The sequence below is a fragment of the Rhinolophus hipposideros genome (genome assembly GCF_964194185.1).
Source record: "Rhinolophus hipposideros genome assembly, chromosome: 17".
NCBI classification, from domain to species: Eukaryota; Metazoa; Chordata; class Mammalia; order Chiroptera; family Rhinolophidae; genus Rhinolophus; species Rhinolophus hipposideros.
In genome coordinates, this window is record NC_138063.1 from 50,633,290 (window position 1) to 50,921,647 (window position 288,358).

A 288,358-nucleotide genomic window follows, 5' to 3' on the forward strand; every position below is an offset into this window, starting at 1 on the left:
GGGAAAGCGGCGCTCTAAGGTACACACCACAGGGAGGCCCACCCACGACACCCGGACCTCCAGTCTCCCCCAAGTGGCCAGTGCCCGCCCCCTTTCCCCCACCCCCACTTCACCTCTCCTACTGCCCTCCCTTCCCAGCACCTGGTACTGCCTCTGTGCACTCAAAAGGCAGGGAGGGTCCCAAGGCGGTGAGGGCTGAGGGACGCAGCCCGCGAGCGAGCCTGGGGTAGCGAGGCCCCGCCCTTCTGCCCTCCCTCCCCCACCACTTGCGCCTGCTGGCAGCAGGCGGGACATGCGCACCCGGCGGCCCGGCGCAGGGCGCCGGGAGGCGGGGGAAAGCGCGTGCAGTTTCTCTCCGCCGAGAGCGGGCGCGGGCGGGAGCGGGCGCCCGCTGCTGAGCGCAGGCCGGCCGTGGGCGGGGAGCAGGACGCGGGAGCTGGGAGCGCGCCTCCAGCGCTGCCGCGGGACGAGTGCGGGTGTGCAAGACCGCGGCAGCGCACCCGCGAGCCTGGAGCGCAGCGTCCAGGGGATGCGAGCGGTAGGGAGCTGCTGCGCTGCGGTGCCGGGAGAACTCGGGCAGCTGTGACCTCAGCAAGGGGAGAGCGAGGCGACGACGACAGCGAGCCCCGCGGGATCCTCGGGGCCAGGGGTGCGGGGGGGGGGCGGGCGGCAGCGCGGGAGCGCGGGGCGCAGACCGGGCGGGACTGGGGGACAGTGATGAGCGAGCGCGCGGGGAGATTGCACACTGCCGCCGCCACGCGGAGCATCTTCCACCGAAACTGCTGCTCACGGTCCCGGCCCTGGCCATGGAGACGCTGAATGGCCCCGCAGGCGGTGGCGCCCCGGACGCGAAACCACAGCCGTCCAGACAACACTACCGCCACCACCTTCACCCCCTGGCGGAGCGGAGGCGGCTGCACCGCGCACCCTCGCCGGCCAGACCGTTCCTCAAGGACCTGCACGGCAGGCCAGCGGCGCCCAGCCCAGCCCCGGCCGCCACCTCCTCCGGCCGATCTTCGGCGCCCGCGGCCCCGCGTTCGCCCAGCCTCGCGGGCAAGGCGCCGCCCTCGCCGGCGCCCTTGGCCGCGCCCGGCCGCCTCTCCAGGCGCGGCGGCGGTACCCCTGGAGCGAAGGAGAAGCCGCCGCCGGGCTCCGGGGCCAGGGCAGCTGGCTGTGCCAAGGTCGCTCCGGGCCCCAGGAAGGCAGTGCGCGCAGGGCCCGCCGAGCCACTGCCCCGGGCTGGGAAACCTCCGCCTCTGGTCGGGGCGGAGCCGCCGCCCGTCGCAGCCAACGGCCGCAAAGCCAAACGAGGCTCCGGGGCGACCCCAGCCCGCCCCGCCGGTCCCCCGACCCTCGCCGCCCCGGTCCCGGCGGTGATCCTCGCCGTGACCTCCCCGGCCAGCCTTCCTGCCCCTGGCTCGCGCATCAGTCACACGGACAGCAGCTCGGACCTCTCGGACTGCCCCTCGGAACCTCTGTCCGACGAGCAGCGCCTGCTCCCCGCTGCCAGCAGCGACGCCGAGTCCGGCACGGGCTCCAGCGACCGGGAACCCCTGCGAGGAGCCCCCGCGACGAGCCCTGTAGCTCGAGGGGCGCCGCCAGGCAGCCCAGAGCACCCCGCACTCTTCACCGCGCCCCCCGCCGCTGGAGCCTTCCTCGGGGGTCGGGGCAGCCCGGGCGGAGCGGAGGATGCCGGGGGGCGCGCGCCCCCAGAACGAGCGACCCCCGGGACCCTTAAGGAACTCGGCACCGGGGAGCAGTCCCGGCTGGTCCCGGCGGGGGAGGAAGAGGAACTGCTGCGGGAGATGGAAGAGCTGCGTTCGGAGAACGACTATCTCAAGGTGAGCAGCCGGCTGCCGAGTGTCCGGAGGCGACTCTCCAGGGGATGGGTGCGGGCAGGGACCCACGAGCCGCGCCTTTCTGGCCCTGACAAGTGCTTTCTCCTTCTGCCTTTCATTCTCCTGTTCCCGAACACAATGGCCATTGGGAACTAAAGCTAAAAGTTCTGGAAGGAGCAACAAGATCTGTGGGCCCGGGCAGGTTCTCAACCCACTTAGCTTTTCTTGTTTCTAAAAGTTTTTCTTCTCTCGCCTGAGGCCTTTGCCCCTGTCGATGTGCTGGGGGAGAGGTGGTTATAATCACATTTTGGATGCACAATCGATCCCCGACCCCCCTTACAGGCCCACTCTCACCGGTGGGAGCGCGTTATCTTCTACGAAGAAGGTCTGTACGGCTCTGTACGGAGGCGTGTCAGTTCCGGAGTGTGCGGTGGTCCACGGTGCACACCAGCCGGCTGCTTCTCGCATTTACGGAAAGCCAGGCGCCCTGTGTCTTCCTCCGGGGTTCAGAAAGCACAGGCAGCTTCCCATGATAAACCTTAAGTTCAGGGTGGCCTAGGTTTAGTTTAGGGACAACAGTGTTTGTAAGCTCAGGCCTCTAAGCGTTCACGAGCCGTTTATTCGTAGTCAGGAAAGGCCACTTGATTCACTCTACACGCCAGCCAGCACTTTCGAGGGAATCGCAACCTCTGCCACCCGGTCTCTGAGTATTTTCCGGCAGGGCCTGGGAGCCATGGTCTCTCAGTCTTGTTAGCTTTCGGGCACTCAGTGTGACTCCATCTTTTCTCGGAGGGGGAGGGCTGGCTCTGCAGAACAGAGGGTTTTAGCCAATGTTGGGATAGTCAAGACAAGGTGACCTGAGAGAAAATAACGGGGATTATATTGAGGGCAACAGTTTTAATTTATTGTAATCCTCAGGTTAGTAAATAGCTCCAGTGGTATAAACCTATTCATGTTTCTATTAAGAATATATATCCCCCCAAACCATTTGGGGTGGCTCTCCTTTATGGGTTATGATTTGTACCCCCCCAAACCATTTGGGGTGGCTCTCCTTTATGGGTTATGATTTGTACTTGTTAGCAAATGCTGAACCTACCTGATTGAGGCCCAGTTTCTGGTAGAAGAGACTAAGGGTGTGGGCTTTAATGGTGAGTGGTGGTGGTGTGCGCAGTTTAAACTGGAATCAGTTAACTGCTGAGTGTTTCCTCAACCTTTTATCTGACCAACTGAGCCCAGTAGATGTTTTATCTTGTGAAGAAAGGTAACAGTGGGACAGGGGAGAAACGTGAGACAAGAGAATAGATTGGGACTTGGAGGGAGATGCGTGTTTCCCGGAAAATTAGACTTAGCTAGACAATCAGCTCTAATGTGTCTTGGAGCAAAAATTAATATAAGACTGGGTCTTATAAGACCCGGTAAAATATAATATAGTATAATATAGTATAATATAATATAATATAATATAATATAATATAATATAATATAATACTGGGTCTTATATTAATTTTTGCTCCAAGAGACGCATTAGAGCTGATTGTTCAGCTAGGTCTTATTTTTGGGGAAACAGGGTATTTAGTATATATTTACTATTTAGTATATAGTATATTACTACTCTTATGTAATAATAGACAACAAAGTGAAATTCAAAGGTGTTGAAGAGAAATGGCAACTATATTGTGTGGGACTCTATCTGAAAGCAGCACTTTGGTAAATCAACAAATGTAAACTCCCTGACAGTGAGAAAGATAATCTTGATCAGTTTTGTAACCCCAACTCTTAGCATAATCCATGACCCAGTGTTTCTGATTGATGTTGATCCAAATCATGACTGCTAAGGAAAAAAAAATTTTTTTTTTATTTGAGGAAAGAATCTCGTTACATCTTGGATCTTAAGGTAGGCAGTCCAACATCATTTCAGGGTTCATTTCTGGGTAACTGGTTATTTGCTTTATCTTTCCATGTTGTTAGTTTCTCAGTTAATGAAATAGGTGCCTGACCCTGGAGGCTGATCTGGTCAATTTGATATTTCAGTGAATCTTCACAACAAATAGGGAGTGATTGTTGTTGTATTTATCATAACCCCAATTTCACAGACAAGAATGCTGAGACCCAGAAAACGTAAATGACTTGCCCAAGGTCATACAGCTTATAAGTGGTACAGCTTCCATGTTTCCTGCCTCCAGAGCCTTTGCTCTTTTCACTGCACAAGGCTGCAACCTCTTTCCAGCAAGGCTGCTTTTCTGAGAGTATGCTGCTTGCCTTAGAGTCATATTAGCTCAAAATGTTCCCAGTGCTTAACTTCTCTAGGGCGCCTATTTTTTTATTTATTTTTATTTTTTTGGTGAAAGGGCTATAATGAACATCTCTCCACTAGCCTGTGTACAAATGGTCATATAAGTATCACTGGAAATGTTTAATTTGTGGGAAATGTTCAGTTGCCATTTCCTGTGGAGCAAGTGTGATGGCCAACTGTTTACTATGCCTGAGGCCATCTCCCAGCCATTCCTCTGACAGCAGGAGAGAGAAATGGGTAGAAGAGGTCTGAAGGGGACCAGAAGAATGATCACAAATAAACGATCACAAATATATGTGTGAATTATGTGTTTGGTCATTCAAAAGCTTAAATTAAAACAGTTCGATTTGGGAAAGAAACAACAATCCTGGTAGACTTTTCTAAAGGTCAGCCACTTGTGCAAAATTGGGTGGGGAGCATAGATGACCTCACGGGGTAGAGGCTGTAGGCATGCCTTCACATGTGGTATTTAGAACATGTACGTTATAAGTCAGACCTTCTCTTTTTATTGCTCTTTTTGCTTAGCGGTACTTTTTTAGATGGTAGGTGAAAGTGCATTCTTGACTTACTGCTTTCTTTTTTTTTTTTTTTACCCTTTTTCCGCCTCCCTTCCCTACCCCCCACTCTGGTTCAAGTTGCCCTTTCTCAGTATAGTTCTGTGGGACACAGCTCTCTGACCCATGCTGGTACCATGAGCCTTGCGCCCCCCTACCCCCTAGGCAGTGGGTCGCAGGTCGCCGGTCAGCCTCCCACAGCAGCTCACGGCAGCTCTCACCAGCCAAACTGGCAGCCACTCACGCTGGCCACCAGCCGCTCACGGCAGCACATGGTAGGTAGCCCACGGCAGCACACAGCGGCACACAGCGGCAGCACACAGCAGCCTGTGGCAGCCCCCCACCGACATCCGGCTGCTCACTGCAGCCCAGTTCCAGGGAGAGCCATTGTTCACAATCTTAGCTGTAGAGGGCGCAGCTCACCTCCTGTGTGGGAATTGAACCGGCAACTTTGGCGTTAGCAGTGCGGTGCTCCAACCCCGCTGGGTCGGCCTGACCTACTGCTTTCTTAGGGAATATTGCACAGTATTGTGGCGATTGGATAGAACATCCCTCTGTTCAAATGTTATCTAACAAGAAGAGACTGAGCCCAGAAATTTTACTTTGATATATTCTGGAGAATTGTGACCACATTTAGTGTAACATTCACAGTTTTGTCATCATTACTGTATAAGACCGTCATATCTTCTAAGCTAGAATGACCAAGGGGTAATCAAGCAGAAAAATAAGGCCTGCAAAACCATAGGAGGATGTCTTATTGATCGGGAAATTCAAGTGGAATTCTCTGGTGTTTTAGCCAGACTGCTGTATTTTTTAAAAAACAGCAAATGTCAACAGAGGAGTGCAGTATGGGGACTATCCCTGGCCCTGCTTTCTATTCCTTCTCTGCCTTCATCAAAGGGCATCAAGGTGATTCAATGAAAAATGCAAAAATTCCTCAATCCAAGTAGTGGGCATTTTGCATAAAGCACAGAAAAGCACTCTTTTGTTTTCCCTTTACCTCTGATGAACTTGAATATATTTGGAAGTATTCAGAAATTAAGGTGAACAGTTGAGCTCAGTTACCCAAAGTCCTTTGCTTTTTTCTCAGACCAAACCCAGGCATGTTTCTTAATGATGAAGACTTCCACAGAATGTGGCTGGGTGTTTCCTGCCTGCCACCACTGTGTTTTGCTGGAGTGTTCTGAGACAATCAGACAAGCCTTAGTGCTCATTGTGAACAACATATTAATTATGTTCTCTATTTCCACAGGCTTTTCAGAAGGATCTAATCACTTTGAGTTTATTGGCCTGTTTTGAAAATGCTTTTCATATTACTGGTGATGAACTCACAACACCCCCACCCCTTGCTCCCAAATGGTGTACTCCTAAGTGCTGACGTTTTATAGGATGGCTGAGGGTTGGTGTAGGGAAGGGCTGCTGCTTTTTTTTTTTTCTCTGCTTTCTCAGTTATTTCATAAAACTTATTTTTGATTAAAACAAAAGAAGTCAGTGCTAGCTACAAGAGCAGATAACACTGGATTCTTTGAGAGGAGTGATTTCCTAAGGGAGATCATTGGGAAGGTCTTTATGGTTTTATAAGATGCAGTGCATCACCACTAAACCATCTTACCATCCTGTTCCTCACCTGAGGTCATCTCTTGAGTTTCAAGCTCTGAAATGTTTTTGTTAAAATTTCGCTGCCTGGATTCCAGGCACTCAGTGTGGCCCAGAGAGAGGAGGCACTGTGAGGTAAGACAAAACAGTTCTGAAGTGATTCAGCTCCTCCTTCTCTCCTCTGGCCCCTGCTCCTCCCTTTCTTTTAGAAGGGTTAAAGTGGACAGCATTCCTGTTCTTCCCTGACATTCCACTTTCTACATCCATTCTTTATTCAGCCTGTGAAAGAACGGCTGTAATAATCTTAGGTGGCAAGATCATGTAGAATAGGGCAAACAGCCCGTCAGCTGCTGGGTGAATTGTCACTTGGTAAACAATGGTTAGCAGCCCCTGCACCTTCTTAGTTACAGCTGGGGCTCTGCAGAGAACATTTCCATTGTCCGGAGGGAAATGAGGTGGATTATTTGTGTATCACAGCAGACAACAGTTTCTCTCTATAACTCCCAGAAGATGGAATTATTACAACAGTAGCCAGATGACTCCTCCTACTGTCCAAATTGGGTCTATTTAAAGAGGGGTTATTAAAATAGAACTAGTAATTGATTTTGGGTAGTTGTAAGGAGATTAAGACTTGAATAAAATTATCAGTATGATCAAGAGTTTTCATCACTTATACTGAGAAACCATGGGTATAGTTTTTATTTTGCATTTGTGGCTAAAATCTGCACAGAGGTTTTTCATTGAAACATTTCATTTTAATGTAGTGTATACATGTAGTGTACATTAATGTAATGTAGTGTTTACTCTAGTGTATACATGGTACCTCATTATTCCTCTAATTTTATATATATTCATTATCTGCAGGCAAAGGGGGAATATTATAAAATAAGGTTCAATTTGTTATCTCCAGACGAAGGGGAATAGTTGAAGAGATTCATACTACAATATTCCCTTTTACATACAAAATTTGATAGATGTAATTAAAACTAGATTAGCTTTTCAATGAGATAATGATCTAAAATTTAAGTATGTGATAGACCTGATGTTAATTCATTATAAAACTGTTAAGGGCAATTATTTTCTTATTAATTTGTTTAGGAAAAAAAAAATAACAGCAGATTTTCACTTTTACTTACTACGTCTAAACTGTATCTGCCAGAAACTTTTTGTTCTGCTTGATTTGGTTTTCTTAAACATTGAAATGTCCAACATCTTTACGGTTCTTTAATACAATGTTTTCTAAATTAAAATATGCTGTCTAATGTAAAAATTAATGTAATGTTAGTCTGAAAATTACTAACCATCATGACCCTAATCTGAATAATCAGTTTTTGCTTTCCAAATGTCTGCTGCCAGCCTACACGGCTTGTAATTTGCTTTTCTTGTAACTTCTTTTCACTGAACCTGAAAATTGCTTTTTTTGAGGCTCTATGAAGAGTTGAAACACTGGCTTCGTCCCATCTCTGGAAAAGACTAGAGTTGGGAAGCTATTTAAACTTTTAGAATCTCAATTTCATAATTTTAAAAAGGGGGGATTAATATCTTTTCTGCACATTGCAGTATTTTTCTGAGGCCCAATTGTGATAATGGATATATTTGCACATTGACAATTGTCAAGCTCTAAATGTTAGCTTGGTTTTATTATTTTACACAGATGGTGGGCTTCTAAAAGTACAACTTAATGCCTATTATTGTTTTCTTTGTCCTGGTTGTTGCAAATAATTTATAGTATTTATTGGAAAGAGCGTGTGTTTGGAACCACACAACCTGAGTTGGCAGTCTAGCTTCCATTTCTTAGCAGGGACTGTGGACATGTTAACCAGCATTGGTTTGATTTCCTTGTCTACACAATGGGGTTAATGTTCCAGGAAGGGTTATTATAGGGTTAGTAATGACAGTTAAAGTGGTTAACAAAAGACGTCTTCTGTTCTACAAATTTAGTTAAAATATGAGTTAGAAAAACAATAATCCAAATACTTGCATATTGTGGTCTCTCCTTAATTTTGCCTCCCTGTAATTAATGTTGGTAATTATTTATGCCAAAAAATATTAGCTGTTTATATCTGGCCTCCTCAATGATTTGGAGGTGTGGGTTTATCTAGCCCTTAAACAGTTTATTTTAGCCTGCAGCTGATTACACATCTATATAACATATCCAGCATGTAACATTACGGTCGATGAGGGCCCTCCTATTACAAAGTCTGAAAACTGGAGAACATTTTTTATGCCTGGAAGTTGTACTTTATATCTTCCTATGGCTATATCGCATTTTAAAAACTTTGGTTTGAGTAACAAGCAAGTAATTCCAGGTATTAATGACTTTGGCTTTTATGGACAAGAGCAATCACAAATGGAAGAGCAATCATAAACAATTACTTCCAAGAACAGAATGGCCACAGTCACTATATATTTATATGTATACATATGATAATTATTGCTTGTATTGAACTGTTTTTTATTAGTTACCCAATGATACAATTATGTTTTTAAAATTCCAAAATGTTTTATTTTGGAATTTCAATAAAAATTCCAAAATGGTTTTATTTACTTATTTATTTTAAAATTTTTTTAACGTTTTTTATTACTTTATATTAGTTTCAGGTGTACAGCATAGTGGTTAGACATTTATATATTTTACGAAGTGATCCCCCGATAAGTCTAGTACTGCGCCACTCCTCCCGCCCCCCCAGCACCATACATAATTATTACAAGACACAATTGCCTTTTAACTGTACTCAGACATGAGAGTGGAGAGATTAGGCTCTTTCTCAAAGATCCATCATATTCTTCGATGGAACCTGAGTGAAACTTGACCTCTTTTTGAAGGTACTGTCTTTATCAAAAGAATGATACCCACAAAGCCCGGTTTACAATTTGGTTTCCTCTACAATGGGGCGGGTCAGAGGCACAACTACAGCATGGCATCGTCCAAGCCGCAGTGTGGGCGTCCAGCAGCAGCAACAACCTCTGGTTTGCTGAAGGTTGGCAAAGACCTTAATGGAATAGTCGAGTTCTTGAGTCCCTTGAAGAGCCCAGCCAGTCCATTTGATGTAGGTGATGTTTGGTCTGCCGGCAGTTTCTGAGTGTGGGCCGGGATCGGGTCTCGTGAAGCCGAAGAATGGAAACACGGACCAGGAGAGGCAAAGAGTTTTAAAGAGAATAGTTTATTAGAGGCAGGAGAAGAGGTTTCAGCTCCTGAGGGGGGGTTCCCGAATAGGGGGTTGCCCCTTGACTGAGGCAAAAGCTCTTACTTTTATACCTTCCCTTGCCTGCTTGGGGAAGGGGAGCTGTTTGGAGAAGAGAACTGGCACCTTCTAATGACATTTGTCTACCAGGTTTGTTCTGCTTGCCCATCCTAAAGGAATTAGCAAACGAACCCACTCTTTATCAGATTTGCTCCGTTTGTCAGGCCAAAAGGAATTTTATGATTAACCTCAAGGACTTGTTACATTATGTCCTGGAGTGAGTGAAGGAGTGATTTCAAAACCTGGAGTTTCAGGACATGGCTGTCTTTGTTTATTTCACCAGGGACCTCCCTGTCTACCTAGGGCCATGCTAGCTCTCCTGTATCACATTCTGTTCATGTATATTTGACTGACCGGCTTTTATACTCATTCCAGTAACTACCAGTCCCAGCAAATTTTCCTGCTAGGAACAAGATTTATAGGGAGAGAGCTCCATGAAGGAAAAAAGAAAAGAAATGAAACTTGCTTATACTTCGCAACATTTTTTTAAATTAAAGTTTATTGGAGTGACAATTGTTAGTAAAGTTACATATATTTCAGGTGTACAATTCTGTATTACATCATCTATAAATCCCACTGTGTGTTTACCACCCAGAGTCAGTTGTCCTTCCATCACCATATATTTGATCCCTTTTACCCTCATCTACCACCTCCGCTTCCCCATTTACCTTCTGGTAACCACTAAACTATTGTCTGTGTCTATGAGTTTTTGTTTTTCATTTGTTTGTCTTGTTCTTTTGTTGTCTTTGGTTTATATACCACATATCAGTGAAATCATATGGTTCTCTGCTTTTTCTGTCAGACTTATACAACATTTTCAATGTTAAGATTTACCTTTCTTAAGACCTTTCTTAGAACATCTTATATTTTTAATGATGTTTTCATCACTGGTACAGAAATTCTGTAAGAACTCTTAGAAGCCAAAAAGAAAAACAGTCTATTCATTCCCTAGGAAAAGATTTCTTCTTGAACATTTGTTCTCCTTGTAGTCCATTGAAACATTCTCCATTTGGAGGCATGGTCACTTGAGGAGGTCATTCTCTTGGTTAGGGTTGTGTGGACAGAGTGGGGAGAAGCTATGGGCGAGGGGTTGGGGAAATGAGATGGCATATCTTGCTCTTTCCAGAAGACAGACCACTGCATACACTTGAGGTCGACTGGAGAGCTACCTTCACCTTATTTGTACCAATCTATTTTTTCGTAAAGTTTCCCAATTTGTTACATTTCTTTGTACTTAATCTTATCCAGAGTAAAATATTCTTCAGGAGGTTTCTTTCTGTTCAATTTCTTGTCTACCTGAGGGTCTGATATTGGGAAACTCTTGAGCTTTATTGTAAGTAAATCCCCCCATTTTAAGAACAAATATACAATTAGCAAAAGTGGCAAGAATACAGGAACAAACTGAATGTCAGAATGAGAGCTGACAATTTAGGGTGAAGTTTGGTAGAGATTTTTCTTGAATGTTGATATTAATTGAACAAAACAATTGGAATGACAGAGTGTGTCCTGTTCTGGAGGCGTTTAAACCATCAATTGTCAAATGAATCAAGAAAATTCCTAGAATACTTTCCTTAATCTCCCTCCTTCTAAATTGCTTCTTGTTAAGATCTTTTATACTTTAGTAGAATTTGTATCTCACATATTGCAGCTATGTCTAGGGACATGGGAAGAGTTTTTTACAACTAGGTTATAAGACTGGAACAAAGCAAAGGGACAGTTTTGTCTCATTTTGGTCATCTTTATGATTTCGTTTTTCTACGTGTTGACTATTGTTGTATTATTAATACATTAATTCCACAAATATTTATTGAGGGCCTGCTGTGTGGCTCACACCACTCTGAGTGCTGTGAACACAAAGAGCAACAAAATACTCAAGGTTTCTGCCCTCGTGGAAGCTTACTTTTTAGTGTGGGCAACAGATGGTAAATTGACAGTAATGAGAGGTGGGAAGAAAATGGAGCAGGGCAAGGGATGAGAAACAGTGGAGTTGGGGGAGGAAGGTGGTCAGGGAAGGCATTGTGTGCACTCCAAATTATGTGACAGGAGCTCTGCAAAATGCTGGAAGGAGTGTTTAAGGAGAGGGCATAACAGGTGAAAGGCCTGGAGCAGTCCTTTCCCCCTTGTAACCAGGGAAGGCTGGGAAGCTCAGAGGCCCTGGGGAGGACTTTGAAGAATTCTTAGTTGTGATGGGAGGCCCCTGAAGGGTTTGAGTATGGAAGGAGGTGTGAGTTACATATTAAAAGGATAACTCTGGGTAGAGAATGGATATGGAAGAAGAGAGGATGAGAGGGGAAATAGGGAGTCTCCTTGATGGACTTACCTGTTTGTGCAGCTGCCCCCTGAGAAGGGATGGAGGTGTAGTCCTTGGGAAGAGAGCACCCACAGGTATTTTGATGCTGAGCTGATAGCACTGGGATTGGTTGTGGAATGGGAGGAGTGGCGGGGAGCCAGGGACAATGCCTGGGGTTTTCCTGTATCCGGAGAGTCTTCATGTTGACAGCAAAGTAAAATGGAGATGGGAAGTAAAGGATAGGTAAATCGAAAAAAGCAAACCCAGTGTGTATTTGAAGTAATGCACAAAATTATCTTTAGAATTGCGAGTCACCTAGTCAGTGCTGAAATATGTATTGTGGAACTGAATATTAGGGACATTGGCAGGTATGTTATAATTCCAGGGCAATTCACAGTGTGATCCCACTAAAGTCCGTATGCTTTGAAGACAGGGTCTGTCTGGCTCAGCTTTGAACCTGGCTTATATCTTAGAGATGGGGTCAATTTGGGTTTGAATCTAAAGATTTAACTATCTGTGATTACATAAGGAAATATTGGTAGTGGGAGGCCAAAATGAATAATCCAGGATGGATTTTAGTTTCTAGATCCATAAGTTTTGAGCAGATATCTGGTGATGTGCTCTCCATAAGAATTTCCAGAAGTCCGTCTGCCATATCACACAGGTGCGGCCATCAGCCGATGATAAGTGTGCAGAGAGTTAATATCTAGTATCACGGATTGGGTGGTGGTTGTGAAGGGAAAACATCATCCATTTTTGACGTACTTGGCTTATAAATCTACTCTGTCTGACTTGTGTAGGATGAGTTGGATGAACTTCGTGCTGAAATGGAAGAGATGAGGGACAGTTATTTAGAGGAAGATGTTTACCAGCTGCAGGAGCTTCGGCGAGAACTGGACCGTGCTAATAAAAACTGCCGAATCCTGCAGTACCGCCTCAGGAAAGCCGAGCAGAAAAGCCTGAAAGTGGCTGAGACCGGTCAAGTGGACGGCGAGCTTATCCGAAGTCTGGAACAAGACTTAAAGGTGAGCGAGTAGAGCTAGTGGGACGTGCATTCCCAGAAAGAGGTGCTGTGGACAGAATCACAGATCCTGGACCCCACTTACTTGTGGTTTTAATGTTCTGTTAGTGTGTCTCTCCCTCAACACATTTAACATGAACCTTTTTGTTCACTTTATGAACGAAAGTTCATAGCGTGTGTGTAGTCATATGGCTTTGATGGCCTAAGATTAAAATCTGTTATACGAACTGGAATCTTTAAACTTAAAATAAGAAAGAAAGAAATGAATAGAAACCATCGTAATAGGTCTATAATAAAAAAGAATTACTACCTGGCAATTGGTCTGACAACTGTATAGAAATTCCTTCTAAATATCTGAAATATTTAAGAACTCTATTGATTATTAATTCATTTATAGTCAAAGACCACTCTTAAAAGTTGACCATAGTCACTTAACTTTTTTATTGTTCGTTAAGTTTCTAGGATGCAGAAAACCTGAAATTACCATAACCCAAGTGAGACTTGTGCAGTGGTGATTTAACTGGAGAGAAGTAGGGTCAAAACTAATTGTCGAAAGTATCTTTGAGAACCATTGGCAGAAGTAGGAATCAGGTGAAGAAATCCCAGACATTAAACCATTTGCTCTCTCCATGGGTAATATGGCTTCTCATATGCTCCGATTATCAAATCATTCATCTAGAGATGAATTATGTACAATGTCTTCCTTATTATGGGAGTACTTCTGAAACCTCATTTAGCCTTTCATTATGATAACAGGAAAAGAATCTTTGTAATTCTATCAAATTTATAAACCACTAACGAAATGTCATTCAATGTGATGTAAGAGTGATTTATATTTCTCTTGCAAAATCTCTTTCTCATTTCCTTTTATAAAGTAAAAATGTTTAACTGCTTTTAACATTCAAATGTTTGAATACAGGAGACCCTTTAAAACTTGACTACATTAAACATCTATTGCATATAGAATTAATTTTGTTTTTTATCAGGTAGGTTTAGTATTTCCTTAGGGCACAGAACTGTTTGTTTATTATTATTGTTTTTTTATTTATTTCTGATATATCACTTAAAGTATGTGCACCTGGGCAGAAGTAACATTCTTGGTGATATTCTATAAGGAAGTAGGACTATCCAAAGTGGCCTTTTAATTCAGATAAAAGTCGTATTCTCCCTTGTAAAGTGGATTTCATGTTTTAAACTAATACCCTCCTTCTTTAAAAATAAGTTTGCTAATATTGCCAAGGTCTTTGTTCTTTGGTGTAATACCATATCTCTTAATGATTTTGCCTTGGAAGTTGTTTGAATGTTGTCTTCATGTCTTGATGACTATCTCTGTAGGTAGCCAAAGATGTGTCTGTCAGATTGCACCATGAACTTGAAACTGTGGAGGAAAAGCGTGCTAAAGCTGAAGATGAAAATGAAACTCTACGACAGCAGATGATTGAAGTGGAAATATCCAAACAGGCCCTCCAAAATGAGCTGGAGAGACTGAAAGAGGTAATCCGGAAACCTATGGGAATTTCTCCCTTAGGTTTAATTGCGAAGAACTTGGGACTCCTAGTGTCCTATTCTTATTGTGGTTTAAAGCAGGAATTAGCAAACTATGGCCTATGTGTATGGCCTGGGAACTGAGAGTGATTTTTACATTTTTTACAGTATTATAAAACCACCACCACCACACAAAATAAACCTAAAAACTCAAAGAAAACTACATGACAAAAACTGTATGTTGCTTGCAAAGCCTAAAATATTTGCTGTCTGGTCTTTTACCGAAAAGAAAAAGCTTGTTGAACCCTAGTTTAAAGCTATTTTTTTTTAAATTTCTCTTCAAATAATCTGGCCATTAATTTTTTACGTGTCCAAATGGGATGTATTATTACTAGAAGACAACATTAAGTGGTAGCTTTTTTTCTCAAGAGTCTTCTTTTTCAATTAGTTGGAAAATGGTTGTCAGTTTAAGCTGTGTAAACAGACAATGTCTGTATACTACCTATTATCTATTTTTTAGCCAATAAGATGTAAATATAGGGCTTTTTAATTTTTTTAATTCTAGGGAGTGAATATTTCCTAGCAAAGTGGTCTAGAAAATGAATATATATGAACATACATATGTGTTTCTCTCTCTCTCTCTCTCTCTCTCTCTCTCTCTCTCTCTCTCTCTCTCCTCATTTGCATACAGTAATGCAAATCTTGTTTTGTTGCTGATTTCTATTGTAATATTAAAGCTGAGTATTTTCTTGGAAAATACCATGCATATTGATGAAATTAAGAACTGTGGGTGAGGGCTTTAAGATGATGGTTAAAGTCATCCTACTACCCGCTAAGAGCCTCAATTAGCAGTTTACTTTTCCTTTTGATAAGCTTCCTGATTCACCCAGTCTATTCCCCATCCATCCACCCACCCAACTGAATTCAGGCCCTGCACTAGGCACTGGGCCATGCAGATGTGAATGGCAGCACAGGCCCTGATCTCAAGGTGTTTATGGTTCAATTTGGCACACAGAGAACCAAACAAATTACAGCAAAGGAGCCAGTGCTATGACCTGTCTCGTTCCTCCCCTACTTCCTCTCCTCACAGCCATGCCAGCCTTGAGCTTGCCCTCCCCCCGAAACATTCTTTTTTTAGACACGTACACCACTGCAACTCACTGCCTCATCCTCTGGGTTCTGCTGATGTCTGATGTCAGCCACCCTCCCCTCAATGCTCACACATTGAGTTGTCCCTGTCTCCACCGTGGCCATCCCTATCTGCCTTCTCATCTGACACATTATGGAGTTGGGTAAATTACATGTATTTTGTCACCACTTATCTGAAAATGCTGTTGTGTTCTACTTCTTTGTCTTTCATCAGTCCTCCCCTTCACTAATGTCTCTCTAGAACTGGAGCTCTCTGGGATGGGGCTCTCCTCTGTCCAGTTCGTGGTGGGGTTTCTGTGCCTAGAACTGTGTCTGGCACATATGCACTTATCAAGGATCACTGGGTGAGGGAATGAATAAAGGGTGAGGATGTGGAGCTGTGGCGACCACAACTCTCCTGGGGGACTCTGTGAGCTTCACAGAGGAAGAGGTAGATGCTGAGAACATTCTTTCATTCTGAATAATAACCCTTGCCTTTTAACTTACACATGTGCTTAACCCAGGACTGGAGGAATTTCTCCTCTGATTGTGGATTTCTTTCTCTTTGCACTTACTGTTGTTCCTAGTAATTTACTTCCCTCTTTTCCTTTGGTCTAACTTTACCAGAAGGTTTGTCGTAATGGCTTCTTTTCTCAAAATTTCCCGTTTGAGTCTGACCTTGTATAGAAAAACAACTTACAAGTATATTTTATAAATTGTATATGTTTGTGTATAAAGATTAAATTATGTACACATTAGTAAACGAATATGTATATTTTAAGCAACCTAAAATTCTTTTGCATACGTTTAAGTGTATTGTGTAGGACTTGGCATACGGTCATGGATAATAGCTCTTTGGGGAAAGAAATGATTTCTTGCCATTCAAAGCCAGGCAAGTGTGAGGCAAGGCTCTTCAGAGAGCTGTGATGTTGGCTCTGCTGGACGTGAGGAGAGAAGGTAGAGGGGTCAGCCCCTCCCTTCCTTTGTGGGTGAAAATTACTCAGAGGGTTTGCTCAGTGGGGACACAATAAGTATTTTACCTCTAGAGTTACAGTCAGACTGGTGGAACTGTATATTTACACCACACTTCTAAACGAATCATAAAACTGGCAGGAGTCTGTGGAGGGTTAAATACTGGTAGGCCACGCTGGAAGCAGAGAATGATGGAACCCAACGATAAGGTTAAAAAGTAGTGGAGATATTTATTGGAAAATGCCAGCTGTAGTCTCTGTGAATGGGTTCTTTTTATGAAAGCCAGAAGAAAATACACCATTAGTTTTGCTCTAGGGTGGGGATAATATTTCTCTCCCCTGATCCTGCTTGTTATTGTTCAGTGTTGTGAATGGATCCATCATGTTTTGAAAAAGGCAAGGACAGTTGGTGCATTTGTATGTCTCTAAGTGATACAGGTAGTTGCAGGTGTATATGTACCCCTCAGCCTCAGAGGACAGTAAAACAGCTCATCTCTGTGCCTCTTCAGCTCTGTAGCCACTGCGGGGGCTTCTGTCTTAAGTTGCAGACTATATTTTCAGTTTCCTGGTGACTTCTCCAAAATGGATTTCTCATAGCACTTCAAACTCAGTGTGTCCAGAGACAGACTTATCAATCTCACCCCTACCTGCACCTTCTTCTGTCTTTCCCATTTGTGTCAGTGGTGCCACTGTCCTTTCAGTCATCTAGGCTTAAGCAATGGCCATTGTTCTTACTTCTCTTGCTCCCCACCCTCAGTTGCCTGCCATGTGCTTTATGTTCAATTGTTCTGCTTTTGCAGTCTTAGAAATTTTCTTTTTCACTGATACATGGTACAAGATGGATGAACCGCAAAAAATATGCTAAGTAAAAAAAGCCAGACATATTGTATGATTCCATTTATAGGAAATATCCAGTCTAGGCAAATCTATAGAGACAGAAAAAAGATTAGTGGTTTCATGGGGCTGAGGAGAGGGGAGAAGGGGGCCCGACTGCTTAATGGGAATGGGGTTTTCTTTTAGGTGATGAAAATGTTTGGAACTAGACAGAGGTGATGGTTGCGTGACACTGAATGTGCTAAATGCTCCTGAATTGTGCACTTTAAAATGGTTAATTTTTAACCTCAATTAAACTGCTCTCTCTACTCTATCCATGCTTTCACCCATCTCCTCTCAAATGAACATCTGAGGGCTGATACTATGCAGTCCCCACATTAGAGGTGTGTACTACTTCTAGTCTCTCCCTTTTTTGTTTTATCTTCTCCCCAAATCTGACTGTGTCACTGTCTTCTTACAATTGGTTCCCAGTTGTCTAACTCCCTAGCATGACACACAGGATCTTGCCTGCCTGGCCCATCTCCGTCTCCCAGTTGGGTTTCCCACCCATGAATGTAAACCCTGGAGTGAAGTAAAAGGCAGTTGAGAAAGATGAGAAGAGACTATGTCCTCTGTCCTCTTTAAACTAATAGATGAGTGTCTTGGAAAAGTCACTTTCTCCATCGATAGATGAGACGATTAAAGAAGGCTAGCGATATTAACCTATCTGGAATTGTCCCTACTGGTTAGCCAGCTTGCTTGCTTGCTCCCTGTGACTGTTCATGCGGTGGTCCTTGTACCCAAACACCCATACACCCCTCCAGTTCTGCAAGCTCAAAATTGTTTTGCCTTTTATTTTTTTGGTGGGGGGGGAGGGCTTCCTTCTTCTAGTACTCAACTGTCTCTATGGTAGAATATCTCAAAAGGCTGAAAAGGTTAATCTTAGCTTAGTTTCAACTTCTGAAAAATTGCCCCATTGTTTCTAACCTGAAATCTTGGTATCAAAAATTTTTGAGTACTTATTATATACTTGACACAAATAGTAACTACCAAGTTAGTCGCACTTGCAAGGGACAGAGACATGTTCTAGATCCATCCAGGGAACTAGGATTAGTGTTTTTCTTTTTTTCTTTTTTTACCCCCTTCTTCCGCCTCCCCACCCCACTCCGGTTCAAGCTGTTGTTTCTCAGTCTAGTTGTGTAGGACACAGCTCCCTGGCCCGTGCTGGTATAATGAGCCTTCCCCCCCTCACCCCCCCCAGGCAGTTGGTCGCAGTAGGCTGCTCACAGCAGCTCACGCTGGCCACCGGCCGCTCATGGCAGCACACAGTAGACCACAGCAGCACAAGGCAGTTCACGCTGGCTGCCGGCCACTCATGCTGGCCACCAACCAGTCATGGCAGCACACTGTAACCCAGCTCCAGAGAGAGTTATTGTTCACAATCTTAGCTATTGAGGATGCAGCTCACTGGCCCATGTGGAAATCTAACAGGTGACCTCGGTATTAGGAGCATGGCGCTCCAACCACCTGAGCCACCAGGCTGGCCCCTGTTGTTTTCTTATTGAGGTGAAATTGACATTAAACATTATATTAGTTTCAGTTGTACAACCTAATGATTTGCTATTTGCATATGTTGCAAAATGATCATCACAGTAAGTCTGTTAATATCTAACACCATATGTTCTAAAATTTTTGTTTTTCTTGTGATGAGCACTTTTAAGATCTAGTCTCTTAACAACTATCAAACATACAATACTACAGTATTATTTACTATAGTCACCATGCTGTACATTACATCCTCTTAACTAATTAGGTTTATATCTGGAAGCTTGTACCTTTTGACCTGCTTTACTCATTTCACTCACCTACCCCCAGGATTGTTGAATGGAGCTTCAGGGCACCAACTAGCAGTCAGGTTGTTCTTGGGGGACATCTTTCATCACCATTCAGGATATGATACTGATTTTTTGGGTTTTGTTGAGACTTCTTTTGTGCCTAGTAAATGGCCAGATTTTGTAAATATTTCTTGAGTGCTTTAGAATAATATGTATGTGCTTTAGAATAATCCAATTTGCAGGTGAAGACTTTAATTTAAATCCATCAGATTGAAGATTTTCGAACTTGAACCCATAGCAAGTACACGTTATAGCAGCACTCTACATACAAATACAAAGGTTTCACAAAATAATGCTTATCTTTTCCATATGGGATACATTCTGATATTTTCAATTCTATTCAGTTTTATTTTTTTTAATGTTATTAAAAGTTTGATTTGTAGTGGATTGCTACAGTTTGGGAATAATGTATCAGATCACTTGTTACTTGGGTTGTTGAAATTTTCTGTGTCCTTTGTAGATTGGTTTTGTCCACCAAGTACATCTGTTTGGGATAAAGTTATGTTAAAAATCATCCATTATCACTTTGCATGTAAATTTTCTTCCTATAATGTCAAATTTTGCTGTATATATTTTGAATATAAATGCATATAGATTTAGGATGTTCTTTGTGATGAATTGTTTACTGTATTATTTGGTAATGACCTCTTTATTCTAATGTGATGCTATTTGCTATCATCTATACCAAACTTATTTTGGTTAGTATTTGCCTTGTATAACTTTTTGGTGATTCTGTTAGTTTCTATTTTTCTGTGTCATTATGTTTTAAGTGTATTTCTTGTGAAATACATTTACATTATTGTGGTTATTGATTGCATTTTTTCTATTGTGTTTTATGCTCTTTATATTCCATACCTTTTCTTTGTTTTTTCTATTTTTTTTATATTGATTTCTTTTTGACTGAGTTTTTAATTCTCATGTTCTGTCCCTTGGTTAGGAAATTATACATTCCATTACTATTATTTTGAAGGTTACTCTTACATATTTTACATGTATGTTGGATAATGTTTTTTTTTTTAAAGATTTTATTGGGGAATGGGACAATGTTTAAAACTAATCATCACCTCCATTCTTCTGAATAATACAGGTATCTTAGAAAGCTTCAACTCCAACTCCTGTCTTTCATACTATTATTTAGTATCATTTTAGTTTCATCTTTTTAAAATCATTCCCCCAAGTTGACTAATTTCATAATTACTGCTTATATAGTTTATTGCATGTTTTCCAGTCTGTTATCTTTGCTTGCTGTTACTCCTTCTGAGTTCAGTTTCCTTCTCACTGATCTATTAATTATCCTGTAGTAGTTATTTTCAATAACTGGTGTTGTCCCAAAATGCTTTTATTTGATACTCAGTCATAAGAGATATTTAGTTGGACATAGAATTATAACACTTTGAAGATAATATTTTTATTATCTTTTGGCTCATTTTGCTATCAAGAAGTCTGCTGTCAGATAATTATAATTTTTGTGGTTAATCTATCTTTACTTCCTGGTTACTTTTCTCTTTGTTATTCCATAGTTTTAATCAGATGTATCTAGATTTATTTTTATTTTGATCAACATTCATTGTCAACATGAGTGTTTATGTCTTTTATGAAATCTGGGAAGTTCTCATTCTTTGGATAGTGTTCAGTGGTGAAATTATCTCTTTGAATAGTGTTTCTTCTCTAATCTCTGCATTTCTTCTAGAATTCCTATTAGTCTTATTTGAGGATCTTCTTATGTTGGCCATTCTTATTTCATCTTGCACCTTACCTATTTTTTTATTATTATTTCTTTTTATCTCTCTGTGCTACAGTCTGGATAATTTCTTCAGTTCTTGTCCTAGTTACTAATTTTCTTTTTTACAGAAAAATGACTGTTTCATTTACCCACTAAAGTTTTTATTTCAATGAGTTTACCTTTCATTTCTGGAATTTTTAAAAATTTGCTTGTTTTTCACCATATGTCTTCCTTCCTTATCTATTTCTTTTAAATCCTTAAACATTTAAAAGTCATACTCTCTTTCAGTTTGTTCTGTTATCGTTAGTTCTTGGTGTTACTAATCTTTCTGTCTGTCACATAGGCTTAGAGTATTTTTATACTTCAAAGGAGATTTTTTTCTCCATCACCAGTGTCCTGAAGAAATGAACCTTTCCCCTCCCTGGGTGATTTTTAGTTTCCTTTCAACGGGGAAGCATCTCTTCAGTGAGTTGCCTGGATGCGTCCATGGAAGCCTCTTGTAATACCCCCGGCTATGAGGGCCCATTTCTGCATCTGGTAATTTCCATTATTCCCTCCTACCCCACAAAACTTAACACATACCCTTGTGCTAACTGCTCTGGTTTTCAATATCTTATACATTTCTGACAGTAGGGAATTTTCCTTTTTTGTGTGAGTGAGCTCAGCTGTGTATAAATTTTTGCTGCTTATTGTGGGGAGGGCTCATGATAGCTCAATGTGCTGTGTTGCCAAAACAGGATGTGACCCTTCAGGGCTCAATGGAAGCTCCCCAGTAGCAGCTCTGGAGTACCAGGAATAACCCCAGTTGACTTCCAGTTCATGACTCAGTACTTTCATCTCTGCCTCTCTGTCTGTTAAGTTCCTTTCACCCTGCTACTCACTAGCTCCCATTTACCTCAGAGCCCTTTTTTTACTCATGGCTTCTCTGCATTATAGCTGCTGCTACTCACTGTCTTCTCTGTAGGTGTCTGCTGTAGACTGAATGTTTGTGCCCTCTCCCCGCCCCTCCCTCAAACTTATATGTTAAATCCTAATCCCCAATGAGATGCTGTTATGAGATGGGGCCTTTGGGCAGTGATTAGGTTATGAGAGTGGAGCCATCATGAACAGGATTAATGCTCTTATAAGAGACCTGAGAGAGCTCCCTTGTCCCTTCCACCATGTGAGGACACATTAAGAAGGTGGCTGTCTATGAACCAGGAAGTGAGTCTTCACTGAATCTCCCAGCACCTTGGTGTTAAATTTCTCAGCCTTAGCACTGTGAGAAATAGTTTGTTCTTTAAGCCCCACCCTCCAGTCTATTTTTTTTTGTTTTTTTTGTTACAGTAGCTAGAACAGATTAAGACAGTCTCGGTGATTATGTTCTCAACCAGTGTGCAAATACTTTTCTCTGTATGTCATATTCAAACTATCAGGCAACCATAAAGTCTGGAAATATAGGTGTACAAATGTAATAAATGGTTTGATTGCTATTATGCTACACTTTAATAAAATAATATTACCTATGTTTTCAGAGTTTATGTGGTCCCTCTTGTAACAAAAAAAAATGTGTTTGCGTGAGCCAGTGTAAAGCATATTGGGGCTGAGTGCTCATGCCAGTGCATTTTCTTGGACACTGATCAGGTTGTCAGTGGCTTCTGGCGGGGGGGTAGGTCAGGGCCTCACACCTGGCCCAGTCAACAGTGGACAGTAGGAGTGGCAGGCCATGTGTGTTAGCTTCGTGGGCTCTCTAAGATACTTCAGAAAGACCAAGTAGTATCTGGTTTCAGTTGCTAATCATGAGTTGGGAGGTGGGGGTAGAGTGACTAGCTAGAGAACAGGAAGAGGGGAAGAAATCTGGTGCCCTGAATGATATCCCAGTTATGTGGCCTGCTAAGTTCATTATGGGTAACATGGAATGAGAATGGGAACAAAAAAAATCAGGGGTGTCTGGTTAAGTCTTTTCCACAAACACTGAAACATGAGAAGAATCTGGTATGTGTGCGTGTGTGCGTGTGTGTATATGTACATGCAGTGTGTCTGCAGCAGGTATCTCAATGGAAATGGCCTTTTGTGTGTTCTGCCTAGACCAGGAAGGCAGGGATAGGATTGGACTAGAGCCACATCAACCAAGGAACAAACACCAGGCCTGGAAATCCAGAGATCAGAGGCTGGGGAGGATTAGGAACAGGGCAGCAATTGCAGAAAGATTTGGCATACATAAAGGGTGTGACAATTAAGTTCGTGAACTTGTTTCAATGATGTTGCTAACCTTTTTTGATATCAGAGGGATTATTCATTATGAATTTGTACCAAATGGACAAACAGTTAACCAAGTTGACTATTTGCAAGTGCTGGAAAGACTATGTGAAAAAGGTAGATGACCTGAACCTTTTGCCAACAACTCATGGCTCTTGCATCACGACAATGCACCAGCTCACACAGCACTGTCTGTGAGGGAGTTTTTAGCCAGTAAACAAATAACTGTATTGGAACACCCTCCCTACTCACCTGATCTGGCCCCCAATGACTTCTTTCTTTACCCAAAGATAAAGGAAATATTGAGAGGAAGATATTTTGATGACATTCAGGACATCAAGGGTAATACGATGACAGCTCTGATGGCCATTCCAGAAAAGCAGTTCCAAAATTGCTTTGAAGTCTGTACTAGGTGCTGGCGTTGGTGCATAGCTTCCCAAGGGGAGTACTTTGAAGGTGATCATAGTGATTCAGCAATGAGATGTATAGTATTTTTTCTAGGATGAGTTCGCAAACTTAATTATCAGACCTCATAGTTTTATACTTAAACTGCAAATGGAATGGTTTTGGTGTCTGGGAAGGGGATATGTGTTTAGTTAAACAACCATAAATAGCACTAGTGACTGATTCACACTGTTGCTGGAAAGGATGAGTGGAGCCTATCACAGTCAGTTCTGGTCGCTTGGAACCCATGCCCTTGGAGCCATTTCTTGTCAAAATCAAGATAGAACCATATTGAGGTCTTCTAGGCTAGTCCAAGTCCTGAGACTCAGCAAGTCCTGGTGCTCTTCTGTGGGCCTGGATCATTTGGGCCTCACCAGGCCTTGTGGGATGTGTAGGGCTGGCCTTTTGCTTCTTTGTGGTGAGCTATGGCAGAGGCTCAAGAACTTATGGGCTTGCCCAGGTTCAGGTTTTGAAATGCTTTCATTTCTTACATTGTGCATTTCATAAAGTTCTGTTGTCAAGGGAGTGTTTTACTTTGTGTAGCTGTTACGTTGGGGAAAAAGAAAATAGTGGTGAGGACCAAGGGAGGACGTCGGAAGGAGTAACTTTGACGGCTTATTTCTGATCAGTGTGAAGGCATGTGAGGCCAGATCTAGGCCTGAAATCTCAGGCTTACTGATTATTAGAGCCAGAAAAATCCTTGAGATGAGTTAGCCAACCTTCTCTTTACGTCCAGGAAGAAACCAAGGTGTGGGTGGGTCATAAATTGCCTTAAGTCAGGTGGGCCATCCACAGCAGAGCTGGGACTCTATCTGCCCCAGGTCCCTGGACTCTCAGCAACTCTCTTCCTCTCTTTCTTTGCTTCAGACCTTAGCTCTAGACCCACCTTCTCCTTTCTTTGCAGACTTAGAAGGAAGGAGCCAGTTACCAGGTCAGAACTGGAAGTAAGCACTATGGAGCCAGCTTGAATGGAGCATCTTTCAGGGGAAACTGCTGGAAGAGTGAGCAACTCTAGGTTCTTCACTCTGACGGGTCAGTGAGAAAGGGCACCTGGACCCATTATCTTTTTTGGACCCATAATGCTTCTCTATAAAATTGAGTTCTACTTTTAGAAATATTTTATTAAGCTTCTTTTTTCTTCTCTACTGAGAAAATTATAGGAAGGAGGAGGGCAGCATTTACCTTTGAAGAGAATGAGCATGGGCCCTCCCACCCTGCCCCATGGAGGCCCTCGTGCCTCTTCTCCCTCCCATTTAGCTCCTTGGTCCCTGTCACTTTTTCCCCAGGTGAAAGGGTTCCTGGACCCAATTCCACTGTCTGTGTGTGTGTGCGTGTGCGTGTGTGTGTGTGTGTGTGTGTGTGTGTGTGTGTAGGCTTCCCCACAGCAACACACAATTCTTAGACACCAGAAGGGTGTCTGAGAATTCAATTCAGTTCTGACACTGTGTTTCAGGAGACAGCATCAGTTTCCACAGGTGAAGTGCTCAGTCCCATGAGATCTCCCTCCACTCAGATGTCAGTCACAAGCCCAGGTTGTTACCTGTGCTTCTGACCAACTGGCTACAGATTGGAAGTTCCAGCAACCCCCTCCAACTCAGGATGCCAATTGCAAATCTAGGGTTTTATCTGTACTTCTGACCAACTGATTATAAATCAGAAGTTCTCGCGACCTTCTTGGATTCCGTTAATTGGCCAGGAAGGCTCACAAAACTCAGGGAAATTCATTCAGGCACTAGATTACTGTTTTATTGCAAAAGATATTAAAAAATATGAATCCACAGCCCAGACGACGACATACATAGTGCAAGGTCCCAAGCAAATGAGCTTCTGTCCTCATGGAACTTTCCTTCCAGCCCTCGGTTGGTTCCCCTGGCAACCAGCCCCTATCTTTAGGTGTTTCGCAAAAGTCACCTCACCAACACAAACCCAGTTGTGGTAGAAAGGGCTTGTTGTGAATAAAAAGACACCATTTTATCATTATGATTCTGAAGTTTTTTTAGAAACCAAGGGCAGAAGACTGAATATTATAACAAAAGCTGCTCCCATTGCTCTTACTACTCAAAAAATTCCAAGGGTTTTGAGAGCTGTGACCCAGGAACTGTTGATCAAGACCAAATATATCTGAGAAATACATTTTTGTCAGCTGAATGACTAACTATACATATTTCTTATAAAACACAATATAGGACCAGGATTCCACCTTTACTTATTGAAATGCTGTCCATTCTTTAAGATGCTCCCAGAAACACCACCTCATTGAAGTCTTCTACAGCACTCTTTTCTGAACTCTGAACAAACGTTTTCTTATGATTAAACCATTACATGGTACTATAGAAAGTTTGAAAACTAAAGAAAATTATAGAGGGAGAAAGTTCCCATCATGCTAATATCCCAGAGATACATCTGATTTTTCATATGAAATTGGAAATATACCATATATACTTCTTTTGTTTTAAGGTACTTATAGATTTGCATGCAGTTGTAAAAAATAATACAGAGAAGTCCTATGTACCCTTTGTACCGTTTCCCCCAATGGTAACATCTTGAGAAAGTTTAGTATGATATCACAACTAAGATACTGACATTGATTCAGTCAAGCTATAGAAACGTGGCATCACCACAAAGATCCCTCACATTGACCTTTTATGGCCACATCCACTTCCCTCCTGTCCCCACACCTATCCTTCACCCCTGGCAACCACTGCTGTGTTCTTAATTTCTGTGAGTTTTGTCATTTCAAGAATGTTACATAAATGGAATCATATAGTATGTAACCTTTTGGGATTGACGTTTATCACTCAGGATCAGTCTGGAGATTCATCCAGGTTGTGCCTAGCCATAGTTTGTGCCTTTTTATTTTTGAGTAGTGTTCCATGGTATGGATGTTCCACAGTGTGTTTCACCATTCCTGGTTGACGGACACCTGGGTTATTCCCAGTTTGGGGCTATTACAAATAAAGTTGCTGTGAATGTTTGTGTGCAGGTTTTTGTGGACCTTAAGTCTTTATTTCTCTGGATAGATGCCCCAGAGATCATCAGTTCCTGGGTCATATAGTAGTTGTATATTTTGTTTTCTTAAAGTGCCAAACTGTTTTCCGTTTAACATTGCCACCAGTGTGCATGAGTGCTCCCATTTCTCTGCTTCCTCACCAGCATTTGATGTTGTCTCTGTTTTTTTCATTTTTGCCGTTCTGAAAGGTGATTATCTCATTGTGGTTTTAATTTGCTTTTCCCTAATAATGGCTAATGGTGTTGGACATATTTTCTTGGGATATTTGCCATTTGTATATCCTCTTGGCTGAAATGTCTCTTGCACATTTTCTAATTGAATTGTTGATTTCACTGGTGTTTGTTTGTTTACTACTGTTGAGTTTTGAGAGTTCTTTTTTTCATGCATAAGAGTTTATCTAGCTTTTCTGTATTTCCTAAAATTTCTTTTTTTAAAAAAAAAATTCCTATCCCCAACCATCTCTCCTTTGGCAACCATTAGCTTGTTCTCTGTATCTATGGGTCTGTTTCTGTTTTGTTTTCTTTATTCATCCTTTTTTTTTTTACGTTCCGCATATGAGTGAGATCATACAGTATTTGTCTTTCTCTGTCTGTTGCAAACATTTTCCCCCACTCTGTAGCTTGTCTTTCATTCTTTTAACAGGGTTTTTCTCAGGGCAAACGTTTTTAATTTTGATGAAGTTTAATTTATAAATATTTGCCTTTTATGGTATCAATTTTAAGAGCTCTTTGCCATGCCCTGGATTCTGAACATTTTCTCCTATGGTTTTTGAAACGTTTTACGTTTTACATTTAAATCCATGGTCTATTTTGAATTCATTTTTGTAAGGCATGAGACTTAGGTCAAGGTTCACTTTTTAATGCCTGTTGATATCCAGTACTCCAGCACTATTTGTTGAAAAGGCTGTCTTTCCTCCATTGAATTACTTCTGCACCTTTGTCAAAAATCAGTTGGACATATCTGTTTAGGTCTGTTTCTGGGTTCTCTGTTCCATTGATCTCTGCCAATACAGCCTTGATTACTTATCTATATAAATCTTTAAATTTCCTTCTTGATACAGTGTCTCCAACCAGCAGTTTGAGAGTTTCATCTGATCCCTCCATGTCATTTTGGAGCACTCACATCATTGCCTTATGGGATATAAATGAGGTCAGATAATTAAGTTTGTGAACTCATCCTAGAAAAAGTGCTACATACCTCATTGCTGAATATCACTGTGGTCACCTTCGAAGTACTCCCCTTGGGAAGCTATGCACTGAGGCTAGTGCCTAGTCCACCCTTCAAAGCAGTTTGGGAACTCTTTCTAGAATGGCCATCAGAGTTGTTGTAGTATTACCATTGATATCCTGAATGTCATCAAAATGTCTTCCTTTCAATATTGCCTTTATCTTTGGGTAAAGAAAGAAGTCATTGGGGGCCAGATCAGGTGAGTAGGGAGCGGATTCCAATACAGTTATTTGTTTACTGGCTGAAAACTCCCTCAGAGACAGTGCTGTGTGAGCTGGTGCTTTGTTCTAATGCAAGAGCCATGAATTGTTAGTGAAAAGTTGTGGTCGTTTAACTTTTTCACAGTGTTTTCAGCACTTCCAAATAGTAAACTGCTTGTCCAGTTGGTACAAATTCATAATGAATAATCCCTTTGATATCAGAAAAGATATGTATTATCTCATACAAATCTCAGTGAGGAATTTCTAATTCTGTAAATTATCACCTCAGGACAGTTAATAAATATCAGTAAGTCTAATCTAGGTCAAGTATTTTGACAATGACCATGGATCATAAAATCATCCTATTGGGTTAGTTATAAGGAAAGTTTCTGTTCCTGGCTTCCTGAACATTCATCCAGACTTAGGGTGGCCACTGCTGGCGATTACCACACCCATTTGTCCCCTGTGAACTGGGTGGTCTTCTCCTCTTTATTTGTTTCCTGTAGCATCTCACCCATAGACACTGTGGGTGCTCAGGTGGCCTTTCAGGCAGAGGATGGCCCCTTTGGAATTGCTACATCAGAACCAGTGACACTGCGAGCAGCCGTTGGTTTCCAGGTCACACTCACTTGCCCCAGAGATTTAAGATCCAGCTGTTCATCTTCTTCCTTCAACACAACCTTTTTTGGAAGTTGGGAGTCTTCTATAATGTGGAAAGTAACACTTCAACGTGTTATCTACTGCTGTTTAAACGTTAGAATGGAACTTGTGAATTTTAGTGAAATGCACACGTTGCTTTTCTTAAAAAAAATAATTAAAATGTAGACCAAGCATATGTTTCTGAATAATTTAGATAGTCAGTAGGCAGTTGACTGCATCAAGCTTGTGCTATGGTAATAAGTAAAAAATAATTCCTTTTCAAAATATGCATTTGATTCTTGAGGTCTGTTATATTTGTATGCTATAAGTGGTGTTATTTACATAATATAATAATATAATTTAGGTAACTTCTGTCCTCAAATACAGAATCAAGAGTCAGAGAAATAGAAATACTTAGACAGTACTACATGGTATTGTCTATTTCCTGAGTATACTTTTCTTGGTATTTCTCTGACTAAAGTAAGAGCTATCATACACTGAGTGGTATGATTATGAACCAAATAAGCAGTTTTCATGTTTTCCCCTTGCTAATCAAAAATTATTCAGCAAGTTATACAAATATTACACAGCCATTCTGAGCCTCTAATGGGCCTTTGAAACCACCCCACGCAAATGCTGGGATTTTGTTTTATTCAAGGTTGTGCAGTGGATCGAGTAGCATTTCAATTTTTGATCTAAAGATGAGCTTCCCAGAGAGAGAGATCCTAAGGTCTTCTAGGGAACTTTTCTGCTGGTTTATTTGTACAGGTTGGTTAATTCTTTTACTTAAAGAATGTTTGTGTGGGGTGGTTAGGTTCTCTTTTGTTCCTTAATATCTTCGACGCTCTTTCCTGTGACCGGCAGCAGTTTTATTGGAACAAGGGAATGTAGAAAATGTGGGGTGCCCTCATCAGATGGTTGGCATTTGAATATAGACACTATTCATCTTTGGATGCTGACATGAGCTGGTTTCCCAGGCAGAGCAATATTGATTTATCAAATACATATTTGTGCTTATTATTTAATTCTGAACAGTTGGAGTAGGCCCTTGTCATTGTGTTCCCGTCACATGTGGTTTCCTCTCTTCTGGCTGGAATCTGAGCAGGACTGGGAGATGGTCCACCAGTGGTGGGACGTCAGGGTACCAGGCATTCCTCCCAGGACTGTTGAACCACCACACGGGGTGGGGATGTGAAGAAGATTACGAATGCTTGGTCATCTGTGTTTATTCACAGGGCTTAGCAACAACTTTTTTTCATAAATGAGTGAGGCAAAATCATTTCTGAAAAATCTTTCATTTACGAGTATTATTTTTTAAATAAATCATGGGAAATATTACAGTTTAAAGATGATGTAATTTTTTGCAACAAGGGCCTGTCTGCTTTGGTCTAATATGTGTGTTTAAAACACTTTTAGTGATCAAGAGCTTTACATATTCCTACTAGAAGAGAATTGCAGGAGCATTCTGTCATGTGAGCTAAAGATGATTTTCCCTCTGGCTGACTGATTCGATGGAGGGGCGTGGCCAGGTCATTGTTTTGCTTTTCAATATTGAAGTAACACTGGGAGGTTCTTGTTTGTTTCCAAGGGTTCTCTTGTGTAGGATTTTTGGTTTGGGTTTGGGTTTATCTTTAAACAAGGTTACTCATGGGGTCACCTAAGTGATGGGGGCCCAGAAATTATACTCATGTTAATATTCATGGAAACCTCACATGTTGGGATTGCTTAAGAAATCACTTTCGAGTAATCTGCTTAGAGCAGGGTTTCTTAACCTCCACACTTCAGACACTTTGGCTGGATAATTCTTTGTAGTTGGTGGCTATCCTGTGCATTGTAGGATATGTAACAGAATCTCTGGCCTCTACCCACTAGATGTAAGATACAATCCCCCGACCATTTGTGACAATTAAAAATGTCTATGGGCATTGCCAGATGTCCCAGAAGGGGCCAGTTGAGCACCACTGCCTTAGAGAGACAAGCAAGTGCAAAGGCTAGCAGGACATTTCTCCCTCCACCCGTCCTGCAGCTTTTGAGGAAGAATACTGGTTGACCAGGTAAGCATGTGGTGGTGTCGACTTGCATTTGGCCTTGACAACGGTGTCAGGCTCTTTTATCTTAAAGGAGGATTTGTTTAACATGATTGTGAGGGAGCTGCACAAGGTTTTTCTAGTACCTCAGGCAAGCTCTCTTGTCTCCCTTTTTACTATATTTGGGCTCAACTCCTATAAGTCTAGAGCTTGGTAAATTATTTTATTTTCCAAAGGATCTGTGTTTTCTAACATGGCAATGAGAAGAGTAGGAGGAAGGCCCTACCTGTTCATCTTTGCTCTCAGCCTCTTGGAAAACATCTTCAGAGGTGCCATTTGAAATGATTGTGTAGATGTTTGGAGGCTTCCTTGCAGGAGGATTAGAGAATAGCAGTACTCAGAGAGGGTTTTGACACGGTACGTCTTGCACCACCACTTTTATTCTTGTAGCCCTGTGATGCTCCGCTGTGCATGCACATTAGATTCCCTCGGGAATTTTTAAGAATCTTGATGTTCAGAACTTCTGAGGTGTGTGTGTGGAGTGGGGGGGGGATAGGGGGGGAACCCAGGCATCTGTGTTTTTAAAGCTTCCCAGTGATTTTAGATCATCAGTGGCCACTGCCGTGGTGGGATGTTGTCTCTGACGCATCTCCATGATTGTAGCTACATATTTCCCACTCAGGAGCAGTGCTGACAGTTGGTTCGCCTAATGAAGAGCAAAATAAAAGTTTCCAAAACATGTTTGGGGAAGATGAAGCCTTGGAGTGACCTCTTTCAATCAGAACAGAGGCCCCAGACGATTGAGCTACAACATATAATTGATCTAGAGAGTTAGTCACTTCACATTCTTGAGGTGTATATTTATGACTGCAGAAGCTGTAAAGGGCAGTGACGATGTGGCTTCCAGTCTATTCATTATAGTTTTCCTAAAACACATCAGAGGCCAGATTCTAGCACACTCATGACAGCGCCTCCATCTGTCTAAGGTTCATTTGAACCTGCCACTCCTCCAAATCACTCCACCCCTCTCTGCCATCTTAGTTTTGTGTCCCCTCGCCCTGCCCCCGCTGCCCCTTCTATCATTTTCCCGTTTTACTCACCCAAAGAGCGGATTCTTTTAGCTGTGTGGATTGTGCAGATTGTGTGTGGCTCTGGTGCTCCCGCTCATCAGTGGGACAGGAATCCAAATTAGAATGCAGAGTGGCCACGTGGTCAGTCTCTCCTGCCAGCCCCTGAGCGACTTCTGAGCCTCTCATGGGCCTTTGAAACCACCCCACACAACTGCTGGGATTTTGTTTTATTCAATCACTCTCAGAATTGAAGAATAACAGAACACATTGCCAGAAAAAGAATGGAAGGTATGAAGGGTGATGTGCTAGCCAGGGCATCTCACTCTCTTCTTTATTTCTGGGAATTCCTTTGGTGGGGGCAGGTGTGGGCGTGGTGGTGGGTGACCTGGAGAAGCAGGAGGTGGAGCCCCGTGAACAGTATGAGTGAGAGGCCCCCTTACAACCATAATGGAGGGTTTCCGGGGTACTAGGGTCATTCTCAGTGCTTTAAAAACCTCACCTTGTCTTATTCTTAAAGCAACCCACTGAGCTGGGTGGGGCAGACCCATTTTCAGTGGAGAGAATAGAGCCTCCGTGACAGTAAGTGACTTGCTCCAGGTCACACAACTTGTACATGGCATACAGGACCTCACACCAGTGGGGAACATTGACTTCATAAGGGACAGAGCAAATACTTTATTTATTTATTTATTTATTTATTTATTTATTTATTTATTATCAAAATGCTTTTCTTTTCTCTGAAGAGAAGTGGGGAAAATTTGAGGGCTTGTGTGTGCAATGTATAATTGTGTCTACTATTATATATTCAGGCTGTGTGTATGCAAAATAAATAAAGAAGATAAAGGATTGAGTCCCCCTCTTCCTTTTTTAATCCTGTGTCACATAATCAGACTGGGTATAGTTGTTTCCATTGGTAAACTATTTTCCACTGACTCATCAATGAAAAGGTAAAACATTAAGAGAAAATAAAACACTGCCAATTAAATTATGACATGCCATAGATCATATTATGCAGTCTGAATGCAGAGATGTTAAAAGGTGAAAATGTGTATCTTAAAATCAATGAAATATGGCATGTACCTATTCTCAAAATTCCTTTGGATAACCCTGTTAAGTCCCTTGCCTAAATTACTTCCCACCTGAGGTAGGTACCTAAGGAAGTGTGAGGGGATTTTAAAACATTCCTGGAGTTATCTGTTGCCATGTCAGATGAAGGAAGATTTTCTGTAGCACCTTTTTAGACTATTCCTATAACGTGTGCTGAATGTTATCTGTGTTGTCACTCTTCAGGTTCTCTTCTACAAGGTAGTCAAGTTCTGGAAGGCAGGACATTCCCATAAATGTTCCTGGGGTTGACTTTTACTTTCATCTTGAAAACAACAAATGGAACTAAACTTAGTAGAGTGATTGACATTCATTATAGAGAGTTTTACTTAGTTCTTGCACTAGGCTCCTAGGCTCCATTTTGACATTTTGTAAGGAATTTAAACAGACTGAGAAGTTTAAAGAGTGTTAAGGGGGGCCGGCCCGGTGGCGCAGGCGGTTAGAGCTCCGTGCTCCTAACTCTGAAGGCTGCCGGTTCGATTCCCATATGGGCCAGTGGGCTCTCAACAAAAAATAAATTAAAAAAAATGTATACACATTAAAAGCTGGTAGTAAAACCCTGTCATTTAAAAAAAAATTATAAAAAAAAAAAAGAGTTATAAAAAAAAAAAAGAGTGTTAAGGATAAATTTTGAGAAAGCAATACGAAGTGTCCTGTGGTAATGGCACTGCCCAGCTGTATTTAAAAACTGCTGCTGGTTTAAACAACTGGAATGGTAAAAAAGGATGGCGCACAGAAGCATGAGGCAGACATCATGGCTTGGTGGCCTGCGCTGACCATCAGGGCGGGTGTTCTTGGAGCTCTCTTTAGAACCTAGTTGACAGCAGATGAAGTGAGCAGAAACCATTGAAGACACCAAGCAGGTGCCTAACGAGATGGCGGCTGGCTTCCAGGGTGTCTCCCTCAAATTCTTCGGAGCTGAGAGTATGACTGAGGGGATTCAAATACTAAATGATCCAGGCTAACCACTCTGTTGGATTTGAGTCCCAGGACACCCATGGAGGTGGAAAACAGCCGTTGACTACGTTCAGAACTGTGCAAGAATTGGGACCACACCGGCTCCATATCCAACTGTAGGACAGAAACTGCTACTAAGGCAAGGTTCCAGTCCCACTGGTCCATCACAGACCAGTGGGCTGACTTTCTTGTTTGTTGCTTTTTGGGGCTAAATTTCATCAAAATAAAGGAAGTGAATTTGGTTGGGGAAAGTGCTTGCTGCTTTATTATTAGGGGCATAAAAATTCATGATTGTTATAACTTGGTGGATTGTATCTTTTCTATTATTAAATACATTCTTTATCCCTGTTAATGCTTGGTTTTATATTCCAATTTGCCTGATATTGCGTCATGTTAGTGTTGCTCCATCTGCTTTCTTTCAGGTATTTTTTTGCTTGTATGATTTTTCTTCTCCTTTGTTTTCAATTTTTCTGTATCATTGTTTTAAACAGCTTAAATCTGATTGTCTATGTGTGAGATACTCTAAGTTTATCTTAATAGGTGAGTTTATTCCATTTAGAGTTATCGTGATTGAAATTGCAGTTGGATTTAGTTCTATTTTATTTTACATTACCTGCTACCATGCTTCTTTTTTCTTCTTTTTTAAAACCTTCCTGCAGTCTGTCAAAAATATTGGGCTTGTTTTTCATTCCCTCTATGGACTTAGAAGTAATATCTCCTCTCTCTGTTCTTTTACTGATTGCCTTTGTGAATTTTAGCAAATATACTTAAAGTATACTTACCATTCTCCTAAACAAAATAAACTCCTGTGACACTGAATTACTGAGTCATTTAGTGTCATCGTCCTCACTCCCTCCCCCCACCTTAAGCTCCCATTTAAAAAAAATTATAAATACTTGTGTTGGATTCACCATTTAGATCTAAATTTACCAACTGCAATTATTACTTTTCTTTCTGGGTTCTTTTTCTTCCTGCTGGAATGCATCTTTTAGTGTTATTTGAGCAAGCATTAGTAGGAGGTAATCTCTTTAGAGAAACCTTTGTATATATAAAAATTAACTACAGTTTGCCCTCCCCAGTGATAATTTAATTTGGTAGAGAATTTTAGATTAACAGTTATTTTGCTTCAGCACTTCTGAAGTTAAAATTCCATTAATTTTTGGAATCTATTGTCACTGCAGCAGCTGTCAGCCTAGTTGTCATTCTTTGCAGGTAACCTGACTTTTCCCTCTGGTTCCTTTTAAGATTTTCTTGTAAGCATTGTAATTTCACTATGATGTGTCTTGATGCAGATTTCTTTTTATTCATCCCTTCTGGGTCTTGAGTACATTTTCCTCATTGTTTATGTTTAGAATCACGTTGAATATAGTGATCCAGCCTGTCTGGTTCAGGGTACATTTGCCTGATGTCTGGCAATGTTTGTCAGGCATACCTGATGACACAGAGACCAACAGCAAAAGATCTCAGTCAGAGCTTGTGGAAGTTAAAATCTGTATTCACTAACTACAGGCCGTCTGAGCTGGCCAGCATGTAATCTTCCTGGGGTGCGTTGGTCTAAAAGAATAAACATATTTTTCTCTTTTCTTATTTCTCTTTCAATACTATTCAGGAAATAACTGCTTAAGCAATAATTTTATGGCAGCAGTTCCCTCCAAAAACATTTTACCTGGTCTCCCAATCCTATACTAGAGTACTTTCCTCTGTAGCTATGCAGTGGAGTGGGCACCCGTCTGATTGAAACATTATGTAAAATAAAGTAGGAAATTCAAAGAGTGAGCAAGCAGGTGATTTTTGTCTTCTCTTACAAAGTTATTTTTATTAGGTACTCTTAATGTGAAGCCCTCAGGATTTATAGCACAATTTTTGAGGTGATGGTCTTTAACATTTTGAGAAATGTTGGCCAATAAACGCAAATAATTAGAAAACTACCTTGGGGAAGATTTTGGAGGTCTAGTTGACCTCATACGATTTGCAGAGAATGAAGGCATGGCATTTCTTTTGCTTTCAGAATAGGAAATAGAGCTATCTCTTTTAAGACTCCCCTCTTTTCCCTCCACAGAATACACAGTTTTTCTCAAAAACTGCCTTTTAAACTCAGGTTAGACTGACCTGGCCCATGTATACATCAGAATACGCTGCTTTAGGAGTCAGAAGGGTGGCTCATGGAGTCCTTGGCTAACTTCCACCTTGAATGGTTCTGTAGCAACTATAGCACATTAGCAAACAAGGTTCAACAGAGTGAAAAATCACAAATTAAAACCCTGAGCTGTAGTTACTGTACTGAGGCAAGAGTCCACCTCACTCATAGAAGACATCACCCAAGTCTGGAACTGGTATGTTTTGGTGCATGTCCTGTTCATCCAAAACACATACCCTGAAATGTGGGGAGCTAAAGGGTGAGCGCAACAATAAGGGACAGGCAGGGGGGTGCTCCACTGGGAAGAAGGTCCTCCAGCAGGATTGGTGTGTGTGTGTGTGTGTGTGTGTGTGTGTGTGTGTGTGTGTGTACTTGTACTGTGTGCACGGTGGGGAGAGGCAGTGAAAGAAGGTGTTCTGTTAGAAACATGAATGTGCTTTCCCTTATAAGCCCCTATGCATATCTGTGGTGTTTATAAGAGATCCTACTCTACACAGGATATTTTTCCCTTTGTTATTAAGGAAACATTTTGCAGAGATCAACACCAGCATCTGTCTTATATTCAGAGAGGTCAGGATAATTCAAGAACTGACAAGTTCAGGGAGAACATCAATATGGTGAAATAGCTGTGTCTGATCACAAGCCTCTGCTCAGAGGGCGGTCTGTGTGCATGCTTAGTTTAACATGTACAAAGAGGGTTGCTGCAAATACCTGTGATGGGAAAGAGAAGATGAGAGTAACATTTTTTTTCTCAAGGTTATTTTTTTTAAATTTTTTACTGGGGAATATTGGGGAACAGTGTGTTTCCCCAGGGTCCATCAGCTCCAAGTCATTCAATCTAGTTGTGGAGGGCACAGCTCAGCTCTAAATCTAGTCACCATTTTCAATCTTTAGTTGCAGGGGGGCGCAGCCCACCATCCCACGAGGGAATTGAACTGGCAACCTTGTTCTTGAGAGCTCACGCCTCTAACCAACTAAGCCATCCAGCTGCCCTGCAAGGTTTTGATTTAACAACTATTGTTTCCTCGGAAAGCATGTAATGTCCCCCAGAGCCGTGGCACTAGATATGTCTTAGTAATTGGTTTAGTAAAGAAATGGTTGTATGTTGCTCTTTTTACTCACTTACCTTTATCTGGGTTTTTCTTCCACTAATCAAATTTCAATCTTTAGAACTCTATTACTCATATGCGTTCAGTGATGCAAGAACCTGCTCAAGCATGAAAAATCCTTGAGAAAAAAGATAATGGCCTTTTCAGGATAGTGCTTCATGCTTTGGTTTTATTTGTACTTTATTGCCCTGTGAGGCAAGCTGATTGTTTTATCATCTCCTTTAGACCCTGAGGAGATTAATGGACATCATATTAGCTAATTCATTGAGAAAGCCACATAGCTTCTGGATCGTAAGCTTCCTCAGGGCAGGACTTGGAGAGCTGGAAGCCCCGGCCTGTGCTCCTGTGGCTTGGCTGCACTCTAGGGGGGCTCCGAGGTCTGAAGGAAGCTGTGGGAACCAGTTAAGCTGTGTCTTCAAGGAAGAACCTGCTTCCCTTCACCCCACTTGGAGCTGCTTTCATTCCTCTCTTCCTCTGCGGATCTGCAGCCTTTGTTTTCTCAGAAGCTCTAATGCAGCACAGAAAACTACTCTGCTACTGTGCCAGTCTAATCATGTGCAGAGGTGAAAAGCTACTTCTCAACAGGATATACAGCCCCAGCTAGGTGGGAATATGTTGGCAGGTAAGAAGCATACCTGATTTATTTATTTTTTTAATGATGGCGACTTTCAAACATAGATAGCGTTTAAAAGAATAGTTAGTATAACAAACTTCCAAATACTCATTACCCAGCTTCAAGCACTACTGACATTTTGCCAGTCTCGTTTGATCTGTTTCTTCTCTGTTCTCCCTCCCTTCTTCTATGTTGAGTACTTTAAAGCAAATCCCAAATATTTACACACTGAATTTAATACTTCTGAATTCCTGTTTTCAAACAAAAAATGTAGAGCACGTAGTAATAAATGAAGGCGTCCATAATTTATGCAATTTCCCTTAATAAAGACCACAAAACCTGAAATTTACAGGGAACAAGTATAACAGTAGCTGTAATGCTATGGATTTTCAAAACGCATATGCTACTCATTCACCTGTATGCCTCAGGTGTTTCCTTTGGTGTTGGTAATAGAGGTTATTCGTATTGCTTTTCAACTAATCATACCTGATACTACTTTGCCTTTTTAACTTAAAACCATTTGGGAAATTTGAATGAGTTACTTTAAACTGCTTTGGATAGATGCCAGAGCTAGAGAAGCTCAGGATGGAGAAGCCCAGGGCGAAGAAGCCCAGGGTGGAGAAGCCCAGAGTGGAGAGGCTCAGGGTGGAGAGGCCCAGGGTGGACAAGCACAGACCGGAGAAGCTGGAGAAGATACTCTAACCTTGATTCATTGATATCTTCCTGTTCTTTAGTATAGAACATTGTTCTAGCAGTTTAGTAAGGCCCAAACAATTTTGTAAAATTATATATCCACATGTAAATGTATAACATATGCATAAATGAATTAGTAATTGTAATCACATTGCCTTACTGGTGTATTAGTGTTTATAGTAATTTTATTTTCTGTTCTGTTTTTTGCTTGCTTCGCCCCCCAGTGCAGTATAGGTCCGGTCCCAGGCACACAGTAGATCTCAGGACTACAGACAGGTGTATTAGTTTGCTCCTGCTGCTGTAAGAAATTATCACGAACTTAGTTTATTATCTCACAGTACTGTAGTTCAGAAGTCTGAACTGGGTCCCACTGGCTAAAATGAAGATTTTTCAGGGCTGCATTCCTTCTGGAGGCTCCAGGGGAGAATCCATTTCCTTTCCTTTTCCAGCTTCCAGATGCTTCCACATTTCCTGGCTCAAGGGCTCTTTCTCCATCTTCAAAGCCAGAAATGGTAGACTGAGATCTTCTCTCTGATTCTCTCTCCTGCCTCCCTCTCTCACTTTTAAGGACTCTGATTATGTTGGGCTCACCTGGATAATTCAGAATAAATTCCCTCTTTTAAGGTTAACTGATTAACAGCCTTAATTGCCTTTCCCCTTATGACATAATACAATCACAGAGTCCGTGGATTAAGGAAGTGGACATTTGGGGGGAGAGAGGAGAATTAGTCTCCCTTTCACAGTTGGGAAACAAAATTTCAGAGCTCATTTATTCCTTCTTGCATTTGTATACTTGGGAAACTGAGGCCTGGAGCTGATATTTATTATGCACTATTGGGTAGTAAATGCTTCCAAATGCTTGTCTAATCTTTATGACCACCCTCTTAAGTAGGCATTTTTATATTTTTACTTTAATGATAAGAAAACTGAGGTTCACAGTGGCTAACAAACCTGCCCTATGTCACTTAACAAGTAAGTGACAGAACTACGCATGTCATACCCAGAGTTGTCAGGTACCCCAGCCCATCCATACTCTTTCTTGCCCACGTTAGGTGTGTGTAGTTACGTAACAGAGGTCCAATTTCCTGTCTGGTATTCTTTTTTGTGTTATATGATTCTGCCAGCTCAGCACATTTTTCTCCAGTGACAGGAGTAATCATACTTTTTCCAGAAAGTTCCTTTTTGAAGGAAGATTTAGGTATCATTGGTATTTTCAAGCCTTTTTAACTTTTGTAGCTCCGGATTTCCTTCTCTAAGGGACACTATATATTTTTCATCCTCTTGGAGCATGATTTTTATTGTAAATTACCCAATTCAAACACGTCAGAAGATTCATGTGGAAATTCTAAGATATAAACATTACCTGGTTTCCGTTCCTTGCCTGCTGCTTGTTAGGACTGAGTCCCACATTTCTTTTCCTTTCTGTCTTTGACACATTCTTTCTGTTTGATTTTGTTTTTCCTTTAACAAGTTTGGATACTTTTTTACGAGAGTGTATGAACTCCAGTGTGTGTATGTCCCATTGAAACCGTGGTGTGATACGGTAGCTGTCAGGTTTTCTGAATAGTTATAGCGCCCCCTTTGTTCAAGACTCGGACACTCACGTACGGTTTTCTGTTCCATCTATTTGTTGTAAGGAATCTAGGTTGTACTTGAATTCTGTAAAAGAGTCCTTCTTTTACAGAAGAGTCCCCCACCCAGCCTCATACTCATTGGTGCCCTTGTTCTGATGACAGCTAAAGACCTGTGCAGGGAACGTCTGGGAGACGGTGGCCCGGAACAGGGCAGCCAATCCCACTGAAGTTTTGTCTGTGATACCCACTACTCCCACGATGCCCAAGGAGGTGACAGTTGGGAAGTGGCCTGGGCTGCAAATGGAGAATCAGAGGAACAAATTCACCTCCTGCCTCCTCATATTTGAGAGGATTTGAGATTTGGAGATTCTCAGTTATGAATCAAATTCAGGACCTTAATTTCTTAAATGATTAAAAATATGTACATTAGATGTAAAATAGTATATTTTAAATATATGTATATATACGTGTGTATATGTGTGTATGTGTGTGTATATATATATATATATATGTATATATATATATATATATATTCTAAAGAAGAGTGGTAAAAATAATACCCATCTTAGGCAATAGAACATTACCAGTTGGTTTGAAAATCCATGTATGGCTATCTCTTACTCTCAAGTCAACATTATCTTTAATTGTGTTTATTTTTTTCTTGCTTTTCTTTATAATTTGCCAACTATATATGTATCCCAAAGAACTATATTGTTCAGTTTTGCTTGCTTTTGAGTAAGCCACAGAGTGGAGTCATACTGTAGATATTCTTCTATGACACATTATCACTTGACAGTATGTGTCAGATATTCATTCATGCTGATGCATGTAGCTGTAGTTCGTTCATTGTTACTGCTCTTTATTATCCCACTGTGTGGATCTCTTATCTTTTGGGTGTTTATGGTTGCTTCCAGGTTGTTGCTATTATAAAACCGTATTTCTGTGCATACACCTTGTCATTGCTTGCTTCCCATGTGCCGTAACTTCTATGACGTATATTCCTAGGAGTAAATGTGCTGGGCTATAGTGTGTGCATATGTTCAACTTAAGTTTTTAATTTTTAATTTTTAAAAGTGGTAGAATAAATTTTACCATTTTAACCATTTTTAGGTGTGCAGTTGAGTGGCATTAAATTTATTGACATTGTTGTGCAACCATCCCCACCATCCATCTCCAGAACCTTTTTCATCTTGCAGAACTGAAACTCCCATTAAGCAATGACTCCTCATTCTCTCCTCCAGTCCCCCCCACCCCCCCGCCCTTGGCAACCACCATTCTGCTTTCCGTTTGTATGAATTTGACTACTCTAGGACCTAATATAAATGGGATCATACAATATTTGTCCTTTTATATTTGGTTTACTTCACTTAGCACGTCTCAACTTTCATCCATGTTGTAACATGTATCAGAATTTCCTTTCTTGTTAAGGCTGAATATATCATTGTATGTATACACCACATTTTGTTTATCCATTCATTCCTCAGATACTTGGGTTGCTTCCACCTCTTGGCTATTGTGAATAATGTTGCTATGAACATAGGTGTATAAATATCTGTTCAAGTCCCACTTTGAATTCCTTTGGGTATATACCCAGAAATGGAATTGCTAGATTATATGGTAATTCTGTTTTTAATGTTTTGAGGAGCTGCTGTTCTTATTCACAATGGTTGTACCATTTTATATTCCCATCAACGATACACAAGAGTTCCAATTTCTACACATCCTCACCGATATTTAGTTATTAATTTTTTCACAATATCCATTCTAACAAATATGAAGCGTTATCTCATTGTGGTTTTGACCTGCTTTTCCTAATGACTAGTGATGTTGAACATCTTTTCATTTACTTACTGGCCATTTGTATATCTTCTTTGGGCAACTGTCTATTCAAGGCCTTTGCATTCAGTTTTACTAGGTAATGCTAAGTGGTTTATCAAAGTGGTTATTAACCAGCAGTACACATAATCAGCAGTTTATGAAAACTTCTGTTGTTCCATATCCATGCCAAGTCTTGTGTGGTCAAATTTTAAACATTTTTGCCAATTTGCTGAATAAAATGATATGTCCTTATGGTTTTAGTTTGCAGATGCCGCAAAATGTCTTCCGATTTTGTGGCATATCTTTTCCATTTTTTTTTGTAGTACCTTTAATGAACAGAAGTTTAAATTTTAATGTAGTTGAATGTATCAGTATTTTCCTTTATGGTACATACCCCAAGGTCATAAACATATTTTCCTATAATCTTATATATTTGTCAACTTTCACAATTAACTTCTTGAGGCAAATGAGATTTCATCTTTATGGTAAGGTGTGAGTGGAGAGCCTTTTTCATCTTCCCCCATATGGATGACCAGTCATTTCAGCACCTTTCACTGAATCATTTTGTAAAGTAGTCACTCTCAACTTGGAGCAGGCATGTCCCAGAATTATCAGGGAGCTTTTGCAAACTCTACCCTCTTCCCCCGATTCTAACGAGTGAATTCTGAAAGGAGTGTGTATGTTTCTGAGAAAAGACTCCAGCGGACTGCTCTGACCTCTCTGCTCCTCCCTGGGGACACTGCCATGGAAAGGGAATGCTTTATGTTTACAGGTTGCAAAGGCATGCTGTATAGTTTTATTAGTCAAAACTGTTCTTTAGCTCTGTTCAGAGCTAACTGGCACCCTCTTAGGGTCAGACCTGGCAACCTTATCTTGTATTATATACTTTTACACATCTGTGTTCTGAAGAATTAGGTGGTTTGCAAGTTTATCACAGGTAATATGAGGTGGGTATAATGAAGCAGCATGCTGTATGTAAGTAAAGAGGTGACGGCTCTGGTTTTCCCACCTGGGAGGTGTTTTCTTGACCTGTTTTTCCCCATGTCCCCACTGGAGATGATGTTTTCTAGGAGGTCTGCATTTTCTTTTTTAATGGAGTCATTCATGCTGACCTAGCCAGGTTGTGAGCACTTGCGGTAGCATGTCCAAAGTGCTGAGGGTACGTACACAGGGCCGTCACTGCTGTCATCAGAGTTGTTATTTCAGGGGTATGTGCCACATGTCATTTCAATCCAAGAAACGCTGGAGATGTTAAAGTGAGTGCTCTCCCACACGAGTCCTTGTCCTGTTTGGAGTGAAAATAAGGTTGGGGATAAATTGGTTTTCCTTCCTGCGACGAACCCTTTCTCTCAAGGTGTGTTTAGGGGTCTGCAGACCCTGCTGGCAGGTTCCCCTGTACCCGCTCACTCCCTAGAGAGTGAAGGCTTCACTGTGGCTGAGCCCCGAGCACCTAGATTGATGGGTTATTGATGTGGGATGATTAAAAAGATAATTATATCATTATATCTAGTAGTAATGAATAAATACTTGAGGATTGGGTATACATACTACAATGGGATTTTTTTTCTTTTTTTTAATTGGGCTGACTTCTTTGGGCTTCCCATGGGAAAACGCTCCCCTTATAAGACTTAAAATGTAGGATTCACTCTAACTGCAAAAAGGGGGATTTTTCTGTTCTCAGAGAAAGGAGACAAAAGCTGAATGGATAGGGGGAGCCAGTTTAAGATTTAGCTTGGGAACCTGGAATTGCCAGTTCTTTTCTCTCTACCTACGTTGGGCCTTGTTGCCTGGGGCTTTGGGGCTTGTATAATCAAAGAGGCCTTTTTTCCTGAGTGTCGCACACTGGCCTGGCTCTTCAGTGGAAATCAGAAAGAATGGTCAGCCCTTTTGGAGTGACTAGTAGGTCCAGAGCCCCAGACCTTCCCTAACGGGTCTGTGGGCACTGCCGGACAACACACGAATTGGGTTTCCTAGGGCTGCCATCACAAAGTACCACAAACTGCGTGGCTTAGAAAACAATAATTTATTCTGTCACAGTTCTGGAGTCCAGAAAGTGTGAAATCAAGGTGTTGGCAGGGCCGTGCTCTCTCTGAAGGCTCTGGGGAGGATCTGATACATGCCTCTCTTTACTTCTGGCATTCCTGGGCGTTCCTTGGTTTGCAGCTGTCCTCACAAGGGCGTCTTCCCTCTGTGTGTCTGCCTCTACGCCTCTTTTCTAATGAGGACACCAGTCATATTGGATTAGGGCCCACTCTACTCCAGATGATTGCATTTTTAACTCAGTTACATCTGAAAGACCCTATTTCCAAATAAGGGCACATTCACAGGTACTGGGGCTTAGGACTTGAACTTATCTTTTTGGAGGACACAACTGAACCCACAACACTAAGGCAAGCACAGAAATTAAGAGAAACTTCTCAGAAATTCTTGTAGGAATTTAACACTGCCCTGACATCCAAGCACAGGATCAGTGGGCTTGCATTTTCTATTTTATTTTTCAGAAATTCATTTTATTTGTTTTAAACTGCTCCTGGAGAGATGTCTGGAGCAGCACTGCCCTAGGGCTCAGGCCCTCACTGCCCCTCCCTCAGGTATCCCATGCTGAGGTCCCGCTGAGAGAGATAGGCCTCCCATTGATGGTAAGAGGAGCAGGTTGGACCGATCTCTCTCTCTCTCTGCCTCTCTCTCTCTCTCTCTCTCTCTCTCTCTCTCTCTCTCTCTCTCTCTCTCTCTCAGACACACACGCACACACACACACACACACACACACACACACGAGTGCCCCTTCCTCACTTTCACATCATGCTGGTGGTTCCACTGGTCTTCAGTTCCTAAAGTAAAACCTTCAGAACTGCAGTGTCTCCTGGTTCTACCCCTTTTGTTCCATTCTCTGAGCTTCACACCAGAACTGTGGCAGTGGTCCCAGGACCGACCCTTGCCTTGGTCCCACTCCTCCAGTCAGTTCTATATATGCTGCCTGCCAGATGGGTCTTCTTAAAGAGGCCCCATGTGGTCACTCCCAGGCTCAAGTCACTGGGGCCTCATTTTCTGATGAATAAAGTAAAACTTTTAGCCTGACATTAGGCCCCCTTGACCCATGCTCTTTCCACCCTTGTCTTCCACCCCATTCCCAGGAGCCCTGGTGACTGCTCTGGGCCACGTGCCACACACACCCTGCAGCTCACACGACCGGCTGCCTCTGCAGGGCCCTCTCCACTCTAGTCCCTACCTGCTGAGGCTCCTGGATCCCTTGAGCCCGCTGGAAGCGAGTGCTCTCTCCTCCTCGCACACTCATCACATTCTGCCTTGTTTTGTTCTTAATTAGGGTATTGGTCTCAAGATCTCTGCCAGACCCTACTCATTGAAGGCAGGCACTGTCTTATTCATTTTTATCTCCATCACAGTGGAGTATTATTTAGCACATAGTAAAATGCTAGTGAGTGTTCTCTGTAGAATGCTTGAATGAATGAATTACCAGCTGCATGCAATAAAGCTAAGCAGCTTAAACCGTCATATGGAAGATCGGGGCCCTTGGCAAGTGCATCCCAAGCAGGCAGGTCATAGCCCTTCTTTCTTCCTGGCTGAGAACACAGGAACTTCGTGGCATCACCAGTAGATTAGCCGTTGGTTCAAACCCACTAAGTGATAAAAAAATAATTTTGGGAACTATAGACATTCTTACTCTAGTTCCTTAAAATTCCCCATGGTTTCTGATTGCTTTTTATTGACAATTTGTGAAATATTTTGTAACTGGTACAGTAAAAATAATGAATGAGATAAATCCCCATTTGGAGAAAATACTAAACAAAAATTTCAACAAACTTAATGAAACCAAACATTTATAACCAAGAGAAAGAAAACTAAAATAGTCGATGGAAACTTGTTTTATAACTGAAGATGAATGAAAATTTAGACTTACAGAGAAATAGCACTGATTCATATTTTTCAGATCCTAAGGTATTTTAATATACATATAAGATACATATATGATATATACAGAGGGTGACAAAAAATGTATGCACATTTTAAGAAGGGAAAAACTATTAATATTGTAATAATGTATACCGATAATAAAAGATGAATACAAGTCACGTTTGATTTCTGCAATTACAAGAGGTGCTCAAAGTGGTTACCATCAGTGTAATTTTAACACAGGTTTTTCCTTTCTTAAAATGTGTATACTTTTTTTGGCAGCCTCTGTCATATATATATATATATATATATATATATATATATATATATACACACACACACACACATATATACATGTATATATATATGTTCTATTTCTGTTAGATTTGAGGGAATATATTGATATATTAGTACAGATTCTGCAGACTTTTTTTTATATTAGTTCAGGGTCAGTTACTTCTGTCTTTTGGGATGCAATCATTGGACTATATGCAAGACTTTGATAGGAAGCCACATGGTTTATAAATTGGGACTGACATGGGATACCTGCCTGTTACAGCCAGATGTCATAGGTGATCAAGGCTCCTTCTCGGGGGCTGTCACAGTCACCTAAGAGGTTCAGTTTTTCAAAGCACTTTCTCATGCACAAGGACAAATGAAGTGTCCTCTGTTAGCACCCCTAGCACATGATGCCACCCTGACAACGTCATGCCTCGTCTCTACTTTTAGTTCTGTTATAAATGGAGACCCTGGACTTGCCTCAGATGACCTTATGAGATATTTGTTCACTTACCTTATTTGTTTGGCAGCAGTAAATGGTGGAGCTTTTTTGATCAACCAGCGGCATTTTCAGTTTCTGGGACATTCTTTCCTGTGCAATATCTCCAAACTCATTTCATAAAGGCATTGAAAAGCCATTGGAAAATAACAGAGGGAGCACAGTGCATCCAAATGCAGTTGCCCAAGGCTCAGGCTGTAGCAGTAATTAAATCACTGCAGAACAGGGGAGCACTGGAGTAAGAGGTGAAGGGTCAGACTACCTGGGAACATAAGCCATGCAATGTGACCACTGCAAGGGACTCAGTGTGTGGAGTGCCAGAGGTAAGATTAGACAGGTCAGGCTGGCTAAGGACAGATCACAGGAATCCAATGTCTGGGCTCGGAGTGTTGGATGCTATTCTGAAGGCAGTGGGGCACCACAGAAGGACTTTAAAAGGGGAATGACATGATCAGAATTGTATCTTTGGAAGGTAAGTGGCAGTGCAGTGACGCTTGAAGAGAGGGGCCAGTGAAGAGACTGTTAGCAGTAATCTGACTGGGAACAAAGAGCCTGAACTAAAGCAGGTACAGTAGTAATAGGTCTGTGAGCTAGTAAAGGGTTTTGCCACCTGTTAAATCCGCATGAGAACAATATCTTCCATCTGCAGGGGCACTGGATAGAGCTCAGCGTATAGTGCTGTAGAGCCTGAGCTGGACATTGTTCAGATATCAGATCCTCTTCTGTCCCTTTATAATTATGTGACTTGGGCAGGTTTCTGAATTATTTGAACTTCAGTGTCCACAACTCTATAGTAGAGACAACACTACCCACCTCATAAGCTTGTTCTGATGTTTAAATGAGATAAAGCTTTGCTTAAGCGGAGGTACAGGCTAACACACACACAAAAATGTGTTGAATTTCTTTCTGAGAATACTTAAATTGTTGTCAGCTGGGGGGGGGGGCTTGTGTGTGACTGTCAAAGCCGGACCAGCCTGGAGAGAACCCAGACCTGGGGCCTGCCCTCCTCAAGGGCAGGGCTGCACCTGCTGCCCTTTGTGTCTCCTGCACCCTGCACAGGTCCGGACGCTTAGGACCAGTACAGCATGTGCTTGTCACCTGGCTGGATGAATGAAGGAAGGAAGTTTCTGTCTTCCAATCAGATGGAGGGCTGAGAAACACTGTAAAATGCCAACAGCTTTCCTTGGGGCTACAAACTTGGACCCCAACTTCACAAAACCAGAGGACGCTGCTCTGCAAAAGGCTTGAGAAGGTTTTCTCTGGGCATGGGAGGAGTCATAACAAGATTATTATCCTGCTTCTTGAATTCATTGCAATGATAATCAGATGACCCATCTGACTTGAGGGAATTCTTGGCTTATTTGGAGTGCTTCATCTTCACTACAGTGAAGCAACTTGCCAGTAAAAATTTATTTCAGGGAGTCACAAGATAGTCACCTTTGGCTTTGCTGGGGCTGAGGCCTGCGGAGCTGCCTTCTATTAATATGTTGATATATTAGCCGTGCAGTGGAAGGAAGTTGCTGGGGAGCGTGTTGAGCAGTTGCAGGGGCAGTATGCTGCACCACTGCTCAGTGTGCACCTTTACCAGGTCCCTCCTGTGGGTCTCCACGCCCAGGAGAATTGGATAAGCAGATGCTCTAGGCCCCAGACCCACAGCAGGACAAGTGGGTATGGACATGTGACTATGCATTTTCATGCTTCATGTGCATATCTCACAGCACATGAATTGTGTGTGTCTGGAGTCTGTTGAAAAGAAAATGTGCAAAAAAGACTTATAAGGCTGAGGCTTCTGCTGACTCTGCACTTGGACTTGAATGTTTACGAGGAATTTTGAACATGTTTGGACATAGCGTGTGTGTGTTCTGTCAAAAAGAAGCCTTCAGAAGGGTATTCCACTGGGTGCTTGTTTCTCTGTTGTAAGTTTTATATGCAGACACATTAAACATGTCTCTTCCAGTGACCACCCAGGAGTGTAACGTGATATTTTATCTCTGCTTCTGAGGATACGAGTAATGCTGCTCCTACTGTTTTGGGCTGCGCTCAAAAGTTGGCTATCTCAGTCCTTCTAGAATAGGTTGCTGTTGTTTGGAACAAGGTAACTTAAATTTTGGAACAAGATAACTTAAATACTGTAATTTCTCACTGGGACGCAGTTTTGGACGCTCATCTCTCATATACCAGCACTCAACACAATTGCTTTTTGTTCTTGGGAGTTTTGCTGCATGCCCTTCATCAGTCAGAGAGACGTGGGGCAAACTTCCTCATGGTTCCGAACCCCACAGATCCAGTGCAGGATGGCATAGGAGCTGGGGTGAGCTATGGGGCAGGCACAGCGCAAGCAAGGTCAGCCACTGGCTCAAAGAGGGCCGTTGGTTTTTTGGAAGAGGGGAATATTGCAGTAAAAAATAGTTGAAGAGAAATTAGATTAGAAATACGTTGAGTTGGAATAGATGGAGTCCATGTAATTCTTTTGGAAAGTTGTTTCATTAACCTCGGCAGTAGATATTGAATACCTAGGTTAGGGTAGAGATGCTGAAAATGAAGAGGAACAATAATTGTGACGGTATCTTGTAAGGAGAATAAGACCAAAAGGAAGGGCAGGGCAGAGATTGAGAGGACTCCAGTGCTTTGAATCTGGGACATCTTGATGAAAAATGGAGAGGCCTGATTTGGGGGGGAGATGACAAGGCCAGGGTCGATGTACAGAATGAGGTAAAATTAAACATCATCTAATGTTTTAAATGGGAACATCTAAATAGTGTTATTTTGAGTAAAATGTGTAAATATCATGACTTTGTAAAAATTAGAAGTACTGAATAGCAGTTTTGTAAACTTCACTAAACTTTTCTTTTTTAATATTTAAGCTTTCATATGCTAGTTGCATTATAACTGAAAGAGAGCTGATTGTTGATAAATTTTAAATAGAAAAAAGAATATCTTTTAAGTTTGGCTCTTTAGCAATTGTTACTTGTTTTTCTAGGTTTGATTTGGAAGAAAATTTAAGAAAGGCCTGGTCTGGCTCTTTGCCTCAGAGAAAACCACATGGAATAGCAAATTAAACAAAGAGTGAACACATTTCCAGTCTAAGGTGTGCTGCACTTTTTATCGCAGACACACAGATAGTTCTAAAGCTTTTGGGGTAAATTGTTTAAAAATCATACTTCCTACTTTCCCACTTTTTAAACCCAGTAGAATGACGTTGAAAAGTATTGTTGCAAATGAGAACTAGAAATGATGATTAATTGATTCACTCATCAAGTATTATGGAGTTGCGATTGGGCATTCTCTTTCTGGGTACATAGGCTATTCAAGGAACCACATGGACCCTGCGCTCCAAGAGGGATGAAATGGGGAGGCCCTGGCCTTCATAAAGCAAACCGTACACCATAAGTGAGGCATAAGCACTGAGCCGCAGACAACTAAGACATGAGAAGCCTCCGAGTATACGGAAGGCAGACCATGAACCATGTGTACCAGCATGGCCACCGTGACCTTGCAGGGAGACAGGGTGGAACTGGGCCAAAGGCAGAGGCTGGTTGCAGTTGAGTTTTTACAATTGCTCCCTAGACCATGAAACCAGTTGCCTTCAGCAGAGTCTCAGGGCCACAGAAAGGGATGCGAGTGGAAGCAAATAAGCCAAATGCCTGGTCAGAAATTGAGGGTGCCTGACTAGGTTGGTGCTTGTCACAGACAGAATCTTCTTGCACACTCAGAACTGGATGTAGAAGAGCCCGAGGTGAGCGATCCGGTTTTCTCAAAATTTCACTTTGACTCTAGTTGTTTTCCTTTGAGTCAACTCTATAGTCAATTGGAAACCTTCAATCATTATTTGAAATAAGATATTGATAGATCCGGGATTTGATTTTTCCCCTACTTAAGGGATTTTTACCTTGTTCCAGGGATACTGACAGAAGACTCAAGATTCCTGGGTCAGAGACAAAGGACTTTATTACTTGGGGCACAGCAGGCAGTATCAGCACAGTCACTTCTGCTTGTTCCCAAGTCCAAGGAACAGGACCCAGTATGCTCAGATGGACACTGTGCACGCAACAGGCCTGTGTCACAGCTGAGGAACACTGAGCTGGGATAAGCATGCCTGCTCTTCTCAGCAGAGGGAGACGCTACCTCATCCTTCAAGGGTGCTCACTGCAAACATAGTCCTGAGAAATGGTCCAGGTAAAGACTGGTCCGATCCTTGTGTCCTTGGCACACCCAACAAAGAATGGGAGAGACCCATGGAGACCATCTCCTAATGATATAAATATATAAATAGCACAATGTCACAGATGAAAATCTGAGAGGAGTGTTAAAATTTGAGTTTATTTAGTAAACTGTCATTTCACAGAATATAATTGGGCTATTTCAAATTTCAAATAGGTATTAATTCCTATTTTAAACTATTTGAAAAATCCCATCGCTTTTCCTACGCACTGTGATAAGCAACCTCTTGAAAAATTTGCTCCCTTCCTTTCTCTCCCCCTTATTTTTAAACAATCCCTTTGTGCGTAATATTCTACCAGGTGCTGTTGAAAATATGGAAGAAGTATATGATTCAGTCAATGACCTTGGTTTTATAACATATGAGAATGATGAGACAGGCTTGCATGAAACAACCGAAGTAAATCCATCAATTGCTTGATAATGAAAGACTAATGATGTCAGAAGGAAAAGTGAACCAAATCATTTCATAACATTTCTATCAAGAATGGTTACATATTTTTTTAATTGGTCTGTATTCCATGGCCATAGCCACACTGGTTCCTAATAGCTACCTATAGAACAGAAGCATTACCGTTCAGCAACATGCCTGCTGCCTGATACTGCTCCCCACCCCCGCAATTCTCTGGGTCTTGTATCTCTCTTGTTCTCAATTTCTCTGCCTCTGTCTCTGATGTGTGAAGTGTAGGAGTATTCATGGAAAGAAGTTTAGTTCTTCAGGCTTTTTGGTGGGAAGAAAATAGCTTGCAGGTTGGACTCACCTGAAAAATCTCCCCAGTATTGCACCAACTTTGGTCTTTTCCACATGACAGTGTCATAGAGCACCTGGCTGCTGAGCCAGTTAATGTTTGCTCCTGTTTGGGCATGGGGGGTGGCACTTAACTTGAAATCACTGAAAACCTTACTCTAGAGTTCCGAGGTAACTTTTCTGTTGAGTTGACTAGGTAACGATATAGCATGTTTGAGTAACGCTAAGTGCTTCCATTCCACAGTGTTGATCCTTGCCTCCAATTTGTGAATTAAGAGCTAACTGGTGTACCCATGGGAGGGTGTGGCTCAGGAATGCTAAGGGACTTGCTTGAGGTCCACAGCAAGTGACAGGGCAAGGTCTAGGACTCAGGCCTTCTGACATCAAGGTCACCAGTGTTTTGGGGAGTTGGGTTTTTGTTGCTTGTAAAGCAGGATTTACTTGATATGAAAACTACCATATCATTGCAAAAAAATTGCTCGTTAGTCCTTCATTATCTCCCTTTATCAAGCTCAAATTGAATAAGTGGTAGGGATGGTGGTAAGATAATTATCTAGTTTTGACACTTGCAACATGAGAGATTGTCACTCTTTGTGAAAGAGTGATAGCCAGGCAAGGCTTCATTCTACCAAGGACACTTCAAGGACATCCCACACCTTTTCCCTCACTTTCTTGGGACCAGCTCTGCCCCAGAAAAATCCTCCTGAAGCCACTGCAGAGCTTCTTAGATTCCAGGACATCTCTCCGGGGCCCCCAGGATAACCTGACCTATTTTGTGATGGGTCATGACTATTTTTAATGTCTAAACCACCTTGAAAGATAAACTGTCTCTTCTGTGAGAGAATACACTTGTAAAGTCCACAGAAGTTTTGCTCACAGGGAGTTGTGCATGGAGCAGGTCTTGATATGCAGGTTATACAGCAAGTTATAAAACGTCACACAAATATGATTATTCTCATCTGTTTTGTCAGGCTCATATTCATAATGAGAATTCTCAGGCCTGGAATGAGGCTCTCAGAGGCTCTGTCTGAGGAGTAGGGTGCTGAGCTTTTAGTATATGAGAGCTGTGGTCTCCTTTGTAGGGTCTCGGACCTTTCTAGGGGTTGTAAGGTAGTTTGGTGACTTCTGGCCCTTGTCACATTTCCATTATGGAACAGTGTGAGATTTCAGCCTTAGCTAGCTTTGAGAAAGAATTGTATATGAGTATATCAAAAGCAAGAGATTCAAATCTCATACAGATAGAATTTCAGGAATGTTGAAGGCTAGAACCAAACTTTTTGGAGAAAAAAAAATTAGAGACTTTACAGGCAAAGGAGAAAGATAAAGTATGAAAGATGAGAGTATGTCTTTATCTAGAATTCAGATATTGTCAGATTTAAGCAATGAGAACATCCTGGAGTCCTTAAAAAAATAGGTTCTGAAGCCCCAAAGGAGCTGTTGTGAATCCCAAGTGATGCATTTAGTGGGTACAGTTTCCTTTTCAAGCCCTTCCCCGGGTAGTACCCAGCTTTTTACCTACTTCTAATGGCTGTGGTCATCCAGTACCCCAGCCCCTAATCAATTTGGTAAGGCTGGAGCAGGGCAAAGGAAAGGCTCCACTGACACCTTAATGATGACAGAGGGGCTAGTGCCAGCCCCAGGGATAGTCAGCAGAGAGCCCATCGCAGAGCCCCCCGAACGCTGGTAATGGAGCCCTAGACATGAGGTCAGGGTTGACCTGTATTCTATAAATTCCATTTAAGAAGGCAGGAAAAAGCACAATATATTTTTTGAAAGAGTAACTGGGAGTTAGAAATATTGGCCTTCCCACTGTTGAGTTCTGTGGGTCACCATGGTGTTCTCCTACTAGATTCCAAACTTCCAGGTGTCTAGGACTTCATAGTCATCTATGCTGGTTAACTCCATTTATTTATTGTTTTAAGTTTTAGCTCCTACAGGGAAAAGTTTTATTTCCCTGGAAATTATATGTGGAACTCCTCTTTCCCTGAGGATGCCTCATCAGCAAACGGGCACTGTAGGACCAAAAGATGTGTGTCCTGGCGACCAAGAAAACCCCACAGACTTTGTAACAGGCAATTCACATGAAATACAGGTCACTGACAAAACTAAGAAGGCCAGGGAGCAAGGAGACCTGTGAAGAAGTCAAGTGTGACTATTACTGCCCATCAGAAGTCACAGAAGGAGAACTGACTCTGAGTGGTGAACACACAATGCAGTATACAAAGGGTGCCCAAAACATGTATACACATTTTAAGAAAGGAGAAAACTGTATTAAAATATATACCGATAGCAAAAGATGAATACAAGTCATGTGTATACCTTTTTTTAGCCCCCCCCGGTATAAGTGATGTATTATAGAAATGTACACTTGAATCCTATAGTTTAGTTAACCAGTGTCACCCCAGTAAATTAAAAAAGAAAGTCACAGCGGGCTACGTAATAGGAGAGAGTTGTGCTTCCACATTCTAACTCGTGTGACATTGCGGAACCACATCTATGCAACCACAAAGGTATTTTTGGAGACGGTAACACCCACTCCATTAATCCCTCCCTCAGGAACTATGCCAGACAATACTGCAAAGATTTTCCCAGTTATCGTAACTGTGGCTCACTTCAAATTTCCTAGTGGAGACAATTTTATGTAACATTTTCTTCTCTAGATTATAGCAGTGCCTGTCATTTGGGTTTTCCTTAGTCTATAGGATTTTGGGTAATTAAAGACAGAAGGTAAATTTTTCAGGTTGATTAATCTCATCTGTGATGAGCTTGGCACTTCTGCCTTAGGATACTAGTTAAGCTTATATGACTTGATAAATCTATAAGACTCTGATCTTACATGAGCTATTATGTTACTTTGTGCTGTTGAAGTTTTCCTGAAAATTGTTAGTGCTTATTACATATTGAGGCATGTTCTCATCTCAAGGGCCAGGGGACCTCAATGAATTGAGAGTTCTTGGTTATCAGGTATTTGTAATCAGACAATAGATAGACAATAGTAAGTGGCACAAGGACTCTGTTATTGCAAATTGTGCTGATAGCCAAGGAAACCAGATGTAGGGTTTTCAAAATAGAGATGAAGAGGGTTGAATGAGACAACATTGTAGATTTCTCTCAAAGATTCCTCCTAGTTTTTCCTCCACTTATTAGACAGTAAAATACAATCTAAATACCTCCTCCAGAATATCTGTCTAGGATAGTAATAGGAGAGGAACAGAAGAATAAAATGACAAAAAGGATGGGAGTGTGTTGTAGGGGAAGTTGTTATTGTTTAATTCTGCATTGGGGATCACTTTTAGAGGAAAATTGCCTTTGAGTGGAAAGACCTAAGTAGCAGCTCACACCACAAATTGTGCTTTTAAACTCATCGATAGTGTCTGACAGGTCGCCAAGCATACTTTTCTGTAAAGTGCATCTTGTGGCTTAAGGTCTAAAAGTGAATGCTGCTTCTCGAAGCAGAAGAGTAATGTGACATTTATCTCTGGAGCTAAATACTTTTATTTATCCTTAGCTCCTTCCTAGTCTCTAGCATCACTGAGGAGCTGAGTTCAGGAGGGATTCTAAAAGAATGCTTTTGATCTCAGAGATTCCTGAACACTAACTCCTGGAGGTCGAAGAGCTGCTTGCGATTTCTTCCACACAGCCAGGAATACACAAGAGAGGTTTATTCTCTGTTCTTGCTTCATTGTGAGACTGCTTCCCCTCCCTAGGATCCTTGAGACCCTTCTAATCGGGCAGTTGAAGAGGTTCTCTTTGTCGCAATATGAAAACAATCTCCTGGGAATAAAAAATGTTTAAAATGAGACCTAAGGAGGTTGTCCTCTCAAGATCAGGATTTTTAGAGAAGCGTATAATTGGCATAAATTTTTAGAGAAGAGTATAATATCCACAAATGACGAATTGTTATTATTATCATAGTTTTCTGGCCCACGACCCACAAAACCCTAGTAGAGCCAGGTCTCCAGGGCCCCCAAGCTTGAGGAGGGTAGAGTGGGACACACTGTGGTACACTGTGGGTGTGCTGACTGAGAGGATGTAGCATGATTTGAAATTCCAGGTTTCTCCAGGGACCTTGAAGGGCTCATGCTCCTAGCACCTCAGAGTCCTGTGGGATCACGTGTGCTCCGCCTTGGTACATTGCAGAGTGTAGTCCTTTCTCCCATTATAAAAGACGCATAAACATGAGTCAGACAAGGAGTGCTTTTTGCCTCCTTGGGACCCAAAAATATCAAGGGCAGCACTATTCTTTGTCTTATACTCTCCTGGGACATGAGTCAACCTCACTGGTCAACCTGGAACATGAGAGCAGTCAGCATGGAGGTGAGCGACCCACCAGTGATCTGACCCTCATCAGAGCGCCAGTGCAGTTGTGTGGAAAGTCCCTTATGAGGGGACAGACTGGGTTCAAATCCTGCCTGTGCTACAGTAGTAGGCAAGTTACTTTCTCTGAACCTGTTCCCTCACATAGGAAATGAGAACAATAATACCTCATACAGGAAATGAGAATAAATAATAATAATGTTGTAAGGAGGAAAGATCTTGAATATAAAATGTCCGGATACACTGGAACAAGTTATTACATGCAAAATGCAAGCAGCATGTTTGTTGACTTACCTGGCATTCTTGCGATGGGTATATAGTTGTTTCACCAGGTTTGCCCTACTAACCCCGCAGAAAGCAAGTGTTATTATCGTGGCTTCTCAGCTGACCCAGAGGCTTCTCCTGGAGCTCTATCTAGAAATAGAACATAAGGCTTGGAACTTTTTTTCTTTTTACTTCCCTCTTGTCTTAACCGTCATTTATTTTCAACTTCCTTTATTCCTTTCATTCTTTTTTCTTCCATAACAAGCAATGTATTTGCATGTGTATGTAAAAAAAGCAAATATAAAATATTGTAGAAGATCTTCCTGCATTGCTTCCAACAAGTGTTAAGATGTTATACCTCTAGGAAAAAAATCAAAATTTCTCCCATTAGTATTTTATGGTAAATTATAGAACATTTTCTCCACAAGTAAGTTATGATCGCTGAGAAAAATTATTTACTTCTTATGAAGATAGCATGTGTATAATTGTTGGTTAAAATATACTGACTTGAAACATAAATAGAGGAGAAACTACTTTTAGAGGTATAATAAAATAAAACTTAAAAATGTGTGCCATTGTTTAAAAAAAGTAAGGCCTTTGGAGAGAAAACTTGCTAAAGCTTTGGTCACTGTTTAAAAGCTGCCTTCAAAACATTTATAAACAGTTTGAATCCATCTGAATGTGTATTTTACAGATTAAAAACAGTACTAGCTAACCTTAGCTTCCTGGCCATAAAAGGAGAGAAAGAATGTATGATACTGTACACATGGAAAGTGAAATGAGTCATGGGATCTTATAGTGACATCCAAAATGTAAGCTATAGCAATCCATAGAATTTTTTTTTCTTTCTTTTTTTTTAATTTTTTTATTTTTATTTATTAGTTTCAGGTGTACAAGACAAGGTAATACTTAGACGTTCATCATTTATATCCCTCACACTGTGAACCCCCCTCCCCCCATCCACTATCCCTCCGACCTCACACTGAACCATCACATTTTATATATATAAAATTATAGTTGGCATTCATTAATGTTTAGCTTCTGGTGTACAATGCCATGATCAGGTGTCCACAGTATCCCTGAGGTGGTCTCCCAAATAGGACGCATGTCCATCGGATACCCAACAAAATCTTTACAACATTATTGAATACCTTCCCCAAATTAATTTTCAAAAAAAACCCTGAGGCCAGCTTGTGGTTACCAGCTCCTTCCAAATCCCTTCACCTTTCCCCTTATCCCCAACCTCCCCCCCACACACCCATCTAACAACTCTCGGTTTTTTCTTTGTGTCCCCAAAACTGTTTCTGATTAGTTCATTCACATAGTCTTTTCTTTAGATTCCATATATAAGTGAGATCATATGGTACTTGTCTTTCTCTTTCTGACTTATTTCACTTAACATAATGTTCTCTAGATCCATCCATGTTGCTGCAAATGATAAGATTTCTTTCTTCTTTATGGCTGCGTAATACTCCATTGTATAAATGTACCACAGTTTCTTAATCCAGTCATCTACCGATGGGCATTTCGGTTGTTTCCATATCTTGGCTATTGTGTAAAGTGCTGCAATAAACATAGGAGTGCATACAGATTTTTGAATTGGAGTTTTGGATTTCTCTGGATAGATGCCTAGGAGTGGAATTACTGGATCATAGGGCAGTTCCATTTTCAGATTTCTGAGATACCTCCATACCGTTTTCCATAGAGGCTGCACCAATCTGCAGTCCCACCAACAGTGCACTAGCGTTCCTTTTTCTCCACATCCACGCCAGCATTTGTTGTTTGTTGATTTATTGATGATAGCCATTTTGACTGGAGTGAGGTGGTATCTCATTGTGGTTTTTATTTGCATTTCTCTGATGGTTAGTGAGGTTGAGCATTTCTTCATATGTCTTCTTGCCTTCTGTATGTCCTTTTTAGAAAAATGTCTCCTCAAGTCCTCTGCCCATTTTTTAATTGGGTTGTTTGTTTTTTTGGAGTTGAGTTGAGTAAGTTTTTTATAGATTTGTGATATTAATCCCTTATCAGATATATCATTGGCAAATATCTTTTCCCATTCAGTAGGATCCCTTTTTGTTTTATTGATGGTTTCCTTTGCTGTGAAAAAACTTTTTAGTTTGATGTAATCCCACATGTTTATTTTTTCTCTTACTTCCCTCGCGCGAGGGGATATATCAGTGAAAAATCTTACTCCGGGTAATGTCCATGAAGTTTCTTCCTATATTTTCTTCTAGATATTTTATGGTTTCAGATCTTACATTTAAGTCTTTAAGCCATTTTGAATTTGTTTTTGTATATGGTGTAAGGAGGTGGCCCAGCTTCATTTTCTTGCATGTGTCTGTCCAGGTTTCCCAACACCACTTATTGAACAGACTGTCTTTACCCCATCGTACATTCTTGCTTCCATTGTCGTAGATTAGATGGACATATAGGCATGGATTTACGTCTGGACTCTCTATTCTGTTCCATTGATCTATGTGTCTATTTTTATGCCAGTACCATGCTGTTTTGATTACTGTAGCCTTGTAGTATAGTTTGAAATCAGGTATCGTTATACCTCCCACTTTGTTCTTATTTCTCAAGATTGCTGAGGCTATCCGGGGTCTTTTATGGTCCCATATAAATTTCAGGATTATATGTTCTATTTCTGTGAAAAACGTCGTTGGTAGTTTGATAGGAATTGCGTTGAATATGTATATTGCCTTAGGCAGTATGGACATTTTAACTATATTAATTCTTCCTATCCATGAACATGGAATGTGTTTCTATCTATTTATGTATTCTTTCATTTCTTTCTTCAGTGTTGTATAATTTTCTGAGTACAGATCTTTTACATCTTTGGTTAGATTTATTCCCAGATATTTTATAGTCTTTGGAGCAATTGTAAATGGAATTGTTTTTTTAATTTCTCCTTCTGCTATTTTATCATTGGTATATATATACAAATGCAACTGATTTCTGAATATTAATTTTATATCCTGCTGCTTTACTAAATTCATCTCTCAGCTCTAATAGTTTCTTGGTGGAGTCTTTAGGGTTCTCTATATATAGTATCATATCATCTGCATATAATGACAGTTTTACTTCCTCCTTACCAATTTGGATGCCTTTTATTTCTTTCTCTTGTCTGATTGCTGTGGCTAGAACTTCCAGCACTATGTTGAATAGAAGTGGAGAAAGTGGGCAACCTTGTCTTGTTCCTGATCTTAGGGGGAATGGTTTTAGCTTTTCCCCATTGAGTATGATGTTAGCTGTGGGTTTGTCATATATGGCCTTTATTACATAGAATTTTGTTTGATGTGCTTTGTTATGGCTCTAAAAATAGACTAATTTGGATATAATTAGTTATTTTTATTGTGGTGAAATATACATAACATAAAATTTACCACTTTGTAACTATGTAATTCAGTGACATCAGATACATTCACAGTGTTGTGCAACCATCACCACTATCTATTTCTTGAACCTTTTCATCATCAGAAACTGCGTCTATTAAACAGTAACTTTTTCTATCCCCTGCCCAATCCCCAGTAACCTCTATTCTACTTTCTGTCTATGAATTTGCCTAATCTAGGTATCTCATATAAATGGAATCATAAAATATCTGTTCTTTTTGCGGGGGCGGGGGGGTCTGGCTTATTTAACCTAAGTATAATGTTTTCAGGTTTCCTCCATGTATCAGATTTTCCTTTCTTTTTATGGCTAAATATTTCATTGTGTGTTTATGCCATATTTTGTTTACCCATTCATCTGTTGATGGGCACACATAGTGTTTCTACCTTTTGGCTATTGTAAATAATGCTTCAGTGCACATTACTGTGCAAGTATTCATTTGAGTCTCCAATAATGAGTGTTTTAAAGGGTATCTTTCTGTTGGGTGAGATTTTCAAAGAGAAGGTGAAAGAGTACATCAATGAATGTCATCCACATGCTATCTTGAAAACCAGCTTCTGGAACTATATTGTGCAATCTCGGTAGTTAAAGCTGACCATGTGCCTATGGACACTGCAAACACAAAACACAGTGGCCTTTAGACAGAGGCAACTACCTGGCAAATTCACAGTGACATGTAAACGAGATGGAGATATCTCTGTGCCCCATGAAATCATTACTAAATAGTGCAGCATCAATTGAAATGGGGGGGACATTACCACCATGGAGACACCCAAAAGAATGATCAAGGTGATCAAGTCTACTCTTGGCTGCAGGAGAGACGACAAATACAAAAGATTATGTGCAGTGGATGGCATGTTGCAAGTGTGGAGTGAGGAGAGAAGAGATGATGAAAACTACATGGCTTCTATTCTTGAGGACAGATGAAGGGGCTGCCAGTAACCCCCCACAGGGATGGAAATGGGAGCAATGTCAATGGCAGCTGAAACCAAGGAATGAGAAGGTATCAGCAGATGGGGGACAGTGAAATGAGAAGGATAACAAGTGGGCACTCTGTGGGTTACAGACACAGTGAGATCTGAGGCTCTACAGGAGACGTGCCAGTAGGAGAGACATGTGAGAAGAAGGGATGACCCAGGAGGATAAGTGGGATATGCATAACCTGCCCCTTCTCAGGGCTTGGAAGGATATGTCTGTGCCCACCTGTTGTCAGAACAGCTGCTTCTGTCCTGCTTTACGTTTCAGTTTCTGTGTAGTCTTTCTCCTCTTTATCAATTTCATTCTTAATTAGTTTTTGGTAGCTTAGTGTCTTCTCTACATTGTATAGCCTGAAATAACCTGCTAACTGTACAAAGAACATCTTTATCCAAGGGTGTTTACGCCCATTCAAAATGTTCTAATTTCTAATAAACTGTATAATATCTGCTCAGAGTGAAGAAGCCCTTGTGACAAGACCTTGTGTCCATTTTCAGTCGTGTGGAAGAAATTATCACCCAGAAATTATCAGGGTGATTAGAAATAATGAGGAAAACAATGTCCGAGAAAAGAACCACACCATGGAGGGGCCCTCTTAGCACAGACATGAGGCCAGCTAGCGGGGGCTCCTACAAGGGGCCAACCTTGGACACACAGGTCCAACGGATTGTAAAGGCGTGAAAAGTGCATACTCTAATTCTCTTCTCAATTACTCCAATTGGATGTTAGTTTATATCCAGACGAGATTTCATGTATTTGCTCCTCTGGCTGACACCATGACCAAAGAGGAGGTCTTTTTAGCACATTTCATTTCACACTCTGGGTGCTTCTCAGTTTCCTAAAACAAGATGGAAGTTGTTGTATGAAAGTTTCCTAATCTCTTTATATCCCTTTTTCTGTCTCATGCTTTTGCTTATCCTTTGGTTCAGCCAATCTCCCTCAACCTTATTATTCACTTTATGTTAATATGTTAAAGAAAAGCCTTGTCAGTCACAAAAACAAGTGCCTCTCCTCTGATAATTGGCTAAGATCTAATAACGGAGCAGGCCTGCTCTGTCATCATGTTTCTCCTTGTAGTTTGACTCATCCTAGACATTGAATGTGAAGCCAATTTTGCCATTGGCTCTTGGCATACTTAATTGCATTGAGGGAAATCTGACCTACTTATAGCCTTAAAATGATAGAAATAGGGCCGGCCCGGTGGCTCAGGCGGTTAGAGCTCCATGCTCCTAACTCCGAAGGCTGCCAGGTCGATTCCCACATGGGCCAGAGGGCTCCCAACCACAAGGTTGCCAGTTCAATTCCTTGAGTCCCGCAAGGGATGGTGGGCAGCGCCCCCTGCAACTAAGATTGAACACGGCACCTTGAGCTGAGCTGCAGCTGAGCTCCCGGATGGGTCAGTTGGTTGGAGCGCATCCTCTCAACCACAAGGTTGCCGGTTTGACTCCCACAAGGGATGGTGGGCTGCGCCCCCTGCAACTAGAAAACAGCAACTAGACCTGGAGCTGAGCTGCACCCTCCACAACTAAGACTGAAAGGACAACAACTTGAAGCTGAATGGCACCCTCCACAACTAAGATTGAAAGGACAACAACTTGACTTGAAAAAAGGCCTGGAAGTACACACTGTTCCCCAATAAAGTCCTGTTCCCTCTCCCCTCCCCCCCAAAAATGATAGAAATAAGGCTCACTTAATGTGAGAGAGAATGTTTTTTGTTAAGCTAAAATTTCTTCTGTGAATTATTAACAATCTATTTACACAATAGATTTTATGTGGCTTGTGATATGAACTTAAAGTTCTAAATAATCCAAATTCCATTCCATAAGCAAAAAAGAATATACAGAAACCGCACAAATAAATAAGTTTACACTTCAAACACACATTTCCCATGCAGAGTGAAAAAGACATTTGTGTAAACAGTGTTCTTTTTTTTCCTAGAGAGAGAAGAAAGCTGGAATGATTAATAATGACTCCTACTCTCTACTTTGCAAAAAAAAAAAAAAAAAAGGGGGGTGGTGGTGGTGGTGATTAGCATTTGAAAAAATTAACCAGGAAAGAATTATAATTGTTTAGCAAGCCAACATTTGCCTTTTATGGCTATCACTTATTAAGCATATGACTTCGTTTAGTCTTTATAAGAACCCTTTATATAAAGTAGGTATTAATATTATTCCCACTTTTAAATAAGGAAATTGAGGCACCAGGATGAGCTCAAAGAACTCATCTAAGCTCACAGGCCATGAGTGATTATGCTGAGATTTGAACACAAATGCCCTTGTTCCTATTCTCCTTTCTCATTTACACACGTGGTTGACATATGTTCATATGCTTGTTGGAAAACTGAAAAATTTATGAAGATGTTGGTCCAGTTTTAGAGTGAAGTTTTTTATCTAATGCAAAAAAAGTTATATTTTGAATTTTTAAAATTTCTCTAAAGCCATACGGTGAAAGCTTTTAAAAACGAGTTGAAATTACACATGCAAGTCTGAGAGATCTCAAGTGCTAGAACTCTCAAGACAATAAAAAGAGAAGAAATTAAGTGCCTAAAAGAAGAGTCAAAGCAAAAAGGGTGGAGTACAGAGATGTGTGGCCCAAACACTGTCGTGCCAGAATTAAGCATGAGCTGCTTGGCAAGCAGAAAATGTCAGTGGACAGCCAATGGGACGGGAAAAAGCCTTTTCACTGGCATTTTCCTACTTGCAGGCTGTTTGCTACTTAAATCTCCAAAGGACTCTATTTCTTTGAACACCAGTTAAATTTTCGAAGCTCTTTTGCATCCCCAAGTAAATGTTTGCCATGACCAAGCACATGCATCCGAGTAAGCTGGAAGCAGAGGAGGTGGCAGTGGAGGGGACAAGCCAGCCCTTGGCTGCCGACTTTCCTTCTGGAAACCCTCAAAAGGGATGGAAGCATGAGAAGGATGGAAACACGGTGTAGCCACATGTGTATTTTGGTGAACCTGAGGGGCGAGAGATGACAGACAGAACAGGTGGCAGATGGGCAGGGCAAGGATACCTCAAGTCTAAGTCACTGCTCTTGGTGGCCTCTTCACAGTGCTTCAGAGGCAGCCCGGTGTGGTGGAGCAGAACACCTCAGAGGGGTGTGACTTCCTCCCTGCACCCCCTTGGGTGCATAAAGTACCTTTACAAGCCTCTGTTTGCTCCTGCTTAGTGAGGGACCATGATTCCTCTTGTCCATCCTAGAAAGTGCAAATGGCAAGGTGCTGCACACACATGAGGTGTCCTTCCTTCCTCCCACAGTCTCCAGCCCAGTCTGCTCTGGATGGGAGTGATTTTGTTGAACAGTAGAATCAGCGAATCCGAGGGTTGGAGGACCTGGGACATATGCTTTCATCTTTGGACAGGCGGTGACTCAGAAGTAGGCATGCAGGCTTGTCGGAGATGAACGATTTGTCCCAGCAGGGAATGGCCACAAAAGCTGCATCAGGGAAGGAAGCAGGACAAAGCTTTCAGGCAGAAGGTACTTCCTGATTAAGCCCCTTTTACTCTCAACTCAGAAACCATTAGAGTCCAGCTTGATTGCACAAATGGATTTACATACAGCCCAGGAAGGAGCCATCCTCAGGAAGTGCTGCCTCGATTCTGAATAAAGAGCACCCTTGCCTTTCTATATCTAGATGAGGTCTAAATTGTTATACCTTGCACATAAAGATATAACAACATCTGCATTTTTCAGACGAGTGTTTCCTGTAAGAAACCGGTCATAGATTTGGTGTAATTCAGAAGACAAAAAACTAGACTGATGTGGCTATAACAGCAGACAGCGCATTCCGCACACAAGAAACATGCATTAATGAACACTGCAGCCCTGCATTTTCGCCGTGAAGTGACACCTAACAGGACCACGTCCTTAAATCTCAGCGTAGTTCTGTCCCATGACCCCAATCCACAATGCTGGGTCCTCAGGAAGGTACAAGCTGTTGGAGCTCTTTGAGAGAGAAGAGCAGGTCTCCCTCAGTGTGTGTGTGTGTGTGTGTGTAGGGGGAGAGGTAGGAGAGTAGCTGCAGGGCTGCTTGGGCTCTCATGCTGGCTCCTGTGCTGTAGCTGTTGAGGGGCTGCCGTGGAAACACACGGTCTGGCAGCTGATTGTGCTTTTAAACACTGTCTGAGAGGTTCTGTCTCAGCAACATAACATGCTAGCAGAAATATCCATGGTTTGGGGCGTCAAGCTTCTTAGCCTGTGTGTTCACAAAAGACAGGACCATAGATGATAAAACCGGCTTCCTTGCTTTTAATCACCTAAACCCAGGGCTGTTTTCATTATTCCACAGAGTGCCTGTTAGTAACGGCAGTCCTTCCTGGGGCCTTTTCAGGCCACGCTGGGCAGGGCGGAGCAGGGCAGCCTCTCCCTCTGCTCCGCTTTGTACCCATCCTTAGCCCAAGGCAGCTATTGTTCCTGCCAGGCTGTTCTTTTGGGCCTAGGTTACCTCTTACTGGAAGCATGTTTATTTTCTAGTGCTCACTGGCCCACCTCAGAAAGCAGGGCTTGCCAGCCCCTTCTACAGAGTCCCAGCAGCTCTTGGCCTCTAGGGGTTTCTCAGGCTGCAAGAACAAGTAGTATCTGGTCCCTCACACTGCAGCTTAGTTACAGGTCTTGCCTAATTACATCATCTGCAGTTCCCTGAATGGTGGTGGAGGCTATTGGACAACTGACAGAGCTTTTGTTCCACAGGAATCATGAAACTGTGGGCAGGCATTCCCACTCTCCCCTTAAATCAGAGTGTGCCTTGATGTTAGAGGTGGGAATTCAAGTTGCCATGGCTTGGAGAAAAGAATTGCTGAAGATTTACCCAAGGGACAGTAACGGTTTTACGCAGAATGCTAGCCAGGGACACTTTTGAGATTTCAGAGCCTTTTGGTAGATGATTAATGGAGCTGAGCAGTGGCTCCAGATAACAGGGCTCCTCAGCCAGACATGGGTCAGCGAGTCAGCCTATGGCTAGTGGGCAGGAGGAGCCTCTTTGAATTGGAGCCATCAGGCTGGGAGGGTGATTAGAATGTCGGATCCATTTGCTGTCACCAAATGTCCATTAGGCCCTTCTTTGTCATCTGTGTGAAGATGTAGTTGATGATCCCCGGTAGCACAGAGCTAGCTAATCCTGCCTGGGGGCTAATCTTCTAGCTGAATTTCCTGTTCGTTTCTGCACAGTCGATCAGTTTTATAAATCACTTCCAGGGGAGGCTAGATAAAGACAACACAAGACTAAGTTTAGTGGGAATGTTTGCATTATGTGTCAATCCTATTGTCTTTAAAATACAACATTTTTTCTGATTTGAAAAAATAATATATATTAATTTTTATTATTTTGGAGAAATACAAAAGGTCTATAAAGAAAACCATGAAGTCATCCATCGTTCTACTGACCATTGATAAGACCTATTAGCATTTTAGTGTATTTGCTTCCAAACATTTCAAAGACGAAAATATTTTATCTTGGTAAGATTAAATTAATGTTTTTATCCTGCACTTCAAAGATTGGCATATAATAAAACATTCCCCGTGTCACTTAAAATATTTAGTAATCATACTTTGAATGGTTATACAGTATTAACTGTTGTCAGTGAAATTAAAAACTTGTGTGCATAATGTTTTTCTTTCCAACATTACGACAATTTTCAAACATAATAAAAGCTTAAAAAATTTTATAGCAAACACCTGTATACTCACCTCTTACATTCCACAGTGACCTTTTACTATATTTGATTTATCAAATGTCTGTTTATCCATCTATTTACCTATTAACCCATCTTATTTTTTGACACATTGAAATAAATTGTTGACACCAATTCACTTTTCCTTAACTATACATTTTTGCTTGCAATTTTTTTGCGTTGATTTACATATACTGAAATGCACAGATCTTAGGTTCACATTCAATGAGTTTTGACAAATGTGTGCATAAATTTTATAGTAAAACAGTGCACTCTATTATTTAGAACAATATTAAAAATCAAATTAGAAGGTCCAAAGGGTGTGATGGCAGATTATTATGAAATAATATCACAATTGAAAACTTTTCCATATATGTTCTTTTGTTTGAAAGCTAAACAAAGTACTAAAATAAATATTTTCTCATGTTACATGCACCTGAAAAAAATGAGTGATGAATTTTCTCTGAAAAGTGGGCAACATTTATATGTATATATATATATATATGTGTGTATTTCTTGGCTTTGCTTGTTTTTTTCCAAAGTACTTCTTTTGTATTATTTCATTAGATTAAGGAAATAATTTGCCTCTTTTGATGGACTGATACATTTCTTTCTAGTAGACAAGTGAGTGCCAGAAACAGATTATTTTTAAAAAGACCCAAGCCTTATCTTTAATTTTGATAGGAAAATGGCATACATATTTATTGATTTTCAACTTTTCTGAATGTCCAATTGCCACTATTGTTCACTACTAAGTAAGTCAGTAGAGGCTTCTGAAATGTGGATTCTAATACGACATTGCATATAATGCTTGGTGGTTTTACTGAGTGCCTACATGGATGTGCATGTTGAGAGTTGGGATTCCTACAGTTCTGGGAAAGGATACTTTGTTTTTGGTGCAGTCATCATTATGGTCTTGCAATGTTCATGATTTTCCATTTTTCTTTTTGCATACTGGTGATAACTTACAGTTTTACTTTATCATCATAAGTTTTGTTTATTTTGTCGTGTTTTAGTTGGGTCTAGTGTGTTGTAGTGTGTTTTAGTCAGCAATTTTCCATCACCAGGTTTCAAGATACATGTCTCTAAGGTTTAAAATGAATCGACCCGCCCATATTATAAAGTAATATATGTTATGTTCCCCAAATGTGCACGTGCAGCGACCTGTAATTTTTATCATCATGTTCTTTACCAGGAGAAGGTGCTGTTTGATAGGTTGGGTGTCCGTCTCAGGTGGGCCTCATGCTCTGGACAGTGTGGCTGTGGCCTCACCCTCTTTGTCTTGGCTACTGGGAATCCCAGCCCAGCTCTGACTTTTATGACTGTACCTTTCTTTAGCTAAACTGTCTCAGGATAATTTTCCTGCTCTTCTCCTCATTTACTGTGTGGTATTTTGTCCTCTGATAATAGTTTTCTATCTTTTCCAAGTAAGGACTTTTGCTGCCTGCAGCTTCAGATCCTTTCAGAATTCAGCAGAGTGCCAACAGATATTTTATGGCCATGAAGTATCTCATGAGCAGAGCAGTTTGCAACCATTCCTAGAATAGTTCTTTTGTGCTCTTTTACTAAAGAAAGGAAAGCAGTAAAGAAAGAAGAAACTCTTTGGATGAGAAAACTCAGCAACTTTGGGCTTAGCAACCTTGAGAAAACAAAAACAGCCCAAATTGGGAAATTGGGCTGTGGGAGCCCTGGAAGGCAGCTGTGAGGTCAGAGGCTGTGACTGGGAGTGAGGGTTGGAGTCAGGGTCAGGTTGGTGCCCCATGTCCGAGTTTGGGACACCTTGAAACATTACCTAATTTCTGACTGTATTCTTGTCTGTTAACCAGTGATAATAATATATGGTTCTCAGGGCTCTCTTGAGAATTAGATTAGATGGGCAAAGAAAGAGTTTTTAGCATTGTGCCAGGCACTTGTAAGTACCCAAAAAATCGTAGTTGTTAATATCGTATTATCCTCTAAAACAGGGCCAAGGAGAGAGGGTTTCCTTCCCTTTATGGCCATGGATGGTTTTCCACTGAATCCAAGGGGTCTTTATGTTTATTGGGTCCTGCAGTGTAACTGGTACAGCTGACTTCAGCCGAGTGCTGATTCCGGGTGTGAAGGGGACCCGTCTCCCTGGGAGCTGTTTCAGGGGCTGGTGGAAAGGAGGGAAAAGGAGGAGGCATCTTCCAGTCAGGAACTGTCACTTCAAGCTGAAGGAGAAGCTAATAATTCTTACTCTTCACATTTCATAACACTTAAATGAGAACTTGAACACGGGTAAAAGAATGTTGATAACTTCCTTCTAAAGGGAAGAAGACTTATGCACTTCCATTTTCTTATTTTGATTTTATAACTGTGTGTGCTGTAAATCAGCCCTCCAAACCCAAACAACTTTCTAAATTATAAGAATCTATAAGAATTCTGAAAATCATCTGCGTACATCTAAACCCTCTTTTTCCATATAGACTTATAATTTACAGCATCCTAATTTTGTATTTGCCTCCTTTATTACCAATCTAAATTTTAAGCCCGAAGTCTGTCTCTGAGACACTTTAGCTATTGAGAGCTTGTTAGATTTTTTGAAATTGCTTGGAAGAAACTGGCTAACTTAAAATAGGAAACATTAAGAATTGACATGAAACTCCAAATAATTGCCTAACTTCATATTTTATTTAATCATCTTTAATACTCAACAAATGTACCAGCCTTAGATCGATTCAATTTGGATTCACAAACTCAATTTTTTTTTTCCTTTTCAATAGGAATTTAGAGTTAATTTGCTGGCATTTGGCCAGACTAAAAAGAAAGTAGAATTAAACAGAGGGAAAATCCTCCATTATGGGTTCCATTTATTTGATAGTCTACATTTTCCCCTTTCCCTTAATTGTTTCTGGGAAATTGTTTCTGAGACTGTCCACTGGATCTGAGTCATCCAGAGGAATGAGCTGGCCACGAATAACGCTCATACAAATCGTCCCTACACCCAGGGTTCCTTGGCCAGTATGCCCAAAGCACTCTCAGCAGGTGAGCTAGGGAGAAAATTGCACCCTGGGCTGGGGGCCTTGTGACTGCTTGCCACTTGGTGAGTGAGCCATATGCCAGTGACCTGCAGTGCAGTGGGGTTCCTGGCCAGTTCCCCCCAGCACTTAAGGGGCTTCCTGCTCTTTTTAACCAACAGTGTATGTATAGGTTGTACCTCAAGGACCAGGCTAATGACAACAATGTCTACTTATGGAAAAAGGCCCAAGAAGTTGGTGAGTAACTTCTGATGAAGCACCACTGCAATCTGACCTAGATTAGTAATTGCCTCTTCTTTCCCCTCTTTAAAGTATGAATTTTAATTTCCTGGTTGCTTTTGTTCTTGCTTTTGCTAAGGAAATAGTATGCACTGTTGATAATCTGGAGACTATGAAAAACCACGAAACGGAACAGTAAAATCACCCATAATTCTATCACCTGAAGATAATCACCATTAACATTTTGATCTATATTTCTCTAGTCTACTTTTCTAACACATGTAACACATACATATATTTATATTTTATTAGGTATAAATTGAAGTCACAAAATACATGCTGTTTGTAACCCATATTTTCCTTTTAATATGTTACACTTCCTGAATCTTTAAGTATTCTTCAAAAACATTATTATAATAACCTCCACAGTATTCATTTATTGTTATAAAAGGTACTGTGATGAGCATTCTTACCCATAAGTGTTTGCACATATTTCTGCATTTTTCTTTAGGCTACATTCCCGGAGATGGAATTATTGGGTCACGACATATACACTTGTCAGGCTGAGTTACCCACCTAAAATGCTGCAGGACCACTACTCACCCTGATCACACTGTGTGTAAGTGCCCACCTCTGTGGACACTTGCTAACACTGGGTGTCATACTTCCTTTGGTCTGTAAATCTCTAAGTGAAAAAAGTGGTATCTGGTTTTAATTGCTAATCATGTGTTTATTGGCCCTTTGTTTATTTTCTTATTAAGGTGGTTTTCATATTGTTTGTAAAATATTACTCTTTTGTCTATCTCGTGTTAGAAATTTTTTTCCATTTTGTCATTTGCTTTTTAATACTGTAAATAGTTTCTTTTGACATATAAAAATTAAAACTCTCACCAATCTACTCTATTAATTTTTCCCTTGGATGTTTTGGCTTTCGTTTCAGTGTTTATAAAGACAAAGAACAAATAGAAATTCATCTCTTTTCTTTCTAATTCATTTATGTTTTCTTACATGTAGATTTTTAAAATTCATCTGGAAATTTCTTTTTATATATATGATATGGATCTCACTATTTTTTTCCCTGTGTTAAACAGTTATTCCCCCAACCTATGCAAAATAGCCCATTTCCCCCCCGCTGTTTTATAATGCTAGTTTTGTCAATTGTTAAAATATACCCTCGAATCTATTTCTGAGCTTTGTTTGGTTCCATTGATATGTCTATTCTTGTACCAGCACCGAACCATCATATAATATTTTTATATCAAATAGTACAAACCCACTGTTATTATTCTTCACTTTCAGTGTTCTTGGCTGTTTTTACTAATCTATTTTTCTAGCTCAGAGATCAGCAAACTTTCTGAAAAGACAAGATAGTAAATATTTTCAGCTCTGCAGGTCATATGGTTTGTGACCACTACTCAATTCTGCTCTCGTTGCACAAAACAACCACAGACAATAGTAAAGGAGTCTGCATTTCAGTAAAACTTATTTACAAAAGAAGTTGTGCGGTGATTTGTCCTGAGAGCCATAGTTTGCCAACCCTGTTCTAGATGAATTTTTGAATCATTTTGTCAAGTTCTTCCATCCTCTTACCTCCCTCACAAATACACAAAAAGTATTTGTGTGTGTGAGTATACACGCATACATACTTGATGGTGTATATATGTATATATATGGAGAGAGAGAGAGGAATTTGGTTAAATGACATCATAGTTATAAAATGATTTGGGAGAAATGTGACATCTTTGTAACATAAGATCTTCCCATCAGACACCATCAAGCATTCCTTTATGTCTATCACCTTGGGAACAATTTTATGGTTTCCTTCACGTAGGTCCTGCAAATTTTTGGTTAACTTTAATCCTTACAGTGTTTCTCATCCATTGTGACTGGGATCTGTGTTGGCGGTCCCATGACCGCCGCCAACCTTTTCCCTGATTCGCTAGAAGGACTCACAGGACTCAGACACAGTTGCATTCAGGGCTCAGCACGGGGAAAAGACCCATCAGATGGGCCCGAAGAATCTGTACACAGGCACCCATTTGGCTCCTTTTCAGCAGGAGGGCTCACTCAGCATGTGCTCCTTCCTCTACCACTGAAAATCGGTAACCATGATTGTGCATAGATTTTCAGAAACTACTGTCTCCACTTCTAGCTTTCATCTCACTTCTAGGTAGTTTTCTTGCAGAGTGTGCACAGTCTGTTTTCCATTCACGGAGAGAATGTGATGCATGTGGGGTGGCAGGCAGAAGGCCGGCTCTCTCACTTGCCACCTTGATTGCCACCACAGTTCCAGAATTAAAGCCTTGGGAACAGTCTCTCTCCCTGCTTTTCATTGTAACTCCTCTCCATAGTGGATCATCAGAAGTGTTCATCTCACTCAGCTCATTCAAATTAAAGAAACTGCTTCACTGCAGTGTGAAGAATTTTGGAAAACGTACTTATTATGGGTGGAAAAACTCAAGCCCTTTGTAAGACTTGCTTAACTTAACCTGTTAGAGAAGGCTGGTTCTTTGTAGTCTGACCCTGCTTTTAACAAAAAGACTAAAGGAAACAAAGCTGCTTCTGAGGCAGAGGATCAGAGACAAGCTTCTACACCTGGTCCCTTAATGGACTAGGGAGCACCCACACGCCATGTTGATTCTGTAACATGTTTATTCTCTCAGTTACCTTTTCTCCCCAGGCCTTCAGCCTCCTAGAGGCTAAGGGATGGCTAGAATTTTAATTGTTTCTTAACCCTGAAATTCATCCAAGAAATGGCATGGCCATTTCTCTGTGAGTGAGACACTTAAAATATAAACATGGGGCCTGCTCGGTGGCTCAGGTGGTTGGAGCTCCATGCTCCTAACTCCGAAGGCTGCCGGTTCGATTCTCACATGGGCCAGTGGGCTCTCAACCACAAGGTTGCTGGTTCGAGTCCTCGACTCCCACAAGGGATGATGGGCTCTGTCCCCTGCAACTAAGATTGAACACGGCACCTTGAGCTGAGCTCCCGGATGGCTCAGTTGGTTGGAGCGCATCCTCTCAACCACAAGGTTGCTAATTCGACTCCCACAAGGGATGGTGGGCTGCGCCCCCTGCAACTAGCAAGGGCAACTGGACCTGGAGCTGAGCTGCACCCTCCCCAACCAAGATTGAAAGGACAACAACTTGACTTGGAAAAAGTCCTGGAAGTACACACTGTTCCCCAATAAAATACTGTAAAAAAAAAAAAAGTAAACAGAACTGAGTTAATTAACAAAAGATCTGACTGTGATATAAGTGACTTGTGTAAGGGCCTCCTTCCCCAGCTGTTTTGGTATGTGGGTTGCAGCAAAGGAATGAAGCAGAGAGGGCTCTGAGCCCTGCCACAAGGTGAGCTCCCAGAGGACTCACATCCATGCCTCAGTTAGGGCGAAGCTTCAGAGGCAAGGGGGGCAGCCATCAAGGAGAATCTCTTCCCATTCACAGGCTTGCCAAAGTCTGAGTGATAACCAGCAAGTCTTAACTACCCAAACTGCTTTCTTCCAACTTGTCGCAGGAACACGAATCCTTTCAAGTTTTGAGTTCCTTTGTCTTCCTCTAGGATGCTTCTCACTCTTCTTCCACTCAGTTCTTTCTGTCTTCATACTTTACTATAGCATGAACTGCATTGCCTCCCTGTTATTCCATTTCAGACATCCCTTAACCCTTTTATTTATAGTCATGTTTGTATTTCAGACACATTTCTTGCCTTTAGCAGGCAAAGGTACATTGGTAATGTATGTAAAACTAGGCATGGAACCAGCTCACTGAAGGACACAGCCAAGATTACTTCACGAATGAATAAATTATAAACTCTTAGAGCTTTATGATATAGGTTTGGTCATGGATTGTTCATGGAGAGTGTTACAACTTAACTTAGATCTTCTCCATAAACAAGGGCCACTATTTTCTCCCTCCCTGCCACTTTTTTATCTGGCCTTTTATCTGTAGGCATTCAGGACACATCAATTAAATTTAATATTAGCCCAAACAAAACATAATTAGGAAGGCAAGGCAGCCCCAGAAATATTATATATCTATTTCCAAAACTTACTACCTTTCTCCTCTTCTCGTCTTCCCTCCACTGGTACAGATTATCCAACCTACCCTTCTTTTTAATTATTAAACTGAATAATTGAGGAATACCCCAAGTATAATAATTAGGATTTAAAACCTCTTAGGATTCAAAGACCTCACCAAGCTGTTTAACTGCATTTAAATGTGACTCTGAGTGGTTTATTGATTCCAGTGAGGAAAAGAGCTTCCATTCACGTGTGTGTCCCTGACCAGTGAGGATGGTGTCTGCTCAGTGCAGTTTCCGCATGTGACTCCTCCATAACATAATGTCATTTGGATCTATTTCAGAGTTCCCTGAAAAGAAGAGGCAGTCGGGAAACGTACAAAGAAAAGAAAACCTTTAACCAGGTAAGCAGAGGTTTCATTCTAATGTTACATCTCCTCAAGAGGCAATCACCTCACTTTGAATTTTCTCAAAACGTGTTAGCATTGCCTTTAACACTACCTGCCAAAAATTTGGACGCATTCAAAACCTCCATGGTGAAAATTTTCTTTCCAAACCAACAGCTCCTCCCTTTTGCTTCTCATACTGATAAGCTATTGATTCCTTCAAGAAAGAGAAGAACAGACTAGCTTTGTGTGGAGACATAATTTGGTGCGGTTCAAGGCTGTGGCAGTACTCATAGCTGGTAAAAAGCATTTTGGCCTTCAAAGTCATTCACACAGTAAAGCAGTACAGCTACTGTAATGCTGGGTCATTCATAAGGCACTGTTTTGAGTGTTGGTCTTTTTAAAAATGAGCAAGTTGAACAGTATCTTAAATTGTCCTAAAGGAAAATTAAGTGTTCTTGCTGAAAGATGGTAAAAGCGTAGCTGTTTCTATGTACATGGTGTGATCTTCAGAACTTTCTTAGCTTTTCTGAACACTTGTTTTACTGGATTCCTTGTTTTTCTTTTCCTTTTTTAAAAAAAAAAAAAATTACTGCTAGTATTAGGTGTTGGAGAGAACAAAAGCATTATTGGGATATCAGCTCCCCAAGCTCTCAGAGCAAGTAGTAATTAGACACAGTAAGTCTGGGTAACTAAGAGCTCTGCTAACCTGCCTCTGAATTCCACACTGATTCCCTTTGGTTTCTTCATTTTCCAAATTCGTTGTTCCCCAGAGTACCCTTGAAGGAGGGCCAGGCCATGTGAACAGCAGGAATGCCAAAGATTCACTGCTCCCTTCCACCCTCTCTACTCCCCAATCTCACTTTGGCATCTCCTAATAACAGGGAGATTAAAACCGGTCATTTCTCTGCTGGGTGCTTGAACCCTCCTGGGCTTTGAGTATGTTTCAATGTACTGACTCTTGACCAGGGAAGATCTTTTCCTTAAAAGGATAACTGCTGCCCTGTTCTGAAATGAACAGCATGGCATTGTCTTCACCTGTGGGTAAATCAGGCTGAGAACAGCGGCTGCTGCCCCTCAGGAGTGGTTGGGAAGCCCCGGGCACCGGGAATGTGTTCAGTGCCCCCTCAGCCTGCAGTGTCATTGAGAAAGGAGTTTCTGTCCAGCAGAGTGGTGGAATGGAGCGCCTTGGGAACTGCAGGTCTGCAACCAAAACTCAAAGGAAACTGGCACCCCGGCGCAAGGTAGGAATGCGAGCAGTCAGCGCTTGGGGTGCTGGCTAGACGTCAGACTTGCAAGCCAAAGAATATATACCCATAGCGATATATTTTTGTTGCTTGACAAGGCCTTTCGGCTGGTGGTGGTGGTGGCGGCGGTTGTGGTGGTTCTATGTGTGTCCTTCCCTCCATGCCATGTTTGCCTTCTCTGCCTGCAACAGGAACCGTGTCATGTGGAAAGTTTGACTCAACCTTCTGCTGTCGTACTGCATTCCTGGAGCTATCTGATGATCTCTTGAAACCAGAGCTTGATGTCCTTCAGCTTAGGATTCAGCCTAGACCCCTCCCCCGGAGTTTTGGCAGAATTTTAGAAAGTCTACAGTTACAAGATAAGATGGGTAGCTAGCCTTCTACAGCTTTAGCTGAGGCTGTGATTCTCCATTTTGTTAGAAGGAGTAACTTCCCGCTCCCAGAACAGGTTGAGTCCAGCTCCCCTGGCCTCCCCTCTCCCACACACCGGCCCCAGAAGGCACAGTGGGTTCTCCAGCTGCCTTAACACAGTGAAAAAGTCTGACTCCTTTGTTGGATGCACACACTCCCTTGGCTTCAAAGATTATCATTCTTTCAAAAACTGCTTTAGTCTTGGTGTCAGGCCTAGTAGCACATGGGTATTGAGCAGAAATGACAGCATATTTTAATAATACTGTTTCCCCAAAAATAAGACCTAGCCAGACCGTCAGCTCTAATGCATCTTTTGGAACAAAAATTAATATTAGATCTGGTCTTATTTTAATATAATATAAGACTGAGTATAATATCATAGCATAGCATATCATACCGGGTGTAATATAATATAATACTGGATATTATATGAATTTTTGCTCCAAAAGACGTTTTAGAGCTGATGGTCTGGCTAGGTCTTATTTTCAGGGAAACACGGTATGTGTGAATTCCTGGTGTGTGTGTAGTTCCTTTCTTAAGGAACAAGAAGACTTTTTGGATATTTTGTCAAACCTTAGGTAATCTACACATCAGATACTTGTTAGGGTATGTGACAGAATCTTGCTTCTTTAACTGACCTGGGTTTAGGTTCAGGGGTACAGAGGAGAATGGTTCTGGTTTATAGTCAGACTTGGAGAATGGCAGATGGAAGGAGAATGATGCAAGGTTTCAAGTTTCCAGAAATCAAGGCAATTTGAAGGCATTTTAGGATTTCCTCCCTAAGCATTTATAACCAAGTGTTGTAGAACCCTTGTGGAAAGCCCAGGTTCCATGTACCTCTCAGAGATCCTACTCATTTCCTCAATTTCTCATTTCAACTTTTGGGTGAACTTGGTTTGAGACTAAAGCTCCCTGAGCTGTGCAGGTCACTCTGCCCCTTACCTGCTCTTTTCGGGCCTGGCCTCCTAGTTGCACGTTTCCATGGAAATAGGGTCAGGGCATTGGTCGCAGCCGGTGGTCCTGCTTGAGGTGGGCAGAGGGCAGAGTTCCCTTGTGGCTTCAGATGACATTGTCTTCCATGACTTCTGTTGTTGTCCTCAGGCACGAAGGTGAATTTCTCTGCTTCAGATGGAAGTAGGATCACTTAGGTGATTTTGGACAAAGGATAAATGCTGGCTATCAAGTTAATGATGCGGTTAAGGGCTCTACCCTGTCTTCCTGACCCAGGGTTTTTACTGTGAAATGAATCCATTTGCAAAGTATTGGTAGTCTATCTCCATTGATATCTTAGGAATCTAGGTTTAACAAAAAATTGAAAAGGGGCTTTTGATTGTCTTACTTTAGAAAGTTTTATGAAGTTGGGGTCATTTAAAAGTAAAATGCCAATTTCTGCTCCATAGTAGGTACTCAGTATTTATGGAAAGAGTGAATAAATCCACAAATAAGAGTGGTTTTCTTTTACTATTAGAATTGACTACAATTTGTGTCTTTCACAGCCTATCTATCTATGCAAACCCTTTAAAAATATGTATATCATTACCCCAAGCAGTGATGATAACCCATTTTGCTCAGTGTGAGTAGGCAGACAACGTTATTTCCAATTAGTCACAGAAACCCTTTTTATGTCTGTTTAACCAAAACAAACGAATTCCTTAGTGGGATAAGTTCTTAGAACATGAAGACCATGCTCTCCTACTAGTGATATTTATGTTACTCTCTAATGTGCAAAGAGGGTAAAAAAAAAAAAAAAAAAAAGCAGAGTTATTGGTTCCTTTCCCCCATACTAATTGCGTTTCAGACAAAGCAGAAAGTTAATTTCTGGTGCCCACCTTGCTATACATTTTTCCATTTGTACATTACTCACAATAACCTTGTGACTAAGTGAGGATCCTGCTTTGGACATGAAGAGATGGGTTTACCAGGGCTCTGTGACTAGCCCACGGTGCCATGGACAGAAGGGGCAGAAGTGGGACTCAGAGCAGCATTTTTGACCCCAGGCCTGGCAGGACTGGTTTTTCTCTGCTAAGAGGATGGCAGTGGGAGCGTTGTCTCTCAGAAGACACACAGATAGTGCCAGGGCCTGCTTTCCAGGTGGCACCTGCTCACAATTGGACTTAGATTTTTCCTTGAGTCTTCCCCGTCATATGTTGTTTTTACTTCCATGGGTTTGTAGTGCAGGGAATGGGGGTCTAGGCGTGTGGAAGGAGGAAAGTTGGGAGCACCAAGGGAAGTCTTTCTGTATCTGTCTGAGTAATGGTGATAGTGCAGCAGAATATGGCAGAGAATGAGTGTGAAAGCTGCGTCAACTCTACTAGACCATTTGAGCACAAAAGGTGATCTCAGAGAGTTCATTCTCTCTGACTTGTTCCAGAGATTAGTTTGATAATTCTCCCTCCCCTGGGGATCGTACATTTGAGCATGATGTTGAATTTCTCTGTGTGATGGGGGAAGCCTTTGCTGGAGTCTTTGTTCCCATGACAGCCCTTTGAAACTCTGATAGCCAATCAAAGAGGAATGATTTATGAAAGTGGGCATTTTTTCCCATTCACTGAATGTGATTGAAAACCTTTGTGCCAGTCCAAATCAGAGAGTTCATGTGGCTTCAAGGCTTTGAAACCTGTACTACGAAGGCAGAGTCAACTTTCCAATTGGCCAGAAAGTGCCCTCTTGACCTCAGCCTTAGCAGTGTGAGCATTTAGTAGCAGAGAGTCTGCTTCGGCAACCTTCCAATATCTTCTGGTATTCCAATACCAGAGAACCACTTCTCAGGTTTTGAAACACTTACCTCCTTGCCTTGTGTTTCTGAGATTACTTTCCTGCTGTGTTATAGCAACTAAAGGGAGTGGAGTGTAGCCCGGAGCTCTGAAGTTGCACTTGCATGGCGGAAGGTTGTGAGTAACCTAAGGGTTTAGGTTTGCAGTAACCAATTCATACTAACCGTCAGAGCTTGCTACTTACTCTGCACCTTGATTCCCAAAGCACCCTCATGCCTTATCATCTCATAATTTTGCCCTCATGTCATTCTTGTGATATGCTGAGGATGGAGAGACAGGGGAGGAGGAGAGGCGAATTGCCATCTCTCAGATTCTCAGCAAATTATTCGAAAGCTGGGTTCTGATTTGGGATCACCTGGCCTCCCTCTTCTGGTAATACATGAGTTGCTGGCCACGTTAGATGAGGGAGGTCTGCATAGTGGAGAAAGTGAGCGGCAACAGGTAAAAGTGGCCACTGAAGTCTGTCTGCCTGCACCAGGCCTAGTGAGGGGTTCTGGTGTTTCCCACTGGTGCCGGTGATTAGTCAGATTGGACCACAAAGTAATGAGTGATCGCATAACTAGTGGGTGCTGGGTTTCATTTCATTTTCTCCCTCTTCACTCATCACCTGTATGATGGTTTTCGTGTGCATGTTTTTTTCCAAACTAATTGTTTGGTTTCAGCAACAGACTGCGGGTTTTGGCCAAGTCACCTCCGTGACGGTCCCGTTTCCCCTTGGCTTTGTTTTGGTGTCTTCTACATGTAAACCAACACACTGACAGAAAGATTGGTGTTTTGTGTTTGTGTGTGTGTTGGGGGCGAGGTGCGAGAGAAATCATCAAAAACATGAACATTTGGTATTTTCAAATAACCCTTCTCTCGGGCTGTTCTTTCCTGGCAGGAGGACAGTGCCGATTTGAAGTGCCAGCTTCAGTTTGCCAAAGAGGAAGGTTCCCTGATGCGTAAAAAGATGGCCAAGCTGGGGAGGGAGAAGGATGAGCTGGAGCAGGAGCTCCAGAAGTACAAGGCCCTGTATGGTGACGTGGACAGCCCCCTGCCCACAGGGGAAGCAGGTGGGCCACCCAGCACCAGGGAGGCCGAGCTGAAGTTGCGGCTGAAGTTGGTGGAGGAAGAAGCCAACATCTTGGGTCGGAAGATCGTGGAGCTGGAGGTGGAGAACCGAGGCCTCAAAGCAGAGATGGAGGACATGCGGGGCCAGTATGAGCGAGAGAGTTCAGGCCGGGACCACATCCCAAGCATTCCTACCTCACCCTTTGGGGACTCCCTGGAGTCCTCAACAGAGCTCCGCCGACACCTACAATTTGTGGAGGAGGAAGCGGAGCTGCTTCGAAGGTCCATATCTGAGATTGAGGACCACAACCGGCAGCTGACTCATGAGCTGAGCAAGTTCAAGTTTGAGCCTCTGCCGGAGCCCGGGTGGCTGGCGGACGGTGGGGGCAAAGGTGGGGTTCCCCTGCAGGAGGAGCTGAAGTCTGCCAGGCTGCAGATCAGCGAGCTGAGTGGGAAGGTGCTGAAGCTGCAGTATGAGAACCGGGTGCTCCTGTCCAATGTCCAGCGCTATGACCTGGCCGCCCACCTGGGCCTGCGTGCCCCAAGTCCCCGGGACAGCGATGCCGACAGCGACACGGGCAAAAAGGAGAGCGATGGGGAGGAAGGCCGCCAGCCCCAGCCCAAGCGGGAAGGCCCTATTGGTGGTGAGAGTGACTCGGAAGAGATATTCGAGAAGACATCGGGCTTCAGCAGTGGAAAGCCGTCAGAGGCCAGCGAGCAGTGTCCAGCGGAGGTCCTGAGGGCTAGGGAAGACTCTGAGTGCTTGGTGAGCATAAAACATGAGGCTGAGCGGCTGGAGCGGACCATGGACAGCCTCATCACGGACACCGATGCCTTTGTAGACAATTTGGCCTCACTGGGGCCTGGTGTCCAGGGGGAGGGAGGAAAGAAGGAGCCCCAGCTGCTGGGGGCCATCAATGCCAGGATGAAGGCTTTCAGGAAAGAGCTCCAGGACTTCCTGGAGCAGGTGAATCACATCGGAGATGGCCTGAGGGAGCGCCTGGAAGGCCTGTCCCCCTTGCCCCACCTCACGGAGTCTTCCAGCTTCCTCTCCACTGTGACCTCCGTGTCCCGGGACTCCCCCATCGGGAACCTGGGGAAGGAGCTGGTCCCAGACTTGCAGGTAAGGGGGCTCCTGGCTCTGCCTCCCTGCTCGGTTTTGCTCTTCCTCCTTCTTGCTGGCATTGCTGCACTTGAACTCATCGTGCTCACGGCTGCTTGGTTATGATTTCAAACCTGCTTTATACTAAAGCCTCAAGTGACAACCAAATCCTTTCTATTGGTTGGGTTTCTTTTTTCCTTTTTTTTTTTTTTTTAAGTTCTCTTTTATTTCCTAGTTTCTTTTTCCTTTTTTCCTCTCTTATTTTTAACTGTCTGTTGCTTTTGGCTTAGAGGTCCTCCCTCATGACACAAGGCTAATCCCAATGGAAGTGATAGGGATCGACGCAGTCCATCCTTTCTTCTTTTTTGGTGTCTCAAACGACCAGCTATCCCGATGAAGAAGCAAAGAGGAGTTTAAAACAAAGTACAAACTCATTTCTCAGTCAGGATAATTAGCAGACTCGCTCAGGAGCGTTTGCAACTCTACTTGGGTTTATTGCCAAGGGGACACAGTACAGTTTGGAAAGGCCCTAGGCAGCCAGGCCCATCCGCTCCCACTGGCAGATGAGCCAGAACGGGGGAGAGGAGCACAGTTCTGAGAGAAGGATGGTTTGGATGGAAAATCTCGCTGCCGTCTTGCTCCCGCTGCCCTCCCCAGCCGAGGGTGAGGGCAAAGTGGAGTAGCTGTCCCAGGACTGCTTTCCTATCCATCGCCCTTGGGTGCATGACCCAGCTGCTGCCCTGGATTCTGGCTTTGGCTGCTCGACCACCAGCAAGGAAGGAGGAGCCTTGTTTCCGTATCCTTCATGGGTAGAGTGCTTACCGGTGCTTCTGTGATTCATGCGTCCTCCTTGCATGCGCCTCATGATCAGTGTTTCGCATTCTTCCCTCCCCTCTCTTTTTGCTTTTCAGCTCTTTCAGCCCATTATTTTGCTCATCCTCATTTTGGTTCTATTCTCTTCACTCTTTTATGCCACTGTGTTTAAGTTGTTTTTGCTATTCATGCTTTTCTTCGTCTGGTAGTTATCTCAGTCATCTACCTTACCCATTTTTGTTTTCTTTATCCCTCCTCTCCACCTCTACCCTTGTTCTTTGTTTTTTATTTAAAATTAAAAACAAAAAAACAAACAAACAAAAAACCAAATCCCTCCCATGCACCTAACAGTCCAAACTGAGAGATCAGATGGAGTGGCAGCTGGGTCAGGAGCGAGGGGACAAGCGGGAGCGCCTGCACCTCCAAGCTGCACGGGACCTGCACCGCCGAGCCGATGGGGACGCCAGGAGCTGCCAGCCGGGAAGCCAGAGCTGTCTCAGTCTAGAGGTCAGCGAGCTGGCTGGTCCCACCGGCCACTTTCCCCCGCCTCTCCTTTTGATGTGTGTCTGGCTGTGTGATGTTTCCTACCTGGGTCCAAGGCCCTTAGGAAACATGGTAGGAGAATATGGAACCAGAGCGACTTAGCTAGAAGCAAAACCCACTGCATGCAACTGGAACTAGAGAGTCTACACAGGGTAAATGCAGGGAACTGCTAGTGCCCCATGTCACACAGGCGTCATCCTACTTGTAGACCTGTCTCTCCAGGGCACCTAGAAAGGTAGCAAGGTATAGGAGACTGATTTGTGAGCATCACCTGGCTTCTTGTCAAATGGTAAAGAATGCAGGGGTAAAACCAAGCACTGTTTTCGCTAGTCTGGAGGAAATGCCCTTCCCTGTGTGTCCTGTGGCCTATTCTGTACTTGCTTGGTGACAGTGCTTCAGCCTTTGGGCAGAGTGGAGGAGTGCACTCCTGACCTGGGACTCTTTAGCAGTCTCTGTTGTTGCCCTAGTAACCCCTTGTCAACAAAGCTCGTAGGCACCATAGATACTCTCCGTTGTATGAAACAGTTGTCAGCAGTCCTGCCAGAGAAAGCTTCTCCGTACAAGTAATCCCACCCAGGACAGAAGGACAGGTGTCGCTGAGGAGTGAGACCCTGGCCCTGATACTGCTGGTCAAGGCAGGTTATTGCAGGGTTACAGCAATATATTCCATATTAGAAAATATCTGGATAAAGAATCTTAATGTATCAGTCCCAGTGGGGATGTTACCATTCAGCTCTAAGGCTTCCCAGTGGCTCCCAAAGGGCAGGGTGAGGAATGGGGGCTCTCTCACCCCTGGAAGCAAACAGAAGCTCCCTCCACTAGAAAGTCAGGCATTTGACTAAGAAATGAAGTGCATAGAGATACTCGGGGCGAGCTGTGCTTGGGCCCTTCAGCTCAGCTTGCAGCTAATGCCTCAGTTAGGCTGCAGGTCCCACTGTCAGAGGTAGGTGGGTGGGGCAGCTGGCTTACCAGACATGAGTCCACGTATCTCCAGTGTGGGGCTTTTCCCTTGTCCTGTAAGAGAGTATGTCACATCTCTACCCTTGTTAATTGGGCACACAGTAACGTGAAAACTGCCTCAAAGCTTAAGTAAAACAAAAACAGTTTTCAGGAACATCCTGTGTAGCCCCACTGTCTGTGTAGTGTGACAAGGAGAGGTTCCACATGCTAAGGGCCAAGCACATGTCAGGGCCTAACTCCCAGAAAACAAGCAGAAGCCCAGCATACTACGTGGGGCTGTTGTGGGCAGCCCGCAGGGCAGCAGGGTGCCCAGGCCCCTCCCAGTCAGGAGCTTACGGTGCCCATAAGCATTTGTGATTTTAAAAAATGTTTTCTGAACACGGGTTTTGGACCTGGAGTTGGACATATATGATAGCATATCATCTTCAGTGTATTCTCATTGCAAAATTGCCGGTAAGATGTCGCTAGGTTTTATACCAGAATTTAAACATAGCACCGCATATTTGGGTTTTCCCCAAATATGGATTTAGTGATTAGTGTGTCTTGTAACTCTGCAGAACTTTCACAGTAACCCCCTTTGATCAGCCCATGCCCCACACAGCGTCTTCGTACGAGAATGCTGGTTGCTTGGGCAGTACCAAACTCACACTGACGTACATTTCAGATGAATTGAATGATCCATCTCCAGGGTGGAAACCTCAGGAAGACATGTTTCCAAGCATTCAGTTCACACTGTACCGCTAGCTATGTATAGCAGAGCCATTCTGCTGAGCTGGAATCAACGCTGGCGTGGGCATCTGGGCCACTGGGCTCTAGTCCCACTGTGTCCATTACTAGCTCTGTTTCTCAGGCAAATGCCCTGTTTCCTTGTCTGTAAAATGGGAGTAAAAATACTCCCTGCCTGCCTCATGTACTTATATGTGGATGATTCTCAGATCCAATGGGCTGTTGACTGAAAAAGTACACTAAAAAGTGCTAAATGTTTTGCAAACATCTAGTATGATTCATCAATAAAGAGACGGAAATATGCCCCGCCATTGAAGACTACCAGGCGAGAGGGGGTATCACAGCACCCTGGTCATGGTACCAGTTTTCTCTGCCTACTGTAGCCCTTTCTCATTTGTTACTGGTTGTTTCCTGGTGGTGTACCAGAAGCACAGTTCTGGCTGAACATGGCAGCCCTCTTCTTTTTGATATACTGTTGGAGGAAAACTGCAGCTCCCTTCCCATGTGCTCTGTCATTCAAGGCACGTCACACAGAACCTGTTTAGTTAAACTCTGATAAAGTGTTGTTTAACAGTAGGGCATTGATAAGTCTTCCTGTTGCTTGCCACATATATGCATGTATTGCATAGCTCCAGAAACCGGCAGCAGTTTTAGAGAGACAAAAATACTTTGAATGTTCTAGAACAACAAACCTCCATGAGTTAGTTGGTGCCATATGGCAACTTAGGATCATTGAACAATACAGCTCAGATTGGAAGGTCAGATCTTCAGACTGATTCCCTCATGTTGACCACTGCCCCCGTCCCCCCATCCCCATTCCCACTTCCGGGCCCAAACACTCCAACAAGCGCTTCGTCTCCTGGGGGATGTTTCTAAACATGTATCACTCAGGTGGACTAATTGGATGGCCAGCTATCTTGCCATGTTTCTTCTTGTGAACATCTGTCTGGTTTCCTTTAACTTTATATATTTTAATGAGAAACTTAAAAACAAAACAAACCAAAAAGAAAACACATCATAGTGAAAGGCAAGGTCTAGGGAACATAATTTCCAAGAAGGGGAATCAGGAGCTAAATATCCTTTGTTGTGATTTTTGTATTCACGAAGGCATTATACACAGAAGAGAAAACCCAATTATCTAGGCAAATACATTATATTTAAAAATATTTTTAAAAGATAATACACATTCTAGGACTACTTTGATAGCTCCGTAGCTCTTCCTTTCTTTGAGAAGCTGAAGGTAGACCCTTGTAGAGTGTGGGTCTCTGGGGAGCTGCTGTGTCCCTTGGGTGGATGTCACCCTGACAGCTTAGTTTGGTCTTTGAATATTACACTGTGTTAAAGAATGGCACAGTGGACAGTTCTAGGGAGCAGAACTCCTAAAAACCTTTTAACGAAAGCATCTCCAAATTCATTGCTCACAACTGCTTTCCTATGAGGCTATAATGGAGACAGCACACAAAGATCTCGTCAGTTAGGACAGCCCAACTGAGAAGCTGCTCCTGCTGAAGACACTGCAGTAATTGGGGGAAAGGCAAATGACACTTTCATCTAGAATGAGGACAAGAGTATAGCTGATGTCCTGCTGGCAGTTTTCTTGATACCCTGTTACACTGCACTTGAAGTGAACACTAATCATCTGTACAAGCCAACTACTACCATGTGCATATGAACTTCCTTCAGCTCTTTGCCTTTGGTTCCTCGGGGCAGGCGGGGGTGAGAGGGAGCTGATAGGACACTTAGTATCAGCAGCTTAAAAGAAGAAAACAACTTTCTGAATTTCACCTGAAGTTTTATAAAAGGATCAATTCCTCAAGTTCCATCTGTGAAATGCCTTCCATGCTATTTGCCTAAGAGATTTTCATATTTAGGGAAAATGATAAGTTCTTGTTTTGGAAGCTTTGGCTATTTCGACCAGGTTAGATAAACAGACTTCAGAAGGACAGTATTCCTGTTGCCTGTTGATCTCAGTAGATAATTAACAAGATTCTCATACCATGCCCCAGGTTTTTTCCTGACTTTGCTCCCTACAGCTCCCAAAAAGTCTGCTGAGAGATTCCCATTTGTTAGGAGAGAGAATGTATAGAATATGTGGTTTGGAATGTGCAGGGCACCTTAAAAATAGTTCTGAATGAGAAGTAGCCAAGATGGGCACTGGTCAGATTTCAAATATAGATGAAACCAAGCCTGTACCCAGAGGATTGAGTTTCTGGGTCAGAAATCTCAAAGGGCTCTCTCCCCGAGCTCCCCCTTTATCCTTTAATCAACGAAGCACACAAAGCATTTGCAATCACTTATGCCTCAGCTGTGACATACCAGCCATGATAAAATGATGTGGGGTTTTATGTCAAGTATGTGTACACATATGTTGACCTCATATACCACTTTTAGAAGACGCAGTAACAAAACTAGCCAGAAGAAAATGGAACTCACCAGAATATGAAGTCGTGATGGATGTGGCCTTGCTAGGTGTTAGAGTGGCTATCATGAAAAGCATTCCTTTTTTTGTAGAATCAGGTAGTGCAGTTATCTGAAGTGTGGGTAGTACTTACAAGCCACTTTCTCTGAAGATGTCCAGGAAATTAGCAGAGTAAATTGGTGTGGGACACAACCATGAGGGGAAAGCATGGGTGGTGCGTGTCAGAACATGAACAGGGAAGGGGGTTATGATGTCAAGATTAATAAGCTTCCACAGCCTCAGAATCAAGTAAGGATGGTATTTGTTTAAATCAGCGGCCTTCATAGAGACACCAAGATGAATTTGTTTGATATATAATCAGAATCTTAGGTAAGTGGGCAAAGAATGGTTTTAGAATCAAACTTTTGGGAACTTGGCAATGAAGGGAAATATTTACATTATGGAGGAAATCTGTGTGTTACGTGAAAATGTTCTTCAGATGTATGTGATTGTATAAGGTTGTGTGGCAGTAGGATAATTTTGGACAGAAACTTTTACCATAGCGTGTTTATATTTTGTTTTTGTAATGCTGGAGTGATGGCGTCCCGAATAGGATCCCTTAGCTGTCCATAATTTTAATATTCCATTAGTAACAATGGACAATACAGGAAAGTAAAAATTCTAATAGATGAGGAGGAGCTAAAAGTTTCTGTTGTTGACCGCTTTCCACAGATGCCATGGCAGTCATTGTAGGTAAATCAGATGCCGCAGAAGAACACGCTCTTAGGACTTCAAGGGTCTTCTCCTCTGACCCTTCAAAGGTGTGGTGCAAACAGAGGAACACATTTTTAATCAAACGATGCCTGAAGTACGAGGCTCATAGGTTTCTTTAAAATAAAAATGGTGTATAGAATTATTTATTAAGATTAAAATTGAACTATATAGTTTAGTATAATAAATATAAACTAAATTAATAGATCTTTGCTTTTCTTAAAAGATAAGTGTGATTAGGATGCCTGTTTTAACATCTAATTGGAGTTTTGGGGTAGTACCAAATATGTTAAAACATGGAGGAGTTTTACATTTTAAATGTACAGAGCAATGTGTAACTGAACAGCTTGGGTAACTTGAAAATATTACTATACAAAACACCCAAAGTGCCAGAAGGGAAGCCCCAGGAGGGCAGAGATTTGGGGCAGCTTTACTTCTACATCACCAATATAGTATCTGGCATGATAAGTGCTTAATAAAGATTTATTGAAGAAAATGCTGGCTAAAATATGTAATGTCCTTTTAAATATATAGCTGAATTCCTAAGAAAGTTAGGAAAATCTTCAAGGGTTGGAATTGATTTCAGAATTGAAAACCAGAGCAGTATCTGTGGCCTTTAGGTGCGTGGGTTTTGAGGGGATAGTTGCCTGAATTAGTACCCTTGAGTCGTGGGTTTTTTAATAGCTCCCAGAGGACAGGAGACAGATCCTTGGGCCGAACACAGGCAGAGAAAGAAATGAACGAGGACCCTCAAAGTGCTGCACATAGTGAAAGGCCAAACTGGAGAAACATCTGCCTACTGGGAGAGGGAGGCAACGGGGAAGCTTGCCCACTAGCGTGGAGTCTCCCCAAGTAACTGTAAGCACAGCCCGCCTTGCCAGGATCGGGCTTTGAACTGATGTCACCTGGAGGTCCAGGAATCCCAAAGGAAAGGAAATTTTATGTTCTCTGGCCGGCTTCTGCAAACAAAGCCCATCTGGAGGCACATTCTCAACCCAGGTCACATATGAGATCATACTAGCTAACTCCCCATCGAAGATGACCTCACAGTGCAAAACTGCAAACACCCTAGCCAAAAGCACGCACCTGGAGCAGGAGTCAGCCAATGTCCAACAGCAGGATTCAATGCTAAAGACCTGCACATTCTAGAATTATCAGAGATGATAAAATTAGTGTGTTCAAAACTATAAAAGGAAGCAAACAGGAGAAAAAGAGTAAGTCATTATCATAAAGAACCACACATTAAACAATAAGATAGAACTTTTAGGAAGACACATTAGTCATTGGACTAAATTCAGTGTGTAGAGAAATGCTTCTCCTCAAAGAGAACCCAAAACCCTGCCTAATATATATAAAAGACTATAATAATAATAATCATCATCATCATCTCTAGTAACCAGTAAATCAAAGAGGAATTATTAATGTTCTCAAGTTTCTTGAAAATAGGATGAGCTTAAATCTTTACTTCCAGAAACTTTATCCCAAAGTTGATGAATCCCCAGCATCTCTGATTTTTCTGATTTTCATCCATCCTTTCTATAAACTCTCTTGGTCATCCTCTGTGCTAAGGGAAGTGAACTGCCTTTTTATTTTCTGTATTTCCTGTTTTTGGGGTATGATTTTCACTCATGACAACCCAGGTAACATCTGATTAGGAAGAGCAAACAATATCCTCAGTGAGAAATAACAGGTTAGTTAAAGGTAATCAGAATGAACTAGTGAAATGACACTGATTTTTATTGCAACAATCCACTCTTAATTCCTAGCTTTATAAATCACCTTTCTACAAGTAGCATAAATCCGTGGGTAAAATGTCATGCTTCAATTTTAATATGCCTGAGATTTTTTAATATAACGATGTTTCCATTTCTAAAAAGACACATTTCAAAAGTAGTGGCTCTGATTCCTTTATCATTGTCATTTGGACATTAAAGGCATAAAAGATAGCCTTTACCAGTAAAAAGAATTTTAAGATTCCTTTAACTGTTTTTAACCTAAAATGTAACGAGCAGATCTTTGTGCAATTTCTCTTAGGCACTGTGTGCAGTTGAGAGGCCCAAAACAATGTGTCTGTTAGTTGAAAGAGCCCCCCACCCCAATCACTCTGGGCATCCAGGGCAAGACTGCTGGGAGAAAAGGAAGGATGAAAAACTAATAAGAAAGCATCTGAAATAATTAATTACACAACTTAGACATGTGTGAACTGAGCAGTGAATCTAAGGCCCACTGTGTGTGAGGTGGTCATGCTTGACTCTGTCATAATCGCCAGCTCTGATCGGCCCCAGCATTTTAAAAGACTGTCTAGAAGCTGCTGAGGTAGCAGACACCTCTGGTGTACCCTGGCTCCCTTCTCGGCATGGTTTGTGGTTACTGTGATGAGCGAAGTTCAGGTGATAGGCACCACTTACCTACCTGTCTCCTAGGTGGGAGGTGAAGGGCAGGTGGAGTTGCCCCTCCCGGATAATACAATGGTGCAGGGCGAGAATCTCAGGGGAGGTGCCACAGAGTCACTCCACTGCTGCAGTGCCCGCACGTGCTGTGTCACTCCGTGTGTGTCCCTGGCTTGTGCAGATGTCTGTCCTGCGTCTTCACCTCAGGCAGAGTTCTTGCATCCACTAAACCCCCTTCCTTTATCCCACTGATCAGCTCAGGGGCCCCCCTGTTTTATCTGAACAGAGTGTATCGATAGAGGAGCTACAGGGTCAGCTTGCACAGGCGACCAGACTGCATCAAGAGGAGACAGAGAAATTTACAAACAGGATCCGAAAGGTAAATATGTAACATGGATGTCAGCACAACCGGCTCTGACTGCAGAGCCCCTGGGGAGACAGAGATGACAAGATGTGTTGTAAAAGAATGCTATCTGTTGGGCACAGGCTCCTGTCCTTCAGGGCTGGAGGGCATATGGAAAGGCCATCCAGTTGAGCTGTCTGCCTCAGAAATCTCATAAAGATAACTGCTTCCCTTTCTGCTCTAAAGCATGCTTTTCAATATTTATGATGTGGTCTCAGGAAGTTCTTCTTAATATCCAGTCTAAATTTCCCTGCAGCCAGAACCAGCAAAGTAAAATAAAATAAAGGCCCTAAATGCAACTGGGCATGAAAGTGTGCCCAGCAACTTTTGTTGTCCAGCAGATTCGTAAGTTTTGTCAATGATAGGTAAATTTTCTGATAGAAACATCAACAACTTCTAAATCATTGTCTTAAAAAAAAACACCTGCCATTAACTGAGCTGTGGCCTTATTAGCTCTTCTTGCTATTTTAGAATAACTTGTTACTGGCTAATTATCTTTTATCTGCTAAATCCTTTCCCAGAGTGCCTAGTAGAAGGGATTTGAAGACGCAGGCACTCATCCCCGCAGCATCCCTGTGGACTGGGCAGTCCCTGCCACCCTGAATGTAATTAGGTTGTAAACAGATATCCAGGCTCAGAATTGCCCTTGCTGCTTTTTCCCCTCTTATAGTTGTTCTCAAAAGATACTTGTATCTTTAAAAAACAAAACCGGAAACCAGTTGATCTTGAATGGGGCATCACGATGTTTTAAAACGCATATCCTCGGTAAAATAAGGTATCCAAGAACTTAACACATAAGCCCCCATGTTGTCCGTGGTCACGCTCATCTAAATAGGTCAAACCTGGAGAAGGAAGCGCCTTCTGCACCTTGTAGCTTGGGGAGAGCAAAACTGGATGCCAAGATCTCAATGTGCTCTGCCAACCTTTACCACGAGATGCCCTCCCCTTTTAAACATTTAATTTTTAGGTCAAGTTTCACATATTATTACAAAAGGAAAATAATTTCTTATCACTTAAAAGGTAAACTCCCAAGTAATTTAACTTTTTATTTTATTCCACTAAACCAAAAATCATGTTTGGAAGTGAATTTATCCCTGGAGATGCTGATCGCAAAATGGCAGGTTCCCAGGTGTTTCTAGTACTTGGATTCAGGATAAAGGAGTGTGTTGAAGGGGCTCCCAGACCTTGATCAGAGGTGATGAGATGTCATCCAGACTTATTCATAGGGGAAGGGAAGGTGTCCCCTAACACACCCCAGGGCATAGGATCAGCTCTGAGCCTTGGGAAGTGCTTGGAGTCCTGGAACAAAAAGCAGCAAAGGCGGTGGAGGAAGAGAGATCAGAGGGTGTGAGTCAGGGAAGAGCATTTCCAGGAGGTGCAGATGAAAGGACTAAGAGAACATCTCCCTCCCCGAGTGCTGCGACTCCACCAACTAATTCCCTAGCACCTCTGGAGTATCTACCTGGAGTTCCTACCGTGAGCTAGGCACTCTGCATAGCATCTCATGTTAGCTTCATTTTGCAGCTGAGGAAGCGGAAGCCTTCCCAGAGTGCATGGCCTAAGATGGCACTGCAAGTAAATTGCAAACACTAGATTTATGGTATGCTAGGCGGCCCCTTTTCCTTACTCTGCCCGACTCCTGTGTCCACAGGGGAGAGAACCAATGGTGGGACTCCGAGGGCTGCTGAGATGGTGAATTAAATCACCACTATTTATGTTATTTCACCTTGAAGTGCAAACAAAATCTGGTATAAGGACAGTGACCAAGCAAATCAATGAACAGACCCGGAGAGCTTCCCAGAGCTGGCTCTTCCGCTTCACTGGCTGTTAGCACATCAGTCGTGTTGCAGCGTCCACCTCAGGCAGCCTTAGTCATGTTCCCATGGTTTCTGAGCATTCATTTAGTACTTTAGGGAAACAAGACACACTGCTTTGGTTTTTGGCACAAGAGGGAGTGTTAAATTAGGAGAGGACAGCTGATAATGATAAGGCTGGCAATCTAATCCTTTTTTTGGACTGTGGAACAGAAAGTTTTCATTCCACTTTAGCTACTGTAGATAGTATTTTTGTGCCCTTGTCTGTACACTACAATTTTATTCACACGTTTTGCTTAGTCATTATTGACACATGATTGCTTATTGCTTGGAAGAGGGCCTATACCTGTGTTGAAAAAGCAGGAATTCAACATAAAGATGAGAAATATTCCTTTTTCAGTAATGCTTTCATTTCCCTAAGAGTTACCCATACCTAATAGGAATGTAAAGTCGTAAGCTTGGAAGTAGGTTATGGACTTCTTTTCCTGTCTGCTCACCACTGTATGCAGTAGAGTACTTACTGCATGTTCCACGTTCAGAAGGAGTGCCTGCTGGCCCCCAGCTCTCACCATCAGGCTCTCTCGGCCTCTCCATCAGCTTGCTGTTCTCCGCTTTCTGTTGGGAGCTGGGGGGCCAGACGGCCAGGAAGTCAAAGAGAAGGATTTCCACTTCTTCCCCCTTTACAATCACGGGTGCCTTTGTGTGCAAGATCAGGTTCAGAGGGCAAATGGAATCTGCATTTAAGTCAACTATAGCCATCCATCCAAGAAGCAATTCTCCTGAAGGCATTTAGAGATATCTCAAAGCATTGTGAGAGACTTGTCTATGAAAAGTGATTATAATACCTTACCTTGAAAGAGCACTTGCTTCTGAATCAGAAAGGTCATGGGGTTTTATAAATACTAAACATCTCAAGAGGTTTACTAAACTTTTGGTGGCTTCTGTGTTTTATGTCCCATATGCAAAATGATATAGCTTGAATGGCAGTTTGCAAAAACTCTTGATTTGGTTTGGGTGGCACCTTGGGATAGCTGCCTGTCACATTCTCTCTTCTGTTCAAGATGGAGGAGGAGCACCTCTATGCATTGAGGTGGAAAGAACTGGAAATGAACAGCCTGGCTTTGCAGAACACCCTCCATGAGCGAACCTGGAGTGATGAGAGGAATGTGATGCAGCAGGAACTGCGGTCCTTGAAACAAAACATTTTCCTTTTCTACGTCAAGCTCAGGTGGCTGCTGAAGCACTGGCGGCAAGGGAAACAGATGGAGGAAGAAGGGGAGGATTTCACTGAGGTACCTCTACTGGGAGAGTTCATTCTGTTTGCATTGGTTTTGTTCTCAACCCCCAGACACTCCTGTGCCCCTCCCCCTACACACAGTCATGTTCTGTTCAGATGATTTTGTCAAGTCCACCCCAGGCAATGGAAATGCAAAGACCAAGAATTCTGTGCTGCCCTTTGACCTGGTTTTAAGAGTACACAGGTCTGTATCTCCATCCTGCAACACACTTTTGCTGCCATCTCTTTTATTGCTGACTTATGAATTCATTAAAGTGATCACCCACTGAGATCCTTGATTATCTCATTCTACTTTCCTGGTTTGTTTGTAAAAACTGTTTCCTCTTTCCATTTCAGTTGTTTGTTCCTAAAGGCTAGAGCCCGTTCTGCCAATTTTATAAGGGTCTCTTTTAAGCTCCGGATGGGTCACTTTTTTGCCACCTCTGAAATGTGTATATGTTCTTGTAAGAAAGAGAACATGCCTCAATTCCTGGAGTCATAGCAGAATCAGAACGGTGGTTGCTTTTGATAAATTTTATTGATTAAGTCAGAGTGACCGCTAGCTCAGCAGGCTCCTTCCTGGCCTTGCTCTTTGGTGAGTGGCGGGCTGGAAGCACTGGTGTCCGGTGTGGCTGGCCAGTGAGTCAGCAGCCTCAAGGCATTGTGAATGTTGGTTTCCTTTTAGCCCCCAAAGTCCTTTCATCTGCTTTTCACTCTAGTGAACAGCATATGTAATTTTAACCATCCTATGAATGGGAAGATATGGTGATTCTCTTTCCTCAAGGTGAAGAAAGTCTTCAAAAATTAATTCGGTCTGCTTCCAAATATCCATGACATAGAAAACCATCATTAAGCAAAACCCAGAAATATTTGTAAAGTTTCATGTTGCTCAATACATTGGGGTTCCTCCTTCTCTAATTTATAAAACTGTGACTGTAAGCAATAATAGTAATAGAAATAGTAGAAATAGTAAACTTCCTAATCTCTTTTTGTGAACTTTTCTAGTGAACAGTATTTACTACACTGTATGCTCTTTAAATGGAGTAGGTATCCAATGAGTGAAATGGCCAAAATGAGCATATTAGGGGAAAGGGCTGAGAAGTGAAGACTTGATAACCCATAAGTGGATAATTATCCTCAACCTATAAAAATCAAACTGCATAGCAGAAGGATTCAGGTACAGCTGTGATCATTATCTCTGCTGTTTTCAGAGCGAGCACCCAGGGCCCCACCCCAGGCTCGGTGAGCTTGGAGTTCAAGGGGACCCAAAGGGGGACAGCCCAGAGCACGATGACAACGGTCCAGGGTGCAGCCCTTCAATGGGGGAGCATCGCCCACACTCCCCTGTGCATGTCGGTGACCATGGATCTCGGCTGCAGCCTGCCGATGGAGGACAGCTCCACAGGCAGGTGGGTGCCGAGGTCCCAGCGTTCGTTCTACCCACACTTGGGAGAGGAGACTCCTAATCTAGGTCTGTGTCATCTTTTATCATGGAATGGTGTTCTGGGGAGAAGAAACTTTTCTGGTTTACAGAGGTTGCCTGTTGCTGTATTTTTGCTAGAAATCACATCATTAAAGCTTTCATGTTAATGTCGGCCCATTAGTTTATTTGGTTTACACATATAAATAAGGACCTTAATAAGATCAGATCAAGTGTATTTCCTCAAGGCCAGCAAGTGTGCCACAGAAAGAGAAGAAAAAAGGTGTTCTGGAGAGAGGTCTGAGGCCTTGTAAAGGTTGACCATTCTTCCAAGGTGGAGAGAACATGGAAGCAGCGCTCTGATCATGGTCTGAAAACAGAACATACTGGTCTTTTTTGTTGTTGATGTTTAGCTAAATGGGCATAGGCAATATCACTAATTTGGTAACATAATGTGTAAGGAGGAAAGAACAAATTGTTGTTTTGTTAAATCCCCAAACATATATAGTGTTTCAGGTTCTTTTGGGCCACTTGAAACATAATGACCCAAATAAAAATATTTGATGACACTTTTTAAAAAATTTAAAACGTATAAAGAGAAGTTGGATTTCAATGTGTAATATTCAGTAACTATTAGTGTTGACAGATGTCACATTTATTAATTTTTAAGCACATAGACCCTACTTAATAAACCAAAATATACTATTGATACCAGCCAGATTTTTTTGCACTTTTATATAAAAAAGTAGCCGTGGTGGGTTTGGTGTGTTGAGACCCTGGGAGGCAACTGGTGTGAAAGCTTTCTCACTCCCAAACTTCCTGGTCTGGGTCTTTTCTGACCTTATGCTGCTTCTCTGAGGGTTCCACAGGGCAGAGCCTGAGCTCCCAAGCCTTGGGCCCCTGGCTCTGGGATGACCCTCGAGGCAGCAGTCACTCTGGGCAGGTGGGTGAGGCTGCAGCCGCTCACCACAACATTTTTGGGCACTCCCTCTGCACTGGACTCCACAGCTGCGGTCCCTCCCTCAGCCCAGAGCCTCTGAGGGTCAAGTGGAAGAGGGCTGTCATCAGCACTTTGGCTCAGATCCAGATGAGGAAAAGTGGTGATGGCTGAGCACAGGCCCTGGGGAAATGTGTATTTTCCCCGTACTGCTTTCACTCCATGTACAAATCAGATTTTCACAACTAAAGAGCTATTTTCTATGCACCATCATCTATCCTTGAATAATAGGACTCAAGAAAGAGGTTATATTTTCAAAGAAGCTTTTGATTACAGTTATTAGGAAGTTCATCATAATGCTAGTGTCCATGGGGACATTTTAGCTCATGGAATGAGTTTTCTAGAAATAACTTAGTCAGAAAATAAAATGCTACTTTGCAAATAATCCTTTAAAATCTACCAGTTTTATTATTTTTTAAAAGAGATACTGGCAATCAATACTATAAAGTATCTGTGATTAACTCATAATATTCCTTGGTTGCCACTTGGTTGTAAACCTGCTGCACTAAGATCAATTGTTGGGTGTCTCCCACACGTGTATCCAAATGCTTTGGAAAAGGAAAAAAGTATAACACATCTGGTTTTCTAAACAATCATCATGGAAAGTTTTACCCTTGGGGTGGAAAATAACATAAAGTCACTCAGCTGGAACCTCAAATTCAGCGTATTTTAATATCAGCTCTCTTTCCCTCCTCTTCCAACGTAATTTTTTAGCTCTTCCGCTTAAAGTAGAGGTGGACCCAGGAGTTTCCACTTCACACAGTGCGCAGCAGAGGCACGTGAATATGCTCACAGGATAGGGGCCAGTCGAGCAGAATTAAGTCTGCCTTTAATGGACCCATATCTCCATAGTAATTAAGTGTATAATGTCATCTATCCCAAAATGGAAGATTAATGAGCTCTACTGTAAGTGACAGCTGGTTCCCTGGCCGTCGACACTCTCCCTTAGAAGATTTGCCTACCCTTTAGTGGCCCGGGTATTAGTTGGCAGCCTGGGTCTTACTGAGCTGCCATACAGAGCTGCATCCTTTTCAGAAACTCTGAGAGCCTCCCAAGGTGACAGATAAGCAGAATGAGGAAGGTGGCCTAACTTCTTTCCCCAGGATGTATTCGCAAGTAACAAAATTTCCCAGGCCTTGGTCTTTGCTTTGTGTCATATTGAGCATTCTCACAGTTGAACACAGTAAATGGCAACATTTATCATGTCCAAAGACATAAAAAAAAAATTCACATATTGAATCAACCTTGGAAATAGTTCATGAAAATCATTAAGTTGGAAACTATTTGGTTCTGCCAATGTTCCCTGTGGACTGATCTTTAGTTACAGGGAGCTCTAGCAGCAGTGGCCTGATTGTCCTCGAGAACAGTACGCACTTTCAGTTTGCCCTGCCTGTGGGAGAGCAGAGGCTGGAAACAGGCAAGGCCATGTTGCATAGCTCTCATTGAACTCTAAGACGCTTACCACTTGCCATTACCTTAAGTTTTTGAGACCAGCACCCCTAAAGCTGTGGATGCATTTTATATTCATTAGTAATTCCTGAAATCAAGTTTTGTTTTTTAACACAAGGTGATTAATAGTGCCAGAATTATGACCCTATCTTCCCAGAACTGGATTAATTTATTAAAAGAGAAGATAACTTTTTTATTTAGGGATGTGACATAATACTCTTTATTAAAGCATCTAAGAATAAAATAAATAACATAATTTAAAATTCAGAGAAAGATCTAATGAAATTGTGTTTCATATTAGACTTCAAGTCTTCAGCTAAGACTGGTCACTGAAGTGTCTCACTCAGGATCCAGCCTTAGGACCAAGTGAAGTCTGCTTCCTTGGGCCTTTGTCACTGATCCGGGACTCGTCTGAAGCTTAGGTTCCTCAGGGCAGCCTAAGAAAGAGTCCACCTTTCTCCCGCAGACAAAGTACCTTTGGTTCCCTGGACCTCTTAGACTTCGACTCACCTGGGTGCCCAGCAGTCTGCTTTCTGGCTGCCCACCTTTCTGCTTTGCCCAAGATACAGAAACTTCCAGAAAGAACACCTCTTCCAGACAAGGCTTGCACATCAGAACTGTGATCTGCCTTTTTTTCTTTTTTTTTTTTTTGTAATAATCAAGCTTTCCTCTTGAACCTAGATAGCTTTTACTTTTCAATTTTGTACGTTGTACCATGGTTTATTCTTCAGACTCTGCAACTTTATATCCTCACCTAGGAGACACGGAACTCTATACAAACGGAACCAGACCAGAGTTTATAATTATGAAACATTTTATTTTTGCTGTGTATTTTAGTTTGTTTACTTATGTTACTGTAGAAATAGCACGTGCTGGAGGTAAAAAGTTATAAGTACTAAACGGGATTTAAGAAAAGGATTCTCTCCACCCCATTCCCACCTCCCAGAGTTAGCTGTGGTTGGCAGTTTACGGCATACCTTTCAAAGTGTGTAACAAACTCTAAGCCTCGCTGATGAGTGATTTTTTTTCACATCTGATCATTTGATTTTCATCAGACCTGCACTCTTTCTTTGAAGACTTTGTCTGGTACCTCTCAGTTTGTAATTTATTAAATATATGCCCATTAATTGTTTCACAAACCCACATTTATTCTTGGGAAATGAAAATTATGATGGCCTGCAGGTACAGAGCCCTCATGGCCCAAATCATCTAGTATGTTTTCAGCCAGAGGACAAATGATTTTTGTACATAAATTAGTCTGTCATCTCTGTACACCTCCATTGCAGATTATATTTTCACAGCCAGTTTTCAATGAATCATTGTCTTTCATCTGTGGGGGGATAATGGTTTTAGAAAAGAATCTTAAAATTAATCTGAACGTAACAATGAAGGTAAGAATGACCAATGGCTTACTTATTAAACTGTTGCTGGATATACAAATGTATCTTTTCTGGCTCATCTCACAGAAAAGGTCTTACCTGGGGACTCCTGCTGGTTGAGGAGTTCCTGCATGAGGTCCCCTTCTTTATACGTATCAAATAGGAACTATGCAGTATGTGTGGGGGGTCAGGAGCAACTACCAGAGCATCCCAGAGCTCTCTGCCTGTGTCTAATAGCCTAAATGAATAGGAGGTGGAGGCCATCACCTCTATTTTACAACTCGCTTTTTGTGGGTCAGCCTATAGCAGCAGGTGAATATATCTGTTCCAACTTTAGATTAAAGCCATTTCCAAAGTTAATGGCTCTGATGCAAGCAAAGTAGATGGTGGTAGTTTAGCTCTTTCACAGAATTATGATGCACATGTCTGAGAAATCTTAGGCAAGAATGATTTTGTACAATTGCTGGCATTGTATCTCAAATAGCTTGGTATGTTACGTTTACCATAAACTTCCTTTTCATTTTCTATTAACAATGTTTATCATATACTTGGATAATAGTTCTATTGGCTGATGCCCAACCTTGAACCTGTTATAAAGTTTAATCCCAATTTGGGGATTATTTTAAGCCTCACCCAAGAGAGATGAGCTTGGAAAGGCTGAAATGGCCGTAGACTGGTGAGAAGAAATAGTGGACCTATTTTATCCTGTTTTTTTGCCAGAAAACCAACCCGCTGATCTTGAAGAGATTGAAAAGTCGGTCTTTTTAATTGAAATTGACCTATGCTTAACAGATACACAAGCTGAAAGGTTGCATAGCTAGGCCCTTGGCACAGAAGGTTCAGGAGTTGTATATCTGAGCAGACTTTCACCTGAAGACTTTTAAATGGACCAGAGAGTCTTGGTTCTATTTTTAACTTGATTTGGGCCATTTTTTTTATCCAAAATATAGTCCAACAAGGGCCCCCGCCAAATAAAAAGTGAGAGAAGTAATATCTACAGTAGGTATTTTTTTTTTTTGTGGTGCCTCACTATTATTATTTCCTTTGAAAAAAAAAAAAAGCCTGCTCAAGGATTCATGTCAGAATCCAAACATCCTGGCTCAGTTTGTCCGCCTTGGATGGGACAGGCCTGTGTTGCAGTCCAGGCGTCCACTTCCTACCAACAAGATGTTGGCATTGCTGCACGCTCTGTCCCTCCTCTGTAACATGGGGAACATGGCAATACGTACCCAGGATTGATGTGAAGTGCAAGGTCATGTAGGTGATGATTTAGCACACCCCTTGGCCTATTGAAAAGACTATTAGTTATCATTCCCGGGATTTTTGTGTGTGAATAAACTGTTTAGAAGGATTATACCCATCGACGGCTCATTCTGGATCTTCAGAAATTTTTAGTTGGACATCAGTTCTTGTGGTTTTGCGTCAAGGCAGAGAGATAGTGTGGCTTTTTGCCATGCCATATGCTGCTCCTGGGTGATTATAGTAATGAGTACCAATAGTGTGGAGTCTCTGAACTTTCTTGCTCCCTTGGCCACCTTTACCCCAAAGCAATTTTGAACTCATTCCATGGTGATTAATATTATACTGATATTTTAGGACATTATGTTGATTACTCTGACCCAAATGTACGTGAAAATATTAAAGCTTAATTTCATTTAATCTGATATCTGCTAATGCCAAAAAATGCTTACTTTCAGAATAAGTGCTCCCAAATTTTTAATTTGCAAAAGGCCTGGCACGCTGCTTTTGAGGAGTACAAAGTACTGGTCCTGATGTTGTCGGAGCTGTTTGGTGTAGGGCTAAGAACCCCACAGGCTGACCACATAGGTGACTTGGGGTTCATAGGGAGCTATTGAATACATGTAAAAATTTATTATGTGGTTTTATGTGTTTATTTTTCAGTGACAGTTAGATGACTACAACGACTGGATCAAAATTATTACCATTACTTTATGCTCAAAAATACTTTGACATAAAAAGTAGTCATATTTTTAGAAATTTAAATCCGAAGATGAAGGAAAATACCAAATAAATCTACCATAAAATATACATAATTTTCAGTAAATTCTATACTTAAGATGTGTATTTCTGAAAAAGTTGTTGCAACACCTCTTCTTACTCACCTGCACTTATGTAATTTTTAAATACTGGTGGTCTAGAGTTTAAAGAAACTGTTCTGCATTTATTACAATTTCACACATTTTTTGAGCATCTCTTTGAGCGTAGTGGTAATTTATTTATATTCAGATGATTGGAAAGAATGTGTAGGATTTTTAAAGGTTACCTGCTGAGCTTTGCAAATGTTTACTGAATTGTATTCCTAATCCCTTTCCTCTCAGAGCTGTTAAAATGATAATTGGTATACAACTGACTCTCCAGGTAATGGAGGAGAGGCTCCCAAGCTAGGCAGCCAAAGGGCACTCTCCTCGCTGCCCTTGGCATAAGAGGCTTAACAAGTAGCGGAGATTCTGCCTGACTGTAAGGGCTCTGTCTTCCCACAGTAGAGAGAATCTGCATCCAGTAAGACTGAGAGAGCTTTTATTCCTTTTGCCTCATCAATGTATCAAACAAGATTGCCCCGAGACTATCTGAGAGTTCTTGATGTACTTTTGTGTTTTCTGTCTGATTGGAAGAGATGGGCTTATGTGGCTTTTGTTATTCAGGTACAGAGTTAATTCAGTGTGTTTAATTCATTTGGACAAATCTTTCTGATAAAATACCCTTGCTGAAACGTACTAAGATAGCATTCATAGTTTTGAAATCGTGCCTTCAAAGGGCAGGACATGTTTTAGAACATATAAAATCTTTTAAATTAGATATAAGCAGATTAGTAATAAAACTCCATTTTTCGTTTACTAGACCTGTTCGCACACTTCACATGAGCCAAACATTGTGGGAAACACTGGAAGTGTGGGGGTGGGTCAGGCTTTGTCTCTCTTCCAGGCACTTACAGTTGGGGGAGGGGTACCAGATAAATGAGCTGTGGTTATTTGTGCTGTTAGTGAAGTGGAAAGGAGAGGGCAGTGATTCTATCTCAGGGCACCATGAGGAAGCTCTCATGAACAGGTTAAGTATTTACTTTTGGCTTTAATTATTAAACCTCAAAAGTCCCCTCTGGCCCATGCCCATGCTTGTTACATATATGACCTCTTAGTGACTACAAGTCAGAGGATGACCACTGTATGTTTATAAGAGACACTAGACCTTTATTAGTTCCCTTCTGGTATAGCTGCTGGCATTAAAATGACACATATATAGGTAAGTGTTTGTGTTTTGTTATATCTACATCCCCAGAGCTTTGGATGTCTGAATTCACACAGAGCATCCTAGCAGCCCTGGACTGTGGGGCTCCCTGTGGCCTCCTGCAGCTTCCTCCCTTCAGCTCCAGGTCTCCATAGCAGCAGCCTGTGTTCTGGCCTCCCTCCTATTCCAACAGGCCCTTAGCAGTCTCAGCCTCAGGGCCCGATGGCCCGCATGGGGACACCCCGGCTCTGTTCCCATTGCCAATGGCACCTTGGAAACAGCCCACCTTGATTTCCAGGCTCCTCTCCTTTTTGACCTAAAGACTACCCTTACATGAGGTACCAGAGTTGACTCCCTTGTTCCCACAGGTGGTGGAAAACCAGCAGCTGTTCAGAGCACTGAAGACCTTACTGGAGGACTTACGCTTAGAGCTGCGGGAGGACGAGCATGCCCGGCTGCGGCTGCAGCAGCAATATGCCAGCGACAAGGCTGCCTGGGACATGGAGTGGGCCATGCTCAAGTGCCGCCTGGAACAGGTACCTGCCCTGCTTGGTCTCCCCTGGGACAGGTGGGGAGGAGTCACACTTATTCGGATCCACAGTGACCCCCATTTAAGAGAAAGAGGGCTTCAAGGAGAAAATCAGGAGCAGACACCTGCTATCTCTTTTTAAAGTCCCCAACCTTTCCAAGGCACCTTCTTTCCCCCCATATGCCCTCTTCTAAGTGTGAAACATGGTCCCCACTGAGCAGCATTTTTATTTTTATTCTTTTAATATTTTTAAAAATTTTCCAATTATAGCTGACATACAATATTATATTAGTTTCAGGTGTACAACATAGTGACTAGACATTTATACAACTTATGAAGTGATCATCTGACAAATCTAATACCTATCTGACACCGCACATAGTTATTAGAATATTATTGACTATGTTCCTTATGCTATACGCTATATCCCCATAACTATTTTGTAACTACTAATTTGTACTTCTTAATCTGTTCCCCATTTTCACCCATCCCCCTGCCCCCTTCCAATTGGCTACCATCAAAATGTTCTCTGTATCTATGAGTTTGTTTCTATTTTGTTTGTTAATTTATTTTGTTCTTTAGATTCCACATATAAGTGAAATCATATGGCATTTGTCTTTCTTTGTCTGATTTACTCTACTCAGCACAATACCCTCTAGGTCCATCCATGTGTTGCAAATGGTAAGATTTCATTCTTTTTTACAGCTGAGTAATGTTCCATTGCATATGCATATATGTACCACCTCTTCTTTATCCATTCGTCTATTGAAGGACACCCAGATTCCCTCCATATCTTGGCTATTGTAAATAATTCTGCAACAAACATGTGGATGTACATGTCCCTTTGAAGTAGTGTTTTGGGTTTCATCGGGTAAATACCCAGAAGTGGGATTACTGGGTCCTTCTTTGTCTCTTGTGATAGCCTTTGTTTTAAAGTGTGTTTTGCCTAGTATAATAAGTCCTACTACCCCAGCTTTTTTTTTTCCATTTTCACGAAATATCTTTTTCCATCCCTTTATTTTCAGTCTCTATGTGTCTATTGATCTAAAGTGAGTCTATTGTAAATAGCATATGTAAGGGTCTTGTTTTCTTATTCATTCAGCCACTTCATATTTTGACTGGAGCATTTAATCCATTTACATTAAAAGTAATTATTGATATATATGTAGTTACTGCCAGTTTATTATTCTTTTTTTTTTACCTTTTTCTTCTTATTATTAAAATAGTCCCTTGAACATTTCTTGCAGTACTCATTTGGTGATGATGAACTCCTTTAGCTTTTTCGTGTCTGGGAAGTTCTTTATCTGTCCTTCAATTTTAAATATTAGCTATGTTGGATAGAGTAATCTTGGTTCTAGGTCACTGCTTTTCATCACTTTGAATATTTCCCGCCTGCAAAGTTTCTGTTGAAAAATCAGCTGACAGTCTTATGGGAGCTTCCTTGTAGGTAACTAACTGCTTTTCTCTTGCTGCTTTTAAGATTCTTTCTTTGTCTTTAAGCTTTGGCATTTAAATTATGATGTGTCTTGGTGTGGGACTCTCTGGGTTCATCTTGTTGGGTACTCTCTGCACTTCCTAGGCTTGTATGTCTATTTCCTTCATTGGATTAGGGACGTTTTCTGTCATTATTTCTTCAGCTTCGTTTTCAAGTCTTTGCTGTCTCTCAACATCCTTCTGGATGTTGGTATGAATGATGCGAATGTTGGTACGCTTGATATTATCCCAGAAGCCCCTTAAACTCTCCTCATTTTCTTGTATTCTTTTTCCTTTTTGCTGACTGGGTATTTTCTGCTACCTTATCTTCTAAATTGCTGATTTGAACCTCTGCTTCATATAATCTACTGTTGATTCCCTCTAATGTATTCATTATTTCACTTACTATATTCTTTATTTCTGACTGATTCTTTTTCATGTTTTCTATCTCTATTTTTATGTTTCCTACCTTTTTGTTGAAGTTCTTGCTAAGATCAATGAGCATCTTTATAACCACTGTTTGAAACTCTATACCTGATAAATTGCTTGTCTCCACTTTGTTTAGTTCTTTTTCTGGAGCTTTGTTTCTGTTCTTTTATTTGGGAAATCTTTCTTTGTCTCCCCATTTTGGCTGCCTCCCTGTGTTTGTTTCTGTGTATTAGGTAGGGCTGCTATGCCTCCCAGTATGGGTAGAGTAGCCTTATGTAGTAGGTGTCTTGTGGGGCCGAGTGGCACAGTTTCCCTGGTCACTTGAGCCGGGTTCTCCAGGTGTAACTCTTGTTTGGATTGTGTGTGCCCTTTCTTGTTGTAGTTGAGCCTCGGTTGTCGTTGGCACATCAATGAGAGGAATTAACCCTCAGGCTGATTGGTTGTGAGGACTGGCTATGATAGTGGAGGAGCTGTTGTACAGGAGCAGGATTCACTTTAGTGGGGCTCTGGTGCTTGCCTAGTTTTCCCTCTAGGTGTGTCATCTATGGAGGTGACCTGGTGGTGCTCTGGTGTGGTCTGAAACCAGCCACTGGGCATGCTGGCCCTGGAACCTCCTGGGAAAGGCCCTACCACAGGCCAAGTTTGCCAGCAGTCTGTGCCCTGCAAGGGGCCACCTAGAATGAGCCACAAAGCGATCTTCAGATGTCTTCCATGCTCGCTGGGCTTGGACGTGCCTGGGAGCTGAGAACTGAGGCCTGCTACCACTAGTGCTGGACTTGGGGCTGCTTAGCAAGAGGTATGGGGTGCACTAAGGCCAGATGCTGCTTGTTTGGGGTTTGTGAACTTTGAAAGATTCTAAGATGTCCACAGCATGAGCCAAGACAGGCTGTTTGTATAGAAAAGCCACTGGAATTGATTTGGGTGGGCAGCATCTCAGGGAATCACCAGAGCGCAATGGACAAATGATGTTAGCCAGGTTGATGGAGTCTCAGATATGCTGGCTGCCTGTGTCTGCACCCTGGGAGCGGGGAGGGCTAAACAAAAGAACAATGCCTTCTTTTCCTCCCCCTTTTCTTCCGCCTCCTCCCCCACTCCAGTTCAAGCCGTTGTTTCTCAGTCTAGCTGTGTAGGACACAGCTCCCTGGCCCATGATGGTAATTGTGAGCCTTGCGCTTCCCCCGGTTGAGGCAGTCGGTTGCCAGTAATCAGTCGGCCGCTCACAGCAGCTGCCGGCCACTCACACTGGCCACTGGCCACTCATGGCAGCACTCAGTAGCCCACGGCAGCTCATGCCAATCTCCAGCTTCTCACGGCAGCCCAGCTCCAGGGAGAGCTGTTGTTCACAATCTTAGCTGTAAAGAGCGCAGCCACTGGCCCATGTGGGAATTGAACTGGCAACCTTGGCACGGTACTCCAACCACCTGAGCCACTGGCCAGCCCAAGAACAATGCCTTCTGCCACCACTTCTCACTTCCATTTGGGAGAAAGCTGACCCTCCAGCTCTCACTTTGATCCAGACAATTTGTTCCTCCCCATATGTCTTTGGTTGTTTTGAGCTGTTGCCCCAGTGCAGGAGCTCAGAGAGAGTCTGTCAATGAGTAAGTCCATGGAAGGGTCCTTTAAGAGGAATGCCTGGGAATCCAGCCACTCACCAACTCACTTAGTCACAATCTCTGCTGGTTTTCACAGCCAGAAGTTATGGGGACTTTTCTTCCCGGCATTGGAGCCCAGGGGTAGGGAATCTGGTGTGAGACTGGGGCACACAATAGCCCATGGCAGCACATGGTAGCCCCCGGCAGCATACAGCAGCCCATGGCAGCACCCAGCAGTCCACAGCAGTATTTTTAAAATAGCATTTATTTTCTCATTCTGCATTGAGCAAGACTGTACTTAGCCCCATTGAAGACTAGGCAGCATGAAATGGTGATCGGAGTACACTGACATAATTCAGACAGGAGCTAAGAAAAACCAAGTTGTGGTTTAGTTATCTCTGAAAAAGGTACACGTGCTTTCCTTTAGATTTATCCAAATACTGGAAAGAGCTGTAGACCTTCCACTACATGCCCAAAGTCTAATCAATTTCAGTGTCATTTACACCAAAGGAAATGGAGGCCCAGAAGAAGTGGCTGGTCTCGGATCACAGAGCCTTTAGTGCTCAAGTGGCGAAGACAGTGCGTTCCTGCCTCCACACCCCCAACAGAGTGGAGCCTCCTGGGAGATTTTAGATCATGGCATGATTATTAAGATCAGACTTAGCCAGAAACCATTCTTTTTTATGTTTTCAGAAACATTTTCTCTCTGGAAATCCTCAAAGCACTGTCACTTTCTGCAGTGTCTGCTTGCTCCAATTGCTTCTCCAGGTTTCTTCCAGCTCCTTTGGTCATGATAAGGGAAGAAAGGTGCATCTTTGATAATCTATTTTCTAAGCCCTATTTTGAGGCAAAACAAAAAATAATTAAAATTTTATGTGAATTGGCTCAGTCCTGCACACACACACACACACACACACACACACACACACACACACAGTTGCCCAGAAAGGAGACATCTTCTGGCCTTAATAAAAGAGGAAAGGGCCTGTCATGTCAAAAGAAAACAACAGCTTTGGTACCCACAGGTTCACCTGCATTGCCACCTGGCTCAAGGGAGCACTCGTACCAGGCTTACAGCCCTGGGAAGAGCAGAGACACAGTCTTCTCTTTAGAGGAAGCTGCAAGGCATAGGAAAAGCAAAGTGTCAGGTCTGGCTGGTCAGATGACGGAGCCACTGACCCAGTTATGAATCCTGCCCACTGCCTAGTAGCAGTCTCTTACTAGGTGCTCTATTTATGTTGGCACACAGCCTGACCAGTCAGCAGCAGAGAAGAAATGAGTAAGGACACTCTCTAATGAGCGGCCTTTAAACCTATTTAAAAATATATTTATGGGAGAAAAAGCTAAATATTTTCAAAGATGTAAGTGTAGCTGAAGAAATGAAGCATAATCTTTGATGCAAGCCAGTTTTAAAAGATTTCATCTTTGTTTTAGAGGAACCTGGTATCCACCCACATGTTTGCCACCCACATGTTTCCTTCTGCGTGGGCGTGGCGGGCCTGCCAAGCCTCTGTGGAAGTCCACAAAAAAAAAAAAAAAAATATCTTCAGGGAGAGTCATTTAATACCGTGAAATAAAGCTAGGACTTCAAGCCTAGAATCCAGGTGGCAATAGGTAAAGATTCATCTGTCCAAATAATTTAAGTTCATTAAACATTTGCAACCCATGAAAAAATGAATGTGGGCAAATGCTAGTGCATTTATAATAGTCTCATCTTTATCCTCTTCTATATAAAAGCAAAACAGGTAAATTCTACTAAAAGTTAAGTATTTTCTTTCTGTGGAGGCCATTTTGTGTCAGTTCCCAAGTCTGTGATTCCTTCAACTGATTCCTAAATCAGTCCTTATTCTAAATGCCAAGGACCCAGCAACAAATAAATTTCTTGACTGGGTTCCCAATGCAGTGTGAGACCCAGACAAGGGCTATAATTTGTAATAGCGTGACCAGTGCCCCACCAGGCCTGGACACTGCTGTCGGAGAATAGGGGTATGCAGGGCATACTCCTCGGCTTGAGGATTCAGGAAAGGGTTGTTTGTGAAAGTCCGGGTTAGAATGAATCTCAGAGGATGAATAGGAGTGGGTACATAGAAAAGGAGAGAAAAGATGTATCAGACTGAAAAGGAACATTGTGAAGAAAGGAGCATGCCACATCTGAGGAGCTGCACCTAGTCAGGTATGAGAGACAGAAAGAAGAATGTTCAAAGAATTGCAATGATAATCCTAATTTTATAGTGAAACTAAAGCATTTTGATTTGCTTTGGAAAAGGTTATTCTGGCTTCAAGGTGCGGAATGGATTAGAAACCATTAGAATTGAATGGATTAACATGAGTCTGTGGGTAGAATTCAGTGATCTGCTGAACTGGAATGGTGAAAAAAATACATCTGTAATTTCACTAATCTTTAACAAAAATTTATGCTCTCCAACAACAGCATACTCCCAATTCCTTCCTCTTGTCCTCTGCTATTGTCATACAGTTTACATATACATGCTCTATAAATACACAATACATTGCAACTGTTTTTACTTCAGACACTCAATGATTTTTGAAGCAATTAAAACTAGGAAAAATGAGTTTTATATTTGCATTTATTTATGCCATTTCCAGTGTTCTTTATTTTTTCGTGTAGATCAGTGTCTGTTGGTATCATATTCCTTCTGCCTTAAAAGTACCTCTATCATTTCCTGAAGCACAGTTCTGGTTGGCAATTGTTTTTTCAATTTTTATTTGTTGAAGAAGCATTTTTTTCTTTATTTTTTAAAAGATATGTAGAATTCTATCCAGGTTGCTGTTTTCCCCATCAGCCCTTTAACAATGTCACTCTATTGTCTTCTGAGTTGCATAGTTTCCAAGGAGAGGTCTTCTGTTTTTTTCTGTCTCCAAGGATTCCTCTTTGGCTTTCAGCAGTTTGAGTATATGTCTAGATGGGTGTTTGTTTTTGTTTCTTGCTTGTTTGTTTTTGTTATGTTACCTCCTAGGTGTTTGACAAATATTTGTTGTAGATGCCCAGGTTTCATCACTGCCCCATCACTTGGTTTCACTTGGGGGTTAAGGCTACGGGGACAGACAGGTACCTGTCCTCAAGGAGCTCTACAGAGGGACAGGCAAGAGATGGTGGTAACTCAGAGTGGGGAAGTGGAGCTGAGACGCAGAGTATGGGAAGTTTAACATTCTGTGTCAAATATTCATAATTGGGACTTTAAAAATAAAAATTGTTTCATTTATGCGATGGGTCAAATCTTGGTTTAAACATGTTTCCAGGGATAATACATTAATATACTGAGATTTTTCTTCACCTGCTAACGCAAGACTTGGCAGGGATGAAGTTCCTAAGTTTTTTTCTCCTTGACAGCTGGAAGAGAAGACCGAGAAAAACTTGGGAGAACCAGGCTCCACCACTGACAGCAAAGGGGCATTCAAGAAGGAGAGGGAGAAACACCAGAAACTCCTCGCTGACAGTCATGGCCTGGTCATGGACCTGCGGTGGCAGATCCATCACAATGAGAAGAACTGGAACCGGGAGAAGGTAGAACTTCTTGACCGCCTGGACAGAGATCGGCAGGAGTGGGAGCAGCAAAAGAAGGAACTCTTGTGGAGAATAGAACAGGTAAGGAAGCACCCAGACACCAGAGGCCTAGGGAAGAGAGTGGAGACTGCTAAATTGACCTGGAAATCAGAGGACTTAGAGAGAAAAACATCCATTGGGCTGCTTTGAGGTCCTTACTACTTCAGGATGTTTCATGGGCCTCCAGAGGAAAAGGAAGAAATCCGAGAATTTTTAATATTGGAGACCTGGGCTCAGCCCTTCCATTACACAGATCTGTTCATTGCAAAGTTTATAGGTAGCTTCCCTGTGTGTTTCTACATGTGGTGGGTATATGTTCAGAGGTGTGTGTGTGTGGGGGTAACTTTTAAAAGGAATGTAAAGACTAAACTTGAAAGATGAGGTTATTTCAGGTCTTGTAAAGTGATTTCTGCCAAAAAGCAAATTATCTTTTAAGTTTGCCACCAAAGACATGGTCACAGTGACTGCTCCAGCTTGAATGGAATTTTTGTCCATTAGTAAAGAAATTGCTGAATTAAGTTAGAAGTCAGGCTGTTTGCACCTGTTGTGGATATTACTGAGCTGTAATTAGATAGAACCATAGTCAGGGGAGGTAGCTGGTAGCTCATTGTCTTCAGCTAAACAAACCATTGAAAAACTCAGATGTATTCAGGAGATGAGGGGAGTTGTTTTTCTACTGCCCAGATCATCATTCTCTGCATTGCGTCAGATTTAGCAGTTTGCATAGCTGTGGTTTTGCCTGAATGATGCACAGATTACATTTTCACATTGAATTGATGAAGGTTTAGAATTCTTCCCTGGCCAGATATTTACATAGCATGCATACCTTTTATTTATTTCAGCCGTCACACTTATACATTCATGAGGCCTCTAGGAAATGTATTAATCAATACAAAACTGAGTTCAGGGAAAATAACCTCATTACTCTATTACAAATACCCATACTGCCTGCATTTATGTGGGAGCCCTTTGAAAAATGTGCTCCGTTATTCTCAGACATGGTGCCTGTGTTATGCAGATACAGAGGCAAAGGTTAGTTTCTGCAAACCATAGGGGAGTGACAGAGGGAGAACGAACTAAGAGACCTGGAGCATTTTTTGCTCAGAAAGCATTAAGAAGAAGGAAGTGCACTGCAGAGAAAGGAGTTGAAGCTCTTCCTAGGCTGAATTACAGTCACACTCACATAACTAAGTCATTGTATTGATATTTGATATGGCTCATTTCAAAATTCCCTAAAATCTATCAAAGGAAAATTGGCCACTTCCTACTTGGCCTAGAAATACCAGCAGTTAAGGAGAATCTTCTGTATTAAATCCCATGTGTGCCTGTGATCCATTGTTCAGTGGATATTGTAGGGGCAAACGATAACGTATTCTTATGAAATGGTGACAGATTTATTATATCCAACTTTAGCTAACCAGTATTACAGTATCACGGTAACTCTAGGCACCTTGTTACCAGGGAGGTTCCCTCTTGGCCAACTTCCCCCCAGGATCTCTCACTTTGTCTGTCCCTCCCGTACCCCACCAATGCCATCATGATCTGTGCCCTTTTGGGTCCCCTTTGCCTGTTAGCCGTAGGCTTGTTGGTCTTGTCACAACTTCATTTTGGAAGATATACCTTGGATATAAATTAAGCAAGTCTTTTAGTTTTTTATTTGTTTTTTTTTCTTTTGAAAATGAGGATTTTCTAGTAAAGAGAAAATTGGTAAGACATCCAATGATATTCATCTTTCGAAGAGTTGAAGACTGAGGGATGAACAGTTGCCTCCATAGTTTGGAAAGAGAAGAGGGGGAAGGAGCTGAACCCCATTTCTGCAACAATGCCACCAAAATGACAGCCCCAGAATTCAGTCCTTGAGGTTAACATGTTTGAGCATAATGGATTCCAGGCATTCATCTGTTTCTGAAATCTGTGTGTCTGTATCCCACAGGCTTTGTACAGTGATTTCACTGCTGTTTTTAGAAGAGGATTTGTTGCCAGTGAATGATGCGTCAGATATGTAATGGTGGCTTTCAAAAGTAAATCTGGCCTTTTCCCCAAAATATTCAAGATTTTAAAAGAGGATTTTATAAATCTCAGTGCCCAATCCTGAAAATTAGGTAAAGCAGTTATAGGCATACTCTGTGAAAGAGCAAACTGGCTAAAGTGTGTATGTGTGTAGAAATACTGTTTATCAGTTACTGGGTTGCTCACTTATTTAACTTTTAGTTACACATTCCACAGATAAACAAGAATTGCAGGTGAACATTCTTAATAATGTGTACTCTTGATATGTGACTACTTGACTATGATAACCTAATACAGATGGTGAAAGAAGTAACACTAAATCCATTTTCCACTTTCAGAACACATGCTTCATACTTGTCGTGTCATTGAATGCCTACACAATTTCTGTGCCACATGAGGCATTTTATATGATGAATGATTGTGGGAGTGTGGTTGAGGTCATGTATCACATATCATCTATCTTATCAGCATCTCTTGTCTCAATCCAAATTTGATTGGGTCGTAGTTAACTTTTATGGAGTCACACTACATTTCTCCATAGAATTGTTAAATTCCCAGTTAACGTATAGATGATAGTACTTGCAGCTCTAAAGAGCTGAAAGAAAGTTCGTGTATTATTCCATTCTCCTTCCAGTAACGTCCTTAGATCAATTGCCTCTTCTATACAAAGGCCATTCTTTTAAAACCTATTCACAAAGTGACCTTTTTTCTTTTGACCAGTTCAGATAAGGTGACACTCTTGAGGGTTTATTGTTCCCTGTATTATTTGAAATGCAAATCTTTTAAGTTTTCTATTTGCATTACAAGTTGTTCTGCTGCAGGATTCTAAGTACAGTAATTGCTGATGCCTGGTTTGAAGTGATTCTCCTAGGAAACCCTATCCTTTTAAGGACCCATTATTCTATTACAACACCCCAGAGGCATCTTAGCAGCAGATATCTCCAGCTAAAACCCTTCCAGTTCATTTTTAGGAAACCTAACACTTACCAGCTTTAGTGTACATTGCTCCTGGCTGTGGGGGGTTATTTTTGAAATCCCATTTTTACTGAGTTAGAACCTGCTGGTTCATCACGCTCCTCTTTAATCATTCTTCCCCCTCTTCACACACACCCTCAGTGCATGGTTACAGCTTCAGATGTGATCTTCGCATTTTAATTCCTTGCCCAAAATAGCTCGGAGATGATCATGTGTTTAAACTAAATTGTGCTGACATGCATTAGATGAACATAATAAAAAGCGTTTCTTTTTCTTTTTTAAAGAAAGCATTTAGTGTCTTTAAGAGAACTGTAAAGAACTGTCATGGGGAGGGAGGGATAGAGAGAAGAGAGGGTGGAGCTAAAACCCAGAGTGACTTGCTTGTTCCCTAATTCAACTGTGATCCTGCCTCAAACTCGAACATTGAAGCTCTGGCTGCTTGAATCTCCATCTTTCTCGTAAAATGAAGATAATACTCTGCTACTTTGGTTCCACCACCTCAGAAATTACTGAAAAATGTGTTAAAGTCTTTTATCCCCATTATTTCATGTGGCTTTGTTCCTGATACACAGACTACACTTATGTCCAGTTTGTGAATGAAGATTTAAATTGGCACACAAAGGTATTGTTTATGAAAGATGCTTTGTTAAAAAATAAATCAGTGTGCTTCCAAGGGAGTTTTAGAACTTCCTGACACCATCACAGCACTTGAGGGTTAAAAATCTTTCTTCTGCTACCCCTTCAGGGCAAATCCAAATGTCACGTTAGTCATTCCAATAATTTACTTATTCAAAAGAGCAACCAACGTGTAGCGTGCTTGAGCATGTCATTCACTGAAGACCCCATTAGGATATGTAGGTGCAGATATCCTCAGGTCTCTCTCAATTGTGCTTTCTGTGCATGTTTTGATAGGGAGGCAGTGAGGAAAGCTCGGGAGACCTAGGGAAAGCTGTCCACTTGGGCTTCTTGACAAGCGAGAGTCTGCTCTCACACCATTCCCTGCCTATCCATTGGCTCCCTTCCTGAAGGGCCTCCATGTTGTTCTGTGCGGTATATAGGCAAAGTGGTTATCAGCGTGTCCTGGAATCAGGCAGACCAGAGGGAAGTGAGTGGTAGTTTCACTGACAAACAGTGAGCTTCACAATGTGTCCAGCCCCTGTAGCACCCCCTCAACCTAGAAGAGAGGGGTGCTATCCCCATTTACACGTGAGGAGAGTGAGTTGAGAAGAGTTGTGGACTTTCTACCTGCTAGCTAACCAGCAAGCCCTGAAACAGTGTTTCCAATTCAGGTCTTCCTAACACTGACACTTCTTGAGCTTAAGTCAGGCAAAAATAAAATGTGTGTATGTGTGTGTGTGTGTGTGTGTGTGTGTGTGTGTGTGTGTTTTCAGTCATATCAGATCTTTAATTACCTTTATAGTAAAGTTTTAATCATCTCAAGCAAACTATAAGTTGTTTTTGACACCCAGTGATTATAACCTAGTTTGATCACTCAGGTTATATATAGGACCCATTCCACATAATTTGGAATTAGTGCTCTGGAATTAGTTCTCTGGAATTGTGAAACTCTGCTGATTAGGAAAATTAAATTCACCCTTAGAAGTTTTCTGTCACTGATGGTTTTCCATTGAGTGTTCCTAAAGTTCTGAAGGTAATTACAAAAGAGAGCCCTAAGTATGTCATTTAACAATGTATAGTTTTATGTGAGTAGAGTACTCAAAATTATATTCAGTAACATATAGATTTTCGTCAGAAGGAGTTGGCTTGTGTCTGGTTAATGCAGATTTTCAATCCAGATAAAATTGTGAGTAAAAAAGAAAATCACATTTTTTAATGTTGGGTTACATTTTGAAATTAAGGTCAGAATTTGAAGAACATTTACTTCTTTGAGATGTGAGCTGTGGAATTATAGATGGATCCATCTGTAATTATACATTGTGGAGAGTGGTCTGAGGAGAGTAACAAAAAATTGTTTTCATTTTTAAAACCCTTAAGTTACAGAAAGAAAACAGTCCTCGGAGAGGTGGCAGTTTCCTCTGTGATCAAAAAGAAGACACTACTCACCCTTTTGCCCTCCCTGGAAGCCCCCGAGTACTCCATCCAGTGGGGATGTGGCCCTCCGTGGACGCAGACTCCACCCCATTTGCAGACCGACCGCTGTCCAAGCTGAAGGAATCAGACAGGTGCTCAGCCCGGGAGAACCTCTACTTGGACGCCCTGTCTCTGGATGATGAGCCAGAGGAGCCTCCGGCCCGTGAACCCCAGAGGGAGTTCAGGAACTGCCTCCCCGAGGTCGGCCTGGGTTTCGGGGTCCAGTTAATTCCTACAGGACCAATGGGTTATTGGGAAACCGAGACATGTGTTTGGTAGGCTCCAGGGTAGGCGTAGAGCAAGGTTGAGTAAAAATGAAACCTTCACAATGCCAAGAGCTTTGCTTGGTGGTCTGACCCCAAACGCCTAGCATGTGCTGCAGTCAGTTTCACTTTGCCGCCTCGTCTTGGGTTTGGAAAGACAGGGCTCATGTCCTGTGTAAAAAGAAAGGTCTCACAAATGGGCACGTCCAAGAAACATCATTCTAGGAAGTGTAGATCTTCAACTTTTTAAACAATCACAGCACAGTCTTCTCTGACCCGAGAAAACTTACTAATAACAACAAAAAATTCAGTTTTATAGAAATTACCTCACATTTGCAAGGAACGAATGTCACCAAACAATGACATACCATAAATATCTCATTCTGTGAAAGGGAAAAAAACCCAACATGTAGAAACAATATATAAATTAGATCAGCAAATAGGGGAGCCAAACTCTGTGCTGAAATTTCCATAGCACAGCATTAGGTTTTTCTGGTTATGTCCTTTTTAAAAACAGGTTTTAAAAATTGATTTTAAGAATAATTATCTGTGAGTTAATTTAACAGTTGCTATACCTGTCGTTTAACCTGTCTCGAGTACTTAATAGACTTACAGGAATTCGCGTTAAATAGTGTTGAAATGTAGGGAAATTATATTAGGTTGGTGCAAAAGTCACTGCAGTTTTAGCAATTATTTTTAAGCTTTTAAATTACTTTTGCACCAACCTTCAGTCATGTGCCAGCGAGGTTCGGTGCCCTCTCTTTAGCGATATGTACCCAGTTGATGTGACATCGCCAGTATGCCACCCTGTTGGATCTATTGGCAATCTCACATGATCCAGTTTCACAGCAGAGAGAAGGCAGCCAGGGATCAGGAGACTGTTAGTGCCAGCTCCGCAGTGGCCTGGACCCCACACTGATCTGCAGGGCAGAGACTCGGCCGAGCTCACTAAGCAGAAGCCAGGCTGTTTACTGTACTGACGAATACATTTCTGTTACCGCCAAGGACTTGCGAGCATCCTTTCTCCTTCTTCAAGACCATGTCAGCGTGCGGGTGTTTTCTCAAGACAACCTGTGTTTATGTTGTTCTCTGCCAGCTTAGTTGTCATTCCTCCTAAGCAGAAGTCACTGTAACTTGATCTCTGATTCCAAATGGCAATCTTTAAAACCAAGAAAGTGCTCAAGCCTAAGGATGTCACACCAACCTCTATAAGCGAGGCTTAGACCAAGGGACATCAGCCTGCTAACTCACTCGGTGACCCTCATCTTTCTCCCCCCGTTCCCACCACCACCATACACACATGACATCCAGGTCATTACAAAGCCAGGTTTGAAATTCATGTAGTCAGCAAAGTCCTTTGAGGAAGCACCGGAGAGCCACTTCTTCCATGACAAAGTTTATAGCCAGTTTTTCTCATTCACGTGGGCTCCTCCCTGGACTGCAGAAGCTCCAACCCGTCATCACAGTGTGGATTCTGGTTTTATTATTGTACTTCAAAGGGGTGAAAAGCAGTAGCACTCGGAACCAAAACTAGGCTCCAAGTACATTTTCAATGGTGTTTTCCCAGGGCAGGAGTGAAAAACAAATCACTTACACACTAAAGGCTCCATAAACGACCAATATTAACTGACTCAGAGAAACTTATTTCTTCTTATAGGAAGAAGAAAATCACAAGGGAAATCTTCAAAGGTAAGTAGGATTGATGAGAACAATAGGAGACAACTGAAATAAAATCCTCTTTGTCATTGCGGTTTATTGTAACACTCTTCAAAATGACTTCTTCAAGTAAGACTTCTGAATAAGTAGTTGCTTTATTATTTTTATTTCATAAATATTGTATTTTCCAAAATCAGCAACAAAAAGTCGAGACATGCGGTATTCATGTGTATATTAGTGTTAGGGTAAGAAGTTTGCAGTTGTAGTTGTGTGTTGTGTATATAAAGGAATAATTGTCTTAAATGGTTTTTTGGTTTCTGGAAAGTCAATGGAAACCCCTCTCTTCTAATTTAAAATCTGAAAAAAACTCCCTCTTGATAGGTTGTGAGACATTTTATATACTATACATTAAAAGCTCTATTAGGAGGATTTATTAAAATATTTCCCAGAAACAATCCTCGAAGTAGATACAAAGTACTTGATGTCGTTCATGTTAGTAATCATATATTTTAGGTCATCTGGATGATGGAACATTTCTAAAAAGACACATATAAGCAAATTTATTTAAATTTAAACATTAAAAATACACAACTGAGAGGTAAGTACAGAGATTTCCCATACCCTCCTCCCCCTGACCCCCACACACAGCCTTTTTCTTTATAGATGAATATGTACTATTTCCACTACATACATAAAATTTCTCCTCTGGCCCATTTGGTATTTTCAGATCTCCTTATTCCTGGCTTTTCTATGAACTTCGAGTCTGTGAATTACCCTCTCCTTCCCATTTTGCCCTTTATCAGATTCACCCAAAACCTAGAATTGCCTATGGTACATTTCTGTCCTTCAAGCTCTGTCTTGTCTGGTCTTTCTCAGACTGTACAGGACAGCACTTGAGAGCTTGGGCTCCTGAGGCAAATGGTCTGGGTACAAATCCATTTTTGCTTCTCACTAGCCATGTGACTGGGTGAGTTATGTTACTGATTTGTGCATAAGTTCCTCATCTGTAAACAGGAGGTAGTTAGGATTTTTGTTTACCTCTTGCATGTATTAATACACGTAAAGCAATGACTGCACAGAATAAGCAGCAAGCAAAGTTTAGCTATCATTATATCCTCCACTTTTCTTCCTTTCTTAGCAGAGCTACTCCATGCACTGTAGCTACAGCTGTTTATTATCTTAATTGCTTCTGTTAATTTCAAAAGAAATCCATGGTTGTAAAATTTAAACAATATCAAAATGTCCAAAGTAAGAAAGTACATGTGTCCTCCCCAACATTTCCTTTTCCTTTTAGCTTCATGCAGTTTCGTGTGTTCTCTCCCTACTTTCTTATATGTATCTTGATATACCCACACATGTTTCAAATGCATCCTGGTTTTTGTAGTTCTGTTTCACTTTGGATGCTGCTAAGGTTGATGTGTTTCCTTTCTCTGTCCACATTGTCTCTGTTCCACCATATCCGTCCAAACTCTGAAGGCAAAAGTCCCCACGCAGATGCCACTGGTTTAACTCTGTGAGCATAGATCCTCTATGAGCAGAAGCCAGGGTTAGATAAGCTACATACAGATAGTGTGGAAGGCTCAGGGCTTCGGTATCTGCAGACACTTGCAGCCCCCAGTAAACAGTGCTGTGAAGCTCATTGTTACTTCAGCAATTCCTTGTCTGGAGCAGAGACAGAAGAGGAAAAATCACTCTTGTTGGAAAGCTTAAGACCTAGTGACAAATTGACCCATCCGTTTATTTCCAGCACTGGAAATAAATAGCCAGCTTTCTGTTATTCAGTTGGCCACTGGACAGTTTGCAGCTTATTTCTAACAACAACAAAAAAGTACCACTGACTTTTGCCTCTAGTGAGAAATAACAAGATGGGATGCCTCGTGGCATTTGTAACCTGCTCTTTTACCCCAGTGTGACAATCACCACGAGAGGATGTGCCCCGGGGTGAGGGCAAAGACAAACAGAGCTTTGCTGGTTCTGTGGGCCAGTCCATGTGATACACAGACCTCAATTCTGGCCTCACCATCATTAATGGGTCCTATGGTGGAATGGCCCATGGACTCCATCTGGGACCCCTTCAGCAGGGTCTGGGCTGGTCTAGAACCCTAGGTATTCTCAAGCCTGTGTTTGGGGGGTGGGCAAATATTAATATGTCCTATGAGAAGGTGGTCTAGTTGCCGAGACAGTGAGTCTGCATACACCTCACCTCCCCGACACCCTACCTGGAGGGATTCCAGGCCAGAGGGTCCAGGGCCTGAACCGCCAGGTGTGACCAGCCGCAAGCCTCCTTCCTGACCACTGCTTCTTTGCCCTGGGTGGGCTGACAAGCTGCCCGAGCACTCCAGTAAATTCCTGTCTTAGCATGTCAGAATCCCCAGCCTGCCCAACCCTACAGGAGGTAGTAAATTCATATCAAATAGAAACATATCAAATTAAAGTGCTAATAGATTGAGGAATCTATATCCAAATCCACGTCTATCAGGCAGCAGCTTACCCAAACTGGCTGTTGCTCACCTGTCGTCACCCTTCATTGTGTGCATGTGTGCTACGGAAGTCTTCCTCTTGTCCAGGAACACAGGAGGAGCAAGAACAAAGAGAAGCCTTGACTATAAAGAGAGGGCTAGGGAGAGCCGAGCCCCATTGGTGGATTTGGGCAGGGCCCGATGAAATTAAAGGCACTGGTCAGTAGATGGAGAGGTCAGGCCACAGCCGGGTTTCCCTTCTTCCTGTGGAGTACCATAGGCTAAAATGAAACCATCCGAAGTAGGTCTAGAGCTTAGCTATGACTGCCTAGTAGCCCCACCTTTCCACTTATTCCGACAGTGTTAGAGGGTTGGCTGTATAATATTCTGACCAATACAAAGCTCCTGGAACAATTCTAGAGCAATGAAAAATCCATTAAACATCCACAGGGTCAGCTCAGGAGTAGAGAACGTCAAGCAACTGGAAAGTGTTCTAATAGTTCAGGTGGAGACTGACACATACAGACACTTCTTGTGTGGGCAGGACACGTGCTGCGCTGGGTCAGGGGTTCGCAGGTCGGCGGGCTGTCTGGTTAATGGGCGACTGACACTGTCTTCTCTCCTTCTTTCCCCAGGGCAGTGTCTGTGTCCTCCATGTCTGAGTTCCAGCGCCTGATGGACGTCTCTCCCTTCCTGCCGGAGAAAGACCTGCCTGCTGCCAGCAGCAAGGAGGATGTCACTCCACCCCTGTCTCCTGATGACCTGAAGTACATTGAGGAGTACAACGGCAAGAGCTGGGATGAGAAGCCCCCGGACCCCTGGGCAGACAGGACCGAGGCGGCGCGGGCAGGGAGCGATGCCAGTGCTGAGCCTTTCCCTGATCCCTCCTGGTACCTCACCACGAGCATCACCATGACCACGGACACCATGACCAGCCCAGAGCACTGCCAGAAGCAGCCCCTGCGGAGCCACGTTCGCACCGAGCCGTCAGGGGTGCGGGTGCTGCACAGCCCGCCTGCGATCCGCAGGCTGGACAGTATCATGGTGGCGGGCGGTGAGGGCTCAGTCCGGCTGGAGTCTGAGGGCCCGTTTTCTGCAAACAGAGCCAGAGGGGGCACAGGAGACACAAAGGGAGGCCCCTCAGAACACACGCTTAGCAGGTGGCCTTGTGGCCCCTCTAAGCACCCCCGAGACTATGGGGAGGGAGGGCTGCGCCCCCTCGATAGTGCTCTATGCACCCCCCTCGGTTTCACCTCCCCACTGCACAGCCTGGAGTTGTCCAAGAACATGAGTGACGATATGAAGGAGGTGGCCTTCTCCGTCAGGAATGCCATCTGCTCTAGTTCCCCTGAACCTCCGGTCAAGGACATGGCCTGTCAGACCAATGGGTCCCGGACGACTGGGACGCAGACTATCCAGACTATCAGCGTCGGCCTGCAGACCGAAGCCCTGCGTAGCAGTGCCATCACCAGCAGCCCCCACAAGTGTCTCACACCAAAGGCGGGGGGTGGTGCCACGCCCGCATCGTCTCCATCCCGTGGCCTTAGGAGCAGGCAGGTGGCCCCCGCCATTGAGAAGGTGCAGGCCAAGTTTGAACGCACATGCTGCTCCCCTAAGTACGGGTCTCCCAAGCTGCAGAGGAAGCCCCTGTCTAAAGCTGACCAGCCAAATAACAGGACCTCCCCAGGGCTGGCCCAGAAGGGGTGCAGCGAGTCAGCCTGGGCCCGTTCCACCACCACACGCGAGAGCCCCGTGCACACTGCCATCAATGATGGCCTCTCCAGCCTCTTCAATATCATCGACCACAGCCCCGTGGTGCAGGACCCCTTCCAGAAGGGGATGCGGGCTGGGAGTCGGTCTCGCTCAGCAGAACCCCGGCCAGAGCTGGGCCCAGGCCAGGACACTGGCCCCAGTTCCCGGGGACGGTCACCCAGCCCCATTGGGGTTGGGTCGGAGACGTGTAGGGAGGAAGGGGGAGAGGACACGCCTGTGAGGCAGGACTTATCTGCTCCCCCTGGCTACACGCTCACGGAGAATGTAGCCCGGATACTCAACAAGAAGCTGTTGGAGCATGCCTTAAAGGAGGAGAGGAGGCAGGCCCCCCAGGGCCTCCCAAGTCTCAACAGTGACAGCCACATGGGAGAAACAGCCAAAGCTGAATCAGGGTCCATTGAGGTAATGAAGGATGAGTATTCCATACCCTCTTCTACCAGCTCTTCCATTTAAATTTTGGGAAAACAAGTTTGAACCTGGGATTGTCCTAGGTCAAGAATCCTGATTTCAAGAATCCTGGTCCATAATATGTTCTTGTGATCTGGGGAGATACCAGGTTTATAGGAGAATGGAATAGGCAGAAACACAAACCTTCTCTACTCTAAGTGATTGATGCGCATATGTTTATCTGGGCTTTTCACTTGGAGTCATAATTTGCCCTTTCTAGATGAATGTATGTCCTAGGAATGTATGTGTGAAGTATGTAAGAGTTGTGTCAGGGCTTTCTGCGTGCTCCAGATCTTTCTACGTGACAACACAAGAGGTATGCTGGAGAGGGTTTGAGAGTATGGATTCTAGAACATCTCTCACGAGGAACTACGAGAACGGCTGGATTCCAGTGATGGCGTCAGTGCAAAGTAGTAGTCTTACATTTCACAAATCATGTACTATCTCTTTGTCCATGAATCCCCCTAGCAATAAAACCAAGTGAGGCAAACAGATGCAATTGAAATTTTGCCTTCATACAATGTGATGATTATTATTATTTCCCACACACATCCCGTATTATCGCATTGCATATGACCTCACGTATTATCACATTATCATTATGTGATTATTACTATATCCCCCTTAACATTATTCTCAAATCAGTCAACCTTGAATTCTGTTCTGATGCATTTCCACACATGGCGTATTTGTACCATACCACTTTAAAAGACTCCCCATTTCCACTTCAAGAATGAGCAAAAATAATACTACTAATAATAAGTGCCCAATGATAATGTGGGGTGATGCTGGCCTCACTGTTCACATGGTGCTGAGGACATGGTCCCCAGCCAGCCCTTGGTCAGTCACTGTTCAGCAGTGATCCCACATGTAGACCTGAGAATGAGCCGTGACCCACCAGTAGCCCAGATAGACAAAGTCCACACCAGTGGGATCCAGATACCCACAAGCATTCTCCAGGCAGGGCAGCCCAAGCAGATGACAAGGGTCGGAGCAAAGAAGGAGAGCTCCCTGAGCTGCCCCTGCTTTCCCACCCGCCATAGGCTTCACAGGTGAGAAGAGGAAGATGTAATTGCACCTTCTGCCCCACATTTCCCACAGTGGGAGCAATGAGAGTCAGGTTTCCAGTCTAACCCACCACCAGTATTTAACTCAAAATACAAAGTTTAAATCTGGAATAGGTTAGACCATGTGAAGTTGCCAGTCACGATGCCATGTGGTTCAACCTAACTTGACAGCATGGCCCACATGTTCTGAAGATGCGAGTCTGTGATTGAGTGGTTTACATGCTCTGAAAAGGACAAATCCCATGATTGAGTGTTCTCAGGTGACAGATGGGCTCTTCTGCGGGCTTCTGTTATGCCCATCCCTCCGAAGCCCTCAGGTAAGTGAGTTTCTGCAGCGGAGGGTCTGTTTGTGTGAATGCCCTGCCTTTCCAGGGCTCTGGAGCAGTCAGCTGAAATCAGGGCTTTGTCCAAAGGACTCACTGGCTGTGTCCATAGTGCCCGTTTATATTAGAGACTGAATAGGAATTACATTTTAGGAACCAAAAAATGCTTTGAGTTACTAACAGTGAATGCTGCAAGCAATCTATGGTGATATAAAGAAAATGGTTTAATGACTGAAGCATAGCTCTAAGGCCTGAAAATGGCTCTATCGGTACAAAGCTGTACACTGCCCCCTTCGGTCCTTTCTAAAGTGTCTATTTAGATTTCCTTCTTAGTGTGTTTGCTACCATGAGACAAGATTGGCGACTTTGAGGAAAGCATAGCAGTTTCAGGGGTTCAGAACCTGCATGGAGCACTCCCTGGCACTGTTCAAATGTCGTGGGTTCTTTTTTTTTCCTTTTTCTGTAGGATCTGCTTGTTCTAGATTCCCATAGAATTATTCCTTGTCTGAATTGACTTACTGTCTTAGGCCCATTGGAGAGCCCTTCTAATCATTCCATAAATTATGCAGTAGTTCTAGGTTTTCATTCCAAAGTCACCAGAACTAAATCTGATTTCCCGACCTACTCTGAGCACCCTGTGTGGCCTCTCGCCCTGAATGTTCACTGGGAAACCTAGACATTGGTGACACAGGGATCCTGGCTAGGACTGTGCATAACAGGAAATCTCCCTTTCTCCCCTCACTCTCACCTTGCAAGCTACTTATTCTGTTTCTCTTGAAGCCATAGCACCAATGCAGTAATGCAGAGAGAAGGTGTAAGGAGTTCTGGTGTGAAGAGAATGAGAATGATCTGGAAATGTAATGCTATTCTTTCCTCCTATGTCTAAGTGGAAATTGAGAGGGGAAATTTTTGGTATGGGCAGTGGTTGTTTGATCATTGTAACTAAATCAAATCTGGCTGTTCTATGCTCTCTGTTTCAAATACAAGAGTCTGTGACTTCCATCTCTCTGTGCGCCAGAAGGTGTTTGAAATGTTAAAAACCAAAGGGTTACTCAGCGAGGAATAGAAACCAGAAGGGAGAGGCCTGTTGCTGTTCTGCAGTGAGGGTCCCTCCTTCCTCTGGACTGAGGCAGAGGAGAGATCTGTGTGCACATGCCACTTCTGTGGGACCCCGCAGTTCTGATAGCTGTCCCTGGAGCTGGCACCCTGCTTGTAGACGTTAAGCCTTTACTGTTCTTCTTTTTTAAAAAATACTTTCCAACCTACTTGCTTTTCTTTTCTTTCTGTCTGTTCTGTACAGAACCAAACTGTCTTACTAACTGCCCCCTGGGGACTCTAGCCCTGCCTGCCTCATGCCGTAAGTGCTTTCTTCCTTCTTTCCAAACATTCTGAAGAGGTCATTTGTGTAACTTGGGGTTGGCATCTGACACTAAGAAACAAGGCAGAATCATCCCGGATAGATCGGCTCCCTAGTGGCAGCTGCCAGCACTGGTCCAGGGGCTGCCTGGATAATCCCATTTGCCGAGTGCTGACTACTCCATGTAAAGAAAGACTTTCAGGTTACAGAGATCCTGCTGAGATTTCCGCTTCCTTGTGCAGTTTGCAGCCAGTATGCTTTCAGAGGGGTAAAGGGACATTGACCAGGAGAGGGGACTGTCTCTGGCACAGACTACCAGAGCCAAACATTTTGAGCATCGTTGAGCCAAGCATTTTGCCAGTCAGCCAGGACCTGCAACCAGTATTTGGTAGCATGTGTGCACTACCACATGCTGTAATGAGGTGTGACCATAATGCGACGAGGTGCCTCTCTTTTTTCTAACCACAGCAGAAGGAATAAAAGCAAATGCATCTTGTCCTTCCAAACACTGTAGGTGACCTAGTAGGTGCTCAATAAATATCTGTTGATTGCATAAACAATAAAGTCACTCCTGTTCCAAAAAATATTCTCACAGAATTGCCTTCAGAACCTAAATTGAGACACATGAGAAAATACCAACCTTGTTTTTGATCAAGGATATGGTCAATCACCCACCTCATCTACTGGTCTTCACTCAAAGTGCTGAGTACCAAAATACAGTTGGCTCTCAAAGACTGAGGTGCTCCAAGGATCAAACACCCACATGGCACACTGCAGTGGCTTGTCAGAAAAGGACAGCATTATTTGCTTATATGTGCTGGTGTGTCACTAAAGAAAAAGTGCTTTTCCCTGAACTCATGATCTCAACATTTCTTCCTGGAGGAGACAAACAGGTGCCAGTGAAGAGGTGGCACAAAACTAATGGAAAGCCCATTCTCATCCAGCATCAGCCAGGTGGAAATGGGCTGCACGGTATTGAACAGACATATAGCAGCAGCCTCACTTGCACGCACACACACCTTACAATACCAGGAGCAGGGACACCAACAGACAGAAAACAGTAGCAGATTTCCCAAACCATATGTTCCCTCATGCCCTGGGCTGAGGTGCGCTAAGGACAGAACTCACCGCTGTGTTAGTTCACATTTCAGCTATTTCAGGTGCTGACGGTGTTTTCACAGATGCGGTGCCTCTGGTTGTCATGGTTATTAGCATAAGTGCTTTGCTGATGAAAGCTTCCCTGTTGTCATATAAAGTGCCAACCACAAAAGAGGCAGGGAATATGAAGAAGTAGTCTGCAGTGTTAATGCTCTTTTTCTGCTGACTCTGCAGGGAGGAAACCTCCTCACTCCATCACTCTTCAGAAGCATGATGTGTTCTGCCTTCCGTCTTCTTCCTCCCTGCTCACATTGTCACATTGTCCTTCAGCACAGCGGCTATCTCTTCCCTGCCGTTGCTCCCCTGCTCCGCTGACTAAACATTCCTCATTCTTGTCTTTGCAATTGCTTGTCACCTCTCTTTAAATCCTCTCACCTACTTCCTGACTGGCTCTGAGGATCTTTGCTCTGTGTCATCCTTCATTGCAGTGGTTTACCATCTCAGCTTCATGTTGTCTGAGTGTCATGTGGGCAGTTCCACCCTGTAGAAATCATCATTTCCCCATGCTACAGCTTTTCACATTTCTCTGTGCCAGCAAATTCCAGGTTTGAGTGAGTGTCCTTTTTTCCTGTTGTATAGACTGAGGACAAGTAGCTCAACATTCTTTAAAACCAAAAAATGAGCAGTGGCCCTTGAGAAGTATTATAGGTGATTTGCAGCATGGTTGAGTGTCTTGCATTATCTGTTCTCAGAAGGTGTGGGATGCGTGCAACACAAAACCACAAGCGCACTCTGATTCCCCTTTTTAAAACGCCGCTGCAAGGAAGAGTCATTAAAGAAAACTAGACCTAAATTAAAATTTCTGCCTGCGGCATTTTTTCCACGTTGTGGGAGTTTGTTTGACCTACTGCCAGTCATTTTGGAATAAACAGTAGCAGAATTTCTTTTAAAGCGAGTCTCATTGCTAACACAGCTGGATGAAATCGTAGGTTTCTTCATGCCCCCAAAAGACCAAGGCATAGGGAGACTGACCTCTTAGGACCTGTTACTGTTGCTAAATGCATCAGTCAGGAGGGCCAAGATGATAGGATCAGCTGGCTCGGAATATGACCATGTGGCCGGTGTAAACCACACATGGCCTGTGCCCCTCTCCACCTTCCATCTGCTCCAGCGCAGGTCTGAAGGTGCTCTGTAAACATACCCATCTCATGCCATTTCGTTTTTGATCCTAATTTGAAAATTTCACATTACTGTCGTCACTGATCATTCGTGTTGAATTCTTTACTTATCATTTTAAGTTATTCTCCATGAGCAAAATATAAATTAACATTCAGAAGTTGCCCCTGGTCTATTGCATTTAACTTGAGTCTGTCAAGAAGTGTGTTTGGGGTGTGTCATCCCCTGGAGGAACTGGCAGTCTGAGTAATCCTGTCTTTCTCTTTCCGGCTTTGAAGGAACTACCTTGTTCCGCACTAGCTCCATCCCTAGAACCCTGCTTCTCCAGGCCCGAGAGACCAGCAAACCGTCGCCCTCCATCCCGTTGGGCCCCATGTTCCCCCACTGTCTCACCGGCTCAGTCACACGGAGACCCGACCTCCTTGGAGGAGCTTGGTGATGAAGAACTTCCTGGGGAGAAGCTACAGCTGTGACATAATGCAAGTTTGCATGGATTATCACGGAATAATTCACTGTAATTTGCATAACCACACCATCATCATCAACCAAACTCCACCCATAAGGAGAGATCTGCTTTTCCCAAGGTCAAAGAATGTTTTTAAAAAAACACAGCTGCTGAATGTTCAACCTGTGAACCTGAGATGTTTCTAGAATGAAACAGTAAATGTGCCTGTAATAACTTAATTTTTTTCATAGCTCAGAAAACTATTTTTGTCTCCATCTTTTTTACACACAATATATTAAACAAAAAAGGTAAATAAGATATAAATTTAAAAAATAAAAGTTTTAAAGATGTACGTTTTAAGAGATTCTGAACACCGACTCAATACTAACTGCCTCTCTGTTAAATTTGCACTGTTACATTTTAGTTTGGTTTATTTCCACGTTGAATTAGAGTTTTCAGTTAATTTTATTTTGTTAGTGTTTTTGGTTTTTAATAATTTTTGAAATGTTCAGACTGTCTGATTCAGTGAACTTTCTATAGTGAAAAAGCCATGAAGCCAGTAGACAAGACAGATATCCTATGTACTGGAGGGGATACATGTCAGCATTTTGGAAAAGGTACAGAGTCCTTAGCTGGGCTTACCAAATTCTCTGTATAATCCACATATTCTACTCTACCTGCACGTCTTCGGGTTCGAAGCACTGGGGTGCATGTACATACTGCTCTTGTGGTCTTACCATCGCCTAAGTGTGAGTTGTCTGTCCCACTGTGATACATTGTGAAATCCCTCGTACTGTATTTTTGTTGTCTTATTGCATTGATGATACAACAGCAATGACACTTTTAAGTTATTGTTGGAAGATTAACTGGCAATATGCAGTGTTTACTCAAAATTTTCTGTTTAAGGAAAGAATACTACAAAAAGTCATGAGGATACCAAATGGAAACAAAGGATGGTGCCTCGGAGTCTGTATGAGACAATGAAGAAGTAGAAATAAAGCATTTACAAAATGGCAGCCTGTTCCCGCCTCTCGTGTTTCTGGCGCCCATCATCGTTTTCTAAGGGCTCAAGTGGAAAGGCTGCAGCCAGGGGAAGACGGGAAAGGGGAGATCTTTAAAAAGGCAACAGCTGTTAACATATCTAATTGGGAATGCACTATGAATGCATGACTACGTTGCAGTTTCATTGTACTCCCTAAGAGTGTCCCGGGATAGATAAAAAGGCAACTTCATATTGAAAAAGCCAAAACTGGTGGGTGTGGGGTTGTGAGGAAACTGGCTATCCACAAATAAAAATGTGCCCGGCCTCTCCCTCTCCCTTCCTTTGGAAAATGGGAGTGGCCAGTAACTCCAGAACAGACATTTTGCTCCCTGATACTGAGATATATTTGATAGAACAGGAGTCTGTAGAGATGTGATGCTTCCAAGAGCACATGAACTATGTCAGGCGGAAGCTTCGAGCTTTAATGTTTCATTAACTCACCAATTCTCTTACCCAGATGGGCTAATGGAATATGTTCTGTTCCGAGCATTACCACAGTTCCATCTTTAAATATTTTCCAAGAAATGGAAAGTAACTAGGATATAGAGACACTGGAACCCTGGTGCACTGTTGGTGGTAATATAGAATGGTGCCACTGCTGTGGAAAACATGATGATTCCTTAAAAAGTAAAACAGAATTATCACATGATACAGCAATTCCATTTCTGGGTTATAGGCCTACGGGAATTAAAAGCTGGAACTTGAACATATGTTTGTATACCCATGTTCATAACAACATTACTTACTATAGAGTGGAATCAACCCCAGTGTCCATCAGTGGATGAATGGATAAACCAAATGTGGTCTATCCATACACTGGAATGTTATTCAGCCTTTGAAAAGGAGATTCTGACACATGCTACAACATGAACAAACCTTGAGAACATTACGCTAAGTAAAATAAGCCAGTAACAAAAATAACAATATTGTGAAATTCCACTTATGTAGGGTACTGAGAGTAGACAAATTCATAAATACAAAAGGTAAAATAGTGGTTACTAGGAGGTGGGGAGAGGGAAGAATGGGATACAGAGTTTTTGTTTGGGATGATGAAAAAGTTCTGGAAATGGATAGTGGTGATGGTTGTACAACAATATACATGTACTTTATGCCACTGAACTCTACACTTAAAAATGATTAAAATGGTGAACATTATGTATGTTTTACCACATAACAATGTTTTAAAGGAAAAAAATTAAATATTTCACTTAACTACCCTAGAAAAACTACAAAAGTACTATCAACAAATTGACAATAATTTTTTTGTGTGCCTAATCTGGACCCACAGTAAATGCTGGAAGGTTTGCATTAATATCCGTCCTTGCAGTTGGAAGCAACCAGCCAGCAGCAAGAAGGAAAGTTGTTGGCACTCATAACTGAAAAAGTGTTAGCGTCCAGCACGGTTACAATCCAGAGCCTCAAACAATGGAGATAGGACCCTGCCCTATCACCTCTGTGGCTTTATTCTCAGACAGGCATCTCAAGAGTTGGCAATGATGGTCTCCAGCGGCTCCTATCAGTTTAGCAACTCCTAAAGAAAGAGTCTCTTACCAGGAAAAAGATGTGTGGGAGGCTGCTGATAGACTTGCAGGGCACTCCAGGAATACAAGTAGAGTTTCCCATCATCAGAGAGTACTTGCTATTTGGTTGGGGTGATAGAATTCCCAAACACAAAAACAAAATGCAAAAAAGGTGTAGTGCAAATCCTAAGTTAAAGGACTTGAGTTGGACCTGGATGGAAGAGCAGGATTTCAATGTGAAAGCAGGAAGAGGTGGTTGGATGGGAGAACCGAAATGTAGGAGCAGAGGTGTGAGCGGTGTGAGGAAGTGGTAATAAGTATATCTGACCAGGGCAGTGAGGTACTTGGGCTAGGAGTGGGACCTGCAGTGAGCAAAGCCACACCATACGGTGTCTGTGCTTTGAAAGCTGGTTTGGAACTTCTCCGACCACTCAATTTTCTAATAGTTGAGCATATGTATTCTTCAGTCCATTTATTGTGGAACCACTCCAACTTTTGCAAAGGCAAGATGGTAGAGTGAAATCACTTTCTACACTCCTGTCCAAATGAATGCTGAGACAGCTAAGTGGGTAATGCAGGGCTCTGAAGTCAGAGCAGCTGCATAGGGGGTGGCTTACAGGAAATATCTGTTTATGTCTCCAGGAGCCAGCATTAATGTGCCATTTGCTTTAATGTCCTAAAGAGAGAAGCACGAACAGATTCCTCAAACACAGCTAACAGCCCTTGCACACAGGGCATGGCCTGCCCAGTGGGTCATGGCCAGCACCAGAAGCCCAGAGGCATTTCTCATCAAACTGCAGTCAATCTGGACAGTAGCCACTTTCCACCCTTTCCTTTTTTCTCCTTACGAGGAGGTTACATGTTACATTAAGGTTTTCAATATTATGTGTTTTTTTTAAAATAAGGCATATCGTAATTCTAAATTTTATTTAGTACATTTGTGTTTCACTCACCTTTTAAAATTAGGTTTGCTAGAGTTATGTGTACTTACTTTGTTCAAAAAGTAACTGAGAAGTACAACTATCTATTTTCTAATTAATTGATTTTTTTAAACTGTAGCAAAATACATATAACATAAACTTTACCATTTTAACCACTTTAAAGCACACAATTCAGTGGCATTTAGCACAGTCACAGTGTTGTGCAATCATCACTACTGTCTAGTCCTAGAACATTTTCATCACCCTAAAAGGAAATATGCATCAAGCAGTCAATCCCTGGCAGTCACTACTCCATCCCGTAGCACCCATGAATCTGTTTTCTGTCTCTATGGATTTGCTTATTCAGGATATTTCGTATAAATGGAATCACACAATATATGGCCTTTTTTGGCTTCTTTCACTGGGCATAATGTTTTTGCAGTTCATCCATATCATAACCTGTATCAGTACTTTGTTCCTTTTATAGTTAAATACTATTCCACTGTGTGGATGTACTACATTTTGTTTATACACTCATCAGTTGATGATAACATGTTTATTGGTTACCTTAGACAGCCTTGAGTATTCCCCCAAAGGAGTGTCTGGATAATCAGGAGACTCATCAGTCAATCTACACAACTAAGGCACTATGGTGTCTTTAAGTCTTAAAAATAGTTGTTTTAAGAGGCCATTAATACATATGCTTGTCATACATTTCTTTGACTTGCATTTAGTCCTTTCAGCATCATTCTTTGAATGTGAGGTGCATTGGAAACCAGTATAGAGCAAGGAATCAAGCTGCATCGTAAACAAGTTGGCTGTTTGAATAAATTGGATGACACTGGGTCTTTAATACACTCTGAGTTATTAGAATCAGTGTGGCACTGAGAGTGAAAAAATCTGAATTTGTATCTTGGTTTGAACACTTAAAGTATGCAACCTTGGGCCATCTCTTTAAGACTGATTTGAAAAACAGCAACAAATAATACCTACTTCTCAGGCTTATAAGGATTAAGGTTTACTATGTATGTACTGTGTGCAAAATACTATGCCAAAACTTGCGAACACCAGAGATGGACAGAAAAGATAAGCTTCCTGTTTTCCCAGACCTTTAAAAAAAACCCAAAAATTGTTTTTTAAAAAAAAGCAATGGTAAAAACCAAAAATTCAACCGAGTAAATTTTAAGATTTAATTGGCTTTATGGAATCACGAATCAGGCAGCATCCTGTCTAGCAAATGGAGCTCCAAAGGGCTGAACCAATGCACGGTTTTTGAAGACAGAAAGGGGGCAGAAAAAGGAAATTATTAGCATTGAGACAGGTTAGCTAGGTAGACAGGGAGGTCCCTGGTGGAATAAACAAAGACAGCTATGTCCTGAAACTTCATGTTTTGAAATCACTCCTTCACTCACTCCAGGACATAATGTAACAAGGCCTGAGGTTAATCATAAGAGAAGCCTTGATGGTGGCTTGAGCAGTTTTTGTGCTGTTATTATCATCAAGAACTGGGCTTTAGAATCTACTACTGAGGATTTCGCAGGCCCCAGTGCTGAACTCTAGAATCTACCCCAGCTTTTCAGATAAAAACTGAACCAAGCCTTTATTTATTCTTCTGCTGCCTCTCACGCTGGGACAGAGGCCAGAAGGACTGGTCCCCCCTCTTAGCTCCTTCCCTTCAGGGAGCGAAATCACACAGCAAGGTTCTGACTGCTGTCTTATTTGGTTTTTATGGTCCAATCTTTCTCCAAAAGGAAGTAGGCCCTTCTAAGCTATTATCAGTCATTTGTAATTTAGCAAAAGTGGGTTCCTTTAAAGTGGGCTCTTTAAAGTTGTCTTTATAGGGGGCCCACTGAAGGCTCTGGGCGTGGGGATGATGGAGGATGGCTGGAGAGGCACAGCTCTAGGCACTGCTCAACCTAAAGAATGGGGTGGGAACACATGACTGCTGACTTTGATTTTCCTAGGCCAAGTTCTGTCCATTAGATTGAAAGAACCCCCTCCATTTCAAACACTGAGGCTTCTATAAGTTCCCGGTAAGCTAATAAACTTCAACGGGACTCTGATGAGACAAATGAAGAGTTAACTGGACAGAACTTGTGAGCTGACAGGATGAAACAGGCAAAGAGTTAACAGGAGCAAGCTTGTGGGCTAAGGAACAAGCTTAAACATTAACTGCTTGGCACCTGCAGGCTGACAAACACCTCACATCCACTATAGGTTAGAACAGAACAGTTCCCAATCGCAACAGTAACATCCTGCAAACTAACAAACACCCATCACAGGTAGGAACAGAACAGTTCCTAATCGCAACAGCAATCCCCTGCAAGCTGACATCCATCATAGATGAAAACAGGACAATTGCCAGGAGAAGACAATTGTAACAGCAGCCCCCCTACCCCCCCACAAGCTGACAAGCACCCTACAGCCTGCATGGAAAAATACAAAATCTCAGCACTCCTTCTCATTGGTGCACCTGTTTCTACCAAAGTGACCTGGCAAACTTCTGCCAGTTCCACACAGAACGCTCTCTCTCTCTCTCTCTCTCTTTGACTTTCAATAAAGCTTTGTTTACTCTTGTAGAGTCTCCTAAATTGTTTTCCATTCTGCAAATGACCAGGGGTTAATTCTACACCAAAACAGTCTCCATGAATCCAAACCTCATACACCCCATGGTAATCTTGGAACAAATTCATCACTCATCATTCATCAACCCTGGGCCTTCACTGGTCCCCTATAAATACAATTTTAATTGTTTAAAATAAAAACAAAGCACTGAAGATTCCATAATGAAATAGGTGCACCTAAAAAAAATTGGTGGAATTAAAAAATTTTAATTCAAAATTTCTGCAGAGTTATTAAGCAATAGGCGATTATCTATAAAACTGTTTATACTTCTTGAGTCATTTCATTTTGCTTGGGGGATTTACCCCAATTAACACCAACGAAACTATGTAATTTGTAAAATACATTCATAGTAGCCCAAAACATACAGTGAAATTTGGGAAAAGGCTGAATAAGTTATGGTTCATCCACAGGTTTGAATACTGTGATTGTTCACCTAAAAAAAACATTCCTGGCGCCGGCCCGGTGGCTCAGGCGGTTGGAGCTCCCTGCTCCTAACTCCGAAGGCTGCCAGTTCAATTCCCACATGGGCCAGTGGGCTCTCAACCACACGCCGGTTCTACTCCTCGAGTCCTGCAAGGGATAGTGGGCTGCGTCCCCTGCAACTAACATTGAACACAGCACCTTTTGCTGAGCTGCCTCCTGGATGGCTCAGTTGGTTGGAGCGCATCCTCTCAACCACAAGGTTGCCGGTTCGACTCCCGCAAGGGATGGTGGACTGTGCCCCCTACAACTAGCAACGGCAACTGGACCTGGAGCTGAGCTGCGCCCTCCACAACTAAGACTGAAAGGACAACAACTTGACTTGGAAAAAGGCCTGGAAGTACACACTGTTCCCCAATAAAATCTTTAAAAAATCAAAAAACAAAAAACATTCCTAATGACCAGGCACTGGGCTAGACCTGTGGGAATGCGAACATAAATATGATATATTTGCTTCCATGGGGCTCATGATGTGGTCAAAGGCATCCAACTATCTAAGCTCAAATCCTGCTCCACTACTTTTTCACCTAACACCCTGGGAAAATTACCCATGCCCTACGAGCCTCAGTTTTCTCCTATGCAAAAAAAATTATAATAGTAATCACCTAATACATAAGTGATGAGGACTAAATAACCTAATGCTTGTTATGCGCTTAGAATAATGCCCGGCACATTCTAATACAGTATGATAAGTGTTATAATAGTACATGTGAATATAGAATGAGCACATGAATGGGATTTATTCTGCCTGGGTGATGGTCTAGGAAGACCTCACAGCGACTTGTGTGGTTAAGTGTTGAAGGGTGCATAAGGTTTTTCCAGGGATGAGGGAAGAGAGAGTGAGAAAGAACAATTCAGGAAGTACTGCCTACATTATGCATGTAATACTCCTTTGGGATTTTTTGAAGGGAGATTCAAAATCATTTTCAATTACTTTTGTATACTAGACTGGTGTTCCTATTGAATGTGACACCATGCTAAGTTTCAGTGGAAAGAAAACCAGAGGGGAAAAGTAGCTCATCCATCCTCACCCCCAGGACTCTGCCATCCATCCCAATGTAGTAATCCCATTAAAAGGGCTGCCCTGGCAGGAACACAGTTACTCCTTCCCGGTCATTCCATCTTCTATGGCGTTTTGTAGAAAGAGTCACTTTTATTCTTGTTCCACTAGAAGAGTCACTTTCAATGTGTTCCTAGTGACACCAGCACTCTTATTTTGCGTTCATGCCTGTTTCCTTGTGAGTTAGACTATGGACAGGTGCTAACGTTCTCAAAGTACTGTTAATAAAAATGAGATACATATGGATTTTGTTGTGTTGTCATTAGAGTTGTTCATGACTATTCCTATTATGTACTCCTTCTGAGCACATAATAAAATCACACCTCCCTATCCCCCACTTGAAGCTGGGTATGGCTCTTTGCCAATGAAATGTAAACAAAGAACACATGTGTCCCTTCCTGGTGGAAATTTTAAAAGCCAATAAATACACCATTTACCACGTTCTTTTTCTGCCTTGGCACTTATGGGAATGTGTCCATCCATTTAGGACCATGAGTGACAGTCATACACAGACCCACTTTAAATATGTATCATGATGGACAATTAAGTCCTGGTGTGTTAAGCCACTGAAGTTTAAGAGTTGTCCATTAATGTAGCATAAGTTAGCCCACCCGGACTAGAATAATTGTCCCAAAAAATGGAATTGCATGTTTAAACAATACAAAGAAGTCAAAACAGAAGATCAAATTTTCACAGCATGTAAAAATGTTACTTCCTGTTACCAAAGAGGTAAGATAATTTAAAGCTATGAAAAACAGTTATTATTTATTGAACTATTTGAATTCATAATAAAAGAAAGTTCCTTTAGCTAAGAGGGTAAGTGAAGGTAGAACTGTGTTTATTATTGAACTAGTTGACTACATGTATGAAGCAAAAGCAAACGAGCTAACTATTCGACTGGTACTGCTTCCTATGCTTTCCCTTCTCCCTAGCTATACTTGTTGGAAAAGTACAGATTGAGTTCCTTCCTTGAGCCAGCAAGCTGAGACAAAGGTGAACAATGATTTTTCTAGGGAACTACACAGGCAAGTTGGAAAAGACCTTAAGAGCATCTTTACCAAGCCTTCATTTGGTATAATTTTAATAACACAACCATTTGCAGAAGGGGCTTTCCCTGTAACTTAGCACAGTGGTCTCTAGCTGGCTGCATTTTAGAATCACCCTGAATAACTTAAGACCCTGCCCTAGACCAAATAAATCAGATTTCCCTGGGATTGGCCATCAGTATATTTTAGAAGTTTCCCTTGTGATTGTACTGTGCAACCAAGATAGAGAACTACCAATAGAGCAGAATTTCTTAACCTAGTGGTTCCCAAGCCTGAAATCACCTGGGGGAAGGGCTTAAAACACCTAAGGCCTGCTTCCCGCTCCAGACCTTCTGGTGTACTTGATCTGGGGTGAGACCTGGGCATCAGAATTTTAAAAAGAATTAATCCCCATCAGAATTAATTCCATTTTGCAGCACGAATTGGGAGCCATGATTTTAACCAGACGTAAGAGACCAAGGTCTACTCAGACGGACATGGCACAGATCTGACCCTACCATTCCGTGTGGTTGTGGGCATGGTCCTTACCTTCTCCGGAGTTTGGTTTTCTCAGTCTACAAAACGAGAATAACAGACCCTGTCATATGACACTTGCTCAAGAAATGCAAGTTGGTATCGTTTCATTTAATTATTATTTCTTAGTAATCCCATGAATCAAGGTTATTTTCCTAAGCTGATAACTAAAGGAACTGAGGATTTGGAAAGGTCATTGACTGCCTCAGAATTACATGGTAATAACAGGTAAAGTGGGACTCACCACAAGGCTTTACTGAGAAGACACCTGCAGCTGCCCCATGCCCACTCCATTAGTCACCGTGCCCTGGGTGAGTAGATGGAGCCAACCCGTGTTGTTAATTGACCCCACTGTGTTGTATATACATTTAGGCTGGTAGGTGGATCTGGGCCCAACTAAGCTCACCTGCTTCTGTCTTACAGCTTAATAGACTAAATCATGTCTTGAATTGCAGTGACTTCATCTCTTTTTAAGGTTGTAAAATAGCCTCAACTGACCTATTTGATTAGAATCCTTTTCTCAGTGTGTTCTAGAAAAGCAGTGGTTACCCACCACTATTTGTTTTATTAATATAATACCCTTTCTAAAGGGATTGTGGCCTGTTAAATCCTGACATAACTCCTGACACAGAAGGATGATCCCAGGCACTGGGACGTGTTACTTCTATTTGCTACACGGACTATGGAGAAGATAGAAAAATTGCCTAACCACCTCTACGCTTTGTAATACTTTGACCCAACAGGTGAAGAAAAATATAGAACCACAAGACTAGATGGGGCACCTAGCACCCTCTGATATGACCACAGGTGTACGTTGCTTCCATAAAATGTATGTTCATCACAAAGGAGAGTTTGTGCACTGCCCCAGGTCTCCCGCGCTCCGCCAACCCCATGGTATGGGCCAGAGAGGGCGAGACAGGGCATTGAGCCCACCTCCTCTCATCTCTGTTATCCCCTTACTCCTTTATTTAGAGATGAACAATTGACTTGCCACTGCTATGTAAGGTGACATGAAAACAGTTTTAAAAACTTTCCTAGTTTCTGTTCAACTAGAACAAAGCCCCTAAGTCTCTCCTATATAGGAATCCTAGAGCAGCTTTGCTAAGGCAGAATTTGCCCCCATGGCTATGAGCTGCAGGGTTGTAGGGCTGCCTGTGCTGGCAATTTTGGTGCCCTGAGAAAGCAGAGAGTTTCTTGGTGTGAAAAGCCACCTTTCTCCTCAGAGGGGCCCGCTCCAGCCACTTCTTGCCTTGTTGTCTCTACCTCCATCCTGAAAGAGGTCAATCCCAGACCATAGTTGTTAAAGCAAAAACCCAAAACAATAAGGCAGGAACATCTTCCCCCTGAGAACACTGTGTCCTCAAAAGTCAAGTCCAAATTGAATTGAATTCTCAGAGCTACTAAAGATCTTGTCTCAATTTACCTTGACCCACTTAGGGGAGGAGCCAGAACCAAGCAGACCTTTCTAAAATGAAATTTGGGACGCTACGCTCAAGGCACAGATGCCCCATAAAGCAGCCAGTGGCCGGTTTGGAGGTTCGATCCAGTATTAACTTGCCGCCTGGGAGACCAGATGGGCAGCAAACTGCTTCCGTCGCGGTCTAGGGGAGGGCTGGGGAGCGACAGTGACGCATGCAAGTAGCTCCAGGGATGCGCAGGGCCCCGCCTCGTTGCTTAGCAACACTGGGTAGACGTCACTCTTAGGAGCCTCAGTAGCCGCATCTGGTGAGCACATTACTCCGGCGTTTCAACAAAACGTAACATGGGTTTTACTCCACTGCCGCAGGTGGGAGATACAGCGGATGCGGCATGTGTGCAGCGGGCCGAACACTGCCTCCTTTTCTGCTTTTGAAATCACCGGATCTCCTTCATCCGGGGCAGGAGCGCACCCTATGGGTGCCCGGGCAGGTGGCCCTCCTGGCAGGCTGCTGTGTACTCGCCAGGAAAGGCTGCTTTATCTATAGCTTCCTCCGTCTAACTCTGCTCTGCCACTTGCACTGAAACAAAAGCTAAGGGGACTTCTTCCAGGCCTCAGTGGAACCATGAATTAATGCATCATGGCTTCACAGGCACCCTGGGCTGCGGTTCCCAAGAAGGCAGAGGGGTCTTTTCCTTTTAACCTCATAGTACTCTGCACAAAGTAGTAGACCAGAAATGCTTGTTGGATCCAGTTCTGTCGTTTCCAATGTGTGTGGCTTCTTTTTCTCTTTCTTTCCTTCCTTTCTTCTTTCCTTGCTCCCTACCTTCCTTTCTCCCTTCCTTCCTTCCTTCTTTCCTTCAATTTTTTTTAGAACTGCATTAAAATTTAAGGAATATAGCCTTAATCTATATTTAAGGAACATAGCCCGAAAGACACATTGCCTAGCATAAACATACACATAGTACAATAAGAAGCACATTGAAATACCAATAGCTAGTTTGCATACATATTCATAGCTCAGAAAGTGCTTTCACACACATCATCCCTTTAATGTATTTAGTATTTGGGGGCCTGAATATAATGCCTGCTTCCCATTAGTCACCCTTTCTCAACCCTTTCCGTAAGTCTCCCTTGTTCAGGTCTTCTGGTTTCTTGGCTGCTCCCCAAGCCATAAACTGCTCTCCGTGGGAGCCTCTCAGAGGCCCCTAGAAGGGCCTCCAGGAGACACTGAAACAGATCCTCAGCTATGTCAGGGGAAGAAGGAAGGGGCTGACAGGGAGAGGGTGGTGTCAGAAACCTCGCATCCACCCTCTGCCTCCAATTTGTATTCCTCCCTCCTCTAGGCTCCATGGTTATTGGCTGTGCCTAATACGTCCAAGAATTTAAAGTAATACTAAACATATAACAATAATTTATTGAGCACTTCATCATATGCCAGGTATCATCTCATTTAAGACAACAACCCTAGGCTTCTTATAGATGAAGAAATAAGACTCAGAGAGGTTACATTATTTACAGGCAGCAAGAGTAGAGGCAGCAGTTCAGATCCGAGGTCATCTGGCCCAAATCCCAAGCCTGCAGCCAGCAACCAGCACGGCTCCTCCTGCACCGTTTATCCTCTACCCCTGTCTCGGTGCAGAAATCCCCTAGTAGTTTTTCTGAATATCTCCAGAAAGATATCAGTAGTAATCTGTTCCCTATCCGTGCACCATTTGAGGGCTATCTGTGAAATAAGGCTTAGTGTCCATTTGTCCTTTCACTCAGCAAACACATAATGAGTACCATCCCCATAGGCTACTCTGCTAAACTCTGGACAAGAGTCATAAAACCTGGTTCCTGCCCTCAAGAAAGGAGACCCATACACAGATATGTTCAGAATATCATGCTAAATAGGACAGGAACAGGTCTGAGTGACATGGGACACGGGAAGGTGTGGTTGCTCTGCTAATGATTCAGCAATGATGTCAGAGAAGAGATTAGAAGCTCAACCCTTTGTGGTCGTCTTCAAATAAGACTGCTTGAACCCCACAGATGGTATACAAGGGTCTCATACCCAGAGACCTTATGAACGGACACCTGCCTTAGTCCCCAAAAGACAAGTCCCATCCCAGTCTCCCCACAGTGGTCACTTTTATTCAGTCATTCAGCAAATATTTGACCTCTACCATGTGCATGGCACTCTGCTAAGGACTGGACATATGGCAGAAGCCAGAACAGAGCAGTTTCCTGCCCTCACAGAGCTGACAGCTTTGTTGCCAGACCTATCACAATGGAAAACTGCCCAGCCAGACATTTGCTACAGTACCAACACATATTGAGATTTACTCCTGTGCAACCTGGAAATGCTGGCACACACACGGTTGCAAATGAAGCTGGTTTAAACTGGAGCCATGGAACCAGACGCTCAGGGTTACTGAGGACAGACACACGCCAGTATCTGCAGTGGCCGAGGGCCGAGCATTAATGTGCTGGCATTTGTCAAGTATTGGGCTTCTGTAACATGACATTTTATCAAAAATAGGTGATTCGTGTGAATAAGTCACGTCTCAAAGTCTTCCAGAAAATAATACACACATACTTTCTTCCTCACTACCTTCCAATGTCCATTCTATTAATTGTGCAAGTTAAGCCATCGTGAAATTTATAATTACTGGATAGCAAATGAGCAGGGCTTTTTCTAGAGTGTATTTTAAGTTGCTGTTGGATTTTGATAACTCTAGGTACCTATCCTGCCAGCCAAGCCAAGATGATAAAGAGATGTTCAATATCTCTTCCTCAATTCCTGGTTTGATTTTTAATAATATTATTAATAATATTAACCAATAATTCAATATATTATTAATGCTATTAATATAAATATTATTATATTAGTATTCATTTCTTCCTGTTTGTCTAATCAGCTCTGCCCATCCATCCATCCATCTGTTTATCTTCCATCCATTTCTCACTCTTGATCATGCCAAGGCACTAGTTATTAAGCGATCCCCCTGTGCCTCCTCCAAGCTCAGAATAAGAGATAATTTTGCAGGAGAAGATTGTAGTGGGGAAGCTTGCATGAGTAATAAAAGGACATTGATGTGACTTGTGAGAAGATGTTTTCTGAAAAGCCCTGTCTGAGAAAAGATCCATGGCTCCCACAAGGGAAGAGCTGCTTGGTAACCTACACTTGGGCACTAGCAGTCATCCCCCACTTAAGATGCCCTCCAGAGATTGTGTCACCCCAAAGCCACACTTCTCTCTTGAGTGGGCCAGCTCATCTCTCAGGAAGTCATAGGTCTGGGCCAGGTGGCTGCCCTACACTAAGCAGGTAGGCAAACCTGTCTCCTCCCTCCAAGGCATTCCTGTTTGTTGGCTGTACACCAGGATCTCCTGGGGTGGGAGCCTTGCTATTTTGGGCAACTTGCTGTCTCTTATATGCATGAAGCACAAAAGAAATAGCAGTGAATACAGCTCACGAAGGCCTCTAGTGCCATTCTGTTATTTATAACACAAATCTACATAGAACACAAGTCCGACAATAATCCTACTCTCCTTCCAACTCTGATCACATGCTCCTACTAAATTACCCCAGGAATTGCTTTGTGCCTCCATTTTACAGTGCCTGTATGTAGTCTCCCTTTTCAATAAATCCAGTCAACTGGATTATTATTACTTGATTATGTTTTCAGTGTGAAGTCTACTTACATATCCATACTGTAGTCAAGATTCTTTCACTCAGTCAGTCAACAAATATTTATTAACCATCTACTACATCCCAGTTTTGTATACAGGGATATGGAGATGAGAAAATAGAGACCCTGTATCAAGGAACTGCTCAGAGTCCAGTGAAAAAGAAAGGCATACTTGCCTTCACTGAAACAGAGGGCACTATGGAACCACAGAGGAGGGTGGGCCTAATTCTGCCTCGGGGGCAGCAAATGCAGACAAAAGTGAACCCCACGAAACATCATTGTTTCAGTTTAGTCCACTTTGGGGATGAGATTCTTAACTAAGGGCCTTTCTAATTCATTTTTTCTAGATGTTATAAAAATATCTAGCTAGGTTCTTTAATTCAGAACTTAATGAAAATGACAAAAGGACTTATTGAGACTGAATTCACACCTAAATTAAGAGGTACTGCAACACAGCATCTATATTAGAGTTAAATTGTAAATCATAAACACTGGTTATAGATCACAGCCTCTTTCTCATTAAGGACATGGTAATGCCTCCAACCAGTGTGGCTGGGCAGGGTCTAGTTTCATCTCGTTTTCTGCAGTGCTTCTCTTTCTGGGTTGCCAGCTATCTGATGCCTCAGAGTCTTCTGCTGTATTAAGAAAAGAACCGCCTTTATCCATTGGTCGCCTTGAACAGGCACGCATCCCTTCTATGGGCTCTACTAGACACTGTTTATAAAGCTGCACACATCTCCCCACCCCAAGTGTTCTGCTCGGTGTCATTGCTTTCACTCAGGATCAGTGGGGTCTTAGTAAAATTGCTGTTCTCTGGGCTATAGCTGCAGCTATGAGAGAAGCAGTGCTTCCCTTTGGAATCTTATTTGCAAACAGATCTCCCACAAACACAGGACAGCAAAATAATTTCTGTGTATCCTGGGGATTAATAGGTCACCGTGTAACTCTGAGTCACTTCATGATGTATATTGCATGAGCTACAGAGGCTGGAAAGAGAGTATAGATAGCGAAGGAAATAATACCAGGAGAGAATCTGGAAGAAATGGGACTGAGTTCTTGAGGTTGAAACTCAAACATAATGGGGAAAAGAGAGCTTAAGTATTAGGATTGAGATTGTCTGTGAAGGACAGAAAACCTACAAGAACAAACTGCCTTAAGCAAGAGTGAGGTTTGTTTTTTTCCTATGGAAACATAGGCAATGCAGGGCTTGGATGGAGCGCCACAATCATACGGAATCCAGGTTGCTTCTATAATGTAGCTCTGTCACCTTCAACATGATAGATTCTAACTCATAGCTGCTCAAGCCCCAGTTGTCACATCCTTAGTCTACCCAGCAAGAAGGAGGAAGGAGTAAAGAATGGATTGTCTCCTTCCTATGAGAACAGTCCTCAGAAGTTGCCATGTATCCCTTCTGCTTACATCCAATCAAACTAGTACTTAGTTACATTTGCCATACCTAGTTGGGAGTCTAGAAAATATAGGTTTCATTCTGAACAACTTGTGCTCTTTAATGGCAATTGAAAGCTTTCTAGCAGTCTCTGTAAAGGCCTGAGTAAAACAGTAAAGTTTAAGATCTCAGAGATGGAGCACTTCTGATTACACAATGAAGACTATTACACCAGGCATGGGTGGTTGAAAGGTAGGCAAGGTGAAGGTCACTAACATATTGAAGTAATGGACAGTGAGGCTTATGTCATGGATGGATCATTAATAATGTGGGGGATGAAGCCACACAAGCTGGCTGAAGGAATTAGGGTGAAGAGGAAGATTTTGAGACCACTGATGAAATACTAGCTGTATGGCAGACCTTGAAGGCAGATGGATCCTTGGCTTAAGTTTATTCTATAATTATTTCATCTAATTGTCTCACTATATGTATATGCAACTTACTGAATCAGGAAACTTCTTTGCTATTTCTCTTTTGATTTCCTTCAGTACTGGAGACACTGAACACAATAAACAGAAGTTGAGTGAACAAATCCCAAACACTCCCTGGGTCTCAGAAGATAACCAAATCTGTCCTCTTCCCTACAAAGCCTTCATGAGCTCAGCATTAGAGAAACAATGAACGCTGTTTTGGTGCAGCTTTATGGTGAACTGCCCAGCTTAACAGGCAACCCATTTGTTCTTTGAAGATTGAAAAATATTTTAGGAAAAAAATATATAAAACAAGAGTAAATGAGGACATTTTATGTGTTGTGTTGTTATAATAGACTGAGAATAAGCCCAAAAGTTACATTGCAGCATCTGTTGCCACATTAGCCAAACACAAGGGGATTCACTTCCTATATGCTTTATTAAATAATAGAAAGAATTGATGTTTGGAAAGAGAAAGAGAGAGCAACTTTGTCCTTTCTATGAAAATAAAAAGCAAACCTACTGGCTTCTGTATAAACTGTGCACTTAAAGGCAACCATCCAAGTGGTTTGGAGGTAGAGAGGGACTGGGTTCTGTGTCTGGATGACAATGTGACTCCACAGTCCAACTAAGATGGTGCCCAAGCAAGGGGTCTTATTCTAACTGGCTTCTCTCTCCTCCTCCAGCTAGATCCCTCTGCCCCTCAGGCCAACTGGCTTTTATCTGCTGGATGTTGGGGTTAGAAAGACAAACAGGTAAGTTTCGGCTAGCTGAGATGGATTAGAACCCTGAAATGTGCTCATGCAAATCTAAACATAGATTCTACAGCAAGAGGGGTCCAGGTCTAATTGGAAACTAATGCAGTAACTGAGAAAGAGCCTTCATTGATACTCCTCCCATCAAGAGGTGGAATCCACATCCTTTCCCCTTGAATCTGGGCAGACTTTGACTTTGAACCGTAGAATATAGTAGAAGTACTGCTGTGCCAGTTTATGGACCCAGACTTTACCAGTAGACTTGGCTTCATCTCTTGGGATACTCTCTCAAGTTCAGGCCCTAAATTTTTATGTTAAAGTCTGGCTATTCTGCTGAGGAGACCACACGGAGAGGCCCTGAGACAATATAGGGAGGGAGAGGTGAGCAGTCTTCCAGCCATGCCCGGACATTTGAGTGAAATAGTTTGAGATCCTCCAGACCAGGCACCAGCAGGATATCACTGGGTAACCTCAGTTATATAGAAGAATTGACCAACTAAGCCCCTGCCCAAATTTCTGACCCATAAAATCATGAGATATAATAAAATGATTGTTGTTTAAAAGGAAAAAGAAAAAGAGCCTTTCAATGTTTATTGGGTGGTGAAGATGGCCTTAGCAGTCTTCTCCCTTGAAATCCTTGATTAGGAAGACCCTCCCCCCCCCCTTTTTTAAGTGTGGGAATTGTAAGTGTATATATCAAGCTAATATTGGTAACAGGAAAGAAAAAAATCTTAAATTATCCTGTGCTTATACTCCAAAGCAAATTATTTGTTTCTTTTCTTGTTCAACAGCAAAATATAGATAGATGATAACAAAAAATAGTATAACGATACTTATGAATCCATTATTTAAAATGATAGTTAACATTTGTTAACATTTACATTATATATAAGTTACAGTTGATTCTCATTATTTGTGGTAGTTATCTTCTACCAAGTTTCTTTGAATCCTTAATTAGCAAATACTGAATCATTGCTCTGAGGGGAAATATGGTTAGGTTCCTGGGAGCCTCCGGTGTGTTTATCCATAAACAAAGTGTGGTATAGTTCTGCAGTGTTTATACATTTTTTATATAAATGATACACTTTTCCAGTCTATCATTGCTTTATCCACTGAATTGTATGTTTTTAAGATTATTTTATATGGAAACATATAGATCTTATTTAGTCATTGAAACTTCAGTATAGTAATTCAGGACTCAGTAATTAGATGAATCAGTCATCAAGTGTTTTAGGCACTTCCGAAGAAAAGCTATTTTTCATCCTATTCAGAAGAGTTGTCTTAAAAAACAAATCTGTTGATATTATTATTATTATTATAAAACTCTTTTGAGCATATGATACAGAATATAATCAAACTCCTCAGTATATCAAGGTCATTTTCAGTCTGACCCCAGGACCATGGCTCAGATATCACCCCCCATCACTCAGTCCCATGCAGTCAAAGCTGTGATACACATCATTTTCATGTCTTTGGCCCTTACAAATACCAATAGCTTTGCCAGGTGGGTTATCCCCTTCTTCTTTGTCTGGCAATCTCCTAGACAACCATCAAAACCCAACTCAAATATCGACTTCATAGGCAGATTTACAGTGATACCAATGAAATTTAACCTTCAGGCTTTGTATTTGCATAGGCCTCTGCTAAGAGCAAAGGAGGGGTTCTAGCAATGTGTTCACATGGACATTTGTTGTGTTTCTGAAATGACAGGATTAAGATATTTTTTGTTCAAGATCCATTCAAATTGTATAAACTTCAGGCTCCTCCAAGCCTGGATCTGCCCCTGATCACGACTCTTATGAAGCTTTTCATGACCTCCCCAAAGGGAAGCCCTGTTGGGTCCCATCGCACTTTATTGTTACGTCTGATACTTTATGCCTTGTTGTAGTATGGCTTGCCAGCTCACCTCCGATTTGACGAGCTGTACAAGGATTTCTGTTCTTCCTTCTGTCTCAATAGTAGGTATTCAACAAACATTTGTTGGCATTTCCAGTCCAGATGGTATAGTAGGCAAATGCTGTGACCACATCAAAATTACAACTAAACTACAAAAGAAACATCATTGAAAATCACCTAAAATCTTGCTGAACCAAAAGCCTACAAATAGGAACATGCAGAAGAAGCCACCTTGAGACTAGCAGGAGGGGCAGAGATGCAGAATGGGCTGGTCCCACACCCGCGTTTGACCATTAAAAATTGGGAAGGACATGTTGGCTGTGAAGGCCCCTCTGGAGGAACTAGGGGTGGCTTGTTCATCCCCCGCCCAGGGTGCCAGTGCCGGGGAGAGAAGTCCCCATAATCTCTGGCTGTGAAAACAAGAGACGAATGTGACTGAGTAAGATGGAGGGCGGCTGTGGTCCAAGGTGCTCCTCTTAAAGGGACTGCACACAAACCTACTCACCGATGGAATCACGGGCTCTGAGCTCCAGAGCTGGGGAAGCAGCTGGAGAGGTGACAGGGATATATGGTGGGGAATTGAGTTTTCGGGCTTCAGAGAGGGGCTGGAGGGGCAGCTTTCTTCTGGACAGAGGAGCTAACAGAGGCCATTGTTTCTTTGTTGAGTACCCCTTTCCCAGCATGCAGACACAGACGGCTGCTATATCCATCAAGCTGGCTAACACCATTCATTCACCACACTCTGGTGATTCAAGACCCCACCCCATCCAACTTTTGGCACAACCAAGCCACATGGCTTTTTCATACAAACTACCTACCTTAGCTCATGCTGAAGCCTTTCCTAGGGTCTCTCAAAGGTTTGCAGAACCAAGACAAGCAGCATCTGGCTTGAATGTGTCCCGTACCTCTGTCTGAGCCACCCTAAGCCCGGCACTAGGGGCAGCCAGGCTTGGTTAGTGGCTTTGCCTCTCAAGGAACTTCCAAGCGCAGCATGGGTGGTAGCCACCTTCAGATTTCTTTGTGGCTCTTGCCAGGTGGCCCCTGGTGTGGCACAGGCTACAGCTGAATTTGACCTGCAGCAGAAGGGTCCCAGGTAGCCCTGGGGCTATTGACCCCAGTGGCCAGCTTCTAAATAGGTTGGAGCATCACCCAGTCACCACCAAGGATGACACACCCAAGGGGCAGGTGGGGCAGGCACCAGAACCCCACTGAGGCAGATTCTGCTCTGTAGGGTCAGCCCCTGCACCACAGTTCATCCACTGCAGTCAAGGCCAGTCCTCACAACCGATGAGCCTGAGGGTCTGTCCCTCCCATTGATGTGCAAATATCAACCAAAGCTCAACGACAAGAGAAGGGCACACACAACCCACAAAACGGACACACCTGGAGTGTGTGGCTCAAGTGACCACGAAGGCTGTGCCACTGAGCCCCACAACAAACTTACTATATAAGGCCACTCTGCTAAGACCAGGAGACATAGCAGCCTACGTAATACTTAGAAACAAACACAGGGAGGCAGCCAAAATGGGGAGACAAAGAAACATGTCTCAAATAAAAGAAAAGAGCAAATCTCAACAAAAACAACTAAACAAAATGGAGTCAAGCAATCTGCCACACACACAGTTCCAAACACTGGTTATAAGGATGCTCAATGATCTCAGGGAGAACTTTAATAAAGAGATAAGAAGCATAAAAATGGAGATAGAAAACAGAAAGGAACCAGTCAGAAATAAAGACTACAATAACTGATCTGAAGAACACAGTAAAGGGAATCAACAGTAGATTAGATGAAACAGAAGATTAAATCAGTGATTTAGAAGATAAGATAGCAGAAAACACCCAATCAGAACAGCAAAAAGAAAAAAGAATCCAAAAAATTGAGGAGAGTTTCAGAGGTCTCTGGGACAACCTCAAGCATACCAACATTCACATTATAGGGGTATCAGAAGGAGAAGAGAGAAGGCAAAGAATCAAAAACTTATTTGAAGAAATAATGACAGAAAACTTCCCTAACCTGTTGAAGGAAATAGATATACAAGCCCAGGAAGTGCAGAGTCCCATACAAGATGAACCCGAAGAGGCCAACAACAAGACACATCATAATTAAAATGCCAAAGGTTAAAGATAAAGAGAGAATCTTAAAAGCAGCAAGAGAAAAACAGTTAGTTACCTACAAGGGAGCTCCCATAAGACTGTCAGCTGATTTCTCAAGAGAAACTTAGCAGGCCAGAGGTGATTGGCAAGAAATATTCAAAGTGATGAAAAGTGAGGACCTAGAACCAAGATTACTCTACCCAGCAAAGCTATCATTTACAATTAAAGGACAGATAAAGAGCTTCCCAGACAAGAAAAAGCTAAAGGAGTTCATTATCACCAAACCAGAATTACAAGGAATTTTAGAGGGACTTCTTTAAGAAAAAAAATATATATATGAATAATCAAATGCCAATAACTGCACACCAATAAATTACTTTCAATGGAAATGGATTAGGTGCTCCAATTAAAAGATAGGGGAGCTGAGTGGATAAGAAAACAAGACCCTTACATATGCTGCCTACAAGAGACTCACTTCAGATCGAGACACACACAGACTGAAAGTAAAGGGATGCAAAAAGATATTTCATGAAAATTGAAACAACTAAACAAACAGAAATCTGGGGTAGCAATATTTATGCCAGACAAAATTGACTTTAAAACAAAGACTATAACAAGAGACAAAGAAGGACCTAGTAATGACACTTCTGGGTATTTATCCAAAGAAACCCAAAATGCTACTTAGAGGAAATATACTCACCCATATGTTCATTGCGGCATTATTTACATAAGCCAAGATATGAAGGCAACCTGGGTATCCTTGAATAGATGAATAGATAAAAAAGAGGTGATACATATATATAATGGAATATTACTTAGCCATACAAAAGAATGAAATCTTGTCATGCGTGACACATGGGTGGGCCTGCCACGTGTTGTGCTGAGTGTAGTAAGTCACACAGCAAAAGACAAATGTCAAATGATTTCACTTATAAGTGGAATCTATAGAACAAAATAAATAAACAAATGAAACAGAAACAAACTTATAGATACAGAGAACATTTTAATGGTTGCCAAATGGGAGGGGACTTAGGAGCAGAGTGAAAAAGGAGAAGGAATTAAGAAATACAAATTGGTAGTAACAAAATATTCATGGGGGCGTAAAGCAAAGCATAGAGAATATAATCAATAATATGGTAATAACTATGTATAGTGCCAGGTGGGTACTAGTCAAGGGGATCACTTCCTAAATCATATAAATGTCTAAATGCTATTCTGTGCACCTGAAACTAATATAAAAACAATATTGAATGTCAACTCTAATTGAAAAATTTTAAAAAGGGGGGAAAGATAATGAAGAATAAGAGGTTCAAATATAAAATAAATAAGTCTTGGCAGTGTAATATACAGCATAGGAAATATAGTCACTATAATTGTGATAGTGTAGTGCAGTGTCAGATGGTTTCTGGTCTTATCATGGTGATCACTTCTTTGGCATAGGGAATATAATCAGTAACGTTGTAATAACTTTGTATAGTGCCAGGTGGGTACTGTTGAATAACTATGATGTAAACCTGAAACTAATATATTGTATGTTAGCTATATTTTAGTAGCAATCTTAAAAAGAAACATTTGTTAAATGTATGTTAGTGATGAAAGATAAAGGCTTGTGCATTTATTTGTTCCACCATTTTCAGACAAGGACAATTTCATCTTCAAAAGGAGCCTTCCTACTGTTGGCTCACTGCACACCAGCAGACAGGAAGGGACAGAGGGGCCACGTGACAGCAAGAGGAGAAGAAGGATTTCAGGAGCATTGTGGGAGGCATGTGAAGCCAAATTACAAAGGAATGGAAGTCAAATAAGAATGAGATGGAAAGTTTAATTAGGGAAGAAGACAATAACATGAACATTTAATCTGGAAAGAGTTCATGTTTTTAGATGATGGGGTAGTTTCATTTAAAAACAAAGGGAAAAATACAGGGTACATAACATGGGAGATACAAATAAAAGAGACATTTAGTTACAGTTGGGTGAATTAAATTTCTGACAGCAGCTAATCCAGCGGCCCAGCACATGCCGTTTTTATCAGGAAGGCCGTCCCCAGTCAGCTCTCACTCATCCTTCAAGAGCCAGCTTCACAGTGATTTCTCTGAAGCCATTTCCAAGCCTTCCCTTCCTACTGCTGCCGATTTCATTTCTCTCTCAGCTCTGCAACCAAAACTATGAATTTAAGTGTCACTACAAGTATGTGTTGCTTTATTTCTTTTAAACAACTGAGTAATTACTGACCTGCACACATATAGAGAAATGTTCTTTACACTGTCATCTAATAATCTAAACTTCTCCACACTTAACCACTAGTTAGAAAATTTTAGTGGTTTATATTTAAAGTCATCTTTTTCTTCCATGTTTCCAAGATTGAGCTATCTTCTGGAAAACTATGACATTGTTCTGCTGGTAAGAGACAAGGAGGCAGGCGAAAGCAAACAGCAGAAACAAAACACATTTGAAAGACTTTCCCATGGGAAAGAATGTCACATTCGAAAACAGATGCTTCCATTGTTTTCTCAGTTCAAGCATAAGTTACTTTCTCTGTAAAATTACAGTTGAAACCAGTATTGCAGAACAAGCGATTCCTTACCCTCCTGTTGAAGTCATCGCTCTGTCGAGACAGGCTTAAATAGAATCCTAGATCATTCAAAATTTAAACAGTGAATGCAGCAATCAAAATGTCACTGGGTTAGAGGAATGAATGAATAATTTAGCTCACTAAAAGGTAACATTTAGACAAGACCAGACTTGCCAATTCCAGGAGGTATTGACAGCCTGGAATAAGATTATCCTCTCTCTTCAATTAAAAATAAATAAACAAACTGACTCCAGAATTTGTATGTTAACCTCCCAGACACCCCACTTTTTGGGTAGGAATACAGTTCAGACCGGAGAGCCAGGGAGTGGGCCAACCACCCTGACAGGGCATACAGGAGGAACATTATTTGATTTCAGTTTTTCCACCACTTCAGAGCTCGTACTGTTACCGGGAATGACATTGTACCTCAGCTCTTGTCTTCTTGAAAGAAAGAATTCATTCAAGTGACAGAGTTTGTGCAGCATTGAACAGCAAGAAATTTATTAGTAAAAGCAAGTACATCCCCAGACATGGGGCAGGCTGACCCAAGAGAGGGAAGCAGCCTCTCCCTACATTGTGTGAGGGTTTTTATCTCTATGGGTAGAATCGTCTCCCCCTCTTCCTCTCTGTTATCTTTCTCTTTCTCTGCTGAGGTGTCCTGTCCCCCCCTGTGGTTCTCAAGGTTCTTTCTCAGAGCATAAGCGTGAACCTGTTAATTTCCCATGATTTATTTGAGAAGCTCATTAAAAATGGTCTTGAGAAGCAGGATGTATATTCTGATAAGCAGGAAGGTTTCTCTCTCTCCAGCAGTTTTCCTTCTTTTAATGACATATCTTGTTCTCAATATCTTTCTGAGCAAGCAAGGTGTTTGTGCCCCAAGTGAGAGCTGCTCCAAGGGGCTACTGTCTTCCTCCTGCTTGTTTCTACCTTTCTACATACTCTATCAGTACCACGCCAGGCACTGACTGGATGTCAGGAATTCAGAGATGCAAAAACCGTCACTGCCCTTGAGGGGCTTATGGTCTGGTGGGGTGATGAGAAAGACATGGGGATCGTGCAGCCTGGGAATGTGTAACAGTGGCATAACTGGGACATGGGAGCCTGAGGAGGCCCAATTGTCTAGGTTTGTATTTGTGTGTGGATGTTGTTTGGTGGAAAATCGAGATAACTGGATAGTATCTAAGAGAGGCCTGGGCTCTGAGACAGTGACTGTCAGGGAGGAAAGTTGGGGATCAGGACCAGGACCCCTCAAGGAGAGTCAAGCTCTTACATCCCATGATGACTATAGTCATGGTGCTTCTTTGCCCAGGATGTCCTCATATCCTTCATCCACCAGGAAATTTCTGCTCCTCTGTGAGAAGAGACATTGGCACAAGCTTAAGTTCCCAAGGCTGCCGGCAGGCTCTGGTGCTGCCTCCTCTGTTTCCAGTGATTGTCACGCATACCAGCAGTGAACACATCCTCTTGTCATTGCCACTTGCCTGATGCTCTACATGCTCAGCTAGCACACAGGAAAGCCTGTGTTTTATCTTTTCTGCATGTGCAGAGCCTTGCAAGCAAGGCACTCAGTAAGAGTTTGAGGCAGAGCTCCACTTCACTCAGCAAGAACATGACTCCCACCCTAAAAACAAGAAAAAGCCAGATACTCTTTTTTAAAAAATCATCTTTTTTTTTTGAGCCCATCAGAGACATGAAGCCAGAGCTGATGAAGTGGACATAATTCCAAAGGGTGACAAGCCCCTCTGAGGAAAGATGCGACTCACTGATGATTCACCATTGGTGGAAGTGGGGGAATACGTGGCTACCATGAAAAGTGAGTAGGAGGAAAACAGCTAAAATATTAAATTCTTAAATGTGACCTAAGTACAACAATCTAGAGTAACTGGAAGCTGCAGACACAAGGGGTGGCGGGCCATACTCATGTACCAGCTCTTTTCTGTGGCCTCTATCAGGCATCACAAGAAAAACTGGGGCTAGGCAGGAGATCCTGCCTAACACGAAGGACCAGAAGAACTGAGAATCCCCATCTCCCCACACAAGCCACAGCAGTCTTTCGCAGGAGGGACATGAGCGTGGAGAGAGGGCTCTCCCTGGTGGGGACACGGAGACTGAAGAAGCTGAGGTGGAGAAGGAACACAGGAATGCCTCGAATACCACAGGCCCCACACAAAGCACGAGGCAACAGCAGCCCACAACTGGAGGGAATGAAAATGCACCATGGTGCCCTGAGGGTAACCAGAGCAACCAACACCCAAATCTAACCGACTACTGACTACATGGACTGGTCCCCAGTCTCACTCACCCCCTGACGAAAGTGGAGCACCCACATCCAGGACCCTCTGCAGCTCTGCAGAGCTGGATCTTGGCAGCTCCAACCTCTCTGGCATTCTGCCTTGGAAATTCAAGCTGCTTTGACCTCCCCAAACTCTCTTTTCTGACTCCTCAACTCAGGGAAACCACCAAGCCCTGTTTGGGTCCCCCTCCCTGTGCTGCAGCTTGGAGACTCTCCAGGACGTCCACTGAAGCTGTTGTAGGGCTTACCTCACTTGTCTTCTCTCTCTCAGGGCTGAATTTCCTGTGCAGCCTGTTGTCCAATGTTGAAAGCAATGCTTCATAGATCTCGTCCAGGTTTCTAGTGCTTTAATGGCTCAGTGGTAAATCTGGTCCCTATTACATTATCTTGGCCAGAAGCCAAAGTTCATTTGATTTTCATCACAGGTGTCAAAGGAAACACAGTAGAGAAAGAAGAGCCTTTTCAACAAATGGTGTAGAAACAACTAGATACTCACATGGAAAAAATAAAAACCTCAATTCCTGCCTCCTGATAGCAGAAAATGTTACTAAAAATGGTGCATAAACTTAAATGTAAAAGTTATTGTAAATGTAATAAAACTTTTAAGGGAAAACATACATCTTTATGACTTCAGAGTAGGGAAGCATTTCTTAAGACAGGAAACAAAAGTGACCATAAAAGGGGGAAAAGGGGATAAATTAGATTTCATCAAAATTTAAAATTTTTGCTCATCAAGCGACTATTAAGAGACGTCATCAATATGGTGGCGTGAGGTGAGCCTCTGGAAATCTCCCCTGGAATATACAACAAATTGAAAAACTATAACTCCACAAAGGACTCCCTGAACAGCAGACAGGCAGACGAAGGGTCTCACTACTAAATTCACCTAAAGGTGGGTAAATTGCGCTAGCAGGGGTGGAGGGAAAGGAGAAGTGCAGACATGGGGCCACGCAGGTGCAGGACGCAGACCTAGCTCAGTGCTCCCAGCACGCTGCATTCCAGAACTACCACAGCTACGGGACAGGGAAGAACTTGGACTGCTAGGGCTCCACTTATGACCCACAGGGCGTAGGGGACAGCATATAACACGGCTGAACCCAACGCTCATGGCAGAGACCTCGGAGCAAAGACTGAGGGAAGAAGGCTGAAAACTGTGGTTTAAGCCCTCACTGCCACAGAGAATGGAAGCCTTAGGCACTGAGACTAGCTGCCCCCTCCCAGAGCTCTCCCAGCCCCAACCTGCCCGGTGCTAGAAGTGGAACAGTAACAGTGTCAGGTCAAAAGAACAGAATATTTGCTGTTCTGAGAACTGTGGACCTCAGACAGATTTGCAGCCCAACTAGTTTCAGTAAAGGGGAGGGAGCTGTGGAAGAAGGATGGCTGCAGTGGTGGTTGCCGCCATTGCTCTGGGCCAAAACTCACAACTCACCCTGCCCCTGTCCCCACCTATCTGGGCAGATCTCCGCAGGAGTAAACAGAATGGCTGAAACACACAGGCTCTGAATCTGGTGCAGAAAGAGCTTTGGAACTTCAAAAGCTCTCCACATACCCACAGGGACGTGGTGCCATATGACCCAGGTGAACTGTTCACAGAGGAGAAGCCTGCCTTCCAGGGAATCCTCCCATTGTGTGAGAAGCTGGAATAATGCAGAGAAAACATAACACTATAGTGTGAGAGAGAAAAAAAGGCTGCAGTCGGAGAGAAAATAAAACATTCTACGAGCACATACTGGAAAACAAACAAAAAAAAAAGACCTCTTCCTATCAACCTGTTGCAGAACCCACTCCTGTAGATGTCTAGGAAGAGAAATAATAAATCAGTAATTGCCATGAATAACCAAGGCAACAAGACAGCTCAGAAAGAAAGTGAAAAGTCTCCAGAAAAGGAACTTAAAGATATGGAAATATGTGACTTAAATGACAGAGAATTCAAGATTGCAGTTCTGAAAAAACTCAACGAGATGCAAGAAAACACAGACAGGCAGTTTAATGAACTCAGAAACACAATCAAAGAACAACATGAACATTTTACGAAAGAGATTGAAATTTTAAAAAGAACCAAATAGAATTTCTGGAGATTATGAACTCAATAGAAGAAATTAAGAATGAAATAGCCAGCTTAGGTAGTAGAGTGGATGAGACGGACGAAAGAATCAGTGACATCGAAGACAGAAACCTGGAAATGACACAGATGGAAGAAGGAAGAGACTTGAGACTTAAAAGAAATGAAAGAGCTCTACAAGAACTTTCTGACTCCACCAGAAAGAGCAATATAAGAATAATGGGCATACCAGAAGGAGAACAAAGATAGTAGGGAACAGAGAGTATATTCAAACAAATAGTTGATGAGAACTTCCCAAACTTGTGGAAAGAACTGGATCCTCAAATCCAAGAAGCAAATAGAACACCTAACTGCCTCAACCCCATTGATTTTGGAAGCTGTCAAAAATCAACAGCAAAAAAAAGAATCCTCAAGACAGCCAGGGAAAAGAAGACGGTAACCTACAAAGGAAAGCCCATTAGATTATCATCAGATTTCTCACCAGAAACTCCACACACCAGGAGGGAGTGGAACCAAATATTCAAATATTGAAAGAGAGAAATTATGAGCCAAGAATAATATACTCAGCAAAGATATCCTTTAGATATGAAGGAGGAATAAAGACCTTTCCAGATATACAGAAGCTGAGGGAATTTTCTAAAACACGACCTGTACTACAAGAAATACTAAAGGAGATTATTCGACCATCATCACCAGGGACAATTTGTGGCAACCAAAACATAAAAAGGGGAAGAGTAAGGCCTGAGCCAGAATATGCGAATGGAGATAGTAGGCATGCTGAAGAAAATGGAATACTCTAAATATCAAACTTTCTTTTACATAAACTTAAGGGTAATCACTCAAAAAAATCCAGAACTGAAATATGTACTGTAATCAAAGAAGAAACAAAGGGAAACATCAAAGAATACCACCACACAGAGATAATAGACAACAACAGAAAGGCAAAGAAACAATGGAGACACAGCCTTACCAGAAAACTAAAGATAGAATGATAGGAAATCCTCACATATCAATAGTCACTCTAAATGTAAATGGACTGAACTCACCAATAAAAAGGCACAGAGTAGCACATTGGATTAAAAAACTAAACCCAACCATATGCTGTCTCCAAGAGAAGCATCTCAGCCACAAGGACAAATATAGACTCAAAGTAAAAGGGTGGAAATTGACACTCCAAGCAAATGGTATCCAGAGAAAATCAAGTGTAGCTATACTGATATCAGATGAAACAGACTTCAGGGTGTAAAAGCTAACAAGAGAGAAAGACTGACATTTCATGATGTAAAGGGGAATACACAACAAGAAGACATAACAGTCATCAATATTTATGCCCCCAATCAGGGAGCACCGAAATATACCAAGCAACTACTAACAGAACTAAAGGGAGAAATTGACCAAAACACAATTATACTAGGGGACCTAAATATGTGATTGACGGCTATGGATAGATCATTCAAATAGAAAATAAATAATGAAAGAGCAGCCCTAAATGACACATTAGATGAAATGGACATAATTGACATTTATAGAGACCTTCATCCTAAACATCAGACTATACATTTTTTTCTAGTGTACTTGGAACATTCTCAAGGATAGGCCATATATTGGGACATAAAACTAACCTCAGCAAATTTAAGAAGATTGAAATCACACCAAGCATATTCTCTGATAACAAGTCTTTGAAATTGGATATTAATTACAAAAAGAAAACAGGAAAAACCACAAATACATGGAGATTAAACAACATACTGTTAAAGAATGACCAGGTAAAAGAAGAAATTAGAGGAGAGATCAAAAGATACATAGAAACAAATGACAATGAAAATACATCCTACCAAAATTTTTGGGATGCCGCAAAAGCAGTTTTAAGAGGGAAATTTATGTCACTACAGGCCTATCTCAAGAAACAAGATAAATCCCAAATAAATAACCTCATGTTACACCTTAAAAAACTAGAAAAAGAAGAACAAGCGAAACCCAAGGTCAGCAGAAGAAAGGAAATAACAAAAATCAGAGCAGAACTAAATGAAATAGAGAACAAAAAGACAATAGAAAAAATTAATGTGACAAAAAGCTGGTTCTTTGAAAAGATTAACAAAATCGACAAACCCTTGGCTAGACTCACTAAGATAAAAAGAGAGAAGACACTAATTAACAAAGTCAGAAATGAAAAAGGGGAAGTTATCATGGACACCACAGAAATACAAAGGATTATCCAAGAATACTATGAAGGACTATATGCCACCAAATTTAATAACTTAGAAGAAATGGACAAGTTCTTAGAAACATATAGCCTTCCAAGGCTGAATCATGAAGAACTGGAAAATCTTAACAGGCCAATCACCAGTAACGAAATTGAATCAGTCATCAAAAACTTTCCCAACATCAAAAGTCCTGGACCAGATGGCTTCACAAGTGAATTCTACCAAACCTTCAAAAAAAATCTAATACCAATCCTGCTCAAACTCTTCCAAAAAATTGAAGAAGAGTCAGTACTCCCTAACTCATTTTATGAGGCCAACATTACCCTGATACCAAAACCTGGTAAGGACAACACAAAAAAAGAAAACTACAGACCTATATCTCTGATGAATACAGATGCTAAAATCCTAAACAAAATTCTAGCAAATCGAATACAACAATGCATTAAAAAGATTATTCATCACGACCAAGTGGGGTTCATCCCTGGGGCACAAGGATGGTTCAACATTCGCAAATCCATCAATGTGATACATCACATAAACAAAATAAAGGACAAAAAATATATGATTCTATCAATTGATGCAGAAAAAGCATTTGATAAGATACAACATCCATTTATGATTAAACACTTACTAAAATTGGTATAGAAGGAAAATACCTCAACATAATAAAGGCCATATACGACAAGCCCTCTGCTAATCTCATAATTAATGGTGAAAAGCTGAAGCCCTTTGCTCTACGTTCAGGAACACGACAAGGTTGTCCCCTATCACCTCTGCTTTTCAACATAGTGTTGGAAGTCCTCGCCAGAGCTATCAGGCAAGAGAAAGAAATAAAAGGCATCCAAATTGGGAATGAAGAAGTTAAATTGTCACTCTTTGCAGATGACATGATGCTGTATATAGAACCCCTAAAGACTCCACCAAAAAGCTATTAGAAACAATCAATGAATACAGTAAAGTTGCTGGCTACAAAATCAACGTACAAAAGTCCATTGCTTTCCTATATTCCAACAATGAAATCTCAGAAAAAGAGATAGAAAAAACAATTCCTTTTGCAATTGCAGCAAAAAGAATAAAATACCTAGGAATAAACTTAACCAAGGATGTGAAGGATTTATATGCTGAAAACTATAAGACATTTTTGAAAGAAATTGAAGAAGACACAAAGAAATGGAAAGACATTCCGTGCTCATGGATTGGAAGAATCAACATAGTTAAAATGGCCATATTACCCAAAGCCATATACAGATTTAATGCAATCCCCATCAAAATCCCAATGGCATTTTTTAAAGAAATAGAACAAAAAATCATCAGATTTGTTTGGAACCACAAAAGACCCCTAATAGCCAAAGCAATATTAAAAAAAAAGAACAATACTGGAGGTATCACACTCCCTGATTTTTGCTTGTACTACAGGGCTACAATAATCAAAACAGCTTGGTATTGGCGGAAAAACAGACACATAGACCAATGGAATAGAATTGAGAACCCAGAAATAAAACCACATAAATATGGACAGATAATTTTTGACAAAGAAACTAAAAACATACAATGGAGGAAAGACAGCCTCTTCAATAAATGGTGCTGGCAGAATTGGATAGCTACGTGCAAAAGAATGAAACTGGACTGCTATCTGTCACCATGTACCAAAATTAATTCAAAATGGATCAAAGACTTAAGCATAAGACCTGACACAATAAACTGCATTGAAGAAAACATAGGTACTAAACTTATGGACCTTGGGTTCAAAGAGCATTTTATGAATCTGACTCCAAAGGCAATGGAAGTAAAAACTAAAATAAACGAATGGGATTATATGAAACTGAAAAGCTTCTGCACAGCAAAAGAAACTATTGACAAAATAATGAGGCAACCAACTGAATGGGAGAAGATTTTCGCAAACAGTTTCTCTGATAAGGGGCTAATATCCAAAATATACAAGGAACTCATGAAACTCAACAACAAAAAAACAAACAACCCAATTGAAAAATGGACAGAGGACCTGAGGAGACATTACTCCAAAGAGGATATACAAATGGCAAATAGACATATGAAAAAATGCTCAACATCGCTAATCATCAGAGAAATGCAAATGAAAACCACAATGAGATATCACCTCACCCCAGTCAGAATGGCTTTCATCAACAAAACAAATAGTAACAAGTGTTGGAGAGGCTGTGGAGAAAAAGGAACTCTCATACACTGTTGGTGGGAATGCAGACTGGTGCAGCCGCTATGGAAGGCAGTGTGGAGGTTCCTCAAGAAATTACGAATAGAATTACCATATGACCCAGCAATCGCTCTCCTGGGTATCTACCCCAAAAATATAAAAGCATTTCTCTATAGAGACACGTGTACTCCAATGTTCATTGCAGCTTTGTTTACGGTGGCCAAGACATGGAAACAACCAAAATGTCCTTCGATAGATGAATAGATAAAGAAGTTGTGGTACATATACACAATGGAATACTATTCGGCATTAAGGAAAGATGATATAGGAGCATTTGTGACAACATGGATGGATCTTGAGAGTATAATGCTAAGTGAAATAAGTCAGACAGAAAAAGCAGAGAACCCTATGATTTCACTGATATGTGGTATATAAACCAAAAAGAACAAGACAAACAAATGAGAAACAAAAACTCATAGACACAGACAATAATTTAGTGGTTACCAGAGGGTAAGGGGGTGGGGGGTGGGTGATGAGGGTAAAGGGGATCAAATATATGGTGATGGAAGGAGAACTGACTCTGGGTGGTGAACACACAATGGGATTTATAGACGATGTAATACAGAATTGTACACCTGAAATCTATGTAAATTTACTACCAATTGTCACTTCAATAAATTTAATTTAAAGAAAAAGAACTAGAAAAAAAAGAACAAATGAAACCCAAGTTCAGCAGAAGAAAGAAATAATAAAAATCACTAAATGAAATAAAGAACAAGAAGACAATAGAAAATATTAATGTGACAACGAGCTAGGTCTTTGAAAAGATTAACAAAATTCAAAAACCCTTGGCTAGGTTCACTAAGATAAAAAGAGAGAAGACACTAATAAGGAAAATCAGAAATGAAAAAGGGGAAGTTATCACGGACATGACAGAAATACAAAGGATCATCCAAGAATACTATAAAGGACTATATGCCACCAAATTCAATAACCTAGAAGAAATGGACAAGTTCTTAGAAACATATAGCCTTCCAAGGCTTAACCATGAAGAACTGGAAAATCTAAACAGACCGATCACCAGTAACGAAATTGAATCAGTCATCAAAAACCTTCCCAAAAGCAAAAGTCCGGGACCAGATGGCTTCACAAGTGAATTCTACCAAACCTTCAAAGAGGATCTAATACCAATCCTGCTCAAACTCTTCCAAAAAATTGAAGAAGAGAGTGTACTCCCTAACTCATTTTATGAGGCCAACACTACCCTGATACCAAAACCTCGTAAGGAAACATGAAAAAAAAGAGAATACAGACCAATATCTCTGATGAATACAGATGCAAAAATCCTAAACAAAATTCTAGCACGTCGAATGCAACAGTGCATTAAAAAGATTATTCATCATGACCAAGTGGGGTTCATCCCAGGGGCACAAGTATGGTTCAACATATGCAAATCAATCAATGTGATACATCACATAAACAAAATAAAGGACAAAAATCATGTGATTATATCTATTGATGCAGAAAAAGCCATTTGACAAGATACAACATCCATTTATGACTAAAACACTTAATAAAATAGGTATAGAAGGAAAATACCTTAACATAGTAAAGGCCATATATGACAAGCCCTCAGCTAATCTCATAATGGTGAAAAACTGAAGCCCTTTGCTCTATGTTCAGGAACACGACAGGGCTGTCCCCTATCACCTCTGCTTTTCAACATAGTGTTGGAAGTCCTTGCTAGAGCAATCAGGCAAGAGAAAGAAATAAAAGGCATCCAAATTGGGAATGAAGAAGTTAAACTGTCACTATTTGCAGCCCAGCTCCAGGTAGAGGGCGCAGCTCACTGGCCCATGTGGGGATTGAACTGGCGACCTCAGTGTTAGGAGCATGGCGCTCTACCCACCCGAGACACTGGGCCGGCCCAAGCAATATTTATTTAAAAAAAAAAAAAAAACTATTCTATGATAGAAAAAAGAACAGATAAGAGGTGCCACTGGGGAGGGAGGAGCTGGGAAGCAGCTGGGGAAAGTGCCAGAGAGGGCCTTCTGGGGTATGTGAATGTTCTGTACCTTGGTGGTAGGAATTTGGGTTACACAGAATTAGGCAGTTAAAACTCAACAAACGACGCCCTTAAAAGATTTGAGTCACATCGATTATAAATTTTCCCTTAAAATAAAAAAGGACAGAAATGCATCTAAAAATGTAAATATATTGATGGATGGACAAATAGATAAATATGTAATAAAACTGCAAGAGTAAAATATTGATAGCAAAGTCTAGATTGTTGGTAAATCGTTGGTCACTGTAAAATTCCTTCAGCTTTTCTTTATGTCTGAACATTTCACAATATAAATTGATGGGGAAATTTTTGTTAAATGAGTCAAGCAAAATGCCAGAGTACTAGGGCAGAGTCTCAAGCACCTCAGTTATAGGAGGGAACAAGTTAAATAAGCACAGGGGTGTGATAGCAACAGTAGCCATCATTTATGGGATACTCACTGCGGAAGGCCCAGAACAGAGCACTTCTCAAAAGCAAGCTTTATTAAGCCTCCCAACAAATCCATTTTATAGCCAAGACACAAAATTAAGGGGATTTCTGTAACTCATTCACAGTCGCACCCCAGAGCTAGTAAGGAGCTGAGTCAAGGTTGGAGCTAGCCTGTGCTACATCCATTGGGAAGACAAGCGCCTGCTTACTCACACCAGCATTCAAGGGCTGACAGCAAAGATAATTTGATGAGTCATCAAAGTATTCATGGGCTTTAAATTTGTTCTGATTGGGCAAAGGGTGGACTCCAGAGTTTAGGAAAGGCTATAAGGGCCTGAGGTCCTGTAGGGTAAGCTTTAATGAGGGCAGGAACCATATCTCTCTCTAGTTTTTGCTGTCACAGTGCCTGGCAGACATAGACACTCCATAAACACTCACCGAATGGATGAATAAATAAATACAGAAATAGGAATCCAGGCAGGGCATTATAAATTCACAAGCAGTAATGTGATCACACGAATGCAAAAAATCATCTTTCTAGATCAGTCTTACTCCTCCTCAAACTGTGACCCGGAGATTTTCCAAAAGAATGTAACTATTTTGAGCGACTTATCCATGGAAAGATTTTTTTTTTCTTTTCCTGGTGCTGGAGGTATTCTTTTCTCATTCTAATAAAGACCAGGAAATTGGGAAGAGTTCTAAAACAGTCCCAAAATCTTGACTTTTAGATCATTAGAGGTTGTTTGGGTTAGCAACTTACCAAATATAGGAGGTAGAACAGTCTTTTAATCATTTTTCACCCTCTTTCCTGAGGAGGTTCTAACCTGACAGGAACAGCATGATGAGGACCACAAACACCTCTTCCTGTACTGTTCACAAGCCGTGAGGAGAGAGCTGCTGGGGAGCTTTCTGAGATGCCAGGAGGTTGTGGTCCAGGTTCTGGGCATTCCAGTGAAGAAAGGCCTGCCTGAGCTGACTCTAGGTTTGATATGCTTAGTGCTCTGAAGACAGCCTGCTCTCAGGTTGGTCTTGTCCCTTGAAGCCCTGTCACTCATTCTTGTTGCTACTTCTGCCTCCTCCACAGACAGACATATTTGATGGGCTGAGTCATGGAAAAGAATACCTCCCCTAAAGATACACTCAGAATAAAGTCCATTTCCATTTTCTTCATTCAATGCTCCCAAACCACTCTTTGAATGAGATGGAAGCCTATTTGCTTCTTGGTACAAGAGGAATGAGGTTCCTTATGGCATTTAATTGAGGGCCCCGTGGGCTACACAGATGCTCCTGCAGGCCTGGAATTTGTCAGGAGGTTCTGGTGTTAGAACACTATCTCAGTGGTTCTCCCCAAATCCCTATGATGTGGTATTGTTTTATCCACATTTTGCAAAGGAGGAACTAAAATTCAAATTGATGAAGTAATTTATCAAAGTCATCCAGCTGAAAGGAAAAACAAGGCAAGGCAGATCCCTAAGGTGTCCTGCCTGTCAGCGTGTTCTTTTCACCATGGTATTCGGGTTTCTGTTTTACCCACATCCAGCCATTAAAGCACTCTTCCTAATACACCAGAAGAATCACCTGGGAGTCTGTACTCGGCATTTTAGGTTGTTGCTATATAGATTCATGACCTAGTTTGGAACTGTCAGGCATTCCCTGAGACCTGATGGCAGGTTTGGGTTTACAAAGAACATGATCTATCTCCCAAATATATCTTGTGAGTCTGGGTAGGATAGAAAGTTATACATCCCTACATCTTCACTAAGTTCTTAGTATACTTGCAATGATCCCCTCTTTTTCCTTTCTGTCATTTCTCCATCACTCACTGGGAAGAAAATGTAAGATTACCAGTGAGGCTGAAGGAGAAGAAAGTCAATCTTTGAGTGGGGTGAGGCTATCTTTTCCTTGCCTCTTGCTTCTTCTTCATTAACAAGTCAAAATTATGCTGCTGGCCAAGTGGAGATCCATAGCAGTAGAATTCAAAGAAGACTTTTTTTTTTTTTTAAACTGAAATTACCTCGACAAAGTCTGGCAAATCATACGGAGAACTGGCTTAAAATGACAGCCAGGAAAGGATCGAAAGGGACCATAACCTTTTAAAGAACTCAATAGTTGGAAAATCTTCCACTTCTAATGCTGGGGGATGATAAATTATTCAAATAAAATAATCATTGCTTCCACTCACTGTAGTGCAAGAATATTGATTCCAACATTACTAACACACAGAGGTCTACATTGTAAAATGCCAGTGTGAAATGGAGGAGCGACTGCATTTCTGCTTTAGATTGTTTAACCCTTCCTTACCCTGAGATTTCGTTTGCTCTTCTGCAGTTTCCAGAAATGAACTGTTCTTCCAGTCGTGTCAAACAACAACATAAAGATCCAATATCTGCATACATACCTCCTTGTGCTCAGGATTTCAGGTAACGAAGGATTGATTCAGAACTCAGTGTCCTCACTTGAGATCACCATTCCATTATCTAACTGTAGACCAGTGCTTTTTAAACTCTGATGTGCACAAGAATTACCGAGGGATCTTGTTAAAATGCAGTTTCTGGTTTACAGGGTCTGCTTGACTAGATAGTCTGCCTTTCTAACAAGTTCCCACATGGTGCCAGGCCTGCTGGTCGTGGGTCACTCTTTGGGCAGCAAGATACAAGACGGCTATAAAAACCAGTCTCCACCATCCAGACTCCTCTTCCCCTAGTCTAACCTGTGTATTATACCAGTCTTACATCCCTGCTCAAATACCCTCCAGACTCTTTTCCCTGACTCTCAAGACTCTGTACAAATTTATTCTGTCTGTTTTTCTAATATTTTCTTCCATTGCTCTCTTGTCATAATTTGCATCTTAGCCCAATGGAATTATTTGCTGCTTTCTAGACATACTCTCACTTATCATTATTCTGCTATTTCTTCTACCTTGAATGTTCTTGCCCAACTCCTTCAAAGTCCAGATCAAATGCTGCCTTCTCTATGAAGCCCAACACATTTCTTACAGCTAGAAGTCATCCTCCTTTATTTGACTTCTGATGTCACTTTGTACCTATCTCTCTTAGGGACATTATCGCTAACTATCCCGTATTATGACTTTTGGGGATCGTGTCTTTTATTTTGTTGATACTATTATCTGCTCTATACTTCTTTCGTGCAAGTTCTTGTTTGATTTTTGCTTATAGCTTATAGACACCTAGCACAATGCTTTGTACACTTGGACATAATTGTATTTGTGTTTATTACTTAATTTTATTGGGGTGTAATTTAAATCAGTAAAATGCATAGATTTTAAGCGTACCATTCATTGAGTTTTACACCCAGGTAACCACCACTGAATCAAGATAGAGAACACTCCCATTGCCCCAGAATGTTCCTTAGTTTTCTTTCTAGCCAATCCCCAACAGTGCCTGTCCCTAGCCAGAATATAACTGCTTACCTTTCTACCACCCTGGATTTGTTTTGTCTCTTCTTGACTTTTATATAAATGGAATTATACCATAGGTACTCTCTTATCTAGCTTCTTCCATTCAACATAATGTTTTTGAGATTCATCCACGTTACCTGTTGGAAATAGCTTCTTAAAGAATCCATTGATGGTGGGAATGGAAGTTCTGCTTTACTGCAGTCACACCAGCCTGGGGACTTTCCTGAGTCTGTGGCATTTTGGACTTTCTGTGCTTGTGTTCAGCCTGCTTTCAGGCTATTTACAAAATCACTGAAGTCCCTTAAAGCTCTGTCATTCTTTCTTGCTGGTACTTCTTCCTCCTCTACATTGCCTCTGTGCCTCCCAGCTCTCTGCAACAAGGAGATAGCTGCTGACTGCGTTCCCTGCTATGTCTCCAAGACCCTGCTGTCTAGCTCCCAGGTTGTGCGCTTCCAGGGAGGACCACCATCTTTCTTTGCAAATCCATTTTTCTTCTTTGAGGGTGGGGCTAAGCTCCATAATGGCTTAGCCGGAATCACCTGTCTAGTGGCGTCTAGCCTCATGTCCATTCTTTACCAGGAGGCAAGTGTGACTAGAGCTGCTGGCAAAGGGAGGCTGCTGGCCCTGGAGTGGTCTTCACCAGCTGCATCCTGGGAATTCTCAGGTGAGAGCACCCAATGATGATGGGCTGTCTCCTACCTGCCAGGTGACCAGCAATGGCATTGATGGCGGCAATCCATGGCTGACAGATTCACTCAGTCTAGGTTTTAGTATATGTTTGGGTAGTCAACCCCAGACACTGCCTCCTCCCAGTGCAAAGCCCACAAAGGGCTTATTCCCATGTTTTGTATAAAGTCTGCTGTGGTCTATGTGAAAACTGCCATGTCAGGCCTTCGTGGGATAGGTTGGGAATGAGACCCAGACTGGACAAGTCTTAAACTGTTGCCGCAGAAAAGGAGATCCAGCCTATACCCTGCCACTGTGATGTCTGGCTAGCATGTGAGAAAAGGAGCCAGATATCACACTCCCTCCCACCCTGCCCAATGAATTACTTAATCTTGGAAGAACAAGGAAAGGAAGCCAGAGGGTCAGTGCTGTGCCATTTTGCACTTTAAAAAAATTGTGGTCCATTTTTTTGGACTAAATATCTTAGTCCATTTGGGCTGCTATAACAAATATACAACATTTATTTCTCACAGTTCTGGAGGTTAGGAAGTCCAAGATCAAGGACCAGCGGATTCCCTGTCTGTTGAGACTCTCTTCCTTGTTTACAGATGGCCGTCTTCTTGCTGTGTCTTCACATGCTGAAGAACAGAGAGAGGAGGCAAGCTCTCATCTGTCTCTTATTATAAAGGCATTAACTCCATCATGAGGTCCTTACTCTCATGACCTAATCACCTCCCAAAGGCCCACCTCCAAACACCATCACATTAGTGATTAGGTATGAATGGGGGGAGAGGGGGGCTCTCAAATATTCAGTCCATACCATATACATAACATCAAATTTACCACCTTAACCATTTTTAAGTGTACACTTCAGTGGCATCTTAAACTTTTTGAGATATTTGCTGAGTGCAGGAGATATGTAACTAATCAGATGGACCACTCTCTTAACCTTTGCAGACCTTTGAACTAAGTATTATTATCCCTTTCTCATGAAACTAAGGTATAGAGAGGGTGATGGTTGCATAGGGCGTGTGGCAAATCTCAGATTTAAACTCCATCTGTCTGCTCCAGGCTGGTTCCCCACTGCTCTGTCACCCTGACTGTCTGGCTGGCTCCATGAAGGTGATTTCAATGCCTTTGAGCTCATATATCCCGTCAAAGTGCTTAGAGTGCTGACCACAAAGTCCTTCTGTCTAATCACGGCACTTACAGTAAGGGGGTCAGGAAGGATGGTGCCTTTCCCTGTCCTTGCCAAGGGGCATTGGAGTTCCCACCCATCTGCTGTGGCCTCTGTTGTGTGGCTTGAGATTAGCAGGATATTGCCAAGGCCTATCCAAAAATATTTCTATTCCTGGGTTGTTACATACCACAAATTCCTACCAACAAGTCCTCTGAGCTAGAGTTTTGTTGAAGTGCAAACATTTTAATAATGAGGAAGACATGTGGAGCCATTGTCTCCTATTAACATTGCAGCCATTTTATATTATGCATTACCCAGACCAGCGCCAAGCCTGCTGGGATGGCCCCAGGGCCGATAATTTTGGAATGAGGTGAACAATTAGACAATAAACAGGTTTTAGGATTCCACTCAAAAACCTAGGACCAAATGAGGTATTATAGTGAATTGTGGCTTCGTGGAAGTTCTGTAGGGGAAGGGAAACATGCTGAAAGCAACACAGATGAGATTTACCTACTTCAGAATTTTCTGGGCACTTGTGTGGTGAGGTGTTAAAAATAAGATCTTTGCAATCAGATAGGACAAGTTTTGTGGCTACCAGCGTGTGCCCCTGGGAAAACTGCTTGACCTTTCTGGATCTCTGTTGTCACTGACCACAAACTTGAGATTTTAATACCTTCCCTCCATTGGTCATAAAGGTGACCATTGTCTGTCCATCATATAGGGAAAGTAACTAGCACAGAGATGGCACATGGACAGGTTCAAGAAATGAGACCTCATGTGCTGCTCTAAAACTCCATCACGAAGTCTGTGGACACTGGAGATGGGAAAAGATAACAGATGTCTCAACTCTGCTTGTGCAGTGGTGAGTGGAAGCCTATGTTTTGATCAGCTGTGTCTTTGTCTTCCTCACAGGTTCCAGAAGTAGACATGTATGGGATGGAAGGCTCTCTTAGCATTGGTAGAAATCGTTATGACCTCTCAGTGTAAAAAAATATTGTTATGATTTGATTTGTTCAGTTTGGTTTCTTCCTGTAAACCAGTGGTGATAGGACCATGAAAGATCTCTCCCTCGGAGTTAGCTGAAGAATGAGCCAGTCAACCCAGAGAGCCTCAAGATTGTGGTCAGCACTGGAAAATGCTAATCAATTCCTGGGTGCAGAACCGAAAATCTTCCCTGAAGAGCCAGCTGTGACCTTTAAGTTGTAAATCAAGAGCAAAGGGAAATTAGAATTGTGGAGACATTTTTTCAGAGACTCAAGGTGATGGAGCATCCAGAGAAGAGTGAAGGAAGTGGCTCAGGGTTCATGGTGACCAACTAGATCCCAAATGGTATTTCAGAAGTGATATGGAAAATGTCCTTTCTTGCTCAGGACATCCCAAAAGAGCAGCTCAGCCGCAGCCCAAGATTCCAAGCTGTATCCAGGGCCAATCTGCGAAGTAGACTCCAAAAGAGTGGGAGCGCTCCAGTGTCTGATCTCACACTCTAGTGGAGAGGGTGCGCGTGGGTAGGAAAAGTGCACATTGGGCAGCGGCCTGGTATACACAGGGGCAGGGACAGGAAAGGCCTTTCAATAGTGAACCTGATCTCCACGGTCCAGCAGTCCAATACTAGAAGTGAATCCTAAAGCAAACCAAGTTTCATAGACAATAATCCAAGAACCAAAGAGTTCAAGTCATCCAGAAGCAAAATCACAAAAACAGTCAATCTAGGAGTGGAATCAAGGCCAAAGGCACACTGTGATCAGAAGTCCAAGGTACTCTCAGTCTACAGGACCCAAAGAAGAGAAGCACAAATGTAAACTGGAAGTGACTCTGGAACCTGCTCGGCTGTCAATGACTCATAGAGTATATCCATACTGTATACCTTTTAACTTATGCAAATTAAACCTTTTGTGATCTGCAGAGTGAGAGAAAACACAATGTACTAGTGCCAATAGCACACCTTCTTACCTTCTCACATTCTAAATTGGCTGGCATGTGCCTTAGAATGAGCAGTGAATGGAAGGAAGCAAGGGCTCTGCTCTTCCCACGGACAATCTCTGTGTCTGTGGCAGCACACCTAGTGAGCATCTTGCCATCGTGGAAGTGATTTTACTAGTAGAGATGCATATTTTTCATGAAAAATCGCTGCTAAATGCAAGTCAACCATTGCATCTGATGTTTAACCCCCACCCCCTAAAAAAGAAAGCAGTCAGTTCTAACACAGGAGAGGAAACCAGCTGTGATTGACTCACTGAGAGATATCACACTGTAATTTGGGGGTAATACAAGGATTTGAAAGGCAAATTTTGATTATGTGCAAGTTTTATCATATGTACTGACCAAACAACCTCAATCCTGGGTAAGTCCACTCTACATTTGGTCCCTGTGAATGTGGGGAGTGGTTCACAGACCCCAAAGGTTAAAAGCACAGTCAGATTTGCAACAGGGACACTTAAATCGACCTAGAGTTACATTGAAACTAAAGGGTTTTGGGAGACCAAAATCTACCGTTACTCAAAAAAGAATGGGTACTACTATTCAGTGAGAAAAGGACAGTCTCTTCAACAAACGGTGTTGGAAAAATAGGTTATTCATGTTAAGTGAAATAAGTCAGAAAGAGAAAGACAAGTACCATATGATCTCACTTATATGCGGAATCTAAAGAAAAGAATATGTGTATGAACTAATCAGAAACAGTTTTGGGGACACAAAAAACCGAGAGTTGTTAGATGGGCGGGGGGGGAGGGGAATGGGGATGGGGGAAGGGTGAAGGGATTGGGGGGCGGCTGGTGACCACAGGATGGCCTCAGGGTCTTTTGAGAATTACTTTGGGGAACTTATTCAATAGTGTTTGGGGATTTTCTTGGGTATCCGATGGACATGTGTCCTGTTTGGGAGACCACCTCAGGGATGCTGTGGATGCCTGGTCATGGCATTGTACACCAGAGGCTGGACATTAATGAATGCCAACTATAATTTTATGTGTATAATGTGATGGCTCGGTGTGAGGTTGGGGTGGTGGTGGATGGGGGGAGGGGGGTTCACGGTGTGAGGGATGTAAAAAAAAATAAATAAATAAATAATATATATATATATATATATATATATATATATATATATATATATTTACAAAGATGAAAAAAAAAAAGAAAAAGAAAAATGGGTTATTCACATGCAAAGAATGAAGTTGGACCCTTACTTACCTGCACCATATGTAACAAACAACTCAAAAATTAACCACAGACCTAAACGGCAGACCTAAAAGTATTAAACTTTTAGAAGAAAACATAGGGGAAAGTTTCATTATATTGGATTTAGCAATGATTTCTTGGACTTGACACCAAAAGTTCAGGCAACAAAAGAAATAATAGATAAATTGGACTTCATCAAAATGTAAAACTTGTGCATTAAAGGACACTATCAGCAGAGTGAAAGGCAGCTCACAGAATGGGAGAAACTATTTGCAAATCATATATCTGTTAAAGGATTAATATCCAGAATACATAAAGAACTCCTACAACTCCAAGATGAAAAAACAAACAACCCAATTTTTAAAAAATGGGCAAAGGACTTGAATAGACATTTCTCCAAAGAAAATATACAGATGGCCAATAAGTACATGAATAGGTACTCAACATGGGGAGTCACTAAGGAAATGCAATTCAAAACCACAATGAGACACCACCTCACACTCATCAGGATGGCTAGCATAAAAAATAAAAACAACCACCACCGCCACCACCAAACCCCCAGAAAATAACAAGTGTTGGCAAGGATGTGAAGAAATCGGAACCCTGGTGCATTACTGGTGGGAATATAATATGCAGCTGCTGTGGAAAACAGTAAGTAGCAGCTCCTCAAAAAATTAAATATATAATTATTTTATGATCCAGCAATTCCACTTCTGGGTATATGAGTATACCCAAAAGAATTGAAAACAAGGACTCAAAAAAGATATTTGTACACTCATGTTCATAGTGGCATTATTCATAATAGCCAAAAGGTGGAAACAGCCTAAATGTCCATCAATGGATGACTGGATAAACAAAATATGGTGTAAACATACAATGGAATATTATTATTACATAAATATACAAGGAAGGAAATACTGCACATACTACAACATGGATAAACCTTGAAGACATTATGGTAAATGAAATAAGCTAATCACAAAAGGATAAATATTATATGGGCTCCACTTATAGGAGGTACACAGAGTAATCAAATTCATACAGACGGAAAGTAAAATGGTGGTTGCCAGGAACTGGCAGAAAGAGGAATGGAGAGTTATTATTTAATGGGTGCAGAGTTTATATTTGGGAAAATGAAAAAGTTGTAGAGATGGATGGGGGTGACGATCGCACAGTAATGTGAATGTACTTAATGCCATTGAACTTTATACTTAAAAGTTCACCTCCCCACCTCAGGACATCTCTGATCTCTCAGGGGATAAGGCTGCTGTTGCAATGCTCTCTGCCCAGTGAAGACATACAGACACTCCACAGGGCTGACTCTGGAGGTGACAGGCAAACCATCATCCAGAAGAAGCAGAGAAGGCAGAGGCCACAGAGAGAAAGCAAGACCGACCTTTAAGTCTTTACTCCTGATCCTGACGTCCCCAGCGATGAACTCCTCAACCAAAAATTTGCTCTTGCAATGGTCCCATTCCTCCCAGCCTTGTTCGCCTAAACCCCTCAGCTGCTTTTCCAAGTATGCTGCCTCAGACCATCACTGATGTCAAATTGTCAGTCTCAAATTCTGTCCAGCTTTTTTTCCCTTCAACTTTTGATGTCTCTGCTCCTGATTAAAGCTCACATTGAAAGGATTCTAGTGCAGTCTGGACCACAACTTGGGAAGACAGTCAGTACTCCTGTCTTGGCACCTGTTTCTTTAATCACTCAGAGGGGCTGGGCTGTATTCTGGCCAGCCACTGATGGTGCTAATGGCTTCTGGTCCATTAGGGACAGAAGGGTTCCAGCCTGTGCAAGGCAGCAGCAAAGTGCTGTCACACGGGGTGTCAGGTGGGGTCTCTGGTCGCACTTCCCACATAGGAACACAGGATACGGCAAGGCCAAAAAGGAACACACACGGAGCCATAGGTAGGGGAGTCACACCACTATAGTCTCACTGGCTGCTGGGTTGGAGACACAGGAAGCAGGAGTCACACGATCTGCAACCCGCTGTCCACTTGTCTCTGCCAACCAACCCCACTTGCTAGCTGCAATCCGCCTCTCTGCAATCCGTAATCCACTCTCCACCACGCCACGCCACTACACCACCCTTTGCTAGTTTAGCCACGGCAGTTATATCAGTGGCTAATGGCTGACAGGTAGCAGCCGATGGCCAACTAGTCACAGCTGATGACCATCTACTACCTGAGCCAGCACCTTTCTATATGAGGCCCAGAGCCTGGAAACTGCTCTCTGGGGCTCTGTCTCCACAGTGCTTACCAGCCCCACCAGGCAAAGATTCTGGGAATGTTCTTGGGAGTTCCCTGAGCACTCAGGACAGAGAACAGTGGAAAGAAAAACCTTTTCTCTGGGCCATCTGACCTCTTGGTCCTGTGCCAGATTCCTCATCCTTCCTAGTCCCAAGGAGAAAAGTCTTGGCAGAGATTCACCCCCTGAAGCAGATGTCTTGCCTGTATCTTTTGTAGAACTGTCTAAGCAGTCGTCCTTCTGCAAGTCTGCAGGCTACTCCTGTGAATTATCTTCACAGAGCCCTTTGAGCAGACCACTCCGAAGACCAGGATCTCAGAGGTAGCCTCTGGGCAGGTACAGCCTCTGCTATGCTTTGTGCAGGGTCATCCCATAGTGGTCCAGGAGGGTGGCTCTTGGGCATCCTAATCAGGATGACTTATTCTGGCAAATAATCTCGATGGTTAGCAAAAATGATTGTTTTTCTCCTTGTTAATGAGTACCACAGGAAAATAATGACCCCTAGACCTACTCGTTTTAGTAGTGACGCTTGAATACCACACGCAATTACATCAGTTTCACTCCAGAGCACCTCATATCCAGGCAGCAAGATCCTACCTACCATGTTGTATTCACTTAAGCCCATCTTTTAGCAGCTGTTATTTATGCAAATCTTCATCTCTATTGGTATCAAAATCTAAGATCCCCTCAGCAAATGTGGGCAATGGCTGGAATGTCCTATCCTCTGGGCAAGAACTTTTGGGCACAATGATAGAATAGAATGGGGAAAAAGCTGGATTTTTGTATCTTAAAACCAACAGCAGAGTGATGCACTGACTTCCCATTTTGATGTGCTACCAGGTTCATGCTGGCACACCTGTCAGGTGTAATAATGGGGTTTGAATTGTTCCATTGTAGCCCCAGGATTAAAGCCCAGCTGAGTAACTTGGGGTTGAGTGAAGGCATGCTCTCGATGAAAACACTGCTCTTCTTTGTCGAAAATGAAGCATAGCAGAGCTTTTTGCTCATGGCGAGGCCTGTCTTCAGATCCGTTGCTAAAAGGGAAATAAGCCCTTCTCCTGTTTGTTCTTTTAATAGCCTCATCTCTAATATAAGTGACCTTCCCACCTCCAGAAACTCAATATTAAAATGACATCATTGAAATTTGTCATTAATATGCAAATTTTTTTCAAAATGGTCATGATTACCAGCAGAGTAATATAACAACGACCACCACCCCTCTCGATGCAACTAAAAATATTTTAAGTAGCTTCCCCATGATTTCATCCCAGGATCTCTCACCCCTCCTATTTGAAATGGAAAGTAGAATTTTTTAAGACTTTGAACTCTACGATTCAGACGTAATAGGATTCACATCCCAGCTCTAGAAATTACTATGGGGTGTGACAGTTATAAAACATGTCATCCAAATTTTAGCACTCCTCCTGTCAAGAGCTGAGGTCTGTGTTCCCCACTCTTGAATCTGTGACTGCTTAACCAATAAAATACAACAGAAGTAATGGTACTGGTTTCTGGACCCAGACCCTAAGAATCTACCGTGTTTCCCAGAAAATAAGACCTAGCCGGACCATCAGTTCTAACGCGTCTTTTGGAGCAAAAATTAATGCAAGACCTGGTCTTATATTATCTTAAAATAAGACCCGGTCTATGAGACCGGAATCATAGACCGGGGTCTTACATTAACTTTTGCTCCAAAAGACTCATTAGAGCAGATGGTCTGGCTAGGTCTTATTTTCGGAGAAACACAATAGCAGCTTCTATTTCCTGTCTCTTGGGATGCTCCTTCTTGTTGGGAACCAGTCACCATGCTGTGAGGAACAACAGTCCATGGAGAAACTCAGGAAGAGAGGAGCTCTTGAAGACACGATCATCTTGGTATCTGCAAAGCACTCAGCTGGAATTTTGATGGGGATGCATTGAATGACTCTGAATCACTTTGGAGGTTGTTGCCATCTTGATAATACTAAGTCTTCTGATCCTTGCACTTGAGATATCTTTCCATTTAATTGTCTTCCTTAATTTCTTTCAACAGCATTGTAATTTTCTGACTACAAGCTCTGCACTTCTTCTGTTAAATTTGTTCTCAAGTATCTTAGTGTTTTTGATGTTACTGTAAACGCACAGTTCTTGCTGTTTCGGCTGTGCTGAGGGGCCCTCTCCGTGCTGGGAGACCCTCCCCCTTGCTGAGGGGGCCTCCCCCTTGCTGAGGGGCCCTCCCCCTTGCTGAGGGGCCCTCCCCTTGCTGAGGGGTCCTCCCCTTGCTGAGGGGCCCTCCCCTTGCTGAGGGGCCCTTCCTTTGCTGAGGGGCCCTTTCTTGCTAAGAGCTTCATCGTACACAGGAGTTTCAGTTTCCTGGGGGTTTCACACTTCTTTGGTTCAGTCCTAGCTATTTCACAGTTAGTTGACTGGAAATAAACCCCATAATAAAGATCTTTCCCTGCCCTGATCTAATAGGTTCTAACAAATTACATTTATACTTTCAAGGAACTTAGTTTTTGCTTTAGAAAATGCTTTTGGACCACTGCTGCCTCCTTCTTCTGCCATTCCTGGCGCTGCTGTATGCTCGTTTGTTGCCAGCCTGGTACTTCTTGATGAAGTGGTAGCTGAGAGACATCAGTGCTTAGTATGGCCAAAAAAAAAAAAAATAGCCCAAGGAAGGATTCAATACTGAGAACCACAATCGTGTTGATTTGAAGATGGTGGGGAAGGATGATTCTGTGAAACAGTTTAAGATTAAGACACTACTTAGTAAACTAATGAAAGTCTATTGTGAATGACAGCATTTGTCAATGAGGCAGATTCGATTCTGCCAGTTGATTGACAGACAATCAATCATGACAGACACACCTGCACAGTTGGAAATAAGAGAATGAAAGTACAATTAATGTATTCCAGCAGCAGACAAGATGTCTACAAAAAAGGAACGTGCTGCTTTACTTCAAAACTTTATTACTCCAGACTGAGAAGACATCAATTAGAAAACCACAATTTGGTTCCATCACATCCTGACTACTACAGTATAATTTTCTTTATTTGTTTTTCATTTTCCCCTTCCCCATTCCTTTGTTGTATATAAAGTAATTGGTGTATGTGCACAAGCATACTGATTTTTTAAAATTAAATGACCAATAGTATGTTTTTATCAATATCAACTGGAGATGGAATGGGGGACAATACTGCTTCTGTGAAAATACCCCTTTCTCCATTAGAGGAATGCTCATTCAGTTCTTATCTTTTTATGCCAGTAAGTTATTTTGCTCTCACTGTTTAAGAAGAAAAAAAATGACATAAAAATTCTTGCATACTTTGTTTGATTGGAGAGTTTTACTATTTTTCATTTATTATTGTAAAACCAAGGACAATTTTATAACCTTTTTGTAGGTAGCTATTATATACAGGGCAATCTGTCATTAAGTGGGAGAAATTACTCTGAAAGAAATAAATCCTAGATAGTTTTGACTTCAAGTCAAGCATCTTGTTGCTTGTAAACTTCTTGTTTAAAAAAGCCAGAAAATACTTTTTTTACTTCTGTTTCTCGTCGACTTTGGCCACCATGTTCTCATTGTGCGTCAGCAAGGAAGGGAGCTTGCTGGCCTTATTCAGGCCTGGGCCCAGGACTCGTGGGATCAGCTTGATCAGAGACCCTGAAGCCAAAAAGGCATCATACTTCTTGGCCAGCTTTTTGACCAGTTTCTGATTCTTGTTGAGTTTCTTCAGCATCTCAATGGCCATGTGGGGGACATCCACAGTCTGGGCCTCGTCACAGTGCTGCCGGTCCCCAGAACACATATGGAGAACTGGGGGCAGGGAGCAGATTTAAGTCTGGCGATACCTGAGAATCGTTTGTCTTTCTGAAGGTCATAGTTCCACAAGCTGATCCGCGGCTCCACCATCTCCCAAAACTTGCCGTGTTCACGCTAGTTTCTGTGCAGGACTTCCTGCACTACCTGGTAGAGGGTGTCACAGGAGACTTTGCTGCTCATGGTGCCTCGTGCCACAAAAACCAGGAAAGAGCCCAATTCAACTTTTTGATTTAAATGTTTTAAATTTGTATATTCTTTTGATATAGAACATAAGTAATGATACAAAAACAAAAAGTCAGACGGTTCTAAAGGGTATATAACAAAATGTTCCCTTTTCTTCCCCATCCTCCTGCCATTCAGTTCCCCTCTTTGGAGGCAAATAGTATTCATGGTTTCTTTTGTACATTCCATAGATATTTTATGCATATACAGACATATACATATATATATATATACACCTTTATAGCTATCTTCCTTTTTTACCTTGTTATGGGCTAAATTGTGTCCACCCCTTAATCTACTCGTAAATGTTGAAACCCTAATCCCAAGTACCTCAGAATGTGACAATGTTTGGAGATAGGGCTTTTAAAGAGGTAAAATGAGGTCATATGTGGCCCTAACCCAAAGTGAATAGTGCCCTTATAATAAGAGACAATTAAGATACAGATGGAAGAATGTGTGAAGACAGAGGGAGATCTACAAGCCAAGGAGAAAGGTTCAGAAGAAACTAACCTGGCTAACAGGTGACCTAGCCTCCAGCCCCTGGTGTATATACACCTTCTCCCTGAGAAGGTATTGTGCAGATGTCATTAAGTTTCCAGATCAGTTAGTGTCAAGATAGGGAGATTATCTGGGAACAATGGGCGGTGTTGGCTACTTGATCACATGAACCCCTTAAGAGCCGAGAGTTTTCTCAATCTGTTTACAGAATGGCAAGTCAGAAATTTGAAGCATGTGAAGGATTTGATGCACCCTTGTTGACTTGAAGATGGAGAGGGTCATGTGGCAAAGACATGGTGACGTACAGATTCTAAGAGCATCTGCTAGCTGACAGCCAGCAAGGAAGCCAGGCACCTCTATCCCACAACCAAAAGGCATTGAATTCTGCCAACAACTAGAATGACCTTCGAAGTGACTTTTTCCCTGGAGCCTCCAGACAAGAACTCAGCCTGGTTGACACACTGATTTCAGCCTTTTGATACCCTGAACAGGGAACCTGTGCAGGACTTCTGACCTTCAGAACTGTGAGCTAATAAGAGAGTACTGCTTTAAGCCTCTAAGTTTGTGGCAGCTTATTATATATGCAGCAATGGAAAACAAACGGGAAGTGGGAGAGACAATGAAATAGGAGGGTCTCGGGATAAGCTCCCTCCCCAATAATACAAAACAGCATTTAAGTGGGTAACATCAGCTTCTAGGAGAAAGTCGGGGTAGGAGTGTCTTGAATGTGACTAAAACTGAAAACTCACTGAACCTAATTAAATTTAACTGAGACCAGACTGAGTTTTCAAAAACAGACAGAATGGAAGCTCAAGTTAAAAATTAGTAAAATGAAGTTTCATTTTCACACTTCTGAGCCTGTGCTGTGTGAAATTTATACTGACTGCTATTTTAATTTAGTTGTTAAAAGTGTTTAAGAATTTCCTTAACCTACAGTTTCCATAGGACAATGATAACATTTATTTTGGTTTGTTGCAGACTATTCACATGGTAAATAGTATTTCCCCCTGTACCTGGATCTTCATTAAAAAACGGATTAAAAGATTTTGAGAGAAACATCTACCAATTTCAATATGTGGACCTTATGTGGATGCTGCTTCAAATAAACTTTGAAGAAAAAATTGAGATAACGAGGAGATTTAAACCCTGATTGAATATTTTATGTTAAAGAATTATTGCTAATTTTCAAAAGTATGATAATGGATATGAACACGCATATGGATATGTACATGAATAATGAAAAGTTTATGGGTGAAATAATGCAATGTCTGGGATTTGCTCCCAAATAATCTGGGGTGGAGTTGGGGAATTAGTAAATTTATAGAAAACAGAAGTTTGGCCTGATGATGACTGTTGAATCTGGTGTGATGGGCACCTGGAAGTTCATTATATTTTGTTCATTATAACAAACACTTATTCTTTTTCATTTTGTGTATTTGAAATTTTCATTACAAAGAAGAGAAGTCCACTTTGACCCTATTCTGGTTTTGACTGAAGCAGTACCAAGGCTGGTCACCACTGCTTCTCAGAGGGCCCACCCTCCTCACTACGCAGGAGCTGTTCCAGGTTGAAGAGGCCTTTCCCTCAGCTCCTTTCATTCCTCTCAAGGCTTCTTGGCAGAATTCCTACTGCTCTTCTTTTATATAATCTCTCTCTTCTATTTCTGAACTCCATTTCATGCTATTTCTCATTATTCCCAACAAAGAAAGAACATTATATTCACATATACTGCAAACTGAAAATCTTGTTGCTAAAAGGGCATACAGAAATAGAGTAGAATTCTTCCCCAGAAAAGCATCTGGGAAAGATTTCTGCCTTATTTTTCTTCAAAATAAAGTTATTTAACATAGATCTGAGGGAAGCATAGTGAGCCATATTTTACTTTCTTGTTGATTACACTTGAGCTGAGAAACAGAAATGAAAAAAAGAATTTTCTGGTTTTTTTAAACAAGAAGTTTATAAGCAACAAGATGCTTGACTTGAAAGGAAAACTATCTAGGATTCATTTCTTTCAGAGTAATTTATCCTACTTAAGGACAGATTGCCCTGTATATAATAGCTACCTACAAAAAGGTTATAAAATTGTCCTTGGTTTTACAATAATAAATAAAAAATATTAAAACTCTCCAATCAAACAAAGTAAAATAAAGCTGTGCCTTAATAAATCTCAATTTAAAACTGAATTTCCCAACATCTCTTGAAAAGTGGAAAAGACATAGACTATAGACAATAAGACTGCTAATACTAAACCCCAGGATATTTTGAGGGATAATAATAGCAACTAGTCAAGTGGTACAATTTTTCCGTGCTATGTATTTGTGAAGCACTTTTACATATAGCTCACTTATCTTTTACAACTATTCTTTCAAGTGTAAAACTTAACTCATATTTTATAGATGAAAAATGTGAGTCAATGTAGCAAGAAAATGGCAAGCATCAATTCTGAGTCTTATTGCAATTCAAAGGCTCTTTGTTTGGTATTTGTATCAAGAAATATTGCCAATTTACAAAAATTGGTCCAACTTCAAATTGGTCAGTGGGTCTGCCCAAGTACCAAGAAAATGTGACTCAGGGACCAAACATGAAGTGAAAAAGCACACACGCACACAAGAGAAGACGAAATCTCCTACATAATACATGGTCACTTCTTTACTGAGTGATTATTAATGATAATTGCAGTATGCAAAGCATTTTCACATAGTTCATCTCATTTTATCCTTACCATGGGAATATGTAGCACAATTCTTACAACAAATCCTCAAAAAGGCATTATACTAATAATATAATGTCTTTAATAATATAAACCGTGTCTTGCTTTCTATGTTACTGATCACATCAGTACATGCCCACAGATGACCCTACAATCCCACACAACACAAAACCTAAGTACATGACAGAATGAATCCAAAGACTGTAGTAATTGAACATGAAGAGGCTCTTCTTTGCCCCAAGAATTAAATATTCAGCAATCCGCACTGTAGAGTGTTACAAGTCAGACACAGTCTCTCTCCAAGGTCCTGAGGGCCTGACAGGGTTCCAGCCCATCCTCTCAGAACAGCATAACAGAATATTCACTCTGTAGCTTTGGTTACCAGTTTAAGGATATGATTGTAATTGTAACAACAGAAATTCACTTGGGTTGTCTGTGGGCTAGCCAGAGATGAGGACCTTGCTCAGGAAATAATATAAACTAACCAAAGCAACTTTACTTCTAGGCTTAGCCTAGACACAGGCTCTGAAAGTTAGTGGTTTCAATCTTTTGTTCTCTAAGAAATCCTGTGTAACCTCCAAATTTCTGAAAGCCAGAAAAAGGGACTTTAGAGCACATCTATTAAGATTATTTTATTTTCCATACTAGAAGATCATGATTGATACCTGGACATCATGTCACTTTTTAGAATACCAGGAAAATGGAGTTTTAAAAACATTATGTGTGTGCATTTGCTATGCCTCATTTTGCCTCTCAAAGACAAACATAGCATTGTGGTAACTTATTTTGGAAATGACATTGATGAACTTATTTGTTGACAAAAGTATCTGAAGAATTTAATAATATTTATTCATTCAAGTATTTAACATATATTATTTACAACCTATGAGAATCACTACATGGTAAGGCAGAAAGATGATAGGAAAAGCTCTATCTCCCAACTCAGATAGACTTAGGTTTGAATGCTGACTCTGTCACAGACTACCTGTGTGATCTTGAGAAAATTACATCACTTCCCTGTGCCTCAGTTTTCTTATCAATAAAATGGTGTTATAATGTCACCTACTCCAATAGGTTGTTATAATACTCAATAAGATCATGCATATAAAGTTCTAGCCAAATAGTCTTCCCTGTTTCTGTATGTGAATGTATATATCCTTGTGTGTGTGTGTGTGTGTGTGTGCACTATGGTCAACCTCAGGAAGTGGAATGGACCAGGAATAAGTATACTTTGACACATTTGATACTTTCTATAATTCAGTGATTTCACTGAGCCTGAGCTTCTACATTTATGAAAGGATTCTTGCAAAGTTATTCTGAGTTTGAAATGGGATAATATACATGAAAGATCCCTAAACTGTAACGTGTTAGATAAATTAGAAGACTATTAGAATATTACTCAGAAGGGATTCAGGACCCCTTGTCTAATTTCTCTTTCAAATGTTCAGCAATCAGGAGGGTTCCTATAGTGAGGACATTAGTGAAACATATTAAGGACCTCAGAATGAGCCCATCTTTACGTCCATTGCATCCATTCATGTCACCAAATAGACAGAAATTAGAACTACATGAATACAAGCAACCTTCTGAAAGAGGGCCATATATCCTTGCCTATGTGGTCCACTTGTAGCAAATAAAGATTATTTTCTATTTAAGGGAGAGAACATCAGTTCCACTTCTAGGTGTCCACTCTAAAGAAACTCTCACATGTACACAGTGATATATAAGAGAATGCCCATTCCAGCTGCTTTTGAAATAATGAAAAAGTAAAAATCTAATCTTCCCTCAGGAGGAAAACAAATTAATAAATTGGTTTATTCATACAATGTATTCAGCAGTTAATATGAATGAACTGGACCAGGCATCAGGCAAACTATGGCATGTGAGCCAAATCTTGGCCCCCCTTCTGTTTTTGTAAATAAAGTTTTATTGGAACACAGCCACATCCATATGTTTATATATTGTCTATGGCTGCTTTCTCATTACAATGAGTAGTTGTGACAGACTCCGCACGGTCAGCAAAGCCAAACATTTTTACCATCTGATTCTTTACAGAAAAAGTTTGATGACTCCTGAACTAGATCAAGACTTATGAACATGAATAAATCTCAAAAACATAATGTTGAGTGAAAATGATATACATAGCAGACTTTATTTATATAACATATTTAAACACACTAAACAATAGTCTAGTGAATGTACAAAAACATAGAAATGATCAAAAACATAATAAAACACAATTTTCAGGTATTGATCCCTCTGGAGAGTATGGAAAAGTGAAATGTTTGAGAAAGGTATTAACTACTCCTCTAACCTTTCACTCCTTTTTTCAAAAGAGAGATCTGAAGCAAATATAGCAAACTACTGGTATCAGTTTAATACTAACAGTAAATGCCTAAATGTATGTTATATTTTTTCCTGCATCTTTATATGTTTGAAATAATTTCACAATTTAAAAAATAATAAATAAAAAGGGAAAACAAAGAAAATATAATGTGCATGAGAGTTTCTCTTCCAGGATATTTATCACAGCATTATTTATAAAGGAAAAAAATAAACAAACTAAAAGTCTGGCAAAAGGGGATTGGTTTAATTAATTATAGAAGATTCACATGAATGCAATCATTAAAATGCTTCTGTAAACAACCTAAATTCCATTAAGAATAGGACAGATAATTAAATGGTGATTTATTCATACAGTAGAATACTATCATATAGCAATAAAGAGAATGAATTATAGTTTCAAGAAACAATATGGGTCAATCTAATAGACTTTTGATGAGCAAAAGAAACCAGACCCAAAAGAGTACATATTATATGGTCCATTTATACGAAGTTCAAAAACAGGCAAAATTATTGATAGTGTTAAAAGTCAAGATGGTGGTTACCTCAGTGAGAGGAAGAAGGACTGGCATGAATTGGAAAGTGGCACAAGGAAGTGTCTGAGGTCCTGGAAATGTCCTATAACTTCACATAAGAGGTATGTGGACATGGGTGGGACACTACACAGCTGGATACTTACATAAAAATGTACAAAGCTACACAAATTAAGATCTGTGTACTCTACTGTATACCTAATACATTTTTAAGCGCTTTTGTAGAAGAATATTGAATTACTTGGGGAAATGTTTGGGATATATTGTTGAGTGAAAGTTAAAAAGCAGTAAGTGTAATGTGATCCCTCCAAAATTTGATGTGATTTTATACATGTGTGTATGTGTGTGTGTGTGTACGCACACACACATGCACGTATGGACTGACAATTAAGCTCACTAACTCATCCTAGAAAAAGTGCTACAAACCTCATTGCTGAATATCACTACGGTCACCTTCGAAACACTCCCCTTGGGAAGCTATGCATTGATACCAGTGCCTAGTCCACCCTTCAAAGCCATTTTGGAACTCTTTTTCTGGAATGGCCATCAGAGCTGTCATCGTATTACCCTTGATGTCCTGAATGTCATCAAAATGTCTTCCTTCAATATTTTCTTTATCTTCAGGTAAAGAAAGAAGTCATTGGGGGCCAGATCAAGTGAGTAGAGAGAATGTTCCAATATTTATTTGTTTACTGGCTAAAAACTCCCTCACAGATATTGCCGTGTGAGCTGGTGCATTCTCGTGATGCAAGAGCCATGAACTGTTAGGGAAAAGTTCAGATCGTGTAACTTTTTCATGCAGCCTTTTCAGATTTTCCAAGTAGTAAACTTGGTTAACTGTTTCCCCAGTTAGTACAAATTCATAATAAACAATCCTTCTGATATCAAAAAGTTCGTAAACTTAATTGTCAGACCGTGTGTGTAATATGTTAACACTGAAAATAAAATATTGTTACAACCCATTCCAAATTTTCTGTGCATTTCTATAGTAACTGACAGAATAGCTAGTCTGCAAAGATGACCCCCAATGAACCACACTTCTGAGTATTCCTGCCCTGCAAAGTCCCCTCCCACATTGAATCTGGGCTGGACTGTGACTTGCATCAACCAGGTGAATTGTGGTAGAAATGACACTGTACCAATTCCAGGCCTAGGCTTTTAGAGGTGTGTCAGAGCCTGCTTCTTGTCTTTTGGATCACATGCCTTTAGGAGTCTGAAACTGCCATGTGAGAAGTCTGGCTATCTTGTTGGGGAGACTACATGGAGATACCACGTGGAAAGAGCAAAGTGCCAAGACTGTATGGAGAGAAAGAGAGGAAGAGAGAGAGAAGGAGGCCTGGCTGCCTTCCAGCTGAGCCCATATTTCCAATCATCTTCTCTAAGGCTTCATGGGAATGAACTATCAGACTGCTCCAGCCCAGTCAAGGCCCTGGATGACGACAGTCCCAGCTGACATCATAAGAAACCGAAGAACCAGCCAGCTGAGTTAGTCAGAATCATGAGAGATAATAATATGGTTGTTGTTTTAAACCACTGAATTGAGGGGTGGTTTGTGACCCAGGAAGAGATAACTGAGACATTGACCTAGACCATTTCCACCAGAAATGTATTAGGCATATCTGCCTTATTATCCACTAACATGGCAAATTTGCCTACACAGAGCCAACCATTTTCCCCATGTTCTCCATCTTCCTGTGTTCCTCATAGCAAATACTGCATTACCATCCACAGGATAGCCCAGTGGTACCACGGATGAGAAGGGGAAACTCATTAAATTTTAAGCTATGATACCAGCATCATTATATCCTCAGTGCTTGGTCCAGGCCTGGCAATTGTGCCTGCTCAAAAACTACTTTTTGAAGGAGTAATTGAATATATGCAGTTGCACAAATTGTTCTATATTCTCACATTTCCATTTCCCGTGCTGGCTCTTTTACCCCTCACACTATCCCACTCAAGATCGATTAGCTTAACTTTATCTTTACGACTAAGCTGGAAGTGACCTTCTCCAAAGGGTCCCCCTGCGCCCCCATCCCCAGCCTGGTAATTAAGGCCCCTCCTCTATTTTCCCACTGCAGTCATGCATAGAAAGAGACACTATAGCACAATAAATACAGCGTGTGAAGACAGAAAGCAAGTCCTGGCTCTGCTGTATGTGGAAGCAATAATTTCTTTGATGTGCTTCCTAATGTTTTCTCCCTCATCACCTTGCAGGTTGGTTCTCTACAGCCTTTCCACCCTTGAAGCTCAGCCATGAGGGTTTTTCACTCAACTAAGATGGCTGAGCAGGTGCTGCCTGGAATACAGAAGTCCTTGGTGTGCTCTGAGCCTCAAGGCTGACTTTCTGGAGTCATGCAGTGAGATAAGAGTCAAACAATCCAGACTTATGGAGAGACAAAGGGCTTTCTAAATTCCAAAAACTTCCCTTCCAACTGATGATGAATAGTCATGCTTGGCCAACTAGAACTAGACAGTTTGGGGTCCAGATAGTCCTAGACGACTTCTAGGGGAGCCTCTCAGGGCGCCATTAGTTGAGAGCCACTGGCCTCTCATAGAACTCCCAAGTGAGGGGCTCTGATGGGAGCAGGAGAGCAGAATGGTCACCACCCCTTGGGTCAGAGCAGGACAGGGCAGAAATTTGAAAGACCTGCAGCACCAGCCAGAGCTGAGGTGAAACAAAATTGGCTTGGGAGGAGGGAGGAGATGTAGGATTGAGGGGTGGGGTGAGTTGTAGAGACCCTAGACTCTGATGGTGCTAAGAAACCAGACCTCAGATCAGGTCAGCTGCAGACACGCCAGCACCAGCACTTGTGCAGTGGGACACTAATACCCAAGCAGAGACCCCAGGCCATCACCCAAATACTAAGGCTGAATACAGATGCATGTTAAGTAAGAGAAGGGTGAAGAAAAGAGCCCCAGTAGGGAGGTGAATTTCAAATCACCATTTTAAACTGAAAAGGACTGGAAGAGGGGGGAGATATGTGTAAGGAACACAGTTAAATTTGTGCTACTATCAGCAGGAATCTCACCCAGTATGAGATGAGTTCTATTACAGGTGAGAGGAATGCAAGTTTTGCATATCTGAGTGTAGTGTGCAAATTTCAGCTTTGACCACACACAGACAGGCGGGGTGACCTTGATCAGCTAGTTAAACTCCCCAGGACTCAGCTTCTCCATCTGTAAAGTGAAGACAATGACACCTACATCTGGGCCATGTGGTGAGGACTAAATGATTTAACATCTTCTAGGAATGGCACTGGAAGTGGGGTCAGCCCTGAAAATGTGGCCGGATTTACCTTTCCCTCTCTGACAATACCACTAAATTTCCATGGTTGATTATCTTTGTCTTTCTGTCTAGGCATCCAACTCCCTAGAACATGGGCAAGTCAAGGACAGGGACTCTACCTTATTCAATTTGTGTCTTTAGCACTGAGCCTAGTGCTGACACGTTTCTTATATGAATTGATCCTGAAAACTAAAGATAAGCAGGCTTAAGCCTGGAGGCCTCCAGGAAGGCTGGCTGGCGGTCTGGAGAACAAGGTTCCAGGGACTCAAGTTGGCTTCCTGCCTCCTGAGGCTGCCTCCCTCCCCAGGGGGGGGAGGCTGGATTCACCTCTATGGTGCTAGAAACTGCCAACAGAAACAATGGGTCTGATGCTGTGGGTCATGCTAGTTAACACAGGCCTGAGCCACAAGTGTTCACAAAGACTGTCAGATGTTAATGGCATGAAGACGCTGGCCATCTGCCACTGGAACCTGAACAGCTGCCTGGCAGGGAGAGGCTTAGGTCTCTTTACTGAATGCTTGATGGGGAAGCTTGAGGTCTAAGAAATGAGTGAGGAGAGGCAGGCAGGAAGGTGCAATGAGGATTTGCTTGCCTAACGAGAAGAGATAACGGTGCTGTCACTTACTGTGTGCCAGGCAGTGTGCCCACACTCTCTGTGGCATCTCTCTGAATCTCCACAGCAATGCTCCTAAGAAGGTATTCTGAATCCCAATTTACAATTGAGAAAGTGAAAGTCACACAGTTCAACTAATTTTCCCAGGGACACAGAGCCAGCAAGGGCTGAGCGGACAATTGGAGCCAGGCAGTCTGAGCCCAGTGCACAGCACACGCACAGACACAGGGGCACCCCCAATCAACTGGGGAGCGATAGAATGCTCCCCAGTGGGGCATGATCCTGAATCTCATCTTTCCGACTAGATCAGAAGTTGCCACATCTTCTCTCTTTTCAGTCCCCCACCCCCACTGTACTTGTACAAACATCTCTGATGAAATTAGACTGCAGAGGGATGGGAGCTATTCCCCGGGCTCGAGCCCATCCCTGCACTATGCAGCAACTCTCTGACCTGAGTTGACTTTTCTGCCAAACGTGACTAGTTGACCCTTAAGACCTTCCAGCTCTAACAGTCTACGATTCAGTGAGTTGCTGCTCCAAATGATTCTATACCACAGGACTATACCTAGCTTTACTGGAGATTATCAACGCCAACTAGGCGCTGTTTCAAAATGTCACACTAGCAATATGCCCTTAGAAATAAGTATGTGTGATGAATGACAGAGTCTAGCTCCCAGAAAAGGAAATATTAAAATAAACATGTTTGCATCGAGTGCAGGGGCCTCAAAGTTGTCTATGAACATCACGAAAGCTTGGCAAGGAAGACACCAGCCTTTTAACTGGCAGACCCTGAGGCTGTGATTCATACGTACAGGGACAGCGTGTGTTCCCTGTTAGCTGAGTCTCACTCTTATCAGCTCAGCCTCCACCCAGAAATCTCAGGAAATCTCTTCGCTAAGCAGCCCAGACAAACGATATCGACCCTATCCATTACACAAACACTACCGTCCACTGGGCAGAACAATATAGGGAAGATTTATTAAGGGAATAAAATATCTGAAACCTTGAGACTTTATGACACAGGGAAACCATGCTCTTTTCCTGAGTACAGCACACATTTCTTCCAAAGCACTTCCATGTGCCATCTCTGTAATTCCTGGTCAAGACAGAGAAGCTACATCTTAAGTAGGTCCTTAATGTGCAGCCCCTGGGGCCTCTGGCGAGAAGGTGCTCTGTTGACAACAGCAGACAGTGTTGGCAATCAAATCAATGTCCTTAACATCCAGCTGCAAAATGAACAAGACCCTAGGAAACATAAGCAGCCCAATTCCTACTTTATAATCTTTGAATGGGAGCAAACCAGTCTTTCTGGCCAAATTCTTAGATTTTTAGCGTATCATCAAGAATTCCCTGCACTTCACAACTTCTAAAGAACTCGTGGAAATTACTCAACAACATAGAAATAGAGAGTGAATGCAGAGGGTGCCTGGTAATCAGGGCTTTGGCACCACTTTTCCTCCTGGTTAAGAACCTGCTGATCCCAAGTCCAGCTCTAATTCATCATTGCCCAGGTGCTATCAGTCATCATCAAGTTTTCCGCCTTTGGACAGCACCTGTCTGGTGATCTGGGCTGATGTGCCAGCTGCTCTCCTGTCCATCTTACTGAGCCCAGGGGACAGTCTTCCCCCAGCTCCCATTTCTTCTCATTCATGTCTTCCTTTTCCCCACAACCCAACTCACACACACAACTCCAGGGTGACAAATGAGCAGTCAACTTAATTTCACTGCACTTGACAAGAATGCACACCAGATGGAAGGCCACAGAAAGAGCTGAGTGCCTTGGAGGGGGAGGGGAGGGGCTGTTTGGGGGGCTGTCACCATGACAACAGGAAAAGCACTGCTGAAGTTTCTATTCTGGTGCTGCTAATTACTATGAATGTTTCATTGGGCCCTGTGATCAGCCATCCCCAAAGCAGCCTGTTACTTGGCAGATGGTTTGTTTCCTTCTCTCTAGAAAGTTAGCCAAAGACCACAGTTGTTGTTGTTTTATTCACATTTTATTCACATTTGGTTGTTTTATTCTTTTTAAAAACCCTGACAGGCTTAAGAATGCTTTGTTTTTACATTGTTTTGTAAGAACTCAAATGCCTCAAGATTCCCTCCAAACAAGCACCTTTCTGTGGAAATAAAAGGCAGGCCCAGCAACATTAACAATTTAGTGTTTAAACACGCACAGGGCCACTTATGTACTTACAAGATTAGAAATACTTAATAGGTCTCTCAATTGACCCCTCTGACAAGTGGATCAATATGACCTAATGTTTGGAAGTTAAGTTTCCTTATTTATGGATTAAAAGCTTTGCTCACTAAAATTCAGCCCCGAAAAGGTTAGGGTTGACATATAGCCACCTTTCACATTGATACATAATTAGATGAGTTTGGTACAGTCTAGGGGCAAAAGTGAGACTAAGTTTCATTGAGGATAACACCAATTCAATCTATTTTAAAAACTATTTATATTAACTATGTTCCCCAAAGTTTTGAGGCAGCTTACCAGAGAATACATACAGTATTTAAAAGATAAATATTTGAGGGAATCAATGTTAGAAAAACTATAAGTATGAAATAATAAAACTAGATTGAGAAAAACACAAAAAAATGCATGCCATATAACATACTTGGAAGAGAAAATAAAGCTATATTGCAAGATACTTATTTCTTCCAGAAGCTAAAATAAACCAGTTATTCACAAGAAACACAAATTATTCTGATGCTAGGTCTTGAGGGAAATGCCTCCTATGCCTCTTCATGAAGAGGTGCTGTTAAAGAAAAAATTATTCATGACACTTGTTAAGCCATGATCAGGCAGACTATTCAGGGAACTATCGCAATGGCTATAAAGAGTGCTTCAGTGGGCTTTTGTAGTGGGGAGAAAGATCAGACTCAACTTCAAATATAACAAGGAGCAGGGTAGGGGTCAGTGGATAGAAAGTTACAGAGAGGAAAGTTCAGGGTTAAGAAGGATTCTGGCTAAATCAACCTAACAGGATTCTTGCTGAAGGCAGACCAGGGTGATAAGCTATCACCTGGGGGTGCTGGGGGATGAGGAACAATATCAAGGGTGATCAGATATCAAGAGTAGGAGATCCTGGCTAAACGGACTTAGCAGGCTTCTTGCTAAAATTGGACAATGCAGAGACGAACATAGAAGCCCAAAATTCAACGCCTATTTAAAGAAGAGCTTGGAGGAGCCTGATTAGAGTTTGACCAAAGGAAGAATCTTTACCAACACCCATGGAAACCTTCCAATTGGAGCAGTCTCTGGGTCTCCTACATGTTTCCTTAAAAGTTTCCGAGTCCTTAAAAGGTCTTTCCTTAAAAGACTCAATCTCTGGGTCTCCTACATGTTTCCTTCCTCATAGCCAGCAAAACATTGTGATTTAAGTGTACAGCTCTCAGGTGGTTGAGAACATGGAAGAACCTTCTGACAAGAATTGCTGTGGGGTCCATCTTATCACTGCAGGTCAGCGATTCCAAATGGGGGTGGGGCAAAGAATCACTGAGTCAGAACCAAGGGGATATCATTTTTAAAAGCATATTTATTATTAGAACATAGTTTTCTATTTAAAAATCAGAAAAAAATATTTTCAAGATGGAAATAAAATAAGTCAATGAGGAACATCTAGATTCTAGAGATACATAGAAAACAATGATTCTCAATCAAGAGGTTGTAATATAATCTTCAAAATATGTGAAATTTTTCTCTTAATCAAAAGAATGAGGAATCAAAAGCAATGATGTACACTACTGGTCAGATGATTAAGTAGAGAGAATTCAAAGCATCGAAATGAAGCTAAACTTTTGAATACTAGAAAGTTCTCTAGGAATTGTGCCATTAAAACCAGTAGTGACACTCATCCTAAAATTCATATGGAACCTCAAGGGACTCTGCATAACCAAAACAGTATTGAAAAAAAAACAAAGTTGGACTACTCACACTTCCTGATTTCAAAACTTACTGCAGAGCTACAATAATCAAAACAGTGTGGTACTGACATAAAAACAGATGTATAATCCAGTGGAATAGAATAAAGAGCCCAGAAATAAATCCTTGCATACATGATGAAATGATTTTTGACAAGAGTGTCAAGACCATTACGTGGGAGAAGGACAGTCTTTTTGACAAATGGTGCTAGGAAAACGGTATATCCACATGTAAAAGAATGAAGTTGGAACCTTACCTTAAACCATATACAAAAACTAACCCAAAGTGGATTAAAGAACTAAACATAAGAGCTAAAACTATAAAACTCTTAGAAGAAAATGTTGGGAAAGAGCTTTATGATATTAGATTGGACAATGAATTTGTGGATATGACACCAAAAGCACAAACAACAAAAGAAAAAGATAAATTGGACTTCGTTAAAATTAAAAACTTTTATGCATCAAAGGACATTAACGAAAGAATGAAAAACAACAACCCACAGGAGGAGGGAGAATATTTGCAAATCATATATCTGATAAAGTATTAATATCCAGAATATATAAAGACCTTATACAACTCCACAACAGAAAAACAACCTGACTTAAAAATGAGCCAAGAACTTGAATAGATGTTTCTCTGAAGATATACATCTTTCCAATAAGCACATGAAAAGATGTTCATGATCACTAGTCATTGGGGACATGCAAGTCAAAACTGTGAGATACAACTTTACATCTATTAGAATGACTATTTTTAAAAAGATGGAAAATAATTTTTGGCAAGGATGGTGAAAAGTTGAAACCCTCATACATTGCTGGTGGAAATGTGAAATGGTGCAGCTACCATGAAAAGCAGTAGGGAGGCTCCTCAAAAAGGTGAACAAAAAATTACCATATGACCCAGCAATTCTACTCCAGGTTATGTACCCCAAAGAACTAAAAACAGGAACTCAGATAGTTGTACATCAATGTTCAGTGCAGCAAACAACCCAAGTGTCTATGAACGGATACATGAATAAACAGAAAATGATGTATCTATACAATGGAATATTATTCAGTCTTAAAAAGGAAGTAAGTTCTGATATATGCTACAACATGTATGAAACTTGAAAACACTATGCTAAGTGAAATAAGCCAATCACAAAATTGGAATGATTCCACTTACCTGAGGTACCTAGCATAGTCAAATTCATAGAGACTGAGGGAGGAGGATAGAAAGTTATTGTTTAATGGGTACAGAGTTTCAGTTTGGGAAGATGAAAAATTTCTGGAGATGAAGAGTAGTCATGGTTACACAACAATGTAAATGTATTTAATGCTACTGAACTGTATACTTAAAAATGGTTAAAACGGTAAATTTTAAGTTATGCATGTATTATTACAATTAAAAGAAAAAACACGAAACATTAGGGGCAACTGTTCCCACTTTTTTGTAAAATATAAATTAGCATTTTAGAAGTTTCCCCTTCATCCATAAGGAGCACGAGCCCCAGTTAGAAAAGTCTGGTTTATTGGTGAGATGAGCACTGCACACAGCCAAGTAGCTCTCATGAGTTAATAAGCAGTTTCAGTTTTTCTTATTCCTAGTCTAATTCCGGCTGAAGACAAGAAAGCATACGAACACTGATGATCAAATTCAACATATTAATCGGTAACATAAACATAGCAATAATCCTGCAAATTCACCTCACATTGTTTCCTGCGTTGTGCAGAAAGCCTTCTCCCTTACCCTCCCTTACTCACATTCAGCAGTCGCGGTATCTATTGCATTTGTGAGGCAGACATGTGTTCCCGCCTCCCTGCGGACAGAGGAGGGTGTGTCCACATGGTCAGGTGAGTCAGCCTGAAGGGAGTTGGTGAGCATAATGGGGTTGAGACCAGACACCAGAGGTAATGCAGGAAAAGTGGGGGCAGCAGCTCTAAGCTAGAGGTAACGGGTGTAGCCAGGACATGTTAGCACCCCATCCCAACACCGGGGAGCTTCAGACACACAAAAGGGAGCTTCCTTGCAGTCATGCAGCTGAGCCTGGAGAACTTGGGGAACCTTGGTTAAACATAAAATAGAGGACAGGAAATAGGCTTCTAAATGGTAAAAAGCTGACAGAGGTGAAGCCTAGTTTTAAATTCACAATGCAGAGTCTGAGCCTGTGCAGATACCCCATAAATGTTTGATGAATGGGAACAAGCATGCATGAACACGCCAGTTCTAGTCATGCTTCAAGGCCAAGCTCAAATGTCACCTCCTTTGAGAAGCCGTCTCTCTTAACCTGCCTGCTCTGTTCTCTGGTGTAGGTAGTGTCTGTTACTGCTCTTAGCAGAGGGTGGAGGAGAGGGAGGCAGCATGATCTGTATATTGGGCCTAACACAGGCTGCATTTCAGGCCCTGCTTTGCCAGAAGCTGTGTGACTGGGGACAAGTTTCTTAAACTCCCTGAGTTTCCTCCCTTAGAAAGCAATCATTCCTACCCCCTAGAGTTATTATGAGCATAATATATATAAAAAGATGTCTGTAATGAGCACACAACACTCAATAAATAGAACCTACTATCATGACTGTGATGATCATATCTCCATTTTACTAGTAGACTGAACCCTCCTGGGAGGGAGGGAATATTTCTCAGCCTCTACTCTCTCCTCACGCAGTACACACAACTGGTTAAAACGGTAAATTTTTTTTACCTGGTCCAGTGAATGAATGAATGAGCAAGTGAGTGAATGAATAAATGTTGAATCAACTTATGGTCCATGGGGCCCTCCTAGGATACAAGCAGATAGGCACTAAGTCTCTTTAATTCTAAGTAAACCCAAAGCAAACACTCACCATTTCTTGGCAGGTGATAACCATCCTGAGTCAGTTCCTGGGGACTTCAGAACACTGAAACCTCGCAAGTCACCCTTAAACCAAAGGATTTCTGCGGAAAAAAACAAAACAAAACAAAAAAACTCTTGGCTTCCGTTTTGGATTTCAGTGATGTTTGTTTTTTCCAAAGCTCCCATGACCTTTCATAATGTCTGAAACATGATATTCCCAGCAGATTTTCTCATCCTTCCTACTTTTAGGAAAATATCAAGAGAATAATGTTACTTCTATTCTGTCTTTCCGTCGGTTTAATAGTGACAAGATGTCTGTTTATTAACTACAAACAAGTGGTTCTCAGCTAGGGGTGGGATTTTGCCCCTCAAGGGCCGTTTAACCATGTCAGGAGCCATTTTTAGTTGTCATGAATGTGTGGGAGGGAAATATGTAGTGGGCAGAGGCCGGGGTTGCTGCTAAACATCCAGCAATGCACAGGATGGCCCCCTCGGCAAAGAATGATCAGGCTCAAAGTGTCAATAGTGAGGAGGTTGGGAAATCCTACTATACGAGTAAATTAAAACAGGAGAAGAAAGGTAGTCACTTAATGTTAAATGATAATTTAAAAAAAAAGATAAAATCGTGACTCTCATACAGATAAAAAAGGAACCCATGATAAATATTTTATTTAACTCATGAGAAATCAAATCTTAAAGCTAGTTCAAGGGGAATCTGAAGAACAAATTTATAGATCAGGTGTATTAAAATTAATATGCAAACTGAGGTAAAACTCATTTTCCATAGTGGGGGAGGGAAGTAAATTGAACCTCTACCAGACAGGACATAATTTGCATCTCTATCAGTCTTGGACAACATAAAGAATTGTAAAACAGTTCCCACAGAACCAAGATCGCAAGGAAGGGCGTGCTATAGACACTGAGAGGGCCTGCTTGTCAGAATTAAACGTGTTCTCAGTCAAGGTCAATTTAGTGTCATTTTCAGATGAAGAACTAATTGGAAGAAATGTTTCAACATGAGAGCATTGAAGTCTATTATTGTCCCATCCATCAAACCCACAAGCCAAAGCTGGGTCTGGATTCCTGAGACTGAAGTCCATGGCCTTACTTAGATTTCACTTGCTGAAGAGCTGGTGCAAGTCAGAGATGGGTGGGGTGAGCAGTTTCTTTAAAGGCTGCGGTCTTAGAAGTTCTGTCTTGATCTACTTCCTGCCTCCCAACTCTGCCACATCATCAGGAACATGGGTGGCCTCCGGTCTGGTTGTTTAAAGTGGAGTTTCTCAAACTTCAATGTGCATATGACTCACCTGGGATTTTGCGAAAATGCAAATTCTGATTGGGTAGGTCTGGAGTAGTGTTTGACACTTGGCATTTCTAACACGCTCTGGGATTAGACCAGCCAATACTGCTCATTTATGAAAACACTTTTGAGTAGCAATGGTTAGAGGGAAGAAATTTATTTATTACAAGGTGAGAAAAACAAAGACACAAACTCCACGAATAGGTATGGTTTCAGATCTCACCAGTCTCCTGAGCTGAAAAATAAACCTTTGAACTTCTTTTTTTTTTAAATTAATTTATTTATTTATTAGTTTCTGCAAACACCTGAAGCAGCAGAATTTGAAAGACACAGGATCAGACTAGGGTTCTGGGATTTCCTCTGGGTGAGGAAGGCACACATCTCAGGAAGAAGGGCGAGGGGAATGCTGGTAGAAGATAAGTTTGAACAGAAAAAGACTTCAGAAAACCATGAAATGGGGAGTAAGTGCGAGCCTGGGAAGCCTAGCAAAGCGAGGGAACTTGGAGTCAGACTGGCAGCTGGGAGCCACCCGGTCCATGTGCAGCTTTGGAACAGTTACCTGATCTCTTCAAGAAACAAGAACGTAGACCTTCTCTGGGGAACAGCGTACACTCAAAGTGAGTAGGGCAATGTTCAGACCCAGTCAATAACAAGACTCTCATTCCATGTCATCCGGAAGCTTCACTTGGAGCCTATAGGTATCCAAGAGATTCGACCAACTGATAATACTCAGCTAGAGGAACGGAAGATGAGTCTTCTTCAACTTTTCTCCTTATAACTTTCCTCCTTCTGGAAGTAGCCTCCAGAAATCAGCGAGGAGGATGTCTCTAATCCTTATTGCAGCTATTACCACTGGTGTGAACCGGAGACAGGCTGAGGAGCTCTTAGAGGGTCTGGATGGGATTGTATTCTCTCTCAGGTACACCAGAAGTCAAATCCGAAGCAGCAAATTGGGCCTGGGCACTGTTAAATTAATTAAACAAGGAGACCATTAGACCCAAGTGGCTTTAATGCCATGGCATTCTATGTAAGCAAACCAAAATCTAAGCCTGTACATGTCTCAAGGTTACAAAGTCAGAACTCTAGGGACAACCAATCACACAAACAGCTCACTAGGATTTAGGCTATAGCTAATTAATAATTTCCTTACTTTGCTTCAGCACTTTCTCTATAGGTCTTTCCCCTGACTCCTGTTGGCAGAACGCTAACCACTTCTGGTTTGGTGCTGCCCCATTCAAGCCGATTTTTGCTCAAATTTTAGCATGCCTCACTTTATCTTTTAACAACACAAATGAGACAAATACATGCTTCTTACAATATGTTTTATTTTGGAGGAGCAGTGTGTAGTCTTTGCTCTATATTGTTTTTCTTTTCTTTTTTTTAATGAAATGCAGATTTATATTTTTCCAGTACAAACAATAACTTGGGCTTGGCTAACCGAGTGTTGCATTATTGAGAGAACCTGATTTAATGTGCAGATAAAATGATTTATAGTTAGCACAATTACTCATACGTAAAAAAATGATTCCAGGATGCACGAAATTAACTTATAGAGACATCTTGTTCTACAATTACTCCACTACTTGCTTAAGCAACCCCTTCCCTCACAGACAGTTCAAATATAAACTTTACCTCATTCCCCCTAGATCACAACATACGTCAACTTAGTGAAACACGAATTGAGGATTTTGATGACATTGCAATATATGTTGGGTTGGTGATAGAGACCAGCCTTTTACAACACGAACACTTTCAGAAAAGGCACTAAGTAGAAATCAGTGAATTTATGTTTGTTCACAATATGAATATAAGGGTACCAAAAAACTGAGTTTGTGTCATTTCAATTAATGTGCTGGTTTTAAATATGCAAAACTACATTTTTATTTGCTCACGGTTATGACGGTTGGAAGTAGCTGGATTCTTTAAGCTGTGTAAGTAAGTGGGTTTACACTGGTGAGGATATAATAGTAACTTTAAGCAATTGAACTATTCTTGGAAGGGTTGAGAAAGAGTGAAAACGCGTTGAATCTCAACAGGAAAAGAGCATGTTATACCGAGACTCATCATTAGGCTGATGGCAGTGATGCAAAGACTATTCAGTACTCTATTTGGGGATTTACTTTGGAAAATTCACTTGTAGTGCAGGCACTGGGAAACTCTCATTGGAACCACTACCAAAAGATAATGAATGGGCATGTCTATATCGTCGTCAATTTAATCAGTTGTCAGCATTTCAATTCAAGAGTTTTCCCCTAGATCCCTAGATTGTTATCTTTCTGGAAGATTAGGAAAACCTAGCCACGTGGTCTTTATGGCCTCAGCCACAGCCATAGACATGAACCCAGTCACCCTATTAGATGGTCTCCCCTTCATCATGATGGTCTACCCACCCATCGTCTTCCCACATGAGGCAAAGGTCAACTGCTAATTATCTTATGGTCATCGTGTTTTTTAATTACTTACAGAGCTATCAGTAAATGAAACAATTCTTGTACCCACATTCTATCAAAACCAAAATACATCATTGTAGGGGAAGAAAAAGTTTTCCTCCACCCATTTAGGGTCCTTACCTGGGTCTAAAAATCAAACTGACAAAGAGAGATTAACAGGAGAAAACATCCACATTTATTGAATATAAGTTTTAGGTGACACAGGACCCTCATAAGGAAATGAAAAGCTAAAGAAACAGTGAGGCCTGAGTACATTTCTGCTGGGTTTAATGAAGAGTGGACAATGGTGGAAGAACATGACAGGTTAAGGAGTATGAGGTAAGTGCAGGAAACTGGTCTGTTTGTTAGGATTCTTCTCCAGTCCTCCGTCTTCAGACAGAAGATTCTCCTTTTTTTCTGGGTATACAGAGGGCACATCTCACATGATGGTTTTATGAACTGTTTCAGGACAGAAGGGTGGAGGAAGGTCAGAGTGACTTGTTTCTGCTGTTAATTCAAACTCTTCCATCTTAATATAGTCAATATGCCATGGTGCCATATTTGGGGGGAGCATGTCCTAAACCCCATCCTTAAACAGGATGGGGAGGTACAGTGGGAAGTTTATATTTATTTGGAAGTGAAATATATTCCTAGATGTTTAATACACAAAATACCTATGAGCTTCCATCTCTGGTGTCACCCAACTATTTAAAAAATGTTTTCCTTGGGCCGGCTGGGTGGCTCAGGCGGTTAGAGCTCCATGCTCCTAACTCCGAAGGCTGCTGGTTCGATTCCCGCATGGGCCAGTGGGCTCTCAACCACAAGTTTGTCAGTTCAATTCCTCGAGTCCCACAAGGGATGATGGGCTCTGCCCCGTGCAGCTAAGATTAAACACGGCACCTTGAGCTGAGCTGCCACTGAGCTGCCTGATGGCTCAGTTGGTTGGAGTGCGTGCTCTCAACCACAAGGTTGCTGGTTCGACTCTCGCAAGGGCTGGTGGGCTGCGCCCCCTGCAACTAGCAACGGCAATTGGACCTGGAGCTGAGCTGTGCCCTCCACAACTGAGACTGAAAGGACAACAACTTGAAGCTGAATGGCACCCTCCACAACTAAGATTGAAAGGACAACAACTTGACTTGGAAAAAAGGCCTGGAAGTACACACTGTTCCCCAATAAAGTCCTGTTCCCCTTCCCCAATAAAATCTTTAAAAAAAATTGTTTTCCTTAATACAAAAGATCCTACTGACATGTCAGCTAAATGCAGTATGTGGATGTTGTTTGGTTCATGCTCTAAAGAAACCAACCGTAATGAAACAATTTTGAGACAATCTAAAGTTTAAACAGAGACGGAGGTTTAGATGATATTAAGAAATTACTGTTGATTTTTTGGTGGGGTGGGGGGTAATGGTATCTTTGTTATGTTTAAAATGTTTTCATCTGCTAAAGGTACACAATAGAATGTTTACAGGCAAAAAAACATGATTTCTGGGATTTGCTCGAAAATATTCCAGAGAATACACTCCTTTGAAAAATTTCCATACTAAATGGTTTAAGAAATAGTGTCTACCCCACCTGTCTAGGAGTCTGTGAGCCCATTATCATGCAAAGTAGCCTTTGGTTCTTTTTACCCTTTGTTCTCTTTGTTCTCCTCAAAACTGCTGCAGATAAACCCTCCTGCGATAGTATTACTAACTTTCTTTGTTATGTTGGAAAACTTTAAAATAGCACAATTCTTTTGACTGTATTAATAGACCATCTGACAGTATTTTTTGTTTAAAATATTTATTTTTAAATTTTATTACAAGTTTATATTTATATATTATGTATTTATTTATATATAATAAATTAAATTATAAGTTAAAATTTAAAAGGATATTTGTTTTTAAATGAGAATATTGGTAGTTCTGGAGAACTTTTTATCTCCGTTAGGCCTTCATACAAGCCATTTCAGGCTGAAATCCTCAGCAGTGGCTTAACCATACCCCAGGCACACTCTTGAAGAGAAATTTCCTCAAAGGTCTCTTCCCACCACCTTTAGTCTTTAGTCTCCTCATTGAGCTCAATAACAGAGTCTGCAGATGCATTCAGTGATGAGGCTCACACAGGGGACCCAGTCCACAGGGGCGACTGAGAAGCCACTTGTGTTCTGATGATAATCACAGGGACTGAGATTTTCAATATACTCATCTTTCAGTCAGTCTAATTCCAGACGAGCTTACTTGAGAAATTCCCTGAGGCTAAAAATGATCCTTTCCTAGATCTACAAATTATAGTTCTCTATTCGTATGTCTGAAATGATTATCTTCCTAAGAGGCATATATACCAACACTGCCCTTTGCCCCCGCCAGTCCAAGTTTTAAATTCTTTAAGAAAAACCACATTTAAATGAGTCAATCTGAACCCTCTACCACGCCAGGGAAAAATGGAAGCTAACTCACTTGTCAAGGGAAGATGTGGGACTTTTCGTAACAATAGGGCTAAATGCTATATTATTGCCCTCAACTCAAACCTTATCTTATAGTCTTTCTTCAGTCTCCTTAAGAGTATTGTAAAAGACCCTCAGCCTTTGGTTCATACATTACAGGACAAAACTGTATCATTTGCATCACAGGCACAGACTGCCTTCTACATGAGTGGGAGAAGTGGTGGGTAAGGTATACATTGCTAGACAGATGTTCTTAACAAGCTGTGTGAACTGGGGAAAGTCTCTTAACACTTCTAGATCCCCTCTGTTGTATATATGAGGGAGACACTGAATATACAAATGGACAATGGCCAGACCCTATATAAAAATAGAACTCGGACCCATATTTGCAACATCTAGCTCAGGAAACAACCTATTATATATGATAACCAGCCTAGGAAGCCAACATACTATCTACCACAAGACTTATAGTAAGTAAGACCACTATCTCTAGGGAAGAGTCCTGAAAGCCAAGCAATAACCTCTGTAACAATTTTGGCCCCCAAATGGCCAAGACTTGATTAATAACTGACATTTTTGCTGATTTTGGTGCCTGCTTCCGACTTAAGACCAACCAGAGAAAGCCAAATATGCCCCCCTAATCAATCACATAGGATGTCGCACTTTTAGTTCACTCTCCTACAGCTCCTCCATGCCCACAGCCTTTAGTCAGGGTATACCTTGAAACCCTCTCCTTATTTCACTAAAAATTTTTTTTCGCTCCTCTGCCTGACTTCGAGTCTCTGACAAGACAGGAGTGACGGTGGCTGACTTCCTTGCAAGCTCTGACTAAATAGCCTTGCTTGTTTTTATATTAGTGGTCTTAATTTATTTCCACATGAGAAAAGCGTAGACCAAATGATTGCTCTACAGGCCAAATGTTTTTGGATCTTATAAAAATATACATTCATTCAACAAATATTTACTGAGCTGTGCTAGATTGTAGAGCTATTTGGTGAGCTTCACATCTAGTGATGGAGAATATCATAAATCAATTACACAAACAAATGTAAAATTGCAACTGTGACAAGGACCCATGCATGATGGTATGAGAGCCTAAGGTCATTGGCCTAGTCAATGGAAAAAGGGAGGAATTCTCAAAGGAAGTGGCACTTATATATACTGAGATTTGAAGAGAATAAGAGTTTACAAGGTTAAGAAAAGGAAGGAAAAATAAGATCCAGGCTGAGGTCACAGAGTGGGAAGAAACACAGAGAGTATAAGGACCTGAAGCAAGGTGAGCTGGGAAGTAGCACAGAGAGCAAGGGGGGACACTGCCAGGTGAAGTTCGAGAGAGAGGGAGGGACCAAACCACACAAGGGCTAGTAGGCATTATTACGAAATTTTGTCTCTATCTGAAACTAAGAACAGCTATGTAGTAGCTAATATTTACTGAAAGCTAACTATGTATCAGGCACACACTTCTGAAGGCTTTAGAGATATGTTACACTTACAATAACATCTTTTTTATTAAAAATGGGGGAAAAAAGCCTAGCGAGAGGTAGATAAGATTGGTAGAAGTGGAGACAGTGGACAGGTATGTGTGAAATTTACAAGGTAAAAATCAGAAAAATTGGCAATGAAAGTGAGAAAGGAGGAGATTTTAAGCATGACTTTGAACATTTTGTCTTTTGAAAAGGATAGATTACATTGCTCACTAGGATCAGGAATACCAGAAGAGGACAGACTGCGGATGTGTTGAATCAGAAAGGCTTGAGATGTCTGAAAGAAGATTCTAAGGGGCTGGTTGTGGTAGGCAGAATGACCCCAAAGATGGCCACATCCTGATCCGTGGATTCTGTGAATACATATCACCTTACATGGTGCGAGGGGATTTGCAGATGTGATTAAGATTAGAGCTTTAAGGGATAGTCTTGGATTATCTACGTGAACCCAACATAATCGCGTGAATCCTAAAAGCAAAGAGATTTTCTTAGATATGACACACCAAAAATACAAGCATCCCCCAATAGATTAAATGAATTTAGTTAAAGTTAAAAACTTTTGTACATCATAGGACTCTATCAAGAAAGTGATAAGAATGGGAAAAAATATTTGAAAACCATACATCCGACAAGGTTCTAGTATCCTGAATATATAAAGAATTCTTACAACTCAACAATAAAAAAACAAAAACCCAATTAAAAATGGGGCAAAGGACTTGAATAGACATTTCTCCAAGAAAATCAATAAGGACATGAAAATATGTTTAACATTGTTAGTCTCTAGGGAAATGTAAATTAAATGCACAATGAAATACTATTAGGATGGTTACATTGTGGGGGAAGAAAAACAAGTGTTGATGAGGATATGGAGAAACTGGAATCCTTGTATATCACTGGAAAACATTTTGGCAGTTCCTCAAAAAGTTAAGCATGTGACCCAACAATTCTACTCCTAGGCATATACCCAAGAGAAATGAAAATATATGTTTATATAAAAACTTGTACACACATGTTCACAGAAGCATTTTTCACAATAGTCAAAGGCATAAACAACTGAAATATTCATCAACTAATAAATGTAATGGCAAATTCTGGTATATTCATACAATGGAATATTATTTGGCCATAAAAAGGAGTGAAGAGCTAATATGTGATACAACATGGGTGAAACATGTTGAATGAAAGAAGCCAGGCACAAAAGATCACACATTATAAGATTCCATTTGAAAGAAATGTCCAAATAGGCAAATCCATAGAGACAGAAAGCAAATTGATGGGTGCCAAGGAACAGGCAGAGTGGAGACTTAGAAGTGACTGATAACAGGTATTGGGTTCCCTTTGGAGTGCCGGAAATGTTCCAAAATTGGATAGTGGTGATGGTTGCACAACATTGTGAACATATTAAAAAACACCGAATTTTATAGCTCAAAATGAGAATTTCATGTTATGTGAATTCTATCTCAGTAAGAAAAAAAATTGCAAAAATAAAAAGGTGGGGAGTGGCGGAAAGCAGAGAATTTTCTGACTGCAATCAGAAAAAAGTGAGGCTGAAGGAGAAACCAGAGATTCGAAGCATGAGAAGTCCTCAGTACACCATTGCTAGTTTGAAGAAGGAGAGAGCAGCCCTACAGCATGACAAGGAATGCAGGAGGCGTTAAGGAACTGAGAGGCTCCCAGCTGACAGCCGACAAGGAATCAGGGGCCTCAAGGACTACACCCTCAAGAAACTGAATCGTACCAACCTGATTAAGCCGGAAGTAGCTTCATCCCTCAAGCCTCCAGAAGAAATGTTACCCTTCTGCACCTTGTTTCAGCCTTCCCTATGGGACTGTAAGCAGAAGATCCTGCTGAGGCACACTGTGACTGCATTTCTAACCTACGTAACTGTGAGATAATAAATGGATATTATTTTAAGCCACTAGACGAATTGGATCATTTTTATAGAGGGACTGAGTACAATGTGATCATGGGTGCCAACGGAGCAGGAAGGGCAAGACGATGAAGGAGCCTAGGACAAAGCCCCAGGGATTGCTTCCTCTGGAGGCCAGATGTAAACAGGAGGAGGAGCCATGAGGCACAAGGAAAATAAGGATTGTAATTGGTCATCGTCCATGGTAGCGAGAGCCGGATGGTGGTACTCAGTGGCAGTGTGGAGCCAACCTTTCACAGGGTAAGCCTTCTTTTCCCAACAAATTTCCTGGAAGACCTTATGAGAGCTGGTGAAACGGTTGTTTTAAAGTTAAAGGAAGAGACATTCTAATAGTTCACAGAGTAATCAAAATTCATGAGAAAGATAATGGAGACATCAAATTTCTGACAGAAGGAGATAATAATGCAGTTGATAGAGGCTTGTACAAAGAAGGCCAGAACTGACTTAAAATGAAGTCAGACGGTTTTTACCATACGTTGTTATGGTCACCATAATGAATGACTATGCAGAATTCAAGTATGCTCCTGTGGCTGTAATGGGCTCATGTGTGTTACTTAAACGTGAATCCTAAAATGAGAAACAGTCGCTGGGACCAGATGAAAACGAATTGTGTTGAAAAGAGAAAAAAAACTAATATATTTGAAATGTTCCACTTTCTGTTTAAAAATAAAATGTGGAGATGTTTTCATCTTGTCCAAATAAATGATTCATCAGTTAAAAAAAATAAAATGCTGTTTTGGCAATGTTTTTAGTCTCAGACAACAGAATCCATGCTAGATGATATAAATAAAAGACATTTATTGAAAGTCATAGGCAACTCATAGAATTATTAGGAAAGGCAAGGAAACAGACTCTAAGCTGAACTTCCAGGAGTAGCTCCCAAAGCCACATTGCAGAGTTGGTCCTCCAAAGGAGCTACTGCCCACATTGTGAGGGACCTGCTGAGGGGAAGCCACACCCAGCTGCTGGCCTCAGAACCCTCCTGCCTCCACCACAGAGCACACCAGCACAGAAACCTCAAGCCTGCATGTCTACCATTTGTCTCAGTTTCAAATGGCAGTTCTCTGAGAGGACGTCTGATTGGTGAAACCTAAATCCCATCTGTAAACAGTGGTGTCAAGGGAATACGGAAAATGTTGTTTTTAGCTTTCTACCCTCTGCCAAAAAGAGATGCGAAGAGGGGAGTGGAATGAATGTTGCAGGAGCCAACCCACTGTATCTTCCACAGAGCAGGGGGAGGGAGTGGTTAGGTGAGCGGTGTCAGATGATGCCAAGAAAACAAGTGCAATGAAAACTGGAAAGCACTTCTTGAACGCAGTGATCACTGGTTACCTAAACAAGAGCTGACCAGTGCATTCACAGAATTGGAGCTGTTGAAAATTGAATGCAAAGGAAGGAAATTAAGCCAGCGAGAATAATCAAGAATTTTGAGAAAACTGGCTGTAAAGAGGAAAGAAATAGGGCAGCAGCAGCTTTGGGGGCAGGGGGTGGGAAGGTTTCCATTTTTTTCCCTCTGACTCGGATTGGTTTGGTTTGCAGATATTTAAAAACTGATGATAAAGTAGCCCTTTGGGAAGGAAGAGTGGAATATAAAAGATGACAGGAGTGTTCGCTTTGGCAGCACGTATACTAACGATAAAAGGAAGGGTGCAAAGCAAAAAAAAAAAAAAAAAAAAAAAAACAATGACCCAGGATGTGAGGTTTCTGGATGGCCAGAGGGGTGGAGGGCAGTTTGCACCCAGAGCCCAGGTGGGGAGTGGTCCCCTGCTTGGAGGAAGGCTAGATTCTCTACATAGAAAGATCAGAATGGTAAAGGTTAAAGGACATTTGCAGAGACAGTAGCAGACAGACAAGGGCATATCCATCTGGTGACTTCTATTTTCTCTGTGAAGTGGGATGTTCAGTTATCTGCCAAAAGGGCAGAGGAGGAGTGGGCATTTGAGACTGAGGAGGGGTGATGTTTGAATGATCATCTGAAGAGTGAGGGGGTGAGGTAACCAGAGAATCATCCTATGGAGCATGATAATCCCAGTGCATGGTGGGACCAAGAGGCTCTGGTGTGTAAATTCTTCCAGAGCAGAGGGTATACACGAGTATGTATGTAGATAGATGATAGATAGATGATAGATAGATAGATAGATAGACAGATAGATAGATACATGATAGATAGATGATAGATAGATAGACAGATAGATAGACAGATAGATAGATATAGATATAATTTTATAATTAATATTTTTATTTTATAATGTTTTTATATATAATTTTTTTGGTCTAATCTATGATTGGGTTTTTGCCAGATGGGTACAACAAAAAGGAAAAAGAGCTAGGGAATTTGTTCTGTGAAAGCTAAGCTGGTTGAAGGAGAAGCAAAGAAAGGAGAGCTGATAGAATGGAAGAAGTAGAGAGGCCACTGCACTGGGAGGCCGGGTGAGCGCAAGAAGTCCTTGTGGGGAGGGAGGTAAGCACGCGAAGTGCGGAAGAAAAGTCCATGCTCAGAGAGTGGTTCTGCTGATTTAATGATGCACAATATTTTTGAATGCTACTGTTCCCCAGGCCTTGTAACAGACTAAAAGGTAAAGGATCCCAGTGAAAGTCTAACACTGATGACATGTCAGCTGGGGGCAGATTTACCATGAAGCCATGACACGTAGCTTCAGCGCCCCTTACTAGCAGGGCTCCTTCTGAGGCCTTGGGAGGGGCCCTAGTAATCTTATTTGTTATTTTGCATTTATGTACAAAGTTTGGGGCCCATATAACTGGGACCCACCCTGGGCTCTGCCAAGGCCTCAGAAGAGGCTCTAGGAATGAGGAATCGCAAAGTTGAAGCTTCTTAGCATCACAGTAACTCCATCTCTTCACAGCATCCAACTGTAATGAAATAAATGGATATGATTAGTGTCAAGAATGTGGCAATTAGAACAAAGTTAGAATTATAACGTCTGCCTCTTACTGATTATAATATGGCCTAATTGACAGAGAGTAAGTCTCTACCTGTGTGCAGGTAGACTGTAAGGTGTCTGCCATGACCCTGTGACTTGTCCCTAACCAGTAGGATATGACAAAGCTGATGGGATGTTGGTCCTATGATTATGTTATGTTACATAAGACTTTATCTTGTGTAAGACTTGCTCTAGAGTCTTGCTTTCCTCAAAAGGTTTGAAGAAGCAAGCTGCCATGAGATCTGTATCTGCAAAGAATTAAATCCTTCCAAACACCTGCATGAAGCAGACCCTTTCTCTATTAGAACCTCCAGAACCAACCAAGCTATGCCTGGACTCCTGATCCATAGAAACAGAGATAGTAAATGTGTGTGTCTTTAAGCCACCGACATGCTACACAATATAAAAAACAAATAGAATGTGTAAACATAAGGGTAGAATGTGTAAACATAAGGATAGAAGCATTTGCTTTGCCAGGTTGATGTGAGGATGACATAAGATATATGAGCATGGCCACCACAATTCCAGGCACCAGTGGATACTTCCCCTTCTGTCTTTCCAGGGAATCTTACAGTCATAGTAGGAAGTCACTCATTCCAACTCAGGGACCAGAAAAGCAAGGGAGTAGTATGTCATCTGGATTTTGAACAATTAGCAGGATGTTTCTTTGAGGAGAATGAAAGGAAAAGGAAGAACAAAGCAAAGGAAGAACAACCCACGTAAGACCATGCAGCCTTGGTGTAGGTTTCACTGGGAAATGTTATGTCATGAGAAACCTGACATGGTAGTTTCGGACTAGGTCATGGAGATCTTTGATCATTAAGCTAAGAATATTTTAATATTTTAAATTAATCATGTACATTTTCCCCCAAATTGAACAGGAAACTAGGGCATTTAGTCAGATTTAAATTCCAGTTTAGGAATTGTAGAGTACCTTATCATTAAAATTTAAATCTTATTCTTTACTCAGATAAAGCTGATATTTAAATGACAGCAAGAAATCCAAAGAAAAACTTTCTTACATGTCCCTTTCTTCACTGTGAGGCTCTGTATGTGAGAGAGGGAGCTGTAGGGAGTCTCTCTCGTATCGCCAACTGTCCAGAGTGAAGGGACCCAGATGCCAAGCTCTGAAACCCACTACTGAGTCTGTACCAAGGCCTTCGTTTTCAAGCTCTGCTGCCTGCTCACAACTGACAGCCTGAGAGCAGCAGGGCACTAAAGCAGGCCCTTCCTGGGAGTCTACTGGGCAACTTTGGCTCGAGAATTTGTCAGCAGCCTTGATGAACTTCCCTGAGAATTTCAAAGCAGTCTGGAAGCTCGCGTCTGTACGTCTTTCCCTCCACCTTCCTCCACTCGTGCTCAGACCTGTACTGTGGCCCTCCCCATTACTTCTCCTAAAAAATTTTTGGCACAATTAGCCCTGTCATGGCATCTACTTCTTGGAGGACTCAAAATAACACAGTGAAGCAGGAATGGTTTGAGAAACAGGTAGTAAGATCGGCGTCCTCAGGGCCGTTCATCTAAACTGGCCCATCCACCTCCCAGCAGGTGAGGAGCTTGCCCAACTGATCAGCTGGTGGAAAATGGCAGCTCAATTGCTTAAGATTTCATCAGTAGTGACCTGGGAAATGTTCTGATGGAGGGGAATGCTGTGGTAGGTGCCACAATGCAGGCATTTTTTAAAAGACAAGAAAAAATGCCTACTAAGACAGAAGCATGGGCTGGATACTGCTAAGTTGATTTGATGCCCACAAGAAAAGACCGTGGTCTGTTAACCTAGGGTTTCTGTGACAGTTTACAATGGTTCTTTATCTCCTGCAGAGCAAGGACCCACACAGCCAAGATGTAGATTGAAGACCACATTGTTAGAGTCCAGGAGCCCCACAGAGGTTTCAAGGCTTAGGCAAGGCAAGTCTGTTCTGCAAAGGTCAGGGCCCTGGTGGGGAAAACCTGGGATCCTGAAATGTGGGAAAGGAACATCTAGATGGATGGCCCTGAGGGTGCTGAATTTACACTGCTCCCTGGGCCCCCTAGGCCTAAAATGCGACCCACCCTGCCCTCGTGAGGTCTCCTACTTAATGCTAAGCTGGCAGATGCCGCAGAGGCCCCTCCTGCATAAAACAATAGGCGCCCCACCTCTTCTCCAGGCTGCAGGGATGTGTGTTAGCAAAGACTTTCAGTGTGGAAAAGATTCAAAGCTATTACGTCTTAAACTTTGCCCAATCTCATCCTATTCCTTGCCTTGCAAGACACACTTTAAAATCAATCCAGGCCGTAACGCCCTCTGTAATACCCTTTCCTAATGTCTTCATTTTGAGACAGTACTAGACTGACAATGTGCTGTTTTCCCTGCCTATTCTAATTCACAGGTCTAATTCATTTAGCTTTGCTTGTGTATTTCTGGTGGTCTCTTTGTGAAGACAACTGTCAACACAAAATAGACATGGGTAATAGTAATATAAAATAAATTTGGCACATTTGACATTTCTTACTTTGATGCTGAATTGGTTTTTATACTTTGTTTACCTATGATGTGTCTGACCTGAGAAAGTTCAAACCCATCCCTTTTCTAAACAGAGAAACTGTAAGAAACATTTAAGAAACGAATCAGGACATACATCAGTGAATGCACTTCACATTTGAAGTTCAAGGAACCAGTTGCCTCACTGGAGGGAGGAAGCAATGACTGATATTAACGAATTTCTTACTCCTGTAAGAGTTTCTTGGTGACCCTACCCTCTTTATTTTACTTTAAATGTCATATGCTTTGTCTGCGTTTATTCAGCTGAATAAGATTTATCTTGATTAGTTAATGGCTAACTTTTGGCTGGCCTTTCCAGGTTCTGAAATAGTTGCCAAATATGGAATGAATGTACTGGAAATATGAAGAACAACACGTGGTACACCTGGACCATTTGGGTACTTAGAGGAAAGATCAAATTTGGATAGGAGTCCCTTTTAATGGATGCAGACTTTGGCCCCATGACAAGTGTCTTCATTGTCCAAGTTAGTCATTTGACAATCACTGTGATTACTCTGGCAAATAAAGGAGATTTAGGTTTATTTCTTATCTATCAGAAGATTTATGAGTTTGTTGTGGTGGTGGTGGTTATTCATGATCAGACTTTTTAAATGTATTTTTATGGGTTTAAAAAATGTTCATAATTTAATAGGCATCAAAAGAAACGGGCAGCCCGGTGGCTCAAGCAGTTTGAGTGCCCCAGGTCACCGGTTCGATTCCCACATGAGCCAGGGAGCTGCGCCCTCTATAGCTAAGACTGTGCACAACCACTCTCCCTGAAGCGCGGCTGCTGTGAACAGCTGAAGGTTGGCATGCGCTGCCGTGGGATGCTTTGTGCTGTCGTGTGCTACCGAGAGCGGCTAGTAGCCGCACTGGGGCGTGAGTGGCCGGCAGCCATTGTGAGTGGCTGGCAGCCAACGAGAGCTGCCATGAGCTGCTGTGAGCTGCAGACCGATGACCCCGATGACCCCGAGGACCGATGACCCGATGTCTGGGGAAGGGGAGCTCAAGGCTCATAATACCAGCATGTACGAGGGAGCTGCGCCCTACAACTAGACTGAGAAACAAATACTGCTGGGTGGGTGTGGCAGGGATGGGGTGGGGGGTGGGAGAAAGGTGGGGTGGGGGGGAGGCGGGAGGGTGGGGGGACAGGGGCAAAAAAAAAAGAAAAAAAAAAGAAACAGACACAACTTTTCACACATAGTCTTAAATACCTGCAGTTCTGCAGTAATTCTACTCCCTGCTCAACACATATTCATTCCCTTAAAGTTGAATACAAATCAAGGATTCCCAAATCTGGTCTTTTCCCCCCTTGATCTCCATTATAATTTCCTGTTTCATCATTTCTAATAAAAAATATGTCCCGAGCAATTACCATGCATTATTCACTGACTATCCCAGTGAGTGTGCAGTTATCTTGTCATTGCCCCCAGCAAACACGAAATGGTAATTATAGTTCAATGCCAAGTGAGCGGTTGATCAATGAAGGTCCTAGTAGGAGTTGCTTACTCTCTAGCTTTGAATACCTACCTCATCCCTGCTTACCCAAGATTTTCTGCTGAGTAGTATGTAAATATACTGTTAAATATACCAGGGTGTTCCTATTCTTAAAGAACTATTTTGATTGTATTATTCCCCTGGTCAAAACTTTGCACTGTCTAATGATAAAAGTCCAAAGCCCTTAGGCTGAATTTCAGGTTTTCTAAAATCAAATCCTTATTTAACCTTTCAGGCTTATCTTTTGTTCTCTTCTGCAATCGAGAGACTCCAACCAAACAGAATAGTCAATACCCCCTGCACATTCTTGGCATTTTCTGACCCCAGGACTTTGTTGATCTCTTTCACCATTTCGTGTCCATCTTCCCTGCCTCAGAGGTTCAGTCAGGTGTAATGTTTATTAAGAACCATAGGGAAGAGGGTGGGCCCTGCACTTCAGTTGGGGTAGGATAATTAACATAAAAACACATCACTCATAAGACCTCTTTCTCTACTTGTCTGATTCTCCTGCTTTCTTATTCAGTTTGTTAACATCTTTTTTTTGTTGTTGTTGTTTTTAGTTTCAGGTGTACAAGACAAGGTAATACTTAGACGTTCATCATTTATATCCCTCACACTGTGAACCCCCCTCCCCCCATGTTAACATCTTTTTAATCATGCTTTTTAACAATGGTCATGTGACACATACCTTAAAAACTGTTTAAATATGTTTAGGGAGTATGACTGCTCCTCTTGCCTCCCACCCCCAAACACTACCTGGTTGTGTTCAGCCTGTTCTGTCTCTGCCCACTTAGAGACTCCTCCTTCAATTCCAGCTCTTCCCCTCCCCCACTGGATTCCCACGGATTTTCTTTGTGACCAGTAATATGGTAATATGGCTCTTCACACATACACATATTCTATAAGCATTTAGGTTCCTCTCTCATCTGTTCTTTAAGGGCTGAGATCACGCCTCACAGGCTTCTCTACTCCCACATCTCCTAGCAGAGGGTTTTTTGCCTATAGTACATTGTATTGAATCAACCAAAGTGTCACATCCAGCACAACTTGAGCTGTGGGAAGCGAGAAGGGAGGCGCAGGGCTAAGAAAAGACAGTAGTTAAGAATAGAGTGTAAGCGGGGCCAAGGGTCTCAAGTCTCAAGGACTGAGCCCCAATCGGGCCAACGCGTAGTTTTTATTGGTAAACTTCTAAAGAGGTAAAAGATTGTTAATCTCAAGATCTGTGTGTTAGTAGCCTGCTGGCTGTCTTTCCAAAAGTTCCCATTGTGTTCCAGCTTGTACTTTGCCTTCACACACACGCACATCTCCAAGGAATCCATTGAAGGGGAGGGACCGATATAATTCCATCGGGTCTCAGTTTGCTGAGACTTTCCCTCAAAGGAGCTTTTCCGATATCTCTCCATCGGGCCTCAATTGGCTGAGGCACTCCCTTGTGAAATCCTGGGAAGAGCGCTGGGGAACAAACGGTTTGGCAGCTATAAGACAACACCAAAGGAAAGCAACAAAAGAGCAAAATTTTTTTGCAATCCGAAAAACACAGTTGTAATGAGAATCATCATATGTAATTATGTGTAGTGTCAAATTCTGTTGAAGCAGAGCCAATGTGAGGATCACCAACTTGCTTTCCTGTTCACTCCCTCTCTCAATTTTTACCGAAAGTTGGAAAAAGGAGCAAAATTTCCCACCACAAAATATGTCCGTTTGGATAAGGTTTATTTTGAGCTGGTTATTTTAAACTGCAGACACAGGAGTTGCTCTGTAAACCAAGTAAAAGTTACCCTTTTTTTAGAAAGAGATATTTACGTTTATAAGGGAAATCTTCATTTGTAAAGGTGTCTCCCTTCCAAATGGATGACCAAATGTCTAGAATGCTTATCAGTGGAGAAGACACTCATTCAAATCTACAAAAAAACCATATCCTTGTTTACTGTGCTTCACCTGAACATCTCCATAATGGCTTGCCTACCCCCAAACTTCATCCTTTGTCTTTAGCTGGAGATGGTATTTAATGTGGTGTCTTGGGCCATTTCAGGTAGTTACTCAGTTTTCCTGAATATCTCCCATGTATACAGGAGGTCTACATGGTATTAAACTTCTGTTTGTTTTTCTCCTGTTAATATTTTTTTTATTACAGGGAGATCTCAGCCAATAACCTAGAAGGGTAGGAGGAAAATTATTTTTCCTCCCTTACGAAGGCAAATGTCCACTTTGGATCCATTTCATTTAGAAAGTAGAAGTGGTCTGTAATTCATGTTATAGGTAATTTTGTCTGTAAAACACCAAATAATTAGTTTAACTTTTTAAAAAATTATTGAATTGACTTGAGTAAGCAATAATTTGGAGATCTTAAAACAGCCTGAATTGACCAAAAGAAGGAGTCACAGAAAACTAAGGGAATTTCACATAGCATAGGAGATTTTTGTCTTTGAGCAGGAATGTTTCGAAGGTTTCAAAGGAAAAGAACTGAAGTGTACGTATAGAAAAGTCAGCAGCCGCAAATTCTTATCTTTATTTTAAATCTGAAATTCTTGGATCTTCATGAAAGGAGTCTTTTGTTGGCTTCTTCTTTGAACAAGCAGTTGCTAGAGGTCACCTTGTTTTGACTCTTTTGCTCTCAGAGAATGTTTCAGTAGGCCACATAATGATGATCAAGTCCTCTCAGAGAACAGGCCATAACAACATTAAATGGTTTATTTGCTCCCTGCACCTGTTTTTGTTATCTTCCAAGTCTCTGGAGAACCAAGGGCAACCTTTATGCTGCTCTGAGAAATTATTCTGTCTAGAATATTTGATCAACTACCAAATGGAAAATAACATGCCAGATGTCCACCCAGTCAGCAGGAAGTTGGCAAAACACTGCATCTCCTAATTTAAAAGATTCAAAATCAACCTCCTGCTAATTCTGAACTAGTCTTCTCCGTGCTCCCACTGTTCCCAGATCCTAGAATCACAGAGTGCTGAACAAACTTAAAAATCTTGCAGTTTATTATACTTACTTTTCAGACTGAGACTGAAATTGTCTGAGACAGACAGATTAAATGATATTCCCATTAATTCACCACTAACTAGTTCCAGACCAGTTCTAGAAGAAACCCAGGTGGACCCAGATGTTCTACTTGCAAACCAACAATTTAAAAAAATGATCCAAAATCTGTGTGCCCCATGTTAAACCATGGCCAAAACTCAAAATGTCAGAGTTTGGAGTAAGAAAATGTTTATTGATAGAAAAGGCGCCAACTGAAAAGATGGGAGAGGTAATCCTCAAATTTATCTTAAGGAAATACAGAGTTCAGGCTTCTTTTACATCAAGGGAAGGGAGAAGTTGGGAAGGACTGCTTTTGTAAAAACTCAGGCTGCAAGCAAAATTCCTCTAATGATTAGCATGTCTACATGCAAGACAGAGCAGAAACTGTTAGCCTGAAGGTGATGAGGACAACTGAAGGCTTGAATAAGAACTCTGTTACAGTTTCATTTCAGAAACCATTACCCACTGCCAGGCAATTTCAATAGATAACATGGGAAGATGTGAACCAACTAAATCTATCATATTAAAGTATGTGGTATTCGTCAAACGCAACAAAGTTTAAATATTCATTAAGTCAGATTCCAAATTTTCCATCCCAAGAAGTTAGTTGAGAATAAAGAGTGACATTTTTAACAGTCACACATCACAGAACTGTCTGTTAAAATAACACCTTAAGATGACTTGACTATCTTTAAGGAGATTAATTTCATGAGTAGGCTTCCATGATTGGTTAGATTTTTTTCTCCCAAAAATACATTGTAAAGCAAGCAACTTGGAGCTCAATGTGCCTTTTGCCATAGGAAAAGTATCAACTACAGAAGGGAGATTTCTGAGCCAGCCCATCACGACCTATTTGACTACAAGGTCAGAGAACTATGGTTACCTCCAGACTTTTCGTTAGTCCTCTCTGGACACCAGAAGGCCACTGCCGTAGTGAGGAAGAGGTCAGTGACCTAAAGGAAAGTGGCATCAGGGAAAGAGCGTGGAGCCTTCAATTCTACTCTGATCCTTGCCAGCCCTTTGAACAAATTCCCTATTATCTTTTAACTTCAGTTGCTCTCCTATAAATGGAGATAACAATAACTAACCAATAGGGCTGTTGTAAGGATAAAATGAGCTAAATGTATGTGAAGCTCCTAGCATTGTGCCTGGTACTGAACAGGAACTCAATGAACTATTCTCCCTCATTTCCCCACTGTCCTAGTATAGTCATCCCTAGACAGGGGCCTGAAATGTCACTTCTTTCCTTGGATGAGTGTGTTTCTTCACCAAGTATCCAAGTCTATGAGTGGTGTCCCAAGCCCTTTACCAACTAGTGGTAAATCTCTAGCCCTCAGTCAAGCCCATTCCCCAAGTCAGGTAGGCATTAGAAAGGAAAAATATCTGATTGAATGGACCCACACTCAATGACTATAAACTTCAGAATCTTCTGGGCAGTATATATATTTTTGAACGAAGTTGTTCAATAACCAAAGTGAATCTCAAATCCATTGAATTTCAGGCATGATGATTAAATCAAAAGACATTCTTGAAACAGTGTTAAGATAAACCACCATGATGGGCAGATCTAGCCCCGCCTCAGAGACTACTATAAATCATCAACCATATATTCTTGCTTTTCACATCTTCTAACTTTTTTTTGAACACTACCTCCTCCCACCTAATTTTGGTTGCCAGGGCCCAGGAATGGGGCTCTGGCAGATATAGTGAGAGGGGAGTGGCTAAGTCTTTCATGGTAGGGGTCAGTTGTAATTCCTGCATTTACATGTCAGGTATGGTCTGATATATCCTTCCTCTGGGCAATTGTTCTCCATCTTTTAGGGAAGAGATATTCCAAATGATGTAATTGTTTGAATATGGGTGGTCAGAATGTCAAACCTCACCTTTCCCAGTCTGAACTATGGTCTCCTGATTTTGAAGGTGAATGTATTTTATAATGTGCCTGTAACCCCCACGGGATCTAGAGTTGCATTTAGTATAGGCTTATTAGATGGATGAATGAATGAATGAATGAATGAATGAATGACATTTTAAAATCTGATAGATATTACTGGTGCTCACTTCCAAGTCTCCTCTCCTCCAGGTACATAAAAGACTACATGTCAAACCTCCTTACCATTAAATGGGGGCAGTATGACTAGCCCTAGCCTAGACTGCAAGCAGAAGTGATATGTGTTAATTCTAGTCTGAACCATATATGTGCACTCTCCATGCAGGATCTTTTCTTGCCTGAGCTACCAACCACATTATAGATGACAAACCCTCTGTTAGCCTGGGTGCCTGAGTGATTGTGTGGAACAGATTACTCCTCCACCCTTGCTGACCTGTGTTGTATATATACCATGAATAAGGAATATGCCTTTGTTGAAAGATTTTTGGTCTGCAGCATAACCTAGCCTATCCTGATTAATACAGCCAATGGCCACATAAAGATAAAGGCAAAGAGGCTGTATGTTTTATACTCATAAATGCTCCTGAGGATATTTTACTGTTCAAACTTTGGTTGTTGTGTGGCCTCACTCTTATCAGTCAGGCAGGATCTAAAGTTTAAATAGCCTCAGGAAAGCTACTCAATCTTCAGTCTCACTTGTGTGAGAGCTGAAAGGCATAATGCCTTTTAATTACAGTGAGTCAGTCCTTGATACACTGCAAGCTAGAACAAGGCAGATTATCAGGGGGAATATGCAAGACACACAAGACCCATCAACTCCATGTCAAGTCATCCTCAATCTGGTTGTGGAGGGCACAGCTCACTGACCCATGAGGGAATTGAACAGGCAACCATGGTGTTATGAACACTGCACTCCAACCACTGAGAAAACTGGCCACCCACATTTTTAGGTTTTGAAATGAAGAGTTGACATTTGCAAGAATGAGCACCATATGTGCCTTGTCAAGTCTGTGGCATGCTCAGTGAGGCGAACCCAGCCCTACTGCATGGTGTCATCCATCCACTTAGCGAGCAACTTCTTGGGAGACCTTGTTTTTTCATCTATGGACAGCATTTGGCCAGGGACTGCAGGCAGTAGGGATAGGTACAAGAAGAGTCCGTTTTTTGGCAGTATCTCCAAATTCACCCCACAAAAAATTACAATTGGTTTTGGTTCCCATGCTGGCAGTGAATTCCACTAGGATGAGTACCATATGTTCTAATGTTTCTGCTACCATCCCAGTTTGTAATATTTTACTTGTCTCTGTGATCCACGAAAATGCCCCTTCCAATATTTTAGTATACAAACTATATCTATCAGACAACTTATCACACTGGGAAGCAATATAAAAAGTTCATTTTAGATCCTGTACCTCAATTGTTGGTTGAAACTAATTCACTTTGCTTGCATATACCAGCAAAATATATGATGATGAGGTTTATTTCTGCCTCAGAAAATTCCAGTCAAAAAGGCAGCATATTGAGTCACCTTAGTCTGGAGTATCCATTTCAGAATGTGATCTCACTGGGTCAATTAGTGGTATCAACCATTATTTAGCAGAAAGGTTTCTGCTGTGCTTACATTAATTAGCATATTCCAGGGGTTTCGTGAGATGAACGTTTCAAGCATGGAAATATCACTTTGCTTCTGAGCAGTTTGGTTAAAAATGTGTGCTGCCTCTGTTTATGGTCATGTTCAGTTTTTCAGGCTGATTGTTCCCTCTATTTCAGCACTATTCTCAGTTCAGGAAGAGCGAGGCCAACAGAGGGATATAAAGTCCACAGTGAAGGTCAAATGCAGTCATTACCATCCAGGATTCTGTCCCAAGTGTCTGAAGCACAGTGATTAAGGATTCATCTTTAGGCTGAAAACTTGATCCCTGTTAAAAACAAAATACCACAGGGGAGACCAATGTATTAAATTATGGGCTATGAATCCCTTGCCATGAGTGTGCTGAGAACTCGTTTCCAAGTGGTGTCTACAAAGAGGGAAGCCTGGAAGAATGGATATGGGCCAAGGCAGATGGATATTTTAGAGAACAGTGTAGCAGAAGGACAGATTTCATGGGGTGCAGGAGGAAGTGAGAAAGATCTTCCTGGTGGAGAAGGTGTGGATATGAAATGCAAAGGACTAAAGAGATAAACTTTTGTTGAACTTTTATTTTATGCAAGGCACTACACAAAATGTTTTCTGTGTATTTTTATCTGTTTTAATTTCCTTGATGATCCTCAGAGGTAAAGCTTATGATTACTTTACAAGTAAGGAAAACACCAGTCAAGGTGGTTACTAATTTTCCCAAGGTCATTAGGTGGGATGGGATAAAGACATGACCTAAACTCAAGTCTCTTTCTAAAGCATATACTATCCCACTCTCTAAATTGACCTAGCCCTCAAAGACAATTTTCTCTTTTAAACAAACAACATTTATTTTTGAGAGACTGTGAAGTCCAAGATTAAAGTATTGGCAGACTCAGTGTCTGGTGAGAGACCTCTTCCTGGTTTACAGTCTAAATCCCATTCCAAAAACAACCTAACAGACCCTGGGACCAAATCTTGTTCCAGACTCTGAGATGGTATAGTTTAAAAAGTTAGGAGCTAGGAAAACAGTTTGGCAGGTTCTAAAAAAACTAAATGTAGTATTATCATATGATCCAGCAAGTCCATGTCTAGGTATGTACCTAAAAGAATTGAAAACATAGACTCAAACAAATGTTTGATACACCAATGTTCACAAAAGGATTATTTACAATAGCCAAAAGGTAAAAACAACCCTCGTGCCCACTGAAGGATGAATGGATAAACAATATGTGGTATATCCATACAATGGAATATTATTCAGCCTTTAAAAAGAAGGAAATTCTGACACTACAACAGGGATGAACCTCAAGGCCATTATGCTAAGTAAAATAAACCAGTTGCAAAAGGACAAATACTGTATGATTTCACATATATGAGGTTCCTAGAATAGTCAAGTTCATAGAGACAGAAAATAGAATGATGGTTGCCAGGGGCTGGGATGGAGGAGCAATGGGGAGTTATTTAATGGGTACAGAGTTTCAGTTTGGGAAGATGAAAAAATTCTGGATATGGATTTTGATGATGGCTGCACAACATTTTGAATGTAACTTAGTGCCACTGAACTGTACACACAAAAATGGTTAAAAACAAAACAACTCACAAGGGCAGGAATTTAGACTTTGCCCTTGCATATCCTCTTTTATTCATGAACACAAAGCATTTTCCCAATGTTATGCTATTCTGCTATGTGGTCATGAGACGGGCAAAGTCAGCAGGTAGAAGTCAGCCTGAAGAAATAAATATAAACTTTCTAATGGCAGAACCAGGCAGTTTTAACCGTTTGAAAAATTGACTGGTTCTACCAACTCATTTTGCAGAAGAGGAAACTGAGAGCCAAAATAATCTAACCAATGTCACATAAGAAGGGCTTTTGGCAGAGCTACGGCAGTGGTCCTCAGTTTGCAGCATGGCCTCTTCCACATGCTTCCAGGTACAGTACAGGGAACAACCAACTGCAGATTGCTTTGTAGCAGCTACCAGGTAGTCCTGGGCTGGTCACAGGCAATGACTGACCTGGGCCTGCACCAGAGCCCCTCCCAAGAGGCCCCAGAACTAACATACCTAGAGGTCAACTTAAGACCACAGCAGAGCACCACCTAATTAACCCCATAACAGCATACCCAAAGGGTGGTCTCAGCAAGCACCAGAGCACACTGGGGAAAAACCTGCTCCATGGGTTCAGCCCCCTGCACAGCAGCCAATAAGCTATAGATGTGGCCAAACCCCACAGCCAGTCAGCTAGAGGGTCAATCCACCCATGAATGTGCCAATAGCAATCAAGGCTCAACTATTACAGGAAGGCACACACAACCCAAACAAGGGACACACCTGGTACAGGTTATGAGGAAAACAGGGCAACTACTATACTAGGCTATTACCAAGACTGGGAGACATAGTACATCTATCTAATACATAGAAACACAGAAAGGCAGCCAAAATTAGGAAACAAAGAAATAAGTCCCAAATTAAAGAATGGGAAAAAACTCCAGATAAAGAATTGAACAAAATGGAAGCAAGCATCTTACCAGGTACAGAGTTCAAAACAATGGTTATAAGGATGCTTAAAGAACTTAGGGAAAGAATAGATGAACTCAGTGAGAACTTCAACAAAGAGATAATAAGTATAAAAAAGAATGTAGAAACCATTAAAAAAACACTCAGAAATAAAAAATACAATCATTGAAATGAAGAATGCATTAGAAGGAATCACCAGCAGATTAAATGAAGCAGAGGATCAAAACAGTGATTTGGAAGACAAGGTAGCAAAAAACACCCAATCAGAAAAGCAAAAAGAAAAAAAGAATTTTTAAAAAATGGGGATAGTGTAAGGGATCTCTGGGACATAAAACATACCAACATTTGCATCATAGGGGTACCAGAAGAAGAGAGAAAGAAAGGAACTGAAAATCTATATGAAGAACTGAAGACAGAAAACTTCCTTAACCTGGTGAAGGAAATAGACATAAAGCTCAGGAAACGCAGAGAGTTTCAAACAAGATGAAGCCAAACAGGTCCACACCAAGATACATTAAAATGCCAAAGGCTAAAGACAAAGAGAGAATTTTAAAAACAGCAAAAGGAAGTCAACTACTTACTAACAAGGGAGCTCCCATGAGAGTATCAGCTGATTTATCAACAGAAATTTGAAGGCCAAAAGAGATTGCCACAAAACATTCAAAGTGATGAAAATCAAGGACCTACAACCAAGAGTACTCTACCCAGCAAGGCTATCATTTCAAATTGAAGGAAAGATAAAGAGCTTCCCAGACAAGAAAAAACGAAAGTAGTTCAATACCACCAAACCAGTATTAAAAGAAACATTAAAGGGACTAATTTAAGAAGAAAAAGAATGGGGAAAAAACATAAAGATGAATAATAAAATAGCAACAACTATGTATCTATAATCGCTTTAAATGTAAATGGATTAAATGTTCCAATCAAAAGACATAGAGTAGCTGAATAGAAAAGAGAACAAGACCCATACATATTCTGTGTACAAGAGACCCATTTTAGATCAAAAGACACAGCAGACTGAAAGTAAAGGTACGAAAAAAAAATCTGTGAATGGAAAAAACCAAAAAAAGCTAGAGTTGCAATACTTATATCAGACAAAATAGACTTTAAAACAAATGCTATAATAACAGACAAAGAGGGACATTATATAATAGTAAAGGGATTGTCATGCAGGGCGACCTGCGGGGTCTCAGCTCAGCTCCCCACATAAGAGCGCAGGACATGGTGAGACCAAAAAGGAACACCAACGGAGCCATAGGTATGGGAATCATACTACTATATTCTCGCTGGCGGCTGGGTTGGAGATACAGGAAGCAGGAGCCACACTGTTCACAACCCTCACTGCATCACTTGCAGGCTCAGCCACTATCTTCTTGCTAGCCCCCATTTTCTGCTAGTGTGGCCACGGCAGTTATATTAGTGGCCAATGGCTCACTGGTTACAGCTGACGGCCAACTAGCCACAGCTGATGGCCATTCAATCACAGTTGATGGCCATTTACTACCTGAGCCAGCACCTTTCTATGTGAGGCCGAGAGCCTGGAAACTGCTCTTTGTAACTCTGTCCCCAAAGGGATCAATCCAACAAGAGGATATAAGCCTTGTAAATATTTATGCACTGACCATGGGAGCATCTAAATATACAAAGCAAATATTGACTGACATACAGGCAGATGTTGACAGTAACACAATCATAGCAGGGGACTTAAACATCCCACTGACACCAATAGACAAAACTTCCAGACAAACTATAAACAAGGAAACAGCAGCCTTAAATGACACATTAGACCAGATGAATTTAATTGATATTTTTAGAGCATTTCACCCCAAAGTAGCAGAATGTACATTTTTTTCCAGTGCACGTGGAACATTTTCCAGCATAGATGACATGTTAGACCAGAAGAGAAGTCTCAAAAAACTTAAGATTTAAATCATATGAAGAGTCTTATCTGGATATACGTCTTCAAAATGGCGGCATGAAGTAAGCCTCTGGAAATCTCCCCTGGAATTTACAACAAATTGAACAACTGTAACTCCACAAAGGATTCCCTGCACAGCAGACAGGCAAGACGAAAAGGCCCACTAATGAATTCACTTAAAGGTGGGCAAATTGCGTGAGCAGGGGAGGAGGGAAGGGAGAAATGCAAAGATGAAGCTGTGCGGGGGCAGGACGCAGACCTAGCTCAGTGTTACAAACTCGTTGCATCCCGGAACTACCACAGCTCTGGGAGAGGGAAGAACTCGGACTTCCAGGGCTCCGTTTATGGCCCACAGGGATGAGGGGATAGCATATAACATGGCTGAACCCAACACTCACGACAGAGACCTCAGAGAAAAGACTGAGGGAAGAAGGCTGACAAAGGTGGTTTAAGCCATCACTGCCGCAGAGAACGGAAGCCTTAGGCACTGAGACTAGCCATCCCCGTTCTACCATCCCAGAGCTTGCCCTGCTACCAACTGCCCAGTGATACAAGTGGAACAGTAGAGGTGTCAGACCAAAACAACAAAATATTTGCAGTTCTGAGAACTGTGGTCCGCAGTCACAGACTCACAGCCCAACTAGTTCCAGCAAAGGGGAGGGAACTGTGGAAGCAGGACTGGCTGTGATGGTGGTTGCCGCCATTGCTCTGGGCCACCTCTCACAACTCACCCCTGCCCTTGGCCACACCTATCTGGGCGGATCCCTGCAGAAGTAAACAGAACTGTTGAAACACACGGGTTCTGAATCTGGGGCAGAAAGAGCTTTGCAACTTCAAAAGCTCTCTGCATCCCCACATGGACACTGTGCCCTGTGACCCAAGAGAACTGTTAACAGAGGAGAAGCCCATCTCCCAGGGAAGTGCCCCATTATGTGAGAAGCAGGTATAGTACAGAGAAACATACCACTACAGTGTGAGAGAGAAAAAAAGGCTGCAGTCGAAAGGAAAATAAAACATTCTACCAACAATTACTGAAAAACAAAAGAAAGACCTCTTCCTGTCAACCTGTTGCAGAACCCACTGCTGTAGATGTCTAGGAAGAAAAATAATAAATCATTAATTGCCATGAATAACCAAGACAATAAGACAGCTCAGAAAAAAAGTGAAAAGTCTCCAGAAAATGAACTTAAAGATATGGAAATATGTAACTTAAATGACAGAGAATTCAAGATTGCAGTTCTGAAAAAACTAAATAATATGCAAGAAAACACAGAAAGGCAGTTTAATGAACTCAGAAACACAATCAAAGAACAACATGAACATTTTATGAAAGAGATTGAAATTATAAAAAGAACCAAAAAGAATTTCTGGAGATTAAGAACTCAATAGAAGAAATTAAAAATGAAACAGCCAGCTTAAGTAGTAGAGTGGACCATTTGGAGGAAAGAATCAGTGATATCGAAGATAGAAACCTGGAAATGACACAGATGGAAGAAGGAAGAGACTTGAGACTTAAAAGAAATGAAAGAACTCTACAAGAACTTTCTGACTCCACCAGAAAGAGCAATATAAGAATAATGGGCATACCAGAAGGAGATGAAAGAGAGAAGAGAACAGAGAATATATTCAAACAAATAGTCGATGAGAACTTCCCAAACTTGTGTTAAGAACTGGATCATCAAATCCAAGAAGCATATAGAACACCTAATTCCCTCAATCCAACAGCCCTTCTACAAGGCACATTCAATTGAAGCTGTCAAAAATCAACAACAAAGAAAGAATCTTTAAGGCAACCAGGGAAAAGAAGATGGCAACCTACAAAGGAAAGCCCATTAGATTATCATCAGATTGCTCAGCAGAAACTCTACAAGCCTGGAGGGACTGGAAACAAATATTCAAACAATAGAAAGAGAGAAATTATGAGCCAAGAATAATATATCCAACAAAGATATCGTTTAGATATGAAGGAGGAATAAGGACATTTCCAGACATACAGAAGCTGAGGGAATTTCCTAATACATGACCTGCGCTACAAGAAATACTAAATGAGGCTATTCGACCACCACCCACAGGGACAATTTGTGGCAACCAAAACATAAAAAGGGGCAGAGTAAAGGCCTGAACCGGAATATGGGCATGGAGAAAGTAAGCGTGCTGAAGAAAATGGAATACTCTAAATATCAAACTTTCTTTTACATAAACTTAAGGGTAACCACTTAAAAAAATCCAGAACTGAAATATATACTGTAATAAAAGAAGAAACAGAGAGAAACATCATAAATTACCACCACACAGAAATAACAGACAACAACAAAAAGGCAAAGAAATAATGGAGACACAGTCTTACCAGAATACTAAAGATAGAATGACAGGGAATCCTCACACATCAATAATCACCCTAAATATAAATGGACTGAACTCACCAATAAAAAGGCACAGAGTAGCAGATTGGATCAAAAAACTAAACCCAACCATATGCTGTCTCCAAGAGACACATCTCAGCTACAAGGACAAGCATAGACTCAAAGTGAAAGGGTGGAAATTGACACACCAAACAAATGGTATCCAGGGAAAAATCAGGTGTAGCCATACTGATATCAGATGAAACAGACTTCAGGATAAAAAAGGTAACAAGAGACAAAGATGGAGATTTCATAATGGTAAAGGGAACTAAAAAACAAGAAGACATAGCAGTTATCAATATTTATGCCCCCAATCAGGGAGCACCAAAATATACCAAGCAAGTACTTACAGAACTAAAGGGAGAAATTGACCAAAACACAATTATACTAGGGGACCTAAATACATCATTGACAGCGAAAGATAGATCATCCAAACAGAAAATAAATAAATATCAGCCCCAAATGACAATGGAAACAATTGACATTTATAGAGCACTTCGTCCAAGAACATCAGACATTTTTTTCTAGTGTACATGGAACATTCTCAAGGACAGACCATGCAATAGGACTTAAAACTAGCCTCAGCAAATTTAAGAAGATTGAAATCATAACAAGCATATTCTCTGATCACAAGGCTTTCAAATTGGACATCAACTGCAAATAGAAAGCAGGAAAAAACACAAATACGTGGAGATTAAACCACATACTTTTAAAGAACGACTGGTTCAAAGAAGAAATTAGAGGAGAGATCAAAAGATACATAGAAACAAATGAGAACAAAAATACACTTTACCAAAATTTTGGGGATGCAGCAAAAGCAGTTTTAAGAGGGAAACTTATGTCATTACAGGCCTATCTCAAGAAACAAAAAAAAATCCCAAATAAACAACTTCACATTACACCTTAAAGAACTAGAAAATGAAGAACAAATGAAACCAAGGTCAGCAGAAGAAAGGAAATAATAAAAATCAGAGGAGAACTAAATGAAATAGAGAACAAAAAGACAATAGAAAAAATTAATGTGACAAAGACCTGGTTCTCTGAAAAGATTAACAAAATTGGCAAACCCTTGGTTAGACTCACTAAGATAAAAAGAGGAAAGACTCTAATAAATAAAATCAGAAATGAAAGAGGGGAAGTTATAACGGATGCCACAGAAATACAAAGGATCATCCAAGAATACTATGAAGAACTATATGCCACCAAATTAAATAACCTAGAAGAAATGGGCAAGTTCTTAGAAACATATAGCCTTCCTAGGCTGAATCACTAAGAATAGGAAAATCTAAACAGACCGATCACCAGTAACGAAATTGAATCAGTCATCCGAAACCTTCCTAAAAGCAAAAGTCCTGGACAGATGGCTTCACTAGTGAATTCTACCAAACCTTCAAAGAGGATCTAATACCAATCCTGCTCAAACTCTTCCAAAAAATTGAAGAAGAGACAATACTCCCAAACTCATTTTATGAGGTTAACATTACCCCGATTCCAAACCTGGTAAGGATAACACAAAAAAATAAAACTACAGACCAAAATCTCTGATGAATACAGATGCTAAAATCCTAAACAAAATTCTAGCAAATTGAATAAAACAATGCATTAAAAAGATTATTCATCAAGACCAAGTGGAGTTCATCCCCGGGGCACAAGGATGGTTCAACATTCGCAAATCCATCAACGTGATACATCACATAAACAAATAAAGGACAAAAATCTTATGATTATATCAATGGATGTATCAAAAGCATTTGACAAGATACAACACCCATTTCTGATTAAAACACTTAATAAAATAGGTATAGAAGGAAAATACCTTAACATAATAAAGGCCATATACAACAAACTCTCAGCAAATATCATAATTAATGGTGAAAAACTGAACCCTTTGCTCTACGTTCAGCAACATGACAGGGCTGTCACCTATCACCTCTGCTTTTCAACATAGTGTTGGAAGTCCTTGCTAGAGCAATCAGGCAACAGAAAGAAATAAAAGGCATCCAAATTGGGAATGAAGAAGTTAAATTATCACTCTTTGCAGATGACATGATGCTATATATAGAAAACCCTAAAGACTCCACCAAAAAGCTATTAGAAACCATCAACGAATACAGTAAAGTTGCTGGCTACAAAATCAATGTAGAAAAGTCCATTGCATTCCTATATACTAACAATGAAATCTCAGAAAAAGAAATACAAAAAACAATTCCTTTTGCAATTGCAGCAAAAAGAATAAAATACCTAGGAATAAACTTAACTGAGGACATGAAAGGCCTATATCCTGAAAACTATAAGACATTTTTGAAAGAAATTGAAGAAGACCCAAAGAAATGGAAAGACATTCCATGCTCATGGATTGGAAGAATCAATATAGTTAAAATGGCCGTAATATTCAAAGTAATATACGGATTTAACGCAATCCCCATCAAAATCCCAAAGGCATTATTTAAAGAAATAGAACAAAAATCATCAGATTATATGCAACCACAAAAGACTCCAAATAGCCAAAGCAATCTTAGGAAAAAAGAACAATGCTGGAGGTATCACACTCCCTGACTTTAGCTTGTACTACAGGACAACAATAATCAAACAGCATGGTATTGGCAGAAAAACAGACACATAAACCAGTGGAATAGAATTGAGAACCCAGAAATAAAATCACATAAATATGGACAGATAATTTTTGACAAAGAAGCAAAAAACATACAATGGAGAAAAGACAGCCTCTTCAATAAACGGTGTTGGCAGAATTGGAAAGCCACGTGTCAAAGAATGAAACTAGACTACTCTCTGTCACTATGTACCAAAATTAATTCCAAATGAATCAAACACCTAAGCATAAGACCTGAAACAATAAACTGCATAGAAACAAACATAGGTACTAGACTTATAGACCTTGGATTCAAAGAGCATTTTATGAACTTGACTCCAAAGGCAAGGGAAGTTAAAATAAATGAATGAGACTATATCAAACTGAAAAGTTTCTGCACAGCAGAAGAAACCATTGACAAAATAAAGAGGCAACCAACTGAATAGGAGAAGATTTTTGCAAGCAGCGCCTTTGATAAGGGGCTAGTATGCAAAATATGCAATGAACTCATATAACTCAAGAACAAAAAAACAAACAACCCAATTGAAAAATAGGCAGAGGACCTGAAGAGACATTTCTCCAAAGAGGACATACAAATGGCAAATAGACATGAAAAAATGCTCAACATCATGAATCATCAGAGAAATGCAAATAAAAACCACAATGAGGTATCACCACACCCTCGTTAGAATGGCCATCATCAACAAGACAAATAGCAACAAATGTTGGAGAGGCTATGGAGAAAAAGGAACCCTCATACACTGTTGGTGGGAATGAGGATTGGTGCAGCCACTGTGGAAGACAGTGTAGAGGTTCCTCAAAAAATTAAGAATATAATTAGCATATGATCCAGCTATCCCTCTCCTGGATATCTACTTCAAAAAATCTGAAAACACTTATACATAAAGACATGTGTGCTCCAATGTTCATTGCAGCCTTATTTATGGTGGCCAAGACATGGAAACAACCAAAATGTCCTTCCATAGATGAATGGATAAAGAAGTTGTGGTATACATAAACAATGGACTACTATTCGGTGGTAAGAAAAGATGAAATAGGACCGTTTGTGACAACATGGATGGATCTTGAGATTATAATTCTAAAGTGAAATAAGTCAGACAGGAAAAGTAGAGTACCAAATGATTTCACTGATATGTGGTATATAAAACTAAAAACAACGAAAGAACAAGGCAAAGAAATGAAGGAACAAAAACTCATAGATATAGATAATAATTTATGGGTTACCAGAGGGTAAGGGAGAAGGGGGGCTCTAGAAGAGGTTAAAGGGGGTCTGATATATGGTGATGAAAAGAGAATTGACTCTGGGTGGTGAACACACAATTTGAGATATAGATAATATATTACAGAATTGTACACCTGAAATCTATGTAACTTTACTAACAATTGTCACTCCAATACACTTTAATTTAAAAAAATCGTATGATCATATCAACAGATGCAGAAAAAGCATTTCACAAAATCTAGCATTCATTTTTTATAAAAACTCTTAGGAAATTAGGAATAGAAGGAACATACCACTACATAATAAAGGCCATATGTGGTCTGACAATTAAGTTCGCGAACTTGTTGCAATGATATTGCTAGCCTTTTTTGATATCAGAGGAATTATTCATTATGAATTTGTACCAACTGGACAAATAGTTAACCAAGTTTACTGTTTGGAAGTGCTGAAAAGGCTACATGAAAAAGTTAGATGACTTGAACTTTTCGCCAACAATTCATGGCTCTTGCATCACGACAATGCACCAGCTCACACAGCACTGTCTGTTAGGGAGTTTTTAGCCAGTAAACAAATCACTGTATTGGAACACCCTCCTTACTCACCTGATCTGACCCCCAATGTCTTCTCTCTTTACCCAAAGCTAAAGGGAATATTCAAAGGAAAACATTTTGATGACATTCAGTACATCAAGGGTAATATGATGACAGCTCTGATGGCCATTCCAGAAAAAGAGTTCCAAAATTGCTTTGAGGGATAGACTAGGTGCTGGCATCAGTGCATAGCTTCCCAAGGAGAGTACTTCGAAGACAACTGTAGTGATATTCAGCAATGAGGGATGTAGCACTCTTCCTAGGACGAGTTTGTGAACTTAATTGTCCAACCTTTTATATGACAAACCCACAGCTAACTGCATACTCAACAAAGAAAAGCTAAAAGTGTTCTCCTTAAGATCAGTAATAAGACAAGGATGTCCACTTTCACCATTTTTTTCCACATTGTACTGGAAATCCTATCCACAACAATCAGACAGGAAAAAGAAATAAAAGGCATCCAAATTGGAAAGGAAGAAGTAAAACTGCATTATTTGCAGAGGACATGATAGTATATAAAGAGAACCCCAAAGATTCCACCAAACTATGAGAACTGATAAATGAGTTTAGTAAAGTAGCAGGATACAAAATTAATATTCACAAATGAGTTGCATATTTATACACAAATAACAAACTATCATAAACAGAAATTAAGAAAAAATGTATATTTATCATTGCATCAAAAAAATACCTAGGAATATTTTTAACCAAGGAAGTAAAAGAACTGTACTCAGAAAATTATAAAACATTGAAGAGAGAAAGTAAAGAAGATACAAATAAGTGCAAACATATACCATGCTCATGGATAGGAAGAATTAATATACTTAAAACATCCATGCTACCCAAAGCAATCTATAGATCAATGCAATCCCTATCAAAACACCAATGACATTTTTCACAGAACTAGAACAAATCATCCTAAAATTCATATGGAACCATAAAAGACTATAAATAGTCATAGCATTCCTGAAAAAAAAAAAAAGAACAAAACTGGAGGTAGGTATCATGTTACCTGGTATCAAACTATGTTACAAAGCTATAATAATCAAAACAGCACAGTATTGGCATAGAAACAGACACATAGATCAATGGAACAGAATAGAGAGCCCAGAAATAAACTTATGCCTATATGGTCATTTAATCTATGACAAAAAAGCCAAGAATATACATTGGGGTAAAGACAATCTATTTAATAAATGGTGTTGGGCAAACTGGACAGATACATGCAAAAAAATGAAACTGGACCACCTTCTGACACCGTATACAAGAATAAACTCAAAATGTGTTAAATATTTAAATGTAAGACCCAAAACCATGAAACTGTTAGAAGAAAACAGGCAGTAAACTCTCTGACATTGTTCTTAGTAATGTTTTTTTCTGATCTGTCTTCTTATGCAAGAGAAACAAAAGAAAAATAAACAAATGGGATTACATCAAACTAAGAAGTTTTTGCATAGCAAAGGAAACCACCAACAAAATGAAAAGACAGCCTACTTAATGGGAGAAGATATTTGCCAATGATACATCTGATACGGGGTGAATATCCAAAATTTATAAAAAAAAAAAAAAAAACACACTACAACTCAATACCAAAACAACAAACAATCCAATTAAAAAATGAGCAGAGGACCTGAATAGACGTTTCTCCAAAGAGGACATATATATGGCCAATAGACATATGAAAAGATGCTCAAGGTGACTAATCATCAGAGAAATGCAAATTAAAACCACAATGAGATATGACCTCACACCTGTCAGAATGGCTATCATCAATGAATCAACAAAGAACAAGCATTGGAGACAATGTGGAGAAAAGGGAACACTTGCGCACTGCTGGTGGGATGGCAAATTGGTGCCGGCACTATGGAAAACAGTTTGGAGGTTCCTCAAAAAATTAAAGGTAGAGCTACTATACAACCCATCAATTCCACTTTTAGGTATTTATCCCAAGAAATCCAAAACACTAATTTGAAAAGATGTATACATCCCTATGTTCACTATAGTGCTGTTTACAACAGCCAAAATATGGAAGCAACCAAAATGCCCATCAATAGATGATTGGATAAAGAAATTATGGTACATATGTACAATGGAATATTACTCTGCCATAAAAAAGAATGAAATCTTACCAGTTGCAACAGCATGGATAGACCTAGAGGGTATCACACTAAGTGAAATGAGTCAGACTGAGAAATACAAATACTATATGATCTCACTTATATGTGGAATTTAAAGGACAAAATAAATGAGCAAACAAAACAGAAACAGATTCATAGATACAGAGAACAAACTGAATGTTGTCACAGGGGAGGAGGGTTGGGGACTTGGGTGAAAAAATTGAAGGGATTAAGATTATTAGTAGTTACAAAATAGTCATGGGGATGTAAAATACAGCATAGAGAATATAATCAATAATGTTGGAACAACTATATAGTGCCAGGTACGTAGTACAGTAATCTGCGGGATTACTGTATAAATTATATAAATGTCAATTTACTATGCTGTACACCTGAAACTAATATACAATAATATTTAATGTCAACTGTAAATGAAAAAATAAATAATTAAAAAAAGAAATGGAGAGAATGAATGAATGGAATGGCGTGTGCACGTGCACATGTACTTAGCCAAAGGTAAAAAGCATGGGAATGATTTATACATGAGCTTCTCACGCAATTAAATTATTTAAACCAGTTTTGTTTGCCAAAAGAATCCAGAATGAAATGCATATTTCTTCCTACAATTGCTGTGCATCGAACCTTTTCACCCCTGTGTATGCACAAGAAATGAGTTTATTTCCTAGCTCTTAACTGTCAAAACAAATTCCTGCCGAACGGGGAGGGGGTGGGGAGAGAGTCAATGGAAATAAAACATTCAATTTTTCATGCATCAGATAGTTCTTGGGTACCTATTATATGCCAGATACTTTGTTTGCCCAGAAAATATAGCTGAAAACAAGTAATGCTTAGTCCCTGCCCTCATGCGGTACTCAGACAAGGACAGGACAACACACAAAGGGAAGCGTGAATAGTGAGGGGAACACCTGTGGAATTTCAAGAAATTACAGTCCAGTGTTATAGAGGCTCTGATGAGGAAGTTTGGAGAGCTAAGGCAGCAGTAGAATGGCATATCAAGGCTCAGAGAAACAGAACCACTAGGAGATACATACAGAGATAGGTGATGCTATAGTCTGAATGTTTGTGTCCCCCCAAATTCATTTGTTGAAACCAAACCCCAGTGTGTTGGTATTAGGAGGTAAGACCTTCAGGAGATGGTTAGGTCATGAGAATTAAGCCCTCATGAATAGGATTAGTGCCCTTCCTAAGAGACCCCAGAGAGCTCCCTCACTGCTTCTACCATGTGATGTTATAGTGTGATGATGGCCATTAATGAAGAGGAGGGTTGTCACAAGACACCAAATCTACTGGAGCCTTGATCTTGGACTTCCCAGATGCCAGAACTGTGAGAATAAATTTTTGTTGTCTATAAACTACCTAGTCTGTGGTATTTTGTCACAGCAGCCTGAATTAAGATTGTGGGTAGATAAGTAGATACATAGGCGATAAGTAGATAGATAGATAGATAGATAGATAGATAGATAGATAGATAGATAGATTTATTACGAGAACTGGACTCACACTATTGTGGGAAATGGCTAAGCAGCCTTTATAATGCTATTGTCTTCACATCTGATGCTAGAGCCTAAAGTCCATAGGGCAGACAGTTGGGGAAGGGAAGACGAATGTAAAATTGGGGGGATAAAATAGCCCTTTTGTTGCCTCTGTCCTTGGTGTGGATGTCAGGCACAAGCCAGGCCCTTTGCCATGAATCAGATCACACACCTGGCCCAGCAGTGGGAGAGGTTGGAGGAGGGAAGCTGGGAGGTGGGGCAATGCAGGCCCAGCCTCTGTCTCATGCTAATGAGGTGAGAGGCAGGGGAGAGACCACATGTGTCATTCCAGAATAGCTACTGCTTCATCTCCATTCTTCTTGTTTCCTACAAGAATCTCTTTGGTGGCTCATCATAACTGGAAACAGAGGGAAGGGAGTTTTGGGAGACGTGATTCTGCCTAGCCAAGATGACAGATTTTAAAGCCACCACAATGGCAACCTATCTTGGACTAGAGGTTTAGGAGTGGTTTCCAGGAGGAAGTGACATCTAAGCTGAGGCTTAAAGGATGGGCAGAAGTCAGCCAGATGGAGTGAAGAGAGTCTTCCCACGAGTGTTGGAATCACGTTAAAAAAAAACAGACGTTGTCTAAAAAAGTTTTATATTTTTAAAAGAAAATGAGAACAAAAAGGGAAAAGATGTTTTTCCAAAGAATGAAATTGTTCAAAACCAAGACTATAACACATTTATTTTGCATCTAAAATAGTGAATTGAAATAAACTAGTTGAGAAGTGACTTTCTAAACTTGTGCGGTGGTTCACAACTTCCTCCCCTCCCCTGCCACCCATCTTCCCTGCTTCCCTTCCAACCCTTCCCAATCCTCATTGCCCTTCTTTAATTTCCAAGGAAATTGCAGAGTGGGATCCCAAGCACATATAAATATAGTTTGTTTTACTAGACTTTATTTAAGAGTGAAATTAGTCAGGGATAAAAGTCTCACAGCGTAGAGTCATAGGTCAGTTCTCACATGAGTTACCAAAATGCCTGTGGTGTAGGAGCCTCTCTATACCTGTACAGTCAGAGCACAGAGTTCCACCCATAGCAAAACAGGGAATCAAATACCAAGCCTGCAACCCAGGGTCAGGGTTTAACTCAACAATCAAACAGAATATGTCCTCCAGATTCAACTGAGCCCATTTCCTGAAGGGAAACCAAAGATGATGGAAGAAAGGCAACTTGCCAACCAAGCATAACACCTTTTGGAAAGGTGGGCATTCTTAGGAAAACCACCTTAACAGGGCTGCATCTCAGATTCACTGTGTCTAGCCTGACATTGGGGTAACAGTGGCAACCTAGGTGTGGTGGGGAGGGAGGGAGGAGGCCGGTGTTATCAAAGAAGGCAAGTGGTCCCATATAGAAATGCAGTATCCTGAGTAGCAGATCCTTGGTTCCTTATTTTGTCAGGGGCCCCCAGGCCACCCTCAGAGTCAGTGATTCATTAGAAGGACTCACAGAAATCAGAAAAGCCACTGTACTCATGGTTATGATTTACTACAATGAAAGGATACAGATTAAAATCAGCAAAGGAAAAAAAACACAGAGGGCAGGGCCCCGGAGAGTTCCAGGAGGGAGCTTCCTGTTCTCTACTCGTAGTGGAGTCTTATGGACAGGAAAGAGTTGCACAAAGTATCGTCAATAGGTACAAAGTGTTGTCAATTAGGGATGCTCGCATAAACCTTGGGTCCAGGGATTTAATTGGGGTCGGTCATGAAGGCATGGTGTGCCTTCATGACCAACCTTAGCTACTCAGATTTTAATCTCTCCAAACTGATACAGAATGGCCCAGACCCCACCATAAATCACACTGTTGCATAGACTCTAGTGTGATCCAGTGCCCCAGGTAAATAAAGACACTCTGATTGGGCAGGGTATTTCAGGGGCTTGGAGTTATCTCTCAGGAACCAATCAAGAGCTAGACCTTTCTTTGGAACATGCAGGGTTTGAAGAACCCAAGCCTGCTGGGTCAACCCTGTCCTGCTCATCTATACATTTTTGCTTATCAGTTTCCAGTCTCTAGTTTCCCATATAAAGTGTAAGAATGACGTCCCATGGCCTTTCGCTGGCAACACTAGTCAACACTAGTGACACTTCCTGTCACTAACTAGGTTAAGACCCATAAGATCTCATTGCCTTCATTTCCTCATGTGTGAGATGTGGTAGTAATGCCTACTCTGAGTTTCCTGAAAGGTGCAGTGAGAATCAAATGATGCAATGGATAACTAAGCATCACGTACTTGCTAATTCCAGAGCTAACCAAGTGTGGAATTCAGCCAGTCGCTCTAGGGAATTCTGTCTATTCACTGGCCATTTCATTTTCCCCCCCTAACAGTTATAAAATGCTTACTCTGTGCCAGGCACTGTGTCAAGTGTTTATGTGGATGATATTATTTAGTCCTCAAATTATTCTCTGAGGATAGTACTATTCTTATCCTCTTTGAGAGGACTGAGTTTCAGTAAGTTTACCTAAGGTCACATGTCTCATTCAATAGCAGAGACAGCTTTTAAACTGTACAAAGATAACCAGGGCTAGAGAAACAAAGCTACATTGATTACTTGCCAGACAAGGGAAAGCTGCTTCACTCACTCAAAGGTGTGTTCAGTGAGTCTCCCTTAGTTAAAGGGAAAGGCTGGATATAGGATAAGAAAAAAAGGTTTTGCTCCAAAAAGATGGGATTCTGAAGGGTGTCGTTTGAATTGTGAAGTCTCCTTTGGAACTGGTCATTGCTCTGCTTTTTGCCACAAACAGGCTATTGTTAAACAGGTCCAAATAGGTTGTGCAATTAAGACTAAGCAGGCTCAGGTCACTGCAGGCTTGGGTTGTTCGTGTGCACCTAAAGATTGGGGACATCCTTCTCTACAAAACTGAAGCATCTGTTTTCAGAGCTAGAGAATGGACATCCCCGTATCTGACCACCTTTTCTTGGTGTCAGCTGTCTTCCCATCAGCCCCCAGCTGCTACAGGCTAAACAACCTGTCAGGGAACTCAGGCTAGCTTTAGAATTCACATTTTGTCAGTTTTTAATATTATCTTTCAGGGAAACCTTGTTTTTATTAGAGAACTGCAGAAATAAATAACACCATTTAGCAGTGAGTTTTTCTTCTACCTGGACTCATAAGCTGTTCCTTGTTCTCCAAGACAAATCCAGAAGAGGAAACATTCGTTCAGTTGCTGAAAATCATGAGAACACTCCAGTGGAAAAATCTCCATAAAAGACTTCAGAGAAGCTCTACATCTTAAGGTAAGATTTAGAGGAAAGGCAGAAGTCTTGGCAAGAAACAGCAGAAGGCTTTTACACAGAGGCAAAAGCTAAAGAGAGCAGATCTGAAGCTCTGTGAAAAGAATGGGTGAGGGAAAAAGATACCCACTGTGGGGAAAAAGCCAGGCTCCCAGTGTCGCCTCGTGCTGACACAGACAGCATCTTGTGGACTGGAAGGGCAAGAGCAAGGTCTCTAAAAGGAGCCTTGACTGGAAAATATGCACAATTATGCACAACTAGGAGCATTTGGGAAGGATCCAGGAGGTTGAGATTGCCATCAGGAAAAGAATCTGCTTTTAAGATGAGAGAGCTTAGAAGGGCCCCAAATGTCCAGGAAAAATAAGGATTGTTCAAAATAGGGTCAGTTTTCAATAAGCCACTTAGAGGATTATCTGGAATGTTTTATATTATTATTAATTTTGTTTTTGTCCTTATTTTATTATTATTATTATTATTATTATTATTATTATTATTTTAATTCCAGAAAAAAACAGATGTGTCCTCAAATACATCAAAGTTATATACAAACAAAATGGAAAATTAAATTGGGATGTGGTGCTAAGTCTGTTACTCTTACCCCCTTTTGGCCTCTCCTCTCACCTCCATTCAGGGAAATGAACATGAAGAAACGCTCTTTCTTAGTCCAAAGAAGATTGAGGACTTGATGCTGTGGGATTTGAGTTTCTAACTGAACATGGCCTATTTTTCCAGCCCCCATGACTTAGAATCTGGCCCTCTGGGAGGAAATTCTTTTTCTGTGACAATCTAACTTCTCCTGACAGTCAGGTGATGCCTCATCCAATGATAAGAATGTGCAACACTGCAATTCAATTCTGCTGCTAATGCATGGAGTTACTCAGACTCCACAGGCAAAGGGCACAGTCACCTTTAAGGCTGCCCTCACTTCAGATGCAAGCTGCACGTTTGGGGGTCCGCAAGCCACCTGCACATATGACTAATTGGCTACAAACTTGGGGTTCCATATCCTCTCATGTTGGATAATTCACTAGAATAATTCTCAGAACTTAGAAATGCTATACTTACTATTATAGTTTTATTATAAAATACATAAATCAGGAATGGCCAAAGAATAGACCCATATCATGAGGTCTGGGAGGTTCCTGAATGCGGAGCTTCCAGGCCCTCTCCTTGTGGAATCAAGACGTATCACCCTCCTGGCACATCAATTGGTTCACCAACGTTGGGACAGCTTCAGGTGTCCAGAGATTTTACTAGGTTTTCATTATGTAGACATGATTGATCGAATCATTGGCCAGTGAGTGAACTGAATCTCTAGTCCCCTCCCCAGAAGTGGGGTAGTCAAACCCCCATCCTGAGTCACCTGATTACCATAAACTCAGGTGTGGTCGAAGGGCCCACCAAAGACACTCTTTTTCTTTCTTTTCTTAATTCATTTTTTTATTTAGTATTATTATTATTATTTTAAAATTAAAGTTTGTTGGGATGACAATTGTTAGTAAAGTTACATAGATTTCAGGTGTACAATTCTGTATTACATCATCTATAAATCCCATTGTGTGCTCACCACCCAGAGTCAGTTCTCCTTCCATCACCATGTATTTGATCCCCTTTACCCTCATCTACCACCCCCCACCACCCTTACCCTCTGGTAACCACTAAACTATTGTCTGTGTCTATGAGTTTTTGTTTCTCATTTGTTTTGTTTTGTTGTTTTAGGTTTATATACCACATATCAGTGAAATCATATGGTTCTCTGTTTTTCTGTCTGACTTATTTCACTTAGCATTATACTCTCAAGATCCATCCATGTTGTCACAAATGGTCCTATTTCATCTTTTCTTACCGCCGAATAGTAGTCCATTGTGTATATATACCACAACTTCTTTATCCATTCATCTATCAAAGGACATTTTGGTTGTTTCCATGTCTTGGCCACCATAAATAAGGCTGCAATGAACATTGGAGCACACATGTCTTTATGTATAAATGTTTTCAGATTTTTTGAGTAGGTATCCAGGAGAGGGATAGCTGGATCATATGCTAATTATATTCTTAATTTTTTGAGGAACCTCTACACTGTCTTCCACAGTGGCTGCACCAATCCGCATTCCCACCAACAGTGTATGAGGGTTCCTTTTTCTCCATAGCCTCTCCAACATTTGTTGCTATTTGTCTTGTTGATGATGGCCATTCTAATGAGGGTGTGGTGATATCTCATTGTGGTTTTTATTTGCATTTCTCTGATGATTCATGATGTTGAGCATTTTTTCATGTCTATTTGCCATTTGTATGTCCTCTTTGGAGAAATGTCTCTTCAGGTCCTCTGCCCATTTTTCAATTCGGTTGTTTGTTTTTTTGTTGTTGAGTTGCATGAGTTCCTTGTATATTTTGGATATTAGCCCCTTATCGGAGGCACTGTTTGCAAAAATCTTCTCCCATTCAGTTGGTTGCCTCTTTATTTTGTAGATGGTTTCTTTTGCTGTGCAGAAGCTTTTAAGTTTCATATAGTCCCATTCATTTATTTTAGCTTTTACTCCCCTTGCCTTTGGAGTCAAATTCTTGAATGCTCTTTGAACCCAAGGTCCATAAGTTTAGTACCTATGTTTTCTTCTATGCAGTTTATTGTTTCAGGTTTTATGCTTAAGTCTTTGATCCATTTTGAATTAATTTTGGTACATGGTGACAGATAGCAGTCCAGTTTCATTCTTTTGCACGTGGCTATCCAATTCTCCCAGCACCATTTATTTATTTATTTATTTTATAGTTTTATTTTATTTTATTTTATTTTTACATCCCTCACACCATGAACCACCCCTCCCCCCATCCACCACCACCCCGACCTCACACCGAGCCATCACATTATACACATAAAATTATAGTTGGCATTCATTAATGTCCAGCCTCTGGTGTACAATGCCATGACCAGGCATCCACAGCATCCCTGAGGTGGTCTCCCAAACAGGACACATGTCCATCGGACACCCAACAAAATCCCCAAACACTATTGAATAAGTTCCCCAAAGTAATTCTCAAAAAACCCTGTGGCCATCCTGTGGTCACCAGCCGCCCCCCAATCCCTTCACCCTTCCCCCATCCCCATTCCCCTCCCCCCCCGCCCATCTAACAACTCTCGGTTTTTTGTGTCCCCAAAACTGTTTCTGATTAGTTCATACACATATTCTTTTCTTTAGATTCCGCATATAAGTGAGATCATATGGTACTTGTCTTTCTCTTTCTGACTTATTTCACTTAACATAATGTTCTCTAGATCCATCCATGTTGTTGCAAATGATAAGATTTCTTTTTTCTTTATGGCTGCATAGTACTCCATTGTATAAATGTACCACAGCTTCTTAATCCAGTCATCGACCGATGGGCATTTCGGTTGTTTCCATATCTTGGCTATTGTGTAAAGTGCTGCAATAAACACAGGTGTGCATACAGATTTTTGAATTGGAGTTTTGGATTTCTCCGGGTAGATGCCTAGGAGTGGAATTACTGGATCATAGGGTAGTTCTATCTTCAGATTCCTGAGATACCTCCATACTGTTTTCCATAGTGGCTGCACTAATCTGCAATCCCACCAACAGTGCACTAGCGTTCCCTTTTCCCCACATCCCCGCCAGCATTTGTTGTTTGTTGATTTATTGATGATAGCCATTTTGACTGGGGTGAGGTGGTATCTCATTGTGGTTTTTATTTGCATTTCTCTGATGGTTAGTGAGGTTGAGCATTTCTTCATGTCTTCTTGCCTTCTGTATGTCCTTTTTAGAAAAATGTCTCCTCAAGTCCTCTGCCCATTTTTTAATTGAGTTGTTTGTTTTTTTGGAGTTGAGTTGAGTAAGTTTTTTATAGATTTGTGATATTAATCCCTTATCAGATATATCATTGGCAAATATCTTTTCCCATTCAGTAGGATCCCTTTTTGTTTTATTGATGGTTTCCTTTGCTGTGAAAAAACTTTTTAGTTTGATGTAATCCCACATGTTTATTTTTTCTCTTACTTCCCTCGCGAGGGGATATATCAGTGAAAATCTTACTCCGGGTAATGTCCATGAAGTTTATTCCTATATTTTCTTCAAGATATTTTATGGTTTCAGATCTTACATTTAAGTCTTTAAGCCATTTTGAATTTATTTTTGTATATGGTGTAAGGAGGTTGTCCAGCTTCATTTTCTTGCATGTGTCTCTCCAGGTTTCCCAACAGCACTTATTGAACAGACTGTCTTTACCCCATCGTACATTCTTGCTTCCATTGTCGTAGATTAGATGGGCATATAGGCATGGATTTACTTCCGGACTCTCTATTCTGTTCCATTGATCTATGTGTCTATTTTTATGCCAGTACCATGATGTTTTGATTATTGTAGCCTTGTAGTATAGTTTGAAATCAGGTATCGTTATACCTCCCACTTTGTTCTTATTTCTCAAGATTGCTGAGGCTATCCGGGGTCTTTTATGGTCCCATATAAATTTCAGGATTATATGTTCTATTTCTGTGAAAAACATCGTTGGTAGTTTGATAGGAATTGCATTGAATATGTATATTGCCTTAGGCAGTATGGACATTTTAACTATATTAATTCTTCCTATCCATAAACATGGAATGTGTTTCCATCTATTTATGTCTTCTTTCATTTCTTTCTTCAGTGTCGTATAATTTTCTGAGTACAGATCTTTTACATCTTTGGTTAGATTTATTCCCAGATATTTTATAGTCTTTGGAACAATTGTAAATGGAATTGTTTTTTTAATTTCTCCTTCTGATATTTTATCATTGGTATATACAAATGCAACTGATTTCCGAATATTAATTTTATATCCTGCTACTTTACTAAATTCATCTATCAGTTCTAATAGTTTCTTGGTGGAGTCTTTAGGGTTCTTTATATATAGTATCATATCATCTGCACATAGTGATAATTTTACTTGCTCCTTACCAATTTGGATGCCTTTTATTTCTTTCTCTTGTCTGATTTCCCAGCACCATTTATTGAAGAGGCTGTCTTTTCCCCATTGTATATTTTCTGCTTCTTTGTCAAAAATTATCTGTCCATATTTATGTGGTTTTATTTCTGGGTTCTCAATTCTATTCCATTGGTCTATGTGTCTGCTTTTCTGCCAATACCATGCTGTTTTGATTATTTTGCCGTGTAGTACAAGCTAAATTCAGGGAGTGATATCTCCAGCATTGTTATTTTTTCTTAAGATTGCTCAAAGACACCCTTATCATCCAGAAAATTCCAAGGATTTAGAAGTTCTGTCCCAGGAACCTGGGACAAACACTAGACAAACTATGCGTTGCTTTACTATGCAACACAATGACAACTGACATTTAAGGAAAGTATTCTACATGCTAAGCTCTGAGATGAGCACTTTATGTGCATCTCATTTGATTCTCCAACAATCCAATGTGCTAGAGACATTATTATCACCATTTTACAGACAAATTTGAGGCACAGATAAAGGAAGTCACTTGCTTAAATTCACACAGCTGGTAAGTGACAGAGCAAGGGTTTGAACTCATATTTGTCATGTGTGCTACTATGTCCCTCTAGAGTTGACTATAAGGGAGAAAACAAAAGGGTGGCCATTTTCACAATAGAAGAACAATTTAGACACAACTCAAGGAGCCAGACTTACTTTCCATTCTCAGGGGGAAAGTAATCTAAGTCTTGCCTATGAAAGAATTCAGCTGTTAGAGTAGGAAGAGCTGCTTTAAATCCCAGTTCTACCATTTACTAGTTAAATGGTGCTGGAGGAATAAAAACACTAAACTCTCTTATCTGCAATAACTTCATCAATTAAATGGAGACTCATGACATCTACTTTACAAGTTTGGTGTGAGGAATAAAGGCAAAGAACAGAATGAAGAAATAAAATGAAGTCACTATAGTCAAGCTGCTAACTTACTAAAATCAAGTAGGTTGAGGCCTGAGAAAAAGATTCTATTCTTGTTTTAACTAGCCTGGAAACTTAAACTTTCAAAATTTCTAGTCCTGCATCAATGCCTGGATATACAGCAAACCTCCAGATAACCCTCTTATTATCCCCTAAAGACTAAAGAAAGAATGTTTTTATATCCAGACTACCTGATATCAATATTCAGACTACCAGTCATCTAGTGGATGCCCATCTCAGATCAATCCAGAGACTAAGAATGCAGGACTAATTCTTCTCAAGAATGTACTTTTTACTATAAGAACTCTTAAATTTGATTTTTCTTCAGAACACTCGGGGTATTGCCTAGTTGTTTTTCCAGTTTGCAAACCCTAAGATCCTTGAATCTTTATCATTTGTTTCTAGAACAGCCTCAGACTCTGTTTGAGTTTGCTGAACAAAGGAGATCATTTATTTGAAAGTGGAAAACACTATACCAGTATAAGACTTTTTTCCTTTTCCAGTCTGTCCCTGGTGGGTCACCTCAAAATTTATCTTCTCTCCACTTGATCTATCTATTCCTCATATCTCACAGGATACCCTCTAGCCTCTGATTGCCTTGGATTATTTTTTTTTTTGGTCACTTTAGTACACTATTCACGTGGATTATTATTTCATTCAGCTCCAGGGAACATCGGCCTTAAAAAAGCATTTATTAAGCACCTAATTAAATGTGGCACTGCACTTGAAACAGCTGACAGGAGTCCAGACAAGTTTGACATAGTGGGAAAGGCAGAGAGCACAGTCCCAGCAGACCTGGGTCTAGTCCCGCTGCTCCCTCTTAGTAGTTTGTTACCTTAGAAAAGACACAGACTCCTTGAGTCTCAGGCTACTAATTTGTAAACTATGACCAATAATTATGCCTGTCTTGCCAACTTCCTGGGCTGGTAGGAGGGTTGTATGAAAGAAAGCATGTGGATCTTTTGAGATCAACAAACTACTGTACGAATGGAGGAAATAATTAGGTATGTATGAGTAAGATAGCATTGAAGCAGACATAGAATCCCACATACAGAGATCTAGATGCTAGAACAATTCCATATAAGGAGCATACAGAAAAATGGCACAAGACATGCATGCAAATAAACGTGTGTTTAAATCACAAAGTCAGGTTCATTTTTGGAAGGCAGTTGGCAGGGAGGGCTGGAGAAGAGGTGACGGACATGTCGGTGTTTATAAATGTGACTGTCTGGGAGCAGAAACATAGGTGAAGCCAGCAGTCATATGGAAAATTCATTGACAAAATGAAGGAAATACCCATAAGTGTGTCTTGAAGATTGCACTGATGTGATTCCCTAGGTAGCAGCACTAATGCATTCCATAATGGTGTTTGAGTAGCTCAACTCTTGTAATGAGTATGGATTTCTGCATCTATCAGCACCTAAATAGCCCTCTGCATCAGATGGGTAAAAAGGAATCCTAAGCTGCCTGGTGAGTTGGTTCAGATAAAAGCCACATGGCCTGCTGTGTTTGCTTAAATCTCCAAACACTGTTTGCTCACAGAACACAAAAGAGATGAATTGAATGTCTTTATATTTAACATTTTTTAAATGGCTTTGGGTGATATCTAAGTTGGCGCTAAAGTTGGAGTAAAATACCTTTTTGGAAATCTTGCCTTAGCTGCTTTTGTTCATTCATTTACAAATGTTTATTCAGTGTTGCCTATATGACAGGCACTTCTCTATACTATTGGGATACGCCAGTGAGTATAACCAACAAAATTTTCTGCCATTCTAGGGCAGGTGGATTCTTAAGATGAGGTGGAGAAGAAGCAGAAAGACAGACTATACGTAATAAACCTAATAAATAAGAAAGCTACAAAAGTAATGAGAAAGCAATCAATGTTACTAAGAAACGAACAATTTAAAGGGGACTGGAAGTGCAGGGTGGGGCAGCTGCAATTTCCAATCCTGGGGTTGTTTGGAGCACATTCTTAACCTCATTAGGCCTCACTTCCTTTTCCATAAAATGGAGGTGATGCCTGCCTTGTAGGGTCACAGCCATGAAGGAAGGAGGTGTGCTGTGTAACATAAGCACCTGACAATTAACTTTTTTGTTTGTTGTATGAGTGTCTAACATTATGCTTTTGATTACTGAGGCCTCTACTTCAAAGACATTTATCTCTAATAAATATATTGCCCACTAGACAACTAGATAAAGAGCCAGGCCACCTCAGCATGCAGTTTTCCTTTTAGAGAGTTCTGGGTGACCAAGATAACTGATCACTTGAGTGACCCTGCTTTTCCCCTCCCGCACTTTCATTCCCACTTTTATGCTTTAAATTCACCAACCTACAAATCCCTAGGCACCCCATCTTCAACCCCAATAAAAGCAGAATCCCAGGTCTGTGCTCCCTCCCTCTCTCTCTACCTGTGACCTCGCTGTGTGGCCTCAGGCATACTGTAATAACCAGGTTCTGGTTATTACTCCAGAACCTGTGAGTAATAACCTTGTTTTTTCAAAGTTCCCTGGTGGTTGTTGTAGACTTGTGTCTTGCAATCATGATTGCTGCAAGTGCTGGTCCAAATGTCTGTTTGGGCTTCCACAAGTAGGATGGGCCCAGGCAAGTGCCCCAGGCATTCCTAGCTGATAGCATCACTGTGGATAGGCTGAGACTGACATAAAACCTTCTGTTCACATGTTCAGGACAGAATAACACCCACAAAGTCATGATCTTCACTATTATTCATTTAAGTTTTATACACTGGACACATAGAAAGAGAAAGTTAGTAATTGTGGAGATTACATTCTCTCTCCCACCAGCACAACTGAGCGTAAGGACATTTTTATCCACAGTAATAGAAAAAGGTTTTAAATTAAATACCTTTGATAAAAAACATAGATATTGAACTCCTGGTTCTTTTACTCATTGCAGCACTGTTGGTGGGGGAGGGTAAGGCTGGCTGAGAAGAAGATGACAGAGCACAGGAGGCCCAAAGGCAAGAGGAGGAGGAGATACGAACAGGGGATGGACTGATGGGAAGAAAAGGCCCAGAGTATTAGCGGCTTCCTGTTTCCAAATGCCCTGACCAAGAGATGCTCAGTAATAGTTTGTTTAATGAAATACCTCATATAGGCAAGTCTACCCCAAAAGCTTAGAATTCGAGGTACAGTTCAGAACTAGGGGAATCTCAGTAAAGGTCAAGGGCCTGCTCAGTCTCATGGACTGTGTGGAGAGGAGAAACAGCTTACATGGGAGATAAAAGCTATACCCCGGAAGCAGAAACAACTAAAAATGTATCATTTGTGGGGGAGGAAAAAAAATTTTATACGTTCTTCTGGCTGGTCTAGTAATCAAACCGACATGGTACTGACTGATGAGAGAAAATTACCAAATTTATTCCATATGTACATGCGGGGATTCCATATGAATATGGGACCCGAGGACAAATCAGGCAGTTGAGGCTTATATGCCATTTTGAGCTATAGAGAAGAGGGGTTTGTGGTGTCAAAGGGCAGGAGGGCAATTCACATGCAGATAGAAAAGCACTGTTTGGTGGATAAACGTTTGTTGGGCGATCTTTAATAATGGGACATGAAGAGGACTTTAATCAAACAGGCCTTGCTAGGTTCCCTCTATCACAGTAGTTGTGGGGACAAAGCCCCAAACAGCAGTTTCTAGGCTCTCAGCCTCACATACAAAGGTGCTGGCTCGGGTAGTAAATGGCCATCAACTGTGATCAGATGGCCAGCAGCTGTGGCTAGTTGGCTGTCAGCTGTAACCCTTAAGCCATTGGCCACTAATATAACTGCTGTGGCTACGCTAGCAGAGAAGGAAATGGGGGCTAGCAAGAAGATGGTGGCTGGCAAGTGCAGACTGCTATTAGGCAGATTATGTAGATCCTGCTTCCTGTGTCTCCAGCCCAGCCACCAGCGAGAATATATTGGTTTGACCCCCCTACCTATGGCTCCGTGGGTGTTCCTTTTTGGCCTCACCATGTCCTGCGTTCTTGTGCGGGGAGAGAGAGCTGAGACCCAGCATGACAGTAGTTCACATTAAACTTTAGTTATCTGTAATGATATCTCCCTCCAGGAACAGGAAGTTACCTAAATTCTTTTGGGCAGTTAGGGGGAAGGCCAAAGTTTTTTCCTGAATTGTTTGTTTCGTAAAAATAACCAGCTTAAAATAATATCCAAAAAAGATATATTTTGGGGTGCAAACTCTGCTTCCCCTCACATTCATGTTTGGTGTGCAATGGTTGAAAAGAAAAACAGCTTATTGGTAATTCCAACTATCTCCCGTCCAGGCCAGTTTATACTTGACAATACCCCACCTGCTGCAGGCTAGCCTTGGTTTTAGTTGCAAAGCTATTTAGATTCAATGTTAATGTGTTCGTTGTTGTTTTTTTCACTAACTGCTTACTTATCACAAGTATCATAGGGAACTAATCAATTGAACATTAACATAGAAATATATTTCTGTTTGTTTGTATAACACATTTTATAAATTTATTTTAATTATGTCATTCAAAAATATGCTTTTATGGCTTACCTTGGCAACTTCTAGGCCTGGGGGGGTGGGGGGGGATCAGACGTATCAGATGCCACGCGAGGAGCCTAACCTTATGGTTACACCAGTTGCTAAGGAGCTGTTGGATATAGATGCAAACTCAGGGGAGAGGGGCTTAGCTTGTCCTTATTATAGGTTAGCAGTGGTGGTGGCGGCTGCCCCAGTGGCAAACGGCAATCCACCTGGTGAAGGGAGCCTGCTCACCTAGCCCTGTGAGGCAATGGCTCCTTACCTTTTCAGGTATGAGACATCACCACACCAAAAAACTTTCATAGACCCCATTCATAGTACTTGCCTCGTTTATTTTAAAAATACTTTGGACAAGAAACTAAATTTGGTAACATTTTAAAGTTAATTTTGTGTTGTATAGATCACAGCAGCAACCTCTTATATTGTGTACAATATAATTCAGTCCACAGAGAGTGCGTAGTGGGCCTATCGACACGATCGTCTGCACAGGTTCTTCAGAAACAGGGTTTGTTGACAACAACATGGGGATTATTTTACAACCTAATGGAAGGAGCAAATTACCACTTACCAATGGTTAATTTAAAGCTAATACATATGGAAAACTGATATAATATCCAGCTGCAGCTGGATTCTGACCTTAACCCTGTCCCAGTGATGATCCTGAGCTGTTTTTTGGTTGGGCTCTTGTATTTGCCTCCAACCTGGTCTCTCTCTCATGGGCGTTCATTTTGATGTACTCACTACAGAGAGCAGTCATTCACTTTGCATTTCTCAGTGTGCAGTTCTAAAAGCATAGGTTTTTCCATCCCAACTTAACAGAACAAGAGCATCTCAGTTGTTTTTCACACACTCTCTCCCTGTTCCTGGGGCTCCAAATCCATAAATCCAGGACTGGTATGTGGTGTCCCCTGAGAACGGGCCCTGTGGTTGGAGGGAGTTTATAAGCTGCAGGGCGTTACACTTTGTGCTGCCTGCAAGATTCTCCTCTATCCTCAGTGGTCTTTCCTTGGGGGCTTGTTTCCTGTTCTCACTACAAATACAGGAACCCCGAAGAAACACCTGTCCCTGCTCACAAGCTTAACCCTTCTTACAACTAAATCCCAGCTGAGCCCTGTAGAGACATGGTCATTACTGGGGAGGGACCAAGATGGAGGGGGGCAATCACTGGGATCCAGGCTGCTGTCAGTGTCTGACCGAGTTTCTGAGACATCTGCCAAAAAAATAAAGGATAATTCTGATGAGAAGGGAGCTAAAAATCTGTGAAACTATTTCAACACCAAATTGAGACCAGCTGGGGTGCTAGCAGCACCACTGCAAGGACCATCTCAGGGGCTTCAACACCACAGCGATAGATGAGAGAAGGGGTTTAAGATTTCTCTCTTCAAAGCTGCAAGTGGAAGGGGAAGGGGAAAATACTAAGGAGCCTCTGGACAAGAGTGAACAGCCCTTCAGGAGGCCCTTCAAAAAGACCACTTTCCTGAAGGTAAAATCTGCTTCTGCACTCACTCACCTCTAGCTGGGAACTTTTGTGCTATTGGCTCTGAGGATGGAGGACACGTGAGCCCAGACCCTGCAGAGTTATGAGTGATGGGGCTGAAGGGAGATACTTTTGTCTCATCATCATCATCATCATCCCAAACCTGCTTCTGGGTAGCAGCCTAATTAAAAGTGGAAAGACGTTCACAGTGGCAGCCAGCCAGCTCTGTACAAATCCCAACTCCATCACTTACTAGTAGTTGTTTGGTCCAGTAAGTCCCTGAACTTCTAATGTCTCAATTTCGTCACCTATAAAATGGTAGTCACAGCAGCACTTACTTATAGGGCTATTATAGCAAATAAGCTTACAATGAACTTGTGTATAAGTTTAGAGCAATTCAGGGCTGCAGGTTAGAAAGCTTGATTCCAAATGTAGCACAAAGTAAGCACTCATTAATTCAATGAATTAAGATCAATAGTAACTTCTTCAGAAGAGGCAGCCGGAAATAAATGTTCATGACTACTGAATGACTAATAAATTATGTGCAGGGTGAGTTTTACAAGGGAAGACTGATACTTTGTGAGCTGAGATGGCACTAATTCTTACATAGAGGGAAAATTTCAGAAGACAAATTAACATATGATTTCATGGAAATGGCTGTGGCACCAAGATACCTGAATCCTATTCCTGATTCTGCTACCAATATGCTTTGTGGCATTCAACAAGCCTACTTCAGGTTCAGGTGTTTTTGTTGTTTTCCTTTGGAAACTGAAGAAATTAGACCAGATTTTATCCAAGGTTCATGTCTATTTACTATATGATTCAGTAATGGTCTTTGCTACTTCTGCAAGAAGAGCTACTTGTGAAGCAAGTCAAAACTGGTTTTAAGAAACAGATCCATGTCCTGATGAGAAATGTGCCTAATTTTCACCAAGATAAAATAATCATCGTCAATCACGATTGTCATTACCATCATCACTGTTCACTTACTGTTCAATGTATGCCAGACGATGTCCTAGAACATGTTACACACATTATTTTATTAAATCCTCAACAATTTTTAGCATTTTACAAGATCCATTCAAACAAGAGAGATGTTTCCTGGAAAAAAAAAAAAAGAATGGGATAATTATGCATTCTGTGACTAAAAGCTACCATTTATTAGTAGTCTCCTGCATGCCAGGTGCTTTATGTACCTCTTTTCTAATCCTCATAACAACCCTGCAAAGTAAGTAATATAAGTCCTGAGTTAGTTTTCAACTGCTATATAATGAATTATCACAAATTTATCAGCTAAATCAATACATTTCCAGGGGTCAGGAGTCCAGCACGGCTTAACTGGGTCCTCTGCTTAGGGCCTCACAAGGCTGCAGTCAAAATGCCAGCTGGGCTGTGATGTCATCTCACCCATGTCTTCTTTCAAGCCCACTGCTTGTAGCCCCTCCAAGATGGCCTGCCCCTGAAATGACAGCCAAAGTTTCCTGTGGTTGTTGCATTGAGGTCCCTATTTTTGCTGGCTGTTAGCTGGGGCTGTTCTATAGCATTTGGTCTTCTCCACACCATGGCAGTTTGCTTCTTCAAGGCCATCAGGAGACTCTGACTTCTGTCTCTGACCTCTAGACCCTTCAAAAGTTTTCCTGATTAAGTCAGGCCCACCTGGGATATTCTCCCTTTTATTAACTCAAAATCAACTGATTTGGTATCTTTATTACTTCTGCATAATCCCTTCACCTTTGCCATAAAACAAGATAATCACAGGTGTTATGTTCTACTGTATTCACAGGTCCCACCACACTCAGGGAAGAAGGTTATCCAGGGAGTACACACCAGGGGGCAAAAATCTTGGGGGGTATGGGGACAGAGTCCCAGAGAGCAGTTCCAGGCTCTTGGCCTCACATGGAAAGGTACTGGCTCGGATAGTAGTTGGCCATCAGCTGTAACCAGTTAGCCAATCAGCTACTGATGTAACTGCCGTGGCTGGGTTAGTTGGTTGGTTGGCAGGCAGAGAAGTGGACGGTGAATTGTGGATCTGGTGGATCCTGCTTAGTGTGTCTCGCCCGGCCTCCAGCGAGAATATAGTGGTAGGACTCCCCTATCTATGGCTCCGTGGGTGTTCCTTTTTGGCCTCACCATATACTGCGTTCTTGTGTGGGGAGCGGAGGGATCCGAGACCCTGCATGACACATGGCGCAGTGAGCAGGGTATGGTACCGGGCAAAGCTCTCTGAAGGATGGTAGAGCAGTTTGTATGTGTGAAAGCTCAGCTTCGGGAGGCCCGTGAAGAGCCGCGCAGGGAACAGGAGGCGCCATCTGCCTGGGAGACTCGAGCCTCCAGATGGCACACCTCCCTCTTGGCCATGGAAGGCATTGTCCTCCCTTTGTTGATCTGCTGCTGCCATAGGCCCCAACGGTTGCGGACATTTTACACCGAGGCCAACACCCACTCAGACACCTGGCACAGCGAGCAGGATTCTGACCAGGTAGCGATGGAGTCTGACTCTGGGCAGGAGGACATGTGGCCCCCACACAGTGTGTGGTGTCCGGTGGCCACGGTTCTCAGGAGTTGGACCCCCCAGGAGGGGTGGGAGGACATGGATGGCTCTCCTGCCAGCGTGGAGAGGGCCCTGCAGGTTCTAGCTGAGCGGTTGCAGGAGGAGGCAAAGGGTATAGCCGGCCATGTGGGCTGGATGTTCCTCACCACCTTGCATCATAACATGGAGGACACGCTTAATAAAATAGCTCAGGTGCTGGACCAGCAGTCCCAGTGGGAGGCACTGGAAGCCCGGGTCCGCCTGTTACAAGAGGGGCCCCACAGTGGAGACTCTGAGGCAGAGGCGGAGGAAGCGAGTGGAGACAATGTAGCTCCCAACCCCCAAGCCCAGCCCATCACGAAGCAAAAGGTAAAGTATGAGCAACCTTTGGGCCCCGGGCTTGTTGCTGCCAGGAACCCAGCTGTGACTGAGTTCACAATCTACACCCCTTACACTCCCACTGAGTTGCAGGAGCTGGGGAGGTGGTACAGACAGCACCCTGGAGAGCCAGTCTTAGCTTGGCTACTACGTTTATGGGATGAGGGGGCAGACAACATTCTCTGCTTCCCAGGCGAGATGGAAAAGCTAGCCTTCATGACAGTGCATCCATCCCTGACATGACAGGTGGCATCCTAAAACTCTGTAACAAGCACTGTCTTAGAAGTCATAAGGTGCTTATCTAAAGTCCTATCGGTAATAAAAAACAAAATGGGACTTGCAGTCAACTGACAGTCCAGAGCCCAAGCCACTTCTTACACATCCCACCTTTGTTCTAAGAGCAAACTTAACATCCTCAAAATAAACCCATTACTGAAGTCATCTGGGGCACCTGCAGTTCATAAAATACTTTACTACATGTAAAATTCATTGTGATTAAATCAAGTTTAAGATTCCCCTGGGAGCCCCTCTTAACTCACATGTCAATCAACTCCAGGCTGAGCCATCAAACCCAATCACCCAGCAACCAGTTGACATAAACCATTAATAGGCCATATGAAGCAAGGGAGCAGACATCCTTACTCCATTGTCTCTTTTCTCCTCCCCTCACTGTCTTTGCCCAGGCGTCACACCATTGCTCATGAAGCTTCTGCAGTCAGCCAGTTTCCTGTCCCAGTTTGTCATAACTCTCCTCTTTCCTGGCCCTGTGCCACACATGGATTGAGCACTTAACAAATATCTGTTGGATCAAACACTTCTCCTCACCTAGTCATAAACATATTTCAGACTATCTTTATTTTTTTCCCCTAAAGTTTCAAGTGTTTTGAGGCATTTTAGTTAATTGATGTTCCCTGTGTATAGAGCTGTGTCCATATAGACAGTGCCTTTTGTCCACTGGCATCTGCCCCATCAAGCATGTGGAGAACGTGGCTGCAAGTTGGCTCAGACACTTCCCTCCTTTCTCCACAATGCAGTTCTTTTCCTACACTCGAGGACAAACTGCAAGGAGCTAACATCTGTGGAACACATACTAAATGCCATATACTGCATGTATACAATTATTTATTACCTTTTACAGTTGTAGAACCCAATGCTCAGAGAGATTAAATAACTTAATCTGCATGTGTGAGGTCATGCAGTTGTTCGTGCCGCAGCTCGAAACTGAACCCGGAACTGTGTGATGGCAACACCGTCCTCTTTCCATACTTCACTGCTGAGTTGTTTTTGGTTTTTGTTTTGTTTCTTGCCTCAAGTTGAGGCTAGTCCCCAAAACTTTGAACAGTATTTAGATAGATATGAGTTGTAAGGGGACCTTCAAGGGTTCAACAGATACACATTTCTCAAACGTGACATCCTAACAGGTTAATGCTATATATGTTTAAGACATGGTATTTCTATAATTTTCCATGTATTTTTGCTCCTTAGTGCCTTGCAAGCTTGAAATATGTTAGTCTTTCAGGAAATACTTGAAAAGAGTAAGGCAGGAAGGGACGACACGATGAGCATGTGGGGTACTTAGTGGAATGGGAAATGCATGCTACAGGTGAGCAGAGCAGGCCCCAGGACCCGCCTGTCAGCTGCACAGACAACTTTGACACAAATACTCACTGCTTTTGTGTGCTTCTATCGCCATCTAGCCATCTTGGGGAGAAATGTCCCTCTGAGCAAATCTGTCTTTCTACAAACGTCATTTGTGCACCTATAAATAGATATCTTTAGACCCATGGGTCAACAGTTCTTCCCACAATGCACGCCTGTCTTTTTTCATTAGGAGCCTTCTGTAGTAGTTGTTTCCAAGGCCTACTGCATTTAAAGAGAAATATAAAAATTTGGTATCACTGAGGATTGGCATCACTAAGCCTCGTCAGCCCCCAAAAGTGGGTTTTGTCATTTCTTTAGAAGCGTTTTGCTGGTAAGAACTGTGCCTTGTTCATCTCTGGACCCCTTGTTCATCTTCTGCTACCAGGAACACCCCACGTGCACATGTTCGTATCCTACCTTGACTTTAGGGTCAAGTCCAATGCTGTCTCCTCCATGAAACTTACACAACAGTGGCTTCTGCTAATTCCACATTTTCCACGGTCCAGGGGCTTTATGAGTATTGTCTCATGTAATTCTCATGACAATCCTATGAGGTAGGCGCGATTCCTTTCATTTAACAGTCGAAGGAACTGAGGTACTCGTATAGTGAGCTGACACAACTTGTCCTTTGTAAAACTAAGAGTCAAATCCACTTGGCCCCTTCCCCCCAGTCTAGAACCTCCTTTGATCACATGTTCCTTGACTCCCCCAGCCAAAGTGATATCTCCATCCTCTGCCAGGATTTTTTTCTGTCTTCTGCCAGTTTTGACTTTCCTCCAAGCCTCCTGTTAGATGATAGTTCCTCTTTCTCTAAACTCAAACTCCATGAGCGACATCATTCCCTACTGTGTCATCTAAGTACACACAGAATCTCACACGTGGGCATACCCACTCAGGAAATGTGTGTTCATTCATTTACTTCACTTTTGAAATTGCAACTGCTTCAGTGACCAAAAGATTATAAGTTCTGAATTCATATTCTCCAAAGGTGGGATCTAAGGATCCCTAGCATCAGAATAATTTGAGACTTTTAGTTAGTGATTTGCATAGATATTTGAAGAGAGCTGTGAACCATCTGAAAGCAGACACATCTGACAACAGTCTTGGTTTACTTTTCTTTTTTTGTAAGTTGATTGGCAGGCAGGAAGGAAAGGGGTCATTGTGGGTGCTCCATCTTTGAGCAGTCTGAGTAGAAGCATTAAAGAAAACAATTCTCAAGAACCTTGGGAGTCTGGCTGTGCTGTGAGTGACAGACTTTCTGGTTAACATCCCCAGGGTCCTCCCCTCGAGGGAGGCAGATGGCACCATCCCTGATCAGAGCGCCCCTCGAGTGGTGAGTGTAGTCTAACCATGGGTTGCCCGGACTAAGGCGAAGGAGGCGGCTGTCTACAGTGTGGTAGGGAGAAGAGTAAACACGGGATTCTGAGAGAAAGAAGTCCTGGCTTGCATGTTGTTTGAGCCAGTGTGGGAAAGGGGGATGGCCAAAAGCAGAATTTGGGGTGAATAGGTAAGAAACTAAGAGTCAGTAAGGGAAACAAAACAAAGAAATAATAGGTGTGGACAGAAGTTAAGTTCTTAACATTGAACAGCCATATGGGGTAGGCGCAGGCCAATCATCTAACAGACAGTGCTGAGGGCCTGAAGTCCCTGCCATGCCAGGCATGACCCTTTACCCCCTAGACTCTAGGAAGGTGCAAGAGCCCCTGGAGAGGTGCCTGGCAGTGAACGGGCACTCGGGGGCTCAGGCACTAGCTATAGACCAGTGCAGAATAGTGTAGCATTTTATCACCCACTACTCCCATCCGTATACACTGGTTGATATCTGCACTGGGAATAGGAAAGAGGGAAGAGAAACTTGAATGTTTGGAATCATAAACAAACACGGAAGCCAGTGAGAAAAGGGGAATTGGCAGCAGCATTGAGGAGATGCCCTTCAGGTCAGATCGGGGGATGCACTCTCGCTTCCGACGCAGTGGGTCTGCGGCCACCATGGTCAGGGAAAGCAGCCTGGCAGAAGCACCTGCCCAGCTGGCTGAACTGCAGCCCAAATTTCCAAGGCAGGGTACCCAGCTGGTCAGTTGGGCTGAAGCCAAAGTGCTGAGATTTGCAGGCTGATCTTGGCAGTCGCTTGTGCCCTGTCGTCAGTGCCCACAGCCCACAAGTGACTCTTCTCTACATGCTGGAATCAAAAGCAAAATCTCTGCCAGCTGAGGAGGAGGACCTAACTATTTGCCTCTGGGCTTCACGAAATGTGCAATTCTGATAACAATCCCCTCCTTGGAATTTATTTTTAAAAATCCAGAATTTCTGACTTTCCAAAAGGGAACCCAGCACCCACGCCTTTGTGAAAAATAACAGATACAATCATTCTCAGAGTCAGTTCCTCAATATCTACAGATTCTAAAAAGTTAAAAGTCCCCCACGTGTCATTAATACCAAGTTCAGCAGTTGTTCCATTAGTGTCTTGAGTACATTTTTGTGGCTGTTTCTAATTACTCCATGCACTTTGGGAGTTCACTTTGCATCACAGTTTTGCTTTGGGCCATAGAAACTATTTCTGTCTTCCCATGTGTATTTTGCTATCACTAATTGGGGAAAGTTATTTTTAGTATTTCCTCTTATTTTCATCTTTCCAAGTCTGCCCTAGTTATGAAAAAAATCTAGAAAAGAGAAGTGTGTGTGTGTGTTTAAGGAATACCAGAGATGCTTTTAAAGTTCTACAAGCAACATTTTCATATTCAGTGTAGAGGTCAGTAAAGGGAACAAGAATCCAAAATCCTGGATTTTATCCCCTACTATCTGTGCAGGCAGAGAAAGAAAACCAAGGATCCTGTTCATTCTTCAAGATGCAAGTCAGTGTCATCTCTTCTAATAGGTCTTCTCCTTCATCTCCCCACCCCATTCCTACTTCAGGCAGACCCATGGTCTCTAGAATTCAACAAATACACTAGAACTGTACCTTGAGATGTTTTCTTATATTTCTAACACAACAACTACACACATAAAGAATTCTGCCAAGTTTAAAGTATCTTTTAAAAAACTAAATATGAAGAATTCAAATCAGACTTATAATTAATCTTATCTAATCTGTACCAAAAGCAATTTCTATCTATGAATTAGTAAGTTGATAAGCAGCTTTAGAATTATTTTAGTACTTGAATTTAACAATCTCAGCACACAAACATTTTTATGGGTATAAAAATTCAGAAACAGTATTTTCTTATCATTTGGTTTAATAGTTTGTCTTTAACTATCATTTACCAAAAATAATTTAAAAAGCAGTTTTAGACCATGAATCTTTTATTAATTTTGGTCATAGTAGACCTGTTAGTGGTACTCAGAAACTGGTTACTATTGAAGCGGTTTAATTTCTTCAGTTCTTCATTACTCAAAGACTCAGAAATAAGACCTCTTTCAATTATGTGGTCAGGGAGCTTCAGAAAAAATAATTTAAAAGAATTGACCTACCACACACATATTAGAATGGTCAAAATCCAAAGCACTGACAACACCAAATGCTGGTGAGGATGTGGAACAGGAACTCTCATTCATTACTCAACAGAATGCAAAATGGTACAGCCACTTTAGAAGACCTTCACAGAGGATCTAATACCAATCCTGCTCAAACTCTTCCAAAAAATTGAAGAAGAGACAGTACTCCCTAACTCATTTTATGAGGCCAACATTACCCTGATACCAAAACCTGGTAAGGGCAACACAAAAAAAGAAAACTACAGACCAATATCTCTGATGAATACAGATGCAAAAATCCTAAACAAAATTCTAGCAAATCGAATACAACAATGCATTAAAAAGATTATTCACCACAACCAAGTGGGATTCATCCCCGGGGCACAAGGATGGTTCAACATGCACAAATACATCAATGTGATACATCACATAAACAAAATAACGGACAAAAATCATATGATTCTATCAATTGATGCAGAAAAAGCATGTGACAAGCTACAACATCCATTTATGATTAAAACACTTAACAAAATAGGTATAGAAGGAACATACCTTAACATAATAAAGGCCATATATGACAAACCCTCAGCTAATCTCATAATTAATGGTGAAAAACTGAAGCCCTTTGCTCTACGTTCAGCAACATGACAGGGCTGTCACCTATCACCTCTGCTTTTCAACATAGTGTTGGAAGTCCTTGCCAGAGCAATCAGGCAAGAGAAAGAAATAAAAGGCATCCAAATTGGGAATGAAGAAGTTAAATTATCACTCTTTGCAGATGACATGATGCTATATATAGAAAACCCTAAAGACTCCACCAAAAAGCTATTAGAAACCATCAACGAATACAGTAAAGTTGCTGGCTACAAAATCAATGTACAAAAGTCCATTGCATTCCTATATACTAACAATGAAATCTCAGAAAAAGAAATACAAAAAACAATTCCCTTTGCAACTGCAGCAAAAAGAATAAAATACCTAGGAATAAACTTAACTAAGGATGTGAAGGATTTATATACTGAAAACTATAAGACATTTTTGAAAGAAATTGAAGAAAACCCAAAGAAATGGAAAGACATTCCGTGCTCATGGATTGGAAGAATCAACATAGTTAAAATGGCCATATTACCCAAAGCAATATACTGATTTAATGCAATCCCCATCAAAATCCTAATGGCATTTTTTAAAGAAATAAAACAAAAAAAATCATCAGATTTGTTTGGAACCACAAAAGACCCCGAATAGCCAAAGCAATCTTAAGAAAAAAGAACAGTGCTGGAGGTATCACACTGCCTGACTTTAGCTTGTACTACAGGGCTACAATAATCAAAACAGCAAGGTATTGGCAGAAAAACAGACACATAGACCAATGGAATAGAATTGAGAACCCAGAAATAAAACCACATAAATATGGACAGATAATTTTTGACAAAGAAGCAAAAAACATACAATGGAGAAAAGACAGCCTCTTCAATAAATGGTGCTGGCAGAATTGGATAGCCACGTGCAAAAGAATGAAACTGGACTCAGCTATCTGTCGCCATGTAACAAAATTAATTCAAAATGGATCAAAGACTTAAGCATAAGACCTGACACAATAAACTGCATAGAAAAAAACATAGGTACTAACCTTGTGGACCTTGGGTTCAAAGAGCATTTTATGAATTTGACTCCAAAGACAATGGAAGTAAAAGCTAAAATAAACAAATGGGACTATATGAAACTTAAAAGCTTCTGCACAGCAAAAATAACCATCGACAAAATAAAGAGGCAACCAACTGAATGGGAGAAGGTTTTTGCAAACAGTGCCTCCGATAAGGGCCTAATATCCAAAATATACGAGGAACTTGTGAAACTCAACAACAAAAAAACAAACAACCCAATTGAAAAATGGGCAGAGGACCTGAAGAGACATTTCTCCAAAGAGGACATACGAATGGCAAATAGACATATGAAAAAATGCTCATCACTAATCATCAGAGAAATGAAAATAAAAACCACAATGAGATATCACCTCACTCCAGTCAGAATGGCTATCATCAACAAGACAAATAGTAACAAGTGATGGAGAGGCTGTGGAGAAAAAGGAACACTCATTCACTGTGGGTGGGAATGCAGACTGGTGCAGCCGTTATGGAAGGCAGTGTGGAGGTCCTCAAAAAATTACGAATAGAATTACCATATGACCCAGCAATCCCTCTCCTGGGTATCTACCCAAAGAATTTGAAATCATTTATACATAAAGACACGTGTGCTTCAATGTTCACTGCAGCTTTGTTTACAGTGGCCAAGACATGGAAACAACCAAAATGTCCTTCGATAGATGAATGGATAAAGAAGTTGTGGTATATATACACAGTGGAATACTATTCAGCGTTAAGGAAAGATGATATAGGAACATTTGTGACAACATGGATGGATCTTGAGAGGATAATGCTAAGCGAAATAAGTCAGACAGAAAAAGCAGAGAACTCTATGATTTCACTGATATGTGGTATATAAACCAAAAACAACAAAAGAACAAGACAAACAAATGAGAAACAAAAACTCATAGACACAGACTATAGTTTAGTGGTTACCAGAGGGTAAGGGGGGTGGGGGGAGGGAGATGAGGGTAAGGGGGATCAAATATATGGTGATGGAAGGAGAACTGACTCTGGGTGGTGAACACACAATGGGATTTATAGATGATGTAATACAGAATTGTACACCTGAAATCTATGTAATTTCATTAACAATTGTCACCCCAATAAATTTTTTAAAAATTACAAATAGAATTACCATATGACTCAGCAATCCCTCTCCTGGTTATCTACCCAAAGAATTTGAAATCATTTATACATAAAGACATGTGTGCTCCAATGTTCATTGCAGCTTTGTTTACGGTGGCCAAGACATGGAAACAACCAAAACATCTTTCGATAGATGAATAGATAAAGAAGTTGTGGTATATATACACAATGGAATTTTATTCGGTGGTAAGAAAAGATGATATTGGAACATTTGTGACAACATGGATGGATCTTGAGAGTATAATGCTAAGCGAAATAAGTCAGACAGAAAAAGCAGAGAACCCTATGATTTCACTGATATGTGGTATATAAAGCAAAAACAACAAAAGAACAAGACAAACAAATGAGAATCAAAAACTGTTAGACACAGACAATAGTTTAGTGGTTACCAGAGGGTAAGGGGGGTTGGGGGAGGGAGATGAGGGTAAGGGGGATCAAATATACGGTGATGGAAGGAGAACTGACTCTGGGTGATGAACACACAATGTGATTTATAGATGATGTAATACAGAATTGTACACCTGAAATCTATGTAATTTTACTAACAATTGTCACTCCAATAAATTTTTTAAAAATTAATAGAATTACCATATGACCCACCAATCCCTCTTCTTGGTATCTGCACAAATAGTGTGAAAACATTTATCCATAAAGATGTATGTATCCCTACGTTCATTGAAGCATTATTTACGGAGGCCAAGACTTGGAAACAAAGTAACCTTCAATAGATGATGAGATAAAAAAAGGAGTGGTGCATATACACGATGGGATATTACTTGGCCTGAAGAAAAGATGAAATACTGCCATTTGCAACAACATGGATGGATCTTCAAATTATCATACTAAGTGAAATAAGTCAGACCGGAAAAGTCTAGAACCATATGACTTCACTCATATGTGGTATATAAAACTGAAAGCAACAAATGAACAAGACAAACAAACAAACAAAAAAAACCCAAAACTCATAGACACAGACAACAGTTTAGTTGTTACCAGAGGATAAGGGGAGAGGGACGGTGGTAGAAGAGCAAAAAGGGTTAAATATGTGGTGATGGAAGGAGAAATGACTGGGTGGTGAACACACAATACAACATATAGATGAAGTACTATAGAAATGTACACTTAAAACCTATATAATTTTGCAAACCTATGTCACCCCAATAAATAAAAAAAATGATAGGCCAGCAATGGAGGCTCTGCTGTTACTGAAAAAATAAATAGATTCATCTCTGCTTGTTAAATAAGAGGTGATAATAGAAAATATATGTAGGTTCAGAGCAGACTATAGCAGTGCCTCTCAAATTTGAATGTGAATACAAACCATCTGAGGATTTTGTTACAATGAAAATTCTGATCCAGTAGTTCTGGGACAGGACCGGAAATTCCAAATTTCTACCACGTTCCTAAGTGGCACCCATGCTGATGGTCCAGGGACCTCTGATGACAAGGTTTTGGGGAACTATGTCTACTATTGTAATTAGTCTTTCTGTTGGCCTTGAGGCTTTCTTATTTATTTTGTGTCCCTAGTGCCTAGAAAGTGCCCAATGTCAAACTGAAAGACAACAAATATTTACAGAATGAATGAATCTTAGCTTTTCTTTCTCTGGTAAATGGGGAGAACACCTCTCTCAGGCATGGATGAGAAAACACCCAATCATATTCATTCTTCTTAAGAGTTGAAGGAGATCTGCAAATCTAACATTTCACACACACACACACACACACACACACACACACACACTCATCATTCTGTCCATATGCCCTGCCTTTTTGTAAAATGATAAATGCAAAAATAAAGAAAATAGATTGATGAGATTAGGTGGTCAGTCTCTCACCTCCTACTTTATCTGAGAGGATTCCACAGAGAGTTCCCAGCTAGCAAACTAGGAAAGGTGTCCTGTCCTGGTGTTTTGCAAAAAGAGCCATGAGAAACATCCTTAGAATCTAAACCTACGTGCAACACTGTAACAGTTTTCTTAAAATTGTTCTGTTCTAAGGAAATCAAAAGAGAGCACACTGGTTCTTTCAACAATATACTGGCACATGGTTTAACAAGTGCATTGAGAATTATTTAATTTTCTAGAGAACGTTCCTGTGTTTGCCTTTGGTATTTACTATTTGAATATAGCCCAGATATTGTGAAGTTATATTTTACCTTATAGAATTCTATCCAGTAGAAAAGATTGTTCCAAAGGTCTTATTGCCCTGCAGAATATGAAGCAGTATTTTACCTAACCTAACAATCTTATTTAAAAATCCTTTTTTCAAAATGCCTATAAATACCCAGATCCTCAAAATGCCCTTTGAACCAGTTTTACCATCTTACTGGATCCCTTATAATAATAATTAATAAATATTTGACACAAATTCATTTTAAATTTTGTGAGTCATATTTTCAACATTTTGAAAATTATGTTTTTGTTTCTTTTTGAAAATTATGTTTTGACTGAATGCATTTTCAGAAGTAGGACTTGTCTCCAGACTTTATATGTCTTCCGATCAAAAGCAACTGTGCCCAACAGACTCTACTTTCTTGGGGAGCCTCACCTGTGTACCTGGAACTGTTTAAGTGTCAACATCCTAGTTTTTGACTCTCGCTTTATAGAGATGAGACTTTTTTGGGAGTCTTAAGAGGAGACGAGTGTATTTTGCATGTGGAAAGAATGTAAATGACCTGTGACCAGTGGACAAACATGATAGTTTTTAAGATATGTCCACAAATTCTTTGACTCTCGTCCCCTTGAGTGTGGGATGAAGTTCATGATTCACTTCAAATAGCAGAATGTGACATAAATGACATAAAAGATATGGTGGCTTACATCTTTCTCTTTGATCACTTTTCCTGAGTGAAGTCAGCTGCCATTTCTCAGTGACACTCAAGCAGTCCTATGACTCACGTAGCAACACCCAAGGCCTCCTGTCAATAGCCATTGTGGAATGAGGCACCCTTGCCAACAGTCATGAGAATGAGCCATCTTGGAAGCACATCTCCCAGCCCCAATCAAGCCTTCAGATGACCGCAACACCACCTGAGGTCTCAACTGCAACCTCACAAGAGACCTTGAGCTGGAACAAACTAGCTAAGCCATGCACTGTTCTTAAAGTGTACAAGAAACATGAAATAATACATGCTTATTGCTTCAAATGACTAAGTTTTTGGTAATTTGTTGCACAGCAATATATAATGTATTCAGCTGGCTTATCAGGCACATGTTAAGGCTTTTCATGTATATTATAAAATTGCCTTTCTGAAATGTTATAGCAATTTACACTCCCACCAGTAGTTGCACAGTAGTGCTCATTTCCCCAATTCTCACTCTTGTTAAATTCTATTTTTATCCTTTCCAATATAATAAAATTGGTATCTCATTGTTTTATTATTTTGATTTATATCATTTCAATTGAGGTTGAACTTTTTTCATATTTATTACCTGTTTTGTGAATTTTTTGAGCAGGTTCATCCTTAGTATATATTTTTAATTGTGGTATTAATTTTCTTGTTCACTGATTCTTTGAGGTCTTTGGCTCCTAAGTTTGTTTTAACCTTTTGCCTGTTATTACGTTGTGATTATTTCTCCCAGCTTGCCTACAAGTGTGTAGATATCCTTGTGTGGTGGACATGAAGATACAGTGCCTGCACCCTTTCAAGGAAGGACTCCTGCCAGCTGTCAGTAGGCATCTCCAGAATCCTCTTGACTCAGCTGCAAAGAGCTGACTTGCCCAAGTGCATGCTCTTCCTGGGGACCCATATCCATTGACCAGTTGTGCTAGGAGACAAAAATCCAGCCATTTCAGCCCACCATGAGACCACCTTAACCACCATTTCTGTTCCAGAGCTCTCCGCCTGGTTGCCATCGTTGACCTGCATTGTAGTTTGACTTCTCCCTTGAAGAAATCTCTCTTTCTTCACTTCCTTTTCAGATATTGATCTCTAAAAAATACCCTACACATCAAACTCCATCTCTGTACCTGTTTCTGAAAAACCCAACCTGTGCTATCTTGTAACTTAATCACTTAATTAACAATTGGCATAATATATACCTTTACATGTAAATACATTATCCTTAAAAATAGTGTGTTTTGTTTTTGTCATAGGGGAAACTGGTTCTTTTATAGAATGATCATTGGAATGAAAGATTGAAAAGTTGAGTACCAAAAAAATCCAGTTGAGTATCAAAAATCACTGTATTTTTCTAATAGCTATTATTTAAATCCATTATCTACATTACGTTCCTCCAACTATAAGCCACCCCTTAACTTGGAGGTATAGTTCCTGTCATCATTACCCTCTTTATCTTGCTTTATGTTTCTCCATGGCATTTCATTTGAATATCTTTTATATCTATGTCTGCCTCCCCAGCACCTAGAATGGAACATGACATACAGTAGGCTTTTCATAAATATGGACTGAATGGATAAATGGATAGACAAATAAATGAGTAAGGACTTAGGGCCAAAGGCAGATAAAACATATCCAGACCAGTAACATATTCGGCCTTCCTCTTCAGGAAAATGAAGCATAGTATTAACTTGCCTCATACACAAGTTGCCCAAAATATTCATTATATGTGCACAGATGTATCCAGACCACTCTGGAAACCTTCTCACTCCCTTATTTTTCCTAGCCTCACTATTTGTTGCAGGCTGCAGGACTGCATACCTTCAGGGGAGCTCACAAGAAGGTTGTGTTCAGGAGATCAGGAATGGTAACAGATGGCTGAATGCCCTCATTTTGTAGATGCCTCTATACTGTGCTGCTTAAAAGCATTTTCATTAGTATAAGGTGAGCTGTGTATTATTTTTTGGTTACAGCCCAAGCTTCTAGAATCCCAGATTAGTGCCCAATCCCCTAAACCTCATAGTCGCTAATCCTCAATGATGGCTGCTATGCACCAATTGATGTTGGGTGCTTTCAGATTTCAGTGAATTCTGCTTTATTATATCCTCTTTGGGGTTGGATTTTTCCCAGCATTATTAGTTCTTTGGCTTGGAATGTGGTTGGTTCATATTTTTTGGTCAGACTATTTAAAGATGAATAAACTTGGAGAGGGTAAGTAAAGGTGACACAGCAGACCTGAGAATGAGCTAGGACTTTTGCCATCTATCCTAGTCATTAAAAGCTGACATTAACCTTAACACTGTTCTATGACAGGTGGTAGAAAAGTATGGGTCGATGCAGAGATTCAGTAAAATGGGAAACAGCCACTCTTCAATTCTTCTATGGAAAGGGCTAACACAAGAAAATAACTTAATTGCACAGAACATCATCAAAGCACAGTCCATGTTCATATTTAAGTTCACCTATGGCATTTCTGTCACTTCTAGCTACAACCAGAAGAACTTTAAAGCTATAATTGTCCAATATGTTTCCATCTGAAAGAAAGTGATGCTGTTATACTGTCTTTAAAAAGTAGAATCTTTCTTAGTTTCTAAGTGAATCTTTTCCAGTTTAAGCAATTTGAGAGGGAGAGGGGGGATGTCATCTTTTTTTTCCCCTCAGAAGGAACTAATTATGCAGAACAAATATAGGAGACCCCCAATGTTGAAATCAGCAGATCTTTAAATTGCATAGAAGCAAATATCTTAAAATATATTTCTACCCGTGTTGCTGAAAACACAGCAGAGAAATCCATTTGTTCTTGGCTTTTTTCCATTTTTGTAATTATTGTTCTCTTCCTCTATTGTGAAGTATCTATTATGCAAATACCATTGGGATGGCTTTTCTATCATGATCAGCTCATTGCTGCTGTGAGTACAGAGCTCCCTGGAGACTATTGAGAGTCCGTCCAGAATAAAAAGGGAATGTGAGCTTGAGGAGTTTGTTTGGTGCTTGATTGTTACAGTCCCCTCTGCAGCTGTGCTTCACCAAAACACTTCGGGATGCTTTTGACATACAAACACATCTCAGAGAAGATATCCAGTCTTGGTGTATTTTTCATTCTCTTTTATAGAAACGTAACAAGCCACATTTTAATGACTACAGAGGGAATAAAATCCTTTCCCCTGGTGGCAATAACTTTTGTTGGGCTTGTAATTTAAAGTAACTGATGTGGGGGGAAAGGCTATTTCATCAAGGAAGGCAAGTGGGGGAATCTGATAGATCTTCCCAAAGAGGAGAAGTATATAAAATGTAAAATTATAATCATGAAAAAGTTGACCATTCACCTCTATTAATATCTACTATATGAGCTAAAACGTAAAGGTGTTTATCAGGAAACAGGAAAGTAGTGTGACATACAAGAAAGCCAATGAGCTTTGAAACTGAATGACTGTTATTGTCTATTAGCAGGGACTCTAAAGACAGGTTTTCCAGAATTATGATTTTTAGTCAATATAGTGGATTGAGTGGACATAGAAGAGACTCATTGCTCTCCTCCACCATCTTTCTCAAAACACATATAACCCACTAAAAATAAACTTAAATGCATAGCTCATCTTACAAGATTTTGGAAGGGAGTCCAAAATAAAAGGAAACCAAAGCCAGAGTGGTTATTAAGAGCTCAAGTAGCATGGTCCAGTGGGTATCATACCCAAATAAAAATCTTATTGGCTGCAAGTTGAGGTTGTTAACACACATACTGAGATAGGAGAATTAGTCCTAGGGCCCATGGGGAAAGGAGGCTCTTACATAATGTTAAAAATTCCCAAATCCCATCCCATTCATGAATGTATGCATTGAGAAACTCTTATTTTCCTAGAGAAAAAACAAGATGATTGCAATCGACTCTGGTGTCTGGATAAAAAGAACCAAATATATCAAAATGGTGATCTGAATTTATAATTTGGATATGGTGAGAAAACCCCCAAGCTAAGAAATTAATGTCAAATTATTTTGAAATTTTATTAATACAAAAATTCATTAGAAACATAACAGAGGTCAACGCAAAACTGTTCTATAGAGATATTTCTTTGCCCCTTGTTATGAACTGAACTATGACCCCTCACAATTCCTATGTTCAAGCTCTAGCCCCCACTGTGACTATTTTTGGGGGTAGGGCTTTGACGAGATAATTATGATTAAATGAGGTCATAAGGGTGGGGTCCTGATCCAATAGGACGGGTGTCCCTATAAGAAGAGGAAGAGATGCTAGGGATATGCACACACAGGAAAAACCACACAAGGACACAGTGAAAAGATGGTCATCTACCAGCCAAGGAGAGATACCTCATTGGAAACCAAATCTGTTGACGCTCCAATCCTGGACTTCCAGCCTCCACATTTATTTACATGTATGTGAGAAAATAAATTTCTTTTGTTTAAGTCACCCAGTCTGTGGTATTTTATATGGCAACCCAAGAAGACTAAGACATTCCTGGATATACCCTGAGTACCTTCACTGAATATATATTCACAAGAAAAATTTATATGCCTCACAAAGAAAGAGAGAGTCATAGCAACAACAAACAGAAGAATTTGCAATAAAAGTAATGAAATAGCTGAAAGAGTTTATAAAATAAGTTTGTTTAAAATATTTAGAAACAAAAGAAGGTACAAAAACCAAAGGTTAAAACAAGGTAATATAGGGGGAAAACATGTATTTTTGAAAGGGAAACACATATAAATTGTGGAAATAAAAGGTATTATCATTGAATTAAAAGCATAGTGGATGGGAAAATAGTATGTTAAACCCAGCTAATAAGAAAATTTGTGAATTTAAATATAAATCTTAAAAAATCAGTAGCATAGGGATGAAAATAGTAAAGAGGCTAAGATACATAAAAGATAGAATGAGAAACCCCAATATATGTCTAGTAAGAATTACAAAAGAAAAACAAAATAAAGGGAAGGGCAGTATTTGAAAAGTTAAAGGCTAAAAATTTTCTTAAATTGAAGAAGGAATCTGTCTTCAGATTAAAGGAACACATCAGGACATGAGCAGGGAAAATAAAAACAAAGTGCCATCAAAACATATTATAATGAAATAGCAGATCATCAAAAACAAAAAAAAAAGTCTTAAAAGCTACCAGATTATTTATCAAAGAATGGCAATCATACTAGAGAAGACTTCTCAACAATAGTAGAAATCAAATGACAATGGAGTGATATTTCAAAGTTCTAAGGGGAACAAAAAACGTCTCCCTATAATTCTATTCCATTTACACTATCGTTCAAGAAGGAGAACAAATTAAAGATGTTTATAGACAAGAAAGACTGCTATTTACAGTCTTCCCTGAAATAACTAGTTAGACATATACGATAGGTAGAATGGATTTGAGTTGTATGCAAGTATATGGTAAATACATACTAAATCTAAATCATCATATACTGTAAATAATAATGATAGTATAATACTGACTAATGAGGTGGAGTTAGGGGTAAAAATAAGATGGAATTAAAGTACCAGAAAAGGATAATATGACAGATAGAAGGTAGTTTTGAAGAGTTGTAAGGTCTTTGTATATTTTTTAAGATTTTTTTATTAAAAAACAGCTAACATACAATATTATATTAGTTTCAGATGTACATCATAGTTATTCAACAGTACCTACCTAGCCCTATAAAGTGTTATTACTACATTATTGATTTTATTCCCTGTGCTAAAGAAGTGATCACCAGGATAAGTTCAGCAACCATCTGACACTGTACCACGCTATCACAATATAATTGATCTTCCCCTCCTTTTAAAATTTTCAATTAGAGTTGACATTCAATATTATTTTATATTACTTTCAAGTGTACAGCATAGTGATTAGACATTTATATAATTTAGGAAGTGATTCCCCTAACTAGTACCACCTGGCACTATACATAGTTTTTACCATATTATTGATTATATTCCCTATGCCTTACAGCCCCATGACTATTTTTATAACTACCAATTTGTATTTCTTAATATCTCCCCCTTTTTCACCCTGTCCCCAAGACTATTCCCATCTATGATCCTAATAGATCTAATACGTATCTGGCACCATACATAGTTATTACAATATTATTGAGTATATTCCTTATGCTATACCCTACATCCCCATGACTGCTGTGTAACAACCAATTTGTACTTCTTAATCCCTTCCCCTTTTCACCTATCCCTAACCCCCTCCCATTTTAAAGAAGTCCCTCTAAGATTCCTTGTAACACTGGTTTGGTGATGATGAACTCCTTTAGCTTTTTCTTGTCTAGGAAGCTCTTTATCTGTCCTTCAATTCTAAATGATAGCTTCACTGGGTAGAATAATCTTAGTTGTAGGTCCTTGCTTTTCATCCAATCCCTTCTGGCCTGCAAAGTTTCTGTTGAGAAATTAGCGGCCATTCCTATGGGAGCTCCCTGGTAGGTAACTAACTGCTTTTCTCTAGCTGCTTTTAAGATTCTCTCTTAGTCTTTAACCTTTGGCATTTTAATTATGATGTGTCTTGGAGTGGGCCTCTTAGGGTTCATCTTGTTTGGGACTCTCTGTCTATTCTGGGCTTTTATGTCTATTTCCTTTAGGTTAGGAAAATTTTCTGTCATTATTTCTTCAAATAAGTTTTCAATTCCTTGCTTTCTCTCTTCTTCTTCTGGTACCCCCATAATGTGAATGTTGGTACTCTTGATGTCCCAGAGGCCCCTTAAACTCTCCTCAGTTTATTGGATTCTTTTTTTCTTTTTGCTGTTATAGTTGGGTGTTTTCTGCTACCTTATCTTCTAAATCACAATTCTATCCTCTGCTTCATCTAATCTACTGTTGATTCTCTGTAATATATTCTTCATTTCTGTTATTGTATTCTTTATTTTTGACTGGTTCTTTGCCATGTTTTCTATCTCCAGTTTTATGTTTCCTATCTCTTTTTTAAAGCTCTCCTTGAGATCAGTTAGAATCCTTAAGACCAGTGTTTGGAACTCTGCATCTGATAGTTAGCTTGTCTCCATTTTGTTTAGTTCTCTTTCTGGAGCTTTGTTCTGTTATTTTATTTGAGACTTGTTTCCTTTGTGTCCCCATTTTGGCTGCCTCCCTGTGTTTGTTTCTATGTATTAGGTAGGGTTACTATGTATTCTGGTCTTAGTAGAGTGGCCTTATGTGGTAGATGTGCTGTGGAGCTCAGTGGTGCAGTCTTTCTGGTCACCTGAGCCACACATTCCATGTGGCTCTTGTCCCTTGTGTGGGTTGTGTGTGCCCTCCTCTTGTAGTTGAGCTTTGGTTGATAATTGCACACCAATGGGAGGGACTGACCCTTGGGCTCACTGTGAGGACTGGCATTGACTACAGTGGATAAATTGTGGTGCAGGGGCTGACCCGGCAGAACCGAATCTGCCTCACCTGGACTCTGGTGCCTGCCCAATCCTCCCCTTGGGTGTGTTGTACTTGAAGACAGCTGGGTGATGCTCCAGCTCATTTTGAAGCTGGCCACTGAGGGCACCAGCCCCAGGACAACCTTGAAGGGGATCTGCTATAGATCAAGTTCAGCCACAGCCCATTTCCCATCTGGAGCCACCCGGCAGAAGCCACAAAACAATCCACAGATGCTGCTGCCTGTGCTGTGCTTAGAAGTGCCTTGAGAGGCCAAGCCACAAACCAAGGCTGCCTGCTGCTAGTGTCGAGCTTAGGGCTGCTCAGCTCAGCCAGAAGTACAGGACACGCTCAAGCCAGATGCTGCTTGTCTGGGTTCTGCGAACCTTTGAGAGACCCTAGGAAAGTCTGCAGCTTGAGCTAAAGCAGGTGGTTTGTATGAAAAAGACACTGGAAATAGCTTGGGTGTGCCTGAAAGTTGGGCAGGGTAGGGTCTTGAATCACCAGGGCATAGCAAATGAATGGTGGAGACTCAGATATGGCAATCACCTGTGCCTGCACACCAGGAAGTGAAGGCTCAACAAAAAAACAACAACAATGGCTTCCACCAGCTTCTCCATCCAGGAGAAAGCCACCTCTCTAGCCCCCATCCTAAGCCAGACAACTCAGTTGCCAACCATATGTTCCTGCCACCTGTCTAGCTGTTGCCCCAGTGCTGGAGCTTAGAGCAAGTGATTCTGTTTGTGGGTAAGTCCACGTGCAGTCTTTTTAAGAGAAGTGCCTGGGAGTGCAGCCACACTCAGTCTCACTCAGTCACAATCTCCGCTGGTTTTCACAGCCAGAAATTATGGGGACTTCTCTCCCCAGCACTGGAACCCTGGGCTGGGATGCGACTGGGACCTCTTGCTTTTCTGGGGGGTGGAGAGCACCTCCACAGCTGAAATATCCCTCCAGATCTTTATGGTCACACGTGGGTGTGGGACCAGCCAGTTCCGCATCTCTGCCCCTCCTACCAGTCTGGTGGTAGCTTCTGCATGTCTTTTGTAAATATGCATATCTATTAGATATGCATATCTAGTTGTAGAGCTTCAGTTCAGCAAGATTTTAGGCATTTCCCAATGATGGTTGCTTTGTAGTTTGGTTGTAATTTTGATGTTGTCATGAGAGAAGGTAAGCACAGCGTTTATTACTGTGCCATCTTGGTATTCCCCAACTCAGGTCTTTGTATTATTAGAAAAAAAGGACAGAAATATTAATTGACCTTACAACCTAAGTTAATATTTGTGTTAAAAAATGAGAATAACAAAAAGATAATTTAATGGAGAGGGTAGGCAAAGGAAAAGAAAGAAAAACCCAATCAATTCAATAGAAGTCAGGTAAATGGAAAACACAGAACATGATAGGAAAAAAATCTAATGTATCACTAAGCAACATAAATGTAAATACATTCCATTTGTCTATTAAAATACAGACTCCATTTACAAATCCAGTTTGGTGGTGCTCAACTCTTTGTGGCTTACATTTTTACTAATGCGAAATTAGTCTGCTCTGGTGCAGCCGTTATGGAAGGCAGTGTGGAGATTCCTCAAAAAATTACGAATAGAATTACCATATGACCCAACAATCCCTCTCCTGGGTATCTACCCAAAAAATTTCAAAACATTTATACATAAAGACACGTGTGCTCTAATGTTCATTGCAGCTTTGTTTAGGGTGGCCAAGACATGAAAACAACCAAAATGTCCTTCGATAGATGAATGGATAAAGAAGTTGTGGTATATATACACAATGGAATACTATTCGGCGGTAAGGAAAGATGATATAGGAACATTTGTGACAACATGGATGGATCTTGAGAGTATAATGCTAAGCAAAATAAGTCAGACAGAAAAAGCAGAGAACCCTATGATTTCACTGATATGTGGTATATAAACCAAAAACAACAAAAGAACAAGACAAACAAATGAGAAACAAAAACTCATAGACACAGACAATAGTTTAGTGGTTACCAGAGGGTAACGGGGGTGGGGGGTGGGAGATGAGGGTAAGGGGGATCAAATATATGGTGATGGAAGGAGAACTGACTCTGGGTGGTGAACACACAATGGGATTTATAGATAATGTAATACAGAATTGTACACCTGAAATCTATGTAATTTCACTAACAATTGTCACCCCAATAAATTTTTTTAAAAAAAGAAAGAAATTAGTCTGTTGTCATTCTTGTCTTTGTTACTCTGTAAGTAATGTGTCTTTTTTCCTTTGGCTGCTTGTAAGATGTTTTGTTACTTTTAAGCAATTTGATTATGAAATTACAGTGGCATTTATCCCCAAGAGATCGATGAACTTATTCTAAAATTCATATGAATATGAAAAGGACCTAGTATAACCAAAACAACTTAAAAAAAAAAGTCAGAAAACTTACAGTACCTGATTTATACTACCTGATTTCTAAGCTTATTATAGATTGATAGTAATCAAGACAAATAGATCAATGGAACAGAATAGGAAGTCCAGAAATAGACCCGCACATATATGTAGATTGATTTTTGACAAAAGTACAAAGGCAATTCAGAGAGAAAAAAATCGTCTTTTCAACAAGTGGTGCTGGAAATATTGGACACCTCTATGAAATAAAAAAATGTATTTCAATCTATAACTTATACCATATACATGAACTAAAAGTCAGAGACCTAAACATAAGAAATAAAACTATAAAATTTCCAGAATAAAATACAGGAGAAAATATTAGCGGCCATTTGTTTGGCAAAGATTTCTTAAATAGAGCACAACAGCACAAACTAAAAGTAATGTGTCCCTCCCCCTTCATTCCCCTACTTATTTTAGACAACCACTGATCTTTCTGTCACTATGGAATAGTTTAAATTTTCTAGAAATTTCATATAAATGGAAGCATAAAATGGATAGTCTTTTGTGTCTGGCTTCTTTTACTTAGCAGAATGTTTTCAAGATTCATTCTTGTTGTGTGTATCAGTAGGTTTTTTTTATTGCTAAGTAGTATCCCACCGTAAAGTTATATAGTATTCCATGGTTTATCTATTGCCCAGCTAATGGACTTTGGGTTGTTTCCACTTCAGGGATATTATGAAAAATGCAATTATGAGTCAGTGCAAGTCTTTGTGTGTAGACATGTTTTCATTTCTCTTGGAGTTATTCATTTCCCTAGATGTGAAATTGTAGAGTCATATGGTTTAAGTGTATGTTTAACTATGTAGTCAACTTCCAGAATGACTTACAAAGTGGTTATCATTTTACATTTCCACCAGAAATGTGTTCTTGTTGCAGTTTCTCCATATCCTCATTAACATTTGCTGTTGTCTGTTTTTTTGTTATTTTTTTTTTGAGTAGAGCCATCCTAGTGGATGTATAGTAGTATCTTATTTTGATTTTCATTTCATTTCTGATGTTGAATATCTTTTCATGTACTTATTAATCATTTATATATCATTTCTAATGACTATTCAAATATTTGTCCAATAAAAAATTGGGTTTCTTGTATTACTATCAATTTATGAAAGTTCTTTATATGTTCTGGATACAAGTGCTTTGTCAGCTTTATAATTTGCAAAAATTAACTCCCAGTCTTATTTTTTTATTTTTAAGGTGTCTTTTGAAGAACAAAAGTGGTTTTTTATTTTGATGAACTATAATGTGTCAATTTTTTCTTTAACAGATTATGCTTTTGGTATCATGTATAATAAAATTTGTTTAGTCTAAGACAAAGATTTTCTATGTTTCTAGGATTTTTAAAGCTTTAGTTTTTATATTTTGATCTATGATACATTTTAAATTATTTTTTGTGTATTGAGTGAGTTCATTTTTTTGAGCACATAGATAGACAATTGTTTCTGACTCTATGTTGAACAACAAATACAAAAAAAAAGACTGTCTTTATACATAAGACAGATTGAGCAGTCATATATAAACATATAAACAGAATTATAGTCTGGAAATTCTTACACCATCTCAGGACCTGCTGTCAGAAAGGGGAAGCATTTATTCCAGCCCCCATCTCACACTGGTTAAAAGTTTGCCCTACGGGCACTAACTTCTTCATGCTTTCAGGTTGCATATATATGGACACTGAACATTTCTGAGGTGTTCTATACCATGGGGTCAAAAGGAAGCCCCAGGACAGTAAGTGAGAAACCATAGAACATGCCTGAAGCAAGATGCTCACAGGTTGTACGCATATAAAACTAGTTTGAACCCATGAGAACTAGTCACAGTAGCTGGAATGAAAATCAAGGAAAGCTATGAAATCTTAAAGTGATGCTCAAGAGGTATCTTATATAATGTCTTATTTCTGTCTCCAAAAAGAGGAATTATAGTTGCAAGACTATTTTCTGAACCACAGAGACACGGGATGCAAGGTGGTATAGTTAAAATTCGATTACACAGCAATAACAACATGGAGCAAATTCTCTGTGTCACAGCAGGGGAGTCAACTGTATTAGTGGCAGGAAGTAGCAGATTAACGTCAGGCAAAGGAGGCTAGAAGGAGAATGGAGGCAAGACCAAGGGGCAGTATCAACATCAGTGGCACTCCTGAGTCCTTGGGCGTAATCAGTGTGGTCCGACAAAGCTTCCTGGTGAGGGCTATGGGAACCAGCAACACTAGTGCTAACTACAGAGCAGGAGGGGCATGGGAGACTATGGTGGCAAGACCTCCACTTTCAAGGCCACTGTGGATCAAGGGGCATTTGGGAACTTCATAACTTAAATCACATGAGGCAGGAGGTGCAGCAAGAATGAGAGCGTTCTCACATCCAGAAAGGTACCCTGGGTAGGAGGCTACAATGGAAGTAGGAACAGTGCCTCCTGGCACTGAGGAGACTAAAGGAATGTCCCCCTATCAGACCTGGGTGGATCCAAGAGATCTGAACCCTCCCAGAGAAGAGTAAACCTAAGGTTATGGGATAAGATCGTGTGTGAAAATGACCAAGAGTGATACTCAGAATACTTAATCATGGGCCTGGCATGGGCACTGGCTAGTAAGAACGGATGCTAGCTGTAAACAATCAGTGGGTCATACTGAGCACACCAATGAACATTGTCCCTGACCGGGCCTTGTCTTGTGCCAGCTAATGCAGCTTATACAGCAAGGGTAACATTAAGGTTAAATGTTAGGTGACAGATTTAATCTTGTGTGCAAACCATGATCTATTAAATCATGATCTGCCTAGAGTGCTGTGGTGAGAAAAACTGTAGTGGTTATGTTCCAGCTTAGAGGAAAAGAACATTGTGATCAGTGATCCATTAGTGATGCCTGCTATGGACACAGAGCTGAAGATGTCAGCATTTGGGCTGTGTTACAGACTAGCTAACCCTCAGTAAAATGTTTACATTCATTCATTCAAGAAACATTTATTGGTCATGTACTGTATGTGTGGCCCTTTGTTAAATACAAAGTTGACACAAAGATGAAAAAGGCATAATTCCTACACCAAGAAGGATCTCAACCTCGTTAGAAAGATAGATATGGAAATGGATAATTTTTAACACAAATTATAATTACATCAATAGAGATATACACAAGGTATAAGAACATAGAGGAATAAAATATTAATAGAATTTTCCAGGTATGTTGATGTGGATAGAATCATAAGTGATTGAAATTATAGAGTTCATATAAGAAAAAGAGAAGAATTAAGGCAGGAAATACCCACTTTATAAACTTACCTACACAAAGTGCAGAAGGCATGGAAAATAAACACCATCTTCGCTGTCCAAGCCTATCTAGGTTTGGGGTTTAATTGTAGTTTAGGTCTAAGGCAAACTCATGGCCATTAGTAAGCTTCCAGTTCTCTCACAAGTACAATTTGGTCCATGCATTGCAAAGGCCTTTGTGGATTCTGGGGCAGGTGGTGCTGCCATCACGCTGCTGTGCACACCTCCAGGATGGGCTGTTTGTCAGTTGTAGGCAGTGGGGGAGAGAGAACTGGGGAGCAGAGGAAAAGGCTTAATAAAAGTCCTTTCATTCTCCACTTCCTTAAAAAGAAAAATATAGACATAGAAAGAAATCACTAAATCTACCTATTCCTTAAACAAATGCCTTGGAAAGCAGCACTACTTTTAAAAAACAAAACAAAACCCAAACCAAAAACAGCACTGCTTTTTTTTTTAACCTAACACAGCTAATGCCACCAAATAATGGATGGAGAAAAATGCATGTTCCCTTCAGTAAGAACAAATATGATTCCATTCAGTTATCAAGTTTTTGCCCACTCTGGATGTGGAGAGCAGGCAGGGGTTCTGAATCTTTGCTTTCCCTGGTATATGTAGCCTGAACAATGGGCCCCATTACCCATCTACTCTAAGCTTAACCTCCAGTTGAAGGCAGAAGTATGAAGAAACTGAAGCTGAGAGAGGTCAAATGACTTGTCCCAAATCATTTATTCATTCCACAGATATTTTTTGGGCATCACTCTGTGCTGGGTTCTGCACAATATCTGCAAGACTACACTAAGCAGGCGAATTCCAGACTGGAATCCATAATCTTAATTACCAAATTGGGCCTTTCCCACTGCTCGCTCTGCCCCAATAGTGCTATCTGTGTATATTCAAGGCACACAGGATGTGATTCCAGGAGACCTGGGTTTCCAGGACTGCAGTGCAGATATAAGAAGCAGTGAGTCTCAGTCCCAGATGAAGGAGAGGCTCTGACATTGCTCAGATAGTGATAGAACAGATGTGACCATGGTTAGAAGACGACTCTCCTAGTTCTGGAAGGGGGTAAAGAGTGAGCCCAGGAGTAAAGAGACCTACTGCATTGCAGAACCCCACATGGGAGCAGAACCTCAGCAGAATGGCCTGCATGGAACACCTAGGGGAAGTGTACTGGGGGTCCAGGATCCCAGCTTCAGAAAGCCTGCCCGGGGCAGGCTTGCTATGGAAGTCATGGCTCCACCCATCCGTTAAGGACCATTAGAGCTCAAACCTAAAGGCAAGAAGGCCCTCCCCAAAAGTTGAACTCAATGACCTTTGCAGGACCCTGTCTGAAAGGGTCAGGGGAAATAACCACAATGATGACCAAGATTACATTTTTTAAAATCTCTAGAGTATGGGAGCTTGGAAGTTAACTTACTTTGATTTTTGAAAACGAAATAATCCATTGTATCGTGGTCTGAAGGTTGTGGTAGAACTAAATCCACAGGTACTACATATATTTATAGAACAAGGCTATTATTTAGACCAATGTTTTTGAAGCTATAGGTTGAGGCCCACTAGTAAGTCATGAAATAATTTAGTGAGCCATTTTTCATTAGATGGAATGGTAAAGAAAATATCCAAGTTCTGTTTCAGGGTTTGTTTGTTTTTTTTTCAGTTACAGATTGGCATGTGTGTACAGGGTAACAGTATAATGTATTTCATATTCTTGGTCATGATCAAAAAGGTTAAGAAGCACTAAATTAGACCACATTGCTGTGAGTGAATAATTCTCCCTCAACCAGTTAGTGGTATTTCCTTTCCTATTTCTATAGGAGGAAATATATAGGTTAATGATTCTCAACATTGGGTCCTTAAAAGAAGTAATGAGGACATTACAAGCTGTTTGCAGTAATAATAACTTATTAAATATACCCTAGACAAGGGTTATATGGAATATATCATCTCCATTTTCTAGTTAAAGTCACTCACATATATCTATTAAGTTGAAGAGCTGGATTTGTAAATCCACGTTCTTCTAACTCCAAAACAGTGCCTTTTCTAATATACTACACTGCATATCTCACCCTTCAAAAATTCATAAAGCTTATTGAAAATAATATAAATGCCCAGAATAAGGCTGTCCAATCAAAAAGAAAAGAACAGGCTTGAGACTATTTGCAATGTTGGCAACTCCATTTGAAAACTCAAGTAATAAGAGGACATGTGTGAAATATTGGATAAACCATGTAGCAAAATTAAAACATAAGGTGGTATTAAGATTAGACAACACTGTTTTTCTATCTTTTCCTCAGATCTCTCAGAGCCAATAAGTCAGCCCATTACTATAACAGGCCAATTAGGATTGGCTTAATCATGCCTTGCTAGTAGTCTTTCTGGAAATTTCCATGGGCGCAGGCTATGTTCTGTCACCTCCTGCTTCTTCCTGTCCTGCTGCTGGCCTTCCTCTACTGACTCATTTCCTTTTCTTTACGTTTGTTTTTTTTTTAAGTTTTTTTTCCCCCTTCTTCCACCTCCTCCCCGCCCCAACTCCGGTTGAAGACATTGTTTCTCAGTCTAGTTGTGTAGAACACAGCTCCCTGGCCCATGCTGGTATTATGAGCCTTGAGCCCCCCACCTCCTACCCCCAGCTGGGGCAGTCTGTCGCGACTGGTCCGCCACTCACAGCAGCTCACAGCAGCTCTCGTCGGCTGCTGCCCATTCACACTGGCCACTGGCCACTCATGGTAGCCCGCGGCAGCACACGGCAGTACATGGCAGCACACAGCAGCCAGCAGCAGCCCAACTCCAGGAAGAGCTGTTGTTCACAATCTTAGCTATAGAGGGAGCAGCTCACTGGCCCATGTGGGAATCGAACCGGCACCTCCACATTAGGAGCAAGGTGCTGCAACCATGAGCCAGGTGGCCTACCCCATATCCTTTTCATACAAGTACAGATCAGAGCTCCTTCCTTTTCCCCTGAGCACCTGTCCCTCTTATTCTGAACATGGTCTTACCAATTTATCAGGTTTCTCTCTTCTAGAAAAAAAAGAAACGCAAAGAGTCAAATGTATGGCCCATCAGTGCACATTTTTGTATTAGCCTCAGGCTCCATTTCATACTTTTATCCTTGTTTTTGTTTTTTCTCTCCTACTTCAATGTATATCTTCTTGCTATAGTCTTTCTATTTCCGTAAACTACTTTTGGAACAAGATAGGGATAGAAATAAAATTTTTTAAACATATAAACAGAGATAGTTTCATGTCCCAGTTTTTCTAAGTCAATACTGTTTTTCTTCCTGTGTGTAACACAGGCTTGGTGGAACACATCTCTGGCATGGAAAATTACTGAGTCAGCTTGGTATCTACAGTCACGGATCCCTTAGGAGCCTGTGCTAGTTTGACAATTTTGCATCTCTTTTCCCCTGGATTCAGAAACAATTACATCCAAGAATTGTCCAAGAATTGAATACACACTCCCAATATGAGAGCTAACAGTCACCTGATTGATTCCAAAACAACCTCATTCTCAGTCGGGTTTTTTTCTAGGTATTTTTTAAACAATGTATCTTCAAAACTACTCCAATGAGATCCCTTTGTCATAGTATTTTTGTCTTCAGCTTTGAGCCAGAGGATGTTTATAAAGGAAGAAGGAATCTACAGTATATGTAAAAAGGAAGAGCCCCCAGAGGTAATTTCCTCAGAGACGGTAGATCCACAGTCCTCAGTGGGGAAAATGGGGCAGCCTGTCCAACCTCCTGTGGATATATCTTCCACACAACTATCCAAAGTTGTCTCACGGTATTGCTGTTTCGCTCACGCAGGTCTAAGCCAATCTAGTAACTGATGTTAACTCCATTCCTGCTATGTGCTAGAAAAATGGTGTTTAAATTTATATTTCCAAGCAAGGGAATCTTATAAAGATGAAACGTTACGCTCAATTTCAATATATAAAATGGAGTAATTGGAGTGCAGTGAGAGAGATGAAGCGGGTGGATAGTGGGAAAAAGAGCATCTCTGTGACTAGATTATTCCATTCATTCATTCACTCATTCATTCAGCATTTACTCTCACTTCAAGAGTCTCCTTCCAGGATCCTTCAGCAAACCTGTGTTCAGTGTTAACAAATCAACGTTTTCATATAATGTGAAAGGACTTTATGAAGGTCTTCCTGTGCTAACCTGCTCTTGACCTGAGCCCAGGAGGCCAGTTCAAAGCCATGGACAGTTTCACATGTTGCATACTACACATAGAGATTACAGTACAGGGGAGTACATTTTCTATGTATACTTATCATGACAATTTTCTGGCAATGAAAGTATAGATCTTGTACTAACAAAATTCAATGAGTTATGGCATTTGGCAACAAATAGAAATAAAATTCATTGAGGAAGATGTACCTTTTCCCGTTAGCATAAGGTGCATCCAGCTGGTGCACCTCCCCAGATTTGCTTGTCCTGACTCCTGGGCCCCAGCTGCTTGCTCCCAGAACAGCCAGAGTTGCCACACCACAACCCAACACTGTCTCCTGCCTAGCCTCCCTGGCCAAGAAGCTCGCTGGTTGAGCTTCAGCACAACCACCATGACATTCACTGTGGGTGAGACTACAGATCCATCATCCAGGGTGAGCTAAATGAATCCCCAGAGGCTCTGACTGCCCAGTGGCTGGTTGCCCAGAGGAGGTCAGTAATACACATACAAACATGGGAGGGCTAAAGCCTTATGGAGTTCTTCCACAGTGACAGTCAGGAGATGGATGGAGCTGACAGATAAATTTCTCACTCATTTTCCCACTTCCAGGAGTTATTCCAAGAGCAATGGTTCCACACACACAGCCTCCCCCAAATGTCCTGTAAACATGCTCTCTTCCTTGTGAGGCTGGGGCTGAGACTGGGGCCAACTTGAATCATACCACCTTATATTTGTTTCCCTCTTAACCTTCTTCACAGCCCTTTCCCCTCACCCCCATTCCCTGGGACTGCCCGCCTCCCACCCATACAGTAAGGTGGCACTATTGTCTCGGAAAACTGGGCCAAGTCTGGCTTGACTGGTTTAATGACCTCCCTGAATCAGTGTGCATTTTAAAATATACATAGAAACATACATGGGATCCCAATACATTGAAAAGCAATTTGGGTCTTTAAGGAAGTGCTTTTGAGGATTCATAAAGAGAAGGGAAATTGCACTACACACCACATGGAAAACTCCTAAAACTCCCATTTCCGTATCACTTATGCCCCGAAGTCTGATTCCCCACTCTAACTGCTCAATTTACCCTCCAATAGCTCCAATCTCTCAAAATCCTTCCTCCCACTAAACTAGAATTCTTCTCTAACTGCTTTCCCTTCTCCTGCTATCCCTTTATTATGCAAATATATCATTCAAATTACCCCCTTCCCTACCCACCATCAAGAAAGACCTGCAGTATATTTAAAGAAAAGATTGTTTCTCCTTAAAAGAGGGGACAGAGGGCTATGATTAATAAAAATCATGATCCAGGTGTAAATCACTTACCACTATTCTTACTTTTGTTGTTGTTATTATTCATCCATACCTTCTTACCCCATTTGACCTTGAGACCAAGGGCGTGTGTTGGAAAGAGGGCTGGCAAGGTCTACGCGGACAGTCTGTGGCCCTGAGACAGTGCACACCCAGCTCGCACACACTATCAGCGTCGGGCCCAGCGCTCTAGGCAGCCCAGCCCTCGGAACCCAAGGGGCCCTTTTCAGTGGTGGCTCTCTCCCAGCTGCTGTCCCCAGCCCATGTCTCATCACCTACATGGAAGGATGTCTGGTCCCCTCCACCCCCATCTCACAGGGTCACCTATACCTCAGAAAGGAAGTGACTGGAGCATCTGATGGGATGGAAGTAAGGTGGTCTTCCGGCTCAGGTGACACAAACATGGCCGGAAGCAGCAGCCCCAATCACGCTGAGCTGGCCGTGACTCAGCCAGGTCAACAGGCTGAAATACTTTAAGGCTGCCCCTGGGATGATTTGTTACTCAGCATAGGATGTGCCCTGCTTGTTATCTGCAGAAAACAGGCAGTCTCCTTTTAAACTGCTCCTTTTAAACAATAAGCAATCTTTTTCCTCCTCAAAGTGCAGTTTCCCTCTGACTCAGCCAAAGATAAAAACATGGTATGTTCCTGCCCAGAGAAGGAGGTGGGAGCTGCCCCCTGGGGAGCCTGGCATGTCTCCGTTAAAGGACCAGCCACAAAGGGAGAAAAACCTTCCAAATCACACGTGGCCAAAACAGCAGCTCTGCACAATTAAGTTGGCACTCTGAGTTTTTTTCCCCAATTTCTCTCTCTCTGTCTCAGGTTCCCTTGGAAATGAGATATGAGCCTCTGTGCAGTCCTGAGCAGATGGTCCTCAATGGAAGTTTTCTCTTCTGGGCTTGGTGAGTCAGGGCTGGCTCATGCACAAACACCACGCAGCAGCCCCAGGGAATAAAATGCTTAAAGGCACATGAGGAGCCATCCCTTCTCCTCCCATCTCAGTAGGCCCACAATCCTGACACCTGAACCAGTGCAGTTCTTTTCACAGTGAGAGAGAAAGCTTTATTTATTTATTTTTTTAATAGAAGAAAACCCAGTTTAATATGTGCATGCAGGAGGTCATAAATGATGCTCAGAGAAATGATCGAATCCAGCAGCATTTTTATACTATTGTTACCGAAAAAACAGGTTCTTGGTGTTTGTGGCAGGAAAGAATTCAAGGACGCACTGAGTAATCTAAGCAAGCAGTAGATTTATTATATTTATTTTTTTTTCTTTTTTTTTCTTTTTTTTTATTTATTTATTAGTTTCAGGTGTACAAGACAAGGTAATACTTAGACGTTCATCATTTATATCCCTCACACTGTGAACCCCCCTCCCCCCATCCACTATCCCTCCGACCTCACACTGAACAATCACATTATATATATAAAATTATAGTTGGCATTCATTAATGTTTAGCTTCTGGTGTACAATGCCATGATCAGGTATCCACAGTATCCCTGAGGTGGTCTCCCAAATAGGACGCATGTCCATCAGATACCCAACAAAATCTTTACAACATTATTGAATACCTTCCCCAAATTAATTTTCAAAAAAACCCAGAACCCTCATACATTGACGATGGGTACTTACAATGGTGCAGCCACTGTGGAAAACAGCCAGTTTCTCAAAAACTTAAAGACAGAGTTACCATATGGCTCAGCAATTCCACTGCTAGTTATGTAAGCCAAGAAAAATAAAAACATATTTCTACACAAATATTTGTACATGAATGTTTATAATAGCATTATTCATTATACCCAAAAGGTGAAAACAACCCAACTGTCCAATCACAGAATTATGGATAAACAAAATGTGGCATACTCTTATTATTAGGCCATAAAAAGAAATGAAACACTGATATATGCTGCAACATGGACAAACCTTGAAGGCATCACACTAAGTGAAGGAAAGCAGTCACAAAAGATTACATATTACATAATTCCACTTATATGAAATGTCCAGATCAGGAGAAACTATGAAGACACAAAGTAGATTTGTGGTTGCTTCCAGCTAGAGGTAGAAGGGTTGCTAGGTGGGTGATAGCTAAAAGGTATGAGATTTCTTTTTGAGGTGATAAAAATGTTATAAAATTGACTGTCATGATGGTTGTACATATCTGTGAATACACTAAGAATAATTTGATTGTACCTTTTAAATAGATAAAGTGTATGGTATGTGGATTATAGCTCAACAAAGCTGTTAAAAAAAGAAAAGGGAATAAACAGGCCTGTGAAGACCAGAGCGGGCACCTAAAGCACCATCTCAAGACTGTAGTAGCACCATGCCTGGCGCAATGTGGGTACTGAATAAACGTCTGCTGAGTTGCATTAACTTCAAGTTCCATTTTAAAGAAATAAGCATCTGGCACACCTATGTTTAAAGAAAAAGCATCAATCTGAACAATCTGAATCCTAAACACATTTTCCTTCTTCAAAAATCTGTTGCTTGAAAATGTCAAACCTCTGTAGGTTACTTCCTCACCGGAGAAGCTGAACCCAAAGGTACAGCATTGATAGTAAACTAGGTAGATATTGTATTACATAAACATTTTACATCACCCTAGCAAAGACACTTATATCACCAAATTTGCATCTGTAAAATGGGCACGTAACAAGTATCTCATAAAGTTAACTCAAGAATTAAATAGAATTATGTATGAAAGTGCTTAGTAAACTACCCGGGATAGAGTAAGTCCTCGATAAATGGTAATTATAACTATTATTGCCTACAAAAAAGACCCTTAAAAGCATCTTTACTAATGGATCTGCCTATCCAAACAAGAACCAAATGTCAAATTGTATTGGTTTATAATTGTTCGATCTCTTCCACTTTCTAATTTAAAATGATTTATTTAAGCAAAATATTTAATAAAAAGTCATTTTTTAAAAATGTGTTAATGATGTAGGGAGAAATAAGACATGTAACACTATAATAAATTAATTTCTTTTGGTCAAAGTGCAAAAAGAAATCCAATTCTACCATTACCTAGACAGCTAAGTAGCTATTCAATGTTTCTGACATAGTCATGTTCACTTAATTGTTTGGCCACAGGTACATAAAACCCTCTTTTTAAAATTCTAAGTATTAAATTACAAGTATTATACAAATTACAAGTATTAAAGTATTGATTTTATATATGTAGGAAAGATAAAAGAGGGAAAGGGCATTGCGTTACTACATATCAAATGAAGGTTACCAGCCCTGAATATTTTAGTTCAAAAGCATATCTCAAACTACTGGGGGGAAAAAACGAATGAAATTCACAAGAGTGTTTTTCATTTTGAGTCTGCAGTAGAGGACTACTATAGCTACCACAGCAACCATGTCACTAGATGGCTTTGCAAAGGAAGCACGTCTCCAGACCAGCTGCCTAGTGTGACAGACAACTGCTGCATTGTTACTTTAGCCTTATTTGCATCTCCCTCAGTAATGTTGCTTCCAAAATGTTTATAGAACATTGATCTCAATTTCATGAAACCTTAGTTATGACCTCCTCCCTGTTCCTCTCCATCCCACAACCACTCCCTTACTCAACAAAATCCAAAACTTAGCTCAGTTCTTCTTTCCACCCAGCCCATGTAGAAGACAGCGATTTATCACGTGATGAATCAAAGACTACCAACAAACTTGGAGTCAATCCTTTTGTATCTTAAAATACAATCCTGGGCAGAGCCCCATTCAGGTTTTTAGTTTTGAGCCACTGCTCCCAATTATTGAAACCGAGGCCAGTATTTGGAGAATAGAAGTAGTAAATAATAGTAGTCAGGGGCTTAGACATTATAGTTATATGCCTCTGATGCCAAAGGTCAAGTTCCTCCTTGAACTTTGGGAGAAGTTCCAATGTAATTCATTTGTAACAGAGCCCTCAGCCAACCTTGAAGGGAACAATGACGCTGTCATGGACCTTTTGGGCTAGCCTCCCTTTGCCTCTCTTTGCCAGAAATTTGGACTGGCAAAATCAATCCTTCAGAGAGACTTGCAGCTCAAAGAGGTCATTATGATTATAGAATCTCAGAGGTCCCACAGATTTCCTAGCACCTCTACTTGGACGATGTTAGGCACATAAGACATTACTGGCTTATGTGAGTGTGTGGTGACACTGAAAAAGATCCATCTCAGAGGAGGTCCAGTATTCAGTATCTTTAACAAGGACACCTGCCTTCTTTGCGAGTAGCTCCAGAAATAATTCCAGACTCTTGACAAGGATTTCAGAGCATGACGCTAATCTGAAAAAGTTATTTAAAGATGTTCTTCCAGAGAATGAACCCCTGAGGCCTGGATCTCCCTGCACTTACTTCATGATCAGGAATTCACTTAATCATTTCTACAGATGTGATATTTTGTGCCATTCACGTTGGCCTTTTTAACATTGGTTTGAGTTACTGAAATATACTCGTATGTATGTAAACTCATCCTTTTTCTAGGATGAGTTTGCGAACTTAGTTGGCAGATATCATATGTATTGTTTTTTGCGTTTGTTTGTATTTGCAAAAATGGGTGTAATTTTCCCTAAATGCAGTATGTGACAACAAGGGAAGTTGCTTGTGTGCTGACTCAAAATTGTTCTATATAAAAATTCTGTTAACAGATACAGCAAAGTTTTTCTACTACCTTAGGTTTGTTTTTTTTAATTTGAAGCTTTAGGCCAAGTAAGTCCTTTATGAACACCATAGCAGTGAAAAACAGGCACTTGTTAAAAAATCACTGCATGTAAAATGTTTGAGAAATTTAATTTTCTCTCACATATGCAGACACAAAGTTTGGGGGAATTCAATAATCAAAACTAATTTTTGTAGACACTCATTACGTTTCTTTACACTGTTTCAATGCCAGTGAGTATTCTACAAAAGAAAATGGTTTCATAAATTGATTTAAAAGTGGGTGGCAGTGTTTTACATTTTTGATTAAAAATTAATATTATATAATGAAAAAAATTGTTTTAAGTTGCTGAACAGCTTCTGATGCAGCACATTTATTTGGACCCCTTGAAGAATGTGAGTTTGTGGGTTAGTTTCCCATTGCTGCAGAACAAATTACCACAAACTTAGGGGCTTAAAATAACACCCATTTATTAGCTCACTTTTCCATAGACCAAAAGGTTGGGTAAGCTTGGCGAGGTTCTCTGCATAGGGTTTCACATGACTGAAGTCAAGGTGAGAGCCAGGCTAGGCTCTTATTTGGAATTTGTTCAGTGGTAGACCTGAGGTCCCAGTTTCCTTACTGGCTGTTGGCCAGGGGTTACTCTCAGTTTTAGAGGCCAATCTACAATCCTTGTACATTGCCTCTCCATCTCCAAGGCCAGTAAATGGCATCAAATCCTTCTGCTTCTACTCTTTCTGACTTCCTCTTCTGCTAACAGCTGATGAAAACTAGATGCTTTAAAGGGCTCTTGTTAGGTTAGGTCTAGCCAGATAATTGCCCTACGTTAAGTTCAATTGATTATTAACCTTAATTACATCTGAAAAATCTCTTTTGCCATGTAATGTAACATAATCATGGGAGTAAAACCAGGGACAGGAGGTCATAGGGCCATCTTAGAACTCTGCCTACCACAGCCCATGTAAATGACCAAGCAGAATGCTAAAGTGACATATACTGTCTCCAACACACTGGCCTCCTCTTGTGGTACCCCAGCAGACAAACAGCAAATTTTACTTGATCACTGGAGATATTTATTATTGTGAATCTACCTACATAATCCCAAGAAATTTTTCTTGGTGAGTAGACCCCTGAATTTTGTTGAGGTTTATCAGACACTTCTGTAGACAGAGGTGTGATAACAATGCAGTCAGGGCCATTGAGACTAAGGCTTTTGACTGTCCCAAACAACAGGATATTTATATACTTAGTGAACAATTTGGAAATCAGAGGATACAGGCACTTGTGCTAAATCCTGACCCACTCATTGGTGTCAAATGGCGGGAAAATTTTCCTCAACAATGGCTTGTCCAGATCAGGAGAACTTCCTATGGGATGAAGAAGTACAAGCATATAACAAATCAATTCCTCCTATACATTCAAATGTAGATGCAACAACAGGACATTGAGTTGGCCCAGAGGCCCCATCCATAAGTTCATGTTAGATTCCTTTCCCCGTGAGATCTCTGCCCTTCTCCCTAAAAGACGGGGTATGATGGTCACTTGGGTGCCTGTATTCAAAAGAGCCTTAAAAGTTTGAGGCACAACCTGTTCCACAACCAAAGTTCTCCAGCATATTTACACAGATGTGTATGACCTCCATTCTCCTTGGAGACAAGGAGATCTTGGCCCCATCTCTAATAATTTTTTTTTCCTTAAAGCAGCCCAGTGCCAAGGAGACATAAATGGAGGGATCAGAGGTCACAAAAGGAGAGAGCTTCTCAGTGTCAGTAAGTAAGGCACATTTATTTTCCATTGCAAGTTGCTGCCTGTTCCGGCTCAACCAAGAAATTTTTTATTTTGGCCCACCCCAAGCTCCATGTCCTCATTGCTAACACCATTTATTTTAGTATTGGGAACATTTGACTCAGCAGCCAAGCCACATTATGGCCTTTTGGCTGGGATTACAGGGCATCACATCTCTTCCTCCTCTGGCCTGGAGGAGAGTAAGCTATCACAAAAGCATCGTTTGGAAGGCTTGTTTCAATTCTTGCCACTCAGCCTTTAAATATTCGTTAAGAGCTAAGACAGTTAGAGATCTTACTCCCCAGTCAGCACTACTTTGACGAGAACATTCACTACCAAATTCCAGAAGACTCTCATGTTGCCTAACCCAGCCTATGCACCTTTTTCATTACTCTTCCAGAAAGCCATGACTCGATCAAAATCCTATCTTCACAACCAAACTGTCAAGAACTGAGAAGAGACTGTGATTTTACCCTGACTATAAGCTATCAAGTTAGCCTGTTACTGTGTCATGAAGTTGGCAGAAGACTCAAGGCTCCTGAGTCAGAGACAAAAGACTTTATCACTCATGGCACAGCAGGCATTTAGAGCTTCAGGTTTACGTCAGTTCCTCTTGCCTACAAGTCGCACAAGGGCAACATGGAGGGACCCAAGTGGATGCTACAACACACAGTGCGTTTACCTCACAGCTGAGGAATGACAAGCTGCAAACAGATATACCTGACTTTTGCTCCAGAGCGAGACTGTTATACTGGATTGCTAACAAATCTGCCCTCTGCTGTACCTCCCAACAGCCTTGAAAATACAACCCAGAACAAGAGCTGTCTGAATGCTCACAAGACATTCAGAAATGTAAGCGATCCATGGAGATTTGTCTCCCTATAGGGACATACACCCTACCTCTTGGTGGGAAAATGGCAAGTTTTTGGAATAACGTCTGTGATGGGAAATATTGTTGCAGCCATTTCTGAAAAATACTATTTGCTACAGTGACATTGGGCAGTTAATCTTTTAGTACCTTCATTCCCCTATCCTTAAAAATGGGGATTTAATAATATGTACCACTTGGGGTTGTTGGAAAGATTCTTTAATACATGTAAAGAATTTGAATACTGTATTCCACATAGTAAGGGTTAAGTAGATACTGCTGATCTTATGATTAATTACATATAGCTAATACATTCATCTTAGTATTTCTAAAGGAGAGATTTTGTGAAGTGAGATTACTTGGTCAGGGGATATACAAAAAGGTCAGACAATTAAGTTCGCAAACTTTCCACCGTTCACTTATGTGGTGGTAACTTTGCAAACTTGATTGTCCACCTTTTATATGCTGTTTAATTTCTGATTAGACAGTGCTAAGTTGCCCTCCTAAATGTAGTTGTAGTCTACATTCCCACTAACAGCACACAGGAATGCAGGTCTAGTCACTTTTTTAAAATATTTTTTTAAATCTTGAGTAAAGTTGGTATAGTTTTGTAAATTTATAAAGCACAGCACATAAGAATCAAAACGTATGGATTTGTGTTCCAAATCTACAGATTATGAATGACCTTGGCTCATGTGCTTCACATGAGCCATTTGATTTACTTTCCCAAACTTCTATTTCTTCATCCATAAAACGGATACAGTCTGCCCATATTTCCTCTATGAGACCACAGTGAGATTCAAATGAGTTAATGTATATAAAGGCATATTATAAATAGTAAAGGTATTATGAATAAAGTAGGTCTATATCATCATATAGTTCCGTTTGCCATGTGAACATTTAGATCTACTATATAAACATTAAGTAGCTATTGTGGATTTCATAGTTCTGCTCTTTATTAGCTCTAAAACCAGCCAGGCAATCCATCATGAGAAAAAAGTTATTATAGAACAAAGGTAAGGAGAGTTTCAAAGTGATCTACCAACTTCCTAAGTATAAAACCAATGGGGGGAAACTGACAAAATAACTCTTTACATTTGACTAAATAACATTTGTCAATTAAAAAAAATATTTTAACATAGTAAAATTCAAATGATAGGGTGGAAATTTACAATGAAACCAGGATTCTAGCAAGTACTGTGGAAAGTGTTGGGAAGGAGGTCCACACGAGAAGGAGGAACTCAGGGAGAAAACACAGCGGTAAGGGGATGGGGTAAAGGAGGAAATGGAAGATTAGGAAAATTGGCATTTTGGACAACACTGGTAGAATACAATGAAACACAGTAGGCTTTATCACATCAAGGCTGGTAATAAAACTGGTAGAGCAATGATTTGTGGCCATGAAAACTAGAGCCTCAATTGATGTTTTAGGTTCAAACAACCTTGGAAGTCTACAGCCTTCACTAGCTTTAATTCGGGCTTGAAAATAGAATATGGAGAAAGGTTATTATCTTATATCTGAAAAGTTGGCTCCCTGACTGAAAGGGAGGAGGCTATTTATTTGTCGAAAAGACCTTCACCTTTTGGTGAAAATAAATACTACTCACAGAAAAATGGAGAGTTTAGGCATTTGCAGGATAATAATTGCCCCACAATATCTCAATGAGCAAAGAAATGTATCCAAAGTCACTCAAAGTCTCAGGAGGAGCAATCTCCCAGTACTGGGATTCCCAATATTTCTCATATAATTTTTTGCCCTCACCAAATTTAGATATATTCTTGTTTGCCCACTCCCTATTTCTCAATTAAGTTAATCTCTTAACAATCAAGGTCACCCCATGGCTTTTCCTAAACATATCCTTTAGAAACAACTCTAGGCTTTCTGAGCTTACAGGTTTCTATGACGTGAACTACCACTATTGCTGAATTTTATTTTCATTCAATATTCTCTTGTCATGTATAGACATGAACTACCATTCAATGAAACCTACCCATTCTCTCTCATGTGGGAAGAATCATGGTGGTTTTTTTGGAGACACTGTTTTAAATGTTCAGAAATAGAAGCAACCATCCAGTGTTGGAAAAGTAAATAAAAGAAAATGTCTTGTATTCTTTTGCTATAGAAGTATCTGTACCAAATCACTAATGTTGTGCTAAAGAGGCTCAGGACATTATTTATTTACGTATGTAACATTTACTCACTATTTTCATTTTGTGGTGAGTAAAGGAAAAATGGAATAAAACTAAGATGACCTTTCAATTTTATCGTAAAACAGAAAACAGGAAGAGTGAGTACTGCCATCTTTTGGTTACACGATATAATAATTTTAAATTGGTACACTTAATAGCCAGAAGAATGTTGTTAGTCATCAAGTGAACAGAAACACTTACTTATCTGACATGAGTCAATTCTTTAGACCATCTCTTCATATCTTCTCGAAAGTAATCACAAAGATTCTGAAATCTAATTTTTTGTTTAATAATAGACACAGAGAGAAAGATAGTGGGTTGTTTAAATTCTCTTAAAGACTGCTAACAGTTCTATTATATTTAATAATTCTCACACATTCTGAGCAAACAAAGATAGAGGAGAAGTGGAGAACTTTTTGTTTAATCATTAAAGCCATTTTCACAATTGCAGGGGCCAGGAACTTGAGTGAAAACCTGGACTTCTTTAGACAAGGAAATGTTATAGCAGAAGCTGCCAGATACCCACTGCAGGGTTTCATTTACATCAAGCAAGAGAAAAAAATATAGAAAGTCTGGGCAGGGAATAGGCACATTCCAGGAATGTCCTATTTTTTAAGGAAACACTGTGCTACTATGGAAGGAAGCTCTGAGTTTACCAGAGGGTAAACTCCGCCTACCTCTTTGCTACAAGGAAGCTGTAGACAGTGTTGCTATACGACACATGTTTTACCAACAGAGGTCCTCAAGAAAACACTTGGAGTAGGTAGGTAGAGGGCACGTACACTTAAGAGGAGACTTGTGAATTTGAAGAGGAAAGGATTCTGGAAAGGAATATAATCCCCTCAGATCATGTGTGGATCCAGCCAGGAAGATATCAAAATAAGCTTTTTAAAAGGCTCGCCAAAGTTGCAGAAAATGGAATATAAAACCCAAATGAGGATGTTAGGGATATTTTAGATAAAAAGGAAAATACAGAAATGTCCTAGTAGTTGAGTGAAAGGAAGTGAACTGAATTTGACACTTACTTGGATGTCCTTGAGTCTATCCTGATACTCTCCTTTTGCTCTAGAAACACATACCACTTTTCCATATATACTGAAATATTTTTGGAGATGAAAGAGTGGGATTTACTTCTTCTTGTTATAACACACACACACACACACACACACACACACACACACGTTTCCATTGGGTATCAGAGAGTAGACTGTGTAGAATGGCCCGGTGTCTAGTCATATGTCTCCCAAGTAGCTGGGTGCCCTGAAGTCATGTAGTGTCCCTGAATCTTGCTTTCCTAATCTACAAAATAAGTTTGTTGGATTCTGTCATTGCTTCTCAAACTGGGGTCTAAGGACATCTTTGCATCTATGGATGATTTTCAAAGGTCCCTAAGTTCTCTAGTTTGAGAAATATCAGACTAGATCAGTTCTAATGGCCTTGCTAATAGTGACTTTTTTTCACTAAATCACTCCAGATCTAGAGAAGGAAGAAAAGTCAACATGCTTATTTTTTCCTCTCTATTCCTTCTCCCTTTTTGACATGTGGTCATCATTCTCAATTTCTATAGCAGTGCTTTCCAATAGAAATACATTTAATTAAAAATTTTATAGTGGCCACATTTTTAAAAATAAAAATAAACAGGTAAAGTTAATTTTAACAATATATTTTATTTAACCTAAATACTCAAAATATAACTTTGACATGTCATCATTGTAAAAATTTATGAGATAGTTTATAGTCTTTTGATACAAAGTCTTTGAACACTTGGTGTATATTTTACACTTACAATACATCTCAATTCAAACTAGCCATATTTTCAGTGCTCAAACAGTCACATGTGTTGGAAGATCCTATGACCAGGAGAGGACAGTGCACAGAGTCCTGTTGATGAGCGCTGATTCTCTACAGTCTGGGTTCTATGAAAAATAGCCCACTTG

The 288,358-nt window shown here is 41.2% G+C and overlaps 1 protein-coding gene across 7 annotated transcripts; it reads left to right on the forward strand.

Moving 5' to 3' along the window:
• The first annotated feature begins 579 nt into the window (after positions 1-579).
• MTCL1 (microtubule crosslinking factor 1) lies at positions 580-126,523 on the forward strand. Of its 7 annotated transcripts, XM_081078202.1 has the most exons (17): positions 580-1,841; positions 12,617-12,841; positions 14,173-14,331; positions 73,573-73,632; positions 74,784-74,858; positions 78,927-80,219; positions 81,363-81,518; positions 89,086-89,178; positions 92,078-92,308; positions 93,504-93,701; positions 101,149-101,316; positions 108,156-108,410; positions 113,349-113,645; positions 115,365-115,396; positions 118,458-119,997; positions 122,733-122,789; positions 125,342-126,523. In XM_081078202.1, the coding sequence occupies exons 1-16, from the start codon at positions 807-809 to the stop codon at positions 122,769-122,771; spliced, it is 5,856 nt and encodes a 1,951-aa protein (XP_080934328.1). In that variant the 5' UTR covers positions 580-806; the 3' UTR covers positions 122,772-122,789; positions 125,342-126,523. The 7 variants fall into 7 exon arrangements, with proteins under 7 accessions (XP_080934328.1, XP_080934326.1, XP_080934330.1 ...); XM_081078200.1 differs by lacking the exon at positions 122,733-122,789; XM_081078204.1 differs by lacking the exon at positions 89,086-89,178.
• Positions 126,524-288,358: the final 161,835 nt, after the last annotated feature.

Excerpts from the sequence above, each read along its gene's own strand:
- MTCL1 (XM_081078200.1), top strand. The coding sequence starts at position 807 with ATGGAGACGCTGAATGGCCCCGCAGGCGGTGGCGCCCCGGACGCGAAA. Across the intron at positions 73,633-74,783 it reads AAAAGAAAACCTTTAACCAG|AGTGGTGGAATGGAGCGCCT; the intron begins GTAAGCAGAGGT and ends TCTGTCCAGCAG. Across the intron at positions 92,309-93,503 it reads AAGGGGAGGATTTCACTGAG|AGCGAGCACCCAGGGCCCCA; the intron begins GTACCTCTACTG and ends TGCTGTTTTCAG.